Source organism: Sus scrofa, chromosome X, assembly GCF_054392235.1.
Source record: "Sus scrofa isolate SSC_HxYL_T2T_F1_AM1 chromosome X, Sscrofa_HxYL_maternal_Yorkshire_Landrace_v2.0, whole genome shotgun sequence".
Taxonomy (NCBI): Eukaryota; Metazoa; Chordata; class Mammalia; order Artiodactyla; family Suidae; genus Sus; species Sus scrofa.
The window spans coordinates 132,222,015-132,499,657 of NC_139401.1; the positions used below are offsets into that span (position 1 = coordinate 132,222,015).

The 277,643-nt window shown below is 53.7% G+C and overlaps 1 protein-coding gene and 4 long non-coding RNA genes across 57 annotated transcripts; 3 read left to right on the plus strand and 2 right to left on the minus strand.

The window, feature by feature from the left end:
* The first annotated feature begins 91,099 nt into the window (after positions 1 to 91,099).
* LOC146394822 (uncharacterized) lies at positions 91,100 to 109,188 on the plus strand. 3 transcript variants are annotated; one of them, XR_014835090.1, is made up of 6 exons: positions 91,100 to 91,267; positions 94,157 to 94,440; positions 98,481 to 99,607; positions 101,839 to 101,949; positions 104,437 to 104,680; positions 106,272 to 109,188. It is a non-coding gene; the product is annotated as an uncharacterized LOC146394822 (long non-coding RNA). The 3 variants fall into 3 exon arrangements; XR_014835088.1 differs by lacking the exon at positions 94,157 to 94,440 and adding an exon at positions 103,495 to 104,154 and having other exon boundaries at positions 91,124 to 91,267; XR_014835089.1 differs by lacking the exons at positions 91,100 to 91,267; positions 94,157 to 94,440; positions 98,481 to 99,607; positions 101,839 to 101,949 and adding an exon at positions 103,411 to 104,154 and having other exon boundaries at positions 104,441 to 104,680.
* Positions 106,367 to 112,519, minus strand: LOC146394823 (uncharacterized). The gene is made up of 2 exons (XR_014835087.1): positions 108,417 to 112,519; positions 106,367 to 108,195 (listed from the first exon to the last, which is right to left on the minus strand). It is a non-coding gene; the product is annotated as an uncharacterized LOC146394823 (long non-coding RNA).
* A 468-nt stretch (positions 112,520 to 112,987) lies between these two features.
* On the plus strand, positions 112,988 to 227,275 carry MAMLD1 (mastermind like domain containing 1). Of its 49 annotated transcripts, none has more exons than XM_085007168.1 (10): positions 112,988 to 113,144; positions 113,653 to 113,743; positions 114,252 to 114,325; positions 169,000 to 169,058; positions 176,574 to 176,732; positions 191,899 to 193,605; positions 195,977 to 196,099; positions 217,748 to 217,994; positions 224,006 to 224,090; positions 225,036 to 227,275. In XM_085007168.1, exons 5-9 carry the CDS (start codon positions 176,637 to 176,639, stop codon positions 224,044 to 224,046), a joined length of 2,214 nt encoding a protein of 737 aa, XP_084863294.1. In that variant the 5' UTR covers positions 112,988 to 113,144; positions 113,653 to 113,743; positions 114,252 to 114,325; positions 169,000 to 169,058; positions 176,574 to 176,636; the 3' UTR covers positions 224,047 to 224,090; positions 225,036 to 227,275. The 49 variants fall into 49 exon arrangements, with proteins under 49 accessions (XP_084863294.1, XP_084863291.1, XP_084863288.1 ...); XM_085007171.1 differs by lacking the exon at positions 112,988 to 113,144 and adding an exon at positions 113,244 to 113,332 and having other exon boundaries at positions 113,656 to 113,743; positions 114,255 to 114,325; XM_085007165.1 differs by lacking the exon at positions 169,000 to 169,058.
* Positions 223,812 to 229,439, minus strand: LOC106508246 (uncharacterized). The gene is made up of 3 exons (XR_001304967.3): positions 229,336 to 229,439; positions 228,585 to 228,641; positions 223,812 to 227,489 (listed from the first exon to the last, which is right to left on the minus strand). It is a non-coding gene; the product is annotated as an uncharacterized LOC106508246 (long non-coding RNA).
* Positions 229,440 to 263,282: 33,843 nt separating this feature from the next.
* On the plus strand, positions 263,283 to 275,230 carry LOC102158739 (uncharacterized). Of its 3 annotated transcripts, XR_014834743.1 has the most exons (8): positions 263,283 to 263,342; positions 264,687 to 264,790; positions 265,659 to 265,841; positions 268,272 to 268,326; positions 268,413 to 268,537; positions 271,875 to 271,971; positions 274,467 to 274,709; positions 275,011 to 275,230. It is a non-coding gene; the product is annotated as an uncharacterized LOC102158739 (long non-coding RNA). The 3 variants fall into 3 exon arrangements; XR_014834744.1 differs by lacking the exon at positions 263,283 to 263,342 and having other exon boundaries at positions 263,417 to 264,790; positions 265,659 to 266,022; positions 266,724 to 268,326; XR_299687.4 differs by lacking the exons at positions 268,272 to 268,326; positions 268,413 to 268,537 and having other exon boundaries at positions 271,875 to 271,999.
* Positions 275,231 to 277,643: the final 2,413 nt, after the last annotated feature.

The window sequence follows — 277,643 nt, forward strand, 5'->3', positions numbered from 1 at the left end:
GGTTCCTCGGGCTCATATGGACATCGTGAGCTTCTCCTTAGTATGGGGTAAGAGAGTGTTTGACCCTGCAAGGCGCTTATTCAGATCAGCGGAAGGGCAGTTGCAGACGCTAAACTATGTTGACTCAGCTCAGCTCTCCTGACCTGGGTCCTAGGGATCCTTATCCTGCTGGACTTGAATCCAGGCCTCATTTCATCTTTCCCTTAACGCTCTGCGGCATATCGCCTGCTTTTATACATGGTTTTATGGTTGATCAAACCTGCTTTGTGCTGCTGGCTTTCTTGCGGGATCGCTGACTTCCAGTGGTCCCCCCAAGTTCCCTGGGCTTCCCTCTCTATCTGTGGTCCCCAACTGGCACTTCTCCAACTACCCATCACCCCTTCCTCCTCTCTCCCTGATTTTTTTTTTCTTTCTTTCTTCTTTTTTTTTTTTTGGTCTTTTTAGGACCACAGCTGAGGCATGTGGAAGTTCCCAGGCGAGGGTTTGAATTGGAGCTGCAGTGTCTAGCCTACGCCACAGCCACAGCAACACTGCACCCACGCCACATCTGCGACCTACACCACAGCTCAGGGCAACACTGGCTCCTTAACCACTGAGCGAGGCCGGGGATAAAACCTGCACCCTCACGGATAGGAGTCGGGTTCATTCCGCTGAGCCACAGCAGGCACTCCCCTCCCTCTCCCTGCTATTGTTGCTGCGGTGGGCTTTTTGGCTTCCTGTGGCTGCCGGCTTCACAAACTTAGTGGCTTAAAACAAGAGAAATGTATTCACTGATACAGAAATGTGTGTGTGTGTGTATTTCTGCTCTCCGAGTTCTGGAGGCCAAAGTCTGAAGTCAAGGTGTCAGCAGGGCCATGCGCCCCCTGAGGGCCCGTGTGGCCATGTCACTCTCTACATCCATGGCTCAGCTCCTTTCCTCCCCGTACGTCTCGAAGGTCCTTCTTCTCTCTTATGAGAACACCTGTTAGTGGACTTAGGGCCCACTTAAATCAGCCAGAATCACTCACCCCGAGATCCCTAACTTCATGACATCTGCAAAGACCCTTTTTCAAAAAAAAAGGCCACATCCATAGATGCCCAGTGGATCCATTTTTGCAGGGGTGGCAGTGGGGGGGGCACCATTCAACAGACTACAGGCTGAGTGTTAGGATTCCCCATCACCCCCAAGGTCACAGGTCAGGCTGCCCACATTTCCCCTGGGCTGGGCCCCTGGAGGAACGTCAGAGAGCCACGTGCCCACAGCCCCCACAGGACTCACTGCCGTGCTTTGTGTCGGCTCTCCAGAGCTCAAGGGGAAAGTGGCCCTGGGCGTCAGGTCACCCAACCCATCACCAGCCTGGCCAGGGAAAGGGAGGCGCCCCCAGAGGAAGCCCTGCCCGGGCAGGCCAGGCTCTTCCCTGACGCCCCCCTCCTGCAGGTGTTCTCTGGGGCCCACCAGTGCTGGCTGCAGGGACAGGGTCAAGCAAAGCCAGGGCGGGGAAGAAAGGACTTTGCTAAGGGGATGCAGAGGGCGCTCCCGTTGCCCTGAGGACCGGAGACTCACGCGAACTGAAAGTCCTGGGTTTGAGCCTTAACTACCACATCTGTCACTTCAAGCCACTTCAGAGAGGTAAAATGGCAGCAGTGAAGCCTTTCACAACCTGCAAAGGGCCCAGGAGGCCTTTCCCTGCCCTGCCCCACCTGCCCCCCCAAGTGCCCGCCGCCCCTCCCCCCGCAGGGCCTGGGGCCGGGCCTGATCTGCCCCCTGCACAGCCGGACAAGCTGGTGTCCCCACGCTGAGAGAGCAATGACTTGGGGAGGAAAAGAGGGCAGGGGTGGGGGCAGGTGGGGAGCTGCTGGCGCGGAGCTCAGCCTCCCTGGCACTTTCCTAAGAATGCAGTGATGGAACAGAACGAGAGAAAGACCATGCCTCTCACCAAAGGGGGGAGGGGACAACCCAGTGACCAATTTTGGTGATTAGCTGCAAGAAGAGGGCCCTTTATTCCAGGCGTGTGTATGCCTTTTAATTTCCTCTTGTGGGCTCCTGAGGGGGCCCAGTAACCGTGCAATTGGTATTCCTTGCCAGGCTCGGCGGATGCGGGCACGCTCTCGGAGACGGGCTCCAGGTGGCGCGGGTGCCACCAGCACTCCCATCCTCCCGATTAACTGCGCCACACAGACTCCTGCGGGCGGGGAGGACGGGCGGCCGGACCGAGTCTGATCGGGGCCCAGGTGGGTCTCTGGTCCGGTCAGAAGCGGCAGCAGTGAGGTCGGAGTTGACTCTGGCACCGTCTGTGCTTTGTGCAAAACAAAAGAAAACCTTACTTCGGGGGACAAAGGGGCTTGGCCCCTCGAGCAACCAAAGGCACCGAAGTTACAGAGCAGCCAATTAGGGGGTGAGGATTTGCATCACAAGAGGGCCCTTTGCTTCGGAAAAGGAGTTCTCAAGGGGCTGCTATAGACGGTGCCCCAGGGGAGGTTAAAGATTCAATTTACTGAACAGTGATTGGCCCCAGCTCTCCCCAGCACACCCGCGCCTAAACCCAGCGCATCTGCTCTGCCTCCGGACCAGCCGCCCAGCCCCGAGGTTTGCAGTAACTCAAAGACACAAGTGCCCTTGTACCAGCTCGCAATGCTCCCCCTTCTTCACCGGGCCCGGCAATTTCTATAAAACAGAAGATGTGGCTTCTTCCCAGGCTGCCCCCTGGCTTTGGAGGTGAAAACAGTGGCCCAGTGCCCAGGCCTAGGACAGGAGGGCTGTGGGGGGAGCTCCGGGACCTGCTTGCTTTGGGGGCGGGAGGGGTCCCGGTGTTCACACGCAGAGAACAGATTGCAATGATCTCCAAAGGTGCTTCGGCATCCCCATCCCGGGAGCTGCACCCCTGGGCTGGCCTGGTGGTCCTGGAGATGCCCCGGACCTATGAAGTGGGAGAGGGGCCATGGCCCCGAGTCATGCCCAGAATAATGGCGATGGGAAACATGCACTATGTTTGGGAAAGTGTTTTGTTTGTTTCATAATGATTTTTATTTTTTCCATTATAGCGGGTTTACAGTGTTCTGTCCATTTTCTACTGTACAGCCAGGGGACCCAGTCACACATACATGTGTGCATTCTTTTTTCTCACATTTCATGCTCCATCACAAGTGACTAGATCTAGTTCCCAGTGGGGAAAGTATTAGAGAAATTGTGTTTACAGATACTGGGGTTGCGGAGGGAGCCGAGGTGGCCTGCGTCCCTGTAAAAAGAGCCTCTTAAAGTCACCTGCTTCCTCATCTGAGGGCTCAGGTGGCCTGAGACCTGCCCGGTGGGAGTCTGCGCTTCAAGTGAGGAGTGTGGTTCCAGGGATCTGCTTGCCAATCTCCAAGCTGTTTCCATTTCCAACGAACGCTCCATGCAAGTAAACTCCTTCCCCTACTTGTGACATTTAGAGAAAAGTAGATTCCCAAATGCCAAATCTGAGTTTCACAGGACTTAACTGGACCGAAGCTTGGAATATAGTGGGAGCTGATATAAATGACTTGGAAGTGCCCACTGGAAATACAGTTTCCAAATTAAAACGAATTTTTCGAACTCCGCTTGGAGTCTGTGGGGGGGCAGGAGTGGGGGCAGGGTGCAAGCTTTTGCCTTGTAACTTGGTGCTTGGGGTCCCCAGAAACCTCAGCCTTTGCCCCCGCCCCACCCCCGGCCCTGCCGCTGCTCAACTGGAGAACCAGTTTGCAGACACCTTAAGGATTCAAAGTGATTTTTTTTTAAAAAGTTCTGAAATCCAAGCTCCAACCAGAGAATTGTTCTCAGAAGCTAGGAAGTTTGAGGGACTTCAAATGAACCAGGACAGGAGTTCCCGTCGTGGCACAGCAGAAACAAATCCGACTAGGAACCATGAGGTTGCGGGTTCGATCTCTGGCCTCGCTCAGTGGGTTAAGCATCCAGCGTGGCTGTGGCTGTGGTGTAGGCTGGCGGCTGCAGCTCCGATTCAACCCCTAGCCTGGGAACCTCCATATACCGCGGGAGCGGCCCTAAAAAGACAAAAGACAAATAAATAAAAAAAAATAAATAAAATGAACCAGGACAAAAGGCAACAGAGGAAGGAATGAGGGGAGAGAGCGGCTGAGACGAAGGGAAGAGGACAGGAGAGAGAGCAGGGATGCCAGCATTTCCTGGTGAGTTTAATTTTCACCTCGCAAAGCACCACCGGGCGCTCAAGCATCACACCGCCCGCAGAGACCACCGGGAGGGCCCTCGGGGAGGGGAGGGTGTGGAGCTCGCTCCAGCCAGACCTGCCTGCTGCTGTGGGGCCACCACGGGACGGAAGCGACCCTGAGAGGGGCCTGGAGTCAGAGGCCCCCTCGGGTCCGCAGAGCCACCTAGGACGCAGTGAAGGAGGCAGTGACAGAAGCAGCCGTCACCAGTCCTGTCTCGGTCTGCGGGATCCTCATCCGTCCCAGGCCCGCGGGCCAAGGACCAGCCACAGCCTCCAAGCTCCCAGTCCCCTCCCTGAAGTCCCATGAGGATGAGCCTCAAGTAAGGGCGGGGGCTCCCAGCAGCTCCCCCTGCTCCTGAACCATCACCCCCACCCCCACCTGCGCAGGCCCTGGGAAGGCTTCTGCCTCCAGCCGGGTGACAGAGGACTGGCTTCTGTGCCAGTTTGGCCACTAGTCACCTGTGGATGTTGTAACAAATTACCGCCAGCTCAGGGACTCAAAACAACTCTCTTATAGTGGTCGACTTTAAAAACATATATGCACAACCTAAAAGTTGAGCGTTGTGTTTTAGTTGGGGCAAACTGAGGACTTAAGCCCGGGAGGCAGCATCTTAAGTAACCCTGGAAAACTGCTCCGGAGGGGGCGAGGGGCGAGCAGGACATCCAGGGCTTTTGCCACAAAGGGCAGGCAGTCAGAAGAAAAGATTACCGTTAACCACAGAAAAGTAGACATGGCAAGTTAAGGAATTTAGTGCCTTCCTGGCTTAGGCTAGTTCTTGTTGCCCTTTCTGAGAAGCCGAGGTGGAAGGGGCTTGGGTGGGTGGCAGTCATTCTGGCTCTGATCCCAGGCACTGGCAAGTGCTTATTTCAACTGGCCCAAATTTCCCTCCCCCACCCCCCCACCCCGCTTTGTGGCGGTTCCAGTGAGATCCACGGCTGTGTACCTGGGCTTTGAGTACAACGCCCTCAGCGCGCAGCAGGCAGAGTCGTCTGTGCTTGTCAGCCCTTTGCTGCGGAACCACCTTTCCTTTTTTTTTTTTTGGCTGCATGCAGAATTCCCAGGCCAGGGATGGAACCCAAGCCACAGCCGTGACAATACCAGCTCCTTAACCCGCTGAGCCACCAGGGAACTCGCACCTTTCCTTCTTCCTCTGCAAGATACCAGAAGATCACGGCGGGGCGGCCACAGCAGCACCAGTGTGACCCTTGGCATGGGTGCCATCCTGGCCCTCTGCCAGTTGCTGTCCAGTCACTTTGGCGGATCAGGCCCTGTGGCCAGCCTCGACTGGCCGGCCTGCCTGAGGAAGGTCCTGTTTTGTCCAGCAGCTCATAAGAGGTGGGCAGGGGACAGCAAGCCTCGTGGGCGCGCGACCACAGCCGAGGCCGTGGAGGTCACTAGCAGCTTTCCCAGGGAAGCAGCGGTCTCTCTACCCCAAACCCAGGACAGTCACAGTGGCTCTGACCTTTGGGGAGGTGGGTGGGCTTTGGCTGAGCCAGGGAGAAACTGAGAGCAGAAAGAGCCTTTGTGAACCTGGCCTTCGCACCTCCCACCCGCCATGGGGAGCAGGGCGGAGTGACGGAGGAAGCTGGGTGGGGCAGCTTGGCCCCTGCTTCCCAAGATAGCCAGGCTGGTGGCTGTCACTCTGGGTGCTGCTTTTCCCCGTCCTGGCCTGTGGCCTCTTCCCAAGGACCCTGAGAGCTTCCTGGGCCCTTCTCCGGAGGTCACAGAGCCTGGGGCAGGGACAGTCCATTGTAGAGAGGGGAGGAGCCGGGGGAGTTACCCTCCAGCCTCCCCCGCCCCGCCGCAGAACTGTAGACTCCCCGGTGCCCAAAACCAAGCCTTTGGCTCAGAGTCCAGCACGCAGGGAAGGCTCTGCCGTCTGTGCTGGCTTGTTCTCCTCTGAGAACAGGTGCAAGTCCACGGCACGAGGATGTCTTGTCGCGGGCAGCCCACTGTTTGGAAACTGCAGGTGCCGTGGCATATGCCTGTTTGCTGGTTTCTGTGGGCCTGGGCTTTGGTCGCTGGGGGGCACGGGAGGCAGATTGGGGTGAACTGTGTAAGGCAGTCGCTGACACCGAGTGCGTCTATGGACACAGTCTGTGGCCAGACCCCAATGCAGACAAGGATTCTGGAAACAAAGGAACTTGTTACTCTCAGGATTTGGGGGGCGAAAGTGTTCCCCCCCCCTCCTGATCAATGCGCAGACACCTTCTGGACAACAGGGCTCCTGGTCCTGGACTCGATCTGGAGCGTGCGTGTGGCCGGGTGGGGGTGGCGGGGCTCTTCCGTAACACGTGCCGTGGGCCCGCACTCCTGTTTACTCTATAGCAGCGTGGTCCAGGGGCCCCTGAGGATCCCTGACACCCTTTCTCGGCCCCACAAGATCAAAGCCTTTTCCGCTATAACATCAAGATGTGTTTGCCTTGTCTGCTCGCCGTCTCTCACAATTGCACAGTGAAGGTTTCTAGAGACCACACGACACATGCTAACATCACTGCAGATTGAAGGCAGAAGCAGATACGAGGGGTTTGCAAAACTGTAAAACAGTGGCACTCTTCTCGCTGGTCATTTGTATTTTGGAAAACGGAGTTGTTTCTGTTCGGATGTAATGGGTTTACTAGTGCTATATTTTTTGGTCTTTTTTTTTAGGGCCGCGCCTGCAGCATACGGAGGTTCCCAGGCTAGGGGTCAAATCGGAGCTGTAGCTGCTGGCCTACGCCACAGCCACAGCAGCGCCAGATCCAGGCTGTATCTGTGACCTACACCACAGCTCATGGCAGTGCCGGATGCTTAACCCACTGAGCAAGGCCAGGGATTGAACCCGCGTCCTCATGGATGCTAGTCAGATTCATTTCCACTGAGCCATGATGGGAACTCCTATTGGTGCTGTTTTTAAATGAATTCATAAATAAATGTTTTAAAGTTTTCTCAGTTTAAATTCCTGAAACTGTAAATATCAATGGATAGAGAACGCCTATAGAGAATGCCTAGAAAAGATCTCGGGGGTCTTCGATAATTTATTTGTTAAGAGTGCAAAGGGACCCCCGAGACCAAAAAGTTTGAGAATGGTTGTCCTAGAAATCGGGGGACCCTCTCATTGGACATTTGGGGATCTCATGTGGGGCCGGAAATTGCCCAAGTTCACCCAATGATTTATCGGAAGAAACAGGGCTTCAGCCCAGTCTTCTGAGTGCCTAAGCCTTGATTTCCTGAGCATTTCCTGATTGTGACTTGGCTCTGGGGCAGAGGCCTAAGTGAACCCACCGTGTCATACTTTCCCCAGGTATCAAAGGCTTGCACCTCCAGTGAGTCCCAGATCTTGACCCACTAGGAAATTTTACCCACTACCATCTTGAAGAATTATGGTAGCAGAGGAGTGCCCGCTGGGGCACAACAGGATGGGCAGAATCTCCAGAGCGCTGGGGCACAGGTCTGATGCCCAGCTGCCGGGGCACAGTGGGTTAAGGATCCAGTATTTGCTGGAGCTGAGGCGTAGGTCCCAACTGCGGCTCGGATGAGTTCCCCGGCCCAGGAACGCCATGTGTCAGTTGCTGGTGTGCGGGGATGCTGGCCAGGGGAAAGATGCTCCGTGGGCCAAGAAAAAGTCTTACAACTGGCCAGGACCTGTCATGAAACTCTGTAGACTCTTGGAAAAGCTGAGTACCCCTACATCAGCCTGCTCCCCAATTCTGTCCACCAACAATTTCCACCCCTTCATCCCTCGCTGGTCTGCACCCCCAGGAGCGGGAGTGTATCAGAGACCTGCGCCTTCACAGATTATCTCCTGGAGCTGAGAGTGTCTGAAATCTCTACACACCAGGCAGTTCCCTGAAATGCCTTTGTTCTTTCATGAATTTCCACACCACCACCATGTAGCCCGGGTGCAGATTGCTCAAAAGCACCATCTCCGTGCTCTCTGAGCCCTTCAATCAAACCCCATCGGATTTTAATAGCACTGATGCCCTCGTGTTATTCCAGACATCAGACTGTCTGGGCTGCCGGATTGACAGTCACGTTCTCTAGGAATTGTTACGGAAGGATGAGAGGGGAGGGACTGCGTCTTGGGTACCACTGATGGTTCCTGTTAGTAATGAGACCCTAGCTGTGTCCTCATTAAACACTGTGGCTTTTAAACAAACTTGACATGGGAGCATCCTTGCTGGTGCTCTTCCAGCCCATTTGCAAGTTGCAAAAGGAGCTGTTGCATCCTGCTTTCCACAGACCTCTGCGGCACCCTGGCCTGGCGTTTTCAATTTCTCAGTCTTGGCAGTGGGTCAGGTAGAAGTCAGCATTGCCGGAGGACTGCTCAGGAAGGAGAAGGGAGAGCAGAGCCTGGAGGAGGAGGGACCAATGTTGCTACTCCCCCCAACATGTATCATTAACTATTAATTGAGAATCATTATTTTTGTGGATTTGTCACAATTGCCTTCTACAACCGGCTTCCTCATTTATTTCCAATTTACATAATCACGGAGGGCTGTTGATAACACGGGAAATGCTTTAGAGTCAATGCATTAGCATTTGCCTCCAGATCATTTCATGCTCTGACTTGACAAGTCCATTCTTACCGTAAATAAACTTAACCTTTCGCAGGTCTGGAAGAGACAGGGCAACTGGCTGCATCTCTGCAAGGGTCATTTATCTCACATGTTAGCTCGAGGTAGGTACTTAGACGTTTCTTCTGATATTAAAAAACGATATAAATACACCTTCCAAAGCTGACAGAAGAAGAAACAGAAAACTTGAGTAGTCCAATATCTATTAAAGAAAGTGAATATTAGTTAAAAACCACCCCAGAGAGAACCCCCAGGCCCAGCCAAATTCACTTGGGAATCCTCCCTAACATTCAAGGAACACATAGCATTGACCTTACACAAGCTCTTGCAGAGAGTAGAAAAAGTGGGAACACTTCGCTTTTTGATGAAGCTGCTATAACCTTGATCCCCAAACCTAACAACATTATTATTACAAGAAAGGAACACTATAGACCAATTTCTCTCATGAACTTAGCTTCACGAATCCATAACAAAACTTAGCCCATCAAATCCTATCTATCTATCTAATACACTAAAATATTTATTCATATATTTATTCACATAGACATCATATATAAACATGTACATGTAAATGAATCTCTGTTCAAATTCCACTCATATATATGCCTCTGGGTGTGCGTGTGAGTGTTGAGAGAAAGATGAAAGAAAAAAGAGAGTCCTTCGCATTCATTATTTCTCTGATGTTTTCCGGAATCATCTCCTCGCACTCAAATTCTTGACCCAGTATCTGCTTTTGGAGAAATAAAATCTACTTTAACAATTACCTGCGGTTTATTCCAGGCAGGCAATGATGGTTTACTATTAGAGAATCAATCAACGTGATGAATTATATCAACAGAGAAAAAGGAGAAAATGATACAATTATTTCAGTAGAAGCAAAATAGCATTTGACAACATTCAACACCTGCCTGTGGCAACACAAACAAAAATCTCTTCGCATACTGGGAATAGAAGGTAATTTTCTGCTCTGATAAAAGAAAGCTACAAAAACTATGGCAACCATCACACTCAATGGTAAGATATTAGAATCTTTCCCCAAAGACTGAGGATGAGAAAAAGTTGCCCACTCTCACCAATTCTGGTCCACATTGTACAGAGGTCCAATCTAGTTCAACAGAAAATAAATAATTCACAAACTACATGATTGGGTACAGAAAAAATCCAACAGAATCTACAAACAGTTAGAATTCACAAAGTAGCAAGATACACAGTTGATATCTATAAGGATCTGTTACATTTGTATATATCTGCAACAAATAAATGGGAAATAAAATTAGAAAGCATGCCACCTATAATATCAAAAAAATCAAATACCTAGAAATAAACGAAAGATAAGGAAAACATCTACAAGGAAGACAAGAAAACATTATTGAAAAAATTAAGAGATCTAAAGAAAGAGAAGCATATGCCTGTATTGATAGAAGAACAATACCGTAAATATGTCCATTTTCCTCACACTAATCCATAGATCCGCCACGATCCCAATAAAAATCAAAGCAGGTTTTTAAAAAGTTTGGGGTTCACACTTCTAGATATCAAGAAAGCTATAATAAATACAACAATGTGATATCAGAGCAAGGACAGTAAAAGTCAACCTGAAAATTTTAACAGCATCAAAAGTCCAAAAACAAAACCACACATATATGGTTACCTGATTTAGGGAAAAGATTGCCTCTTCAATAAGTCACTATGGGTCGGTCGAAGGCTAGATGGAGAGAATAAACCATGACTTCTACCTCATGTCATACTCGCAAGCCAATTCTAGGTGCAGTTTAAAAGCTTGAAAAAAATAAGTAGTTTAGAGGCACCCAGGAGTAAAAGCAAAGATAGCTTAAATGGGACCCTCGATGCACTAACCATATTCAAAATATAGTCTACAGTAAAATTGATGTGTTGTTTATTTAAAAAAAAGAAAAAAAGAAAAAAAGAACCAGTAAGAGGCATTCCTGCTGTGGTGCAGTGAGTTAAGACTCCAACGGAGTCGCGGGGTTCAATCCCTGGCCCTGCACAGCAGGTTAAAGGAGTAGACATTGCTGCAGCTGCTGGGTAGTTTGCAGCTGCAGCTTGGATGCAATCCCTGGTCTAGGAACTTCCATATGCCACATGTGTGGCCATTTAAAACTCACGTACACACACACACACACACACACAAAAAAAAAAAAAAACCCAAAACAATAAGAGTGTAAAAAAGGCTGTCCTTGGAGAGGGGAGAAGATATTTGGCTACAGCTAAACACATCCGTGACCCAACTGTTCCACTCCTAAGTATTTTAACCACGAGAAATGCATGTGTGTGTTCACCAGCAGACGGGAACACACATGGTCGTAACAGCATCGTTCGCATTGTCCAAACTGGACACAACCCAAATATTCATCGAGTGTACAAGGGACAAATCCTACAAACATAATGTTGAGCAAGAGAAACTAGACACAAGAGAGCAAGGTCTGTGTGATTCCATTTAAGAAAAGTACGTAAATCAATCAACACAGGTAGAACTCGGGGTAGAGGGTTAGTGACCACCAGAGACACCGTGGTGGTTTGGGGGGGAGCCTAAATGTTCTGTTTCTTGACGGGGGTTCTGGTTACATAAGCGAGTTCACATTGTGAAATGTACGTCGTGAACACGCGTGATCTGGGCACACTTCTGTATGTAATATTTGAATAAGAGGATCTTGAGAAACGTGACGGACACACGTACACACACTTACATCCAGAAACTAGCAAATGCTCGGGCTTCCTGACTCCGGAGGCCTGGGCCTGGCCGCCTGGGGGTTGGGAGCGACACTGGAACCCCATCAGAGGTGTCATGCTCACTCGCCTTGATCTACTGATGGGCAATGCGGGGGCGGGCGTGGTTTTGTCAGGACTGTGTGGGTGGCAGCTTGGGAGCAGTGACAATTTCCCTGATGAGTCCATCGAGATAGAAGCAGGGCCCTTGGTGTTGATGAAAATAAAAAGCCTTCTTCCCTGGGTACACTGCAAAGTTTCCGCAGGTACGCTCTTTGATAAATGGTCACAGTGATGAAATTCACACTCTTTAATCACAAGGGCTATAACTTAATTAAAAACACATCGAGGATTGATTTGGGTTGGAGCGCTCGCCTGGTTCCTGGGCTTTATTAAATTCTGTTTCTTTGCTCAGCCTCATCCGACATGCTGAAGGGTGGAAGTCGGAGGCTGAGGACCTGTCACCGTCCTGATGGGCTGAACCAGGCTGAAGGGAGAGGGGGCCTGGGTACCCAGCAAAGGGGGCCCCGGCCTGCAGCTGTTCCCAGGCAGCCTCTCAGAGGTCAGCATCTTGGTGACTCGGGTCCCTCGGGGAGGCTCTGACGTAGAGACGCCAATGTAATGCCCACAGCCAGCCTGGGGCGTGGGGGCTGCCATTGTTCCTCTTTGCTGCAGGTGGAAACCACGGAAGAAGAAAGAGGGGTAATGAGGTACCCAGAGGGCTGCGGGATGCAAGCACCCGGGCAGGGACTATCTGCTCTGCGCTCCCACGCAAACACACCCCCTCCACACACACACACATGCGCACACACGCAGATGATGCACTTCCTCCCGATCGACACCTGTGCAGATATAGCCAGACACAGATACACACCCACACACCCACCTGCACTCTCAGCATACACATGCACACACCCCAGTGGAGATACACCCAGACAAAGACACACATCTACACACTCAACTCTATTCCCAACACACATGCGTGCACATGCCTGTATTGATACACATACACCTGCACACAAATACACATACACACGCCCACACAAACACACGCGTGCAGATACTCCCGGATTTAGAGACACACCTAAACACCCAACTACACTCCCAATGCACATGCACACACATGTGAACAGAAATCCACACACCCTCATACTCCTAGTCAAAGACGTGCACAGACCTGCACCCAGAGACCTGGCTACGGGCACCCCCACATCTACTCGCCTCCCCCACCAGCCACGTCCTCCCCACAGCCACATTTGTGCAGATGCACCAAGTCACGGACACACATCTACACACCCATCTACATTCCCAACCCCCCACAGGTACACAAACACCCACACCTGTGCAGATACACTCAGATACAGACCCATAGCCATCCAACCCTGTCCACCTGCTCCACACACACACCTAAGCACACCCACACACGCATACACACCTGGGCAGGTAAACTCAGCTATGGACACACATGTTCACACCCACAGACATCCAGAATATACACACCGGCCCACACACGGCCATGTACCTACAAATGCACATCCCTCTACACACATGAATGTGCACGCGCATTTCTACACACATATACATCCATGGACACACACCATGTACATCCCTGATGGCCATGCCCAGACACGAACACACACACAGAAACAAAGACACGGACACATGTCTGTGCTCTCGAAGATAACGTGTACCCCACACACCTACGCGTGTACGTGAAACACAAGTACATGCCTGTGTGGAGAGGGTGTGCAAAGCTCTGCGAACATTGCCAACACATAGTCCCGTACGGCCAGACACACACACGTACTCATGAGCACGTCCACACGCACACGCATTCGCTCCCACGAGCCATCTGTTAACGCCAAGCACAGGAGCACTTTCTAGAACCTGGGGCTGAAGGACTGTCCCGAGAAGCCAGGTCTAATTAGCAGAGGATGTGTGCTCCCCACCCACCTCAGCCCTGGGGACCTTGGTGACGGCTCCCAGCCACAGCAGCCACACCAGCACACCTTCTGCTGTCTCAGAAGAGCCCAGGCCGCCAAGGGGGACCCGGGGGGAGGCGGGATTTCCAGACCAATGACAGCCGGTGGCAGGAAAGACCAGAAAATGAAAAGGATGCCAGAGAGGACGGCAGAGCTGCAGGGAGACGGCGCCGTTGTGCTCGGTGCCACCCGCATGTTGGAAGCGGGTGAGGGAATGGGCGCTTCGTGGCTGAGGGATCCCCCTGTGACCCCTGGACAACGTCCCGAAGCGAGCAGTCTGGCAGCAGGGAGGCCCGTGCGGAAGCTGGGCCCGCCATCCGAGGGATGCCGTCGGGGGGAGAAGGGGGTGAGCTGGCTGCCGGAGAGTCTGGCCAGACCTGGTCCTGGGTCATGCGGGCATGAGAGAGAGGGAGGGAGAGAAGAAGGCTCCAGAATCCTGGGGCGGCTGATGGCTGCAAAGGCGGGTGGGGCCCCCGGCAAGCTGGCTGTGGGAGGGGGCTGGGGCTGGGGCTCTATCTGGGGGCTGTGAGGAGCCACCGAAGGGTTGGCAGCTGAAGAGGACTTGTGTTGCTTTTAGGAGCATCAGACAGTCACCAGGATGGAGCAGCTGGACGGGACAGAAGGGCAGGCAGGGCCCTAAGGGTCAGTGTGTGTCCGCTTGAAGCCGCCGCCTAGCACCTCGAGGCAGCCCAGCAGGACGGCTCGGGCCCCGTGGACCCTGCCAGCCTCCCCCTGGAGGCCGGACGTGGGAACTCAGTGTGGGTTAAGGATCCAGTGTTGCTGTGGCTGTGGTGTAGGCTGGCAGCTGTAGCTTCAATTCGACCCCTAGCCTGGGACTCTCCATATGCCTTGGGTGCAGCCCTAAATAGGAAAAAACAAAACAAAACAAGGAAAACAAACCAAAAAACACCTCATCTTAACTCGTTACCTCTGTTAAAACCCTATTTCCAGATGAGGCCGCGTGCAGAGGCGCTGGGGGTTAGGACCTCAGCATCCTTCGTGGGCACGTGATTCAGACCGTAACGCTCACCTAGGCTCAGCTTCGAACAGGAGCCCGTGGGAGCCGTCCCGGGTCGGGGCCGCAGCAGAGGAAGGGAAGCCTGGGAAACAGGGGCCCAGGGGCAGGGAGCCATGCTCTGCTGGGGACAGACCGTGCCCAGGGCCAGGGGCCCAGCACACGACAGGCCTCGTGGAGGAGCAAGGCTGGACAGCAGGGCTGCAGGTGGCCGGGGTGGAAGCTCACAGGGGTGGCTTTGTGGGGAGAACAGGGGCGGTGAGGAGCCGGAGTAAGGAAGCATGGGCGACTCCCCAGCCTTGCGGCCTGGCCGATGTGCCCTGATGCCCCAGCCTTGCAGCCTTGTGCTGTGGGAATGGGCCTTTCTAGGCCAGGGGGTAAGGGCTCTAGCAGAGGAGAGGTTCCCAGCATGCCTGGCATGTGTGAGTGTGCGCGTGCGCCTATGTGTCCTGTGTGTGTGTGTGTGTGTGTGTGTGTGTGTGTGTGTGTGTGTGTGTGTGTGAAAGAGAGAGAGAGAGAGAGAGAATGGGGTGTCTCTGGGTGTGTGAGTCTGCACGTGCATCACCATATGCAGAATCGAGTGTGCCTGCGAGCGTGTGTGTGCGTGCGTGAGGGGTGGGCTGGGGGCACAGGTGCTCAGGGCAGGTCGACCAGCCAAGCTGCAGCTAAGCTTGGCTACCAACCCCCCAGAGAGTAGCCGGTAGCCTCCTGTGTCACCCCTCAGCCACCTTAATCCCTCTGCACCTGTCCCAGTCCCTGCACCCCCCCCCCACCCGCCCCACCAAGTGCATCTCAGCCACATTTCATCAGGCACAGGCGAGCTTATCTCACCATCCAGAAGGAGCCTGGCTGTTAAGCTGCGCATTCTCATCCTCTGACGGTGTGGGCCTTGCTGTGTCAACGCGGTGGGGAAGACCCAGGCCTCAGGCCTGTCAGCCCAGGCCTGGGTGCAGCTGGACAGCGAGATTCCGAGACGCACCCCCAGGCCTCTCTCCTCTGCTGACCCCTGTCCCTGGAAAAGGAGGGGGGACGACGGCTTGACCCTTCATCAAAGTTCTCTAAGTGCTCGTGGCGAGGGCGTGAGTGCCCCAGGGGCTAAGAGGGCGCAGCCTGGGTGTTAGGTCCCCTCTCAGGGCCTCCCTCCAGTCTCGGGACCTGGCTGTGCCGGTTCCCCCACCCAGAGATGGGGGCGGAGGAGCTGGGCCACCAAGCCCCACGGTGGTTGGGAGGGCCAGGCACCAGGAAGGCTGGAGGGCACATCCTAATGGCTGAGCTCTGTGCCGCTGAAAGGGGGTGTCACTGTTTATCAGGAAACGGCCACGTTGGGAAAGGTAGCATGAAGCCCAAAGAAGCGAATAGTCAAGCGCTCAGCAGGGCCTGGCTATGCCCAGGCACGGGCCCCTCATGTCTCTCCCATCTTCCAAGCAAACAAATGCCCGGGTGCCATCTGCCTGTCGTAACTGAAGTCTGGAAGCTTCCAAGGAGTGGGCTCCATTGTTAACTCCCGTCTCCAAAGTCTTTACGCCTCGGCAGCGTCGCCCTTTCTCCAGTGACCCTGGGGAGGCCTCGCCGGGTGCCGGAGGCCGGAGGGAGGCCGCCATGTGGGATGCTTGCTTTTCTGCTCGCGTTGCATTTGATGCAATTTTTTTTCCGATGCAATTATTAACCAGCTCGTGACCCTGCTGCACTCTTGCAAGTGTGTATGCTTGATTGAAATGCTTCATGGAATTCAGGGTTTTGCCTGTGTGTGTGTATACATCATATACACACCTACGCGTGTACATATATATATGGAGAGAGAGAGAGAGTTGAAGAGATTATTTGGTACAAACAGCCATAATCCCTGAGCACGGGGAGCTCCCCTGGGGAGGAAGGCCTGGGAGTGTCATTTTAAGGGTGCATGCTTTTTCCCACGCACCTCTTGCTCCCCCTCCTTTCCTGCCGTCAGAAATGGTAGGACAGAGCTAGCTGTTCACAGACAATCAGGCCGTGTCTCTGGGGGTGAGACCGACGGGGGAGAAGCAAAGGTCATATTTAATATGTCGGAATTAAAACTGAGATGATTTCTCAATTCACTAAAACATTGTTTAAAAAAATCCATTGGTGATGGTTAATTCATTGAGCGCCCAGACCTTTGGTCCAACATTATTCTGCTTGTGGAGGGTAATTTTGGATGAGATTGACTTTTTTTTTGGTCTTTTTGTCTTTTTAGGGCCGCACCCGCAGCATATGGAGGTTCCCAGGCGAGGGGTCTAATTGGAGCTGTAGCCGCCGGCCTACACCACAGCCACTACAATGTCAGATCCGAGCCACATGTGGGACCTACACCACAGCTCACGGCAACGCCGGATCCTTAACCCACAGAGTGAGGCCAGGGATCGAACCTCATGGTTCTTAGTCGGATTCTTTTCCACTGTGCCACAACGGGAACTCCCAAACCCGACATTTAAATGGATAGACTGAGTAAAGTGGATTGGCCTCTCCAGTGTGGGTGGGCCGAATAGGACAAAAAGACTCACCCTCTTCCGAGCAAGAGAATTCCTTCCGCTGGACGCCTTCCCAACTTTGTCTTTCCTTCAAAGGTGAACTGAAGCATTGGTAACTACAGGTAAAAATATAGAGAGATAGAACCACCAACTGACAAGGGTGGAGGAGAGCGAGAAAGGAATAGTAAAAACAGTTAAATTAATCTGAAAGAAGGTGGGAGTTCCCTGGTGGCTCAGCAGGTCAAGGATCTGGCATTGCCACTGCTGTGGCTCAGGTCACTGCTGTGGCACAGGTTCAATCCCCGGTCCGGGAATTTCTGCTGCCATGGGCGCAGCCCAAAAAACCAAAGAGAGAGGACTTGTAAGATTTCTTTATATATTTCACTTATGAATCCCTTATCAGACAAACCATTTGCAAATAGTTTCTCCCAATTTGTGACTCATCTTTATTTCTCATAGCACTGCCTTCTGAAAGGTAGAACTTCTACTTTTGAGCCTTCCGGCCCCCGGACTGGAAACACACCATCATTTGTCCTAGTTCTCAAGCCTTCAGACTCAGATGGGAGCTCCCCCCATAGACCTTGGGACCTGTCAGCCTCCATAATCGTATGATCTGATCATGTGATCCAATTCCTCATAAGAAACCTCTTTCTCTCCGTATGTATCTCCCACTGGTTCTGTTTCTCTGGAGAGCCCTGACTAATACACAATTACCTGTCAACATAAAAAGCATTCGTCTTGTGAAAAATAACTATACTCTTCTAAAGAAAGGAAACGTAACAAGAAGAGTGGTATTGCTTTATATTTTTGCAAAATGTCTGGCTGTTGTGTATTGACTTGCTATGATTTCAAATCCGCTTGTTTATGACTTAAGCGAAGCTTTTTTTATTGCAGTATAGCCAATTTATAATATTATGTGAGTTTCAGGTGTAGAGCATAATGATTCAGTATTTCTGCAGATTATACTCCATTATAGGCTATTACAAGATAATGGGTCTAATTTCCTGTGCTATACAGTACATCCTTGCTATTTATCTATTTTATATATAGTAGTTTGTATCTGTTCATCCCATACCTTTAATTTGCCCTCCTCCTTCCCTCTCACCTTGGGTAACCACGAGTTTGTTTGCTATGTTCGTGAGTCTGTTTCGGCTTTGCATTCATATTCATGGGTGTTATTTTTTTAGATTCCACATATAAGCGATATTGTCCAGTACGTGTCTTTCTCTGTCTGACTTATTTCATTTAGCATAGTACCTCCAAGTCCATCCATGTTGCAAATGGCAAAAATTCATTCTTTTTTATGGCTGAATAATATTCCATTGTTGATCCATCTTCTTGATCCAATCGTTTGTTGATGAGAACTTGAGTTGCTGCCATGTCTTAGCTACTGTATAGCCAACAGGCACATGACAAAATGCTCAACACTAATTACGAGAGAAAACCACAATGAGCTATCACCTCACACCTGTCAGAATGGTTATCAGCTCAAACGACCACAAATAACAAATGTTAGTGAGGATGTACCCTTTCGGTGGGAGTGTAAGTTGGTGCAGCCACTATGGAAAAGGATATGGAGGTTCTTCAAAAAACTAAAAATAGAACTACCATATGATCCAGCAATCCCACTCCTGGGCATCTATCTGGAAAACACAAGAACATGAATTTGAAAAGGTACGTGCAGCCCAGTGTTCACAGCAGCGCTATTCACAAGAGTGACATGGAAGCAATCGAAGTGTTTTAATTCACTTGTTTATGACAAAGACACCCCCCCCCAAAAAAAAGTTGTTTTTAGAAGTAGAGTTGTTTTGCTATGTCAGGATGTCATCATGTCATCTGTTGTCCTCTCAGCACTTAGGAACTCAGCTGCTGAGGGGCCCCGCTGGGGGCTTATCCGAAAGAACAGATGAAGAGGCAACTCTGGCCAGGGAGCATTTAGACTCTAAATGTGGAGCGTCTGTGAGAACAAGCCAGAGTTTTGATCTGGTCAACGATACCCTTTACTGATCTAGCTCTCAGAAGACCCTGGGGCATTAGCTCCTGCTTGGTAAAGACTACTCTCCCCCCCCCACCCCCGCTCCCCCCTCAAGTGGTTACAAACCCAGCAGTGCCCCTGGAAAGAGATCAGCCCACTGGTCATCACCTCCCTGTTGTTTCCTAGCAACACGCTCTAGCAACAAGGGACTTTTATTTTTGAGCTGGCAGCGGATGTCAGCTCTCTGTTGGCAAAACCATCTCTCCCGAGCAACCAAAACTCATAGAAAAGGCACACCTCACCTAAATTTCACCTTCATTCCTTTCGCCTCACCTTGCCTGGAACAATGGTGTGGTCAATCTATCATTGGATTGGAGAATGTTATTTGTTTTTTGGCTTTTTGGGAAACATTATCCTGCACGCTATTGGCTTGTGAAGTTACAATTCCCACAGTGAATCTGTGTTAAACAAACTATTGGCAAACGCCATCTCAGTCCTTGAGCATAATTTGCTGTCCCCGAAACAAAACACTGGCTTGATAGCAGAAAACTGGGTTTGTCATATCTGCTCCTGCATTCAATCAGTCGTAATGATATCATACATTGAGCAGCCTCTGGAAAACTCCACCATACACGTGTGAGAGGAGAGGGGAAAGGCAGCTCGCATCTCAGCATCATCATGAAAAGAATTTCAATCTTTCCCACCCCCTGAAAGGTTCTTGGAGACTCCGGGGGTCCCCAGATTCTATGTTGAGAACCATAACCCTAGAGATTATAACACTCACCCTTGATTTAATGAAATCTGGTATTAATTTGTACATTTACTCTCTTTCCAGACAATGCCAGGGCCTTAAAATGCTTTAATCCCTCTTCCCCTCTTCCCGTGTATATGCTATTGTACCGGTGTATTTTAATTCTGCGTATACGCTAAAGCCCCCATAATAAAATACCAGTCTTATTGTCTTATACAGCCTGTGTTCATTTAGATTTGCCCATAAATACCTTCTACCCAGCTTCCCTAGTTGTTCTCATTGAGAATTTATCCAAATTCTCTAGTCCACGATTATCACAAATAGAAACCAATCAAGCTCTTGGAATAGGCTGCGCCTTCTGCCTGGAATCACGCTTCCTCCATTGACTCCTTAGCAAAGCCATAGCCTTCAAAGTCCTTTCATTCATTCCGAAGCGATCTCTGTAGAGCCTACAATGCACCATCAGGCGCTGTTCTAGAGCTGTGCTCTTCAAGAGAAGCTTCTGGGATGATGAACATGTCCTATATCTGTGCTGTGGGAGGGTGGCCACCGCGTGGCTCTTCAGCATCAGAAATGCGCCAGTGCAACTGAAGAACTACATTCTTCATTTTGTGTCATTTCGATGAATTTCGATCTGGTGGCTACTGGATTGGGCAGCACGGTTTTAGATCCTAGAGAGTGAAAGTGAGCAAAACTGACAAAGAGCCCTGTCCTCACGGGGCTTGCCCTCTAGTGAAGGAAGCCTGAAGCCAACAAGTCCCGGTCTAATATTACGCTGCTGACACCAGCCCCTATAGCAGCTGCTCAGGAAATGCGGCTTGAGTGGAAGGTGTTAAAGGGATACAGACTCTCAGAGGAGGTTTTTGGGAAGGATCTGAATGATCCACCCAGAGGTATTGGGGGGAGCAGTGGGGAGAGCATGGGCTTTTATTTTATTTTATTTTATTCTATTTTATTTTTTGGCCACATCTATGGCCTGCAGAAGTTCCCAGGCCAGGGATTGAACCTGTGCCGCAACAGTGACCCAAGCCCCAGCAGTGATAATGCCAGATCCTTAACCTCCTGAGCCACCAGGGAACTCCCGAGCATGGGCTTGTCTGCATTAGGATCCAGCCAATGGCCACTTACTAGCTCTGTGACTTTGGGCAGGTTGCTGAACTTCAGATACCCCATTTAGGAAGAAGGGTTAATGATGCCCGCCTCTCAGAGTGGATGTGGGGGCTGAATGCGGTGCTAGGTGCTCCAAGGGGGCTCAGATGTCCATTGGCCTTGCCCTTCCCCAAGCCCGTTCTGCTCCTTGTGGCCCCCGCACTGCCCTTGCCGCTGATCACTCAGGCCCTAAACCTCTGGGCCACTAACTCCCCAGGAAAAAAAAAAAAACCCACATTAGTTGCTTCGAAGGCACAGGACAAATCAAAGAAGAGCTACCGCTGTGCCAGGACAAAGGATGCAGATGACAATGAGAAGAATGTGGCTTTTTTCTGGCCCGAACTCTTGCCCTGATGTGCAAAGGGCCTGGGCATTTGCCCCCAGCACAGCCTCCTAATGCAGGGTGGCGACCCCCAGCTGGAGCCAGCCAGGCCCGGCTCGTCCCCGCATCATCCAAGGCGGGAGCGGGGGTCATTCCTGGGGGGTATTTTTCCTGGGTCTCTCTATACAGGTAGTTGTACCGGAGGAATACATGTTAGGAAACCTCTGTTTGTTTTTCTTCTGTTACAGGGCAGACCTCGGCTAGGAAGCTTTCAGGGGAGAGGGCGCAATTATTTTTCCTCCCCAAAGCGGGCACAGGGAGCACTGCTCTCATCCTCTGTCAGATATTGGGGCAATCTGGCTTTCCAGCCACTCGTTTGTATTGCAATATTGTTGTTGTTTTTGGTTTGGTTTGGTTTTTAATGGGACCTGATGTGGGAGTTGGGGTTGCTGAGAAAGCAGGCAGACATCTGATTTCTAGACAGGGCACAGGGCACCCTGGATAAATAAGGAATTGAAGCCAGAGGGGACCACTGACTGGGGGTCCAGACTGGCCGTAGGGGGACAGGGCTCAGAGAGGGCTGCTGGCAGTCCAGCTGTTACCGAACTCAGTTTTGGCTCCTGGATGCTCAAAAGCCAATCATTTCGAGACAAAGGAAAGGTACTTTAATCAGAAAAGCTGGCAGTCTGGGGAGATGCTGGACTCATGTCCAGAGACCAACTCCGAGGATTCTGCTCGGCCATGACAGTTTTTAAAGAGAAAAATGGGAGGAAGAATCTTCCGGAAACATCGAGACAGGAGGCTGGGTTCTGCATCTTTCTCCATCCAATGCAGACTGGCTGGCTCTTCAGATGGGATCTGCCTGCAGGATTGCTGAGGGGCTCTTGGGGTAGGGAGCTCCTCATTCTTTCACTGCTTACCTCTTCCTCCTCACCCCTTCTTATCTAGGGAAAGAATCAACAGGTCAGACAAGGCGTCCATTCGGGAGAGCACAAGTCAGGAGTTAGGCTAAATTGCTTAGTGATCGCATTCCTCTCATTAGGTTCTTTTAAGGTTAGAGGGGGATAGAAATGGGCCAACAGGAAAGGGGCAAAAGAGTTGCTCTGGCAATGTCACTAAGCAAGGGGGCTTTTTAAAAAATGAAATATACTTGATTTACAATATTGTGTTAGTTTCTGGTGTGCCGCAAACTGAAATGTATCTTCTTTTCTCTGATAGGATATTACAGAACATCGAGCGGAGTTCCCTGTGCTCTACAGTAGGTCCTTGTGGATTATCTATTTTATGTATAAGCAGCACGTATATGTTAATCCCCACCTCCGAATTTATTCCTGCCCCCTTTCCCCTTTGGTGACTGTAAGTTTGTTTTCCATGTCTGTGGGGCTGTTTCTGTTTTGCATAGAAGTTCATTTGTATCTTTTTCTTTTTTAGATTCCACATATCAAGTGATCTCATCTTTGTCTGAGTGACTTTACTCAGTATGATAATCTCTAGGTCCATGCATGTTGATGCAAATGGCATTATTTCCATTCCTTTTTCACAGCTGAATAATATTCCATTGTATCTATATATCTATATCTACATCTACATCTATCTCGCATCTTCTTTATCCATTCCTCTGTCGATGGACATTTAGGGGCTGTTTTTTGAAAGTGAAGCATCACACTTCCACGGGGCTTCTTCCTTTCGACTGTGGAATGATGCGTGTGTTTGTGCAGGAATGCCGAAAGCCAGGAGCACTTCCGCTGCCTTGGGTCTCATCACGGAAGGTCTACAGTGTGGACCAAAGGGGATATCTCCAAGCAGGGCAAGGCACTTCTTTGTCACTGTTGATTTTAATCAACAAAGAGGAAGCTGTTGAAAAGTGACAAAAGTTAATTTCTGGATGTGGATTGATTTCATGTTCAGAATCACCTGCTTCCTTACTTGGGGTTGCTGCAAATAAGGGGTTAACGCTATAGGTCAGATGGGTTGGTTTGCCGTCCAGTGGGGTCTGGTGATAAGCCAGAGGGTGCTTCCCCATCTCTGATGTGCACATGTCGCCTTCGACGTCTCTGTGGTGTGGACCGGGAGCCGACCGGGCCAGAAGCCATGAGGCTAAAGACCTGAGCCTCTAAAACTGATGCGATGCCAAATACTTTTCACGTTCTGAAGGTCAATGAAACCTCTTATACGAAACACAATTATCGCCTCTGTTGCTTGTCCCCAGGTGGCTTCATATAGCAAAGTGGTGATCTTTCCCTGCCTGGAAAAATGGTGACCGACTCCAGGCGTCTTGGGGACCCCCTCTCCTTGTGGGCTGGGTGGGGAGGCAAAGTAGGGCGGTGGCATCTGGACCTTCTTGACTTTTAACTCCAAACTGGACCTCAACCAAGCCTTCCCTTGGGGTGGCCCCAAGTGTCCGGGCCAGGTGAGAAGGCACAGGGGTGCTTTTTGCTGTGGGATTCCCAGGCAGGTAGAGGCAGAGACATGAGGGCAGGCATGAACACCCCCCGAAGCCAGGGCCAACCAGGAGGACCAAAGAGGGGCCTTCAGCATGGTGGCGAAGCCGAGAGGAGCAGCCTGGTGTCCTCGGGTGCTGGGGGCTTTAGGAGCATTGGAAGGAGGGGAGAAGGGGCTGCTGCCGAAGGGGTGGCCCGGCTGCTCTTAACCTGAAGGTGGCGAAAGGAGACTTGGACGCTGGAATGTCCTTTTGCTTTTTCCTTCTATCTCGGAATGCCAAAAGGATGCTAAATGCGTGAGAAACTAGCAGGTGTAGTCAAGAACTAGACTGCTGTATTCTGTCCAGGGTGTCCTTTGGATGTTTGTCCCCAAGGCACCCCAAGATCACGTTACGAAGCCAGGGGTGCTGATTCGAGTGGGGACCTCACGGCTCGGAGCCAGAGGGACACCACCTCTGGAGCCAGCCTTGTTTCTGGGCACCCACGTGGTGGGTTCTGCTGGGGAGACAGCATGTGAGTAGTGCTAGAATTTTCCGAAGGAAGTAAGAATGCCTTTCGCATTATTAGCAGGCTGAATTCCAAAAGCCCTCTTTTCTACTTTCAGCTGCCACTTTGACAGAAGATTTGTTTAGGCTTTCACTCCACTCAGGGAATTCCACCTGTCAAAGCGACTTTCTCAGCACAATAGCGTCTGTGGCGTTTGGGGCACCCATTCTGTAGGGGGTTGGCCGTATGTAAATTGCTGGAAAAGCCTGTTATAAAACAATAGGTCCTTTGCTGTCCTGAAGGTGGCCTTTGGCTTCGTGGGCAGAGGGTTTCTTGTGAGTGTTGGAGGCTTGATTCTCTCTACACCTTCTGTGCACCCCCCCACAACCCTGCTAGCTCTCGTCTCCTCCTCACTGGGACCCGTGGGTCCAGAGTGGCACTTAGAGAGCAAGGCTCCTGGGACCCACATCCACCTGCGTTCCTTCTTGCCTAGAACCCTTTCCCTGCGCCCCGAACCTGCCAAAGAGGGTCCTCCCCGCCCCCGTCTGGCCACACCCCCCTGCTTCCCCATGTTCGTCGCGGCAGAGGTGACTCTTGTAGATGTCTTAGCCACAACCAGTCGCAGGGCTGGCCCGCGGAGCACCACCGTCACCAAGCACCCGCAGGGGTCCCGGGACCACGGCCACTTGTTCTTTCCACCCACCAGCTGGGGGACTTGCGGCCAGGATAGCCCCTCTATTTGCCGTTACAATTTTGTTTAGAAGTGCGTGCCGGGAGTTCCCATCGTGGCGCAGTGGTTAACGAATCCAACGAGGAACCATGAGGTTGCGGGTTTGATCCCTGCCCTTGCTCAGTGGGTCAAGGTTCTGGCGTTGCCGTGAGCTGTGGTGTAGGTCGCAGACGCGGCTCGGATCCTGCGTTGCTGTGGCTCTGGCGTAGGCTGGCAGCTACAGCTCCGATTCGACCCCTAGCCGGGGAAACTCCATATGCTGCAGGAGCGGCCCAAGAAATAGCAAAAAGACAAAAAAAAAAAAAAAGAAGTGCGTGCCGGTCCCGAAGCAGTGGGTGGAGACAAAAGAACCCTGGTATAGAAGTTGGAAGTCCTGGGTTCTAGTCCCCACTGTGCAAGTCACTCCCAGGAAGCCGGGGCGGGGGCAACACCAGTCAAGTGAATTCCCTTCTGGGGCCTCTGTTTCCTCATCTGTGCAATGGGAATACAGCAGCCACACTTACCCACAGGGCCCGCGGCCCTCTCCTCCTCCCTGACCAATTGGGTGAACAAGCACGGAGACTCAGGGATTTTTTTTTTTTTTTTTTTTTTTTTTTTTTTTTGTCTTTTTGCCATTTCTTGGGCCGCTCCCGCGGCATGTGGAGGTTCCCAGGCTATGGGTCTAATTGGAGCTGTAGCTACCAGCCTATGTCAGAGCCACAGCAACGCAGGATCCGAGCCATGTCTGCGACCTACACCACAGCTCACGGCAATGCCAGATCGTTAACCCACTGAGCAAGGGCAGGGATCGAACCCGCAACCTCATGGTTCCTAGTCGGATTCGTTAACCACTGCGCCACGACGGGAACTCCCGGATTTTTTTTTTTTTCATTCACTCTAACTATATTTTGGCTAATTCAGCTTCTGCCGGTGCACAGAGCCAGACCTTCTTGTTTCAAATTCTTTTAATTCATCCATTCACGCTGCAATGGGCCTACAGCATCGCGGGCAGGAGATCTGCTTCTCTCTCGTGACCCAGCAACTTCTAGGCCATTCTGGAAGGTCCTTTCTTCAGGATATGGCTGACGGCCTGCTCCGTGGGGGCGTGGCTGGGGGTGTGTGGCCTCCTGGGACAGGGCAGGAACCCGTGGGAATATGGCTTTGCTCCCTTCCCTCTGGCACCACGGGCAGGGCCTTGCCTAGAAGCCGTTGAACTGAACTGGTGAGGCAGAGCCAGCCTGCTTGGTGGAAGCTTCCAAAGCCAGGCTCAAGGTGGCTGGCTGCGGGACCGTGAACCCTGGGCCGTTCCCATCCCTGCCCTGAATCCTGCCTCCTTGCCGTCCACTGCCTTTCCATTAGCCCCTGGCTTCACGGGGGAGGGGGTGCAGGGTGGAAAGAGGGGACCAGGGATCCCGGGAACCCCTCTCTGGTGGGGTATATATGATGACACACACACACGCCATACTGTCACACACATGCAGGCGTGCACACGTTCTCACACACATTCACAGGTGCGCACTCTCACACCCATGCACTTGCACGCACACGCACGTGCACACAGACCCACTCGTGCTCACGCACACGGCCAGCCTTGGCTTCGCATCTCCAGATCCCTTGGGCTGGCAGCTGCCACTCTCCCTGCCTCCGGTCCACCACCGTCGGCGGCAGCCCTCCCGTCGGCCAGCGACACGGGTGCGACGGCTTCCTCTGCCTTGGGCTTGACTCCGCTCTGCTTGCTCTTTGGTCCTTTATATTTGTTCTACTTCTGCCATCGAGTGGGGCCCCACTGGGCAAAATCAGGGGCCTGCTGGGATGGTCGGACATTATCCCACAGCCTCAATGGCCACTTGGCCCTGTCCCTTCATCATCTAGGGCCACCTTGGTGCCCGGGGCCTGGCGGTTGCTGCAGGGCAGGCGCACCCCAGCCCTGTGGCTTGTTGCCCAGGCAAATGGCTGGAACTGGGGCCGCTTCCTCCTCACTGTGGCCCATCCAGGGAAGCCAAGAAGAAGAATTCAGCCATTCCTGAACCATTGTGTCGCTCTTGGAAACGCAGTCGACGTGCCCATTCGAACCCCCGACTCTTGGTCTTCTCCTTCTGGTAGCTTTGGAAAAACATTTCTGCTTCCAAGCCAAACATTTCTCCCCCCGCCATCTCTGTGAGGCCGACACGCCGTTGGGTGTTTTGGTTGTGCTTGGATTCGTTTGTTCTAGCTTTTTCCCCAACCTCAGAGCCACATCCTCCACTTTTTGGAAGTTTTAAGGGAAGTGTCACTGGGCGCAGGAGCATCTCGAAGAAGACTGGGCTTTTTGTTTTGTTTTGTTTTTTTAATTTTTTTTTCTTTTTGGGCCCACACCTGTGGCATATGGAGGTTCCCAGGCCAGGGGTCGAATCAGAGCTGTAGCTGCCGGCCTACGCCAGAGCCACAGCAACACGGGATCTGAGCTGTGTCTGTGACCTACACCACAGCTCATGGCAACGCCAGATCCTTAACCACTGAGCGAGGCCAGGGATTGAACCTGTGTCCTCATGGATACTAGCGGGGTTTGTAAGCTGCTAAGCCACGAAGAACTGGGAACTCTGAAGAAGACTGGGTTTGAGTTCCCGTTCTGCCATGTAGCGTAGGCTCTTAGCACTTTCCGGCACCAGGAGGGCCTTGAGGTTTCTTGGAGCTGTAACCTGTAAGTCACACCTGGGTTCGGTTGTTGTAACTGCTGGTCACAACACTCACTGTGTCGGGCTGTGGCCTGCTGGGACCCGTCGGGATAAGCCCTCTCCTGTGGCCGTGGAGGCAGGGCACATTCTTGGCTGGGGAGGTCACTCGTCCTGGGCTGCCGGCTGATCTGAGCGGATTGCGGAAGGCGAGTCCCATTCCGCGGGTGCTTAGCTGCTGAGGAGCCTCATAGGGCTTTCGGGGGAGCCGGGACCCCCCCACCTCAAAGCCCCAGGCCACCCCAGCAGCCACCCGGAGAAGACTGGCTTTGCCCAGAGAGGCTCTGATTCTGGGGGCTGAGCCCCTCTTGTGAGATTTGGTTTTGTTCTCCGGTTCCTGTCTCTCCTAAAATCCTCAGCCCACCCCCTCAGAGCCAGCGGGGCCTCACTGTTGCCTGCCCCGGGCTTCGGTCAAGCTCACTGTGTGCCTCGACGGTACACGGGCTCATTTTCCCTTCTGCTCTTTATGAGGAAGGCAGCAGATAATTCCAGAGGTCTTTTAAAAGACAATACAGAATCGCGTTGCACCGGATTATGTATTTGAGAGGCATTTTGATATTTATTCTAGAAAAATCTTTTGGATGTTCAGGACCCATCGTCTGGCTGTCACAGCGAGGTGGCCGTGTTGCCCTTCCAGGGCTGCTGCAACAGAATCCCACAAGCTGGAGGCCAAAGGACAATATCAAGGTGTGGACAGTGTTGCTTCCACGGACTGGAAGCGTGGGAGGTGTTCCGGGCCTCTCTGCCTGGCTCGTGGATGGCCGTCTTCTCCCGGTGTCCTCTCCTCATAAGGACACCGGTCCTCCAGGATCAGGGTCCACCCTAATGACCTCACTTGAACCTGATTACCTCGGTAAAGACGCCCCCTCCATCAAGGTCACGCTCTGTGGCAGTGAGGGTTGGGGCTCCACCAGGTCCATCCTGGAGGAAGCGGGGGCACCATGAAGCCCATGGCCGTGGCTCTCAGAGCCTGGGGGGCCTTCGCCTGGATGGAATCTGCTCGAGCTCAGGAGCGGGAGGCTCACCCCCCTCCCCCCCAGATGGCCGTGCTGTCCATCTTGCGGTCACTCTGGAAACTGGAAGAACACTGCTGCCCTCTAGGTCCGGCAGGAGGCTGGGAGGTGGCTCTGGGGAAAGCCGCACGTGGTCACGGCCTCTGTTTCTCATCGGGGTCTGCGGGCAGTGCCAGAAGGGGCCTGGGACCCAGACAAAGATGAGGGGTCTTGGGTCAAACATGGAAACTGTGGAAAAATAAAACCTTCGGAAACTCCACGCTTTTTTTGGTTCAACACACACTGAATTTCCCAAGGTGAGACGACAAAGAGCCTTTAAATGTGACACATGCCTACCGATCGAAACGCCTTGCGCACATTTAAAGAAAACCTCTGCACAGCCTGCTGGCCCTGCGCTCTGTGCCCCAGGTGGATGGATTTGGCTTGAGTGACAAACAGCCGGGCTGAGTGAGCGGCTCCTCCTGGAGGGCCCGCTTGGCGTCCAGCCCGTTCAGAGGGGAGGGTCTTGTCTAGAGCCTCCTAAGGATCCAGGGAAAGCAGGAAACTCAGGCTCTCTGCCAGGGACTCAGCACCGTGAGCCCCACCTCCTCAGAGACAATTGCTCCTTTCTGGGACTTGAACTCTTAAGCTTATAGCGCTGCTAGATCTTTATGCCCATAGGATGGGACCCAAACCACAGAGAAATGAGGTTTTTATTTACTGCAGACAAATTTGAAAATGAGTGGAAGACGCTTCTGCCAAAAGCCGTTCCACGGTGCCGGAGAGGATGGCGCGTCCCTTTTTCCCTTCACCAGTAACAGCGCTGAGACCTCCGTTGGCAAGAATCTAAATTTAGAAGACAGGCATCTTCAGCAACAGCCTAGCTCTCACCGTCACGTTTCTCCATAGCACCTCAAAATCAGACCAGCAAGTGCAGCCTCCGGGCGGCCAGTCTCTGGGGTGAGCGCCTCTACCTGTGGCTGAGATGGGGCGGCCCCGCGGCATCTTCAGACCGCAGACTCCTACCGAAGCGCACTCCAGGCGTGGACCCTGGCGTGTCTGTGGAGGCAAAAGTCCCAAGTGCCCGACCGATGTGAACGTGGGCTTCAAAATCTTATCATCAGCCAGGGAGGTCTAGCTGCAGGCAGGAGTGGCCGAGATGCAGCAGTGACAGAAATGCACAGGGATTCCCAGGTCCTCTGGGGGCTTGACCGATTGCAGCAGCAGGCTGAGAGCTGTGCTCGTTCTCCCAACATCTAGTACTGTTTGCCAGCCAGCCGTGACAATGACCAGAGGCTGGGCTTTGAGCACAGCTAGGTGGGATCTTCGTGTGATCCTTGGTGTACACTACTGATGCTCAACTCTAGGGTTGGTTCGGTAACTCATCTTTTTTTCTTTTTACGGCCACACACACCTGCAGCATATGGAAGGTCCCAGGCTAGGGGGCAAATCGGAGCTGCAGCTGCCAGCCACAGCCACAGCCACAGCAATGCCAAGATCTTTAACCCACTGAGTGAGGCCAGGGAGCCAACTTGCATCCTCACGGATGCTATGTCAGGTTCTTAACCCACTGAGCCACAATGAGAACTTCTGGTAACTAATTTTCAATGCAGGAGTTTTTATTTTCCAGCAGGCTCCATCACAGGCTGGCCATTTTTCTAACAAGCATGAGCTCAAGGGGCCTAATACTTGGCCTATTGGAAGGAACCCCAGGTAGACGCCCGCCCAGCCGGAGCCAACACTCTGTTTAAAAGGACTAAGCTAATTTGTTGAGGCTTTGCTGTGATTGAGCATGTGTGTTTTGAATGAGATTTAATTTAAATTTAAATCTCATTTGTAATGTCTCAGGGCCAAGGCTTTCCAAACTAAGGAGATAAACGAGACGGTTTTCACCCTGCGTGAGGAATGGAATTGTGGCTTTGAGTGTCGCAGGCTTCTGTAGGTAGGTTGGTTGGTTGTTAAAGATGGCTCTCTCTGGAGGGTTTATTTGTTTTGTTTTCATCTATTTTGCATGGCAGAATGGGGAGAGTTGCTTTAAAAAAAATTTTTTATGGGGAGTTCCCTGATGGCTCAGCAGGTTAAGGATCTGGCATTGCCACTGCTGTGGCTCGGGTCGCTGCTGTGGCGCAGATTCGATCCCTGGCCCAGGTGCAGCTCCCCCGCCAAGTTTTTTGTCTTTTTAGGGCCGCACCTGCAGCAGATGGAGAGTCCCAGGCTAGAGGTCAAATCAGAGCTGTAGCTGCCGGCCTACACCACAGCCACAGCAACACGGGATCCGAGCTGCATCTTCAACCTACCCCACAGCTCATGGCAATGCCGGATTCTTAACCCACTGAGCGAGGCCAGGGATCGAACCTGGGTCCTCGTGGATACTAGCCAGATTCGTTTCCACTGAGCCGCCACGGGAAACTCTCCCCAGTTTTTTTTAAAGAACAAATTACTTTTGCCATCAGTCTATGCATGCCCTACTGCCACCTGGTTGCCATGACAACAGCTGGGGTTCTTGAAGGGACATTCAGGTATAGGGGGATCAGGAAACCATGTAATCCCAGAGGATCCTCCCAGCTCCGATCTTATTTTTTTTTAAATCATTTATTTATATACATTTTTTGAACTGTGTGAATCAAAGGGCGGTCCGTGGGAGGAAAAGTTTGCAAATCATATAGTTGATGGGGGACTTACAGCTAGAATATTTAGAGAACTCAACGATAAAAAGGCAAATGACCCAAATAAAAATGGGCCCAAGATCCGAATAGACACTTTTCCAAAGATGATATGCACGTGGCCAAGGACCACAGGAAAACATGCTTCTCATCATTCGTCATTAGGAAGATGCAAATGTAAATCCAGGTCACAAGGAGAGACCGCCCCCCACCCACTAGGAAGGCTATAATTTTTTAAAAAGCCAAGTAAGAGGCATGCGGATGTGGAGAAATGGTACCTACACATGGTGCTGGTGGGAATGCCAAATGGTGCAGCCACACTGGAAAATAGGCTTCCTCAAAAAGGTAGCCGTCGAGTCACCCCAGGACCCAGAAATTCCACTCCTAGGTGTATACCCAAAAGAACTGAAAACCCCCCGCACCAAGCGGGGCCGATTGCTTATCTATGAATTTTCGTTTGAGGGTGACATATTCTGAAATGAGGTAGTGGTGCTGATGGGGCAACCTTGAGAGGATACTAAAAATTGTACGATTCCAAAGGGTGAAGTTTACGGTATGTGAATTATAGCGTGTTTTTTTAAAAATGCCATAAACAAAGTAAAAAAAAAAAAATCGGTTAGGGCGCCTCACTGCCTGTAAAAGAAACACGCGTTTGATATTAACTATGGTGAGACCTGGGGTAGGTACCTTTTGGCGTCTGTTCTCTTCCATCTTTTGGGGGGCGGGGAGTGAAGGAGAAAAAGCTTTTATTGCTTTGCCAGACTAAGGAGGCCACAGCAGGCTCACGCCGTAAAGACCGTGACCCTGTTCTCCATCTTTTAAAGCTGCCTCACTGTGTGGTTGAGAATATATGTTCTGGGCCTAAACAGTTTGTTGTTGGAATTCCAGCATCCCACTTTATCGCTGTGCAACTTGGGCATGTTACTCAACCTCTCTGAGCCACCATATCTTCTTGTGTCAAATCAGAGTAAAATCCCAGCACACACCTCCCAGATATTGTTGTGAGGATTAAATACATATAAAAACCTTTAGGGAGTTCCCATTGTGGCTCAGTGGGTTAAAAACCTGGTTAGTATCCATGAGGATGTGGGTTTGATCCCAGGCCTCGCTCAGTGTGTTAAGGATCCAGCATTGCCACAAGCTACAGTATAGATAGCAGACGTGGCTCTGATCTGGTGTGGCGGTGGTGTAGGCTGGCAACTGCAGCTCCGATTCGACCCCTAGCCTGGGAACGTCCATATGCCGCGAGTGTGGCCCTAAGAAGAGAAAATAAATTAAAATAAAAACCTTTACACTGTGCCTGCTGTAGGATTAGTGCTTAATAAATGGCCACCTCCAGACGGCTGGGTTCGAGGGAGGGTACCACGGTGGGCAGTCAATCAAAGCCCTGGATTTAGGGGCTTCCGGTACTTTCTCTGCCCCCAGCTATGACCTCGGGCAGCCAGCTGCCCTGACCGAGGCTCAGGTTCTTCATTTGGGAAGATGATAGACGCCTCCTGCTTTTCCGCCTGTCGTCAGGCTGCCCCTGAGGAAAAAGTGTCTTCTGGTTTGGGGTGAGGGGGTTTCTGTTTCAGAGAACTCGGGTCCGCATGCCTCCACGTGGCATCTCTGGGGCCAGCATCCACCCCCTGTTCCAGCCACGCTCTACCATCCCGTGGTGTAGACCAGGGATCCCGTCCCGACTCTGCCGTGGACCCTGTGGTATGGGGCTTGGCCTCCGCTCTCCGTCCGGCTCAGCCTTCAGGAACCCCTCTCTGGTGCTGCCCTGGGGCCCCCACTTGGGCAGCTCTCATCTGAGCACTCCCCATTCCGGCCAGCTCCCGAAGCCTGAAACCTCGACGCCACGCCCGTCAAAGAGAACTTCCAGCCCTGCTCTAAGTGCTTTCAGAAAAACCTGGCCCCTGGCTGGAGGGAGTGTGAGTGGCGGCTGGGAGGAGGTTTGGCCTAGATAGGGCTGGATTTGAGAGTCTCTCCTTACCTTCAAGCAGTTCCAAGTGGGGCTCTTGCTTTGAAATTTTTTATTGTGGTAAAATTATATAACATAACATTTAGCCTTGTAACCATTTTGAAGAGTCCAGTTCGGTGGCAGGAAGCACATTCACACTGTGGTCCAGCCACGCCCGCCATCCATCCAGGGCACTTCAGCTGGTACAACATAACCCTGGCCCCGTTAAACCCTGAGCCCCTTTTCCCTCCCCCAGCCCCACCCTTCCGCTTTCCGTCTCCGTGAATACACTACTCCAGGGACATCCTGTAGGTGAAATTATGCAGCATTAGTCTTCTGGGGCCTGATTTCTTTCACTTAACGTAATGTCTTCAAGGTTTGTCCATGTGGTAGCATGGGTCAGAATGCCTTTCCTTTTTAGAGGCTGAGTAATATTCCACTGGGGAGTTCCCCTTCTGGCACAGCAGGAACGAATGTCTGGCCTCGCTCAGCAGGTCCGGAATCTGGCGTTGCCATGAGCTGTGGTGTAGGTCATAGACGAGGCTTGGATCCCACATGGCTGTGGCTGTGGCTGGCAGCTGCAGCTCTGATTCGATCCCTGGCCTGGGAAGTTCCACATGCCATGGGTGTGGCCCTACAAATCAGTAATAATAATAATAATAGTAATATTCCACTGCATGTGTAGAGTGCATTTTGTTGATCCATTCCTTCATCCGTGGACATTCGGGTTATTCCTCCAGTGGAGCTCTTTGGTATGGGGGGGGGGCAGGAGTCGGCCAGGGAGAGGGCAGGAAATGGGGTGTCAGCCTGTCCCAGGGCTCAGCCGTCTTCTCGGCTCTGGCTGAGGAGGCAGGACAGCAGAGGCGCCCTTGGGACAGAGTTTGCCGTGGACTTTGACAGCAGCCACTGGCCAGGTCTGACCAATCCGATTCTATCCAGGATCCTGAATGTACACGGATTTGTGGAGTCACAAAATCTCCCCTCCCTTCCCATAGCCCTGTCCCTTCCTCACCAGCACAACACCCCGCGACGCCCAGGTCCACGTCTACAATTGATGGCTTTTCTGAAGCATTTGCTGGCCATTCCTGAGCTAAAGGGGTATGTCCGGGGCGGGGGGGGGGGGGCTCTGTCCTGTGTCCTATGGCCCCCTTCCCCAAATTCAAGGCAGATGGGGAAGTGGTGGCCCGAAGCTCCCAGCGATATAGCCCATGTCTCCTAAGGCACCCGTATCCCCCGGGGGACGTTTCAGTTGGTCTGAGAGGACTTTCCATCACGGACTGTGCGGGGCACCCGCAGTCTGCCTGATGGGCCCAAATCCAGACATAAGCTGCCGCTTTGCTCGGATGAAGCCGCCTGTGGGGAGACCTCTCGCAGCTCGCAGAGCCCCCACAAGGGGTCTTAAGGGAATCATGCTTCAAAGAGAGCTCAAGACACCGATCTGACCTCCCGAAGCCGGGCCTCTGGGTAAAAAAAGCAACATGCTTCTCTTCTCCAGAGAAGGTGGGGACGGCCCTGGCCACACACTGCTCCCACAGCTCAGGCTCCTCCAGAGAAAGGGCTGGAAGCGGGAGAGATGCCTAAGGCCCCGAGGTCAGGATATGCTCTATGGGGGGGGGGACTGCATTCAGTCACGTGAGATCCTCCTGTGGGCCCAGTGCCGTGAGGAACTGTGGGAGATGAGGTCGCTGTGACGCATTGGGTGACAACTGAGAAGCAGACTGGAGAGTGGACGAGGGAGACAGGCGCCCCAGAACTGTAACAGGCTGGGGATGCTGCAGAGGGTCCCAGCCAGCTGGAAGGTGGGGCCCAGAGCCCTGGAGATGTGAGTCAGGCTCGTCCTGGGACAGCCACCCAGTGCCAGCCCAGGACGGGGATGGCCGACGTGACCCTGGCCTCACCTCTTCTCCCCCGACCTCTGGCCTAGGACCCTTTTCTACAGAAGCCGGAAAGCACGTGGCCCTCTGTCTGGGGAGGCCGACGGGCTGAGGGAAGAGGAATCACTTCCGATGGCCCCTCAGAGTCGGTTAAGAAATTTTTAAAAAACTATCAAGATGTGCCGGGGAGGGCCTAGCGCTTCCGCGGGCGAGGCAGGTAACAGGACCCCTCCGAGGAGCAAAAATCACCCCGTCAGATGCAAACGTAAATCCCCGCCTTCGCATTAATAAGACACTCAATGAAATGAATAATTTAGTCTAGGCGCGCCTTTGCTTTTGCTGCCTCGTGGGAAGACTGTGGCAGATCTCAGCAAACTGGCCCCCGGTGACATCCTCTGTGGCCAGGACATGCCCTGAGTGCTGGACTTGGCTCCTACCCAAGCTCGCTGCATTCCCAATTAACACTTTTCAAAATGAAATTTAGGCTGCTTCCCACCCCCCTCTCCTTCCTAATGAGGTTTCTTCCTTCCCCGCTGCCTGGCTACAAAGCTCGCTGCCGTCTGAGTGTGTTCATATGGTGTTTGAGTGCGTTATCTGACCTTGATTGGTGTTTGGGGAGCCGGTTAAATAGATTACATGGGGGTTACCTTGGCAACTGTCTTCGCTGATTTAGCAATGCGGTTCATTCTTGGACACAGGACTCTCGGCAACTCTGATCCCACCGCTGCGTGTTAATCATTAACACCAAGCTGGACATCGGCTCCACCAGGCAGCAGCCAGGAGGAGGCTGGGGAAGGGCCGGATCGTCTTTTTGGCGACTTCTGAGGTGCTCACCCCTGGGGAAGAGAGTGGCCGGGAACCATCCTGCGATCTGTCTGGCCCTTTGCCCACAGTCCTCAAGGAGGGTGAGAAAGGTCACATAGTTTGGTCCATTGGGCTACAGGTGGGGCTTGGCCGTGGAGATGCTGCCTATGCCCGCTTCCTCCCCAAGGTGCCAGGGCAGCCAGGCTGGTGGTGACCTGTGGCCAGTTTGTCCCTCCGCCGACCCCATAGGACAGTGTGGAAGCAGAGACTATGGCTCTGTGGTGTGGAGGTTCTGGTCCCGCTGTGCCACCTCCTGGGACCTTAGTTTCCTTGCCCATATAGAACATGCGACACCTGCAGCGCCCCCCTCCTGGCGCTGAAGAGGACACCTAAGCACCTGGTCCGCAACCGAAGCTACTGACGATTATGGCCTGGCTCCGCGGCTCGCCTATTGAAGCCCTTTAAATTATTGAATCTGAAACCCAAACTCCCTCTGTGCCAAAATAATTCTTGTCTATTGGATGGGTGAGGCTGAGGCTCTGAGTGACTAACTCGCCTGGGTTGCACAGCTGCTAAGAGACAGAGCTGGGGTCAGAACTCAGGATGGGCTCCGGGGCTGGCGTGGAGGGGGGTGGTATCTGCCTGGGAGCAGGCAGGTGGCAGAGTCAGACCTGCCCACTGCTTCCCTGTCACCTCCCTGAGCTGGTGGTTTGAGCCCCAGGGCAGAAAGCAGCGAGAGAAGTAGCCCACCAGGCCCGTAGCCTATCTGAGCTGATGAACGTCAGGTGACAAGGGACCCCACTGCACAGCTGGAGACTTACACTGCCCCAGAATCTTCGGCTCTCTGGCCCGAGGGGACCACTGCTTTGTCTACCCAGCACCAACAGGAAATCAAGAGGGCTCCGCCTAAAAACTAAGAACCCCACATATCGCACTTCAAGGCTTACAAAGCATCTTCACGGCCACCTCGTCCCTCATCCCTGACTGAGCCAAGTACCGGGGGAGAAGATGGAGCCGGGAACCACCTTCCATTTCATTCCCGAGGAAGCTGAGGGCAGGAGACGTTACCTCCTTGACCGTGGCGCTCACGTTTCATTAGGAGCAGTTGATGCCTCGGTGTCAGCGGAGCTGAAAACAGGCCTCAAGGGGGACAAAGAGCCAGACAGATGGCCTCCCAAGTCTTGGGGTTGGTGACTGCTCAAGCCGGAAGCACCCTTGGGGGTCCCCATTTAAGCCCCAGGGTATCCTCCTGGTTTACCTGCACGGCGGGGTTGCGGGTGGTGGCGGCTCGGTAGGGTGAGCGCCCCGGAACTTGCATTGCTTTGGTGGAGCCCATGTGCCCACCGCCCGCGTGCGCTTAGAGCCAGGCCGAGCCGAACTCAAGCCGTGACTTGGCTCTGCGCTCACTCTGTTGTTTCTGGCCCGAGAATCAGTTTCCTGGGATAACAGCGACTTTCATGGGTCGTTATAAAGAGTGGAGACAGCAACTGCAAAGTACTTTCTCAGGTAGGTCGTGGAATACTCGTGAATATGAGATCTGGGAGACCGTGCGAGAACTCCTCCAAAGAGATTAGAACGAGGGAGGGGCGGGGGCTGGGGATTTGGAATAATCCAGGCAAAAATGATGATGACGTAGCAGTGGAGATGGAGAGAACTGGATGTGTCCTGGACATTTGGAGGTTGTAGAATGGAAAAGACTTGAGCCACAGGGTGGGGGCGGGGGCTGGTCCTGTGACGGCATCACGTGCTGAGATGGGGAGCACCGGGAGAGAGGCAGCTTTGAGGACCGGGACGGGAGAAGATGAGCTGGAGATAAAGACGCGGGGGCTGTGAGTGAGCAGAGAAGTGTAAATTGAACTCGTGGGGCTGGATGAGATGGCTCAGGAGGGTGATGGGGGTGCCCCAGAAGAGTATCAGGCCGGGGAGTAACACGATTGCGTCTGTCCTCGAGAAAGGTCACGTCCTGGGGTTCCCACTGTGGGGCAACGGGATCGCGGCATCTCCGCAGCGCCAGGATGCAGGTTCGACCCCTGGATTGGCACAGCGGGTTAAGGATCCGTAGACGCCACAGTTGTGGCATAGGTCACACCTGGAACTCAGATCTGATCCCTGGCCCAGGACGTCATACTCTAAGGGGCGGCCAAAAAAGAAAAAAAAAAAAATTAGAAAGGTCAGTCCTGAAACATGGAGGCTGAACTGGAAGAGGAGAGACCCGGGCAGGGGACCACTCAGGAGTATATTGCTGACCAGAGATGGTGGTGGCTGTTCCCAGACTTGGAGGAGCAGAATGGACCAGACTTGGTGGCGGGTCAGAGCAGGGGCCATTTACTGAGAGGATGACGCTGGAGGAAGAGGGACTCTCAGGGGACATTGCCCAGTGGGAGGGCCCCATGGGACCTTGCGGAGCAAATGTCCACAGCCACAGCTCAGGAGAGGAGGAAGAAGGGCAGGGAATGGGCAGCCCACAGGATCAGTGTCAGCCCTCACCTGGGGACCAGACCATACGCTGTCACAAGGAGAGAGGTGGCTCCATGGTGGGTGTTGGCTCCACTCAGTCCATGGGTCAGAGGACCCCTCCGATGACCCAGAAGCCTGTGGCATCTGGAAACCCCAGTTCTCCTGATGAGGAGGTGGCAATTTGTTGGGATGTCCATGCTGGTTCCTGGGCAAAGGCCAAGCGGACTGGTGAGTCAGTTATGGAAAGTGAGGGCGTGAGGTGCCCAGAGCCCCACTCGAGGGGACCTGCAAGGACGCAAGCGATGGGGACGCCTGAGTCCCGCCCCCCATCCTGTGGCATCTGCTGTTCAGAAACAACTGTTCCCGACTTCCAGCAGGTTCTGAGGCCTCTAGGGCCAGGCAGCTTGTGGGCGCTTCCCAGATCCATGTCTTAAATACTGGGGCACACAGCAAATGCTCAAAGGAATTTGGTCGGCAAGAGAGTGACAAGGTTTGCCGCCTGCAGAAGGGGGGCAAAGAGTTCCCCTCGTGGCTCAGCAGAAGCAAATCCCACTAGGAACCATGAGGTTGCAGGTTTGATCCCTGGCCTTGATCTCTGGGTTAAGGATCCAGTGTTGCTGTGAGCTGTGGTGTAGGTCTCAGACGCAGCTCAGATCCTGCGTTGCTGTGGCTGTGGTGTAGGCCGGCGGCTACAGCTCCGATTGGACCCCTAGCCTGGGAACCTCCATGTACTGCAAGTGCGGCCCTGAAAAGACAAAAAACAAAAACAAACCAAGCAACAAAGGACATAGGGAGGCACGGAGGGCGCCCGGTGTGGAGCCAGGGGAAGGGAAAGAGGCTCGCCCAGGCACAGAGCACCTCGTGCTTTCCAAGCACTTTCCTGGATCCTGGGGCTCTTGGACAGCTGGGTCCACTGAGGCTCAGAGGGGGATTGGGAGTCCACCAGGATCAAGCAATGAGTCAGGTTCCAATAGAACTGGCCCTGGACCCAGAACTCCTGCCTCCTCCCGGTCTGACACAGGTTCTATGTCATCACTCGGCTGCTGGCAGCGGTGGGCTGAAAGTGACCTGCGCTGCTGCTCAAAGGTGGTCATCCAATGACCAGAGATGTGGGAGCCCGCTGACAGTTGACATCACGTTGGAAGATTGAATCAGCCACGGGCGGAGTGTTTATCCCGTGGGAATCAACAAATGCCAGGAGCAATCACTGGCTCCAGATCCCTGCAGACTCATCTTCCAGAACCTACGACTGCGCTCGCTGCCAGCAGGCAGTGACTTATGGTTTGGTAGCCGCGTGTGAAGAATATCCAGCTTGGAATTAGACGTTAAGGGGACCTGGGGCTCAGAGCTCCGTCTTGAGCCTTGAAAAAGTGTTTATGACGCCTGCCCCCGGGGATCGCCAACTGGTGCTGCGGCTTCACGGCTGTGGGACCACGGAAGAGGAGAAACCACTTCAACACCAATCCCAGGGAAGAAGATGCAGGCAGGCGAGAATTCCAAGCAGTGAAAGGCACCATTGAAGAAGGAAATCAGAGCCCCACAAAAATAGGTAGATTCTTCGCCCTACGTCATCTTATCGCACATGAATGCAGAGGTTTGCAGGCTCTTGGACTGAAAGGAGTTACAGAGAAGAGACAGTTTCTGCGGTTCCCCCTTAAATAAACAGCTGCTGTTGTTGCTTGTTAAAATGTAAAATTTCCAGATCTAAATGTCAGCGAATTCTAGGAAAAAATTGCAAAACCATTACTTCATAAACATGTAATTGTGCTATTACTCTGCTAAATGTGATGACATTCTATAAATATCACAGTTCGGGCCTCAGCGTCTAGAAATAGATCCAGTTAATCACCGGAAATACATTTTATTTTTTGAATTATAATGGAGTAAATTACAGTCTCGGTTTTCCACTCCCAGTTTTGGTGCTACTTTCCCTGGGCTTGGGCTCCTCCGGGAGCTATAAATACCCTCCAGGATGATGGGGGGAGGGGCTCCATTCCCCTGGCCAGAGCCCCAACCTAGAACCCTGGGATGTGTTTAGACTATGCTGCTGAGGCCTGTCGCCCAGCCCTGGGACACACGGGTGCTGGCCCGGCTGCCTGTGCCGCTCGGGGCGCCATTGCTCGGGGTGCGTGGACAGCTGATGCGATAAGCAGGGATGCCGGGATGCCGTGGACTCAGACGTGGATGGAGGGGCGCCGTGGCACGCCTTCTGCTCAGCGCCGTGCCGGGCCCTCGGTCTGGGGCTGCTGCTTTCCCCGAATCCCCTGCTTGCCTCCGGCTGCTGGTAACACCTCACTAGGCCACAGAGCTGGCAATGCCCCATCAGTGCCATAATGGGGCTGGGGCCTCTCGGGGGCTCTCAGGGATTCTGCGCCCAAGGAGAGGTATTGGCCACTTGTTGCTTTCTGAGCCTCAGTCTCCCCCTTTTTCATATAGCCCTATCCTGACTCTCTAAAGGATGGGGGGTATTTCCTTTAATAAAATCGGAACATTGAGAAAAAGAAGAGAGAAGGAAGAGGAGAAACAAGCCTGATAATTCCAAGGGGTGATAACTGGGGGCTAAACATAACATTTAGCCTGGAGCTTACTGACAGCCGGAGTAAAGAAGGAAAAACATGGAGAATCCAGCATTTTCATTATCAGTAAAAAAAGAAACCATATTTTTACCCTGGAAGGATCATGTTTCCCCCCAATAGCCCCAAACTCATAAAGAAAAGCATGAAAACAAACAAACCAACCAACAAAAAACAGGATCTAGAGTTAAGATACTGAGTGGAACATTAGTCAAGAGTTTCAAAACAAATTCCAAAGATGTTCACACGTCTGCTTCTCGGACCGATTTCTCGCCACGCCGAGGGCTTAGAACTCAGGCAGAGCGTCGTGGGGGCTTTTGGGCTCCAGGTCAAATGTGCGGCGATATGGCCGTCTCTGCAAGGCGCCCTCCGAAGGGGTCGTGATTTCCCCTTGACAAATCTGTCCCCTTCACTGTGGGCTGGTAATTAGAAGCCGTTGGTTTCAAGGACAGGAGTCAGTCTGCATGTAAAGGGGTAGAGACACGGGCTCAGGTCTCAAGGGGCCGTGCTCAAGGACAGACAGAAGCCTCCCCCGGGGGAGCCATCACATGGTGTCCCAGAGGCGCCAGCCCTCTTAGGAGAAGGGCCTGCTTTCCTTACCCAGTGCTGGCAGAAGGTCACCGGTGCTCGGCACCCCACCCAGCCCATCAGGGAGTAAGGGCTTCGCAGAGGCTGCCACCCCAGCGTGGACAGCAGCTGGGTGTCCACTGGCTCCGTCCTGGAGGCAGCAAGAGTGGGCCTCTTACACGGGACACTCGGGGCACCGGGAGTCCAGGCTCCGGGGATCTGAATGTCAAGGGCCCATGGGGTCGGGAGGTGGTGGGAACGGGAGGCCCTCGGGGGCATGGCCTGTCATGGCTTTTTTCCCGTGTCACTCAACCTGTGTCCACACAGAAACTCGGTCCCTGAGATCCACCCCACAAAAGCTGTTCTGAGTCCCTGCTCCACTTCTGGGCCGGGCAAAGAGGGGTCCAGGCACAAAGGAAGCCAGACACTGTCATCAGTCCTGATGGGGGAGGCAGCCCGGAAACAGATCAGCTCAGCGGGGTGATGGGAAGCAGAGCAGAATCCTAAAGAAGGCGTGGGAGTCAGCTGGCCAGGGGACTGGGTGGCCCACGAGGGCCAAGTTGGCGCAGGGCCTTGCGGGCCATTCGAAGGGACCTGGAGTTACCTTGAGGACAGTGGGAACCCGTGGGAAGGTTGGGCGCCGAGCGGGGCTGGGCAGAGTTCAAAGCGGGGGTTAAAGGCCCTACCAAACTCTCACCGCGAGTCAGGGCAGGCGGGGCCCAGCGCTCCCTGTGAGGTCCTCAGTGGCCCCAGCCAGTCTCTGGGCCACTTTGCCCTGCCACTAGGTGGCAGTCCCTTTCTCATTGGGTGTGCCAGTGCCAGTGCACCCAGAAAAGCTGGGAAGGAATTATTTAGCAGGTAACTGGAATGCAAAGAGTTGCTACAGGCAAGGCCAGGCGCCCCTGTGACTTTCCCTGTCCCCCTTGGTCGCCACCCCTCGAGCACCTGGCTCGTGGAGGGTGATGCTGTGGGCATGGGTCTGTTTACTCTCATTTAACCTGACGCACTTTTCAGTGAGAAAATATGAGTGTCCCTGGAGGCCCAGCCGGCTCTTTGTCCTCTTCGTTTGGAAATTAGTTTCAAGATATTAGCTAGCAGATTAAAAAGCCCATATCAGATCTGCTAAAATCTCTTGCCTTCCAGATTTCATTTCTGCTCCTTCAGGAAATTTCTGCTGTTCTTAGAATGATGGATTTTCTTGCTGCTCAGAGGGCCCAGAGAGAAGGCGGTTCTTCTTGCAGGGGAGCTGGTGAGGCTCCAGGGTGGGCGGGGGGGAGCAGGACTCCCCTTGACCTCCAGATCTGGGGCCCCAGCAGGCCTCACCTCCAGGCGCCACCTCCCCCCACCTCCTGTCCCACGTCCACCCCCGGCAAGCCCACCAGGGGATGGCACAGGGGCTGGGTTCTCAAAGGCAGCCAGGACCTCTGCTGGGCACACCCTGCGTGGTGCGGGGCCTGACCAAACTCACTTCATCAGCCGCTAGTACACGCTGGAGCGTCCCATCAGCCAAACACGCATCTCCCCTCTTGGCTGATTTCTGGAGACGGCGGTAGAACGGGGTGGGGCGGGGGCCTCACGGGCCACAGCTGCTTCTCCCATCAGCCTCTCGTCCTCTCCGGGAGCTCACCGCAGAGGGACGTTGACCACTCGCCGTTTGCAGTCACTCTGAGAAGCACATGCAGAGGGACAAGGACCCGGAGCAGGTAAGATGCCAAGTCGTGATTCACACCCAGGTCTGTCCGGTACCCAAATCAGGACTTGACCCACTGCATCTGTGGCTGCAGCGAGGGTGCCAGGGCCTGTTGGCACAATGGGTGCACCTTCCAAACACCCAGCAGCGAGGAGCACCCTGACGTGGGGGAGCCGTGAGCAGCTACAGAGGAGGTTTCCTCCAGGACCAAAGGCAGGCATCCGCGGGTGGAGGCTCGGGGTGGGGGGCAGGGAGTGGAGGGGGGTGCTGGGTGCCAGGAAGCCCAAGGTTGTGGGTCCACCAGGGAAGGCACCAGTGGGAACGGGATGTTTCTCCCAAGGAGGTTTGGAGGAGAGAAGAGCAGAGGCTGGGAGTCTTGTGGGCAGGCGAGGCCAGGCGCCCACAGAGAGCAGGTCAGAGATGGGAGGCTGCGGGGAGGATTCAGATTCGGGAGAAACTCGCACAGCACCTGTTGGAAAGGCGATGAGCCAGACCCTCACTCAGCGAGGCTATTTGAAGCCCCTGCTACACACTAGGCTGGGCTCTGGGGAGACTGGGCGCATTGGGCTCTCACCCGCCTTCATTCTCTGCGAGAGAAGGTAGGTGCCATGGTCACAGAGTAGAAGGTTCGAGGCAGAGGTGAGAAGGACTCGGTCACTCCTTCCAGATTGAAAAGAAGCCATTGGCCAGGACAGGGACTTTGGGGTCTTCGTGGGCCCCTTCTCCCTCTCCCTTGGAGTGACAGCGTGTGGTGGGTTGGGGCTGAGGTGGTGCCAAAGCCAGGTCCGCTGGTGGGTGGGCTCTGAGTCGAGGAACCCGGATGTCCAGCCCTCCAGCCGGCTTTGCCGTCCCTTTGGCCACTTCTCTTTCCCCGATGTTTGGACCTGCTCTTCCATCAGTCTGAAATGGTCAGACCTAGCCAGAGCTTTAATATTGTGTTTTCATAGCTCATAAATATTACGTATTTGGCACAAACAAAATTGCACTTCTCAGAAGCCACAGGCGACAAGAGAGGCACGTGGCTGCACACAGGACCATCCCGACCAGGCGCCTTGTCCTTGCTGCCCATTGGCCAGGTGCACCCGGCCCAAGCACCTGCGCCTGGCACTCGAGGCTCTCAGTGACTTGACCTTGGCCACTTCTCCAACTACATCTCTCCGTGTTTCCTCGGTCCCAAGGTGGTCTCCATTCCCTGAGTTCCGGCCTCTCTGACTTGGCTCACGCTGTTTCATCTGACTGGCATTTCTTTCACTGTCTTTGCCTACGGTAACGTCACTTATCTCTGAAGGCCCTGGGCAGTGCCAACTCTTGTGGGAAGCCTTCCTTGATGGCATAACATGTAAGCGACTGAGACAATGCTTGAGCGAGAGCAGATGCTCAAGAAATGTCTGCTCCATATTCCTTTTGCCGACTGCTGCTCCTTCCCTTAGGAATTACTCATTGCAACCTCCTCTCTGTTCCTGCTGCAATTGGCTCACTCTTAGATCGAAGAAGCCTTTCTTCACTGAGGTTTTTGACAGAGCTCAGGAGCCAAATCGCTGACCCAGGGCCCTGGGTCAACTACTAGCTGCGTGACCTTAGGCAAAGCACTTCAGTCCTGAGACTCAGTTTTCTCATCTGTTACGAGGAAATATGATTAGCAGCTTCACAGCATTGTTGGATGGAAGGAAGAGATGATATGCAGAAAGCTTGTAGAGGGTAGAGTAGCTGGTCTATAGTAGGCATTGCGTCATGAGTTTGTTGTTCTTATTATTGCCACTGCTTTAATAAAACATAAGGATGCCTTGGTCTGGCCTCATTCCTCGCAGGTTCTCTCTGCTTGGGCCTTAAACAACACACATGACTTTCTCATGGTTCTGGAGGCTGGGAAGCCTGAGATCAGGGTGCCGGCAGGGTTGGGTCCTGGCGAAAGCCCTCTTCTGGGTTGGCAGCGGCTGTCTTCTTGCTGTGCTGCCCCACAGGGAAGAGAGAGATGATATTTCTGGTGTCTCTTCTTTTAAGGGCACCAATCCCATTCACGAAGGTTCCAACCTCATGACACGATTACCTCCCAAAGGCCCTGCCTCCAAATAACATCACATTGGAGGTTAGGATTTCAACATACAAATTTGAGGGGTGGGCACACAAGCGTTCAGTCGGTAGCAAGGTCCGGTGATCTGAATGGCAGTGCAGTTCTCTTCAGAAGTCATGCAGATGAGAAAGAGGGGATCTAACATTTTTCTTTTCCTTCCTTCCTTTCTTTCTTTCTTTCTTTCTTTCTTTCTTTCTTTCTTTCTTTCTTTCTTTCTTTCTTCTTTCTTTCTTTCTTTCTTTCTTCCTTCCTTTTCCTTTCTTTCTTTTCTTTTTTTTCGTCTTTTATCTTTTTAGGGCAGCACCCACAGCATATGGAAGTTCCCAGGCTAGGGGTCAAATTGGAGCTGTAGCTGCCAGCCTAGGCCACAGCACAATGACATGGAATCTGAGCCACATCTGCAACCTACACCACAGCTCACAGCAATGCCAGATGCTTAACCCACTGAGCAAGGCCAGGGATTGAACCCGTGTCCTCATGGACACTAGTCAGGTTCATTAACCACTGTGCCATGACAGGAACTCTGTAACATTTTTCAAACGCTAGAAGAAAAGAACTGTCAACCTAGAATTCCATACTCAGAGAAAATAACTATAAGACATCAAGGTGAAATCAACAAATTCTCTGATCAAAGAAAACCAAGAAAATATATCACCAGAATAATACTTACTCCTCCCTCAAAGAAGGCTAAAGGAAGTTCTCAAAATAGGAAGTAAATGATAAAATAAGAAAGCCTGGAACATCAAGAATGAAGAACAACAGCAAGAATAAAATACAGGAGTTCCCGCTATGGCTCAGCAGAAACGAATCCGACTAGGAACCACGAGGTTGTGGGTTTGATTCCTGGCCTCGCTCAGTGGGTTAAGGATCCAGCAATGCTGTGGCTGTGGTGTAGGCCAGCAGCTGCAGTTCCGATTTGACCCCTAGCCTGGGAACCTCCATATGCTGCAGGTGCAGCCCTAAAAAGACAAAAAAAAAAAAAAAGACTAACAATACAGGTACTAATACTATTCTCCTCTTAAGTTTTCTAAATCATGTCAGATGATTGAATCAGAGGTTATGACACTGTCTGGTGGAATTCTAAGTACAACTAGAGAAAATACTTAAGGCAAACTCTAAAGGGAGGTAAGGCAAAGGGTCATGAACAAAGGCAGGGTTTCTCCATTTTACTCAAATGGGTAAAGTGTTGACACCCTTTGTTGACAACCACGGTAGAAAACTCAAAATGGAATTCTAGAAAGACAGAGATTGACAGGGCAGCTTGAAACTCATGACCCAAGTATATGATGCGTATAAGAAACTCATTTCAATGTTACAATACAGCAAAATATACCCAGGCAAGCAGCAAGGAGAAATGATAAATAACAGAAATCGATGAAATTGAAACCAGAAAACAAGACAAAATTATTGAAACAAAAGTCTCGTTTTCTGAAAAGATCACTAAGGTGGACAAACATCTAGCAACACTGACAAAGAAAAAGACAAGACACAATTTCTCATATCATGAATGAAACAGGGGCTATCACTAGAGACCACACAGCTATCAAAAGAATAGCAAGGGGATACCATGGACAATTCGATATCCATACATTTGAAGACTTAGACAACAAAGGACTAAGTCTTTGAAAAGCACAAATTACCAAAAGTTACCCAATATGAAAAAATACTATGAATAGCCACGTGACCATTAAGGAAACTGGATCCATAGTTTAAACTAAAAAAAAAAACCTCCTGAGAAAAAAAATCTCCAGACCCAGATGGTTTCATTGGCACATTCTACCAAAGGTTTAAAGAAGAATTAAAACCAGTTCTGTGGTTTCTTCCAGAAAATAGAAGAGGAAAGAAACTCTGAACTCATTTCATAAGACCAATGTTACGTTGACACTAGAGCTAGCCAAAGACAACACACAAAAAAGAAAACTATGCATCAATATCCTTCACAAATATCGACACATTCTTTGGAAATACATTAGCTATAGAATTCGGCCATATATGAACCTATTTATACAGCCTCTCTGTCTTTCTCTCTCCCTCTCTGTCTGTCTCACCTGCCCATGCAGAGAAGAAAGTCTAGGTAAGGACACAGCAAGAAGGTAGCATTATAACCCAAGGCAAGAAAAGGAGGTATGAGGAATACAGATTGGAAAGGAAGAAACGAAGCGGATCTCTATTTGTAAATGGCATGACTGTCCATGTAAAAAAATGTAAAGGCATCTACAAAATGAGTAACGAGTGAGTTCAACATAGAACTCCATCCTGCTTTTATAGTCTAGGAACAAGCACACACAACGCAGCACAATAATGTTTACAATCATTTCCCCCTCCCCAAAAAAAGACTTAACTATAAATCTAACACCACAGGGACAGTACTTTTAGGCTGAAAACTACATTATGCTGATGACAGAAATGAAAGGTGGAAATAAATGGAGAGACAGACTATGTTCAAAGATTGACGTGGTCAAGATGTCGATTCTTCCCAAATTCATTTACAGGTGAAATGCAGTTCCTATCAAAATCCCAGTAGTAATTTTTTTAAAAAATAGAAACAATATTATCCTTAAATTTATATGGACAAACAAAGGAACTGGAATAGTTAAAATAATATTAGAAAAGAAAAATAAAGTTGGAGTAATTACTCTGCTCAATATTAAGGTCTATTGCATAAACAAAGTAATCAGGACAGTGTGGCTTGGGCGGAGAGAGACACATAGAATCAATGGGAAAGAACAGGGAGCCCAGAAATAGATCCACACAAATACATCGACAGATTTTTGACAAAGTTGCAAAAGCAGTTCAATGGAAAAAGGATAGTCTTTTCCAAAAAAAAAAAAAAAAAAAAAATACTAGAGTATCCATAGGAAAAATGAAAACAAAACAGAAAAAGAAATCTAGACCTAATCTCCATACTTTATACACAAATCAACTCAAATGGACTTAAAAGTAAACCATATAACTAGAAAACTTTCAGGAGTTCCCATCGTGGCTCAGTGGTTAACGAATCCGACTAGGAACCATGAGGTTGCGGGTTCGGTCCCCAGCCTCGCTCAGTGGGTTAAGGATCCGGCGTCACCGTGAGCTGTGGTGTAGGTCGCAGACACAGCTTGGATCCCGCGTTGCTGTGGCTCTGGCGTAGGCTGGCATCTGCAGCCCCAGTTTGACCCCTAGCCTGGGAACCTCCATGTGCTGCAGAAGCGGCCCTAGAAAAGGCAAAAAGACAAACAAACAAACGAACAAACAAAAAAACTTTCAGAAGGGAATACAGGAGAAAATCTTCAGGGCCTAGGGCTTGGTGAAGAATTCTCAGTCTTCATACCCCAACCACAATCAACAAAAGAAAATAGATTAATGGAATTGTATCAAAACTAAATACTGTTCGTGAATGACCCTGTTAAGAAGATGAAAAAACAAGTTACAGACTGGGAGAAAACATTTACAAACAATCTAACAAAGGACATGTATCTAGAATATGTAAAACACTCTCAAATACAAACAATGAAAAACCACTCCCATTAGAAAATAGTCAAAAGATATGAAAAGACATTTCAGATGGTAAATGACGACAATCCCAAATGCTGGAGAGGACGCTGAGAAACTGGATCACTCAGACATTACTGGTGAGAATGTGAAATTGTATAGCCCCCTCTGGAAAAGCGTTTCACAGTTTCTTTCTTTTCTTTTTTTGGCTGCACTCATGACATGGGGACGTTTCTGGGCCAGGCATCGAACCCAAGCCACCTCAGCAGCCATCTGCAGTGACGATGCCGGATCCTTAACCCACGGAGCCACATGGGAACTCTGATAGTTTCTTTATAAAACTAAAATGCAACTACCACAAGATCCAGCAATTGCTCTTTGGGGAATTTACCCTAGAAATTTGAAAACTTATTTTCATACACACACAAAAAACCTATACGGAACTATTCAGAGCAGATTTATTTGTTATAGCCCTAAACTGGAAACGATTCAGCTGTCCTTCGGGGATGAGTAGATAAACAAACTGCAGTCAACCCACACCTTGGAATACTGCTCGGCAGTAACCGGAAGTGAACTAGTGATACGTGCAACAACTTGGATGGATCTCAAGGGCATTATTCTGAGTGAAAAACATTATTTAGTTTTTTTTTTTCTTAAAGTAAAAATTAAAAAAATCACAGAGATGGAGGAGAGATGAGTTGTTGCCAGGGGTTAGACATGGTGAGAAGGAGGGAGGGGGGAAGGGGGAGAGAGAGAAGGTGTCTCCCTTTGTAGGGTGAAATAGTTCTGAATCTGGATTGTAGTGGTTACAGGAGTCTACACATATGATGGAACGATCCAGAACTATAGGCAAGCCATCACGGTATCAATGTCCTGCTTTTGTTTTTGTACTATAGCCTACATGACTTGTAACAATTGGGGTAAACGGGGCGAAAGGTACACAGGATCTCTGTGTAGTATCTTTGTTTTTTTATTTTTTTATTTTTTATTTCTTGTCTTTTTTTTTTTTTTTTTTTTTTTTTTTTGTCTTTTCCAGGGCTGCACCCACAGCACATGGAGGTTCCCAGGCTAGGGATCAAACGGGAGCTACAGCTGCCGGCCTGCACCACAGCCACAGCCACGCCGGATCCTTAACCCACTGAGAGAGGCCAGGGATCAAACCGGCAAACTCGTGGCTCCTAGTCAGATTCGTTAACCCCTGAGCCACGACGGGAACTCCTCTATGTAGTGTCTTTGCAATGTCCCGTGACTCTTTAATTTGAAAATTCAAAGTTAAAAAGAAAAAAAGTAGGTGCCAAGCTGTAGCCATTCTGGGAAGAGTGTGGGCTGTGAAGTTAGCCGGTGCTGAGTGCAAAGCCTGTCTCGACTTCTTCCTAGTCGAGTGTGAACTCGAGCAAGTTACTTCGTGTCTGGGAGCCTGATTTATTGTGACTTGTCGCTAGTTGGGTTTGTCCTGGTGTGAAAGAGATTGGATGGTGGGGCCACCTCCCGCCACCAGACGAGAAAAAAACCACCTTAGGTTTTGTGCGCGGCTTCCCAGGCTATAGCGCACCCTGCCCTATGGCCTGTCCACCGGGCACTGCCCGGGTCGGCTCCCCCTGCAGGCAGGCCCCGTTGCTGTGGCCGCATCCCCCAGTCCACAGGTGAGGAGCTTCCTGGCAGGGGGGCTTGGTGTGCTAACCTAGCATGAGAAGTCGGCTTTCACAAGCTCCCTTGGAATCTGCACCCCATGACTCGGTTGGGCCCATTAATCATGGCGGGGTTTCCAGTTGCTCGTCTGGAGATGCACAGTGATAGCAGATGCTATGGAAGTGTTTTCATGAAGCACGGGCGGAAGTAGAAAGCAATCCCACTGTTGGCTTACTCTGGCGTTGTTACTCTCCCCACCCCACTTTGGCTCCCAAATGCCACTTTTTCCCCAAGAGCCCTTCCCCCAGCCTTGCAGGTCTCCCCATCGAGGCTCCAGCCTCCCTCCGTCCCTGCACCTGCCACGACTCCCCTTCTGACACGGCTACTCCACTCTGGACGAAAGCAATGGGTCCTTTCCCCACAATTTAGCCCTCCTGGCCTTCGTCTGGGCCGTCCTCTGGCCCCAGATGGCTTTCCCACCCCCATCATGTTCTGCTGCCCTTCCAGACCCTCCCCAGCCAGCTCTCCTCCCCCGCCCCCCAACAGCTGGCTGGGCTCGGTACCGCCCCTGAGTGCCCAGGGATCCTCAGGCGTCCCTCAGCCTCGGCCCTGAGCTGCCACGCTCCTGGACACCTAGCGGCTTCTCAGAAAAGCTCTGGGGAACGAGAGCCCATGCCCACGGCTCGCACACAATGAAGAGTGGCCCGAGCCCTGCCAGCGGGCAACTGTGCTTGCAGTGTCCCCACTTACGCTGTGGAAGATGGAGCCTTTCCAGTCAACGGGAAGGGGAGCAAAGGCCGGAGAGTGTGAACTCTTGTCGTTGGCTTGGCAGTTACCCAGCATGCCCCTGGCCAGGAGGTGGCCGGGCAACCCTGGGCTCACAGACAGCCATTGAGCAAGCCTCATAAAGGGGTTCTGTGTCTATAGGCCTGGCACATCTGGGCCGGGTGCTTGCAAAGCCAGTTGATATGCTGGATGGCACAGGCCGTTTCCTGTGAGTTGTTGTGGCCAAAGGCCTCTCCCCACCCCCACCCTTATGAGCTTCGGGCAGACGCACAGATGCTCTGCTGGGCTGCTGTGGGCTGAGAGGCAGCAGATGGGGACAGAGCACCAGACGGGGAGTCCGAAGATCTAGATCCATCATGCAACTCTAACCGAGAAAGACATTTTAGAAAGGCGACGTCGTTTGCGCGTATGCAAGGGCCACCCGGCTGAACGATTGCACTCCGGGCCATTTATCCTAGAGGAATGAACATTTATCTTCATGAATTTATCTTTAAGTTCACAGCAACTTTCTTCGTAAGAGTCCCAAACTGGAGCATCATTCAACGGGGATGCTTAAACCAGCTGTGGTACAGCCGTTGCCATCACAGAATACAACTTGCTCATAAGAGACACACCTTTGATACAACCACTTGAATGCATCTTCAGAGACCTCTGCTGAGTGAACAGGTTAATCTCTAGAGGGGACTTACTGTATGATTCCGCTTAGGTAACATTTTGGAAATGACAACATTTTGGAAACAGAGTGTCGATGGGTGGTTGGCAGAGGTTAAGGACAGGTGTGGCTGGGGGCCATGCGAGTGCTTGTGGTGCACTTGCGTGCCCCCAGCGGAATCAAAGAAGCTATAAGGGACTAAAAATGCCTGCATGGATGCACAGTTGGGGAAGATGATGGCCAAGAAGATTCAAAATAACTAAAAGCCCGACAGCCACTTCCGAAGAGCCCAGAGCAAAAGCGGGGTACTATGCACACAACACCTCCGCACACAACACCACTAAAGGGGTGCCCAGACCCCTTAAGCTACCCCTCTGGCCTGACTCTTGGACCCTCCCCTACCCTCTCCCCCATAAGGAACCAGTTCTCCAGGTAAGGGAAACGGTTGCTTGTTTTTGATATCCCGCTGCTGCGCCAGGGGCCCCGATAAAGCCTTGCGTGAATTCTCCCGTCTGGCCTCTTATCAATTTCTATTAAATGAGGAAGTCAAGAACCCTGGACAGTAACATAGGTACTCACAAAGGAATATAGGTAAAACTGAAGAAATAAGCATAAGATCAGCACCAGTGTCCAGCATTTCACTGGGAGCTGCTAAATGAGGATACGCGGCTTCTTCCGTGCCTTTTTCCTTTATTAAGTGGACTAATTCCATAACAAGAAACTTACCCCCACTGAACATTTGGGTATCCTGAAGTACAGTTTAGAAAGACAGGAGAAAGATTTCATCCTCTCCCTTTATTTATCAGTTTTCAAAATAAAAAGTTGGTTCCCTCGCATCTTCCAAAGAGGAGGGCCAATGAAATCAACATCCTTAAAAAAAAAAAAAAAAAAAAAAAAAAAAAAAAAACCAACCAACCAACCAAACAAAAAAACCTTCAGGGTATCATCAGGGTGTCATAGAGTTAAACCTAGCTGGCGTGTTCCTTGTCAATGTGCAAAGTGTCCCACCTTTGGCCAGTGGGAGCTTAGACAGACTGGTTCCTGGGTCCTTTTGCCATAACCTACCAGTCCTTGACAGCTTCTTTGCTTTCTGGGGTGACAAGATATTCTGGGATTGTCTGGTACATTTCCTGCCCCAGACCTGGAATCAGCTATTTCTCCAAGAAGTTCTGGCTCCTTTTAGTGGCAAGTGGTATTTAGAAATCAAGATCTGGACCCTTGAGAGAAAGCAAGTTATAAATCCTTATTAATGCTTCCAGTTCAGATTCTAGACTCTGGGGTTTTCATTTAACCCCGTCCCTCCAATGAAACCAGCACACTTGGTTGAATTATTCCGCAGCACCTCCAATGACAGTCTCAGAAGAACAAAACCACCACTACTGCCACCAAGATGATTTCAGAAAACAGTTTGTGTTTTTTTTTTTTTTTTTTTTTTTTTTTTTTGGCCATTCTTTGTCCCCTTAGGTTAATTCCAATTAGAGATGCTCAGTCAAATTACTGTGTTTTAAAGTGACTTGGGGAACTCCCTGGTGGCACAGCAAGTTAAGGTTCCGGCATTGTCACTGCTGTGGCTCAGGTCGCTGTGGTGGTACAGGTTCAGTCCCTGGCCCGGGAACTTCTGCATGCTGTGGGAATGGCCCCCCCAAATTTTTTTAATAAATTTTTTTTAATTCTTCTACCCAGTTTCATGTTACTTTTGATTTTTGTTTTTCATTTTACTTTTGACGGTTCAGGACTGCTTTTGATGTATTTAAAGTTGTTTTCTCATCATGCAAAAGATTTACTTGGCTGCAAAGTCAGTCGTTGGTCTCAGATCCACCTCTTAAGAGTAATGACATTAAAAACAAAAATAAACAAATGGGACCTAATTAAACTTAAAAGTTTCTGCACAGCAAAGGAAAGCCTAAACAAAATGAAAAGACAACCCACAGAATGGGAGAAAATCTTTGCAAATGAACCGACTGACAAGGGATTCATCTCCAAAATTTACAAACACCTTCTGCAGCTTTATACCAAAAAAACAAACAACCCCATCAAAAAATGGGCAGAAGATCTAAACAGACAGTTCTCCAAAGAAGACATACAGATGCCCAAAAAACACCTGAAAAGATGTTCAACATCACTCATGATTAGAGACATGCAAATCAAAACCACGATGAGGTACCACCTCACACCAGCCAGAACGGCCATCATCAAAAAGTCCACAAACAATTAAGTGCTGGAGAGGGTGTGGAGAAAAAGGAACCTTATTACACTGTTGGTGGGGTTGTAAATTTGTGCAACCACTGTGGAAAACAGGATGGAGAAGCCTCAGAAGACTGAAAATAGAACTACCATTTGATCCAGCAATCCCACTCCTGGGCATCTATCCAGAGAAAACCATGACTCGAAAAGACACATGTACCCCAATGTTCATTGCAACACTATTTGCAATAGCCAAGACATGGAAACAACCTCAATGTCCATCGACAGAGGAGTGGATCAAGAAGATGTGGTACATATACACAATGGCTTATGACTCAGCCATGAAAAGGAAAGAAATTCATTTGCAGGAACATAGGTGGACCTAGAAATTATCATGCTAAGTGAAGTCAGTCAGATGCTGAGATACCAGCATCAAATGCTATCACTCACATGTGGAATCTAAAAAAAGGACACATTGAACTTCTTTGCAGAACAGATACTGACTCACAGACTTTGAAAAACTTATGGTTTCCGAATGAGACAGTTTGGAGGTGGGGGGATATACTGAGGGTTTGGGATGGAAATGCTGTAAAGTTGGGTTGTGATGATTGCTGTACAGCTATAAATGTAATAAAATTCATTAACTAACTTAAAACATTAAATTAAGTTAAAATGCAAAAAAAAAAAGACATCAGAGAAGATACTGAGACTATAGAAAAATAAAAAATAAAAATAGTAAAAAAAAAAACCCAAAGTCAGTCGTTGGGAGTTTGGCCTCTACATTGTGGTAACAGCCACAGCTGTGTCATGCAGCCTGGTTCTTTGGGTTTATTAGAATAGCTTGTTCACTCATCAGTCTCTCCCACTGGGCCATCAGTTCCATGAGGCAGGACAGCAGGTGTCGTGTCACACCCTGCCACTGGACATACGGCCTGGCCCATGGAGCAGTGTCAGTGAGGAAACTCACAGTGAGTGTCTCAGGGTGTGGGGGAGAGAGCGTGTTAGTGACACCACCTTGGGCCTCCTTACTAGCGTCCAAGAAAAGGCCCTCAGCCCTCTCTTGGAAGCAGGAGCTAGACGGGTCTGAGGCTGCGCCAACTGTAATCCATTCCCTGTGGACAGATAACGTCGCGATGGAGATTACGGCAGGAGCAGGGAAGAGCTGCGTCCTGCCTGAATAAAAGATGCAGACCACGTATTTCTCACTCTGGGATTAGGGAGACCTCCCCGGAACCACACACTCGCAGAAAGTTTCCTCAGGGGCCAGAGAAAGGAGGGGCACCGGTCCAGAGTACTTCCTGTCCGCTTCCCAGGGGGCCTTGTGCTAGACTCCATCCCAGCTAAAAGATGCTCGCGCTCGCAGGGGAGGGCCCCGAATCAGACCCAGTGTGGGTGCAAGACCAGACGAAGCAAGATGATTGGCCAGAGGAAGCCCGGAAGGACTGCCCCCGGGCACGTGATTTAAACCACCTCCAAGGCATATGCTGCCCTCTTGCTCTCCTGCTCTGGCTCTGGCTCTCTCTCTGCCCCCCGCCACCAAAGCCCGCCTGTGCTTTCGCCACACCTGTCTTCTCTCTCTTCTCTCTTAATAAACACTTCTTCTTTGTCTCACTACCCTCAGTCTCTGCCGAATTCTTTCTCCAAAGGGACAGACACTGGGGACCTTGGTGTGTCTCTCACGAGACCTAGAGGCTCCTAGGGAACAATGGACCCTAGGTGGGGAAGCTGGCATTCCAGACTTTGCAAGGTGGGCGCGCAGACAGAGTTCCTCACAGTGAACGTACAGCTACAACGTGGTCATCTTTTCAAAAAATTTTTCCGTTGTTTCTATAAAGAACCTGTTCTAGAGGCAGCTAAAGCTTGCCCCGCACGCCTTCCAGGCTGACGCCCGGCATTACATTGGGCTGCAGAACAAAGGCCATCTTGACGTTCTGGTCATGTGGATTTTAGATTTATTCGGTTTGTTTCACATCCTAAAGTAAGAAGCTGTGACTAGATCTCCCCAGGCGGGAGCATGGATCCAAGGTTCTGATTCTATTCCTGGGATAGAAGCAGCAGTGGCCGGTTCCGTGGGAAGACGGCAGGATTAGCAGCCAGGAGCCCTGGGGTTCGGGCCTGCCCCTGGCTCAGTGGTCCCATCTCTGCCCGGTGGAGAATAGAGGGGGTTTCCAGGGCCTTCCTGTCCTTCTGGATCTGATCAGCTGAAGCCTCTGTGATGATCTGCTTGCCACCGGAAACCATGAGTGGGAGAAGAAGAAGGTTATCTGAGAGCCCATCACTAATTGCCCCATTCGGTAGCTGGGCATGCCTTGGGCAGCCTGGCATGGGGATAAGCCATCTCCAAGTTTCTCAAGACCCACACACTACCTCCAATGCCTTGAATTACTAAATTCAGCTTTTATCCCCCCACCCCCCAAAGGATATTATTTATCCTGAACAGTGTTCTCTTTCCTCCCATAGGGACTGCCCATGAGGTGTGGAGCTGTAGTCAGGGAAATTAAAATATGCAAATGAAAAATGCAAATGAAAAAAGCTAGGCGTTGCTCGCCTTGGTGTTCCCAAGGTTTTCTTGAATAGCAACAAATTAAAGAAATGCCATGTAATCAAAGTTTATATCAAGCCTTAAGAAAGAAAAACTCCATTATCTCTATATATAGCGACACATTTCAATGTGTGCCTTTGCCGGCTCGAGAGTGTGTCTGCCTGGCTGAGCCACTGCGCACCCAGAGCATTGGGTTTCCTCACAACGTGGGGGTGGGGAGCCTCTTCTTTTTCTACCTCTTTCTCGAATGTAATTAACAGATTACAATTAGCAGAGAAATGCAATTTGCACTACAAACCCTTTTGGCCCAGATTTGGTCCCAGTTTTTCTCCGGTGCAACTTGGTTTGCCAATTCCCAGTTTCAATTCCAATCTGAGGGAGGGGCTGGGGCAGGGCAGGGGCGAGGGGGGTCTCTCCACGAATTGGGTGCCCTCTCTTCGGTCCTTGCTTGGCAAGATTGGATTTAAATGCCACCCCCCTGAGACCACCTGGGCTCCTGGGACTTGCTTGGGATTTTCGCATTGTCACGCTGGGTTTGGTATTTGCAGGTGTGGCATTGGATAAGTCACTTCACATCATGGAGTCAGGTTAGGCAAGATCTTCAGCTCCAGTATCTCGATAAGAGATGGCATGCTCAGCAAGGAACTTGGGCCCCAAAGGCTGAGCCGAGGCCGAGCTCAGCAAGGAGTTCGCCAGCTTCCCTCGAGGTAAGCATTTGCTCCGGGCATTTGGTGAGTCCTGATGTAAACACACTTGCTGTTTTGACTGGGGCCGCAGCAGAGCAGAGGACTTTCAGTGCTGCGTGGTTCCAGCTAGCTTTGGATACAAAAGGATGGAGAGGGACCCCGGGCTTGGGAGGCAGGAAAAGAGCTGGCAACAGCGTTCCCGTTCTAAACCTAAGCAAGGCTGAAAAACAGGGTCCTTTTACGAGTGTCTTTCCATTTGCCTTAAATAGACAACACAACCTCTCTGAAAGGGTTTCTACAGCTTTCTTGTTTTCAGACTGAACTCCAGTGATCTGTCTGCTGAGCAGGAAAGCAAATATTTTTGCTACTTCTACAAACCCAAGGCAGAATCCTCAATGCACGAGTCTATATTTCGCTTCACCAACACTTGCACAGCATCGAGCGTGTGTACAGGACTCTGCCCTGAGACCTTTCCCAAGATTAACTCATTTCATTCTCCCAACAAGCTATGAGCTAAGGGTGATTATTACCTAGACCTAAGAGGAGAAAACTGAAGCACTGGGGAACCCATACAACTGGTCAACAGCGAATGGACACAAATTGTGGTACATCCGTCCCATGGACTACTACTCCGTAATCGAAAGGAACAAACTTTTTTTCCCTCTTTTTAGGGCCGCACCCGTGGCATACGGAAATTCCCAGGCTAGGGGGTCGAATCGGAGCTGCAGCTACCGGCCTACACCACAGTCAAGAGTAATGCCAGATCCAAGCCACATCTGTGACCTAAATGCTGCAGCTTGCGGCAATGCCAGATCCCTAGCCCACGGAGCGAGGCCAGGGATTGAACCTGCATCCTCAAGGAGACAACGTTGTCAGGTTCTTAACCTGCTGAGCCACCATGGGAACTCCCAAAAGAAACAAGCTTTTGATACTCATGACTTGTGTAGATTTCCAGAAGCGTATACTGAAAGAAAGAAGCCAGTCCTTGCCTGTTGCCTGCTGTAGGAGGCCGTGCGGGTAAGGATTCTTGGGATGGCAGAATTATAGAAATGGAGAAGAGGCTAGTGGTTGGCGAGGGGGCGTTAAGGATGGGCCTTTGGAGTGGCTAAGCGCTGAGAGCCGGCCGTGTAGCACAGGGAACTCGATCTAGTCGCTTAGGATGGAGCATGATCATGTGAGGAAAAAGAATGCGTACGTGGATGTGGGACTGGGTCAGCTGGCCGTACAGTCGAAAGCTGACAGAACACCGTAAACCAGCTCTGATGGAAAAAATAAAAATCATTATAGAAAATAAAAGAAAGAAAGAAAGAAACAATTCATCTCATGAGTTGTCGCTTCCGTAAGTCTTATCCCTGAATGATCGCCCCCCCTTCATCCCTTCTTTAGCCCTGGCTTAGCCCCTCTGTGCCTCAGTGGTCGTACCTGCAAAGTGGGGATCTTACGAAGATCCACCTCCGAGAGGTGGCCGTGGGGCCTCTGTGGGACACGACTGCGTCCTTGCGTGCTGAGAGCCAGTGATGGCGCTGTGGTCACAAAGAGAGCATGTTGAGAGCAAAGGCACCAGCGCAGATTCTATCCTGGCCCTGCCGTGCTCACGATGGCACCACAGACCAACCCCTGCCTCTCTCAGGGCCACGTAGTCTTTCTCTGTAACAGGAGCACAGGGGATTGGGTGACTCCCCTCCGCGGAAAAGAAACCGCTCTGCACAGAGCCAAAGGCTGTCCAAAACTCATACACGCCACTGAGTTGCTCTACCATCTTGCCAGAAGCCTGTGCCCTGACATTCAAGGGCCAGCCAAGCCTATGCCCTTGAATTGCTCATCTGGCTCAAGAGACTCTGGTCAATATTACCTATTTTAAATTGTTATCAGAGGAATACTTGTAAAGAGTTTCAAAAGTCAAAGAGATCGCCAGACACATATAAAAAATGGCATGTGTTGCCCCACCCCCTCAGCCCCAATGCCTACTCCCGGAGTAGGCACTCGTGCCTCTTGTAGCTCTTAAGCTTCTAGTATGTGCTTCCATATGTTTTTGGCTGCACCTGCAGCATGTGGAAGTTCCCAGGCCAGGAACTGAACCCACGCCACACCAGCAACCTGGGCCACAGCAGTGATGATGCCAGATCCTTAACCACTAGGCCAGCAGGGAACTCCCCACACTTCCATATTTCTATATAACTTGTGTAGACAGTAGCTCCTTGATTTTTCCCATTTTAGAAAATTATTTGACTTCTGACTGTGGAAAATAAGGATTGTTCTCTCTTGCATCATCCATTTATAGTCTACCCTTTTCCCATCTCGAATTCCCAGTGGAACCCTATCACCGTGTTTACTTAAATCAGGATCCACTGGGGCCGTCATTGGCCTGGCCAGTTCCCCCACAGAGGTGCCCCCCGTATTTTGCCCGGAGGAGTGTCACCCTGGCTGGTGGCATCCTTGAGTCCAAGCAGTTATGAGGCTTCCAGGTAATCTCTGTTTTCAGGAAGCTACGTCACCCACGGGCTCACCGCCCACCCCCCGACCACCTGCCCCATCTTCTGCCAGGGTGGCCGTGCCCCGGGTTCAGGGAGATGATGAGCAGCCAACTCCTCAATACCTGCTGGGAACCCGTGCTCTCGGCCCATATTTGCGACCGTGGTCTCTCCGCATCCTGAGTCCGCGCAGGGGCTGTCTTCTAGTTCGCGTTATATCTTCCGTTTACTTTCCCGAGGCATCTCTTGCTTGTGGTTGCCTCCTTTCCCCCTTTTGTCCCTTGTTTTGGGTGTATAGACTTTTCGTCACCATCCTCAGAGCAGAGTGTGGGGAGGGAGCAGAGAAAAACCTGGGCGTTCAATCCACTGTGCTCGAGTCACAGTCCTCAAGAGACTCCTGAGGCCCAGCGCTTGCCAAGGAGGGGAAAGAAATTACCTTTTGGTCTCAACAGCTGCTCCTGCCCCCGCAGAGCACCCCTTCCAGGCTGGCATCGCCTCTTGGTTGAACGCAACACATGCGGGCCAGGTTGGTCGGTTAAAGAGGTCCAGGGCCTTTGGGGGCCTTCGAAGCCCTAAACCTGACTCATCGCAGCAGAATCACCAGGCTGGGGATCAGCAGTGGCAGCCACTGAGAGGCTTTTGATTAGGAAAAGCAGTGGTTTCTCTCAAGAGGTATTGATCACCTTGCAATTCTAAGAAATAACCTTGACCTCAGTTGCTATGGAAGACAGAGGCCACAGGGGGAGCTGGGAAGAGGCGTCGTATTGTGGTAACTCAGTTTTCTTCCCTGCAAAAAAAAAAAAAAAAAAAAATGCCAGCCCTCTTGTCTGGTGTCACTGTGCCTTGGGGCCCAGAGCCACTGTTCCTACAGCAAGGAAAACACAGACCCATTCGGCATTTTTGGAAGCAAAGAGATTGCTGGTAAACACTGTCTCCCACTTGCCTCCACCTCAGAATGAACATGACTTAGGAAGTGGCACCAAGGGCCAAGGGGCCAGGCCTCAGAAAGCCTTGACGTGCTCTGCACAGCCCCGTGAGCCTCCCTGACCAAGGATGGCAAGAACCCTAAACACCTGCCATCAACCCCTTCCTGCTGGCCTGGCAGGCATCACGAATCGATCACCGTGGTCATCCCACTGAGCCGGGACTCAGCCGCTTCCAGTGTGACAGTGTTGCGGCATAAGAAGAGAAGCGGGTGTGCTCCCTGTCCTGGCGTCTCAAGGTCTCCGTCTGCAGGGCGAAGTGCCTGCAAAGTGTGCGGGGCTGCAGGTGTCTGCCACGTGGTCTGCCTGCCCCATGCTTCTTCAAGAGCGTGCCACACCAGAGCCAGACCACTGCCAAGGTCAAACAGGAGTGGATCCTCTGCCATCTCACCCTTCGGGGCATCATGGGCCCTGAACCCCCAGATCTGGGCGGGGGGGAGTGACAGGGCACAGTCCCGGAGACCCACGCTAGGAATCAGAGCTGCTCTCTGTGCCCTCCAGAAGCTAAGAGATAAGTGGGGGAAACATGCCAGGTCTGGAGACCTTGGCCTCCCAGGAGACAAGCCCCAATCTTAGACGGCTTCGGGGCCCCCCACGCGCCTAACAGAGTGATGGGGCCATCTGCCCCCCGGCCAAGCTTGTCCATCTCTGGGTCCAGTTCCTTTCCAAGAATACGCTCAAGACTTCTCCACATCCCTTGGTGGCCCCAAGAGGGTCACCAGCAATTCCCCAGGCTGGTGTGGGAGGTCCCCTCTGAAGCAAAAGTCTGCCCCTTGAGCTCCAGGGGGAGTTCCAATGCCCCTGGCCTGGTAGATGAGCAAAGGGCCCACCTGGCCAGGGCGAGAGAGGGCTCCTCACAGGGCATCAGGGCGGAAAAGAGGGAGCCGAGCTGTAGCTGCTTCTCGCCTTCCACGTCTTCTCACCCTCTCCACTTCCCAGACCGCCCAGAGGCGTGCCCAGCCATCTCCCAGACAGTGGGCTGCAGCAGGCCGGGACCCCGGGGACTGGGCAGCCCAGCCTGTGTCACAGCTGTGGGCACCGGGCCAGAAACACAAAACTGCAAACCAGTGGGGCGGCCCCAGGCCGAGGGCCATCAGCATGCTGGCCAGCCGGCCACCTGAGAACATCCCCTGCCTCGGGAGCCAGGGGGTGGCCGGGGAGAGCACCGGACTGGCAGATGGGGACCGAAGGCCAGACAGAGCCCGAGAGCTGCTCGGAGCCCAGAGGTTCATTGGCAGGTGGTTTCCCAGCAGAGCGCCGGTTGGCTTCTGGTCCCCAGCTCCCCACAAGCACCCGCTCCTGACCTGCGGGCCCAGCTGGGGAGAGACCCCTGGTGTGAGCCTGTGCTTGGCCGGGCCAGGCCCAGGAGAAGCCCCACGTTCCCCAAGGCTCCTTGTCCAGAGCAGCCCTTGCCTCGGCCACTGGGCCAAGCCCGCCGAAGAGCCGGGCCAGCCTGGGAGCCGGGGCTCTGTGCCCCAGGGATCCAGGCAGCTCAGCGTCTTTTAGGCAAATTGGAGTCAGACCCAGAGAGGCTGTGGGAGAGCGAGGCGGGCAGAGGGCTCCGATTTCGTTCCCACTTCCTGTCTATTCTGCGCTGCTTTCAATGTTTTCATTGATCACCTCAAGGGCGCTCGTTTCCCTGGACAAATTGGTCTTTACGCAGAAGAAGCAATTAGCTGGGCTGGTTCCATCCCAGTCGGCAGAGCCACCGGGAGCCTCGCTGGGGCCACACGAGATTATATTATCTGAAGACTCTGGGATCCAAAACGAGGGCAAGTATTTCCACTGTATAACCTTTTTTTGTTTGCCTAAAAATATCTGGCACCAGTGTGGGTCCTGCAGGACAGGAGGCATGGTGACCTCAGGGTACCCAAAGGCCTCAGCTCAAGAGGCTTTGCCCGGTGGCTGTGGGCCATGTGGGCAGACAGCAGATCCTGGCAGGAGAGGGATGGAGGCGGAAGAAATAGGGCAGAGTGAAGGTCAGGCTGTGTGACCTCGGACGGGCTGCTCACCCTCTCTGAGCCTCAGCTGACCAATCCAGGGCAAGTTGCTAAGATTCTGTCTGGCCTCCATGAAAGGAAGACTGTAGGACCTCACAAGCTCATGGATTTCAATGCGTTTTCTCCTTTCTCAGGCCCCCGCAGGCCCCTGTGGGAGCTGGAGGCCCAGGCCCGACGGAGACCCCTCCAGACCAGCATGGAAGCCACTGAAATTTGGGTCTGGGATGGGGACGAAGGTGAGGCCAGTGAGACCTCCAAGGAGGCCTCATTTCAGGGTTGCCCGGGGCCAGGTCAGCACCCAAGACACTCTGCACCCGTCAGAGCTCCAGCCCTGCGTGGACCGTTTACTTGCGTTCATTGCAGCCAGGCAGGGCTTGAGCTGAGTCAGATTGGGGCCACTTGCCTTGGATCCGGATTGTTCTAGAAAGTCTGGTGGGGGAATCCACCAGTGCCTCCGTACTAAGCAGGTATGGCCTTTGGAGAATGAGGCGGGCCTGGGAGGAGGACAATGGCTTCCAGGTCACATTCCACCACTGACTCACCGTAACTGGGGCCAAGCCCACATGCTCTCTGGGCCCCCGTGTGCCCGGGGTTCTGTGCGGGGTCCTGGCCTGGCTCGCCTCTAAGGCCGGTGCCAGCTCTGGCCTTCTAAATGATGACCTTGCAGGTTGCGAGAGGTCCCAACCCCTTAGGCCACAGCCCTGGCCTGGAGCAGACTGGCCAACGGGCAGTGAGGGTGTGCCTGGCACCCTTCTCCGACCACTGGCTGCGCGTCTCTGGGGAAAATGCAGTGCACGTGCCCAGGCTGGACTAGTGGCTTTGCTCTGGCCAAATCGAATCCAAAGCAGATGCAGCGTTTGGGCCCTAGGATTTTTAAACTCTCGAGGGAAACAGGTCCCTCTACATATGAATTGTTGCCCGATTCTCTTCTTGAAAATCAAAACTATCTTCTTAAAAAAAAGTTTGAGGTGTTCCCGTTGTGGCTCACTGGATTAAGAACCTGACATAGTGTCCGTGAGGATGTGGGTTCGATCCCTGGCCTCGCTCAGTCAGTTAAGGATCCACTGTTGCCACAAGCTGCAGCTTAGGTCCCAGAGGCGGCTCAGATCTGGTGTGGCTGTGGCGTAGGCCGGCAGCTGCAGCTCTGATTCAACCCCTAGCCTGGGAACGTCCATATGCCGCAGGTGCGGCCCTAAAAAGACCAAAAAAAGTTTGAGATGCTCTTTTATGCAGACTTCAATGCAAGTGAGCTTGTGGAATTTAGCAGTGATTGTACAGAGCTGGTTTTCAGAAGGTGCTTGTAGCCAAACCAAAACATGGTGAGTCGGGCCCCACAGAAGCACGCCGCACTGGAAAGTGAGGAATTCTGGAGGAGCCGGGTCTCCAAGCGACGTGCTGACCCAGGCTTCCCATGACGAGTGGGAATGGAGCCCCACCTTCATTTTACGTATTTAAAAATGTATTATTTTATGAGTTAAGGATATTTCACTTATTTACGTTAGAGTGCAGTTACCGTACAATGTTGCATTAGTGTCAGGTGTACAGCAAAGTGATTCAGTTACACCTGCACAGGCATGCATTCTTTTTCTGACTCTTTTCCCCTGTAGGTTATCACAGGATAGTGACAGCAGGTCCTTATTCTTTATCTATTTTAAGTAGAGTGGTGTGTATATGTTCATCCCAGCCCTTCCTAATTCAGCCCCCCGACCTTTCCCCTTCAGTCACCTTAAGTTTGGTTTCAAAGCCTGCGAGTCTGCTTCTGCTTGGTACAGAAGTTTGGTCGGAGATCATTTTTTTAAAATTCCATATATAAATGGTATCATGTGGTCTTTGTCTTTCTCTGCTCCCCGCTCTCCTGAGGGGGGATCTTTCATGAGAACAAGCTCCAGCTCTTCGGCTCCTGAGCTCACGGCACAGCTGCTTTGGGGCAGCAAGGACTTGGAACACAACCACGCGTGCTGATCTAAAGCCCTTGGACTGGCCCCGCGGCTCCATCTCCAGGCCACGGCTCTTGGCCAAGGGTCCGCTGTCGCCTGCCAGAGAGCAGCCAAAGCCCCCTGCCTGCTTCCTGCTCCCACACTCACTCCTGCCAATGTCCTGTAGCCGCAGTGGGTGTCTGAACCCTCGAGCCTGACCCTGGCCAGCCCTGGTTGTAACCCTTCCATGACTCCCCCATGGCCGGCAAGACTCAACCTGCGCCTCCAGTGTCCTCTGCCACTGCTCCCACCCCGGCCCCCAGGGCTCTATGGGCACTTGGGCATCACCAAAGCCCAGGCCACTTAGTGTCACCCTCCAACAGAGTGTCTTCAAATCATTCTTTTCCGCCTCCGTCTTTCCCGTATAAGGACCCCTGTGATTAATAAGCCCATTCTGTTAATTCAGGATAACCTTCCCATGTCAGGATCCTTAGTCATATCTGCCAAGTCCCTTTGCCGTGTTAGGTAGACTCCACAGATTTCATGGGTGAGGACATGGGCATCTTTCCGGGAGAGGGGTGTTATTCAGCCCACCGCAGACTGGGAAAGACGGGGGCGGCGGAACGGCTAGGCTCCTTCGTCTCTGGGGCTGCCACAACAAACACCGTAGACTGGGCGGTTTAAATGACAGAATTGCATTTCTCACAGTTCTGGCGGATGGCAGTCTGAGATCGAGGTGCCGGCACGGTCGGGGGCCGGGGAGAGCCCTGGTGCAGACAGCCACCTGCTTCTCCCTGTGATGCCACATGGCAGAGAGAACCATGAAAAGAAGTTTTCACGTGTCTCTGCTTGTAAGAGCACCAAAGCCCCCACCCTCTTGACCTCATCTAACCCTCATTGCTTCCCAAAGGCCTCATCTTCAACGAGGCCTCACTGGGAATGAGGGCTTCAACATAGGAATTTTAGGAGGCATACCGCAGTCCATAGAAGCCCCCAAGCCAGCCAGAAGCGGCCTCAGGGAGGATCAGTAGGGTAGGAGCAAAGGCTGAGCCCATTGCCACAGGCAGGAAAACTGAGGCCAGCAGCAGTTCAGAAGCAGGCCGCACACCAAGATGTGGAGATCAGTCAGCAGAGGGCAGGGCTCCTATGCCTGGGCTGAGATGGAATGAACTGAGTTGGGCTTTAAGGATGGCTCCAGGCCCCATGGAGGCTCTCAGGTTCCGAGGGCTGAGTCTGTAGGTTGGGGTCAAGCTGCCCCAGGAGTGGGGAGAGGAGGGAAGCAGGGGCCGGGAGCCGGGCAAAGCCTGACCCCAAGCCTCGTCCTCGTTCCAAGAGGGCTGCAGCTGTGTCTAATGGGGGCATGATTAGATTTGCAAAAGGTCACTGTAGCCCTCAGTCAAGTCCATTTTGCCATCACTTATTGAATACCTGCTGCATTCCAGGCCCTGAGCTGGCTGGAGGGGGATGCAGTGAGGAGCCAGACATGGTCCCTGCCCTTCGGGCTTGCTGGAGAACCAACACAGACACACACACACGCTAAACAACCACGGGAGAGCCACCATGAATTAAACCGGGTTCTAAAGCCATCGGAAAAGGCTTCCTGGACAGGGCAGCTCCCAGAAAGACTGGGGAAAGATTCGACTTGGCAGAGCAGAAGGCGACCTGGGTGAGAGGACAAGAGACAAAGACACGCAGGGCCGGGGCCTCCAGGGAGTTGTTCAAAAGACTTTGAACTGCCGTTCTGGCGCCTGTGGAAAAGCAGGGTGTCAATGAATCCAGGACAATCAGCCTGATCAGCGGAGGCAGGCAGGGCTTGAGGTTCCCCAGTGAGGACTTCAGACTTCAACCAGCACCCAGGACCTCCGCACCGAGTCCCCTGCATGGGCGCCGGCAGGGCCAACTGGTCTACCAGCATAACCCCTGCCAGCGGGTGTCCCAGTTTGGCAGTGAGGTCAGGCCCCTCCTCGGAGTTGGAGCAGCCTCATCTGCTGGACAGCTCCAATCACTTTAGCTGATCCGAGATGTATAAAAGGTGGAGAGGGTCCAGGCGACGTGACAGAAGGGCCTTCCGCTGATCCAGGGTGAGGAGCAGCTGGCTTGGAAAAGGAGGGAAACGCAAGAACGGGATCTTGTTTCCTTGTCTGCCTAATGGAAGCGTCCGACGGCAAGAAAGCCCCTGTAGGCCAAGTTCAATGCCATCTCGATCTGAAGACTTGCATAACTTGGTGTGCTGGGTGGATTATTATCAGGACCCCCCGCTCTGGGGTCTGAGGCTTGGGGGGCAGCACACATGGGGATTTTCTCTTGCTTTCAGGGTTTACACAGCCATTAAGAAACCCGTGTTGTTTTTCCAGCCCTGGGTCAATTGTCATTGAAAGATCGTCACTAAAGCGCATCCTTCCTCAGACAGGCATCCTTGCGTGGACTGCAGCGCACCTACACCCCACCTCCTTCTGGCCCGTCCACCCCGCGGCCCCGCAGGTGCTCATCGGCCCATGGCAATGTCACGCCATAGCCTCAGTTTGTAAAGCAGATGCGGAGGTGATGAACCGGTTTTGTAAGCTGCGAACGTGGGACGTGACCAGCACGGCGGCCGGGAGCCGGGGCCACTGGGGGATCCTGGAGGTATGTCGTGGGTTAAATGGTGGCCCCCCAAACACATGCATGGACTAATCACTGGAACATGTATATATCGCCTTATTTGGAGAAAGGTGTGATTTCGTTACAGATGTTGAGATGAAGAGAGTGTCCTGGATTATCTGGGGAGGCCCGAAATGGAAGCACAGACCCGCAAAGGAAGACAGTGGAGATGGAGGCAGAGACTGAAGGGCTGTGGCCACAAGCCAAGAAATGCCTGCGGCCACCAGAAGCTGGAAGAGACAAGAAAGCATTTCCCCCGCGGCTTCCAGAAAGAACGGGGCCGGCTGACACCTTGAATTCAGATTTCTGGCCTCAAGGTCTGTGAGAGGCTACCTTCCTGTTTTTCTAAGACACGCAGTTTATGGCACTTTATAGAGCTACAGGAAAATAATAAGACGCCGGAAGTTGGGAGTTCCCTGGTGGCTCAGTGGGTTAAGGATCTGGCATTGTCACTCCTGTGGCTCTGGTTCCAGCTGTGTCATGAGTTCAACCCCTGGCCTGGGAACTTCTGCATGCTATGGGTGCTGCCCCATAAGATAAAATAAAACATAGGAAGCTCATGCCAAGGAGACATAAATCCAGCCCTGGTTCCAGCGCAAAGATCCCCCTGGGACAAGACCCCAACTTAACCCAACCTGACCCAAAGGCTTTTAGCTCAGACAACTCGAAAGTATCTTTTCTGCTATAGAAAAGCCCAACGTTCCCTGGTGATGCCGCAGGTTAAGGATCTGGCGTTGTCACTGTTGTGGCTCAGATCGCTTCTGTGGCACAGGTTCCATCCCTGGCCCGGGCACTTCCGTGGACATGGCCCAGGAAAAGAACAAAGAAAAACCCAATGGCCATCCACGAAAAAGTAGACCCTGCTGTTTGAGAAGCACTTTGCAGGCTCCTCGGCTGCAGTAGATCCGTTCCTCCCGAGGGCGGCGGACGCTGCATCCTTCAGGTCTCTGCCCAGCGGGTAGGCATGCGGGGCTCGACTCCCACCATTGTTTCGTACCTGCCTCCAGAAGACGAGAGAGAAGTGGGAGCATCAAAGGGGGGGATGCTGAGGTGAGAGGGGCCCCCGAGTTGTCCCAGCGGGGTCCGGGCCAAACAGAACAAAGTCAGAGGGCGAAATAGGAGATCTTGAAATCAGAAATCAGATGAGATCTTGAGATCAAATAAGAGGCCCTAGAGCAGCGGGCCCCAGAACCTGGCAGCAGCCTTGGCAGCAGGGAAGCACAGCAGCCAGACAAGCCATGGCGTGCATGCGAGAGATGGGAGCCCAGAACGGAGGAGGCGCAGGGCCTGGCTCTGCCCCTTGGTGGCTCAGCTCACTGTGAGTCCCGTGCTGGGAAACCTGGTGACCAACAGTAGTGTTCTGGGGTGACAGGCCTCAGAGGGAAGGGAACACGGGCTGACAGCATCCCAGGCGGGCTAGAACTGCTGTGGAAGCATCCAGAAGCAGATCGGCTTTCCCCACAAGGCAGCGCTTGATGGCAGCAGAGCTACCAAAGTTTCACCCCTTGCCAAGTTGAGCATGGGGTTTAGTCAGAGTTTGGTGCCTTAAGAGCCAGAAAGCAGCAGCTCAGGAGGCCAGGCCCGCCTCTCTGGAGCAGTGAGGGGGTCCCCTTGACGTCCGCTCTGTCACCCACAGAAACCTCCTCAAGGGGGCTGGGTATCAGGCGAGCGTGTGGGTTTTCAACACTTTGTCTTTTTTGTTGTTGTTGTTGTTGTTGTTGTTGTTGTTGTTGTTGCTATTTCTTGGGCCGCTCCCGCGGCATATGGAGGTTCCCAGGCTAGGGGTTGAATCGGAGCTGTAGCCGCCGGCCTACGCCAGAGCCACAGCAACGCGGGATCCGAGCCGCGTCTGCAACCTACCCCACAGCTCAGGGCAACGCTGGATCGTTAACCCACTGAGCAAGGGCAGGGACCGAACCCGTGACCTCATGGTTCCTAGTCCGATTCGTTAACCACTGCGCCACGACAAGAACTCCGGGTTTTCAACTTTGGACTCATCGTCATCTGAAGATTTCAGTGTGGGTTAGTGACAGTCAGTTTGTGCCTGAGGCCAGGTCAAGGTCACCTTCATAACCCAGAGTGTGGGCTTTGTTTTTTAGGGGTGGACTCATGAACACCCAGAGAGACAGGATGCCCATCCCTAGCCGGACAGTTGGTATCTTTCTTAGGAAATGGCATTTATTTTTAAATGAGCGGTGGTACCCTTTCCATGGATTCCTGGGCATAATTATAGAAAGGCTGGCACGGTGGCAGCCACGGGGGCAGTGCTCAGGGCCAGGTGAGGTCGTGAGCTAGCAGGGTCCGGCCTGGGAGGCCCAGGGGCCACAGTCTGCTGGATATGAGCTAGGTGAGGGGCAGAGACAGTGCCAGCCTGCCTACCAGGCGGCTCCCTCGGCCTTTGGGCTCAGAGGGCCGCAGCCTACAAGGCGGGGGGCTGGCCACAGCCCTGGCCAGCTAAGGAGCGCAGACAGGAGCCGTCTTTTGTACCTTTGGCGTTATTTAGATGTGTTTTTGTGGCGAGTGAGAGACTGACTGTCCGGCAGGAGCGCGGGGTCAGGCAGAAGGCTGGCTTCTGAGTGAGGGAGCAAGCCTCGCCCACGAGAAGCTGGAGGCCCACATGGAGGCCAGGAGAGCCTGGGGATCTGGGCCCTGGGAGGACCAGAGCTGTAAAGAGACCGAAGGTGGGGAGGCTGCAGGCGGGGGCGGGGGGGGGGTTCCCTGCACAAGAACCAGTGGGCAGGCTGCATCCCCCCCCCCAGAAGGGGGACCCTGGAGTTGGTCTCAGCTTCCCCATCCTCAGATCCAGATGATTGTTCCAGACCATTCCAGCATGGCCGATTCACGCTCCTCCCTCCTTTTCCCAGAGAAGGGCCACTCACATCAGCCCACTAGGCCACCAGGGGACTCCTGCCTCTCTCTTCTGAGGACATGTGTGACTGCATCGAGGGCCCACTCAGGTAATTCAGAGTAATTTCTTACCTCGCGATTCTTAATCCTACCTGCAAAGGCTTTTTTTTTTTTTTTTTTTTTGGGCCACATAAGGTAACACTCAATTTCAAGGGATTGGAAGTTGCCTATCTCTGGGGGAGATTTTTCAGCCTATGACACCACCATTTGGGCTTTTCTTGGTTATTTCTACAGCCTTCTCGTGTTGAGGCAAATATTTTCACAGGAGTCCCTTGTTTGCAGCTGTTAAAAGTCAGCGGAAGAACTCCCGGAGCGCCTTCTCTGTATCCCGCCTAGAGCCTCTTCCTGGCACATGAAGATGAAATTCCGCCAGGGACCACTGCAGACCTGAGCCAGTGGGCTGTCGCCCTCAGCAGGAACTCAGCTGCTCCCGCCACAGAATCCAAGGCCAAAGACTCTGAAGGCCTCAGAACATTCTCTCTCTTTCTCTTTTTGTCTTTTTAGGGCCGCACCAGCAGCATACGGAGGTTCCAGGGCTAGGGGTGGAATCAGAGCTGAAGCCGCTGGCCTACACCACAGCCACAGCAAGTAAGGATCCGCGCTTCATCTGCGACCTACACCACAGCTCACGGCAACGCCGGATCCTTAACCCACTGAGCGAGGCCAGGGATCAAACCCGCAACCCCATGGATACTCATCAGGTTCATTACCGCTGAGCCACAGTGGGAACTCCCAGAACGTTCTTTATAGAATTTGGCAAGATGTCTTGTGTGTGCATGTGCGTGTGCACGCGTGTGTGTGTGTGTGTGTGTGTGTCACTGTAGTGAACGTTTTGAAAACCCTGAGGTTCTGGATGTCCGTTGGTGCCTTGACCATGAGGGGCTCTTCACATCCAAGGTCTGCACCTAAAGCTGACACATTGTGAAGTCAAGCAAGGCCACCTCACACTCCGGCACGCCAGCAGCCTGTGCTCAAGAGCTGCAGCCTGTGCTCAAGAGCTGCACTAAAAGGAATGGATGGAGCCCACGCATGTTAGCAGGTGCAGGCGGCCAAGCGACGCTGGGAAGGGCAGAGGGGTTGCCAGAGCAGGAAGTGTGGCGAGCCTGAGAACCTGACTCTCTTCCTGCTTGTCCTGTGCCCCGCCTCCCGCTATTTAGGGAGAGCATGGCATCCGGGCTCCTGGGAGGTGCTTCTCTCTTCAGCGAGCTGGCCCCAACCAAAGGCTGAGGGCGGCTGGGGACGTGGTAAAGTGGCCAAAGTCAGGATGCGTGCGAGGGTCAATTTTATGTGGCAACATGGCTATAGGCCTCAGTGTCCAAATGTTCCATCAGACACCAGACTGGATGTTGCCCCGAAGGTCTTTTTGAGATGTGATTAACATTTAAATCAATTCACTCGGAGCAAAGCAGATGGCCCTCCCCAGTGTGGGTGGGCCTCGTCTAATCAGTTGATGGCCGGAAGCACAGAGACTGAGGTTTCCTGGGTAGAAAGGAATTCGGCCTCTGGACTGCAGCATAGAAGCCCTGCCTGAGTTTCTAGCCTTTAGTCCCAAGACTGCAACATTGACTCTTACCTGAGTGTCCATCCTGCCAGCCTTTCCTAAAAATTCAGACTTGTCGGGCCCTGTGAATCACATGAGCCAATTTCTTAAGAAGATGGACAGATCCTCTCCTGGAGAATCTTGACAAATGCAAGGCCTATGTGGTCTCCGAGGGCTTCTGAGGCCACAGTCCACCCCTCAGGGCCCTCCTCCCTCTCAGCCCTCCAAGCATCCCTCTGTCCCCAGCGCCAGCCCTGCCCTGTGACCACGTCTGTCCTTCCTTCCCAGCCCCCGCCCCCTGTACGCTCACATCCAGGTTGGGGTTAGTCCTCCACGGCCAGGCCTGGAGAGCTCCTCACCCTCCCCGCTGACCTTGAAGAGCCCAAGTTCAAGTTCTGGCCACGCCCACAGCACCTCCCCCAGAGGAGGGCCCTGGGCGTCCTGAACTCACTCTGTTCCTACCACAACCCAAGGAGGCAGGGACCCCCATTTTCCGATGAGGAACAGGCGGGCTCAGGAGGGTTACGTGACCTGCCTGAAGTCACACAGGCAGTGCAGAGGGAGCTGAGAGCCAAGCGCCGAGCCGGGGCCCAAAGGCCAGTGTTCTCTGCCCGACACGACATCCACCGGCCTCGATGGCCCTTCCCCGCAGAGCCGGCTTAGCGCTAACGCCCAGACTCACGGAGCGACTGCTCCGCAAACATGCTCTCCTTTCCGGAGCCGCACAGGGCGCGGGCTCAGGGGCAGGGGCGGAACCCATCAGCAGTGGGCACCTACGACAGCGCGCGGCTGGAGGGGGCGGCAGTCGGGAGTCTGAGGCCCTCCAAACACAGAACTCACTTCCGAAGCGGAGTCTGCTGTAGCAGGGGCGACAAATGGCCACACTCATTTGACCACGTTGGGGAGGAGCCTAAAGAGAATGGAGCATCTGGGGAAGAGAGAGACTTTCTTCCAGTGACAGTGTTGTCATTGAGCCTGGATTTCAATAGAGGTGGTGAGGGCGCCATGGAGACGGGGCCGCTCTGTGGGGGGAAGAAAAGCCTGAATTCAGCTCCAGCCAGGAGGGCAGAGCCATGCTAGAGGGAATTCAAGCGCGACTCGGAGAGGCCTCCCCACGGCAAAAGCACAGAGGCCGCACCGGGGACGGGGAGAGGAGGCCCGGGAAGCTGGCCTGGGGCTATGCGGCCCCCCAGCTGGCATCTGATCTCTGTCCCCGCTGCGCTGCTGAGACTGTGGATTGTACTTCCAAAGGCATTTCAGCGCTGGGCCAGAGTCAGCAGGCCGAGCCAATGAGAAATCTCGGACGCGCGGAGAGGGACCTGGGCCAGGCCGGGGGTTGGGGGGAGAGACCCCTCCCCTCCAGGGAGACCCGCAGCCATCCTGATGCCGGGAAGGGCGGACGCATGAGGGACTCAAGGCAGGCTGGAGGGGCCAACGGGCCCGCCGCCTCTCCGTGCACCCCCCCCCCGCCTTTGCTCTATCCGCCCGTCCCTCCATCCACGCTCTGTGCTAGGCCGACACCTGGCTCTGGGTCTGGCCCCGGGCTGGGCTCTTCAGCGGGAGGCCGGGGAGGGCTGTGCCGTGGACCCCCTCTCCCTGCGCCTTTGTCCTGACCTGGCCCCACCTCATCCCCCAGACAAGCTGTGTGGCAGGTGGAGAAACATCACCCAACACTATGGGGCCCTAATCCCCAGAGTCTGGAAACCTTCCGGTTTGCGGCCAAGGACTGCAATGCATTTGAAGAGATTGAAATGGCAAATGGGCCTGGATGATCCAGATGAACCCTAAAAGTAACCCCAAGTGTCCTTACAGGCAGGAGACTTGACACCCAGAGATGAGGTGAGGGACGCCTGGAACCACCAGACGCTGGAAGGGGCGGGGAACGAACTTGTCCCCTGGAGCCTCCAGAGGGAGGGTGACCCTGCTGACACCTTGATTTAGACCAGTGACCCTGAGTTTGGACTTCTCGACTCCAGACTGTGGAAGAATACACTTCTCTTGTCTTAGGCCACCAAGCTTGAGGTGATTTGCCAGAGGAAACTAACATACCCCGGCCGGTGGGTTGTCAAGATTCCAGAAGAACCTACATCCATGGGCACGTGGGCTCTGGCACGTGCTCCATGAGCATCCACAGAAAGTGCCAGGCCGCGGCGTTACGTGTGAAAAGTGCAGTCAAGAATTGCAAGAGTTCCCTGGTGGCTCCACCAGTAAAGGATCCAGTGTTGTCACTGCAGCAGCTCAGGTTGCTGCTGTGAAGCAGGTTCAATCCCTGGCCCAGGAATGTCCATATGCCGTGGGCGAGGCCAAAAGAAAAAAGAAAAGAAAAGGAAAAAAAATTGCAGACTCTCCATCCTGTGCCAGCCTGGTTAGGGGAAAGTCTTCCTTGGTCTCTGAATTAAGAAACATAAAGCTGACTTGATTCCTAAGTACATCTTTGCCATCAAACCCCCAAATGTCTGGGGTTCAGGAAGTAGCTGTTCTGGATTTGGGTCACGCAGCGTGTTCAGGGAGGCCCCTCCCAGGACATATGAGGCTTTATAGGGAAGAGACACAGTGGACACGGAGGTAAGGCTGACCCGAGTCCTAGGGCCCTGCTGTCACCCCAGAGCCAGGTCCCCACCCCCAGGCTTCCCAGAGCTGGGGCTCCCCGCCTCTTGGAGGCCTGGCGGGTGTATCCCACCCTGCCAGGTGGCAGGGCCGGAGCGTCAGGGCGAGGACCCCGTCTTCTGTGCAGCCTGGCCAAGCCCGGCAGCCCCCAGGGCACAGCAACGTCACACACACATCCCCCCCACCCCGGCCCTGTAGCCGGAGCCCAGAGAGAACAAGGGCTTTGGTTGGAGGAGGAAACTGCCCCCTTCAGGATAAGCCTCCACGGCCCCTCTGTGGCCCAAAGCCACCCTGAGCCCCACGGCCCCACGGACCCTCTCCAATGCTGCCAAATCGCCCCTCCTGCCTGGTCAGGGAGAGCAACAACAGCAGAGGGTTGCTTCATGTGTGTGTGTGCGTGTGCGCGCACACGCGTGTGCACACGCCATGCACAACAAACAGCTAGGGTTACTAGATGCTACCAAGAGCCTCGTTGTGGAGGAGCCGGATGGATCCTGTTCCCCACCCCCACCCCACCCCGGGCCTCCAGAGCCACTCCCCTTGCTCAGACCAAGCAGCAGTTTATTATGAATCTTAGCCGATAGCAGTATTTCTATTTAGCCTCACATACATAAGCTCGGCTTGATCCAAAGAGATGTAACATGAGATATGTCCACTTAGCCACTGTCTGGGGCCTGTAATCGAAGCTTTGTAATTAGCATGAAGTCACCAGCTTGGTCCCCCCACCCGCCCAAGGGCTCTGGGTGGGGTGTGAAGAAGGGGTTGCCCAGGGCTCAGCCGCAAGAAACATTCCCCAAACACTGGGGAGAGGGCAGCACAAGTGCCCCCCATTGCCCGTGGACCCCACTGCTAGGCCGTGTGCCCCTTTGGGCTGGCATGCAGCCTTGGGCCACCCATGCCCCCATCCCTCGGCAGTGGGAGGCCATGCCTCAACCAGCCCCAAGGTGAGATGGGAGGGGCTGCCCCTCTTTCGGCTCTCCACCCACACCAGGGCTTTTTGCACAAGTGAGAGTCAGACTTGTGGGTGCCAGCTCCCACCTGGATCCCAGTCACATTTGAGCCAGGGTAGGGGGAAAACAGAAAGAAAATTCCCCTTCACTTCTGTGCCAGGCACTGGGCTAGATGCTGGTGACTCGTCTGGATCGGGTAGAGTACCTCCCTACCCACCTACCCACCTACCCACAGGAGGAGCCAGGTACTCAAGCATTTAAAAGCGGCAGAACTTTTAGCAAAGACGCTTGACCTTTCTGGGCCTCAGTGTCCTCACCTGTTAACTGGGCTAATAAGAGCAACAGAAGCTGAGTTTCTAATGAGATAGGATAGAGTAAGAACTTCCAAGAATTTAAAGAGGTAGCCAGTGTCATGGGTATCCCCCCCACACCCCCCCAGTGCCTGAGGAGGAAGAGAAGGGCCTGGAAATGCTGCCACACATCTGGTCCTTAGAAATCCCTGCAGGACTTTGGCCTGGCTCTCAAACTGATGCTTTCACAGCCCATCCATCCCTGTCCTTCAGCTTGTGAACCAGGACCCTCTGCTGAGAAGTCCGGGTAGGAGCCAGGCCGTCCATAAAGGTGGGTAGGAGCCATACCATCCACAAAGGTATGGAGGAGCCAGGCCATCCACGTAGGTGGAGAGGGCATGGGAGGCAGAGCCGCTCCCTACTCCAGATTGACACCAGAAAGCACCACATCTGGGACCAACCACCTCTGATTTGAAACTCCACACCCACGGCCCACCTTGGCCCATTCTCTGACAGCAAGTCCTCGATACTGCTGATAAGCTGAACTCCTCTAGCTGTATCCTGCCAGAGTATGAGACCTGCTCTAAGAGAAGGTTTAAATAAAACCCAGAGCCTCACAACATAGTACCTCAAATGTTCAGGATACAGTCAAAATCACTGGTCCCACCAAGAACTAGGAAAATCGCAACTTGAACGAGAACAGACAATCAAGAGACATCAACACGGAGACAAAAGAGATGTTGGAATTGTCTGACAAGAATTTAAAGCAGCTGTCACTAAAAGGCTTTGGCAGCCACCAACAAGCCTGCTGGAGACAAATGAAAACAAGAAAGAGAAGATATAAAAAAGAACAAGATGGCATTTTAGATCTGAAAAACCTGGTAAATGACAAGAACATCTCTGTCATTAAAGTCCCAGGAGGAGGGGAAAAAGAAAGTGGTCCTGAGAAAGTATTCAAAAAACTGATGACTGAAAGACACAAACCTACAGATTCAAGAAGCTGAGTGAACCCCAAATAAGACAACTTCAAAGAAATATATGCCAAGGCACATCCCAGTCCTGAAAAGCAAAAAAGACAACAACTCTTGAAAGGAGTGAAGGAAGCTCATACCTTCCTTATTGGGAAAAAACAATTTGAATGACAGCAGATTTCTCCTCAGACACCATGGAGAAGGAATGACACAACATTTTTCAAGAACTGTCAATCCAGAAAACACATCTTTCTGAGGGAAAACTGAGAGAATCTGTCACTACTCCTTAAAAGAATGGGTAAAGAAGGGTCTATACATAGAAAAAAAACTGATAAAACAAGGAAGTTGGAGCATTAGGGGAAAAGAACAACCAAAAGAGTAAAAAGACAGGTAAAGGCATTAGACTTCCCTCTTCTGAAATTTTCTGAATTATGTCGATGGAAAGAAATAGGGCAAAAATCTTAACAGCAGTTGTTTCTAAGAGGCGGAATTACAGGTGGTTTTCTCCCGGTGGTTTTCTTTCTTGTTGATACTTTTCTGGTTTTGCCTGGATTGTCTCCATAAGGACTCTTAGGTAATTTTGAAAAGTGAATGTACAACAGCAGAACAGCAAAGCGCTGAATTACATAAAGGCGAATTGCTCCTGGAGAAAAGCAGGGGAAGCAATTCATTCCCTTCCAGGGGAATTTAGGAGGACTGCCTGGAAGAGGTGGCATTTCATTTGCCACCTGGAAGGATGCGTGGGGTGGAGAGGGCTGGCGGAGAAATGCCGAGTTGGAAAAACGACATGGATGAGAAAGCAGAGGACACTGCAGCAGGAGGTGAGGCCAGCCTGCAGGGGGGATGAAGGACATAGGTGAGTCACCACGAGTACTGGAAGGGTCCCCAAAGGGCCTTCTGGGCTTGGCCAGCCCCAGCGCGAAAGGCAGATCACATGTGAAGTTTGTAGACTGCGAGGCCTTGGGACCATGGCGCATGGGGTCAATGAGGTGCCCTCTCCTTGGGCCCTAGCTTGAAGTGGGTGGATGCACTCGCCGAGCCCGCCTTCCTTCACAGAGGAAACAGCCCTACCCGCCCTTCCTGTGCCTCCCCCTTCCCCTCTCCCCCTCTGCTGAGGGCGGAGCTTCCCTCGGGGGAGCAGGACAAACACCAGGATGGCCCCTCCTACCTGCTCTCCTTCCTGACCCCGCCTCTCTCAGACACGACTTAAATAAATAAATAATAAAAAGCTCCCTCTCTCTTCCTATGCTGTGTGTCTCTCAGTCTCTCTCTTTCTCTCTCTCTCTCTCTCTCTCTCTCTCTCTCTCTCTCTCTCTCTCTGTGTGTGTGTGTGTGTGTGTGTCCTCTTTCTCAGTGCTCTGGGGATGGACTGGAAGAGGCAGGTACCAGAGTGAGCCTAAAGATGTGAAAAGGAGAGAAATGGGAGAAAAAGTACTAGAGATGCCCATCCAGCCAGTAACGAGGTAGAAAGAGTTGGGACTTTGGGGGCTGAAATCAAAGTAAAGAGTGGCCTGTCCCCGCCCTTGTCAGAAAGCAGGGCATCTCTTGGCTAGAGGTTTGTTTTGTAAGAAGATCAACAGCATGTTCAAAAGAGAGGTTTCTGTGGAGCTGGCAGAGTTCCCGCCTTGCAAAAGGCTGCTCTGTTGGGCACTGAAACACAAGTCAAGCCCCAAAGAGCCACTCCGCTGAGCTGGGCTTCTGCAGGGAACCAGACACAGGCGCTTCTGTAGAGAGACAGTGAGCGGTGGGGGCAGAGAGTGGGCTAGGAGCTGAGATCTTCAGCCCAGAAGGGAAGCGGTTCCACCCGAAGCTTTGCCAGCCCAGAGCCACCGGAAGGCTGGGGGAGAGAGGCGAGCAAGAAGGCAGTGTGTGGCCCCCACCTGCCAGGGCATCCTTGGCCTGGGGCCCGGCCCCGCCCTCTGAGGTCCGTCCTCATCCGAGCTGAGCTGCGGCTGGGGCTGTTCTCAGGGGTGTGGAGTCAGCTCCTTTCCAGGGGCACGCGGTCACCTCTTGGTGGACTTTTGCTTGAGGACCCCCTGAGGGCCTTGCCGAGCCTCCCTTAGATGGCAGGGCGGTCTAGACGTTTCCCTGGGACCCTCCTTCCCAGTCTCCTTCCCTGGGGGTCAGACCCTCCCATCCCGGAAGCTCTTCAGACTTCCCGGCTCCTCCCTGTTTCCTCCCACAGGCCTTTCCTCCAATACGATCCTGGCATACAAATCCCATCTGGGCCTCTGCTTCTTGAAGGATGGGCCAGCGCAGCAGGAGAATTTCTGCGCCAACATCCCCACCAGCCGGGTTCAGGGAGGCCCCGGGCTGCAGCCTCACGACCCGGCCTGGTCTGTCTGTCCAGGATGGACTTTCAGGAGACACAAGGCAGTGACAGATGAGAGCCACGGGGAGTCTGCACCCTCAGGTTGGCACGTGTTCCCTGGCCCTGGGGCGGGGGGAGGTCACCAAGTGCCGCTCCAGCCTTCCCGAGAGCTACCCAGCGCTGCTCAAAATCTAGTCTCTCCCGCTGCCCTTTCTTCCCACTAACCTCCCCCTTCCTGCTCCTTCTCCCCTGAGTAAACTCAGCCCCTCACCAAGGGCCCCGGGGCACAGAGGTGACGCAGAGACTGAGCAGGAGCCTTCCTCGGCTTCCCCGCCGACTTGACCATCTCCAGTCAACCACCACCCCCGCCACCTCTACCATCGCCTCCACCCCCACCCCCCCACCCGCCACCTCTACCACTGCCACATCCACTTCCACTACCATCTCCCCTATCACTTCCGTCACCATCACCTCCATCTCCACGTCCGTCATCATCACCGCTACCTCCACCGTCACCTCCACCGTCACCTCCAGCATCACCATAATCACCTCCCTCTCCTCTACCACCACCTCCGCCCATATCTCCATCTCTACTCCCACCTCCATCTTCACCAGGTCTACCTCCTCTGCCTCTTTTTTTTTTTCTTTTTAGGGCCACACTGGTGGCATATGGAGGTTCCCAGGCTAGGGGTCGAATCGGAGCTACAGCCCCCGGCCTACACCACAGCCATAGCCACACGGGATCTGAGCCTCATCCGCACCCTATACCACAGCTCATGGCAATGCCAGATCCTTAACCCACTGTGTGAGGCCAGGAATTAAACCTACAATTTCACGGTTTCTAGTTGGATTCATGTCCACTTCACCACAAGGGAACTCCACTCCTCTGCCTCTCCACCTCTACCTTTACCAACACGACCACTACCATCACCACCACCTTCACCCTACCCTACAATTTCTTCTGCCACTTTCTATAAGACTCTAGAAAGTGCTCTGAGCACATTATTGTGCCACACCTGGCAATGTGATGGTAGAGCGGGGCCATGGCTTCTAGCTTAAGGCTGATCCGCATTCAGGTATGGGATCTACCCCTCATGGCCTGTGGGACCTAGACCAGATGTACCTGAATTTCCTAAACAGCGGTTTCCCAATTTGTGAATCGAGGGTAGCAAGACTGTTGGAAGGACTACGGGAGATCAGCCACACGAAAGGCTCCAAATGAGCTGCCATTGTTCCCACTCAGAACATCAGCCTTATCACTCTCACTCAGGGAAGCCGAGGCTCACCGAGGAGAGCAGAGTACTTTCATTCATTTGGCATTCGCTGAGTACCAGCTCTGGCCAGAGCCCAGACTCACTGCCGGGCATTCACCAGCGCTAGAGGAAGACCTTGGGCCATACGGCTTAGAGTCCAGGGAGGAAAACGGAACACGATCCCGCCATGGAGGCACCAGCTCCTCTCCACCCGCGATGCTCTCCCACCGCCATCAGCTCTTCCGACCCCACATCAGTCTTACGGCGTGAGAATAGTTCTTGTCCCCATTTCAGAGTTATGGCCACTGAGGCTCCGAGAGACCTGGTGCCTGGGCTGCAGGCACGGAGCTAACAGGTGGCAGAAGTGCTCTGGGAGCTTTTAGCCTTTGCCACCCCCTGAAGGTTTGTGATTTTTTTTTTTTTTCAGTAGAAGAGCCCCCTCCAACTCCCTCTCCCTCTCTCTTTCCTACACCCAACCACTTCTCTCTCTCTCTCTCCCACACACACCCAACCAACGCTCTCTCTTTTCATTTTTATTTTTATTTTATTTTTCTTTTCATTTTTAGACCGAAAAACGCTAGGAGGTTCAGGGCCGTCCAGCATAATTAACGCCATTCCTCTGTAGGCGCTGAAGTGTCCCGTGCTGTCACCCTGACTAATCCTTCGCCACAAGCAGGGCTCTGGCCCAGAAGCCAGGTTGAGGCCGTCGATGGTGGTGACATCGGATGAGGCCCTCCCTCCAGGCTCCAGGGCAAAATCCGTCCCAAGCCTGTGGCCCAGCCTTCTCCCAGGGCAGCTTGGAGCTGGCTCCTCCCATAGGCTTCGGGAAAGCCGGCCTCCCTGGGCCATCCATCTGCCCAAACTTGCGTCTGAGGTGGTCATCCAGGGCATCTAGGCAGGGCTTCCTGTTTCCAGCCATTGTCAGAGGCGCACGAGGCTGGGTGGAAGGGGAGCTGGCTCTTCTTGTCTCCCAACTTCCCCGCTCCTCCGCCCCGGAGTGGCGGCGGCCGCCGCCAGGCACCCGATTCCTGAGGAGCTGGTAGGTGGGGCTGTCACCCCAGCCGGTCTGCCCTCTCCCTCCTCCACCCCATTATCAGCCTGGCAGTTTGTATACTTAATAGTATGAGTAAGTGACAATTACATAACCCTCCCTCCCCAAGCGGAGGGAGAGAATGTTGTGGCTGGGGTATTTTTGTGTCTTACTTTTCCGGCTTGCCAGGACAGCCACATGTAAGCGCTCACACTCTATTTTGGGTCGGTGCTTCATGAATAAAACAGGATATTCGGCCAAATTCAGAACACGCCTTCTATCATGAACTTGGAGGTCAGGTGGACCTGCCGGGCCTCTCCCCCGCCCCGCCCCCGCCAGCAGCCGTACACCAGCCCTGAGCCGGTGGGAGCAGGAAGAAAGATGCTGCACTAACCCACTGGCTTCAGGGCTCCCGAATTCCCCCGAAGTGAGGGCAGAGCGCACTTCCTTCCATGACAGGCAACCTGGGCGCTGATACCAGGGCCTTTCTGCCCACTCTGCTTCCAGCCTCCTCCTCGGGCTCCGAGCTGACGGGTGCCCGCAGCCCCGGGGCTGGCTCCGCCCCCCTCCTGCCAGCCCAGGGCACCAAATCCGAGGCGCCTCTGCCCTCTGACAAGCACTGTTTCTAAGAGCCTGGGGTGACTCTATGGCAAGTTAGCCGTGTGGCTTTAGGAAAAACCCTTCACCCCTCTTGGGCCATCTGCTGTCTGTAAGGCAGGGAACACGGAGCTCGCGAGCTCCGGCAGGATAACAAGGGGACCCACTGGGCGGGCACCCGGTCCCCAACCCGCATCTCTGGGCTCCAAACTGTATAACGCCCCATCGTGCTGAGTTTGGTCTTAACCCAGAGCTGAGACAGGAGCATTCATGGCTAAGGTCAGCTCCCCCCGGGGCTCTACCTTGGCGGGGAGAGTCATTACTCACATCCATTTGGATTTGCCAAGTTTGGGCTCCAGCAAAAGTCCTCTGCACACACGCTCCCTCAGCTTGGGAAGCAAGTCATGGCAGGGGGGACATTTCGTCTCCGTCTTATTTACTCTGGAATCCTCGAAGGGGAAGCCCTTTCTGCACCATCAGCCCCTCTTTGCAAGGGGCCCAGCACCACAGAGGGGCCCTGGCCCCCTCCCCTCCGCCACCGCTCACACCAGCCCTGGCCCGGTGGACGAGGCCCCGAGGAGCTGCCATGGAGGCCACCACAGCCTGCCCACAGGACAGGGCCCTCCCGGCTCCGGCCCAGATCCCCTTGCCTCGCTGCCAGAAGGTCTCAGGCCCCCTCTGGAAACACCAAGCTCTGGGATGCAACTGACATGGGGAGTGGGCTGTATTTTCCTTGGCTGCAGGCAAAAGGTGCAGGTACTGCTAAGTGCTAGAGTAGGTGTGGGTGAGGACAGGAAAGAAGACGCCGTGTTTCTGTTCCTGAGGCCACAGAGGGCACACCTGGACCTGCAAACCCCTGCCTGCCCCTCCCCCGCCCACTGCCAGGTTCACACTGTTCCGCCTGCTCTCCTGCAGGGACACCTCCAGGCACCCATGGCTTTCAGAGCCCCACCCCCCAAGTCTAGAGAAAAGTCAACAGGCAAACACAGACGAAGGAGTTCTGAGGTCTGAACCATCGAAACCCCTGCATATTCTGTCTCCATCTTGGAGACTCCCAATGCACGGAGCACAGAAAATGCCCTGAGAAGTCCTGCAGTTTAACTTTGAAGAACAGGAGTTCCCATTGTGGCTCAGGGGGTTAAGGACCTCACACGTAGTCTCCATGAGGATGCAGGTTCAATCCCTGGCCTTGCTCAGTAGGTTAGGGATCCTGTGTTGCCACAAGCTGCAGCACAAGTCGCAGATGCGGCTCGGATCTGGTGGATTTTGTTCCTCCAGAATGCACATGTCCTAACCTCTAGTACTTCAGACTGTAACCTCATTTAGAAATAGGGTCATTGCAGATGTGATTAATTAAGATGAGGTCATCCTAGGGGAGGGTGGGTCCCTAATCCAGTATGAGCAGCATGAGCTGCTTTTACAAAGTGGGAATCTGGAGTCATCACACATACAGAAGAATGCCATGTGAACATGAAGGCAGACACTGGGGAGACGTTTCTATAAGCCAAGGAATGCCAAAGACTGCTAGCAAACCACGAGAAGCTGAGAGAAAAGCGTGGAACAGATTCTTCCTCACAGCCTTCAGAGGGACTCAACCCTGCCAACATCTTAATCTCAGACTTCCAGCTTCTAGAAGTGGGAGGCAATACATTTCTGCTGTTTAAGCCACGCGGTCTGGGGTACTCCGGATCACAGCCACAGGAAACGAATACACCTCTGTTCCCATCCCCTACCTCTGACCTGATTCTGCCACTTACGCTCAGTGGATGGCGTGAGAACTGTGTCCAGGCCATTCTTCTTACTCCTTCGGGCCAGGAGAGTTTGGCTAAAAGGCTTTTCCATAGGTCAAGTGCAGCTGGCCGCACTAGCCCGAAGTTGATTTCGTCTCCTTGAGACAGGGCAGGATTGACCGGCAACGATGCTCAGCGGTTTTGATCCATGAAATCTCTCTCGGATTCTGTCCTGGGAAAGTCACGTGTATGCAGGAAAGTTTCACACCCAGAGAGATCCAATGGAGAAAAACCAGGAATCAACCAAGTCCTGCAAATGAGGGCGGGTTAAGACAATGAAGCTCCACCCACTTGGTTGGATGTGTGTTGTCTCAGCTTTGCATTCCTCTCAGAAGAAGACTCTGACACAAGATGCTTTTGAGACGTGGTCCCAGGGAATGGGAGCGTAGGACTAAAGACTGGAACGAGATGCGTCACTGAGTTGAGCTCTTCATCAAAGAAGGCCCCAGTGAAGCCGGTCTCGCGTTTCCAGATTTGCATACGTGCCGAGAATGCTAGAAGCAGTTTACAGCTGATGGTCTCTGGGGCGTGAGCTTATTTTTGGCTCTTGTCTCTTAATTTTCTTCTTTGCATCTTTCTGTATTTCCTAAGTTGTCTTTAACTAACAGGTTTTCCTTTTCAAAGGAAAACACCATGACAGCACAACAGGCCCCAGGCAGCTTCGTGGGCGTGCGACCTGGGTTTGGTTTCACGCTCTGCTGGCACCTTCCTGAAACTCTTAACGAATTTTTGAAGTAGGGACCTGGCATTGATTTTTGGCCCTGAGCCCCGTCCCTGTGTAGCCATTCCTGACTGGGCCCTAATTCTAGAATCTGCTTCAATCGGCTTAGGTCTGGGGCAGGGCCTGAGAACTTGCATTTCTAAGGAGCTCTAGGCGACATTCTTACTACCGGTTTGCCACTCACACTTGGAGAACCACTGTAGAATCATAGAAAAGATTGCACGGACTAAATAGCCCCTGTGAGCATTTAAGAATGTGTTTACAGGAGTTCCCGCTGTGGCTCAGCAGGTTAGGAAGCCAACACAGTGTCCATGAAGATGCAGGTTCAACCCGTGGCCTCCCTCAATGGATTAAGGACCTGGCATTGCCACAAACGGAGGCATAGGTCACAGACGTGGCTCAGATCGGGTGTTGCATAGGCCGGCAACTGCAGCTCTGATTTGACCCCCAGCCTGGGAGCTTCCACATGCCGCAGGTGTGGCCCTAGAAAAAAAAAGAAAAGAATGTGTTTCTAGACCATGCACCACTTCGGAATAGACAAAATATATTGAAGAGCCCTCAGAAATGAAGATACAGCAGCTCCCCAATGAGGATGCAAATCCATGAGAAGCCCCAGCCTGTGGTTCAGGGGCGGGGGGAGCCACGGAGGGCGCGGCCAGCATGTAGCTTACCATTGGTCCCTATGCTCTCTGTGGGTTCCCAGCTCTGGGCGGACTGGCAACAGCGGGCAGGCTGCTCAACCCATCTCCATGCAACTTTCATCCTTCATGAGCTGGGATTCGATTCATCTCACAGAGCTTCCTGTGATGGCTGACGGTCTTAAAGCCCTACTTCATGCTTCTTGAGGACGTTTGTGCCCTGGGGGGACCTCAGCTCCCTGTTTCTCCTCCACTAGACTGTGAGTTCTGCTGCGAGCGGGACCCCTCTCGGACCTGCTGGCATCTGCTGACCCGCGGCTGCGCAGAGGCTCCTGAGGAGGGGGGGTGGGGGCCGAGGGTGCGGGGCCACTCTCCACAACACCAGTTAGAAACCGCAGGACGGCTCTGCAGTGAGCCGGAGCCCGGAAAGGGGGGCCACGTCCGAATTCTTGCTTTACTGTCCGCAAATTCTTGCTGTCTGTCTACCTCTGGCTTTGCCCCCAGAGAAGGTCCCAGCAGCAAGAGGAACGTGCAGGACGCAGAGGTGGGAGGGTCTGTCCCCCCCCCCACTCCCTGGCCTGCTCCCCCCATCCCCCTCACCCCATCCCCCCAGACTCGAGGCTGCCGAGACAGCAGCCTGCACCTGCTCGCCTCTGCTCTGGCTGTTTTCCCCGTGGGTGAAAGATGATGGGTCGGTAATATAAGTCAGGCCACCTCCCCGCTGCTGCCCTGTCACAGACTGGACAATCGTCAGTGCTAATCCAGGCAGCTGGGAAGTGAGGCCTCCCAGATCGATGCTAATACCTTCTCGTGTTATTCAAACAGGTCTTGCAAGGGCCAGTGAAGAAATTCACTTTGCCACGCGGGGGCCACCGCGCCAACAGGCTAATTGGGTGTCGCTTGCGTCTGCTATTGAATCAGGTCTCTTTGGCCCATAAATCAGGGCCACGGATCTCAGCCAACTAAAGAGTGAGCTGCTGGCAGTGGTGACCTGACATGGACCCAATCCGGTGAGCTTTGGCAAGGGCCTCGTTCCTCTCCGAGTTCCATGTTCAGCCTGCCAGGCCTCAGAGCGTGGGTGTGCAAGGCCCCTGGGTGGAGGCAGGGCAAGGCTGCCCAGCCATTGCAGTGGGTGCCACCCAGTCCCCTGGAGACATTCTGGCTGAAGCTTATGGGCCAAAGCAGATGTGGGTGCTAGAGCGGGCACGCCCTGCTAGAGCGGGGCGGGGGGCTACCCAAGGACACTGATGCCCCACCAGCCCGGCTTCTGGCAGAGTCGGTGATGGAAGTCCAATCCAGCCAAACCCAAGCAAGCTCTCCCGTTCCCCCATGAGCCCCAAGTGTCACACAAGTATTGGAATGACAGGTCCCCATACCCACCAGGACAAACGGGGTGACTCTCTGCACAGTGCCTGGCTCACGGCCAGGATTTAAGAGCTAACTCCCTCCTGCATGGGTTTCTCGTGGCTGCTGCAGTGAATTAGCACCAACCTGTGGTTTAAAACAACACATATTTATGCTCTTACTGTTCCGAAGGTCAGAAGACTGAAATGCGTGTCACGGGGCCAAAGTCTGGGTGTCTGCAGGCTGTGTTCCTTTTGCAGGGTCGCGGGGAGAGTCTGTTTCCTGCCTTTTCCAGTCTTTGGAGACCGCCACGTTCCTTGACCCACGGCCCTTCCCCACATCAGTCCAACCTCTGGCTTCCCTTGTCACATCTCCTACAGCCTCCTCTGACTCTCTTAGATGGCATATGGAGGTTCCCAGGCTAGGGCTTGAATTGGAGCTGCAGCTGCCGGCCCACACCACAGCCACAGCAGATCCGAGCCGCGGATATGACGGCTCTTAGACGACCCCTTCTGATTACACTCAGGGCCCACCCTGATTTCCAGAGAAATCTCTCCGTCTCAAGGGTCTTTAGTTAGTTAGTTCTTTTAGGGCCGCACCTGGGGCATATAGAAGTTCCCGGGCTAGGGGTTGGATCAGAGCGGCAGCTGCAGGTCTACACCACAGCCACAGCAACACCAGATCCAAGCCCCATTGGTAACCTACGCCACAGCTTGCAGCAACGCTGGCTCCGAACCCATCAAACAAAGGCAGGGATCAAACTGCATCCTCACAGAGACAAGGTCAGGTCTTTAACCTGCTGAGCCACAACAGGAACTCCCTCGAGATCTTTCATTTAATGCCATCTGCAAAGTCCCTTTTGCCACGGAAGGTCACATATTCCCAGGTTCGGAGAGTCAGGGTGCTGACATGTTGGGGGGCGTTGTTCTGCTGACCACACCTTCTCTTCTCCGTCTGGGGCCCCTCAGACTCACAGTGGGGCACCCACTCCCAGCCAGGCCCGTTAGCAGCCAACTCAGGGGGCTCAGAGCCAGGAGGGCCCTTGAAAACCATCCACTGCATCCAGCTCTGTCTAGTCCGGTTCCCTAAGAGGTCCGCGTCCGAAGGCAGAGACCCAAGCTGGTCATGTTCACTGCCAAACATGACCCGAACGTGTTCCCTGGCCCATGGCAACGGCCCTGGGTACATCTGTGTCGGCTGCATGTTGTAGAATGACTTGGCAGGCACGACACAGGTGCCTCCCGACCTTCCCCCTTTAGCAGAGGGCAGCAATTTAGGGTAGTCTGACCTATTTCTTTTTAACGAGTTCCTAAGATGGGGACACTGAGGCCCGGAGAAGGGGACAGCCTTGCCCACAGCCACACAGGGGGAGCAGCATCCAGACCGAGTGGTGACCCCCACTGGCCTCTCGGGAGCAGGTCCAGGAACTGAGAAGGGGACTCGGAATCTCCCCTTGAGAGGACCCTGCCATTGGGGACAAAGGGCTGGGGGCAGCCTGCCAGGGAGCCCCTCCACCTCCCAGCACCCTGAGCCTCGGCTCCTGGAAGAACCGCCCCTGGGCTGCTCAGCCCCATCCTGCCACGCGCACGTCAGCCTGAACCCGGGGACAGGTGGCGGTGACTCAGCATTTCCAAGGGGGCCCAGCAAGGGCTGCTGCCTGCTGTTCACACGCGCTGTCACACACAGGCACACACATAATCCTATATACACAGACTCTCCCACAGGCGCACACATGCACAAACACACACACTCGTATATACGCACACAGCACACACACATACACATACGCGAGTGTGCACAAGGCCACATGCCTCTCCCAAGGGCGAGATTCAAGGCTGCCTGCCACCCCCACCCCCGCACTGCAGTCGCTGCCTCCTCCGCCCCCACCGGGGGCCAGAGTCTCAGCCTGTGGGACGAGTGGGACACAGAGGCTCCGTGCCAGACCTGGCTTCCGTGCACAGAGACGTCTGGGGTACCCCCCCCGGGGGGGGGGGCGACATGCACATGCTGTGTGCACGTGTCTGTGGGCGAGCCTTGAGCCTGCTTCTGGATGTGGCGAGAGTCGTATCTGTAGGGTGTGTGCAGTGCCAGGCACGCACATGTGTGCACGCGTGTGCGTGTGTGCCTGTGTGTTACGCTATGTTGTTATAGCTCAGGCTACGTAGACCACAGACCTGCACTTCTCACAGTACAGGAGGCTGGAAGTCCAAGGTCAAGGAGCTGGCAGATTTGGTCCCTGGCGGTCACCTCTGTTCCCAGCTTATAGACAGATGCCTCCTCGCTGCATCTTCACACGGTGGGGTCTTCTAAGGACGCTACTCCTATAGGGGAGCTCAACCTTCACGACGTCATCTAACCCTCAGCACCTCCCAAAGCCCTGTGTCCTGATGCCGTTGCTTCGGGGGTTAGGAATTTGGGGGGGACACACTCACCCCACAGCAGTGCCTGTGTGCACATGCGTGTGTCTGCCTGATGTCCACGTGTGCACACGTGCACATGCGTGTGTGCCAGATGGTCGGCAGCTCTGCCAGGAGGCTGCCACCACTGGCCTCTGTGGATTTCCGGAGCGAGATGGCCCGCTGGCTTCTCCAGATAGCGCTCTGCACTGTCCGGCCCCAGTCACAGCCCTTCGATCACCCCCTCGTGCGTGGGAATGGTAAACATAGGCGAGGCCAAGGGCACCCGGAGCCCCCTGGGGACTTCGGCCCTTTCGGTCTCCGTGCGGCTCACCCTCCCTGCCTCTCTTGCTGGTCAACCCCTATTTGTTCTTGGAAGCCCAGGCCCGCGCCCCCTCCCAGCCAGCCCTGCTCGCCTGGCGGCTTGCACCCCAGAAGGCTTCATCACTGTCGCCGTTGCCTGTGTTCCCGCAGAGCTTTGCAAGCATCCCTCTCACAGCACCTGCCAAGTGGTACTTTAGATATTTCTGTCTCCACAGCTACCCAGGCCGGGCCTGGCACTAATTCGCTTTGTCATGTTCGGCACCCATTTGCTGAGGGACTGGGAGCGTTTCTACTCTTGTCCCGTGGAGACCGAGGGGCCATGCCCAGGGGCCACAGCTCCAAGCCCCTGAGAAGATCGAGTCCTGTCTCCCCACCGACAGCAGAGGGCAACGAGGCAGCCCGCACTGCGGTTGAGGATGGGCGCCCTCCACGTCCTCCCAAACAGAGCGCCCTCTGCACCAGGCCAGGGGGCCTGCAGCTCCCCGAGCGCTGGGCTGATCGCAGGCTCGAAGGCCACTGCCCCTCCCTGGACCAATGGGGACACCAAGGCCCAGAGGGCAGCACCTGACCAAGGGCCGTCAGATTCAGGGTTCACCCACGCCCCGTGTGGCCTACGAAAGCCTGTATCACAAGCCCCGTCCCGCTGCCAGGTTCTGGAAATGTCGCCACAGCTCAGAGCACCGAGGCCACCAAGGAGATGAGGCTAAGGGGCCGTGCTGGCCACCAGCGCTGGTTTCTCCGAATGGAATCCTCACGAGTGAGCCACATACCACAGCCTCTACCCACCACCGGCTGCGTTCCCTGTGCCCTTGGTAAGCCTTCCAACTAATTTCTGCGGACAGAGGGGCTTCTAAATCCCCACCGCTGGACAAGGGAAGGAGCCCCAGTGGTCCTGCCTGAAACCTCATCACAAGCCTCGGCAGGGCCCAGGGAGCCGAAGAGACAGATCCCGGCCAGAATTTGCAAGGCGGGCGTGGGGGCGGGGCAAGGCGTCTTTGGAGGTTTTATTACTTTTTGCTTCGTGATGACTGGCTCGGAGCCCACACATCCCTTGAATACATAATAGGGAGCTGGGCGAGACCGCAGGAATAAATCGTGTTAACGCACCATCACTGCGGGTCCCAGACAGGACCTCCTTTCACCGGGTCAGGTCAATTAGCAGAGTAATGCCAGGCAGGTTTTCCTTTTAAAGGGTTTAATTAAAGTTTGGGTACAATGAACATGCAAGCCACCGGTCTGTCTTTCAAGGCGAGTATTATCTAGAAATTGATTGTAACTTACCCTTATTTCTAGAAGTATAATTCCTTGGAAGACACCCAAGGCAGCCGGCCCCTCCCTGCCCCGCCCCTCCTGCGGGAATTTAGTCTGCAGTGCCCAGGTCTTAGTGGGTTCTAGGGTTCCTTGGGGGGAGGCACCCAACCCTTGGGATCTAAAATGTACTTGGACTAGTGCTGGGAGCCATCCCCCTGGCCTTCTTCCTTCATTCAGAGCTGGTGGCCACCAACCCCTCAACCACCTCCTGCTGCCTGGAGTAGCAAGGGACAGACCCTCTGCGAAAACAGCCTCCCCCCCCACCCCCGTGGGTCCCTCGGGTCAGGACAGGTCTGGACAGCGCAAGGCTCCCCATCTAGCTGGCCAAGAGGCCCCTCCAGCCAGGCGAGCCATCCAGATGTACCCCTGGATGCCTGCTCGCTGTGTGCCTGGCACATCCCTGTGCACCAGGTGGGCCGGCACCAGGTGGGCCGGCCATCTTAGCGCACGGCCAGGAGGCAGCACCAGTTCCAGGTCCTGGGGTCTTTCAGGCCTGGGTTGGAGTACTGACTCCTGGGGCTGGCACTTGTGTGGCCTTGGGTCACTGCGTTCTTATCTGTACAGTGGCGACACTGCCTCCCGGGCTGCTGTGGGAATTCCGGGAGGGGGGGTGTGTGGCAGGTGAGCCTCAGCCCCCGCCTGAGGGAGGCTGACCGGCTTTAGTCCTGCTTAGGCCTGCGGCTCCGTTTGTATCTGCGGCTTCCGGTCACCAGCCCCTTCGGAACACTGGCTGTCCCGGGCCGCCCCCCGGGACAAGCACTGTCCACCAATGGGAGGGCGGCTCTGCAGGGTGAAGGGGGCACCTCGTTCCTGGGGATTAGACAGGACTGCAGGAGGGGGACAGAGGGGCCCAAGGCTGGCATGGCCTCCTGCCCCAGGGCAGCAGGCAGCCAGAGCTGACCCAGGGTGGCCCAAGGGGCAGGCCCTGGCACACTTGGAGCCCCGGAGCGGGCCAGTCCCAGACCCCAGGGGGCCTCGGGGAGGGGCAGACAGGGCCCTTCAGGTCAGCCAGGAGCCCTGCCCAAGCCGCTGACGGGTGGGAGACCAGGCCCACAGGGGGCAGGGCTGTGCCCAAGCTCGTGTGCAAGTCAGGGCCACCCGGGTCCCTGTCCTGGGCCAGGGCTTTCCACTGGGCCTCCCCAGGAACCCGAGGCTCTGGAAGTTTCAGCAGCCACATCCTGGATCACCAAGAGTAGGTAGGTGGTCTAACCTGGGGCCCCTTTGGGAGATTTGCTTCTGCGAGACTCAGCTGGTCAGGTCTGGGGGACTCTGACCACCTGCTGAAGGCGGCCTGTGAAAAGGACACAGTCCCTAAGACATAGAACCCGGGTCCCAAGCAGCCGCCCTGGCCCCGTTAGACCTGGTGCCGGCCGATGGGCTTCCCCCTCCCTCATTCCTCCCTTCCTCTCTATCCCCCCCTCTCTATCCCCCCACCGCCCGCCTCCCTCCTCTCTAGCCCCCTCCTCTCTATGCTCCCTCCCTATTTCCCCTCCTCTCTATCCCCAGCCTCCCTCCTCTCTATCCCCTCTCCTCTTTATGCCCCCTCCCTCCTCTCTATCCCCCCACGCTTCTCTATCCTCCCGCCGCCCTCTTCTCTATTCCCCCCGCCCCCGTTCCCCCTCCTCTCTAGCCCTCCTCCTCTCTATGCCCCTCCCTCCTCTCTATCCCCCGCCCGCCCTCCTCTCTATGCCCCCTCCCTCCTTCCTTCTATTCCCTCTTTGGACCTCCTCTCTATCCCCTCCTATCCCCCCTCCTCTCTCTCTCCCTCTATCCCCCTCCTCTCTGTCTCGGCCTCCTCTCCATTTCCCCTCCTCTCTAGCCCCCTCCCGCCCTCCTCTCTAGCCCCCCTCTCTATCCCCTCCTCTCTATCCCACTTCCTCTCTATGCCCCCTCCCGCCCTCTTCTCTCTCCCCCCATCCCCCTCCTCTCTATCCCCCGCCCCCCACCCCCTCCTGCCCTGGCTGTCAGAGGGATGCAGGAACAGGTCTCAGCTCCAGGTCACTTGGCTTCCTGCCTGGACGTCTGTCGGCCTGCCTCGCGCCGCGTGTAGGCTGGTGGCTTCTCCAGCCCCTGGGTGCGGGCCTCTGGGCAGGACAGCCGGTCTCATGGTCGCTGGCTCCCAGGTGGCCAGTCTGGCAGAGGTGCCCACAAGGCTTTGGATGTAACCAGTGGCAAAACCCCACCCCCGCGGCCCAGAAAGGGCTTGGCGCCTGTACCCCACCAGGCGGGACACACCGCAGTGCCACAGCCTGCAGCCCCGCCTCTCCTCCCAGGGCTCTCACCTGGCCATCCGTGGACGGCCCACGCGGAGCGGGAGCCACGGGGCAGGGGACAGGCTGGGGACGGGGAGAGGCCCACGGGACCGGCCTGAGGATGAAGGCCCTAGGGCAGAAGGAGGCCAGCCTGGCAGGGGCCCCGGGCCCCCGCGGGGATGGCAGCTGGGCCCCAGAGAAGCCTCCCCCAGGGCGGCGGAGAGACCCAAGGACCGGGCACAGAGCTCCAGGGGTCCACAGGGGCTGGACCCAACCAGAAGCCGCCACTGCTATGGGGACCTGGCGCCCTGGTGACAAGGGTGGGGGGGTGGCTGGCTGGCAGTCCCTAGGCTCCCAGCGCGGGCTTGCCAGCCCTCCCTCTCCCCCGGGCTCCAGACTTGGGGCTGAGGATATGGTTTCATAGTTTCCACCCCATCTTTCCTCAACCCCAAAATAAAAAGGTGGAATTTGAGAGGCTTAAGAATTCCTTGGATTCCTCTCCTGCCAAATTTAGCCCTGGAATGGGCTGGACCCTCATGACAGAGCTGCTGGGATTGTCTGCCTGGTGACAATGGGTCATCATGACCAGGAGGGATGGGCTCCCCGGCCTGAAAGTGTCCGGCGCTGGGGAGGGGGGGCGGCGGGCAGCGCCAGCAGCTGGGAGGACGGAGTCTGTGCGACAGCAAAGGGAGCTTTCGTGTGAGGAGGCCGTCGCAGGGTTCCAGATTCTTCTGTGAAATTCAGGGCAAAGTGTCTCAGCTGGTACGAGCCAAGCTCCCACGCTGCAGAAAGGCAGAAGCACTGGCACCTCCACATGGGACAGAGGGGCACAAGAAGGTGGCTGGGAAGCCAGGTGGCCTCAGGGATGTGGCTTGCACTCTGTGCCACCGGGCTCCCCATGGTCCAAAGGGACGGCCAACCAGACTTTCCACACCAGGCACGTCAGGAGGGCCCCTGACAAGCTGGCAGGTGCGAAGGAGAGGCCCCTCTGATCCCTACAGGCTCGAGCAGCGTCAGCACCCAGCCCTGGAAGACCACGTGCAGAGCCACCTAGGCCAGGGCTGCAAGGCCACACTGCCACCCAGACAGCCTCACCCTCCTGCCCCTTTTAGACCCTCTTTGATGCCCTCCCGACTCCCCTCTTCTGGGGACGGTCAACACCAGGTCCTCTCCCCTCCCAGACCCCCTGCAAGAGTGCGGCGTGGCGCAGATGAGCTAGACCGTGGAGTCCAGTGAAGCGGGCTCTGCTCCCAGCTTGGTCACTTACTAGCCAAGTGACATTAGGCAAGTCCCATCACTACCCACTCTAAGTCTTTGGCGTCCTTACCTGTAAAACGCAAGCTTGTTGCACACAGGAGGGACCCATAGTTGTTTGTTTCCCCCCACGTGCTAGACATCCCCCACACACACACAGCATCTCCCACCAAGGCAGGTCACTTTCTCCCCAGCTCCAGCCCAACAGCTCCCCCCCCCGCCCCCGAAGGTCCCCCAACTCGGTCCCACTCCCAAGTGGCAGGAGTCCCAGGGCTGAGTCTGGCCCTGCCAGTGAGGACGGATGCCAAGGGGTCTTGGTGGCCCATGGCTTGGCCTTCTCTCTACCTTGCCAAGGGTCTCTGCTTTGCCACCTGGTTTGACAAGAGGAAGCCAGTGCAGGGCCTTGTCATTGGCCAAGCTCATTGGGCGAACGAGGTAGGACACGAGGGATCCATGGCTTGTTCTAACCACACGATCTTGGCTGTGGCGCGCCCCGCTCCCTTTCAGAACTGCTGTACGTAGGCTCTGCCACATGAATCTCTCTTGGGATTCTTCGTTCCTTGCCCGTCTTCCCAGCAGGATGGAGAAGCATCAGCCGGTGAGGAGGTGGACTTTGCCATCGCTCCATCTCCCGTGTCGGGCACTTGATAAGCACGGGCTGAGCGTTAAGAATGAAGAGACGCAGGGATGAATGGAACAGATCAGAGCACGTCTGATGACCTGTAAAGAACTGTGTGTACCTGAGGGAGTCCTCTCATGGAAGGTCCAGTGGGCCCGAGGCAGGAACAAGGACTCAGGCTTCTAGACGCTTCTTCCTGTGACAGCTCAGCAGAGGATGCCGGCTGGGTGCTCTTCCTTCGAAAGTGGGTATTGCTCAGGGCTACCTTCCAGGGTGTCTCATGCATTCCCTGCGATCAGAGTTGAGGCCCGAGGATCAGCCACCCCCGGGCCCCAGAAGCAAAGAGTGACCCAGCGCAGCTGCTGGAGTCTCCTGCTTTGAGGACAAGTGGCTACTTGTCGCTATGGCTCTGGAGCTCCAAGGTCAACCCACATTGGTACCGCTTCCTGGAGTCCTGGCATTTTCCTTTCTGAATAACGGGGGTGTGTGTGACCAGTGTGGGAGTGGGGGGGCAGCGGAAGAATGCTGCTGTTCGGCCCCCTCCCCGGACAACCCAAGAGAACGTGCCCGCTGTCCCCCGTTCAGTGGTTCGAGTTGACCTGGAGGGGGACGGGAGGGGGGAATCTTAGTGGCTGCGTCTCCTGCAGTTCCTGGCTCCTCCCAGGTCTGATGTGTCTCTTGCCCCTAGAATGGTGCGCCCGCTTTGGGGCTTTGTTTGTCTGTTTGTTTTACGCAAGTGTGCAAACAAGCAGTGCCGAGTCATTAGCCGTCTCTAGCCGGCTCCCGAGACCCAACTCTGCTGCTGAAGGTCAGTTTGAAGATGGAGAGCGCCCCAGAGAACATTCTAGTCTCCCCTCCCATCATAGAGATGGGATCTCTGAGGCCAGAGAGGGGGCAGGCCGCTTCTGAGTGCGTGGTGACAGGCTCCGTCCAAGGCACATCCCTCCTCAGCCCCCGGCCCCAGCTGAGCTGGGCTCAAATCCTCATCAGAGCATGAGGCCTGCAGGCCAGCCCCGGGGCCAGCACAGAACGCACTTCGGGCCATTTCCCTGAAGCGTGCCCCCCTGGGATCTTTGTGGCCCATGCACCTGTCCTGAGGTTCCAGCTCAAGGACCTTGAGAGGGGTCATGAGCAGTGCCCCGGGCGGGCACTGACTCGCCCAGGGATCACACCCCAGAGCCACTTCCAAACAGCCACCCAGGCTCATAAAGCCCTGCAGGCCGGGTCCAGACAGGTGCCAAGCTTCTGCCGCCTTCATGGGAGCAGCTCCTGTCAGTGGAAACATCTGGGCGGGGGGGGGGGGGAGCATAACGGCCCCCTTGGCCTGAGACTGTGGCTGACCTTGAGCCTCGGTCCCAAAGCCTGACCTGAGAGCCAGAGGGCCGTTGTCCCAAGGCCTGTCACTTTCGGGTCGGCAGGCCGGTTCGGGTGCTGACTACACCACGTGAAGCTGGCTGCCTGGTGGTTGTCGATCTTTTTCAAGAGCTGAGAAAAGTTATGGAACTTCTCCCCAGAAAACCACCCAGAAACACACGTGCGTGCCCACATACGCACGCACACCAAACGTCCTGCACCCAAACCCAAGGGCCTCATGGACTTCCCAGGGGGGGCCTGGACTTGGCTTAAGAACCCCTGGAAAAGTCTTGGCCTCCTGGATGGGGCTCATGTCCGAAATCCTTTGACCAACATCCCCCCCCACCCCCCAACCCAGGAAGTCTGGAGACTTCTTTCTTGTGTGGCTGCAAGGTGGCGGGCAGGAGATTCAGCCCCTGCCCTTCACAGAGGACGTCCCAGCGCGGGCCCGGAGAAAGGCACTCATCGTGCCCTGGCCCTGGCTAAATTCGGAAAGAACAGGAGTTAGAGCAGGACCTTGGACAAGAGGGCCCGCCTGGGGCTGCTGCCCAGGGTTTCGAGAATGGTCCGCGTTCATCACAAAGATAGCTTCTTGGAGGTGGGGCTTTGAGCTGCGATTTGAAGAATGTGGGTTGTGGCCTGGGGGGGATCTTAGACCAGTTGTTGTTTGCACGAGGTGCAGCTCGGCCGAGGCTGGGGGAGGGATGGGAAAGGTGGGGCGTTAGCGAGAGCGGGAGGGGCAGTAAGAGGGAGAATCCATCAGGGGTCAGGCAGGGGGAGGAGGGAATTCACAGCAACTCAGGCTGCAAGTGGCGAACCCCTGTGCGTCCGCAGACGCGCCAATGGCCCTTCGCCCCGTCCGGCCCACAGGCAGGTAGGGCCGGGCGCCCCCTCCAAAGGCTCAATCCCTCTGGAATCCCCCACGGCAGCTGTCCCGAGCCTTCACCAGCCTCTTCTGGCCCCCTGCCCCACCCACACTCAGTGGGCTGGGCTTGGGCTTTGCAGAGAGGGCCCGTCCTGTCCCATCTACTCTGGGGCTTCGCTCCTTCTAGAAAGAGTGCTCTGCTCTGGGGCCCCAGCTTCCCGCACATACCCACAACCACCCCCGCTTCTAAAGCCCAAGCATCCAGCAATCTTTGATGCATTGCCAACCACCCTTACCCCCAAAAAACACTCCCCCCCCAAGCCCACACCCCTTTCTCCTGGCCAGTCTTCTCCCCCCACTCCACATATCACCGTCAGGTACTCTCCTGAGCCTCCTCCTAATTACTTAAGGCTCCTGCTGTACTGGGCACAACCTCCGCATGGGACATGTGGCACCAGGTCTAGAAACATCCTGGGTTTGTGGCCCCAACAATCCGGAAAGGCCGTGAGGACAGGCAGGTGCTTTCCCTCTTAGCCTGCACCCCCCCCCAAAAGTCACAACTGAGACCAAGACTTATGTGTGACTAATTGGGGGGGGAGAGTGACCTCAGGGAACAGAAGTGGGGGGCGAGGAGCAATGCAGGAAAGGAAGGAAAGTCCAAAAGCCATGAAAGGCGATGGGCTTCTCGAATCTCGGGGACCGTAGAGGGGCCGTATGGGACGAATCTCCAGCTCATCCACAATGGAGGAAAAGGGAAGCAAACACCAGGGTACGCATGCATGGGTGCCGAGTTCCCACTAGGACCCAGCCCTTGGCATCAGAGAAGCCCAAGGAAGGAGGCTTAATGCAAACCGGTTCGTGGGAAAGTGACAGTCCCTGGTGCCACAGCTGACGCCCAGGCCATGCGTGCTAGTCATGATCGCCTGCCTCCACCCTCTGTCACTTTGGCTGGTGTGTGTTGCTTGCCTGGGGAGGCGACTCCGACCTGTACCCTCAAGAAGTCTAAGCCCCTAGCCTCCTTGCCATTCGTGGCCCATGCTTCCTGCAATTGCCCACTCATCTTTATGACTGGACGCAGAAGCACCAAGAAAACGCCCCATCCCATTCCCTGGGCTTGAAACACATCCCTCCCTGCCCCCATTTTATGACAGCAGCGCTGGCCCCATCTTTCTTTTCCTGCTTGTTTGCTGGCATGAGAAATCCCCAACCAACCACATGGTCACTGCAACCTCGAGTTCAGTGGAATCCTTCCTGGGACCCCTGATGGAAACATTCTGTCCCATCAAACCAGAACTTCTAATCTGCCAGAGACTGAGGCTTCAGGGACAAGAAGCACAAATTCAACAAATGGGTCACGGGGAGTGATGGGGAGAGGGCCCGCTCCTCAGACCGACCGCCCCTTGGTTTCCAGATCTGTGGATTGGAGCCACTGGGGACCATCTATCAGCCTTCGGGTCCATGTACTTGCTGGATCCTGGGGGACGGTACCTCAGCCCCCCAGTGTGCTGTCCCCAGGCTGGCATCTTAGATCAGCCTTTGCCAGGCTGTGCCATGGAGCCCACTGCTACGGGTGATTGCAGACGCGGTGATCCCAGCAAATCCAGCACCCATCGTGGCACCTTGTTTGCCATGAACATGCCTCCAAGCAAGTTCCCTCTACGCCCTTAGCCAGCTAGTAGGTTACCTTGCCAGGTCTGCCACAACGAAGTGGCTTAAAGGGCCAGAATTTATTGTCTCCAGTCCTGGAGGCCTGACGTCCAAAATCAAGGAGTGAGTAGGGGTGCTTCCCTCTCATGTGACTCTTTGTCCATATTCCCCCTCTTTATAAGGACCCCTGTCATACTGGATCACAGCCCATCCCCATCCTACGCCAGCATGACCTCATCTCACCTAATTACATCTGCAATCACCCTTTTCCCAAACAAGGTCACAGTCTGAGGTCCCAGGTTAGGACTGCAACATATGAATTTGGTAGGTGGACAAAACTCAACCCACGACCGCAGCCTAAGCCAATCACTAGTGTCCGGCGGTCTGATCTTTATAGACCACTTCTCTCTCCATGTCAGGTTGATGACAACTCTACCAGCCGCAAGTGCACCCACCAGGACTATCTCCCTTATACCACTCTTGTCTGTGTCACCACTGCGTAAGGTTGGAATGGAGCCACGGTCCACTTTCGCTTCAGTTTTCACCAGCACATGGGGCCAGCCCATCTGAGAACCAGACCCAAATTATTTTAATCTCCATCAGCGGATCATTGAGAAAGTCCTTAACTCCATAGGTATGAGCTGATGGGAAGGTGTGGTCAATGCCACAGACGTAGAAGACACGAGAGTCTGGACCACTTTTTGGGAGCCGCAGCCCAATCATACTGTTTTCATCGTACAAAGGATGTGCCTGCCTGACCTTCTAACTTGGATCTAAGAATCGCTAGCTTATGATGGATAATTGCAGATTGTAGTGCCTTGGGGTTCCGCGATCAAACACGAATTCTCTGTCAAGGCCAAACCGCATTCCAAGGGCGGTTTTGCAAAAGGAGAACGATCCTCTGCCACAGAAGGCGTGACCTTGCTCCAAAACCTGAGGAGTCAGCACTGAGAGCTTGCCGCAGACACCATCCAGCATTCGCACCCACCCCAGAGGCCTCTAGAACCATTGAATCACCATCAGTAGGCTCAAGAGGTCGAGTAGCTTGGACTTCACTCCGGGCCCCCTGCAGAGCTCTCCCTTGTTCTAAATCCCCAAACTCAAAAACTGGTGACTTCTGAACAACCCGATGAAAATCTCAGAGCAAAGTACCCGACTGTGTTCTAGGCTGCCTTCCAAATCCAAAAAGACCCACCCAGTGCTGTGTCTCTCTCTCAGTGTGAGTGATTAAAGGTAAAATGGTCAGTCCTGTTCCTCTCTCTTTCTCATGGCGTGTTGGGGATCATCAGGACCCTAGCATTTTCCCTGCTACGGCAAAAGCCTGTGCGTCTTGTCGAGGTCTACCTCCCACCGTCTTATTTGCATGTGAGGACACCTGAGGTGCTCGTCACTTGATGCTCACCAGGTCCAATTAGCACGATGTTCTGTGAAATGTCAGGAAGATCAAGGACCCCACAGCCTACCTTGTGGCAGAGCTGAGAGCAGAGAACTCACCCAACCGTGGGGTAAAATGGAGAATACGTACTGCTGGCCTTCTTGTGCAAAGGTAAACTGCTTTTCTTTTTGGCCATGCTGTGCAGCAGCCTGATATGGGATCTCAGTGCCCAAACCAGGAACTGAACCCAGGCTGCAGCCGTGAAAGCATGGATTCCTAACCACTAGACCACCTTGGGAACTCCCAAGGCGAACTGCTTTTCATCCCACTTATTGATGGGGCTTAAAATAAGGCATTTTGGGGGAGTTCCTGGTTCGATCCCCAGCCCAGCACAGGGTTTTTGCTGGAGGGGTTGTGGCAGATGACAGTGGATCGCTGACTGTAAACCCGAATGTGTGACTGTTGGTCTGGAAAATCAATCAATCAATTAATTAATCTCTTTTTCCAGCACCTGCAGCATATGGAAGTTCTCTGGCCAGGAATCAAATCCAAGCCGCAGCTAAGACCTATGCCAGAGCTGCAGAAATGCCAGATCCTTTACTCCCTGTGCCAGGCTGGGGGATCGAACCAGCACGTCTGCGGAGACAAGCTGGATCATTAGCCCACTGTGCCACAGTTAGGTGAATTGAACCCAGGTGTGAGGGGGAACTGCCACCCTTGGCTTCTTGAGGCCTTTGGAACTCATTTTTACAAGTCCTCTTAATGTTGCTTCCGATTTACTCTCTCGGCTGCGAGAGCAATTTCCGCACTTTCTACTTGATTATTTTCTTTCAAAACCGTTCTTACTCCACGAGTCGGGATACCAGTGTGAGGTCCTTCTAGCTACCAAATTTTCTCTCTCCGGAGTATACAGTTGGGAGCCAGGGAAATGACCCCAGGATGGGTCCACAGGTCCATTAGACCTTTGGGCCAGAATTCCATTTATCGTCTGACTTCAACCCGCCCCCACCCGGACCTGAAAGCTGCGAGGCTAGTGAGGCTAGTGTAAGTTCGTGCCTTGGTATCAAAGAGATCCTGCAAAGTGTGAGCACTTGCCCTTCGCTAGCACCCTTCCCTTCACAAATGTCCCTAGGCCCTTTGGGGGAAGGATTCAAAGAAGATGTGTCCTATATAACGGGGTTTGGGAAGGAATGTAGATCTGGAAACAGAATGAGAAACGGAGTTTTTCACTCTGGTGGCTGACATCCACCCTCTGCTCGTAAGATTTCGATTATGTTACAAATTACACTAACCAAGTGACAGCCCAGTTATCTCTCCATCTCTCTGCCCCGGGAACACAGAGGTGTGCTGCTGCTCTGACCTTGCTTCCCGTTACAGGAACGGCTCGTGCCCCGCTCATGTGTTGTTGCCTTTTGCTGATGATGGAAGCCTCCTTTCCCCACCCAGGGAACACAGTCAAATGGGAGGTTTTCAGGTTTCACCTAATACACCTGCTCTAACGCCTCTCTGAACGTTCCGCTACCATACCAAGAATGTTACAGCAACTCCTTCTCATTTATTCTCACGATTGTCATGTCCAGTTTCAAAGCGCATCCCAACCGAGTGTTAGGACTCTTTCCCAGAGTCTTTGAACTGGAATCCCTGGGCACAAGTGAGTGCTGCTATGTCAGTAAACTCAGCTCTCCCCTGTCTATTCCTTGGGTCCAACACCTTCAACTCCCAGGTCCATAAACATTGTCACGATTTTTGCTATAGCCTGTAGTCTCCAGTTTCTGTAATTCCTTTCGCATGCAAGCTATTTTCTCTCTCTTTTTTAAAAGTCAACTTATTTGTTTGTTTATTGGCTGCACCCGAGTCATATGGAAATTCCAAGCTGCAGCTGTGGCAACACTGGATCCTTAGCCCACTGCACTGGGCCGGGGGTCGAACCTGCACCTTTGCAGAGACCCAAGCCGCTGCAGAGACAATGCTGGATCCTTAACTCACTGCACCACAGCAGGAACTCCCACAAGCTGTTTTCTTTCAGAATAAGAATTGTACTTCCAAGCTTGGGCTACACTGAGAGCTGACCCTGGTTAGCACCCTGGAGGCAATGAGAGGTGGTGGAAGGTTCTAGAAAATATGGGAATTCAAGGTTCTCAGGCTTATCCACCCGAATGTCCCCTTTCCGCGTGTCCAGGTTCTATTGTTTGCCCATCAACACCTCGATAGAGACGACTATCGAGGCTGTAGTTGATCTTCCTGGCCGCATTCTAGTCGCACAATTTGACTTTGGGTCTAGCTTTGGTCAAGGTCCACCCTCCTGCTGAAGGGGGTGAGGATTCCTGCAAATGCTTCCCTCTGGTTTTCGCCGACTGTTTGGAATTGATGGCTGGCTGACCCAAGCCTATCATTTTCTTTAGTGCAAGTTTCCGAGGAAAGTACCAAAAGCCAGACAACGCCCAAATCAAACGATTCCTGCCGTCCTCATGCTTTCCAGCGCTACATCTACCGCGTCACTGCGTGCTGCGCAGGTGAGGACCGAATTACCGTGACACCATTGCCTGTCAGAGTGCTCGCCACCCCTTTTGCCACTCGCAGGAGGGTCCTTGTTACTGTTTGACTGGTTAGAGAGCCAGCTCCGAATCCCATTCTCAGGATTGCTAGGGCCCTTCATAAAACCAACTCTCCGGTTCCCCAGGAAGCAGACCTAAGACAAAGGGTTATGGGCAAGTATCCTCATTGGAAGCGGGGTCCCAGAGAGCAGCAGTGAGATGCAGGGGTGAGGGTGGGGGTGGCCAGAAGGGCAAACCGGGGAAGGAGCCCAAACAAGGAGTTGGCATCCAGTTATGCACCACGTGTGCGGCTGGTTGTTTGATGCCATATAACCCTCTGAAAAGCCAAATCAAATATGTCTCAGAGCCGGGAGGAGCCAGGGGAGCAGTTATCTCCTCCTTCCTTCCTCCCTTCCCTCCCACCTCTCTCCTTCTCTTTCTGTCTGTCTTTCTTCTTTCTTTCTTTCTTTCTTCCTTCCTTCCTTCCTTCCTTCCTTCCTTCCTTCCTTCTCTTTCTTTCTTTCTTTCTTTCTTTCTTTCTTTCTTTCTTTCTTTCTTTCTTTCTTTCTTTCTTTCTTTCTTAGATCTTTCTTCCACGACTGCTGCGGTTCTGGAGCAAGGTGCTCAGGAGACACTCCGGAGCTAGAGTGTAAGGCTGGAGCTGGGGGTCACGGCCAAGGTCGGGGAAGGACCCCCTGGTTTAGGCTTCTTTCCAGGCCCAGGAGCCTGGGGGTGGGAAGGAGCAAGGCTGTTGGCAATACAGGCCACTGGCCCAGAGGCTTCGGATTCTTTCCTGCCAGGGGACGGAGGCTACCACTTTCCAAGCTGAGGGCCAACGGGCCATTCAGAAGAAGTAGGAGGCCTTTAATGGGGAATAAAAGTTGGGGGGGGTCTGGGGAGAAGGGGGGCAGAGAGGATCCTGAGAGGTGGGAACAGGATGCAGCCGAGGCCGTGACCAAATAATCACCAGAGCTGCCACTTAAAGTCCTGTCACAGCCATCTGTAGCTGGGGCTCTGGAGGAAGTGGCCTGGGGGGTCCTTCAGGAGACGGTGCTTGGAAGGAACCCGAGCAGCAGGAAGCAGCCCTTTGGGCAATGGACGGGCTGCTTGCCTCCAAGCCCGTGGCCTCAAGCAAATGACTGGGGATCCAGGGGCAGGATGCCTTTGATTTGCTGCATCCCGCAGTCCCAGGAAACCACAATTGAAAAATCAATAATCGCTAATAAATCACTAAGTAATGGTACACAAGCCAAATGGCCATTTCATTAGCAGGACCAAGCCCTGAGCAGAGAGCAAGAGAAACTGGCAGGGAGTGTGGCTGCCCACAGTGGGTTCATGCCTCCATCAGGGGCAGGAAACATTCCGCTTGCTGTCCATCCTCCTCTGTAGACAAATGCACTACAGAGTCCCACTCCAGAACTTTCTTGAGGCTTCCGCTCTGATTCCCTCAGGCTCACTGAGCCCATGAAGTGGCATGTTGGGGCGGTGCCCGTGACATGGCACACTGCCACATTTGCTCTTCAGGAATGAGGAGCTGGTGTGTGGTTGTGACTTCACAGACCGGGCTGGGACGCTGACAAGGACAATGACACGTCCTGGGAAGGAGGGCTTCTGTGGGACAGCGGCAGGACAGGGAAGAAGCTGAGCCCTGCTCCACGGTGCTGAAGCGGGCCATCGTGGCCCTGCCAGCCAGCCAGGCATCTGTCACTGCGTCCAGGGGACTCGATTACTGAAGCTGTTTGTTTTGCTGCTGATGCAACGTGACACCAGCCTGTGTGATCCGGCCCTGGGCATCACGTTGCCGGCACACAGCAAAGAGATGGAAATTTGGCTGCTGCAAAAGGCACCGATTTTGCTTTCTTCCCTGAATCTCCTTTCTCTGAACAGCAGGGACATTTCAGTCCCATGTAAAGCACACACTCTCTTCCTGCTGGCAAATGCCCAGTACCGTAATTCCCTATATAGCGCCACCTTGGAAAAGCCTCGGCCAGCATCTCACGGGCAAGAAGACTGTGCATCTCAGGTCCTGAGGCACCGGGGCAGTGATGATGCACTTGGATAGTGGAGCATCTTCTTGGCTTCACGCGCCTCTGTGGCCAGGAAGCAAGATGCTGCAGGCATGGCTGCAGCTCCAACACCATTGGTGGCCGCCTGCCACCCAGGACAGGTCGCTAGACCATCAAGGCAAGTAGTGGGGGGCTCTTTGGGAAATGCTGCAGAGGGGTGGCCCAAGCCTATGGAGAGCCAGAAGCAAAGCCTGGGGAAAGGGAGCTTGCCCCGTGTCCCACTTGGGGCCACTTGCAGGACAGAGCTGGGAACCCAGGGTCTTGCCTCCCAGGCCAGACCTCTTAGCATCTGATGGAGCTGCTGCCACCAGAGAGGTGCTGTCACTGTCTCCCTCCCCACATGCACAGATTTATTTGTCCGTGTTACCTGTTGGTGTACTAAAGCCATTTCCTGTTCCAGACAGATGTCCTGCGCTAGAGAGCTGGAGGGGCCCCTGGGACTCACCTTGCCCAGCCCTGTCCCTCAGCAAGCACTTGGCTGCAACAGCAGCAGCCAGAAACCGGCTGTAGCTGAGTTACAACTGACACCTGACAGATGTGAACGCACTGGATCCTCACTCCAACGCCATGAGGTAGCCCCATTTTACAGAGGAGGAAACAGAGGCACAGAGAGGGGAAGCAAGCCGCCGAAAGTCACACAGCAGGTAAGTGACAAAGCCTGGACTGAAAGCAGGCTGGCTCCTGGCAGCTTGCTTTTATACCGCGCTGTGCAGCCTCTCGCGGGCTCACGGGCTCTGTGCCAGGATCCAGAGAGTGAATGTGTCCAGGGGCAGCAGCTGCCACCCGGCGCCCCTCCAGCCGCGCTGCGCTGCGCTGCGCTAGCTCTGTTGTCTCTAATGATGAGTGTGAGACGGTTCGTCCTCGCTCTCCCAAGAGTGTCCAGCCCCGGTCTGCCGTTCTGCACACAGTAGGTGTTCAGAAAAGGCTCCTCGGTGCAGTTACCAAGACACACAGGTGTCACAGACCTCACGGCAGCTGAGAAGACACAAGGCACCAGAGCCGGTGCCTGAGCTCCAGCGGCACCCAAGCTCTAGCGGGGAGGCGGGTGGATCCACAGGTACAGGCCGTGTGCGAGCCCGGCTCACCTGCCCGTTCTACGGGGGGCAGCTCCTGCTGCTGGCCTTGGGGATGAGGGGGTCAGCGAAGCCCCCCCCCCCCCCCCGGGCGAGGACGAAGGCTTCAGCTGAGGCCTGCTGGCCGAGAGGAGTGGCCCGAGCAGGGAGAGGAGGGCCCTGAGCGGCCTGCAGGGAACACAGAGTGCGCGGCTCGGGCTGTGGGGGAACAGTGAGTTCTGGAAAAGGCCCATTGTTGGCTGTATCCACCGGGCGAGCCGCTGAGCACAAACCCGGAGGGCAGGACGCTGAGCCTGAGGATGAGTCTCAAGCCTGAACATCAAATGGAATTTGCCCTGCTCGGGGTCCGGCTTTCCTACGACCAGGGGGCCCTGTTTTCTTTCCATTCTTCCTTTTGGAGGGGGAATGGCCATCCCCGGCCCGCCCTGCTGGATCAGGCAGGGTTCTCTAGAGAAACAGAACCAAGTGAAAATGACAGATAGATAGAGCAATAGATGATAGATCGTCAAAGAAAGAGAGAGAGAGAGAGAAAGGAGAGGAGATGTATGGCAAAAACTGGCTCATACACAGGTAAGGAGGCCCAGAGGTCCTGTGACCTGCCCTCTGCAAGCTGGAGACCCAGGAAAGCTGGTGATAAAATTCAGTTCAAGTCCAGAGGCTTGAAAACCAGGGAGCCCTTGGGCTAATTCCCAGGGTCTGGAGGTCGGAGAACCAGGAGTTCTGAAGCTCTAGGGCAGGAAAGGATGGCCGTGGGAGCTCAAGAGGACAGAGGGAATTGGCCCTGGGTTCACTTTCCTGTTTCATTTGGGCCTCCAAAGGATTACAGGTTGCCCACCCACACTGGGTCTCTTTTTTTTTGTCTTTTGTCTTTTTAGGGCCGCACCCACGGCATATGGAAGTTCCCAGGCTAGGGATAGAATCAGAGCTGCAGCCGCCGGCCTACACCACAGCCACAGCCACGCCAGATCCGAGCCGTGTCTGCAACCTACACCACAGCTCACGGCAACACCAGATCCTTAACCCACTGAGCAAGGCCGGGGATCGAACCCGCCACCTCATGGTTCCCAGTCAGATTTGTTTCCGCTGAGCCACAAAGGGAACTCCTATTTGGTGGGTCTCCTTACTCAGTGTACTGATTCAAATGCAAATATCTTCTACCGAGGCCCTCACAGACACGCCCTGAAAGAAGGTTCCACCAGCCCTCTGGACCCCCCTGAGCCAGTCAGACCCACGCAGAAAACAACCATTGCACGCATCTTGGAAGCAGGTAACTTGTTCTGTTTCACAAATTCACAAATGGAGCAGAATTTTGGCTCAGGCTGCCCTGTACCTGATGTAGATGACACATCTGAATGAGGTTTGGGGCTGAGAGTTGACGCTGAATTGGGCTGGACGTCCAGCCATGTTGGGAGAGGAGGGCAAATGTATTCACATGCATGCGAGAAAGACACGGGGACTCTGGAGGACCAGAGGGCAGATGGTGATGGGTTGAAGTGTGTCCATCAAAATTCGGATTGTTGGAGTTCTCACTGCCAGTCCTTCAAAATGTGGCCTTATTTGGGACTGGGATTGCTGCAGATGTAATTAATTAAGGGGAGGTGACATTACTGGAGGGTATCCAGGGGCGCTGGTGTCCTTGAAGATGGGGGGGCACAGAGTGGGCAGCGAAGGAAGAAAATGCAAAGCGACACTGAGAGGACGGCCACCCTACGATCCAAGGAGAGTGGCCTGAAACAGCACCTGCCCCCACAGCCTTCGGGACAAACCCTCTCTGCCCACGACTTGACCTCAGCCTTGGAGCTTCCAGAGTTGTTGGTCCTTGCCTTTCTGTGGTTTAAGCTCCCCCCTCGGTCCGTGCTACTTTGTTAGGTGGGCCCCAGCAGACTACGCGGTTGTGGTAGTTTGAAGCAGCAATTTTTCTCTGAGGGTAATAGGGAGCCATGGAAATACTTCGAGCACAGGAAAAATGAGGTAATATGTGTATTCTAGAAGTTTCCCCCATCACCTCTGCGAGGAGGATGCATTGGAGGCGGAGGGCACAAGCCTGGAGGCAGGGAGAAAGTTTAGGACTTGTGGCTGGGCTCTAGAAGAACGGGGATGGCCCCCTAATAATACTAGTAATTAGTAGTAGTTGCAGGACACATTTTTACAACCAAGGCTAGCCCATCACTTCTGCTGCGCTGGGTGCTTAATGTCGATTATTATACATAAAGCTTGCAACAAGCCGGTGAGTCGAGCACTGCCGTTCTCTCGAATGTCCAGACTAGGAAACTTGCCCGGGCCACTCGGTAAGCGGTGGGCCCAGGGTCTGCACGGGTCGTCTGGCTCTAACGCCTGCGTGCAGTGGCGTGTTGGTAAATGTTTAACAACCGGCCCTGATTTGCAGCATTTGCCCATTTCTGTGGCGAAGCTACTCCCACCATGGCCCATTCCGAGCTACCTGAGTCATTGACAGATTCACAGCCTTGCTGAAAATGTAGCAACCCTATCTTATGAGCTGGTGCAAGCCGGCCGATTAGAAAAGAGCTGGGAACTGGGGAAGTGAACATGTGAGGCTTAACTCCCTGGTCAGCTAGGTCTTAACGGGATCCCGTGTAGGCTGCCGAGTCCCAGACGACCTGGGACCTTCAAATCTTGGTTTCCCCAGGGAGCAGCTGTGTGATCTCAGTCCAGTTGCCGAACGTCTCTGGGCCTCTGTGTGCAGCTCTGAAATGAGCTCTTTGGAGGCTTCCTTGAGCTCACAATGTGAAGCACGGGGCCTGGTGCCGAGTAGGTGTGCTCAGAGTTTTGGCTGCTTTTCTTGTTAAGACGACCGTGTTTTCCAAACCCAGAACAGTGGGAGCCCATTGTCCAGTTTTTCTCCCAACGTCTGCCTGGCCAGCACGCCGGCTTGATGCTGGCGGTAGCGGTGGTTGCTAGGACAGCCACAGGTCAGGGTTTCGTTGTGTGCGCGCATGTGTGCGTGCCTACGTGCGTGCGTGCGCGCGCGCACGCGTGTGTTTTTATCACAAAATCGCAAATGGTCTGAAGGATCCGAGAAGAGTGGATGGAGCCTCTCCCGATGTGGGGCCTGAGTCGTGCCTGTGCTGTTGGAAAAAGGTGTCATTGCATAAAGAGTAATAATTAGCAAAGCCATCTGCATACTTTTTTCTATATAAAAGCTCTGACAATGTCTTTCAGTTGTATGTATGTACGGTGCAAGAGGAAGACTGGCAGCCAGCTGGATTTACGTTAATTCCCTAAATTATTTCTCCATCTCCGTTTCAATAACCATTTCCCATCCCTCTCTCTGCTTTGATGGTCTTACCTATGGCATTCTGGAAGCGGCATCTGTGGTAAGCAAGGAGCTGCAGGGGAAAATTGACCTGTGGCCACAGCTTTCTGGTTTCATGGTGAAATCGATGCAAGTCATTCTACAGCCCTTTAATTAACGGCTCGCTTGCTAATGAGGGCTTTTTTTCTTAAAGGTTCCTATTTTTTAAATCAGTGAAGTCTCCCAGAAATTACAATCAATATTTTAACAATTTCCCATTTGTTTCCATTGTGACTCTTAAAAATGCCTACCACCACCAACGCCCCAGAGAAAATTCAAATCAAGAACACGGCAAAGAGAAATAATTCACCCCGAAATAATAATTCGACTCAAAATGATTTCCCAGCGGCTGTTCTCCACCCCAGCAGGGCGAAATGCCACGTGTCCTCTGCAAGTGCCCTCACCTGGCACAGACACCTGTGGCCACCAAAACACTCACAGTGTGCCCAGTATCATTCAGGAGTTTTCACCCTAACATGCTCCCTCTTAAATTCAACAGCTAAGATTCAGCATCTGCCTCCTGTCCTCGTGGGTGTTGGCGTAAGAATCCTACAATAGGGAGTTCCCGTCGTGGCTCAGTGGTTAACGAATCCAAGTAGGAACCATGAGGTTGCGGGTTTGATCCCTGGCCTTGCTCAGTGGGTTAAGGATCCGGCGTGGCCGGTAGCTATGGTGTAGGTTGCAGACACGGCTCGGATCCCACGTGGCTGTGGCTCTGGTGTAGGCTGGTGGCTACAGCTTCGATTCGACCCCTAGCCTGGGAACCTCCACATGCCGCAGAAGCGGCCCAAGAAAATGGCAAAAAGACAAAAAAAAAAAAAAAAAAGAATCATATAATAGCTTCTTCTCTGAGGGCTAACGGCCTATGTGCCAGGCGCCCTGCCAAGGGGGGTCCCAGGCACAGGGGGCTGCAGCCTCGACTGCACCCCATTAAGGCAGATATTTCCACAACCCTACTTGACAAAGGAGACACCCGAGGCTCAGGAGGTTATACACACAGCCAGGAGGCAGAACCTGGATCTAAAGCCGGGTCTCCAGCCTCCCAGGTCAAGTGGAACTGCCTTTTGCATGGGGCAGTCGCCACCCTGGGCCTCCCCACAGGCATCTGGATGTCCCAGTTCCTGCTGGTTGTGGCCTCTGGTCATCGCGGTTAGGAGTGTATGCAGAGGAGGAGTTACCAAGCCCTGAGCCATTGCTTGGGGACCCGAAGGCTCAGAGCCTGGGCGATGGGGTGTGGCCCTTGCCCAGGTGGGGCAGAGCTGCAGGGTGCCAGGGGAGCAGGTGGAGGGCGTGACCTCCAGGTGGGCACAGTCAACAGCCCCTGCACATGCGCAGCAGCCCGGGGGTGGGGAGAGGCAAGGTCAGGCCCGGCGCTGGGCCCCGCCACCTGCGGCACCCTAATTCTTCCCTCTGGTTCTGGACTCTGTCATTCAGAGGGCTCCCTGAACCCTCCTTTGCCCCAGGCGTGGGTCAGCCGTGAGTTCCGATGGCCCTGGGGAACCCCCAAAGGTCTCCGGTAAAACAGTGGGTCAGGAGGAGCCAAGGGCAAGAGGCTGCAGAGTCAAAGATACAGACAGGGTCGTGGCTGCAGAGGCAGAGACCGAGGGCCCCCAGGCTGCGCTGTGGTGCCACCTAGGCCAGCCTGAGATGAGCCCTGGAGGCCAGGTGGGATTCTGACAAGGGAGCTGGCCGTCAAGGCAGGGGAAATACCTGAGCAAAGGTATTGAGGTGGGAAGAACCAGGAAGTGCCTGGTGTCCAGTCAACAGTCCGGCCGTGCGGGGGGTGGGGGGGAGAAGCATGTATGCAAACACTGGAAGATGAATGTGGGCATGGAGGCTGGGGCCCACCTAGGGAATGCCAGGCTGAGGAGCTGGGATTTAGTGCTATCGGCAGTAGGGAGCCACGGCAGGCTTTGGAGTGAGGGAGTAGCAATCAACTGGCTGTGTTTCTTACCTGCAGCCAGCATGCCTATTCTCCATGGACCTCTACCTGTGTAGGCCACACACAGAATTTCAGAGGCTGCCCAGGGAAGCCCCTAGCATTTGTCACCCAAACTTGGGAAAACTTAGTATATGTTCACAGGACAGAGGGCTGCTGATGGTTTTCAAATCTCTGGAGTACCAGGTTTGGGCCAGACCAAAGGCAGGGCCCACCCTGGCCTTGGCACGGGGCCCCGTTGCCCAAGCCCACAGCCCTCTGCTTGGCAGCGTCTCAGCAACAGGGCCAGGAGAGTCCTCCGGGACAAGGACAGCCCCTGGAGAACTTGTGGGATTCCTGTCCTCGCCTGGATCCACTGGCCCGGGCTGCACATGCTAACCGTGAGCGGCCACATGGCGGGTGGAAGCAGCTGGAGCTTCGAGGCCCACCTGCTCAGTGCTCTGCCCCTCTCCAGCGGCGTGACCAGGGACCGGTCCCTTCACCTCTCCGAGCCCTCATTTCTCATCAAGAACACGGAGGTGACCATGGCTTACAGCTCTTTGGGTACGTGGACTCCCGCAGGTAAAGCACATGGTAGGGACCCCTTGATGAATGGAGGAGCTGTCAGCTCCAGACTTGGTCCACAGCTGGGGCACAAGGGTCTCGTAGCGGGTCTACTCAGTGGGCAGCCCTCGCCGCCTCCGCCCCCTCTCCCACCTCCCCATCAACACCAGAGTAGCCAAGGTGACAACCAAGGGGACCTCGGCTCCCAACAGTACCTGGAAGAACCACCCCCTAACTGGGCCCGAGTGCCCCTTGGGGACATGAGCCGAGACCGGCTTCACGGTGCGAACACACACCACGTCGCGTGGCCTGCAGCCTTCCTAAGGAGGTCTCAAACCTCCTTCGCAGGTAATGACCGCTATGGGCCCCTCCCCCAGCATACAATCCCACGGCCCCCAGAGTTTCCCGAAAAGTTCCAGGAAAATAGAATCCCACTAACGTTCATGGAGCAGACACTCCCTGCCAGGTACTGTGCCAGGAGGCAGGAAGACAGCAGTGAGCCAAACAGGGGCTGCCTGCCGGCGGCCCTCGCGGGAGCTAACCTATAGACGAGGCCGGCTAGTGGCAAGAGCTAAAGAGAAAACAAAGCAGGAAGGCCAGAGGAAGTGCCAGCGATGGGTGTGGGGCTTTGAATTGTTACATAGGTTGGCCAGGTGACATTGGTGTCAAGATGAAAGGAAATGAGGGAGCCAGCCCAGTGGATGTCTGGGAAAGTGAATTCCAAGCGAGGGAGCAGCCAGTGCAAAGGCCCTAAGGAGGCGTGTGTCTGGTGCGCTGAGGAAGAGTCAGGAGGCCTGGAGGAGAGCAAGCCCAGGCAAGAGGGCAGACAACATCATCCCGATTCGTGTCTGCTAGGCCCCTGGAAGCACGTCAGTTTTACTGAGTGAAATGAGGAGCCACTGCAGGTGCTCAGAGAACAGAGACTATACTGGGGTGGGGGAGGGGAGGATGAGGGAGGTAGGAAACAGAGCAACTTTCTATTAGGTAGCTTCTAGAATAATCCGGGGGTGGGGAGAGGCCCCGGGGGCTGGGCCCAGGGGGTAGCAGTGGGGGAAGACAGAAGGCTGGGAGTGAGGATGCATTTTTTGAAGGTGGAGACAACAGTACCGTCCGCTTCTCTGGATGTGGGGTGTGAGCGAGAAAGAAGAATCCAGAAAACCTGCAGGGAATTCAGCCTGGGCAATTCGCAGGATGGAGCCACCATGAACGGAGGTGGCCCAGCTTAGGAGGATCGGCTTTGGGGGATGACCAGGAGCTCGCCTCAGGCCCCCTGAAGCTTGGGGTGTCTAGGGGCCATCTAGGTGATGGTGCCAAGCAGGCCGCTGATCCCCTGGCCCAGGGGCAGCTGTGATCTCTGTGATGCCCACTGGGGAAGCAGAGGAGAAGTGACCTGAGGGTGGAGAGAAGGTTTCTGGGAACAGAACCCCATTTTCCACCTCGGGGACCAGCGCGCCTTGCGCCAGGCGGCAATCAAATTTTAAGAACACTCTGCAATGCTCGGTAACCGACACGGTTACCCCCAGTTTCGCTTTGTTTAATCCGATTCCCTTTGAGACACTCGGGAGCTCCTTCTCATTCTAGGGGGACATGGTCGCTCTAGGGTGACTCCTCTCCCTGCAGGACCCCGGCCAGGCCAGGGGCCGGGACTCCACCGCGGCCTTGTCTGGAGTGAAGGTTACCAGAGAGTCAATAACCTCTCCTGGCCGCTGGCCCTCTCCAGCGCGGCCCGGCCCGGCCCGGGGGGATTCCTTCCCCCAACCGGGCTGAGCCGCGCACCCCCACGGCGCCCCGGGGGCCGCGCTCGCTCGCTGCCCGCTACCCGGGCTGGCTTCGGAGCCGGAGTCTGACACCTGTGCCCAGCGGTGGCGGCCGGACCTCGCTCTTCAGTCAGGAAACTTCGGGAACGGCTCAGAGGCGAGCGCCCAGCTCCGTTGCGCCTACGCAGCCCACGAAAGGACTTCGCTCGGTTCTGGGAGGGGGCCCCGCGCTTCCCGCGGGCCGAGGGCGTGGGCGTGGAGGGGAGGAGGGGCCGAGTGGGCGGCGGGCCCACCCCTTTATTCCTGGCCCGCAGCTCGGCCGACTCGGACCAGATGTGCTGGTGACAGGTCGCTCCTCTGAGGTGCGGGCGGGAGCCTGGAGGGAGCCCGCTCTGGGGCTGCGCCGGGCGCTGCTGCTGTCGGTCCGGACGCGGCGTCCGCGGGCTGAGCTCGGGCCCCGCCGCCGCCGCCTTGCAAGCCCAGGTTGGGAACCGCAGCCCGGGCGGGGACCCCGGGGCAGGGGCGCGGGGTCAGCCCCCCTTCCGGTGGGGGGCCGGGTGTGGGACGGGGGACGGGAGCCACGGGCCTCTCGGCGCCCGGGCGGAGGGCGAACGGCGCGCTCTGGCTCGCCGGGCAGTTCCCCAGAAGCCGTGTTCCTGCAGAAGCCGCAGGTGTCTGCCCCGGGATAACCCCGCGCCGCGAGAGGCCCGGCCAGCCCAGCTCCCGCGGGGGCTTCGCCCGCCCGCGGCCAGAGAGGCGGGAGACTGGCTGGCGCGCCCGGGCTCCTTGCTGAGCAAGCCGGCGGGCCGCGCAGCCAGGGTCCGCACGGAGGCCGCGGCGGCGGCGGCGGCGGGGGGGCGGGGAGTGGACGGAGGAGGAGGGGGCGGGGGCGGCCGGGGGGAGGGGGCTGGAGGGGGACGCTGGGCGAGGAGGGGGCGGGTGCAGCGGAGTCGTCGCCACCTGAGAGCCCCGGTCCCCACTGCCGTCACAGCAGGTCGCCTGGGCCGTCTGGGGCGGGAGCCAGCGAGCAGACGCGTCGGCCGTGAGACCCGCGCCCGGCACCCGGCAGCCGCCCGCCGAAGGTGAGCGCCCTCCCGGGGCGAGGGGCGGGAGGGCCAGGCCGCCGCTCTCGGGTCGGTCTCCGCGGGGAATGGGAAAGGGGGAGGGGAGATGGAACCGGCTACTTTACGGCGAGACTCCTGTCCGGTGACGATCGGGAGTCCTCCGGGGAGCGGCCATCTCGCTCCGATTCTCTCTCCCGCCCCCGGTGGCTCTGCCCCTCCGGCTCCGGCTCTGTCGGTGCCTGTCTGGGATTCTGTCTCTCCCTCTCTCGTCCCCCTCGGTCTCTGTCAGTCTGGCGCGCTCTCTCGCCCAGTCGCCGGCGAGGGCTGGCTCTGCCGCTCTCCCTGCTCGCTCTCCGTCCGTCAGGGGCGCGCACAGCTCACCAGCTCGCTCGGCCCAGAAGCGGGAAGTCTACCTGCCGCCAGCGGGCTTCCCAAGCGCGCGGGGCTCCGCCTGCCGCCCTCGGGCGAGCTCCATCCGCTCGTGCCCGGGGGCGCTCGGTCACCCCGCTGTCGCCTCTCTCGCCAGCAGCGCACCGTCTAGGCGGGCCACCTGCCGGCAGGGGCGCCGACCGCCTTCCCGCTGCGCGCGGAGCCGCCAAGGTGAGTGCCCCCGTGCCCCTTCCGGCCCTCCCGCCGCTCCCCGGCTGCCCCGGCTCGACTTGGCTGGAGAAACCGGGCGACCACAGCGAAGCCTGCCTGCGGCCGCTTTCCCTTTCTAAGAGTGGCCGGAGGGCCCCGTAGGCCCCTCGGGCGGCCGCCGCGCTTCCGCCGCCCCTGGCCCCATGCCGGCCGGGGGAACTCGGCGTTTCGGGGCTCAGGGCCGGCGGGGTCGCGGGCGGGGCAGCGCGGCTTCCCCTTTAAGGCCGGAGCCGCTCGTCGCCGCGAGTGTGAGGGTGTGTGAGTGTGCGGCGTGCGTGTCTCCTCCTCCCCGAGTGACACAGCAGTGAGAAATGCCTATCAGTAACTTAAACCCCCGAAACTCCACCTTCCGGGCGCGCGGCGCGGAGCCGGGCGGTGGGAATGGAGCGAGCAGATTGAGGCCGCCGCTGCAGCGCCGCCGGCATGAACTTGGCCCCGAGCTGAAGCGGCCGGCGGCGGGCGGGTGCGGGGGCACCGGCCGCTAGCCAGGGGGTTGATCTGCAGCCGGGCCGGGCCACTCGGCGGGCGCCGGAGGCCAGGCTGCCCGCGCCCGCGGCCGCCCGCCCCTCGGGCACTGCCCCCGCTGCCGCCGCCGCCGCCGCCGCCGCCGCCGCCGCCGCGGGAGCTCCGCAGCACGGTAAGGCTGAAGGCGGGCGCGGGAGGTCTGAATGCTCTGGGGGCTCCGGGGTGCACTTGTAGCCCCCACTTGTGGTCACCGTTGTGGACGAGCGGGGGCCCCGGGATACTGAGAGCTGGGGGACCCCAAAGTTTGCTCCGAGCTCACGGCCCACCTGGCGCTGCGCGCGGTCGCCCCCTTCCCGGACTGGCTGTGCCGAGCTGAGCGCAGCTCGCATCGCCGGGGGCTGTGGCCTCTGCCTGCACCCCGGCTCCCGCCGGGCGTCTGGAATCGGGCGGGGCAGTCAAGCACCGAGGGAAGAAGGCAGAGGGGCGCGGGCCACGCGGGCTCCCCCCGGCCGCGCCGGCCTACCGGGAGGTTCCCGCTCCGTCCCGGCGCAACCCGGGCCGCTCGCAGCCCGGATGCCACCGGCGACGCTGCCTTCGCATACCAGCTCTCTGAGCCCGGGCCAGTTGGCCGTGGGCGCTGGGAACAGGATACCCCCCCCCCAACCTGTACCCCGTTTGCCGCCGCCGAGCGGGAGCGTGGAGTGTGCGCCCGCCGAGAGTCCGCTGCCTTTCGTTCCCCTTCCTGCCAAATTCTCCTCTGGAGAGCGGCCCTGAGCAGAGCTGGCGGCCGGAGGCAGCCCCGACTGGGCTCCGGCCCGGCTCCCCGCGCCCCCGCGCCCCGAGCTCCCAGGCCTCGGAGCGGCGGCAGAGCCCGGCGCCGGGCGCCAGCAAGGGCGGGCGGGAAGCCCCCCGGAGCGCCGCCAAATACTTTTCGCGGCCAGTTGACCCGGCCAAGCTCTGTCCCGATGCAGCGTGTCCGAAGCCGCTTGGAAAGCTGGCCATACCGTCTGATTTTGATAGTGATTAAATGCGGACTGAGCAGACACTAATAGGATTAGCTTGCAGAAAACTGCCCTGAAGTCGTCGGAACCTGAGCAAACAAACGTATCTCCGGCCGGGGGCTTCGCTCCGCCGCGCTCCTGCAGCTGGGTGCGGCCGAACAGGGCACCCCGAGTGTGGGTGTGAGTGTGTGCGCGGGCGGGAGCACAGGATGGCTGGGTGACGCGAAGAGAAGCGATTCCACTTGCTGGGGCGGCTTGTCGTTGTTTGGCAGCAGAAGGAATCACCTCCCTCCCCCCTTCCCAGGGCGCCGTCCCCACGGCGAACGTGCCCTTTGCGGGTCCCCGACCGAGGACAGCACCGGGACATTGTGAGGGCGAGCGAGCCGAGCGTAGGAAAGGAACAAAGACGCAAAGTCTCCCCGAGCCTGAGCAATTTGGAAAGAGTTGGCTGGGAAGGGGCCCTGGGTCTCCCCGGGGGAGACCCCCCTCGCGGAGCGCGCCTCCCCAGCCGGCCGGGGCCCTGGGGCCCGGGTCATCCCGTTCCCAGGCTTCGGTGAGCCGGCGGGCGGCATCGCAGCGGGGCAGCCCAGCCCTCCGCGGGCGCGGGCCGCCGCCCGGGTGCCCACGGGCCGGGTGGGGTCGGTCGCGGTCCCGCCGGGGCTCCTCGGCCGCCGCCGCCTCTCGGGGCTCCCGGAGGCCGCGCAGCTTCTTCTCCACCCCACCTCTTCTCATCTTTATAGATTTCCCCCTCCCTCCAACCCCCGCCGCCGCTGCCGCCGACAATCCGCTTTATAAAAAGCCCCTTTGTTTCCCTGGAGGCTGGAGAGAGGGAAGGGGAAAGGGACGCAGAAGCAGGGGGCGGGGGCGGCTGCCTCCCAGTGGCTTTGAGCGGCTCGGGACAGGAGGGCCAGTGTAGGCGGTGGGGGAGGGCGCCGGGTTTGGAAGCCCCTCCGCAGGAACCCGGGAAAGAGCGGGGAACCCCCCGGCTCCTGGCGCCGGGAGCGCGCCCGGCCGGCGGGCGCTGGACACTCGGGGCCCGCGCGGCCCGGACGGCTGGGCGGGCGGCTGGGCTAGCGGGCCGGCGCGGAGGCCAGAGGCGGCGCACGCTCGGTGGGGTGGGCAGACGCCACTGGCCGCTGCGCTCGCCGGGCGCGGGCATAGGGGGCGCCCTTTCCTCGGTTTCGCTTTGCAGCCCGCGCCCCTCGCCGCCTGGACTCTGGGCGGCTGTCGCGCCTGCGGGTGGCAGAGACGTCGGCTGGGACGACGACAGCGACTCTGACGCTTTCGCCACCCCGCGGCTGCACTCCTCAGTCCCTCCCGGGGCCCTCCTGCCGCCCCCAGCCCCCTAGACAGGGGCTCCAACGCACCGCTGGGCTCCTCTGTTTGGGCAGAGGGAGGAAGGGAGTCGGAGCCGCCACCTCTGAGGTTCGTGCAGCCTGGGCGGGCAGTGGGGAGGAGGATGCCCCTCCGGACCGTGTGCCAGGCTGCCGCCTCTGCACGGATCCAAGGCCTGGCATTTGGGGGTGTCCAGGACCCATGGGTTCCCAGCATTAACGGGCGTGAGGATTCAGCCTGCCCCCACCCCTTACACCTGCCCTGCCCCCCAAACTCGCGGGAACTCGGACTCGCGCTGAGGAATGTTAAACTTGTTTGGAGTAACCTTTAGCCAGCCCGGCGGCCTGGCAGGTCCCGCCCCCGCCCCCCAGAGCGGTCTGCCTCTCTTCTGGTAAAGTTCGTTAGGAAAGGGAATAGCGACCCGAAGAAAACTTGACAAATAAGGACAAGTGGGCGGGGCCCAAACTCGGCTGGTAGGTTCCCCCCCCCCCAGCGAAGTCAGATTCCTCCCACCTCTCGCCGCCTCCACCCCCCCCTTCCCATTGAATCTCAGAGTCCGTGTGCCTTTTCACGGATTTTTCCTCGACTCCGCTCTCCTCCGGTCTCTGGAGGTTATCCCTAAGTGTTGGTGGAACACTTGTTCTCTGGCGTTTGGCAGAGGAGAAGCGTTCACTCCCCCCACTCGCCTAACTTACACATCCCAAATGCATCTAAAACCACAAGAAAGTACTCAAAGGGTAAACCACGGGCTCTACCTTCTCCTCCCTCTTTGTGCTTCCCTTCTGGAACAAGATCATTGGAAAATAAAGCTGCTGATGTGCGAGATGGAACATATGGTGCCTCCATAAGAGAGAAGCTGAAATGGCCTTGAACCTGCCGGACAGACCAGCTGTTTGCTGCCAGCCAGAGCAGCTAATCAGCGTCTTCCCCTTAAAGGAACAGCCCTCTTTTCTCTCGGTGACCAGTTTGCATATTAAATAAGATATTCTCCAGAGGAGAAACGTGATGGGCTTCTATATTGCTTGGTGCTTTGGTGGTTTTCCAAAGCTGGTCCCCTGCCCTGAGGGCTGCCTCGACCTCTGCCCCAGTGCGTGCCTCTCCTTTGAGTGTGTTTCCTTCAACGCTGAGGTGCGAATGTTGCTCGGAGTGGAACTTGGGAAAGAGGTAGGAAAAGGGAGAGCGAGCAGGGCTGAGAGATTCCCAGATGGCCAGGAGGAAGCCTCGGTTTTGTTGGTACTGGCTTTAGAAACACTAGCAGTTCTCTCCCCACCCTTTAAAAATATCGCAAAGAGCTGCAGCTATCCCTTGTAAGATCTTCCTTAAAAGCCATCGTCTTCCGGCGGCTGTGACCATTTTCAGTTTTCCTTCACTACAACGTGGGGTAAAAAAACATTTTGGCGTTGGAAAAAGAAAGGCTTGAGGAGATACGAGGAAATTCCATGTTTGGAAATCATTAGCAAAGGGTGACTTCGTCTGTTTTCCTGCCACTGACGCCGACAGTGACACAGATGTGTGGGTTGAAACAGGAACGTCATTGAATTTTTAAGCTCAACCAGGAAATAGCCTGTTACTGGGGTGGGGGTGGGGGCTATACGTTCACTGCAACTTAAGGTAGGAGGTTTAGGTTGTTGATTCTTTTTGCCAACGAAAGGGATTTTGTCAAGCTTGGCCAGCACATTTCGTATCATTTTTTCCCCCTTTTAAGAGGATCACCTAGAGGCTTAAAATGCACCTGTTAATAGATTATCCCCGGGAAACTCAGTTGCTTTCTAGGCTTATGAAATGGGCAGAAACTGATCTCAGGCACGTGGTTCTTGTGACAATAGTTGGGCTGCTCTCCTTCTTTAAAAAGGCTTCCTATATGCAGTCAACTTTTTTTTTTTTTTTAAGATTCTGATTTCTTTTTCCTGCAGTGATCCCTTGGAGAGATAATTAGCCCTGACGCTGGGAAACCTGTGTTCTAGAACATTCTCCCCACTGATGAGTGCAGTGATCCTGGGCAAGTCCATCCTCCTTCCATGACCTCAGAGTCCAAGTCCCTTCCAACTTTAAGATCCAGGGACTTGTGAATGAAATAGTCATTTTCTGGGAAACTGAAAATGCTCTTGGGGATGACAGCTAGACAGCTAAAGAAAAGAGGCTGAGGTTTTGAGGGGCAGCGAGAAGCGGGGGGAGTGAAAAATGCCAGAGGGCCAATCCAAACCACAGAAAAGGCGAGGTGTTCTTTCTCTGTGGCGGTTACCCCCCCCCCCCGGTTCCGGTGGTCTCTGGACCGAACGGCAGGCCTTCTCATCATTGGGTGGCTTTCCAGATTACGGGATCCAGAGTCTTTGAAACTAGACTGGCGTGTTTCCAAAGGACTCATCTCATAGAGAGCAGATTTGGCAAAGGGTTTCAAGGACAAAAAGGCCTTCCCTCTGCACACGTGTGCCCCTGGAGGGTGGCCTCTTCTTCCCAGTCCAGCTGGGTGTTTTCTAAAAATCACATCTCCAACTTTGAGGACGCAGCAGCCATGCTAGACTCTGCCGCTGTCCTGCTTGATGTTAATATTGATTTTTTTTTTTTTTAATGGATGGGGCAGGGCAGACATTATGAAGGAAGACCTTTTATCTTCTGAGCTCTCGGGCAATTATCTTGCGGCCATAAATGTTGATACACGTATAATGGATGTAACTAAGAAATCTCCTTATCCAAGCAGAAACGGCTGAGTGTTTGTTGGAGCAGAGAGAATGCTGAGAGTGTGACTAGACCAGCCCAGATGTGGCTGGGGAGGGGGACGGGAGTCAGTTACTATGCATCAGCACAATAAACCGCTTCCCATCATACACCTCTCCCAGCGCCAGCCGCGAGGTAACCTAGGCAGCAGCAGCCAGCTGTAGGGCAGGAGAGCGGCGTCACTGTCGCCGATTGCAGCCCGAACAGTCAGATTGTTCCCACACGGAGTCCTGAAAGGTCTTCCGGACGGTGAGGAGAGAAACGTCCCACCTCTGTGTGAACTGGAGGGGGTTTTGTGGCACTGGGTATGACTTGATTTTGCCATCACTGTGTCGTCATTTCATCTGCACGTGCAGCGGAGGAAGAACCGCAGGCTCCACGGAGTCCTGGGGCCGGCCGCGGGCCTAGGGGGCCTGCGGAGACGAGGGATGTGGCTCGGGTGACACCGTTGACCTGTGAGGATGGGGATGCACAGTCCCCGTGGGGTCCTGCTTTCCAGGGACCAGCGGGGGGCAGCTGAAGCCCCAGGCGCGTTTTCTGCAGGGGGAAAACGCTTGCTTTTTTCTCCCCATTCACAGAGCCTCCCCCGTTGCCTTGGGCCCTCAAGTCCCCCTCCCCCCCAAATCTGACCTCTGCACAATCTCCAAACCAATCAGACTGGTCACAGCCTGCAAAGCTCCCCAGGGGTGAGGCGGAGCCAGGGGCCTTGCTGACTAGGGGCTCCCCAGAGTAAGGACTTCCAGAGGCAGGGCTTAAGTCCTGCCCTGGCTGGCCCTCTGACCCTGCGCCCACAGCACCCATCTCGGGCACAGTGGGGTGGCAGCCACCTTCCCCTGCTGCTGTGCCCTGCTGCTTGCTCTGCCCAGTAAATAACGCTCAAGTGCGTGTGGAAAGTGCCACTTTCTTAAGGCTGAGAATTGTCCAGTGAGGGGCCGAGGAGGATGGGGCCCCCTTCCCTCCGCCTATGGGAGGACCTGGACACTAGGCCACAGGGACACATGCCTCTCCATCCTAGAAGAGGCCCCTGGAGGCCCAGGGCCCGAGCTAGTGAATGGCATCTAGTCCCAAAGGGCCTGATGGCCCCAGCTTGTGCCTTCCAGCCTTGCGGGGGGAAGGGTGGGCCTTTGGGACTAAAGGCAGGACAAAAACCAAGTCAAGTCATCTTGAGTACTTGGGGCCATCTCAAGTCCGCTGTGCGGCGCCCTGGGCCCCCCCAACCCCAACCTTGACGCTGTGTTCCGATTTTGCCCAGTGTTTGAACCTGAAACCCCCGCGTGACACAGAGGGGGCAGCGCCGGATCCAGCTCCGCCTTCCTTTTTGCGGGCCCCGTTAGCCAGTTGACCACAGCTCCTGCACATGGTTGGCGTAGATGGACCAACTGGCCCACAAACACAGACGCTGACAGACGGAGAATTTTTGAGCCGGAGGAGTACAGCCCCGGGACTTCACAGAAGAGCGAGTGAGGCCCAGAGAGGGGGCCGGACTTTGCTGAGACACAGCAAAGGGAGCTGAAGGAGACAGGATCCTGGTCCCTGGCTCTCAGTCTTGTGCTTGGCACCTGTGCTGGGGGCGCACAGGCTTCCCCTCTTGAGGAAGAGCAGGTGGGACAGGTGCCTTGTGGGGAAGGGCCATGCTCTGTTGGGATGTGCCCTCTGTCATCGTGCGCTTTGCTTGGCCCCGTTCAGATGGGGCGGCCGGGTATCAGAAGCCAAAGCTTAGAAGCAGCTGAAATCGGAGGCTGTCAGTGAAAGACGAGTCTAGGGCCCAGGCTTGGGTGCCTCAGAGAGGAGTGTGTCACGTCTTGTTTTCAAACTGATGACAGAGAGTTGGGCCGCCAACCCCTTGTTTGGGTTTTGCCCTTAATGAGATCTCAGTGGTAGATCTGCCTCTGGAAGTTCCAGCACCGACCTCGGAATTTTAAGTGGGACAGGCGTTTTGGTGCCGCTGCCAACGTCACATGCTTTGCGTGTCTAATTCTGAAAGGCTGGCATGCGTTTGGGGAGGAGGGCTCAGCGCTTCTAAGCCTCTTGTCTGTCAAGGATTAATTTAACCTCTAATTACTACATCTTCTTCGCAGTTTGCCTCACGAACATGTTGTAACAATAGCTCCGAGAAGTATGGCATTTCACTTGGCCACCACGCTCGGATTAATCTGGGGGATACGGAGTCACATCAGACACACTCGGTGTTCCCATAATTGTGCTGATGTTCGGATGCAAGTGAACAATCTGGTCGTGTCTAGGGATTCCCCCAGCGATGGGCTAAAGAGCATGATGGTCACGTGTCATTACTGGTAAATTACGATGGTGTCCTTGCAGCCACAGCCGCGGCCCTCAAAACAAGCCCTGGAGCCACGGAGGCATGTCACTGCCCAAATCCCACTGGGGCCTCCAGTGCTCCCGACACATGGCCTGTGTGTCGCCTTCAGAGCGTGACTCATGCCCTGTGCAGGAGGACAGCCGGGGAGCCCCTCCCACCCGCTAATAGGGCAGGTGTCAAGGGCTTGTCCCTCAGTGGCCGGGAGACTGTTTTCAAATTGGAGCCTCCCAGGGGCCTGTTCAGAGCGGCCGGTGGAACGGCCAGGTTCTTCCAGCAGAGGCCGCCCTCCCTGCAGCCCCGTTCCCCCAGCCCCAGCCCCCCCCCCCCCCCCCCCGTTCCCCCAGCCCAGGCCCCTCGGCAGCCCAGCCCAGCCCGACGCGTGCTCTTCTTCCCAGGGGGAGGAGGGTTCAGGGTTAGGAAGGCCCTCGGGGACCCACCAGTGGTATCGTGCCCGCATAGAGCTGTTCGGTTCCTGAGGCTGGAGAACCCCCAGGACCGCCTGGCTGCCAAGGCCCTTCTGAGCCTGACTTCAGGGAAGCCAGCCCTAGTGGTCATCACACAAAAAGATTCCCGTCTCTCTGGAGCAGGGGTAGCTCTTTGCCTTTTGTGGCTCGCCAACTTCCTTGAGAATTATATGCAATGTTGTGTCGTTGTGTCTAATTTCAGGGGCTCATAGACCCTTCTGGAAGCCCAGTCATGGTTCCCTCAGAGATCCTTGAGACAGGCTAAGAACGCCTCGATATGGTGCCTGGGCTGTGCCAGATCATGGGCTCACCCACCTTACCACGTAGACATGAGATGCCAGGCTGGGTGGGGTGAACAATGCGCTTGGCCTTTGGTGCAGGCCGTGGGCCCGCTGTGGGGCTGTCCACGAGTCCGTGAACCCACGCTCGTGTCCTCGCTTGTCAGGTGGAGGTGCGAGGCCGCCAGCCCCACGCAGCTTAACGGCCTCGTGGGAGAGTCCAGGGAGGCGGTGTCGCTGAGATGGTCTTGCAGACATCAGGCTCGGGCCCCTCTCGGGTTGCTCACTGGTGACCCTTCCCATTTGGCCTGAGAAATGAAGCACAAGGAGAGCAGGTCTCGTGTGACGTGAGCAGTGCTTTCCTCCCTTGCTTTGACCTTGTGTAAGTTACAGCCAGGCAAAGCGGCAGAAAAGTTTCTGGCTTGGGAGGGACCTCCAAGGGCGCGTGTGGCTTGGGGTGTAGACAGTTCCCAAGGCCGTGCCTGCTTAGGGGTCCTGCTTGCCCAGCCTTTGTTGGCTCTGGAGTGGGCCAGGGGGTGGGTATCTGGCTCAATGTTCTGGAAGCTTCCACGTCTGCCTACCACGGGAGTTAGCAAAGGGGATCCGAGAAGCCAGATGGTTGGGTTTAGTTGTCCACACTCCAGTATTGTCACACCTGGCGCCAGGAGGTAAAAGTGGTCCTTGATTTTTTCCCTGCGGTCACGGAAAAGGTCTGGCCAGCTCCTGGGGAGAGCGGGATCTGGTGGCAAAGAGCATCTTATTCTCTTTGGAGAGAAGCCCCTGGAAGAACCGGCAGGCACTTAGCGGGGGCGGGGGTGGGGGCGTCTGCCTCGGAGGAAAGAAGCCGGCTGGACTCAGTTCAAACAGCCCTCCTCCACCGCTCACCTCCAGCTGTGGAAAATGTGCAGAGACTCCCCTCGGCCAGGCCAGAGGGCTGGTAAATCGCAGATGGGGAAACTGAGGTCCTGAGAGGGCTCAGGGCCTGCCCAAGGTCACGCGCCAAGCGCCAAGCGGGCGTGAAGATGCGTCCTTGGCCCCTGTTGGGCCTCTGTTCCCTCCAGGCTCTCTGGCTCCTCGAGATAGTGCCGCTCACCTCTCTCAAAGGTACAGCCCTGTCGTCAGGTTCGCCTGAGGCTCTATCGAATGCCCCCTCCCAGGCTCTGCTGCAGCGCCTCGGCCTCAGGCCTCACTCCCTGGTTGGCCTGGAGGTGGGGAGGCGGGAGGTCACTGGAAAAGCATCGGCCCCGAATCCACCCACACAAGGGCGGTTCTTAAATCGGAAAGCATGGCCATTGGTGCTTGGCTTTTGGAAGAGTCCACATTTGGTTTGCAACCAGATGCCTGAGTCTGAGAGGGTCCCTCGTGCCACAGTGCAAAGACTGTGCACGTGGGATTGACCGACGTGTGCTCCGGGCCCAGCTGTGAGCCTCAGTTTCCCCATCTGTGCGGTGAAGGGCTTGACCAGGGGGATTAGAAGGCCCCTCCGGCGCTGGTCCTCTGAGTTTCAGATTAAATGCTAAGTTAATTACAAGATCTGAAAAGCGTAAATCACAATTTGTTCTTTTTGAAGTGACCCGAGACTTAAAAGCGTGGGGTTTTCATTTCACTTTGGTAGGTGGAGGCTGTGCCTGTCATAGAGACTTCCAGAAATTGGGATAAAGACAGCAAAATGTCTGAGTCCCGCTTAGCTCCTGGCGGCTTGCTGGTTTTACACAGGGGGACGCTGGGGCTGCATCCCCCAGCGAGCTGCCAGGAGCTAAGCGGGACTCAGACGTTCCTGCCCTGGGCCCACTTGGGGGCTGTTTGCCTCCCACCCCGTAGGTCACAGACCCTTAAAGAAGAAGCATCCAGGCTTCCAGCTTAGGATAGGCCTGCAGTCAGCAGAATATCGCATCTAGAGACTTTGCTTCCTAGCTATCAAATAGCAGCTTATCAAAAAGGGATTTTTGTCCTCAGCTCTGCCTCCAACATCCAGGAGTAAATACTTTGTCGACTTAATTTTAAACAAATCAGATTTTTTTTTGGAAATAATGGGAGGGGTAGTCCTTGGGGACTTAGCATTTGAAATTGTTTTAATTTAAACACATAGGACATTTTAGGATTGACTTCATATTTGCCAATTGTCATTATGGAAACCCAAACAAAACAAGCCACCCCGCCCTGATTTCTTTCTTTTTTTTTTTTTTTTTTTTTTTTTTTGCTTTTTGGGGCCACACCTGCAGCATATGGAACTTCCCAGGCTAGGGGTCAGATCGGAGCTGCAGCTGCCAGCCACAGCCACAGCCATGCAGGATCTGAGCTGCATCTGTGACCTACACCACGGCTCACGGCAGCACCGGATTCATAACCCACTGAGCGAGGCCAGGGATCGAACCTGCATCCTCATGGATCCTGGTTGGGTTCGTTAACCACTGAGCCATGAAGGGAACTCCCCCGACCCTGATTTTTGTAACGAGTAACCGTTTGTCTTGTCTGGGAGAAGCTCTTGTACCACTCTTGGCACCCATAGCACTTGGCAGGTTTGCTTATTTGTTCGCTTTCGCATCGCATAAATGTCTTGGCCCCTGGAGTTCATTCATGGGCTGCTTACAAAATCTGCCCGGCTCCTCCCCACACAGCCATGAGCTCTGGGGCTGTTTCTCTGGGGTCCAGCGCCACCACCTCTTCTGGCCTGGAGCAGGCCTGGCGTGCGGCTGCAGAGGCACAGAGACCCTGGCCTGGGCGGGAGGCAGCCTGGGTGCCAGGCTCGGCTCTGCTCCCTCACTGTGTGGCCTGGGGCAAGTCCCTTCGCTTCTCTGGGCCCTGTGGTTCCCGTGGCTACAGGGAGGGGGCTGGTCTAGACTGGGGTGTGGGGGAGGGGCTCTGAGGTTTTCCTTACTGGCTCGGATGATTAGATTTAGAGAGTGTGATTTCACCAGTGGAGTATATGACCTTCACATTGTTTCTCGTGGTAAAATTCAGTGATTGTCTGAAAGAGGAAAGTAGACATCAAGTCCAAAAAAAAAAAAAAAAAAACCACACAAATGAAATGCTCTGGCACTTTTAAGCGTTGGTACTTCTCTGCCCACATAGTTCCTGATGGCTGTCTGCCTTTGGGGAAAATGTGTCTATTCACTCCCCCGGCTCAGATTGAAGAGCTTCGGCCTTGAAATCAGAGCAGAAGGGATGTGGGGAAGGAGGTCAGTGCCCCTCAGCCTTCTCTCTCCTGTGGACCTTCTCAGGTGCTGGGGCAGTGGGCTGCCTCTCCTCTCCCACGTGAACAGCAGGAAAGGTGGGGTCGGGATGAAATGGGAGCGCAAAGTAATTCCACACCGGAACTTGGCTGCTGGTCAATTCAGAAACTGGTCAAAAGTCATTTTGAAAAGTTGATTCAGCAAAGAGGCGTGCGTGTGTGTCTCCTATGTGCCGGGCACTCTTGGAAAATGGATGGGTGGAGATGGATGGATGGACAGATGGATGAGAGGCCAGAACAGGAGGGTTCAGAGGTAAGAGGCTACCGAATACGCAAGGTGAAAGAACTTAGGCAAGTTAATGATGTGTCACGGATACAAGGGTGAACAAAACAGAAAAAAACCCTCATGGATGACAGTCTAGTGGGGAAAACCAATGACAGATGAGGTTAATAAGTAAAAAATATATATATAGTATAAGTGTCTCGAAGCAGAATAAATCAAGGAAGGGAGTTGGGGGGAGCCGGGCAAGACTGTACTGTTTTCTTTCTCCTTAGGAGGTACTTTATTTATTTTTTTATTGAGGTATAGTTACTTTACAATGTTGTGTTAGTGGCTGGTGTATAGCAGCTATTCTTTTTCAGATTGTTTTCCATTATAGGTTATCACAAGATAATGAGTATAGTTGCCTGTGCTATACAGTAGGACCTCGTTTATCTATTTTAAACAAGATAGTTTGTATCTGCTAATCCCCAGCTCTTAATTTATACCCCCCTTCCCCTTTGGTAACCAGAAGTTCCTTTCTTTTTTTTTTGTCTTTTTGCCATTTCTTTGGGCCGCTCCCGCGGCATATGGAGGTTCCCAGGCTAGGGGTCGAATTGGAGCTGTAGCCGCTGGCCTACGCCAGAGCCACAGCAACGAGGGATCCGAGCCTAGTCTGTGACCTACACCACAGCTCACGGCAACGCCGGATCGTTAACCCACTGAGCAAGGCCAGGGATCGAACCCGCAACCTCATGGTTCCTAGTTGGATTCGTTAACCACTGCGCCACGATGGGAACTCCAGAAGTTCCTTTCTTATGTCTTTGAGTCTGTTTCTTTTCTGCAAATAAGTTCACTTGTATCATTCTTTTTTACATTCCACATATAAGTGACATCATATAATATTTGTCTTTTTCTGTCTGACTTACTTCACTTAGTATGTTGCTTCAAATGGCAATAGTTCATTCTTTTTTATGGCTGAGTAATATTCCACTGTGTATATGTACCACATCTTCTTCATCCATTCCTCTGTTGGGGATATTTGCTTCCATGTCTTGGCTGTTGTGAAGAGTGCTGCAGTGAACACTTGGGTGCATGTATCTTTTTGAAGTAGAGTTTTCTCTGGAGGTATGCTCAGGAGTAAGATCCCAGGATCATAGCAACAACTCTGTTCTTAGTTTTTAAGGAACCCCCATACTGTTCTCCATAATGGTTGCACCAGTTTACATTCCCACCGACAGTGTAAGAGGGATCCCTTTTCCCTGCATCCTCTCCAGCATTTATTCTTTGTAGACTTTTTGGTGATGGCCATTCTGACTGGTATGGGGTGATACCTCATTGAATTTTTTTTTTTTAATGTCTGTTCAGCTCTTCTGCCCTTTTTGTTTTTATTTATTTATTTATTTCATTTTTGTCCTCTTTGAGGCATATGGAGTTCCCGAGCCAGGGATCAGAACTGAGCCGCAATTATGTCCTACGCCACAGCCGTGGCAACACCGGATCCTTAATCTACTGTGCTGGGCCGGGGATTGAACCTTCATTCCAGTGCTCTAGAGATGAGGCTGATTCTATTGTGCCACAGCAGAAACTCCTCTCATTGTAGTTTTGATTTGCATTCGTCTAGTAATTAGCCATGTCAAGCATCTTTTCATGTGCCTCTTGACCAGCCATATGTCTTCTTTGGAGAAATGTCTACTTAGGTCTTCTGCCCATTTTTTGATTGGGTTGTTTGTTTTTTTGGTATTGAGCTGTTTGTATATTTTGGAAATCAATCCCTTGTCACATCGTTTGCAAATATTTTCTCCCGGTCCATAGGTTGTCTTTTCATTTGTTCATCGTTTTCTTTGCTGTGCAAAAGCTTTTGAGTTTAATTAGGTCCCATTTGTTTTATTTCCATTATTCTAGGATATGGATCCAAAAAAAATATTGCTGCAATTTATGTCAGAGTGTGTTTTGCCTGTGTTTCCGCTAGGAGTTTTATGGTGTCATATCTAATGTTTAAGGCCTTTATGAGTTGATTTTTGTGTGTGATGTGAGGGATTATTCTAACTTCGTTGATTTGCACACAACTGCCCAACTTTCCCAATAACACTTGCTGAAGAGACTATCTTTTCCCCATTGTATATTCTTTCCCCCTTTGTTGAAGATTGACCCTAGGTGCATCAGTTTATTTCTCTTCCATTGGTCCATATGTCTGTTTTGGTACCAGTACCACACTGCCTGGATTGCTGTGGCTTTGTAATATTGTCTGAAATCTGGGAGAGTTACGCCTCCTGCTTGGTTTTTTTTTTCCCCCCTCAGGATGGCTTTGGCAATTCTGGGTCTTTTATTGTTCCATATAAATCTTTGGATTGTTTGTTCTAGTTCTGTGAAAAATGTTGTGGGTGATTTGATAGGGGTCTTGTTAAATATGTAGAATGGTTTGGGTGGCATGGCCATTTTAACAATATTAATTCTTCCAACTCAGGAGCCTGGGATATCTTTCCATTTCTTTGAATCATCTTTGCCTTCCTTTATCAGTGTTTTATATTTCTATCATTTAAGTCTTTTACCTCAGGGGTACACTTTTAAATAGGGTGGCCAGCAAGGACCTTGCTGAGAAGGTAAGATTTGAGCAAAAACTTGCAAAACCATTTATCAACTAGGCCAGTTCTGTCCATTAGAAATATAATGCTGCCCTTGGATGATAAAACCGTCGCCCACTTGATCCTTGCCTGCCTGCTTGTATCTTTCACAAGCATCTTAGCTTGATAAATCTATTTCTTGCCTTAAAAAAAAAAAGAAATGTAATGCAAGCCATAAATGCAAGCCATACATACAATTTAAAATTTTCTAGGAGTGGCCACATTAAGAAAGTAAAAAGGAAACAGATGAAACTAATTTGAATAATTTATTTTAACATAACCTATATAAAATTCTGATTTCAGCATGCAGTCAATATAAAAATTATAGGAGTTCCTGTCGTGACTCAGCAGTTAACAAATCTGACTAGCATCCATGAGGATGCAGGTTCGATCCCTGGCCTCGCTCAGTGGGTTAAGGATCCAGCATTGCCGTGAGCTGTGGTATAGGTTGCAGATGAGGCTCAGATCCTGCATTGCTGTGGCTATGGCATAGGCCAGCAGTTACAACTCCGATTCTACCCCTAGCCTGGGAACTTCCATATGCCGCAGGCATGGCCCTAAAAAGCAAAATACATACATACATACATATATATATATATATATATAAATTACTGAGGTACTATACACTGTGTTTTATGATGCTAAGTCTTCCCATTCCAGAGTATAGTTTGCACTTACATGTGGTCAGTGGCTACCAAACTGGAGGGTACTTAAATAGACTATTCAAGTTAAATGTTCTCATCAGGTCCATGATGAACTGTACTTTGTAGGATACTTTCTTTGCTGACTGAGTTGAAATTATTTAAAATAACTAATATTGCTTATCATCATTAATTTACATACATTTTTTCCATCATGGGTATTTAGAAGCCTTTTATATCTTAATCTTACATATCTACAGTCCACCTACCCTTCCTTCCTTCCATCCATCCATCCATCCATCCATCCTCCAGAATGGCTCTGCCTGAAAAGATCCCTCCGTTCTCAGTTCTTTTGCCTCGTGGGCTGAGTTCTGAGTGCAGACCCGGAATTCAATTGACCAGCTGGTGGCTACCACGCCGGGCGGGGTTTTGAGGGGCATTGCCAACAGGTCGGTTGTTGGGAGGAAAGCTCCAGTTTTGTCTTGAAATTTATCTAGACGACAGTTAGCTTCCCCTGAATGCCCTTGTGTGCCTGAGACTTCTGTCCTCCTGGAAACCCCTGCATCACCCATGAACATTTTCTAACGGTTGGTCCAAAGGCCTCTTCTGGTGTGCACTTCCTACCCTGTGGGTTCATTAAAAAAAAGTTCTAAGGAGTTCCCGTCGTGGCTCAGCAGTTAGCGAATCCGACTAGCATCCAAGAGGACGTGGGTTCGATCCCTGGCCTCGCTCATTGGGTTAAGGATCCTGCGTGGCTGTGGCTGTGGTGTAGGCCTGCGGCTACAGCTCCAACTGGATCCCTAGCCTGGGAACCTCCGTGTGCCACAGGTGCAGCCCTAAAAGAGACAACAAGACCAAAAAAAAGTTCTAAACTTTTTAAATGTAATCTTTAGCTTGACATAAATTCAGACATCAAGAAAAGTTGCGAGAATAATACAAATAATTTTCGAATACCTTTTTGCTCAATTCTACAAATATTAACATTGTCTTACCTCCTCCCTCCGCCCCGACTCCTTTTTGTAAATTGTGTAGTAATAAATTGCAGGTGCAATGTGCCTTTACCTCAGAATACTTAAATGTATATTTCTTAAGAGGAAAGACATTTTCTTGCATAAGCCCAGGACGTTTGAGCAAAATCAGGAAGCTAACATTGGTACCAATCTAATCGAAAGACTTTAATGGAAACATTTGGTCATTGGGTCGTTTTAGTGTCCTTTAATCTAGAACGGTCTCCAGTTCGTCTTGGTGTTTTGTAGCCTTGATGTTTGCGAAGCCTACGGGCCCGTCCTTTTTTGGCCTCTCCCTTACTCGGGACTTGCCTGATGTTTCCTCATGATGCAGTTCAGGTTCTGCGCATGGCTGATGTGGTCACCTGCCAAGTTGCTCCACTGTCAAATTACTGTTTTTTCCTTTGTAATTAATAAGGATCTTATGGGAATAGATTTTGAAGGTATGTTGATCAGTTGTTACTCGGCAAACTTTCACTCATTCCGGTTGCCAAATAATGACTTTCTAATTCCATCGTCCCTTCTATATTTGGCTTCCTGCTGTAAGAGAGAGAGTGCCTTCCCCCGTATGATTTATTTACTTGGGTCTTTATATCAGGTGAGCTCATGGATTGTTACTTTATTCAATGAGTTGTAATCCTTTGCTTTTGTTATTTATTTTGATGCTCACATTGCCCCAGGCTCGGCCAGTGGGAAACCCTTTCTGTTGGCTCGTATGTCTTTTTGACACATCCGTAATCATTCTCCGAGCATGGCCTTGATTTCTGGTACAACAGGGTGCTCCAGGCTCATCTGTACATTTTCTGCCTCAGCTCTGAAACTCAGCCATTTTTCCAAGGAGCCCTGGTTCCCTTTGGTGGAGAACAGTGGTTACCAGACGTGTGCTCACTTCTGCAGGAGAGCCATCGCTAGCAGGCCCTCTCAGTCCACGAGGCTAGGAAATGAATGAACTCCATCAATATTTCATTTTTATTGCAGTAATTTAGCTCCCTCCCTACCTGTCGAGAAGCCATGAGTTCACGCTGTTACCTCTGAATCCCCGTTCAACACCAGAGTTGCTTGTCTCTTTCCCTTTCCGTATTTGTAAATCTCCCAGCGCTTATCCCTAAGAGACTGCCTGGCTTATTCTAGAACACACAGGAAGTCGTTTCAGAATTGCTAATCCATAAACTGCGGTAAGGAGCCTACTAACCGTAGTAGAATATTTGTTTACAGTTCTTCCTGTGTTTCCTTTAAGGGGCTATCACCCAAAGGCTGTTAACCAGTCCCCTGGGCTCGTCTCCAGCCCCCACCCCCCTCGCCTTTGCCCCTGTGTGGTCATTGAATAGGATTCAGTGCACCTGTTTCTGTTTCGATTCCGTTTGGGAGTCTTGCCCTGTCTTTGTTAAGTTTCATTTTTTTAAGCTAAGCGAAGGACAGAAGTAACAGGAGGTGCCGCTTTCTGTCCTCGCCACCGCATTCCGATTGTGCCCTCTAAGGAAGCAACCTCTTTCTTTTTTCCTGGGTTTCTTTTGCACCAAGGAGCGGTTATCTTTCCTTCTTCCACGAAGGTAGTAGCATGCTGTCGACACCCTTCGGGGCTTTGCATTTTTATGTGACAGTATGTCCTAGCAGTCACTCCCTATCCGTTCATGAAGCTCTTCCTCTTTCTCTTATTACAGCTGCGTCATGTGGCATCGTGTGCATGGAGCGCCCTTATTCCACCACCTTCCTATGTTTGAATATGTAGATTGTTTCCCGTATTTTGCAATTACCAGCAAGGCTGTGATGATCAACCTAGCGATGTGTATTTCCTTTTGTGGGAGGTGTATCTTCAGGGTCGATTCCTAGAGGTGAAATTGGTGTGTCGAAAAGTAAACGCGTACGTAGTTTCCTTAGGCATCGCCACAGCCCCCTCCTGAAAGGATGTATCAGGTTGCATTCCTATCCTCGATATGCGCGAGCGCCCTCTTCCCTCAAACCTCGACCAACAAAATGTTTGCTGTACTTTGGAATTTGTGTAAATCTGGTCGGTGAGACATGATATCTCAGTAAGTTTAATGAGCATGTTTCTAATTTTGAGTGACTTGGAGCCTCTTTTTATGTGCTTTGGCCGTGCCTCCAGTGTGCGGAAGTTCCCGGGCCAGGGATGGAACCTGTGCCACAGCAATGACCAGAGCCACTGCAGTGACACCACCAGATCCTTAACTGCTAGGCGACCAGGGAACTCCCATGTTGCCCTTTTAGAACCGAACCTACCTCCTTCCCACCCTGCCCCACCCCGAGTCCCAAACCTGTGACAGCCACTTAGGTTCTCCCCTTCTACAATTTTGGTCATTTCCAGAAGGGCATATACATGAAACTCTAGACGGTTTGGGTTGGTTTGGTTTCTGCTGTTGAGTTTTGAGTGTCCTTTATGTTTGTTTTGCGTCCTCGTCCATTGTCAGATATGGAATTCGTAAATATTCTCTTCCAGTCTGTAGCTTGTCCTTTCATCCTCTCAACAGGTCCTTTGACAGAAAGATTGTTTTATGGGCCATGCTTTTGTCGCCGAGTCTAAGAATTCGTCATAAAGGCCCATGTCCCGAAGATTTTCTCATTTTTTAAAAAGTTGTACAGCTATGTATTGTACACTGAAGATTGTGACCTGTTTTGAGCTAATTTTTGTATAAGGCGTGAGGTTTAGATCAAGGCTCATTGGGTGGTTTTGCCCATGGACGTCCAATTGCTCCAGGACCGTTTGTTGAAAAGGCCGTCCCTCTTCTGCTGAATTGCTTTCGTGTCTGTCAAAAATGAGTGCCCACATCTGTTTCTGCTCATTGGTCTATGTGCCTGTCCCTCTGCCAGTGTCACACAGTCCTGATTAATATTTTTATAAAATAAACATTGATATCAGGTACGGTGACTCCTCGCATGATATTCTTGTTCTTCGAAATTGTTTTCTTCTGAGACCTGAACCTTTCCATATAAATTTTAGAATACGCTTATCTCGATTATGAAAAAAACATCTTGCTGGGATGTTGATGGGATTTCCATCATTAAAATCATAGATCCATTCAAAGAGAATTGAAGTATTTACTATGTTGAGTCTTCTAATCAATAAGCGCAGTATGTCTCTTCATGTATTCAGGTCTTTATTTCTTGCATAAGCGCTTTGTAATATTCTGGGTACAGATTCTATGCACACTTTCTGAGATTTACATTGCATTTTCTTTGGAGCAGTTGTAAACGGTATTGTGTTTTTTCTTTTTGGTTCCTTCGGTTTTTCAAGTTTTATGAAAGTAGAGTTGATTTGCGGTGTTGTGATTCAGGGACACATGTCCACACATCCAATCTCTGTCAGATTCTTTTCTCACATAGATGATCCCGGAAGACTGGGTAGAGCTCCCTGTGCTAGACAGCAGGTCCCCGTTGGCCAGTCCTTCCACAGACCTCAGGGTGCTTATGCCAATCAATGGCATTGCGTTTTTTAAACACAGATTCATTGATCTAATTCACATACTACGAAATTCATTTGAAGTGTTCGATCCAGTGTTGTTTTTTTCATGTGTCCACAGAGTTGTGCGACCTTCATCAATATCTAGTTTACATCAAACCGTTTTAGTTACAACCCTTGCCCCAAAGAAACCACACACCCGTTAGCAGTCATTCCCCATTCCGCCTCACCCGCAGCCCTTAGCAACCCGTTATCCTTTCGAGGTGTTTAAGGATCTGCCTGTTCTGTGCGTTCTTATAAATGGAGCCATACAGCAGGCATGTTTTAGCATCATTAGTGCTTCATTCTTTTTCATTGCCAAAGACTACTCCATTGTATCAAAATACTACATCCACTAGTTGATTGAAATGTGGGTTGTTTCCCCTTTTGACTCTCATGAAGAAGGCTGCTCTGAACATTTGTGTACACATTTGTGCATAGAGATAGTTTTCATTTCTCTTGCGTGGATACCTAGGAGTGGAGTTTCTGGATCATGTGGGAACTCTATATTTTAACACTGTGAGGAAGTGCCAGACTGTTTTGCAAAGGAGTTGTTCCATTTTACAATCTCACCAACAGCATGGAAGGGTTTCAGTTTTTCCACATCCTCGCCAGCACTTATAATTTCCTGTCTTTTTCATTATAGCCAGGGATGTTAAGCACAGTGTCGTGTGTTGATTGACTATGCGTATATCTTCTTTGGAGAAATGTTTGGTTCAGCTCCTTTGCCCGTGTTTAAGTTGTGTTGTTTGTCTTTCCGTTGTGGAATTTTAAGGATTCCTCAGTATCTTGGATACGAGACCCTTATGTGTTTTATGAATTGCAAATGTTTTCTTCCATTCTGAGTCACCTTTCCACTTTCTTGATGGTATGATTTCTAGCCCAGAAGTTATCATTTTGAAGACATCTGATTATCTAGTTTTTCTTTTATCACCTGTGCTTTTGATGCTCTCTCCAAAAAAACCACTGCCTAATTCAAGATCACCAAGATTTACTCTTGTTTCTTTTATGAGTTTGATAGTTTTAGTTGTGACATTTAAGTGTGTCTTCCATTCTGAGTTAATTTTTGTGTAAAAGTGAAAAAGGGGTCTAACATCATTCTTTTGCATGTGGATATCGAGTTGTCAGAGCACCGTTTATTGAAAAGACTATTATGTTGAACATAAATGTAAGATTTATTTCTTGACCCTCACTTCTTTTCTTTATTTTTATTTAACTATAGTTGATTCACAATTTTGTCTTACTTCAGGTGTACAGCTTCAGATTCTTTTCCATTGTAGGTTATTACACGATAATGAATATAGCTTCCTATGCTCTACAGTAAATCCTTGCTGTTTATCTATTTTATATATAACGGTGTGTATCCATTAATCTTCTACTCCTGATTTGTCCCTCTCCCTCCTCTTTCCCCTTTGGTAACCATATGTTTGTTTCCTGTGTCTATGAGTCTGTTTCAGTTTTGTAAACAAAGTCATTTGTATTGTTTTTTAAGATTCCGCATATGGGTGATATTATGTAATACTTGCCTTTCTCTTTCTGACTTACTTCCCTTAGTATGAGAATCTCTAGTTGCATCCATGTTCCAGCAAATGGCATTATTTCCTTCTTTTTATGGCTTAGTAGTATTCCATTGTATATATGTACCACATCTTCTTTATCCGTTTATCTTTTGGCAGCCTAAAAGTTGATGGACATTTAGGTTGTTTCCATATCCTGGCTGTCGTGAATAGTGGTACAGTGAACATTGGGGTGCATGTGTCTTTCCAAATGAGAGTATTCATCTTTTCCAGATATAAGCCCAGGAGTGGGATCACTGGATCCTATGATAGTGCTATTTTTAATCTTTTAAGGAGCCTCCATACTATTTTCTGTAGTGGCTGCACCAACTTACATTCCTACTTAATTGTAGGAGGGTCCCCTTTTCTCCACATGCTCTCCAGCATTTATTATTTATAGATTTTTGATGATGGTTCTTCTGACCAGTGTGAGGTGATAACCTCAGTGCAGTTTTGATTTGCATTTCTCTAATAATTAGTAATGTTGAGCATCTTTTCATGTACCTGTTGGCCATCTGTGCGTCGTCTTTGGAGGAATGTCGGTTTATGTCTTCTGCCCATTTTTTTTTTTTTGATTGCGTTGTGTGTTTGTTTTTCATATGGAGTTGTATGAGCTCTCTCTATATTTTGGAAATTAATTCCTTGTTGGTCGTATTATTTGCAAATATTTTCTCCCAGTCTGTAGGTTGTGTTTTCGTTTTGTTTATAGTTTCCTTGGTGGTGCGAAAAGCTTAGAAGTTTGATTAGGTCTTGACCCTCATTTCTTTTTTTGTTTGTTTGTTTTGTTTGTTTGTTTTTTTGTCTTTTTGCTATTTCTTGGGCCGCTCCCACGGCATATGGAGGTTCCCAGGCTAGGGGTTGAATCGGAGCTGTAGCCACCGGCCTACGCCAGAGCCACAGCAACGCGGGATCCGAGCCGCGTCTGCAACCTACACCACAGCTCACGGCAACACCGGATCGTTAACCCACTGAGCAAGGGCAGGGATCGAACCTGCAACCTCATGGTTCCTAGTCGGATTTGTCAACCACTGCACCATGACGGGAACTCCTTGACCCTCATTTCTATGTCATTGATCTATGTACATCTATCCTTATGCCAGGATAGTATTATTTTTAATTTAAAATTTTTAAATTTGGAAACAAACATTTCCAAATGTTTGTTATTAGTATATAAAAAGGTGATTGGTTTTTTGTGTGTGTGGATCCTATAGCCTGCAACCTTGCTGAACTCACTTATTACTTCTAGGAGTTATTTTGACATGTCTTTGGAATTTTCCAGGTAGACAGTCATGTGGTCTGTAGATAGGGACAAAGGGAGTTCCTCCTTTCTGATTTGTATGGCTTTACTTCATTTTCTTGCCTTATTACTCTAGCTAGAACTACAAGTACTTTGTCGAAAAGCTGTGGTGAGAATAGATATCCTTGTCTTGTTTCCAATCTTAGAAGGAAGACATTCTTTCATCCTTAAGTATAATGTTAGCTGTAGATGCTTTATACGAAGTTGAGAAAGGTTCTTCTCTAGTCTTAGTTTTATGAGCGTTCTTTTTTTTTATCATGACTAGGTGGTATTAAATTTGTCAAGTACTTTTTATGCATCAGTTGATATGATCATGTGATTTTTCTTTTTTAGCCTTTGTGGATAACATGGATTGATTTACAGTATTGTGTTTCGGGTGTACAACAAATATATATATATAGTCTTTCTGATTCTTTTCCATTATAGGCTATTACAAGATAAAGACTCTAGTTCCTGTGCTATACAGGAAATCCTGGTAATATTCCCTTATTACCCTTTGGATATCTGCCAGGTCTGTAAGTTCTGTCCCCTGCTTCATTCCCAATATTGGTAATTTGTGTCTTCTTTATTTCTTTCCGATCTTGCTAGAGTTCAGTTTTACTGATATTTTCAAAGAACCAGCTTTTTGTACATTGATTTTTCTCTATTGTTTTTCTGTCTTCAGTTTCAGTGATCCTTATCTTTATTATTTATCTTTTGCTGCTGTGAGTTTATTTTGCACTTCTTTTCCCAGGCACTTGAGATACAAGCTTAGATTATTGACTTAGCTTAGACACTAATTTGAGACCATTCCTGTTTTCTAATATATGCATTTAGCACTATACATTTCCCTCTCAGCACTGCTTTAGCTGTGTCCGGCATATTTTTAGAAATTGTGTTTTTGTTTCCATTCAGTTCGATACATTTTGTTATTTCCTTTGAGACATCTTCTTGGATCCATGGATGACTTAGAAGTGTGTTGTTTAATTTTCAAGTGTTAGGAGATTTTCCTGATTTCTTTTTGTTTTTGATTTCTAGTTTGAGTCCATTGTGATTAAAGAACATACTCTATGTGATTTCAGTTCTTTTAAATTTGTTGAGGTGTGTTTTAGGGCCCAGGATATGGTCTATCCTGACGTATGTTCTATGGGCTCTTGGAACAAATATGTGAACTACTGTTGTTGGGTAGAGTGTTTTACAAATGAAGTATTCTTTTTTCCTTTTTTTTTTTTTTTTTTTTTTTTTTTTTTTTTTTTGGCCATGCCTGTGGCATGCAGAAATTCCTGGGCTAGGGATCAAACCTGAACTACAGCAGTGACAACACTAAATCCTTAACCACTAGGCCACCAGGGAACTCCTAAATGAAGTAGTTTTGAATTCATCTTTTTTGGTGCCAACTAGTGGTTGTATCTGTTGCTGAGAATGGGGTGTTAAAGTCCCCAGCTGTAGTGTGGAATTGTCTGTGGGTCCTGTTAGCTCTCTCAGTTTTTGCTTCATGTATTTCGAGACTCTTTATTTGGTGCATACGCATTTAGGAACATTATGTCTTACTAGTGGATTGCTTCTTTTATCATTGTATAATGTCTGTCCGTTTCCAATAATTTGCTTTGTCTGAAGTCTTTTTCTGCTGTTAATACAGCCACTACTGCTTTTTGTAAAATTAATATTAGCATAGTATATCTTTTTTTTTTTTTCCCATCCTTTTACTTTCAACCTTCCTGTGCTGTTTTCTTTGGAGTATTTTGTAGATAGACTATATAGTAAGGTCATTTTTTTTTTTTTTTGTCTTTTGTCTTTTTTGTTGTTGTTGTTGCTATTTCTTGGGCCGCTCCCGCGGCATATGGAGGTTCCCAGGCTAGGGGTTGAATCGGAGCTGTAGCCACCGGCCTACACCAAAGCCACAGCAATGCGGGATCCAAGCCGCGTCTGCAACCTACACCACAGCTCACGGCAACGCCGGATCGTTAACCCACTGAGCATAGGGCAGGGATCGAACCCACAACCTCATGGTTCCTAGTCGGATTCGTTAACCACTGCGCCACGACGGGAACTCCAGTAAGGTCATTTTTTTAAAAAAATCTACTTTGCCCACCTCTGTCTTTTAATTGGTATATTTATACCATATAAATGTAAGGTGATTGTTGATATATTCCAGCTTAAGTATGCTGTTGTATTATTTGTTTTCTCTTTGCTGCCTCTGGTTCTTGTTCCTCTGTTTCACTTTTCTTGCATTCCTGTGGATTACTTAGACATACTTTTGGAATCCATCCCAATTTATATTTAGTGTTTTCGAGTATATCACATTGCATTGTTTTCTTAGTGGTTGCTCTTGTAACCACTTAATGTTTCTCTCATAGCAGTGCACATAAGTCTCTTATCACAGTCTACACTTTAAGTATAGAAATCACTTTGATCACTTGAAATGTAGAAATCTCAATTCCGTCTACATCCCTTCCATCTCCCCCACTTTTTAAATGTCACTATGTTAACCATTTCTTTGGTTACACATTGAGTATCAGATGAGAAGGAGTTATAATTTTTGCTTTACCCATCAAACGTGATTGCGAAAACTCATGAGAAGAGCTTATTATACTTATCACTATTTTCACCTATTCTGAATTTCTTCTTTTCCTTATGCAGTTTCAGGTCTTTTTCTATTATCATTTCCCTTCTGCTTAGAGAACTTCCTTTAGCCATTTTTAATGGTGGGATTATTAGCGACAACCGCTCTTAGTTTTCCTTCATCTGAGAATGTCTAGATTTTGCCTTCATTCCTGAAGAATATTTTTTGCCAGATATATAATTTGGAGTTGACAGTTCTTTTATTTCAGCACTTGAAAAATGTTATGCTACTTCCTTCTACACCCCATGGTTACTGAAAAAAAAATCCCCTGTCATTTGAATTGATAGTTCTCTGTGTCAGGATTGTCTGGTTGTTCTCAAGATTTTTTTTCTCTGTCTTTTAGTTTTCAGAAGTTTCACTGTGAAGTGTTTTGGCATGAATTTCTTTGGCTTTTTCCTGTTTAGGATTATCTTGGATTCTGGAGTCTGTAGGTTTATGGTTTTGCCCAATTTTGAAAATTTTCAGCCATTATTTCTTTGATGAATTTTTCAGTCTTTCTCCTCTTCTTCTGGGCCACCACTGATGCAAATGTTGGGACTTTTGTTGTTGTTCCACGAGTCCTTAAGGGCCACCTCCTCCTCCTTCTCCTTTTTTTAGTTTATTTTCTTTCTGTTGTTCAAATTGGCTGAATTCTATTGATATATCCTCTAGTTCACCAATTCTGTCTTCTCTCATCTCCCCCCCTACTTATTAGCCCCTTATTTTATTTTTGTTTTGTGTTTTTCAATTCTATAATTTCCACTTGGATTTTTTAAAATAACTTTTATTTGTGTGCTGATATTTTCTATTTTGTTAATTTTTAAATTTTTTTTTACATTTTTTTGCCTTTTTTTTTTTTTAGGGCTGCACTCATGGCATATGGATCAAATATGGATCCAGGCTAGGGGTTGAATCAGAGCTGTAGCTGCCAGCCTATACCACAGCCACAGCAATGCCAGATCTGAGCCATGTCTGTGACCTAGGCCACAGCTCACAGCAGCACCGGACCCTTAACCCCCTGAGCGAGGCCAGGGATCAAATCCGCAACCTCATGGTTCCTAGTTGGATTCGTTAACCGCTGAGCCACGACAGGAACTCCACCTTGTTAATTTTTAAAATAATTTTTATTAGAGTATAGTTGATTTACACTGTTGTGCCAATTTCTGCTATACAGCAGAGTAACTCAGTTATGTTATTGTTTTGTTCTTTTTTTCTTTTTCTTTTTTTAATATTCTTTTCTGTCAGATTGGGTATGGTTCCCTCTGCTATATGGTATGGCTTTGTTGTTTATCCTTTATTTTGTTAGATTCAAGAGTATCTGTAATTGTTGAGCGTTTTTGTGATGACTGCCTTAAAATTCTTACTAAAGAATTCCAATGTTTGAATGATGTTGGTGTTGACGTTTGCTGATCATCTTTAGTCATTCACACTGTGATTTTTCTGGTTCTCGGTATGATGAGTGATCTTTTAAAGAACCATATCCTTGACATTTTGCTTATTATATTATGAGACCCTGGATGGTATTCACCTCACTTTTGAGCAGGTAGTCTGCTGAGGTATAATGTGAGGGTTACTGGGTCTGTATGTTCGATTTCTTGCTGGGCCCCACTAATGCCACCCTGGCAAAAGTAGAGAGCTGAATCAAAATACCCTTGTCACTGTGGCGTGGGGTGGAAGTTTAGCCACCCCTGGGCTCTGCTGACACCTTCCTGGGGAAAGTGGAGCATGGACCTGCCTTGCCTTGTTGCCTCTGAGTGGCGGCCCCATTAGGCCCTGTGGAGGAGGGGGAAAGCGGAGGGCTGAGCCCCATTGCCATTTTGCTGGAGGCAGAGCCTAAGGTCCGTTGCTGGGTCCAGGTGACACCAGGCCAGGAGGGGGGAGCAAGAGTGCAGGGTAGGCCTGCCTCACTCTGCTTCATTCAGTCTTGCTGCCGGGTTCGGCTCCTCACTGGTCTGTTTTCTTTTTACATTTTATTGGTGTACAGTTGACTTACAATGTTGTATTAGTTTTTAGATTACAACAAATTGAATCATATATATATATATATCATTCTTTTTCAGATTCTTTTCATTATAGGTTATTACAGAGTATTGTAGGGTTCCCTGTGCTATGCTTATCTATTTTATATGTAGCAGCGTGTATATGTTAATCCCTCCCCCCTCACTGGTCATTTTTAACTAATACCAGTGGTCAAGTGGAAAGCGGAGACCGGACCAGCCCTGACTTGAAAGATTTTGTTCAGTTTCATTGATGCTGGGTGAGGGCGAACCTGAAGCTTCCCATCTGATCTCACGGATACCTGGGAAGGGGCGGACTTGGTCAGGCCTTGTATCTCCAGTTCACTCCACTTCCTAAAACCTGCCAGGTGGATGTGGAAGCTCAGGTCCCCTCTGGACCTCGCTGACACGCCCCTGTTGAGGGATTGGAAGCATGCTCAGACCCCTGACACCTCTGGGCAGAGGAATCAGAGTGTGGCTGTCTGCTTACCCAGGGCTGGGTGCTGGGTGGGGGGGGACACACCTCGCCTGGCTGAAACCATAGGACGGGGATGGCTTTTCTGTTGGCTAGAATAGAGTGAGGATTTTCAAGAAAGTTTTCTATCATTTAGGCTACGTTCTTCACAGTCCTTTGGCTGCGGGGGAAAGCTTTTATTAGAGGGTGTGTGTGTGTGTGTGTGTGTGTGTGTGTGTACATGCACATGTGCGCACGTCTGTATATGTTGGTGGTTCCATGTTGGAGGCTCCTGAAGCATCCTATCCAGGATATATGAGAGTCGATAAGAAAACCCAGGAAACTCACTGCTGTTCCTCAATTGACCACCTTTGCTTTCTACCTTCTAGAATCTTCCTATGCTTGTTTGTTATGTCCAGGTTTTGCTTGTTTGTGTCTGCAATTTTCTTTTTCAAACATTTCTAATTGTGGTAAAATACACAGACCACGAAATGTATCATCTCAACCATTTGTAAGCATTCCGGCCAATGTCGTTACGAACATTCGTGCTTTGTTTTTAATTATAAGAGGGGTGCCCTTGCAGGAACAGACTACTCCATCTTGGTTGGAACCAGAAGAGTCCTCTATTTTCCTGGCTCTTCTTGTATGTTTATTTATTTATTTATTTATTTTTGTATGAGATATAGTATCAACTTGTCTAGCGGCATGAAAAAGCTTGTTGGTATTTTTATTGGGATGGCATTTGATATTTATAAACTAAGCAGGCGAGAACTGACATCTTTATGATGCTGAGTCATCCTGTTCAAGAGCAGAGAGTGTCCTTCCATTCGTTCGGGTCTACTTTCAAGTCTTTCCGGAGTGTTTCAGCACTTTCTTCATGGAGGTTTTGCACATGCTTGTACTGTTTCTTCCTGAGGATGTCAATTTTGTTGTTTTTATAAATGGCATTTTCTTTCCTATTGTCTGTGTCTCCACCCTGGTTACGCGGTAAAGGAAGTAAACCTGTGACTGTCAGATCTGGATTTCCAGCCTGTCATGTGAGCTCAGGACCCAGATTGGTCACAGTCATTGCTCCCACCTACCTGGCCTGCCCCCTCACACTCTCCGATCCCTGTGAAAGGGTCAACTTCTTTCCATCCCTGTCCAGCCCAACACCCACTCCAATAACATCAGCACTCACCAGACACTCTGGTGTTATTTTCATCCTTTTATGCTCCCGCACTCGCTAACTAGTCACTCGCTATCTGTCCTGATTCTCTGGCGTTTTAGAAGCTGTGGTTGTGCGATCTCCGCGTTAGACAGAATCATGACGCTTTCTAGCCGAAGCATTCCTCTGATGCCTAAATTCTCTATTCAGTGTCTCCATTACGTGGTTTCCTGGCTTGAACATACATCCCCAGGCTTGTTCAGCATCTGCCCCTCACCCATCTCTGGGTGCCCTCCGGATGGGGTTCTCCTAAAGCATGGTTCTGACCGTGGCTCTGCCAGGTCCCGGGAGGCACGGACTGAAGGCCAGATGTCTTTGGCTGACATCCCCAGCATTCTGTGAGCTGACCCCAGCCCTCCTCTCGCACTCATCGGCACCTGCTCTGAGATTGGGAGGAGGGAGAGGGAGAAGAAAAGAAGAAGGAGGAAGAGAAGAAAAGATGGAGAAAGCGCTAGCTTTCCATAGCTTCCCAAAGGCCCTTCTCAATGCGAGCCGTGGGGTTCCTTCTTTCTTACTCTGTCAGTGGAGGTAAAGACAAAGGGCAGCACTGGGGCATTGTTGATGTGACACAGTCGGGGTGGAGTGACACACATACGCTGCCACCATCAGGGAGCTTCCAGCCTAGTAGAGGAGACAGGCCAATAAATAAATATAACATCAATGACCATAAATATAAAACAAACTCTTGAAGGCTGTCTGCTCTGTGAACCCCAATAGCATATTTCTTTCTTTTCTTTCTTTTCTTTTTTCTTTTTTTCTTTTTTTTTTTTTTTGGAAGGTCTTGGTTACTTGCAGCCTTGTGGTATAATTCTTTCTAGAAGGTTCGCTCCTTTAGGGCAGGGACCATCTTGGCTTCCCTTCTGGATCTCTCCCTGTCAGAATCCCACTCACCCATTAGGGTCACACGCACATGTCACTTCTTCTGGAATGCTTTCTGTGGTCTCCTTAGTCAGAATTCATTCCACAAGTGTTTCCCGAGCACCTGCTGTGTGCCACACGCTGTGCTGAGCATCGAATATGAAATGCAGGGCAGGGGTTGGGGGCATACCCTCAGGCCAGGCTTTGTCACCCTCAGCACCGTCTGACGTGTGTCCCGGCCTCTCCCACTGAGCCCAATGCCCAGCCCGGAGGGTGCGCTCAGGGTGGTGGATGCCAAAATGGCCCAAGCCAAGTGGCAGTCACGTGCAATGAGGAAGAGGTCACACGAGGCAGAAGGCATTCCCCCCCCGCCCCCCACCAGCAACTTTGGGGGCAGCAGGGGGTCCCAAGGGCTGAAGGCAGGACAGACAGGACCTGGCAGGCGTGGAGGATTCCCGAGGCTGTGCTTCGGAACTTTCCCCACAGGGGATGTGGAGCCAGCCGTGTTTTCCAGAAGACGGTCAGATCCGTGTTGGGGAAAGATTGCTCTGATTGCAGCGCAGAGGACAAATGGGGAACAGAGACTAGAGGCGGGAGAGGCCCCCCCTGGGAGGAGGCCGTGGCAGGATTCCAGGGGAAAGACGGGGAGGCTAACCCAGGCCAGTGAAGGGCCAGACCTGACAGTCGAGAGGCAGCATCAGCAGATGGCTCTGGCTCCAAAGACACGCTTGACTGCTGTCACCCGTACAGGGATGCGCGAGCTAGAATCCGTGGTGGATACACTGCTGTGAACAACTGTGGAAGTTGTCCAACGCAGAGACTCAAATGGCCTTGTGGCTTGAATTGTGTCCCCTGCCAAGGATAAGTTGTGACGTCCTAAGCCCCTCCACCCAAGCCCGTGACTCCCCTGGGAAGTAAGGTCTTCGCAGATGTCATTGAGGTGACAAGGGCCCTAGTCCCGTATGACTGGTGTCACAAGAAGAGGGAAAGTTGGCCGCAGACACACGGAGAGAAGGCGGCCACGTGAAGACAGAGACGGAGCTACCGTGATGCATCTAGAAGCCATTCAGGCCAAAGGCTGCTGGCAGCACCACAAGCCGGAGGAGAGGCCTGGAACGGAGTCCCCCCGCCCCCCAGGGTCTCCAGAAGGAACCAACCCTGTCGACATGTCAATTTCAGACTTCCGGCTTCCCAGTCGGAGAGACAGTCCACCCCTGTTGGTTCCAGCCACCCAGTGGGTGGTAATTTGTTGCGGCAGCTACAGAAAACGAATACAAATGGTATGAAAGAACAATTGAATGGGCTCTCGGGGCTCTTGAAGGCTTAGCTGGAGGTATTCACGGTGTAAAGCTGTGGCCGTGGCTGTATTGGCAGCTCGCAACTCGATCGCCTTGTATTTCTGAGCCCGCTTGCCCCATTGCTCTCTGTCAGGAAAAGGAAAAAAAATACTGAGTGTTGCTCAGAGGTTGGCACATGCTCTTGCCAGGGAACCGAGCTGGTACCCTAAAAGACCTACCGAGTCCTTCCGTCCTGCGGCTTCAGTGCTTACCTCCTGGGCATAGAGGGACTTTGACGATGTGTTTGAGCTCAAGGGTTTTGATTCAGAAAGGAGAGCCAAGGCAAAAGTCATTGCAGGCCACGAACTGGAAGATAACTCAGCCAAGGACTCCTGAGTGATGCTGCAGCCAGGATGCTAAGAACGAGAAGCCAGAGGCACATGAACACGTATTGTACGGTCCCATTTATGAGCAATGTCCAGAAAGCGAATTAATGTAGCCGAGGGTTGGAGTGGGGAGCGGGGAAGGAGCATGCCCCCTGATGGGTAGCAGGTGTCCTCTTGGTGTGAGGAAAATGGTCCGGGAGTGGATAGAGGGGACGGTCATCCAGCATATTGCGAATCTACTAACCGCCACTTAATTGTACGCTTCATTTTTTTTTCTGAGGAAATTTAGCCGAACATGTTCCCCCTCTAAGAAAAATTGGCAGAACACTCTTACAAGTTGTATTTTGTACTGGAGTATAGTTGATGTGCCGTGTTAGGCTAGTTTCAGGTGTACAGCAAAGTGAATTGTACTCTTCAAGATGGCTAAGCTGATTACGGGATTTTTACCTCGGTAAACGAAGTCAGAGCGGACTTGAAGCCGTATTTTATTGCTTGGTCTCTGAACATTTGAGGACCAGTAGAACTGTGGCCCTGAGGAGGGCAGGGCGGTCTAGCCGCCTTCAGCTCAGCTGCGGGCAGCCTGGGGAGCCCGAGTGAATGTTGGAATTAAGGATAAAGCAGACGTGTGGTTGCCGGTGGCGGGGGGCGGGGGGGGGGGCAGGAGGCTGGGGTTCGTAGCTGCAAACTCTTGCCTTTGGAGTGGATAAGCCATGAGGTCCTGCTGTGTAGCACAGGGAACTGTATCTAGTCCCTCGTAATGATGGAGGCTAATGTGAGAGAAGCAATGGACGTATATGTGTGACCGGGTTACTTTGCTGCCCTGCAGAAACGGACCCAACGTTGTACACCAACTAGGATAATAATCATGAAGAAAAAGGGCAAGGGAGCCGGCCCTCAGGAAGGCACCACCGGGCTTCGAGTGTGGTAGGTCAGCGCTTCCTGGGAGAAATGAAAAATCCAAGTGAAGTTATAGCGGAAACTCGCGCCCAGAAAGCTGAGAAAGCACAGGCATTTCGCATGAAAGCAAAATGTTGAACCTCACCCACGCTCCCATTCGCTGAGGCTCGGGAATAACACCCGAACCTGGAAACTGAGCTGCTGGTGGGATGGTTTCCCTGCTTTGTTGGGGCGTAATTGCCACACAATCACCTATACAGAGTCAAAGCACGGGTTGATTGGTTTTGTTGTATGTGCACCCCCCATCACCCCCGTCAAGATAATAAAAATGCGCATCGCCTCCCAAAGTTTCCTTGTGCCCCTTGGTCATGCCTCCCTCTCGCCCCGCCCACCATCTCCAGGCAACCACTGATCTGTTTCCATCGGTCCTGAGTAGCAGGCATTTCCTAGAGTTTGTATAGATGGAATCATGGGACGGGGATTCATTTTGTTGGATCTGGCTTCTTTCATTCAGCTTCTTGGCCAGGCTCCAACTCGTGTTGTGTGCATCAATTGTTGATTCTTTAATGCTGAGTGTTATTCTGGTGCTTGGACCATGCCACAGTTTATTTATCCATTCACCTGTTGATGGGTATTTGGGTCGATCCAGTTCGGGGCGACCATCAGTACAGCCGTTGTCTACATAAGCGTACAAGTGTTTGCATGGACCTGCTCTTTACTTTCTCTTAGGTAAATACCCAGCAGGTGGATGCTTGGGTCCTCAAGTATATTTCTTAACTTTTTGTTTTGTTTTTCATTTTTTTTATTTTTTTGTTTTCTTTTTCTTTTTTTTTTCATTTTTCAAGTTTTATTGAAGGCCAGTTGATTTACAATGTTGTGATAATTTCTGCTGAACAGCAAAGTAATTCAGTTATACATAGACACACACCCATTCTTTTTCGGATTCAGATTCTTAACTTTTAAAGAAATTCCCAAACTGATGTTTTTCAAAGCAGTTGTACAACATTTCATTCCGTGCTGGGGTGACTTTTATAAACCCATGGCTCTCGATGGGGTTGGCAGAGGCCCATGGCTTTCTACAAGTTCGGCAGCAAATTAGACATTGGGCTGGATCCAGAAATAACCTTTGGTCTCTATTATGAAACAAGATGAAGAAGAGTAACAAGTGGTGTCGGGAAAACTGGATGAGGGGGTCAGGGAGTCGGGGATGGGGAACATTGAGAGGGGACAGACGGGCCCCTTTGAATGGGAGACTGAGACCCAGCCATGAGGAGGGAGGGAACAGTTATAGGCCAAGTGTATGTGGCCCCGTTGCAGTGGGTTCCTAGACTCGGGCAGTGAACATGGGCAAACACGTGGGCTCCAGGGCCTGGAGGTGGCTGCCCAGAAAAACTTCCCACTCGTGCCAGAGAGTGTCTATTTCTTCAGTAGGCAGCCACTGAGGACTTGGCCGTCCCCTTCTTTTTCCTGTTGTCCCTTTCAAGGTGGGGAGGTGGGCATTCCTCTTGGCTCTCAGGGGTTGTGTTCTGAAAGCGCTTGGGGACCGAGGTGCTGGAGGGCAGCCGCTTCCGTCCTTGGGCCTCAGTTTCCCCGTGTACAGGGTGTGGCTGGGCTAGGTGGGATCTGAGCACGCGACTCCAAGGATGAGACGCTCATCCTAGTCCATGACTTGCCAAAGGGAGTTTGTTGCAGACATTCTATTTTCAAAATCAAAACTATATTTTTTTATTGGTGTATACTTGGTGATTTGCAATGCTATATTAGTTTCAGGGGTCTGAGGTAGTGATTCAATATTTTCATAGATTACACTCCATTTAAAGTTACTATAAAATCTTGGCTAGGGAGTTCCTGTCATGGCGCAGCAGAAATGAATCCAACTAGGAACCATGAGGTTGAGGGTTTGATCCCTGGCCTTGCTCCATGGGTTAAGGATCCAGCGTTTCAGTGAGCTGTGGTGTAGGTTGCAGACATGGCTCAGATCCTGTGTTGCTGTGGCTGTGGTGTAGGCCGGCAGCTGCAGCTCTGATTGGACCCCTAGCCTGGGAACCTCTGTATGTCAAGGGTGCGGCTCTAAAAAAAGCAAAAAAAAAAAAAAATCTTGGCTCTTTTCCTGGTGCTGTACATGACATCCTTGTAGCTTATTTATTTTATACCTAGTAGTTTGTGCCTCTTAATCCCCATCCCTGTCTTGCCCCTCACCCCACCCCTCTCCCCACTAGTACCACTAGTTTGTTCTCTGTGCCTGCGAGTCTGTTCCACGTTTCAGTGAAAACATACGTGTTTGTCTTTTTCTATCTGACTTATTTCACTAAGCATAATCATCCATGTGGCTGCAAATGGCAAAATTTCGATCTTTTTCATGGTTGAGTAGTATTCCATTGTGTGTGTGTGTGTGTGTGTGTGTGTCTTCTTAATCCATTCATCTGTTGATGGGCAGTCATCTTAGCTATTGTAAATAGTGCTGCTGTGAACACCAGGGTGTGTATATCTTTTCAAATTAGTGTTTTCATTTTCTTTGCATGTATGCTCAGGAGTGGAATTGCTGAATCATATGGCGGTTCTATTTTTAGTTGTTTGAGGAACCCCCATCCTGTTCTCCTATGTTGCAGACCTCTCGTCTCTGCATCTCTGGAATTTACATGAACAGTACTTCCTGGCATCTTTCCTGCCCGGGTGCTGTACCGTCTTCTCTGGCCACCCTTGGGTTTAAAGAGGTGGGATGAGGAGGAAGAGAAAAGTCTGTCCTCTGAGCCGGGCGTGTGTGCAGGGGGCCTTGCCCGGCATGCTGCCAAGAGCAGTGGCAACAGCTGATCCTTGCCAACTACTCCTTCCAGAGCAGCCCTGGTCCTCGGGACTGTACACTCGGCGGCTCAGAATGATTCTGTTATTATTGCCCCGTTTTACAAAAGGGGGACACGTAGGCACAGAAAGGGTCAAGTCCTTGCTTCCTGTCACAGAGCCAAGGACCGGCAGCGCTGCTAAGAAGGAAAAGAATTCATGCAAGGACCGCCTTTGCCAGCGCGGTGAAACCCAAACCCGCAAGGAAGGAAGGGCGCGCGGCCCCGGGCCCTGCATCCCCTCGCGGAGCCTGGGGAGAAAGGAGCAGAAACAAGCACCGCCCGAACGGAACTGCTCCTCAGCCCAGCTGCAGCGCGGCTTCCTTGGTCTGTCAAAATACAGGTGCCCCAGGGTCCTGTGGGTGCTTGTGGGACCCCTTGATGCCCCGCCAGGAGAAGGTGGGTCCCGTAGTTCCTGGATGACCCACCCTGTTGTATTTTTCCACCAAGAGAGCAACACAGTCGTTCTAGAGTTTCTCTGTGGTAGTCATTGGCTGGGTTGCGCCGCCCCCCCCCCCCGCCCCGGGGGGGACACAGGCAGAGGAGCAGAGCCGCCCTGGGTGATTCAGCCCCAAGAGAGCAGGACAGTGCCCCTTTTCCCCGGGGCAGGGCTTGCAGGCGAGCCTGGCCGGGGGTCTGAGTCAGCCTCTCCCCTGCCCCTCCCTCTCTCACCCTCTCCACGCCGCTGTGCATCTCTGAAAGCTGTTTCCCAGGCAAGACTGACTCATGATCCCAGGCTGGCTCAGCGGGGAAAAATGCTGGAGTGCCCGTCGAGGCTCACAGGCCACGCGTGGCCTCTGTCCGAATGGACTCAGCCATTCGAAATAAACAACCATGTCTGTTTCTGGAAACCAGACATAGAGCCTCTCTAACCATCACAAGGCTCATGATACCCGGGCCCGGGGCGGTGGGGGCTGTGTCCTAGGGTCCTTACAGCAGTGGCGACAGGTGGTTTCTGTGCTCTCTGGGGCCAAGCTGGTTCTCACGTGTGCAGCGGAACAGGCTCAGGACTGGATGCTGGATCAATTCCTCTCCCAGGCTGGGCTTCTTAACCCTTTTTGTTCTGTGAATGCCCTCGCCTTGCTGGTGAAACACACGCCCTCAACTTTCTCAAAAACAAAAAAAACCAAAGGTTTTCGAATGCACAAAATAAAACAACGATAGCACAGAGGATACCAGTTAGATCCACGTCGTATCAAAATCATTACCATATTAACAAAACAAGTGTGTGATGTATTTATACCAGTGTTTCTTAACACACCACGTAGAGTCTAGCAGTAGGTCTCCTAACTACTGGAATTTCAAAGGAGCGCTATCTGGAGACTTCTGTCATGAGTATAAATGTGAAATAAAAATACCAGGGATTTCTCTTGGCCACACAGTCACGGGTTCTGTAAATCTTACTGCGCTTTGTTGCCAGCATTCATGATGGAAGGAAATGCTAAGACAAATTTTGGTTAGAGGTTAGTGAAAATAGGCATGCATTTCCCCCTGCCCCCTCGAGTTTACAGCCTCGCTGGATTCTATTCCTGAGCCCTAGGTTAAGAGCTTCCTGTTTCCTCAGCTCAGTCACGCTGTCGACCTCACGGCTTTTTCTGACATTGTGCCTTTCCTCTCACTGCCGAAGCCCCCGCGGGGACTTAGGCGCCAGTCCTCGCTTGCCTGCTTATGAGCTGTGTGACCTTGGGTGAATTGCTAAACCTCTCTGAGCATCAGTTTTCTCTTCCGCGAGACAGGGATGATAAGAGTACCCACCCCCTCGTGCTGATAGGAGGATTAGATGCCATAATGCTTGTCAAACATCCTGGCACCGTGCTGGTCCTTCAGAAAGATTGGCTGCAATAACTCCGATTATGGAAAGCATTTATACACCCAAAGGCAGCAGCCCATTAGAGCCGTGGGCCTTATTCTTTGGTGACTGACCCCTTGGCCAGCTCCATGGTCCTGGAGTAGAAGGCCTGGGACACACAGGCAGGGCGAGGCGGCAGTGGTGTGCTGGAGCCTGGCCCTTCCAGGCGTGTGGCCAGCTGCTTGATATCACATTGGTGGCTCGACATGAGCCACAGCGAAGATATTTTCAACAGAAATCATCGAGTGCTGCCCCAGAGCTTTTCCCCTGGAAAGCTGCTTGGTAAACATATTCACCAGCACAGCAGTGCGGGCGGGGGCCGGGGGGCTGCTCTTTCTCCGGTCACGCGGACACAACCTACGCTGGGTCTGGCGAAATGTCAAAACATCAGGTGGGTTTGGGGGGAGAAGACTGAGCGTCCCTCGTGGTCCGAGTTCACTTGCTCTTCAGCCTCCTGGTTCTTCCAGCTACACAGGTTGAGATTAAGGAAAGAACAGGTTTTTCTTGATTAATGTTCTCTGTTCTCAGTAATTACTTCCATTTCAGCAATTCTGCAGAAGGAGCTGTTCTCAGATAAGGGGCGGAGGGGGAATCTCTCTTCTCTTTATCTGCAGAATGCAACATTTGTTTAACTTAATACCCAGTATGTCTATGTACTGGTCGCTTATTTCCATTCAGCTTTTTATCGGGAAGGTTCCAGTGCGTCCTTCCCAGAGAGTTGTTTCTGTCTGCACATGGAAGCGCACAGCAGCTAGATTTTCAGGGCCAGTGCGGGGGCGTCGGTCCTCGGGTGGCCCTTTACTCAGACATTGGCATATGACTGCGTGAGCTCTTTTCACATCCTTGCCTTCCAGCCTGCCACGGTCTATAAGCCACTTGTATATGCTGCTGTCCACCTGCGAAGGGGGCTGGCGCGTGATGGAGAAATGATGGGAGGGGCAGGCCAGAGACCTTCAAACTCTAGCAACGTGGAATCCAGCCCGGGAGGAGCGCTAGAGCGTCCGGAGCTTCTCTGCATGGCCTGCCGAGCTGTGGTCTGACCCTCTCCCCACCCGGATGTGGTTTCTCTTGAATCGCATCCATCTTCACAGAATGTGGGTACCATGGGTTGGAGGCTCCAGGGCAGGCCCCTCCCGCCGCGGGCTCTTCAGCCTTGCGTGGTCCAGACGCCGGTTCGTGTCTCTGACTTTCCCTCTTGGTAAAATTCCACTCAGTTGGTGAATCCCTCCGGCTGGCTGCTTGGCAGCGGGCAGATAAGCCAGCCTCCCATCCAGACTGGCCATGCATACCGGGATTACCCAAAGACGACCAAGAGAGAGGCATGGGGACCATCGCTGCCGAGATGCCGTCTGGTTTCTGGAAGCAAGCGTGGTCCAGTGAACAACCTAAAATAATTTGAGCCAGGGGACGAGTCTGGGCTCGTCCTTTTCCCTGGCGTGGCTGGGTCTGTGCCCCCTGCACGGGACCCGCGGCTCTCAGAAGCAAGGCACACAACAGTGTGTGTTTATACCTGCGGCAGCTTCAGGTGGTTCCTGTCGGACTGTGCCTGTTCTCCAAAATGCCGATTTTCAATGTAAGGTTCCCAGTTAGGGATTCGGGGGAAGGGAAAGGAACATTACTGTATGAAATAAGCCGGGGAAATGGGCTCCCCCGGTTGACACAGAAATGGTGTGTGGGTGTTGCTGTCGGGAGTGGAGCCTGACCTTGAGGCTGACAGCAGGGAGCGGGAGCCTCGGAACTGGGTGTGTCCCTTCCCTTCTTGTTTGGCCCGTGCCTTGTGTGTTCTGAGCCCTGGTGGGAGAGGAACTTCCTGGAGCACGTGGAGCGTGGTCCCCCCTTACATTGTTTGTCATCTGCGGAGAGGATGCCCGGCACCCGACCCCGGGCCAGCTCTTGGCTCCGTCCCACTGGGATGTCTGAAGCCTGCTCCGTTCTCTTTTGCCTTCTGTCACCCCTCTTTGCAGCCAAGTGAATACTTTTTGAAGGTGGAGACCCCTTTCAGGGTTGTCCGCCACGAGGGGGATCCCACACCCGCCACCCAGTTGCCCCGTGTACCTGCCCCGAGCCAGGCTCTCTTCTAGGGACAGACAAGGCGTCAGTGTTGCTCTGTGTGCCATGACAGCGTTTTACCCACTTAGTGGCTGTTGCCGCAGTGGCCGGGTTCCCCTCTGCCAGGACCCGGCTGGGGGCCTAGAGGCAGGGCAGTGCCCTCCCCAGGGTTCGGTGGCGCTCACACACTTCGGTCACGTTTGAAGCCTTCCATCCTCACCGCTGCCCTGTGCGGTAGATGCTATTACTACCATCTCTTTTTTCACGGATAAGGAAAGATGCACAGACAGGTTGAGTAACTTCCCCGAGGCCACACAGCTAACGAGGGGCAGAGCTCAGATGCAAACCCAGGCCACTGGGCTCCAGAGTCCGTGCTTGAGCTGCTCAGCTGTGTCACTGACTTCCAGGCTGGGGCAGAATCTCAAGTCTAGGACCCCACCACATTCAAGGAAGGCCCGGGCCGGGTATGACCGGGCCTGGCCAGTGCCCTGTTCCCCTTCCTCAGCTAAAAACACCCGCCCCTCGGGTAGGGACCCCAGCCCTGTTGGCTTCACGGAATGCTCATGAGGCCCTGAGGCGCTAACTTCGGTTTCACCAGCTCCGCTCTCCCCACCAAAAACTGCATTAGCACTGTCTACCCCCACGCCCACTCGGGTTCCCAGCCGGGACGCCAGGTTTTGCAGAGAATGAGAGATGGGTGTCCCGCTGGGAGGGCTGGTTACCACCACGGCCTGTGCTTTGGAGCAGTCCCGCCAGCTGCAAGGCCACTCCAGCCTCTTGGATTCGGCCTCCAAGCCAGGTGGGGAAGCTCCAGCCGAGGCCACTGTGATGAGTGGGGGAGAGAGACGTGTCAACAGGTTGGACCAGAGGCTGTCCGTCAGTGTGTCTGCGACGCTGTCACCATGTCCCACGCTGCCCTGATCTCGAGGTTGCCCTACACACCTGCCCGATGGGACCCTTTGCTGCCAAGGCAGCTTTCTCTGGCCCAGTTCCTTCTTTCCTGGGTCTCAGCAAGCCAGCTGTCCGGAGCTGTCAGAACCCTGGGAGCAGAAACTGCGCTTACTGGCACGAGAAGCGGGCAGGCCACCAGTCAATTGAACCTACTTTATTAACTTGGCCTGTTTGCTTTGCAAATCACATGATTTTTAGTCGAATTTAGGGGATCAAAATGTAGCAATTGAAACCGTATGATATAGAATCATATTACAAGTCAAGGATTTAAGGAGTTCCCTGGTGGTGCAGCAGGTTAAGGGTCTGGCATTGTCACTGCTGTGGCACGGGTTCGATCCCAGAACTTCCACATGCCGGAGGTGCAGCCATTTAAAAAAAGAAAACGTCAAGGATTTCAAAGGACTGCACAAAATGTTCTCAAGCTAATCTGATGATTTTCATAGCAGGAAACATAATCACTCCTTAGGAGGAGGAATTAGACAATCACCAATCAAAAGCCCTGGGATGCTATTTTGTATTGTTAGCTGCAGACAATAACACGTCTGCTCTGAGGCTCAGGACCCGACATCAGAACACCTCAAAACCATCTTGAGTGTGGAAGAAAGAAACTCCCATTGTTAACTGGGGGACAGCATGTGCAGCTCCCCTGCAGGAGCACTGGGCCCTCAGCCGGCGCTCCTCCCCTTCCAGGCTCGGCTGATGCTGCGCCATCCCCCCCGGACAGAGAGGACCACCACTCCAGCTCCAGACTCTGCCTCGGCCCTGCCTGCAGCCCTCAAGGTGGCCCGTCCTTGGCCAGCTCCCTGCCCGTCTGCAACCTTTAGTCTTCCTCTAGCCAGTCCCGCCCCTGGTCCAGCCGTGTCCATCGCGTTGGCAACTAAAGCCTGACCCAGTGGGTGCCACATGGACCGCTGGGCTTTGCCTCAAGTCTCTACAGAGCTGTGACAACCTCCTCCTAATGCGATCGATTTCACAGCCACTTTTCATCCTCTCTCCCTCCCTCTCTCATGCATAGCCCGGAAAGTTCGTTTTTAATTTAAGCGAATGCTATTAATTTTATTCCAATTGCGGCACTCTTTTAGCTATACCTAAGGTGTCACCAAGCCAACTTTGGAATTTTTGAGGCGTTCACTTGCTGGTCCCTATCTGTCTTTCTTCCCCCCTTTGTCTACTTATTTATTTTAAAAGAAGTATAGTGAATTCACGATGTGTTAGTTTCACGTATACAGCAAAGAGATTAAATTTTATATATAAATATACAACTTTTTTATATTTTCTTTTTCACCTTCTTTTCCATTATGGGATATTGAGTATAGTTCCCTATGCTATACAATAGGTTCTTGTTCTTTATCTATCATATGCATATGGGGGGGGAGTATGTATCTGCTGATCCCAAACTCCTAATTTATCCCTCCCCCTTTCCCCCTCGGTAACCGTAAGTTTGTTCTCTGTGGGTCTGTATCTGTTTTGTATACACGTTCACGTGTATCTTCTTTCTTTTTTTAGATTCCATGTATGTGATAATCATATACGCGTCTTTCTCCAGCTGACTTACCTCACTAGGTACGATAATCTCTAGGTGCATCTGTGTCGCCACAAACGGCATTACTTCACTCGGGTTTGGGCCGAGTCCTATTCCATTCTATATATATGCACATACACCATTGTCCATTCATCAGCTGATGGACACTGGGGCTGCTTCCATGTCTTGGCTATTGTAAATAATGCTGCAGTGTTGTGTTAGTTTCAGCTGGACAGCAAAGTGATTCAGTTATGTATACGTATGCATATATTTTTTTTCAGGTTCTTTTATAGGTTCTTACAAAATATGGAATATTTTATATGCAATAGTGTGTATATGTTATTACCATCCTCCTAATTTATCCTTCCTCTTTGCTCTTTGGTAACCACAAGTTTGTTTTCATTTTGTAAAAATCGTGTGGGAGTAGAGTTGACTTACAATGTTGTGTTAGTTTCAGGTGGACAGCAAAGTGATTCAGATATACATGTGTGAATACACACACACATTCTTTTTTCAGAGTTCCCATGTACGATATTACGGGATACTGAGTAGCGTTCTCTGTGCTATACGGCAGGTCCTTGTTGATTATCTTCTTTGCATATAGTAGGGTGTATATGTTAATCCCAAACTCCGAAATTATCTGTTCCCCACGTTTCCCCTTTGGCGACCATAAGTCTGAGTTTGAGATCTGTGAGTCTGTTTCTGTTTTGTAAATGTTTTCATTTGTCTCATTTTTTTTTTAAGATTCCACCTGTAAGTGCTATGTATTTGTCTTTCTCTGTCTGACTTACTTCACTTCGTATGATCATCTAGGTCCATCTATGTTACTGCAAATGGCATCATGTCATTTTTTATGGCTGAGTAATATTCCATTGTATATATACCACATCTTTGTTGTTGTTGTTAATTTTATTAGGGTAGAGTTGATTTGCAACGTTGTGTTAGTTTCAGGTGTACGGCAAAGTGATTCAGTTAAGCATATACATATATCCATTCTTTTTCAGATTCTTTTCCCATATAGGTTATGATAGAATATCAAGCAGAGTTCCCTGTGCTATACAGTAGGTCCTTGTTGGTTATCTGTTTTATATATAATGGTGGGTATATGTTAATCCCAACCTCCTAATTTATCCCTGCCCCCCACATTTCCTCCTTGACAGCCATACGTTTGACTTGGAGATCTGTGAGTCTGTTTCTATTGTGCAGATAAGTTTATTTGTATCTTTTTTTAATGTTCCACATATAAGTGATGCCATATGTTTGTCTTTCTCTGACTTACTTCACTTAGTATGATAATCTCTAGTTGCATCCCTGTTGCTGTAAATGGCATTATTTCATTCTTTTTATGGCTGCATAGTATTCCCGTGTGTGTGTGTGTACACCATATCTCCTTTGTAGTTACTGCGGATGATCAGATCACCTCTCCCCCTCATTCACAGATCTTGAGAAGTCATCTGAGATGGCTTTTTGTTGCCCTGCTCCCGCTTGGTTTCTCTTGCACAGTTTTTCTCGGCTCCCTCCCTTCAGTGTAAACGTTGCATGCTTCCTGTTTGGGAAATGCAGGAACTGCCCCTCACTGGGAGGCTTTGGGCCAGGGCAGCTCATCATAAGCCTACACCGGAGGACACTTGGTCATTTGTTATGGAGGGGTGGCCCCCCTCCCCCTGTTACCCAGGAGCGCTGTTCCGAAGACAGAAGATGGGGTCAGGCATGTGAAGAAGGGGTGGGACGGGGGAGAGGAGAAGAAATCCTGTTCCATGAGCAAGAAACAGCCAGATTAAAGCTCCAGGACTCCAGACTGTGTGGGAGAGGCGGCGACATCTGACAGAAGCAGCCAAGATGCGCTGAGTCAGAGGTGGGGCTCTGGGGAGGAGAGAGCGGGGCCAGGGGGAGGTGGCCCGATGGAGAGAAAGGTAAAGCAACACCACCATGCCCAGCACGTCCCTGGTAGTGAAGAGACTCATCCCACAGAAGGAGAAACCAGGCTCTTTGGAGAAGAGCTTCAGGCTTCTTTGTCGATGAGAATGACCTTCCGCCTGTGCGTGGTGGGCAGCAAGGCGGGAGGACGCAGAGGGAGGAGAGCGCTCACTCCCAAGACCGTGAACCTGCATCACGGAGCATCAAGGGCGCACGCAGGACGGCCCCAAAGAACCAGGAACCGCCGCATGGGCAACTGCTTCCAAATTTCCCGAAAAGAACTTCCTTCCCCTGCCCATCTTCCGTGGTCACGGGGAGCGCACTGCGGCTGCTGGGGAACTCGTAGACCGTGCTGTTGGAGCAGTCGTGGGAGAGTGGGTGCTTAGACAAGGAAACCAGTGAGCAAAGGGGGTCCGAAAGCAAAGCAGAAGGAGCGGGGTGCCCTCAGAGCTGCCGTGGGCTCCTCGGGAGCAGCTCGTCGGGTTGGAAGCATCTCCTTCCTTCTCAGCGGGAGGAGCTCCCAGGACAGGTCGGCAGAGAGAAGCAGGCAAGTGGTTTTGGACCTCAGCCAAGCATGTGGCAGCCAGCGGTTGTGAAATCCTCGTTTGCAGCCCGGTTCTGTGATTGTGTAACTCATTAGAGGACCGAATCCGAAGGCCATGGGTAAGGGACGACTGCCCCCCCTTAGACAGGGCAGTGCAGAGGCAAGTCCCAGGGCTCGCCGCTGGCCCGCTTCGCTTTCTCTCCACAGTGGGGGTGAGAATGGAGGGCCCTGAGCGGATTTGCCCCTGACCTGGTGCCGGAGGGTGAGGCGTTCTCTGCAGCAGGAAACCAGCTCAAGCCTGTCCTGGGAAATTGAACACGGACAAACACGAGGTCCTATATTTGGGTTCCCGACACATCTTCCCAAGAAGATGGGGGAACCGCGGCTTGAGGAAAAAACTGGGGGCTTTAGGTGACCACGATCTCAGTGTGATCCAGCAGTGAGCAGGGCCTGCCAGCGGGTGGCCATGGCCTCAGGCTACAGTGAAGGCACAGGTGCCGCTGTGGCCGCCCCTGGAGCCTGGAGCGGTTCACATCCAGCCATATAGACCAGCGGAGGTCGTCAGGCTGCAGAAGGACAGGGTGATAAGCAGACACCAAATTACAGCCAGTGAGCTCCTGAGCTGAGACTTGAACCCAGGGCTCGTGATACCAACTTCGGAGCGTCTGGGGAAGTGCCTTTGCCCGACCCTGTGGGCAGCATAATAGTCTGCTGCGTATCGAGTGTCAAGCCCTGGACCGTGGCATTCTGATTCTGCCGAGTGTATCAACGGAGGCTTTGAGAGCTGAAAAGCATAATGGAAAGCAGAGACCCTCTCAGCCTCTACAGATCTGGGGGGCTCCCCTCCCACTCCCAAACCCCAAGCGAAGCGATTTCTTATATGAATATGAAATGAATTTCATGAACCACCAGAGGCTTCTTAACCATACGAAAAAGCATTATTAAAACATTACCTTTTGGGAGTTCCCGTCGTGGCGCAGTGGTTAACGAATCCGACTAGGAACCATGAGGTTGCAGGTTGGGTCCCTGCCCCTGCTCAGTGGGTTAACGATCCGGCGTTGCCGTGAGCTGTGGTGTAGGTTGCAGACGCGGCTCGGATCCCGCGTTGCTGTGGCTCTGGCGTAGGCCGGTGGCTACAGCTCCGATTCAACCCCTAGCCTGGGAACCTCCATATGCCGCGGGAGCGGCCCAAGAAATAGCAACAACAACAACAACAAAAAGACAAAAAAAAAAAAACAAAAAAAAAACAAACATTACCTTTTGGATGCACCAGGATTATGTATGTAGCTCATAGGACTTCACCAGACCTTAGCTTGGCTATGGTACAAAAGGAAAGTTGCACTCTCTCTCTCTCTCTCTTTTTTTTTTTTCTTTTTTCTTTCTGGGGTCACACCCACGGCATATGGAGGTTCCCAGGGTAGGGATCAAATCAGAACTGTAGCCACTGGCCGACGCCACAGCCACAGCCACAGCCACGCGAGATCCGAGCCGTGTCTGTGACCTACCCCACAGCTCACAGCAACCCCAGATCCTTAATGCACTGAGCGAGGCCAGGAATCGAACCCGCATTCTCATGGTTCCTAGTCGGATTCATTTCTGCTGCACCACGACGGGAACGCCACTCTCTTTTCTCATACTGTCTCCACAGCTCTCTCATACTTGCTTCAAACGAGGGAAAAGAGGAAGGATGAGTCAGCGTGACCCAGGCAGCTTGATTAGATGAATACACGGGTGGCTGATTGGATGAATGAACTCCAAAGTCCTGGCCCAGAAGTGTTTACCGGGAGTGTTTTGAATTCTTAATCGACTCCGGGCACAGCTGAGGACCAGGAATGGGTGCTGCTCTGTTGCAGAGTCTGGAGTTCTGTGGGTCTGTAATGTGTTAGCTCTTTGAATCCTTAAACCACAGGTATAGACGTTTGCATTCGACCCCAAGTGGAGTTATCCTTGAAGGAATTAGAGCAGGAAGGGCTACGGAAGTTGTGCAGGGGGTGCTGATTTGGATTTTGAAGGAGTATAGTGGTTAAAATCAAGGAGACACTTCCTGGGCAGTTCCTGTCGTGGCTCAGTGGTTAACGAATCCGACTAGGAACCACGAGGTTGCGGGTTTGATCCCTGGCCTTGCTCAGTGGGTTAAGGACCCGGCGTTACCGTGAGCTATGGTGTAGGTTGCAGACATGGCTCAGATCCCTGGCTCTGGTGTAGGCCGGCGGCTACAGCTCCTATTGGACCCCTAGCCTGGGAACCTCCATATGCTGCGGGAGCGGCCCAAGAAAAGACCAAAAGATACACACACACAAAAGGAGACACTTCCTCCTGCACGTGTGACCCCCCCACAGTTTTAAGCTCCAGCCACCGGCATGTTTTTGTTTTTTTTCCTGACTCAGGGAAGACACTTTTGATCAAGCAGAAATGTCTTATTTGCTCCGGTATTGGCTTTGGGGCTTATGGTTTGGAGTAGTTCTTGCTTGACAAATACTTAGTTGGCTTACTTGGCATAGGGCCGGCCGTGAAAATCAACTGTCATTCGAACTGTGGCAATCCACTCTTGCTATCAACCTGAGCAGCCTAGCAAACGTGTTTGTGTCAGTTTTCCCTTCCAGCTCTTCTAGAAGCCAGAGGCGGGCTGTCTGTACAACATTGCTTTTGCGTGTTTATCATGCCATGCAGCTGAGTGGCTGCCTATTAAATTGCATTCGTCCATAATGCCTGCTTGTGTGCATTTTGTTGACTGTTTTCTCCGAGGGAAGTGTCTGGGGACCATTTCTGAAATGCACAGCAATTTTCCCACTTGCTTTAGTAACCAGAGCCATTGTTGCCGGCTCGTGATAGATAAATATCTTGAAAATTAGAGTGTTTCCTCCAAAGCTGATGGTAGCAGCCTTGACTGTTTTCCTTCATTTGTGAAATAATATCTAAAATATTTGCAAAGAAGCATTTCCAAGAATGGAGAGAATTTATTGCATCATCATAAGTACTGAAAGCAAAACCCTAGCTCTGCACTGAGAGCCTTCATAGCATTTTTTTAATTGGCTCTTTTCTTCTTTGAACTCACTGCTCCTCCTGGCCACTTGTGTTCCCTTCCTAGTGATTTTCTCAGTTGAACCCACCACAGTGCAGACGGGGACAGACCTCTGGGGACACCCCCTTGCAATGCCTGGCGACAGCGGCCCCATTTCTTAGCTGTGGCCTTCCTTGTTCCCTCCCACTTTCTTTTTAGAGTGCGCTGGCCTCTGAGAGTGATGAGTTCTCCAACCTCAGAGGCCTTGCTTAGAATCGGAGTGGGGGGGGTCACAAGTTTGGGGGTGAATGTGAAAAGAGGGAACCCCAGACTTTGCCCAGCCCCACTCCGGATCCAGCAGCCACTGAAAGGAAGTCTCTGCATTCTGGCTGGGGAGTCGTGGGAGGTGGACGATCATGACCGTGGCGGTGGCGCCAGCTGGCAAGGCTCATGGGGTCCTCCAGGCCAAACGCCGTAGTCCATCGAAAGAGAGCGAAACCCGGAGGGGGGAAGCTTCGCGCTGCTCGGCCCTGGCAGCGAGAGAAGCTGAAACCTCACCGTTGCCGTTGCCGATGCTTCTTTGAAGAGAGGCGGGACAGCGCACGGCCTGGGAGGCTGCCTGGTGGGAGCTGGTCTCGGGCTTCCTGGCCCCAAACCTGTCCGCGCCCTCTGCCCGTCATTCCTTGCCGTCCCGGACAAGTCTCTGCTTCGATTCCCCTCTCTGGCCGAGAAGGGGGTTACCTTAAAATCTCTAGTTTCCTCCCAATACCGACCTTCGAGGACTCTTAACCAAGCGTTAGGGAGAGGGGGACAAAAAGGGACTGCCGCCTTCCCCCTGCGCCTGTCCCCGGGACTTCCAGGTTCAAGTTCCCATCTGACCCTCACCGGGTACACGTGAAAGGCAAAGAGCAAAGGGCATCAGCCTCGCTTTGCAGATGAGGAATCTGAGGCTCAGAGGTCAAGTGACTGGTTTTAAGATGAAAGTGGAACCCAGGGCTCCTGGCCACCGCGTTCAGCCCACGGGTTCTCCTGGACCAGCAGCTGAAAACACTCGGCAAACCTTTGCTTGCCTGGCTGCTTTGGCCGCTGTGACCGCCCGTGTCAGGGCCCAGGGGCACCGGCGTAGAAGCTGCCTGTGCACCCCAGAGCTGCTGCCCACCGAAATGGCTGCGAAACCAAGCCACGCCCGCCTCTGTCCTCTTCCTGAGCCCAGCGTCTCCAGTTATGCTTGTCTGCCAAGTCTGGGGACAGCGTGATGGAAAACCTCATTTTGAGGGAATTTGACTTGCGTGTCTGCCTTCGGGGCCACAGCCGAGGGGAGAGCAGCTGGCGGCCCGAGGGGCTGGACGGCAAGGCAGAGGGGCCAGGCCGCCAGTGGCGCTGATGGGGACCGCCTCCCCTTAGAGAGGGAGCCTTGTCCCCAGGGCCTGTATCACTTGGATACGTTCCATGACGAACACACACACACACACACACACACACACACACACACACAGAGTCTGTGTCTGTGCGTGCATGTGTGTATCTGTGTGCATACTCGTGTGTATCTACACGTGCCTCTGTAATTGTGCATTGCTCTGTGTGCGTATGCGTCTGGGTCTGTTTTTGTGTGTCTGCGTGCAGGTGTGCGTCTATGTGTCTGTCTTCGTGTACGCATATGTGACTCTGTGCGCCTGTGTGCATGTGTTCCCACACATGAGAGGGATGGTTTGGCCCCGCAGAAGACACGGGGAGTTTCCCGGCACCCCCAGCACAGCCCCACCTTGGTGACCAGCGGTGGAAAAGCTTAGGGGACCTCGGCCCGTGGGCACCCAGCACAGAGGCTCGGCCTCGCTTCAGCTTCCAGGCTGGTTCTGCTGCAGTTGATCATGTGACGAGATCAGCATCGTTGTCCCTGCTGAGAGACTGTCTTGGTCTGCCCTCGTCTCTGGGTGTCCCCAAGTTCCAGAGAATTCTCTTCTCTGCTTGCCATCCAGGATGGACAGTGCATGCCGCTCAGTCTTAGAGTCAAGGCCATTTCAGGGTGGGGCCAGCTGGGGACACAGGGATCTCTGCTGACTTGCTGCTTTGTACAAGGCTTGGCTCCTTGAAGCGGGATTCCACCGTCCGAGCCCACTGAGTGGGACCGGGGACCACGTGTCCCTGCCAGGAAGCCCTGACATCAGGCTGATTTGTCACCAAATGGCACGGCACGCTCAGGTGTGTGCGTGGCGGACAGGCATGGGTAACATCGGTGACATGATACCCCAAATCGAGAAGGAGGGCGATTGGGGACCTCCCTGGCGGCAGCAGCGCTGTCACAATTCCGATCAACTAGATATTATGTCCAAGCCAACTTTGTAAGTTGTTCATTGATTACGCGGGTCACTAGGGTAAGGTCACCAGTGCCACTGTGTCATTAAGGGGAGAAAAGTCCTGCTGTAAGGGGAAAGGATATAACCTTTTTTTCTCCCAAATCTTAAAAGATGTTGCTTCATCTTTTCTCTAAAAGGAACAACTTTCTAACACCCCAAGGTAGCTTGAGGAGTGACAATAACTTGGGCTTTAGTTTTTTAAAAAGCTGAATTAATATATAATTTACATACCGTATAATTTACTCTTTGAAAGTGTCCAGTTCAGTGTGTTTTACTGTATTCACAGAGATGCGTGACGGTCACCCCATTGAATTCTCAAACGCTTTCATCACCCTCAGAAGCAACCCTGTATCCACTCCATTGTCCCCCGGCCCTGAGTCTTGAGCAACCACAAATCTCCTTTCCGTCTCTACAGACATGTGTGTCCTGGACAGTTCATAGAAATGTAACCATGCACTGTGTGGTCTTTTGTGCCTGGCATCTTTCGTCTGGCTTCATGGTGTCGGGATGCATCCATGTTGTCACAGGTGTCAGAACTTCATGCTTTTTCACGGCTGAATAATATTCCACTGTATGGAGAGACCGCATTTGACTGGTCCAATCGCCAGTTGATGGACATTTGGGTTGTTTCCACCTCGTGGCTACCACGAATGGTGCTGCCGTGAACATCCAAGAACAGGCTTTTGTGTAGACATGTTCTCATTTCCTCGGATATATACCCAAGAGCGGAATTGCTCAGTCATAGAGCTACTCCGTGCTTAGCTTACTCTGGCCCTCTGCCAAACTGTCTTCCGGGGTCGCTGTGCTATTTTATATCCCCACAGGCAGTATGCGAGGGGTCCCATTTCTCCACATCACTTCGGGCTTCTTAAAGGCAACTTTTAAAAATATAAAGTGGTATTTTACTTTTTATCTATGTATTTATTTATTTTTGCTTTTTACGGCCACACCTGTGGCATATGGAAATTCCCAGTCTCGGGTCCACATCGGAGCTGCAGCTGCCAGCCTGCACCACAGCCACAGCAGCACTGGATCTGAACCGTGTCTGCGATCTACACCCCAGTTCATGGCAGTGCTGGATCCCCAACCCATTGAGCGAGGCTAGGGATGGAATCCGAATCCTTAAACGTACTAGTCGGGTTTGTAACCCACTGAGCCACATCGGGACCTCCCAAAAAGTGGTGTTTTAGAATCCCGATCTGTTTATGAGCACACAGCTCTAATTATATGCCTTCGCTTGCTGTCAGAGCAGTCCTTTCAAATGCACAGAACTGGTAAACAATGTCTTACCCGTTCCTGAGGACGCAGGGGTTCCAGCACAACCAGTTGTCAAGGCCCTAGGCCAAAGGACTCCTGCCGCGGGTTCTAGTCTAGGCACCACCCAAGCTTGAGCCCATTCGGCAGAGCTCACAGTCCAGAGGGGGAGCCAAGTGCTAGTCAAGTCCTTGCTGCCGAGGGCGATGGGGACCCAGGAGGCTGTGCACAGGTGCCTCCTAGGAACGTTGGAGACAGTCAGAGAAATGCTGTCTGTCAACCGCCAAGCCTGACGCCTGGGGCGTCGCGGACTCCCAGTGGTAGCTGTTGCATTTCCCTACAGAACTTCGTGTTTTATACACGTTAGTGACAGCCGGTTCCTTTTCCAGCAGGGTCATCCGCTGCCATTAGAGCCCAAAGTGGCCATGAAGGTGGCAGTGGGCTGTGGATCTATTCCGCAGGCAGCGTCCTGTGCCCGCCCGCAGCCTGCCCTTCTTTCCGCCATCCAGGAGGCAGAGGGCAGAGGGCAGGAGCGGCCGTAGACTCCTGGCCTGTGTGCAGCCAGCCATCAAGCCAGCGACTCTTCGCTCGAGGTGCCTCCTCTGCACGGCCCTGCACCCCAGTGCTGTCTGCAGAAGCTTGGGCTGCGTGTGCCATGAGTGGAGCACTGGATAGGGTGATCCCTGGCTTCGAGTTCAAGGGGCCAGCAGGGTGATAAGCATCCTGAGCCGCGTGTCCTCTAACTACTGAGAGCCAGAGTCACCCTAACGGGAGAGGCCTTCTCCACAGAAGAGTGAGCAAGCCCCGAAGCTCAGAGCTGTGGACACAGGCCAGCCCCCACTGACACCTGCACCTTCCCTGTAGAAATATCTGCGTCCCCAGCGTATGGGTCTGCCGGGGCCACCATCACCATTTCGCAGACTGGAATTTTCTCATGGTCCTAGAAGGTGGAAGTCTGAGAGCAAGGCGTCAGGAGGTGCCCCGTCCCCAACAAGGTGCCATGGAAGGATCTGTCCTGCTTTCTTCTGGGAAGGGCGGTGGTTCCTTGGCTTGTGACAGCATCACTCCAGTTTGGGCCTATTCCTGGGGCTTCTGTGTCCAAAGTCACCCTTTTTATAAGGACACCAGTCATACAAATGAGGGGCCCACTGTACTCCAGTTCGACCTCATCTTACCGAATTACATCTTTGAGAGCCCTATTTCCAAATTAAGTCGCATTCTGAAATACAGCAGGTTCGGACTTCAGCGTATGAATTGGGTGGGGTGGGGGTGGGGACACGATGTGACGTGGGCCACCAGTGTCCACGTCCGAAGGCGGAGTCGGATTATTTTGCCATCCCCATTACCTTTCTCCACCTGCATGTCTTGTGGCTTTTCCTTTGGTTGGGAAGCTAAGTTCCACCCTTGAAAACAATGGGTTCGAACATCACATGTCTTGTCTCTTGACCAGAACAACCCAGAGCCCCGGGATGGGACGTCATGGCTTCAGCATTTCTTTGGCAATGCCTGGGCACCACCGTCTCCTCACTGCATCCGGGAGCACTGAGAAAGGAGCAGTTAGGATGAGGGTGACACTCAGGGACGGGGGGTGGGGGGTGCAGCACAGAGGTAGGCACCCACCTTGGCCTTTGGTGCAGCCCCTTTACACCTTGTAGGCTGCACCCCTAGGGGCGGGGAGGCAGGCTCGGTTGCACTTGAAAGATTTCAGCCCTCTAGGGTGTGGCTCTACCAGGATCTTCCTGCTCCCCTGCCAAGTGCCTCTTCGTTTCCTTCCTCCGTCACGCCCGGGGTCAGGTGGCAACAAGGCAGAGCTGACCCCGATTGGCACTTTGAGATAGCCCTCGGGCATCTGGCAGAGTCCCCAGGTCCGGGCAACACGAGGTCCGCTGCTAGAAGCCTGGGCTGATACGGAGAAGGGTGAGCCAGTGCGAACCCCGGAGGCAGCCGGTGCCGGCAGAGCTCAGGCTGACATCACCCAGGCATGGGTTTAGAGCCTGGGGTGCAGGGGGACAGAGTGCCTGCAGGCCTGGGCTCTGAGCCTGAGCTGGGAGGACACCCCCCACCCTCCTCCCCGCGTGCCAGGCTCCAGGGCCCCAGAGCAGCGCCTCTCCCAGGAGCGTGGACTGACTTGAGGATGGAGGGCATTTCTCTCTGTATTAAAGCCGACATGGATCTAGTATGACACAGAAAGCTGAATTTATGAGGCTGAAATTCACAGTGCGTGTGGTGGATGGTTTGGGGGTTCATCCACAGCCCTGGATTGTGCTCAGGTGAGAAACATTGCCGAGGGTTGCTTTCTTTCTGGGCGGGGGGCATCGGCTTCCTGTACAGGTATTCATGGATGTTGCCAGGGAGAAGGACCGCAAGCAGGCGTCGGGGGCAGGTGGTGGGAGGGTAGCACAGCCCTGCTGTGGCAGAAAGGGCTGCCCAAGGGCTGTTTCCCAGGCCGGCTTCATCCAGAGGGAACGAGGAAACAAGATCGTGGCCCGAGAGGCTGGGGTGCTGACACTGGGAGACCCCTTCTGACTTGGACCAAACTGAGTCAATTTCCAGGCAGGGAACTGTCACCTGCATTTCCTCTGTTGGCCTCGCTCCCCAGCCCTGGGCCCAGCCAGTTCCAGAGCGCGGTGATGCGGTGCTGAGTCCGTTGGCTGCTCCTCCGACCAGAGCGTGGCCGTTAGCCAGGAAGCTCTGGCTGCTACCCCCGCACCTGTCCTTTCCATGTTGGCTGCTGGGAACTGCAAGGGGCGGGGGCAAGACGCCAGCAGAGTGGCGTCTTTAAAAGCCAAAGCGGCATGTATTTCAAATGTTGCCTTTTTTCTTTCTTTAGAGCTGAATAGGTAGCCTGTTTGATATGACACACTTGTGTTGCCAGCCTGAAATGAGATCTGGGCCTCCATCCCCACACAGGCTCGAGACGGGCCGGGAGTTAGCGATGGCTTCAGCAGTAACTGAAATCTCTTTTTTCCCACTGGTACTCGGGGGCATTGTATATTAAATGACATTTGTCCTCGTTGGGATGTCGCTAGACCCTACTATTTATTTAAGTGAGGTGACAGCCGAGGCCTTGGGCTTGGCCCCCGAAACCCTCAAGAAGGATTTTGGGTAGGAATTGTTTTTTGAAGAATGCGAAAGGTCTCTAGATACTTCTGCGCATTGCCTGAAAAAAGAATATGCTACTTAGGACATGTCCCAGAAGCAATGAGAAGAATCAGTGTCCCCCTGGATCTGGACACTGAAATCTTTCTCGAATAGCACTTAGCTTCTTGTTTTGAAATAATTATAGTTTCACCAGAACAGGCTACAGAGAGGCCTCGGGTGGCTACATCTTATATAACACTTGGACAACTATCAAAACCGGAAAGTTGCTGTTGCTCCAGGTTTTCGTGTGGACCTGATCTGTCACTTCTCTGGACTAAAGGCCCTGGAGTGCAATGGCTGCGTCATATGACAGTTGCATGGTTCGTTTTCTAGGACCCACCAGCAGTGTCTGAGTGACCCAGCTTCTCGACATGCTCACCCGCTTTTGGTGTGGCCACTGCGTGAGCATCTTTGTATGTGCGTGTGTGCATCTGTGGATACCCTTCAGTGGAATGTCTCTTCGTGTCTCCTTCCCAGTTCCTAACTGGGGGGTTTGTTTTCCTACTGTTGAGTTGTGGGGATGCTTTATATATTCTAGATACTAGTCCTTTATCAGATAGGAGGTGTGCAGGTATTTTCTCCCAGTCTTGCTTTTCACTGTGTTCACTGGCTCTCTCACAGAGCATATTGATAAGGCCTAATTGAGCAATATTTCCTTTTATGGGTCATGCGTTTGGTATCCAGTCTTAGAAAGAACTTTTTCCCAGCTCTACATCCCAAAGATTTTCTCCCACTTTAACTTGTCTCATGTTGCAACTTAAATTTAACTCGACAGTCTATTTTGAGTTAATTTTGGGGTAAGGTATGAGGTTGAGTTTGAAGTTTATTTTTTTGCCTATAGAGTTCAGTTGTTCCAGAACCATGGGTTAAAAACACTACCATTCCTGCACTGAATTGCTTTTGCATTTTTGTCAAAAATCAGTTGGGCCTATTAGTGTGGGTCTATTTCTGGAATCTCTGTTTTGTTCCAGGTATCTGTGTGTCCGTCCCTCTGCCAGCATCATGCTCTCTGGTTTACTGCAGCCGTACAGTAAGTCTTGAAACCTGGTGAAGCTGTGTATCTATCTGAGAAAAACTGACATCCTCACTATGTTGAGTCTTCCATTCTGTGGACACAGAATACACCTCCAATCGTTTAGATCTTTGATCTTTTATCAGCATTGCATAGTTTTCATCATATAAGTTCTGTACATGTTTTGCTTGATTTTTTTTTTTTTGTCTTTTTTTTGCCATTTCTTGGGCCGCTCCCGCAGCATATGGAGGTTCCCAGGCTAGGGGTCGAATCCGAGCTGCAGCCACCAGCCTACTCCAGAGCCACAGCCACGCGGGATCCGAGCCACGTCTGCGACCTGCACCACAGCTCACGGCCACGCCGGATCCTTAACCCACTGTGCAAGGCCAGGGATCGAACCCGCAACCCCATGGTTCCTAGTCAGATTCGTTAACCACTGCGCCACGACGGGAACTCCATGTTTTGCTTGATTTTCACCTAAGACGTTTTTGAGCAATAGTACTGTATCTTTAATTCCAGTGTCCATGCGTTCATTGCTGGTGTGTAGAAGTGCAATTGATTTCTATACATCGATCTTATATCATGAGACCACCCCACAGTTATTTCTTAGTTCTAGGAGTTACTTTGTAAATTTTTCAAATATTTCCCAGGCTAGGGGTCCCATCAGAGCTGTAGCCGCCGGCTTACACCAGAGCCACAGCCACACAGGATCCGAGCCGTGTCTGCAACCTACACCACAGCTCATGGCAACACCGGATCCTTAATCCGCTGAGCAAGGCCAGGGAGCGAACCCACAACCTCATGGTTCCTAAACGGATATTTAGGCAGCTTCAACTCATGATAGCATCTTGGAAAACGATGGTGCAACACCACACCCAGGATGCTGATCCTGGGACAGTCGAGGTACAGAAATTAATTTTTGCCCATTTATGGACGCTTCTTCTTCCTTCCCGCCCCAACCCCCTTCTCACTCCTGGGCAACATCTAATCAGTCCATTTCTATAGGTTTGTCATTTTAAGAATGTTATAGAAATGGATTCACACAGTATGTACATTTGGGGGATTGGCCTTTTTTTTTTTTTTTTTCAATTCGGCGTAATTCTCTGCAGATTCGGGAATCGTAATATTCAGCAGTCCTGTGTGCTTGTTACTGAGTCGCCTACCAGGCTATACACACGCCAGTCGTTTCACCATTCATCCGTCGAACGCTTTCTGGGTTGTTTCCAGTTGGGGGCCGTTATGAATAAGACTACTATACACGCCTGTTTACAAATTTTTGTATGAATACAAGTCTTGGTTCCTCTGGGATAAGTACTCAGGAGTGCATTTGCTGGGTCACAGAGTAGATGCGTCATCCAGTTTCTGGCGTTGCTTCCAGTATTTGATGTTGCTATATTTTTAATGAAGGTGACGTCCACGTAGCAGCTGAGTGGCGTTGAGTCCACTGGCTAAGTACCAGACCATCGCCTCTGTCTAGTTCCTAAGCGCTCACATCAGGGCAGATAAAAAAACCTCAATCTCCTCTCCCCCCAGCCCCTGGCAACCACCAGTCTCCTTTCTGCCTCTGGGGCTTACCTACTCTGGATGTTTCCTATGCAGGGAATCTTATGTGACCTTATGTGACTGGCTTCTCTCACGTAGCATGTGTTTAAGAGTCATCTATGTGGTAGCATGTGCCGGTACCTCATTCCTTTGTATGGCTGAATAACCGTCACTGGTACGAATACACCAAAATTTTCTTTCTCTGTTTCGACATTGATGGACACTTGGGTGGTTTCCACCTTTGGGTTATCAGGAATGATGCTACTGTGAACATTTGTGTAAAAATATTTGGCGAGAAAGACAAGTGTATGATATCACTTATATGTGGAATCTAATTTAAAAACGATACAGATGAATCTATTTACAAAACAGAAACAGACTCACAGATCTCGAAATCAAACTTATGGTTCCCAAAGGGGAAACGTGGGGGAGAGAGATAAATTAAGAGCTTGGGATTAGCATATACACACGGGTGTATATAACGCTGATAACTGCCAAGGACCTGGCACAGGGAACTCTACTCAATATTCTCCAATAACCTATATGGGAAGAGAATTGGAAAAAGAATGGGTGTGTGTCTATGTAGAACTGATTTACTTTCCTATATACCTGAAACTAACACCACATTGTAAATCAGCTACACTCCAAAAAAATTTAAAAATTAAAAACAAAATTGTTACCAGATTTAAAAAAAAAAAAAGATTTGAATCCCTGTTTTCGCTTCATTGGAATATATACCTAAGAGTGGAATTACACGGTCTGATGGTAATTCTACATTTTAACTTCTTGAAGAACCACCAAACTATTTTCCCCAGCAACCAAAACATTTAAATTTCTACCAGCAGTGTATGAGAGTTCCAATGTCTCCGCGTGCTTGCCAGCACTTGCTATTTGCCTTTTTTATTATGCCATCCTAGTGGGTAGGAGGAAGTGGTAGGTCATCATTTTAATTTGCGTTTTTCTAACACCTCATGGTATCGAGCGTCTTCGTAGGTGTTTGTTGGCCAAAAGTATGTCTTCTTTAGAGAAATGTCTGCTCAGATTCTTTGCCCATTTTTTAATTGTATCACTTGTCTTTTTATTGTTAAGCTGTAAAAGTTTTTTGTATATTCTGGATACTAGATCTTTGCCCAACATAAGCTTTGCAAGTTTTTTCTTCCACTCTGTGGGTTGTCCTTTCACTTTCTTAGTAATGTCCATTGATGCACGAAAGTTTTAAGTCTGTTTTTTTCTTTTGTTGCTCATGCTTTTCATGTCATATTTAAGAATCCGGTGCCAAATCCAATGTCATGAAGATTTTCCCTTATGTTTTCTTCTATACATTTTATACTTGTAACTCATATGTTTAGGTCATTGATCCAATTTGAGTTGATTTTTGTATGTGGTGTGAGTCAGGGATCCAATTTCATTTTTGTTTTGGGGTTTTGTTTCTTGGGTTCTTTTTTTTTTTGGTTTTTTGTTTGTTTGTTTTTGCTTTTTTAGGGCTGCACCTGTGGCATATGGAGGTTCCCAGGCTAGGGGTCATATTGGAACTGTATCTGCTGGCCTACATCACAACCACAACAACATGGGATCAGAGTCGTGTCTGTGACCTACACCACAGCTCACGGCAACCCTGGATCCTTAACCCACTGAGCGGGACCAGGGATTAAACCTGAATCCTCATGGATACTAGTCGGGTTCATTACCACTCAGCCACAATGGGAACTCCCAACTTTATTTTTGGCATGTGACTATCCAACTGTCCCAGCACCATTTGTAAGAGAGACTATTCTTCCCTCCAGTGAATGATTTTGACACCTTTTTCACAAATCAATTGACCATAGATTTATGGTTTTATTTCTGGATTCTAAACTCTATTGCATTGTAGGTCAGTACTATGCTGTTTTGATTATTGTAGCTTTGTAGTAAGTTTTTAAATTGGAAAGTGTGAATCCAATTTTTTCTTTTTCAAGATTGTTTTGAGGTGATCATGTGATTTTTATTATTTTACTTGTTAATATGGTGGATAAAGTGGAGTAGCTTTTGAACGTTGAACCAGCCTTGCATTGCTAGAATAAAGTCAACTTGACCATAGCATATCATTCATCTCACAAAATTCTAAAACTTTATTAAGGATTTTTGTGTCCGTATCCATGAGAAATATCAGTCGATGGTTTTCTTTTTTCTTTTTGCATAGGCTTTGTCTTTGCTGTCAGGGAACACAGTGAGTTGGAGAGTGTTCTCTTTTATTTTCTGGAGAGATTATCCAGACTTGGTGCTAATTCTTCTTTAAACATTTGGTATAACTCTGCAGTGAAATCATCTGGGCCTGGAGTTTTAAGTCTCCTTTTTAAATTATGAATTTAATTGCTTTAATAATTATAAGGCTAGACAGATTATTTCATATTGGGTGAATTTTGGTAGTTTGACCTTTTAGAATATTGGTCCATTTCAAAAAAGACGAAAAAAGGAGTTCCCATCATGGCATAGCAGAAACGAATCTGACTAGGAACCATGAGGTTGCAGTTCAATCCCTGGCCTCGATCAGTGGGTTAAGGATCTAGCATTGCCATGAGCTGTGATGTACGTTGCAGACATGGCCTGGATCTGGCATTGCTGTGGCTGTGGTGTAAGCTGGCAGCTGTAGCTCTGATTGGACCCCTAGCCTGGGAACCTCCATATGCTGTGGGTGTGGCCCTGAAAAGACAAAAACAAACAAACAAACAAACAAAAGGAATATTGGTCCATCTCATCTAATTTCCAGATTTATGCATGTATAGTTGCTTGTATTAAAATCCCTTATTCTCCTTTACATGTCTACAGGGTCAATAGTAATATTCCTTTTTTCATTCTAATATTGGTAATTTGCGTCTCGCTTAGAGGATTGTTAATTTTATTATTTCGTCAAAGAGCTACCTTTTTCTGATTGGGTTTCACTATTTTTTATCGTTATTTTTAATGTCATTTCAACATTAGTATCTATTCTTTATGGTCCCTTCCTTCTGTTTGCTTTGGGTTTATTTTGTTCTCTTGTTACTTGGCTCCTTAGGTGGAAACCTACATTATTGATTTTAGACCTTTCTTCATTTCCGTTATAAGCATTTAGTGCTATAATTTCCTTCTCAGCACAGCTTTACCTGTGCTCCACAAATTTTGATGTATTTTTATTTTCATTTAGTTCCATGTATTTTTAAATTTCTCTTGAGACCTCCTCTTTGACTCATGAATTATTATTTTCTTAATTGTGCTGCTTAGTTTCCAAGTGTTTGGAGATTCTCCTATTGTCCTTCTGTTTTTGTTTTCTAATTTGAGTCCCTTGTAGTCAGAGAAAACTCCCATGTATCACTTCAATTCTTTTACATTTTTGCGGATTGTTTTATAGTCCAGAATATGTGTATCTTGGTATGTATTCCTTGGGTGCTTGTGAATTTTACTGTTTCTTGGTGGAGTGTTCTATAAATGTCAGTTAGATCCTGTTAGATGGTGGTGGTGTTGAGTTCCATATCTTGCTGATTTTCTAATCGTTCCACCAGTCGTTGGGGACGGCATGTTGAAGTCTCCACTGCAAATGTAAATTTTGTTTCTCCTTTCAGTTCTTTTAATTTTTGCTTCGTAGATCATGTAGCTCTGTTGTTTGGTACATATACATTTACGATTATTTTGTCTTCTTGGTGAATTGACCCTTTTACCACGATGTAATGTCCCTCTCTGTGCCTGGTAATTTTCTTTGTTCTGAAGTTACTTTATATGATGTTACTAGAGCCACCCTGCTCCTTTTCTTTCAAATGAACATTGCATGGTTTTCATCCTTTTACTTCCTCGATGCCCATATCATTCTATTTGAGGTGAGCGTCTTGCAGACAGCGTATTGTTGGGTTATGTTTTTTTCTGGACGCTGCCAAGTGCTGTCTTTTAATTGGTTTATTTAGACTATTTTCACTTAATGTACTTACTGGTGTCAGGGCTTAATTTTGCCAAGTTATTTTTAACTTGTTTGCTCTCTATTTTTGTTTCTCTATTTTCTCTTTCCTGTTTTCCTGTGGGGGACTTGAATATTTTTTAGAATTCCATTTGATGATTCATGCGTAATGTTTTTGCATGTATCTTTTTGTATACTATTTTTCATGGTTGCTCTAGGTGTTACACCCTATATACATGCCTTCTAAGGGTCTGCTGGTGTCGGCATTTTACCAGTTCAAGTGAAACCTTACCTCTCTTTCCACCCCATTACCACCCTCTGGTGTTTGTAATGTAATTGTGTTAAATATTTCTTCCACCCACATTTAGAACCACAGCATGCCATGCTATAATTGGTGCTTCACCAAACATAACTTAGAAAACTTGAAAGGAAAAGAAAAGTCTACTCTATTTACCCCTATTTTTTTTCTCTATTATTCTCTCTTCCTTGGTGATGTCCAGAATTTCTTCTTTTATCATGTCCTTTCTGTTTGAAGACAAGAAGTTCCTGTAGCCGTTCTCCCAGGAGAGGTGTGTTGGTAACAAATTCTTTTCATTTTCCCGCACCTGAGAATGTTTCGAGTCCCTTCGCACACCTGAAGCTTATTTTTCCGCACCTGCTTGGATCTTCGGTTTTGGCTGACTCCCTCTGACGATGCTTTGGCAGGGAGAGGGGGGCACTGTCCCATTTCTGCCATGTGGCCGTGGACATCCAGGTGCCCCACTTAGCCTTCATTGACCCCAGGGAGGTGCGGGCGTCTCACGACCACTGGGCAGGGGTGCCCTGGCTGGGACGGGAAAAGACTACTGCTCGGTGGGGGTGGAGTCCAGGCCCCCAGGTGGCCTCGGCTGATGGGACTGGGTGGGACCACCCTTTGTTTTCTGCGGCGTTGAGCTGAATTCGAGTGGTTCTTATAGAAGAGGGTTCTGTCTTGGTAGGTTGCCCCTTTCCTGGTCTTTTGACTACGGAGACCGGGCTTTTGCTGGGGCCTTTCTGTCTGTGCTCATTGGCACTTTGGGCTCCAGGTCTGGGATCTATGAGGCGAAAAGAAAAACCCAGGGGCCTCGCCACCGTGTTGTTCCTTCGGCCCCAAGGACCCTAGCCAGTCTGCTTTCTTCTCTCCACCTCTCGGGGTCTTCCTCCGTTTGTTTGCTATGTAGCGACCCGAGATTTTCGTTGTACTCCGTGGGAGAATGGGGAAGGTGCGTCTCCATTTTGCCAGAGGCCGACATCTGGACGTTGAAACTTTAGGCCTGGTTCTGCGCGGCCAGGAACATCTGTGGGAAGGAGAGCTTCCCCCACATACCAGCGCTCAGCACCGCTCTTATTCCATGTCTGCATCAGCAGAAACAGAGAGGCATGAAACAAAACCGCATGAAAACCTCTGCTAGACCTGGGTTCGCACGTGTCTGTGTATCCGCCGTGCAGGGCAGAAATTGAGGCAGCCCTGATCCCGGGCCGCTCGGCCGCTTCCGCGTAAACCAGGGCGCCCTTCTGGCCCCCATTGCTTCCTGCCCCTGGCTGTCAGCGCCCCCGGCTGGGTGCCGACCTGGGCGGAGGTGGCAGCTGCTCCTTCTGCAGGCCCGGGTAGAAGGCTTCGGGAGAGCCGAAGGGGCTGTGCGCCATCCCCCGAGCCCAGCGCCCGGGTTTCGCCTTAAGAAATAAGCGAACCCGTGTCAAAGAACAGAGGGCCTCTCCGCACATCTCCGGGCCCACCTGCCCCAGGACCCGCTGCCCCCGCCTCTCGGCCCCGCTCTTGTGTGACTCACATCAGGCTGCTCGGCCAGCCCTCCCTCAGCTCCCCGGTGCACTGCGCTCTGCCCCGTGGGTGGCCAGCGACGGCCATCTCACCCCCCCCCCCAGTGACCCGCATCCCTGGAGGTGGGAGGGGCTGGGTGAGGGTGGCCGGTGGGGGGGCGGGGGCAGAGGGACAGGACCGGGAATGTGGCTGACTCCGCCCACACCTGTCCTCACAGTGAGAGTCTGTGATTCACGGGGTCAATGGTCTCATCTTCGTATCTGAAAGACAGTGTACTTTTTGTCTCCCTAAGCCCTGTGTCTAGGTCGCTTGGGAAGCGCCTTGGAGAGTCAAGAATAAAATTGCAGGTCAAACAATGGATGACTGGAAAAGTCGGCTTGTAATCAAGAGCATGCTTCCCCATTTCGCCATGGTGGGAAATCGTCAGGAGCCCAGAAAGCTCCAGGAATCGGTCAGACAATGGGCTTTTGGGGGGAGGGGGGTGTTGAATGCTTCTAATCTTAAACTTGAACCTAAGATGTGTTATTGACATTCTCTGTGCGAACTGGGTGGCAAGGAACCAACCCCAAATGTCAGGATCTGGAATATGGCCTAGAAAAGATCTAGGAGATGAGCTGACCTTGCCCCCCGTGAGTTTCTGGAAGAGCAGGAAATAGAGCCCGAGGCTGCATCTGGATTCCCAGTCCAGCTATCTCTGCACGGCACCCCTTCCCTAGAAAGAAAGAGGGGGGAACGCCTACTTTTTCTCTTACTAGAAACCCGAAATGTGGGGGTGACGGGCACCAGATGTGTTATATTAGCTTCCTAGTACCACTGAGAACAGGAAGCCTGGGAGTGGGGCACAGAGATTCCCATACGACTCTCTGGCCCAGTTGTCCTTTTAAGAACTCAGCTGACAATCTCTGCTTTCCGCCCTGGCCACGCAGACGTCATCCATGTGCCTGAAACTCGGGGTTAGGGTTTCCAGACGTCGTTCTAGGAGCCAGGATGCTAGAAGGGGCCACGAGAGCCATCGGTCGGTTGAAGCTGACAATGAAAGCCTGCCACCCTGCCCGTCTCCCAAGATTAGCTCAGTTAGCGGGAGCTGCAGCCAACACAATGGCCGTTATCTCCGTGTCTTAGGGCCACAGAGGAGTGGCTTGCTTAATCTCCGAAATTAATAGAGCAGGGAGGAAATGGCTCTTATAGAGCCGTGGGTCTGCTTCCTTCCTGTTCAGAGAACGGGGAGCTTGGGGCTCTGAGGTAATGTCATTTCACATAACGGGAGGGCCTGGCTTCTCCAATTCCAAGGCCAATCCACTTCCAGTAAGTCCCTTTTCTCTGTAGTTGAGAATTCTGATACATGCACGGGTGTGGGGGGAGCTCATTGCGGTCTTGTTTGTCTTTTTCCCGCCCCTGTCTGCCGTCCTCCATGTCCCGAGAACGAGCCGTCTAGTTGAGTGTGTAGACATTGAAGAAGGTATTTCCAGCGCTCACACAGATGGCGTCAGACGGGATGCAGAGGGGGGCAGTTACTTGGCCAACAGCCTGTCCTCCAGACTGCCAGCCCTCCTGCCCAGCGTCCCTCCAAGCCAGGCTCTCCCTCTACCCCAGTCCCCTTTTGAGTTCTTCCTTCTCGGGAAGGGTCAACGACTGAGTCAGTGAAGGAAACCGCCCTGGTTTCTCTTTGCCTCACACTTATTTCCATGCCAAGCGCCCCGCCAACACCCTTTTTGAAAGTGCGACTAGTACATAATGGCTTTGGTTCGGATCAGTGTAGACCTCAACACCAGAAGGGGTTTCCCTGGAATGGGTCCCTGGAGCGGCCGCCGGTGCCCTCACCCTGGAGACGCTGCCCTGGCCCAAACCATCTCTGGGCTTGGCTTCCCTTTGCAGGTGGCCTTTAGAGCCGTTGGTGAGCCTCGCCCAAAATTCGCATTCATTGCTTTAGACTCACACCTTGGACTTGATCAGAAGCAGCCCTCTTCCCTCCTCCGTGGCACACCTGGTTCTCCACCCGTGGCTCCAAGTGAGCTTGTTTCTGAAGCGCCAGGAGACTGACCATCTGACCCAGTTGAGGGGATCTGAAATACAAGCCTCGGGCTCCAAAAGCAAGTCTCGCAGATGAGCCCTCTGGGCGGTAAAACCCACATTTGTCTCCTTGGAAGGTGCACGTGGTCTCGGAAGGGGCCGGCCCTGAGCGAGCCCGCGCCCGTGGCTGGGCCTGGCCGAGCCAGGCACTGCAGATTCCACCAGCCAGCAGCCAGGCAGCTCTTGGTTTGAGCACAGCTGGCTTCTCGTGGCTGCTCAAGCCCTGCAGCTTCAGGAAGGTACCTGGTGTCAGCGTGGAGCTCTGCTCCACGCGCAGAGTGGCTCAGGGGCCCTGTGTGTGTGGACCGAGGGATGGAGACGGACAGATTGAGAGCAGGAGGTCACTCCCCCATGAAACCTGCTGTCAGGACAAGTCACTGAGGGGCCCAGAGTGGGAGCAGCGGGAGGAGGCTTTGGCGGGAGCTGGGCTTGCACCTCCCAGCTGTGGCCCAAAGTGGATCCCGGCTGTCTCCCAGAAACTGAAGCTCAGAAAGATTAAGCAAGCTGGCCAGGTCACCGAGGTAAGACGCGGCCAGGTCGCCAAGGTAAAGGCCCAAGACGGTTTCTTGGGCCGCTGTCCTCTGCCGCCTCTTAGCTCTGAAGCGTGTTGAAAACCACAAACCTCTGAGCACCTCTTGGCAGCCTCGCAGCGTTTGTTCATTCCTTTGGCACCCCGACTGCTTAAGGACTCCTGCGATCTGGAGCCTTGCCTTTTGCATATTTATACAGTTGGACCCCACGCGGGGTTAGTAAGGCCTCAAGGGTCCGCAGGTAGTGTCTGGAGTTTTCACAGGAGAGAGACGTTTGGTTCCTCCTCTTGGAGTTGAGGTCTCCATCCCTCCCCCACTGAGGTCCGAGAAATCTAGTGACTTTGCAGAAAGATGCTCCCCTGCCGGGTGGGCAGCGGTACCAAGGGGTCCCGCCTGGGGGCCTTCTATCCACAGTATGACCTCAAGCAACCGCTCACCCCTCCTCCTCCTTCAGCTCGGAGTGTAGATGGAGCTGAGGAAGGGGGAGGAAGGAGCCCCGAGGGGAACAAGAAATGGAGAGGTTTGGACCCTACGAAAACACGGTCCCCGTTCTGTCTGTCCCTCTGCTCTAGGGAGACAGGTAGGAGGAGGGCTGCTCGGCTGCTGCGGCGGCCTGTGAGCAGGTTGGAAGCACCCGCTTTTCTTTGCAAAACGAGCAGGGGCCTCCGTAAGGAGACCTCAGACTCATCCCGGGGCTGTTACTACCAGCACTTTGTGAGACTTCAAGGCACTCCTTTTCCTCTTGGGGTCAGAGGGCCTGTCTGTCTCTGGCCTCCTGCCACACTTCCAGGGTCCCTCCTGTGTGCCCAGCTCCGTGCTAGACCCTGGGCTACAGCCGCTCCCAGTGCAGTCTGTCCCCGGGCTTCCTCCACTGGGACAGATGTCTCCTCGGCTGTAGGGCTGCTCGATCTCCGGGAAGCTGGGAGGCAGGGATGCTCACCTGTAGACATCAGCTTGTTTACTCCTGTGACACGGGGACCGATGCTTCCACGTCACCAGGGAGGAGGCTGAGAGGCTGCCCCAGCACTACGCGCTCAGTAGGTTGGAGATTCCCATCTCAGACCCACGTGCTGTGCCGCCGAGGCTCCTCCTCCTCTGCTGCTTCCCCGTCCCAGAGCAGTGGACAGAACAGAGCCCCAGACTGCCGGGGCATTTCACGCCGCTGGCAGACAGCCCGTAAACACGGTGGAGGCATCTCTTACTTCATCCTCGAGGCTCCCTGGAACCCTCTGACCAGCATCGTCCAGGGCCCGGCCTGAGAGCCGGGCTCATTCAAACCCCACGGGGAGGTAGGGACAGCCAGCCGGGACCTGGGCTGAGTTGTCTAAACAGCACTTTGGGGAGCCGGGAGAGGCAGCTGGGTGTCCCTGCTTCATGCTGGCCGTAGGCGTGGTGCACGCGTGGACCTGGCCCCTGGAGAGGGGAGCTCTGTGCACCGGCCCGCTTCCAGGAACCAGGCGGTCCAGGCTTTGGCTCATGGGGGAGGCAGCTGTCCCCAGTGTTACTGGGACTCCGCAGGGGACTCTGCCCTCCGCCTGCGTCAGGGATTCTGGAATGACGATGAGCGGAGGTGAGGATAGGAACGCAGTGTAACCCACATACGATATCACCCCCACTGTTAGTACTTTAAAAAAAAAAAAAAAAAGATCAGCCATTGGCATTGGCTCAGAAGGGCGATGGGAGACGTGTGTCCTTGGAGCTCAGGTGGGGACGCAGGGCCCCTGAGGATATCAGTCTCGGCAGCAGCCCCGCTGGATTGATGGAGCTCCGCGCGTTCTGGGTCAAGGCCCGCAGTGCGTATGCGCCTTTCTATTTGGGGATCCTCCCCACAGAGCACGCAGCTGTTCGCTCCCTTTCCTCCCTCCTCCTCCCCCTGCAGTAAGGGCCCTTCTCTGTTCCAGACACCCCGCCGGGCTGGGCCGCCAGGGCTGTGCACTGCGTGGCTTGCCGGACACCGCTGGGCTCTGCGTCTGGGGCCCGCCTGGCTAGCCCAGTTCAGCAAAGCAGTGACCTGAAAATCGCAGTCTGTTTGCAGGGCAGGCTGCTGGGAGGGGAGCTCTGTGTGGCAGCTGGCTTCCGCTGGCATCTGGGAGCTCGGCACTGCCTGTTTCTGAACTTCCAGGAGCCCACGCTGGCCTTGTCCGCGTTCCTGCCCAGCCCCTGCCCCCAGCTTCCTTGATGTCAGGCCCAAGGTGACAGGTGTCTGGAGCTCGAGCTCCCTGGGGGAGGAGAGTAGACACTGTCGGACCCCAGGCTGGGGCGGCAGGAGAGCCTGGCCAAGCCGAAGCTCAGGCACCACCCCCTGTAGGGTGTGTGCACACCGGAGGGGTTGGCCCTGGGACCACGGGCCCTGGGCTCCCCCATCTCTGGGCCGGCCTGTGCTGGCTGAGGCCTCCTGCTTTCATTGAAAATCCCCAGCTGGAGACCTCCACGGAGCTCTGATGCAGACAGAGAGCCGGGTCCTGAGCTGCCCCTGGGGGCCCAGTTCTAGACCTCTGGTGGGGGAGGGGAACAGCAAACACGCACTTGGAAGGTTTGGGCTACAGATGCTGATTTGTGCCGTCGACATAGCATCATTGGTCACAACCCTGCCTCCTCCCCCTTGGCCTGTCCTTCCTCCTCCGCATGTCCCTCCTCCCCGGTCACCAGATCTCCATCTTCAGAGTACCAGAGTTAGAAAGGCAGGAGGGAGCCCGGGTGGGCCTCGACCCCCAGGGGGCCCAGACCCAAGAACCAGGCATGGCTGCCTCCGCCACTCCCTCCCCCCCTCTCCCCCCCCAGACCTGCCTTAGTCTGCCTCCCTCGTGGGGTGCGATCCCTCTCCTGACTCCCCAGCCAAAGCTGTTTCTCCAGGTCAGTCACTCCCCAAGGGTGGCAGTCGGCACCAGCCCTCTTGTGACCCCAAGACCTGGCTCAGTCCCCGGCACAGAGTAAATGGTCCCTAAGCAGTGGCTGCTCTTCCTCTGGGCTAGAAGGTCCCTTAGAAATCGCCCAGGCCACCTCCTTTGTTGAATACCAGAGGCCGAGGACACACAAGGAGAAGGGGTGTCCTCCACTGGGCCTGTGAGTGAGTTCGTCACCGTCTCTGCAAAGTGGTCGCCTCTTGGCCTGGTGCTGGAAATGGGAGAGAACAGGATAACTGGCAGGAACCCTTTTGCTCTGGTGCTCGATTCACATCTGCAGGTGCCAGGCGAGCCGTGTCACGAGACTAGGTGCTCTGGGGGTACAGACAGGGCTGAGGAGGAAACGGCCCCGGCCTTCCGAGAGCTGTCTCGTGGAGGCGGGTCACATGCAGACCTGACCTGGCAGCTCGAGCTTGGCCAGAGCCCGCAGGCCGGGAGCGGAGGGGGCGGGAGGGGAGGCCGTGATGTCCGGGAGCACGTTGAAGGGCTGCGGGAGGAGGGTGCGAGGCTGGAAGAGCAAGGCGGACGGACGGACGGACGGGCATCCAGAGGAGGCAGTGGCTCTTCACTGCAACCCTCGGTGCGCCCGCCAGCAGGTGCGCAGTAATAACTGGCATTAGGGAAGGTCAGATGTGGCGCTGGGTCTGCTGCCCGCCTTGCCCAGTTCAGGAATGGTCCCCCAACCCGTGTGATGGCAGAAGTTCTGAGGCCTTTGAGCTCTGACCATGCTGTCGGCCACTGTCTCGGGAACAGTCGGCCTGGGTGGCCCCCTGCAGTGTGAGGAGGGTGGTTTGGCCAGGACCTCTGTCCCGGGCGGCCGGGATGCTCAGCCCGTGCGGGAGGTCAGTGCTCGGCAAACTCCCACCCACGGCCTGTGTAAATAAAGCTTTATTAGCACGAGCCGCACCCGGTCATTAACACGTGGTCGACTACAGAGTTGCAACAGGGACCACGCGGCCTGCAAAGCCCGAGAGAGTTCCTCTCAGGGCCTTTCCAGAACATTTCCCAGCCCCTGAGCTGGGCTTCGGTTCCTTTGTCCCGAAGCTGTAGTTTCCTCTAACAAGTGGGGGCTCCGCTCCGCACCCCTTGGGGGAAATCACAGCTCCTGGCGCCCCTCCGGGCGTCCCGCTGCCGCTCCAGCGCCCAAGCTGGCCCGACCCCCGCTCTGGGCTTGTCCCTTCCCCAGAGGCAGCTTCCCGGTCCTTCCTGCCGCATCCACTTCGCTCCCCCATCAGCGTCCAGACAGACCTTCTCCGAATCAACGGAGCCCATCGTGGCTCAGCCGAACCCCCAGCCAGTGGCTCCCCACTGCCAGCGTCTCACGATCCCCCCTCTCCCCAGGCCCCCAAAGCCCTCTGAGAGCACCCAGCACACCGGCCCCCCGCCCTGCCCACCCGCCCTCCTGCTGGCAGCGTCCTGCCCTCGCTCCTTCTCCTGCATTTAGACGCCTCCTCCTCTGAAGGAGTCTGCTCACCCTCCGCTCGTGTTCTTGCTGTTGGCTTACTGTCCATCCCCCCAGAATTCCAGCTCCTTCTCTCCCTGGCCTGTGCTCATTCTGAGGGGGCTTCTGCTCTGGGCCCCCAGACAGCCCCTCGCTAGATGCCTCTTTTTCCAGAGCAAGCTCGAGGCGCTAAGGGTGTCTCGTGTTAGGGCTGCCTGTGTGACCGTCAGAAAATCTCAACCTCTTCTTCCCCTTTTTCCTCCTTTAAGTCAAGCCTTCGGGGTTTAGAACAATGAACTTGGCTGATATAAAAGGCCTCCAGGAAGCCAGTCCCCAAACACCGACATCATCTGCTTTCCGAATACATGGCTTCAAAGAGCTGAGGGTACACGAGCCGAGCGTTGGCCACATGACAGCTAAGGAACTTCGAAATGCCTTGCCCTTTCCTGTAGTTAAAACTGACATAAAATTACTTTATTGGCAGCATTTTAACAAACAAAACCTCTGCGGTGTGTTTGCTGGTGGTTCAGCTTCAGTTTTCCAAGTGAGAAAAGGCTAACTAGGAATGACGGCAAGGAGACAGCTGCAAAGCTTCTGGTACCAACACATTCAGACGGAGCCTTCGGGCCCCACCAGCGGAGCTCCTCGCGGAGAAGTAGAGCAGGAAGGAAGTCCTCCGGACGGACACGCCTCTGACCATCCGCGCCGCCACGGCCTGTCCAGCATCACCACCCGCCACCCACACCACGCACGCCGCCACCTCGCCTCCAGTGTCTCTGCCAGCTCTGCACCTTCCTCCGGTGCCACCATCGCATTTATCACCTCACCACCACCATCCCCTCCACTTCCACCTCCACCTCCAGCACCGTCACCACCTCCCCCACCACCACCTCCCCCAGCACCTCCACTTCCACCGCCATCACCACCGCCACCTCCACCAGCACAACCTCTGCCACCACTGCCACCACCAGCATCACATCTTCGTCCATCACCACCAGCACCTCCTTCGTGTCCACCACCTTCTCTTCCTTCTCCCACTGCCACCCCCACCGCCATCACCACCTCCATCACCTCCACCTAGACCACCAGCAGCATCACCGCCACCTCCAGCACTAGCACCCCAGCACACGTGTACTACCACCGCTGCCCCCGCGACCTCCTTCCTCACTGTCACCTCCATCACCACTGTACCTGTCACCACCATCTACTCCAGCACCAGCGTCTCCGTCGTCACCGCTGTCACCCACACACACAGAGGCAGAGGACATTTTTCTGGTTATATGACATGTTCCCTGATGCAGTGCCAGGCACTTTCCACAGACGGGGAAAGAAAGAAATATGTTTAGCTTGCCATTCTTTTCAATGGGTCACCTATTCTTGCTGCTGTGGGCTTTGGGGCGCCAGAACTCTTCAGCACGTATTTGGGGCTAAAATGAAATTAGGATTCATCACAAGAAGGCTCCGATCCCTAAAGGCTACACCTTTAAAAAAGATAAGTTTGCAGGAGAGCTCTTCCCCTTCATGAAGGAATTTACTGAGGATTTTCTTTCAGTGGCCAGTTCTTGCCGCATTTGATGATGCTTTGCCTGGCAGAAGTGAGCCTTGCACACAGCAGCTGTCAGGCGTGCAGCCAGTGAGTAAAGGCAGGGCTGCCCTGAGTGGCAGATGCTGCCGAGTGACTCTGTGACGGGCTATTTTAGGACCACCAAGAATGTGTTTGCATTTTCAAGGGTGGAAGGAGAGAGACGACTTACGTGGTCTGTACAGCATGCCAGGCACTCTGCTCACTGGCTGTCTCCAAGCTCGTGGCAGTCCCATGACCCATTCGGGAAGTGGCCTCACCCGCCCCGTCCCGACGGCGCACGTTGTGAACGTACCGCCTTGTGAACATACCGAGGGAGGCCACTGAATTGTGTGCGTCAAAAACCTCCATTCCATGCTCTCTGGGTTTTGCCTCCACTTAGAAAGAAAGAGGATCTAACTCATTGCACGAGGTGCACCTTCATATTTAATCATCGCGCTGTACACCTTTAACTACGTCGCACATCATTTTTATTTGTTGCTCATACCTCAATAGAGGTGGGAAAAACAGAGGACCTGGCCGTGGAGAGGGTCTCTGCGCTGACCCGGGGTTCCTCGTCCCGGCGCCCTCCCAACCTCTGCTTCTGTGGCATCAGAGCTCAGACAGCCGGGCTCTAACTGGGGTGCTTATACCTGCAGGCACTTCACGTCATTTAGACCCAGAGGTTGGCACTCGGCCACTAAAAGGTGCTCATTCGGTGAGCATGTGACCTGCAGAAGACACTGGACTAACCAGGTGTCTGCATTCTCCCCCCACCTACACGGCTGTCGGGCTTCTCATGCGGGGGAGTTCCTGCCACCGTCTCAAGCCCGTGGCCATTTAACTCAGCCCACCGTTGGGCCACAGCAGAAGCCAAGTCCCCTTCTGCTTAAGCTCCAAGGCCTGGGGTCTGATTTTGTGCTTTAACCTTTTACTCTCTTTCATCAAGCTGGCCCCACATGCTGGAAGCCCCCATCGCAACCAGGCAGGGGTCTGCACCAGCACACGGAGCACAAAGTACGGGGCAGCCCGCAGCTGGTTTTCTCTTTGCCCCATTTGTACGCCTGGCTCCTCAGAGCTGGCTGGCGGGCTGCAGCCTTCCTGGTAACTGATGACCTGGTAGGACTCTATGAGCGTGGAAGTAAGCCCGGCTCGTTGGGCCAAAATTGCAGGCCACCGTTCTTGACTCAGCGAATGCAGACACGCTGCTCTCAGGATCAACGCGGCTGAGAAGTGTGTGTGCGTGTGTGTGCCTGCAATACATGCGGGCGCACGCTCGCGCGCGCGCGCGCGCACACACACACACACACACACAGTGTTCAAGTTGTTCCTTGTTTAAAAGGCATAGAGAGGTAGTTGGCAACGACCATCATTTGACCCCGTCTGGGCTGGAGTAAGAAGTGAGAAGGTTGGGCCTAAAGGAGCTTGGGGGGGCCCTCTGCCCTCTTCACATGGAGAAACCCAGGTCTGCCCGCTGGCCCTGGTGGCCCCCAACCTCTGCTCTGCCTCCGCTTTTCCCCTTCCCTCGGTGTTCCAGGGGCGCCAGCCTAATTCAGGTGAAACACAGGCGATGCTTGTTAACCTGGGTCCGGCACAGACAAGTCATCTGGATTGGGACAGTGCCCTTGCCTTTGACCTTCAGATTCTATGGCAGCCTCACAGGCAGCAGCAGCACCTGCTTGATCTCTAGACCGGCCTCACCAAATCCACCCAGATGTTTGAAACCAACCCTGTCCTCTTCCCCCCCGCCCCCAAGCAGTCGTCTTTATCCCATTGATGCTGCTACACTGGCACATCTCTTCCTGGCTCTGGGCCTCACGGGCTCTAACGTGAAGGAGAGGACCTGGCAGTTGTGTGTGACAGCCTAGGAGGGCAAGGCTAGCACTCCAGAAACACTTGGCCAGTGACGGAATTCTTGGAGGCATCTCAGGGGGCGATACAGTGTGAATTATGCGCCATTAAATCCACATGCATCCCGCGGTTTGGGGCCATTCTTAGAGTTGCCAATTCTTCTAACTGGTACGTCTGCGCTACAGAAAGGAAAAAGCACAGTTCTAGAAAATCCCCCCGCCCCCGCCCAGAGGTCTACCCCTTTCTGCATTTGTTGGGGCTGCTGCTCAGAAAGCTCTGCGTGGAGCCTGTTGCAGCCACAGCCATCAGGCCGGGAGGGCTGAGGCCCACAGACAGTGTGGTAGAGCCCAGAGCGGTGGCTGGTGGCGAGCAGCAGGAGGTGGGCTATAAAGGCACCTGGCTCTCAGGTCATTGCCGTCAGCACCCGGCCACTCGCAACCCTCCACTCCCACCCTGTGTCCCAATTCTAGTGCATGGAACCTTGCTTGCTGGGGCAGCCCGGGGATGGGACCCAGGGCCTGGAGAGTGGCACCAGTGACAGTGACTGCTCCCGATGAGTACTCCCCAGCGGTGCTGTCAGGCACCCAGGGCGGGCTGAGCATTTGTTTTATAGAAAAAGAAATGGAGGCTCAGAGAAGGGGTGGAGCTGCCCACAGTCACACAGCAAATAGAGCAGCTAGGACTTCAATCCGGCTCCTTCCTCCGTCCCAGGCCACCTCTGCCTGCGTCGGGGGCCGAGCGTACAGTCTCTACCGGCTCAGGGCAAGCCCGGGGCACTGGTATGTCCCCTCTTTGCGGGGTGAGATTCTTGGCCCAAACGGCTGACCCCTCCTGAGGCCGATCAGCATTCAGGGTTCCCCGCCCGCCCCCTCCACCCTGGGATCCTCAGAGCCCAGGTCTTGCAATTCAGGAAATGCTGAAAACCCTGTTTGTTGTACAGGAAGATCAGTTTCAGCCTGTGGGGGCGTCCTGCTGAAAAGCAAGCACGCGCATGATACATCCGCCCCCAAACAGGCGCTTGTGCTGGACACGTGGGTGCGCGGCGGACCCCAGGTCTCGGTCCAGGCCGAGTCTCTGTCGGCCCCGCCTCCTCCCCTGTCTTCCCGCAAAGCCGGGCCTGCTGCCTCGCACCCTAGGAGCTCTTCCTTCTCGGCAAGTCTGCGGGGGGTCAGTCCTGACTCCGAAGGCTTGAAAGGCCATCTCGTTGGCCAGCCTGCGGTTCTCGGAGAGTCCCCGGGCGCATTTGTCACCATGCGGGGATGGGTGTGGAGGCACTGGTGAGAGACAGAGCCGCAGCAGGTGGCCCTGAGCCGAACCGCAGGCGGCGCTGGCGAGGGAGGCGCTTGAGCCTAAATACCCACAGCCATTCCCAGCTTTTTGCCAACTTTGCCCGGGGCGGCGGGGGGGCCTTTTAGGGGGAAACCTGAGCTGGTCTCTCCTGGAAACCTTTGGCCGCCTACGTTCGGAGCCAGGAGGAACCGTGCATATTGTGGTTGACCTTTCGTAGGTGTCCGCGTCACACCTCCAGCCCGAGTGTCCAAAATTCAGTGTTGATAACAACAGCCTGCCAGACTTTGTCGCCGAGAGCTTCGTACTTAGGCTTATCGCCTTTATTCCCATCGTGCCCATTTGATGAGCCCGGACTCTGCCCTGCTAATCTAGACCTGTGCCGGGGAATCTTTTCCCTGTCTGCCACTCTGGCCTGAAAATGTGGAAAGGGAAGCATGGCCGTATGTCATTGTTCAGACCGAACCAGAAATAACGTTGACTTCAGAGCTGAACTTGGCCCCTCTCAGAAGGGTTGCCTTTGTTTTCTCGTTATTTAGGGGTGGGGAAGGATCACATGCTTTGAAATGCATTTTAATGAATGTTTATAAGGTCTCGGGGATCACATTGGTGGCTTTGTCTGCCCGATTATGAAATAGGACTCTGCAGGCCCTGGTGGATGGAAGTAAAGTCATTTCTTTCTAAAAGACGCAGGGGCACCGACCCTCGCTCCCCACCCCCCAAGGCAGGAGCTGTGCGGGCCCCGGCCCGGAGCCAGGCCTCCCCGGGTCTCGTGCCGCTGTGAGCCCCTAACTAGCTGTCTGACCACGAGTGAATCACAACCCGCTGTTTTCTGTAAAAAGGGAAGGTTGAGGTGTGTCCGCTAGAAGTCCTGCTGGTGTTTACTGATGATTCACTTATTTTCATTAAAAGAACATTCTCCGGCGAGCGGGCAGGTCTGAAGACAGTAGGCTGGCTGTTGACTGAGACCAATAGCTTGCTGTCACAGGGCCCACAGAGATGGGAAAACGGCACATAAAGCTGTTTGGAAGGGTCTGGCAGTTTGGTGGGGCCCTGCCATCCAACATGCCATCAGAGTCGCTTTGGAGTAGCAAGCTCTCTGCTGCACTTGATATTGAATGGACAGGCTGACCTGGGCAGCAGCCGCGGGCCCAGATGACCCAGCCAGGCCGCCAGGGTGGCCCCAGCACTGGAGCAAGCTCATCTCGCAGTGGAGTTGAGTAGCAAGTCCTGGCCCCGCGGGAGGCAGCGCTAAGGCAGGCCTGGCTCTCGGGGCGAAATGAGGCGGCAAATAGAGGCCCAGGGGGAGCAGAGGCCTTGTGGCCGGGCTGAGCACTGCCGGGTAAACACAGCCACCTCCCTCAGCTTGTGCAGGCTTGGCTGCGGTTCTGGCCGTTCAGCCAGGGTGCTTTAGGCGAGCCATTGAAAGCTTGCACCATAAATGCGAAATGTGGAGCCATGGCCTCTAACAGAGTGGAGTCCCCAGCCACGGGCTTGGCAAGGGCTGCACCCGCTCCAGGGGATGAGACCCGCTGGCAGGTGCGACAGCCCTTGATGGCCTGCATCCTGGGGTCCCCTGTGGGTGTTGAGGACCCAGGGGGGGGTCCCAGGATCGGGACTGAGTGGGGAACTCTGGCTTGGTAGCACTCGATGGGTGCCTGAAACGTCATGAGGCCGCATGCTCTCATTTCAGAGAGACCCCTTTCCGTGGCCTGTGGTCCCCAGTATGCACCTCTGCCTCCAGGGGTCACGCCCCGCCTTCCGCATCTCCTGCCACCTTAGTCCCAACAGGTTAATCACAGACTTGCAGTTCAAAGAAAGCCCAGAGATTCCAGGCCTTTGCAAAACTGCATGTCGGGCCGGCCATCGCCAGCTCGGACTCGCTGCGGGGAATCCTAGGTGAAACTCACGCTTGGTCCTTCCTCACTGGGGCATCTTAGACATTTCTATTTTCAGTATATTGGATTTCTTTGACTGCTTTGGGAGAGTGTAGCAGAGACCACATTTCAGTCTGGGACGCAGTGCCTTGCACGTGGCCCATAATTGATGAAACGAATGGCCAGGAAAACACGGGGCGGAGCTGGCAGTGCACTGGGTCATTTGGGCGCATTGGTCCATTGATTCATTCAGCTGCTGGTACTGAGCACCTGCCGTGGGCCAAATACAGAGGAAGCACTCCTGGATGGCAGAGCGGAGCAGGTGACTGGAGAGGCCCCCTCTTGTGCCCACTCTACCCCGGCCCCCCACCAGCCTGCTCCATGGCAGGGCCCTTCTTCAGGGGGTGGGTATCTCAAAAGAAAAGGCAGAGAGGTCGGCAAGTCCCCACCTCTGGAGGAAGGCTGAGTGGGAGGCAGCTGAGGGGTGGTGGCGGGCCCCCCATCAGCCTGGGCCCTGGGGCTTAGAGGGCCCTGCCCGGGCCTGGCTCCCAGAGTCCCTGTCTTGAGAGGGCCTTCCAGAACGCTTCCAGATCTGCCCTCTGTAATGCCAGCTACCGGTTACTGAGGGCCTGCGGGGGGCCACACAGTCCGCCCTGTTTCACTTCCCAGGCCAAGCAGCATCATGAGATGAGAACTAAAGCTGTGCTCTTTTTACAATCAAAGAAACAGGGGCTCAGAGCCTACGTCAAGGTCAATATTGAGTTGCGTCCGAGGCCACACTGCCCCCCATCCATGCTGTGGGCCAGTGGTTCTCAAGCTGGTGATCTGCTGAGGACCAGCCCGGGAGCAGGGAGAAAGCTCTGCTGGCTGGGCCCCACCCCGGATGGGACTGAAGCAGGGCGGCTGGGGTGGCAGGGCCTGGGATTCTGGGTGTTCCCGACGGAACCCGATGGGCAGCAAGGCCCAGCCCTGCAATCCTGACGGATCTGCCCTATACCAGCAGTGACCCCCATGCATGCCTTGACCCTTCAGCAAGCCAAACATGAGGGGGCCTCAGGGGACCAGCCCTGGGCGTCCCAGTCAGACTTCCAAAGCTAGAAAGAGGATTCTTCGTGAAAAGTGCTTCGGGAGAAACGTGTGTTAGAACCACGGCCTTTGGGTGATCCCAAGCCCGTCTCTTCCCACCCGTATTCCGTGGACTAGCAGGTCATGGTCATTAACAGGACAGCCACCGATGACCCAGGAAGCCTTGAAAAGGGCAGGAAAGACTGCATGACTAACTGCTCTGCTCGGTGCCCAAAAGCGACTCTTGCAATAAATGGTGGGGCCTCTTCCCGTTGTTTCCTGTCTCCCCAGCCCGAGGAGGATGCGTCTGCAGAGAGGAATTCCTTAGTTAGCTTGCTTTGTACTTTCTTTTTTTGTTTGTTTGTTTTTGGATTACAAGTCATTCTCATTAAAAACAAACAAGCAATAGAACAATGTAGAGACTAGAAAGCGAGTTACCAGGCATCCCCAACGGTGGCATACATGTTCTGCCAAGGTGTTTTACACACTCAATGTAGTGTGTGTGTGTGTACGCAGATAAATGGGACCATGCCACCATGACTGTCCCGCAGCTTGTGTATCCTCTCAACAGCGTCTGTCAAAAAGAACAAACCCAAAGGGCCTTCACCCTCTAACAGCTCTGCTGTAACCCTTTGTCCCAACCTTCAAGTTCAATGTCCACAATTCTTTCCTTTTTGGAAATCGGGGTAGCTAGAGCCAGTGGGAATTGCCCTTGGCTCTTAGCTACTTGGGCTTTCGAGTGGGCCGAGATATCCTCTGCGTGCCTTTCTGCCGTGTTCGGTACACAGACAGCTTAACACTTTATTTGGAATGCACCAAGACAGGGGAGATGAAACACAGCAACAAAGCAACCAGCACCAGGAGTCTAAAAATAGGCCTGTATTGTATACTTTTGACAACTGTGAGTCTTGAAAGGCAGCGATCTGTTTTATCTTGCTAGTTTTCCTGTTCAATAGCTTTAATGTGCCAAACCTTATTTATAAACATCTCTCTCTCCCCCCCCCCACCCCCCGCTTTCTTTTCCCTCCACAGGGAACCATTAAGAGGAGGCAGGAAGGAGATAATTTCCAGCTCTCAGGCATGGCCGACGGGGGTTACCCGAATAAAATCAAGAGACCTTGCCTCGAAGATGTCACCCTTTCTCTGGGCCCAGGTGCCCACCCCAGCACACCCTGTCCAGAGCTGCAGGTCCCTGCATTAGCCATGAACCCGAGCTCTGCAGCTCTGGGAACTGCCAGCCACGCGTTACTCCTCGAAACTAATCCCATGAACGGCGGCGTGATGGGCTCACCCTTTGTGGTGCCACCCACGGCAGAAATGGGGCTGAAAGGGCCCCCTCTTCCTTACTATGACAAAAGCAACAGCGTGCCCGCTGTAGACCAGGAGCTTCAGGATCTGCTGGAGGAGCTGACAAAAATCCAAGAACCCTCTCCGAGTGAGCTGGATCTGGAGAAGATCCTGGGCAGCAAGCCGGAAGAACCGCTGGTCTTAGACCCCGGCCCGGCCGCCCTGGGCGCCACTCCCAAGCCGGCCGTACAGATGCCGCCCTTGGAGAGCCTGGCTTCCGGCAAAGACTTTGCCTCAAGCTGCAGCCAGGTCACTGGTGTGTCGCTGCCGATCCCACCCTCTTCTGTGGGGGTCAGCTATGGGGTTCCCTCCACCAGTAAGCAGATGGCCTCGCCCAGTTCTTCCACCGCGCAGGCCCAGAGCCAGGTCCCGGCGATGCTCCCTGCCGCCCTGCCCCCGCTCCCGGTGCCGCAGTGGCACCATGCCCATCAGCTGAAGGCGCTGGCGGCCAGCAAGCAGGGGTCCAGCGCCAAGCAGCCGGGCCCCACCACCAGCTGGTCGGGCCTGCCTCCCCCAGGCCTCTCCCCGCCTTACCGCCCGGGGCCGTCGCCGCACCCGCCGCAGCCCTTCAGCCCGCAGGGCCTCATGGGGTCGTGCATGTCGTCCAGCAGCCTGCCCGGGAGCACCCTGCACGGCTCCCCCGGCGCCTTGCTCTCCAGCGGGGCGCCCAGCAGCAGCTCTGCCCTCGGACCCGCCCTGCCCTACGCCCCCGAGAAGCTCCCCAGCCCCGCTCTCCACCAGCAGCCCCAGTTCAGCCCGCAGAACTCCATCCTCGCCCACCTGGTGTCCTCCGGCATCAAGACCCCGCAGGGGCACCTGATGTCCGCTCTGCCCACCAGCACCCCGGGGCCTGCCACCCCCTACCGCCCGGAGAAGCTGGCCAGCCCGGGCCTGCCCCAGCAGTCCTTCACGCCGCAGTGCCCCCTCGTCCGCAGCCTCACGCCCACCACGCATCCGCTCAGCCAGCCGCTGCCGCAGGCCAAGGCCAGCTTCAAGCCCATGGCCACCACCTCGCCCAAAAGCCTGAGCGTGATCATGCAGCAGGGGCTGGCCAGCCCCGGCCCCGGAGCCCCGGAGCCTTTCACTTTCAGCAACACCAAGCCCTTGTCACACTTCGTCTCCGAGCCGGGCCCCCAGAGGCTGCCCTCCGTGCCCGCCCCGTCTCGGCAGCCCGCGCTGCTCCACTACCTGCAGCAGCCGACGCCGACGCAGGCCTCTTCTGCCACGGCCTCCTCCACGGCCACGGCCACCTTGCAGCTGCAGCAGCAGCAGCAGCAGCAGCAGCAGCAGCAGCCTGACCATTCCTCGTTCCTCCTGCAGCAGGTGATGCAGCAACCGCAGCGCCTTCAGCGGTCGGTGGCCTCGGACGCCGTGCCTTCTTTGCCCAGACAGGTAAGCCCATCTCATCGCCGGCGGCGTCCCTTTGTCCAGGCAACAAGAACCGTAGTTCATGCTATTGAGAGCTGGCTTCGGAGGCCAATCCAGGCTGCAGTCCTCTCTGAGACTGGACTTGACTCTGGAAAAGTCTCTTTAAGCCAGCTCGTTCTGCGGGGTCAAAGCATAGCAGTAACGAGGCCAAGGTTATGGTGTCAGTTCCTGTGTAGGTTGCTTAGATCCCCGGGAGGAAGACTGTACCCCCAGGGCGCTGCCAGGGGAAGGAAGCAGGGCAGGCGAGCCAGAGTGGCACAGAACTACCTTCCTCTGCGTGGGGCCATGAGGCATGGCCCGCCAGCCGGGGCCAGCGAAGCCTTCAGAGGACACAAGGATCTTGCACTGAAGCATTTCAGTCTTGTTCCTGCTGGCTTAAGGTTGCACACTGGGCCTTCTAGAAATGCCACAGCAAGTGTTTGCTGGGCCGTGGCAGCCTGCTGTTCCCCCTGCACTGCCGCCGAGGCAGGTCGTAAATGAAAAGGACAGAGACAGTGTCAGGCAGTTGCTCTTGCGGTGTCCATTTTGCAGACAAAGAAACTGAGGCTCAGAGAGTTGAAAGGACTCGCCCAGAGTCACAGTTAGTGAGGGGTGGGACAGGAACGGGGGGCAGGAGACCTTGCTCCAGAGCCCTTCTCGGAATCCTCGCGACTTCTCCCTGTCCCTCGTCTCCTGCAGTCTTACCAGTCACTCAGTCCAGCTGCTCCTCCCCGGGGGTGGGGGTGGGGGGTCCTAGCACAGCTCCCACTTTTCATTGCTCTGATCCCTGCCTGTATCGGTCATCTATGGCTGCGTAACCAATCACCCCCAAACACCTGCTCGAAACAACACGCGTATATCACTTCACAGTCTCTGTGGGTCGGGGATCCCGGCACGGCCTTGCCGCAGTCATCTCTAGGAGCCACTGAGAAGGCGTGGCTTCCAGAATCCCTCCCCGATCGAAGGCAGGAAGCACGTCCTTGAGGCTGTTCCTCACGAGCTGTGGGCCAGAGGCCTCCGTGGTTCCTTTCCATGCGGGCCTCTTCATAGAGCATCTCCCCGCATGAGAGCCGGCTTCCTCGGAGCCAGCCAGAGAGAAAGTGCCAGCAAGAGAGGTGGAGGTGGGGATTGCCAGCAAGTCAGAAGTCACAGTCTATGGAACCTAGTCTTGAAAGTGACATCACATCACTTGTGCTGTATTCTGTTTATTTGACACGAGCACGAAGGTGTGAGTACCAGTTGGGGGGTGGTGGTTTACAGGATGCTGAGGATACCGGGAGGTTGAAGGATGCTGAGGATACTGGGGAGTTGCAGAATGCTGAGGAAACTGGGGGGTTAAAGGATGCTGAGGAAACTGGGAGGTTAAAGGATGCTGAGGAAACTGGGGGGGTTAAAGGATGCTGAGGAAACTGGGGGGTTAAAGGATGCTGAGGAAACTGGGGAGTTACAGGATGCTGAGGATACCAGGGGAGTTAAAGGATGCTGAGGATACCAGGGGGGTTACAGGATGCTGAGGATACCGGGGGGTTAAAGGATGCTGAGGATACCAGGGGGGTTACAGGATGCTGAGGATACCGGGGGGTTAAAGGATGCTGAGGATACCGGGGAGGGTGTCTGCCTGCCCCAAATACTGTCTGTCACAGCTCATCATTCCCCTTGCTCTCATGCCTGCCCAAGTTCAGTCCCTCTTGATTCTGTATCTGAACTTAAATAGTTCCCTCTTAAACCGGCTTGCCCAATACGCCGTCCATTATTCGAAGTATCACCTCACTGTAGCACAGACCTGATCATGCTCACACTTGCTCAGAAGTTTCCAGAGGCTCCTTAGCTGCCTCCCTCTACCTCTTTAGACCCGGGGTGCGTCGGGCCCCGAGACGTGCTTGCTGCTGCCGGGCCACTCTTGTGGCCAGTCAGGTTCCTGGCCTTGACTCTCTCGTGGCGTGTGCCTGGCCCTCCCAGCCCACCCTCCCTCTCCCGTCCTAGGGCTCAGACACCCTCCCGGCCAGGAAGCTTTTCCCTGGCTGTCCTCCGTACTTCCGTCTCCCACCCTGCCTGCTCCTGTAGAAGAGCCCCGGGGGAGGCGACTGGAAAGGACGTGGCCCAAGGGAAGCGCCTGGCAGGTGCGGACCTCTTTCCTGGAGGCCCCGGATGTCCGTGGCCAGGCAGTCCCCAGAGCAGAGAGACTGTGCCTTTTTCCCTCGGGTCTCATGAAGCATCACCCAGCAGAATCGCTCCACACCGGGGACTGGTCCTTTGGCGGGAGCGCCCAGCCTGCCGAGCTCCCGCGGGGGTGGCCAGGGTGAGCGGCAGGCCCTTGTCCCCAGTTCAGGAGCCCTGTGGTTTGATTTTGTTATAGGCCTGTTGCCATCTGTTTTCGTGGACGTCTGCGGCTGGCTCGGGGGAGCGCCAGCACCAGCACTGGAACCCTTACCCTAGCAGGCAAGAGCCTCAGCCTGGAGACGTGTCAGCATCTAACATTGTGAGCCTTTTTGGTTTCTTTTGTCTTCCGTGGGGGCCATTCTCAGCCTGCGCTGCCATAGAGCCGGCCCGGCAGGCGCAGAGGGAGACCCCTTGATGATTAGGGTGGTGGAGAACACAGCCCCCGATTTCCTCGGTGGGGCTGCGCAAAGCGCTCGGAAGAAAGAGCCCGGGGCAGAGCCAGTGAGTGAGTCAGTGCTTGGCCTGCCTTTTCTCATCATCATCCCCAGAGGTAGGAGCTGTGATCATTCTCTTGAAAGCTGAGAAGCCTCAGCACAGAGAGGTCATCGGAGTTGCCCACCGTCACACAGCACGCAGGGCCAGAGCAGGGAGCTGTCTGTAGAGCTCACACTCGTAACCCCATGCACGGAGCCCTGGCTCCGGAGCCTTGCGTTCCTCCCTTAACCTCCTACCTGTCGCCTCTTCTACACCGTGTGGGTGATGTGACGTTGTCGCCTAAGGATGAAATGTGTTCATTTAGTGCATTTGAAGCACTTCGAACAGAGCTGGCACAAAACTTGCCCAGGAAGGCCGGCTCTCGCTATGACCGACGCCTGGCCCTGAGCCTCCAGATCTGGTTTCTGGGGGCCAAGATGTGGTTCTCAAAACCGGTGCTGTGTTGGTACAGAACAGGAGCCGCTCTCCCCAGGCCCCACGCTGGCCCTGAGATGGCCCTGAGGCCAGGAGGGAGGGGGACGCGCGCCCCTCTGTGCTCTCGCCCTGGCTCCGCCCACCTCCTGGCACCTGCTCTGGGCACAGCATCCTCTTAGCCGACGTGCACTGACCGGGTCTCCAAAGGGCGCGTCAGTGGTTCTGCTGTTCTTTCTCACGGCCTTTCCGCATCCTGTTTAAGACCTGAGAACTCAGCTCTGGTCACTTGTCCAGGAGAGGACTGAAGAAAGGAAGAGGCGGGTGTTTGAGGCAAGAGCTGGGTCGGCAGTGTAAGAACAGACAGCACCCCCTCCCCCACCCCTCCCCCTCCCCAGTGGGGAAGGACCCGCTTCTCGCTTCCAGCAGGGCGAACTTGTCACTTTTTACTGACAGCCCAGCCGAGCCTCAGCAAACACTCATCTGTCCCGTATGGCAGGGATGAGCTTGTGGCGGCTCTGGGGCTCATCGTAGTGACCACAGAAGGACGGGCGTTCGTTGTAACCCAGATCTTGGTGTTCTTCTGAGTCGGTGCAGCTGTTCAGGGTGGTGAGGGCACTGGAGGCAGACAGCCTGGGGTTCAAGTCCGGACACCAGCACCGCCTGGGCGGTGTGCCAGGAGCAATGTCCCTTAAGCCCTCTGAGCCTCAGCTGTACCCGGGGAAAGGAGTGGGCCCCGTCTCTCTCAGGCCATTGGAAGCGGGAGATGCTAGACCGACACTGCGCAGAGCCCCGCCAGGCACGCGTCCCCGGCCCCGGCAGCACCAGCGCGGGCTCCTGGTCTTGGATGTGGAACCCCTGGGGTCTGACGCGTTTCCAGATTCAGAACACTGGGGACTCTACTCAGTAGCACACAATCCTCCAGGGGAATCGGAGGGGGGGTATTTTATTATTTCTGCAGAGAAACATGACTGACTAAGCCCAGGTCAAGTTTTGCCCCCAAATAAATCACGGCACCAAATCTACAAAAATAAAACAAGCTTTCATGGCTTTTTGGACTTGAAATGACAGGTAAGGGACGTGGACCTACAGTTATTAAGGAAGGGACTCTTTGAAGCATTGACACCCAGCCCCCGCTCCCCGCCCTCGTCCCCAAGCTGGGTGACTTTCTCTGTTTTCAGTCAAAGTGCGGCAAAATGAATTTTCCTTCCGTTACGTAATGTCCCTTCTCCCTGAAGACTCTTGAAGACACCTGGGGGTCTTGTGAAAATCAGGGTTAGGACTTCCGTTCTACCATCAGCCCCTGGCGGGTGGAACGAACATTTATTTCCTCAAAGACAAAACCCGTTCTGGCAAGGAGATGGGCGCTGTGCAGGGGGAGCGCGGGGCAGCAGGGCCTGGACGGCAGCATGGCGGGAGGGGGCCGTGGAGCACGGCCAGTTGGAACCAGAACAGAAGGGCCTGAAATCCGATGCTTGAGGCAGGCCGAGGCACTGGGGGAAAGGGGGCAGCTGCAGACAAACAGACCGAAGAGGCGCGTGATGCTGTTTGGGCGGGTCTGGAGAGGCGCAGGAGAAGAACCCGAATACCAAGCCTCCGCGGGCTCATCATGAGAACTTGCCGTCTGCCCTCGGGGAGGGGGATCTGGGCACCTCGGTCTGAAGTGGAACCTTGAGGAAGCCCTCTTGTCACCAGCAGCTGATCCTGCAAGGAGACAGCACAGAGCCAGGGACACTGGGGCCTTGGCCCTTGGGTCTTGGCAGAGTACAGGCCCCAGGGTGGGCTTGAGGCTCGGTTCAAGAGAGCCCAGGCTTTGGATCACTTGGGTTCAGGTCCTGGCTCTGCCACTTGTGCATCTGGCATGCTATTTCCGCAATCTCCCTGTCTGGAAATGGAGGTACTGGCATGCCTATCAGAGGTTGCCTGGAGGCTTCAGTGAGGCGAGGAAAAGGTGCCTGGCACAGGCCCTGAAGCACAGTCATTCTCCACCAATTTCAAGAAAGTTCCTGAAGAGTTCCCACTATGGCATGGGGGGTTAAGAATCAGATTGCAATGGCTCTAGTCGCCGCGGAGGCACGGGTTCAATCCCCAGCCCTGGCACAGTGGGTTAAAGGGTCTGGTGTTGCAGCAGCTGTGGCTCAGATTCCATCCCTGGCCTAGGAACTTCTATATGCAGCAGGTGCAGCAAGAAAGGAAGTGAGACAAAGAAAGCTGTTGAAACTCAGAATACCCACCATTCACTTAGAATGGGTTTAGACTGCCTCGGGGTCCAGGCTCCATTCCGCTCCCAGGGGTGGGAGGTGGCTGGCAGAGGAGTGCCCTCTGGGGAGGGGGGTCAGGGAGGACATTTGCCAGGTGGCTGAGGAGAGAGACCCAGTGGCCGCTACAAACGGATGACCCCAGCAAGGAGCCGAGCGGCCGAGCCAGGCTGCGGCTTCCCAAGTGCCCTGGCCAGGGATGGGGGAAGGGGGAAAACGCTGGCTTTTCTCCCTCCAAACACAAACAGCAGGGGTGCCAGGAGCCATGTGGGGGCTGCAGCATCCCTGCATGGATGCTGAGTAACAGAGACCCCAGCATGACTTTAGGCGAGCAGAGGCAGGGGTAGGGAGCGGCCGTTTCTGCCTGCAGCCAGCCGGGCCCCAGCCCTGCCACATGCAGGAGGCTGCGGGCTGGCTGCGGTTCTAGATGCACAAGGCCTGCTGCTGATAAAAGGGCTGGCAGGCCAGTGAGGGCCGGCGCTGATTCGGCTTGGTGCCTGGCACTGGGGGATACGCGGTCCTCGTCTGCATTGGTGTTTTGGAGCCGAGGTGGATGCGGCAGCAGGGAGGGCACCCGAGCTGAGCCTTCAGGAAAGCCCTGGCCTCCCCTCCCCTCCCCCCGCTCCACCGCTCCCCCCACCCCAGAGCCTCCAAAAAGCACCTCGGCAGAAACTCGAGATTCCTTTTGGTGTGGGTCTCTGAGGCTGGACTCCGCTGCGCAGTAGAGCAGAACCTTTCATTACCGCTGTCTCAATTAGCACTGCAAATTAAAGTCTCTCCCTTCACACCGTGACCTCCCGTCGAAAACAAAGCTGACAAAACCGGGTTAGTCAGACCCAGAGAACTCCCCAGTCTTGTCCCCAGAGTTGCACGGGCTCCGTGGTGCCCTGGAGGAGGAGGAGTCGGGAGCAGCGGCAGCCGGGCAGCCCGCTCCTAGTCTCAGAGCTGCTTGTTGACATTGAAAAGCAAGGGACCGTTACCTTGCCCAAATGCTCCATCCCCTCGGAATCGGATGGACCACACGTTGTCAAGGATGGGCCTGTGACCTTGGACTGGCAAGTCCTCTCGCCTGCTTTCCGTCATTCCGCTGTCGCTTTGAGGGTAAGAGTCAGAGCAGAGCGGCGCTGCTCCTCCGGTTAGGAGAAAAGTTTCTTTGCGTTTGTCAGGTACTAATTCTGATGAGAAGCAGCACAGATCTCATCTCAAAGGTTGGTCCTGCTGAAATGCAGGAGCAGGGGCCCTGGGGGAAGCTCTGCGCCGACCTGAGAAGCAAAGACAGGGCAGGCGAGTCACCTTTCCAAGAGCCAGTCGGTCAGAGCCTGGGGCTTGCCCTCCACGCCTCGTCTCCACCGGGTGTGGGAACCTCTTCCCGAATGAGCATCTCTGTTTTGTATTTAAGCACAATTGCGAAATTGGGCAGCAAAGAACAATTTAATTGGGGGAAACATTTTTTAGCGGCTTTGGGAGGGAATATCACTAGACACAGCGTAAGATGCTTTTTGATAATTTAGGGACCGACCTGAACTCTGACTTTACAAGGGAAAGCAAGTCCATAGGCTGATGAGTTGGGGAAACGCCGGCTCAGCACTTAGTCCTAACGTTACCAAGAATCAGATTATTTTTTTTTTCAGTTTCTTTTTTGGTTTCTAAGTACCATTAATGATCCTCCACCTCAAAGCCGTGTTCCTTCTTCAGAAAGCGGAAATTTTAAATGAGCTGCCTGTCAAACGCTAACCCTTTCAGTGTCAACCCTCTTCTGTGTCAGAAGCGGAAGCATGTGCGAGATGGCAATGACACGACGTTACTTTTTCTCCCCTCAGAGCAATGATCCCTCCCTCGGTGAGGTCAACGCCAAAATTTATGGCGATGCAAAAAGCCCCCCAGTTCAGATGCCTCGTTAATGGCAGGCAATAGACTTCACTTGAAATTGCTTAGCAATTGACTTCTGAAAGCTGGAAAGGCAACCGTGTTAAGAAACCTCCTGCAAAGTTTCTGCTTTTTTCCTTTTGTCTTGACCAAAAGGAGATGTTTTCAAAATGAAGTGTGTCAGTTTCTACTAAATTCATGGAAACCACCGGCTCATGGGTCACTGTCAAGAAAGGAAAGGCATCAGCTTTCAATTTTCAAAGAGTAAAGACAGAAATGAAGCAGTGTGTCGTGTTCCTTTAGACTCTAACTCCTTAGGAATGTGTGTAAGCCTGAGTGTGCAACAGCCCGGGGAGAGGCAGGCCAGTGCCAGACCTCAAACAGATCTGAAACCCAAGTGCCCGGCTACTGTTGTGACCCCAAGTGAAAAGTCTGCAAAATATACAAAATGTCCAGGGCAGATGGAGAGTCACAGCGCGTTTGCTCTGTTCAGCTGTGGCCCTGGCGCCTGCAGCCCGCCAGGATGGTGGCCGAGTGAGTGCAGGATGGCACGGAGCAGCGACGCGGGTCCGAGGGTCCGAGGTGCAACCCCAGGGGGGCGGCAAGGGCTAGGCCGCAGCCCTGCCCTCCTTCCCGCGCCCCCCCCCCCCAGCTGCCCTCTCGCAAATCCAGAAGGACCCCAGAGCGCAGACTGATGGAACCTCTCCTGAGCCCCTTGTTTGTTCTTTAGCCCCTCTGTCCCTTGGGGGGCCTCACATCCCACGACTTGGGCCCGTGGGTTCTGTAGCCTGGCTGCCTGCGAAGGGGCAGCAGACGTCAGCACACAGCCTGCTTTGAAAGTGCACCCCCCCACCACCCGCTGTCCCGAGAAAGAGTTTCCGCTTCTTCCGAAAGAGTCGAAAAGTGGAGGTTTTGATTTGATCTCGTGAATTTTGCCCACAGCGACAAGCGCTGCTTTGTCTGTTGGACTCTGTTTTCTTGTTAGATGAGGGCTTATCCTGTGGACTCCCCGGGTCAAAAGCAGCGAGCCCATTGGAAGCTCAAAGCATGAAAAGGTCCTAAGAGCTCCCAGGGCGCCGCCCCCCAGGCCCACGCGCCTGGCGGCCCTGAGCTCAGCCTTCCCTGGGGAGTAAGAGCTTCGAGGACAGAGAGTGGAAGAGAGGGGCGCTTTCTCTCTTTCTTCCATCCGTCCTTTGGTCCTTCTCATGGACTCCATCGTGGAGAGTCCGGGCAGTGGGGACCCCGTGCTCCTGGGGGTCCTAGTGACCTCTGTGCCTGTCATACGCTCAACATAGGGTCCCTGGGCTTAGTCTGCGCTTAGAAATAACTCGCCTGAGAAACTGATCCCGACTTGTGCCCTTTGCTGGGCACTTGAGAGGAATGCCTGCCTGTGGCTGGGGAACAAAGACGTGACATAGACAGGAAGGGGTGTTCTCTCTGCTCTGGGCTGGGGTAAGGAACCCTCCAGCGCCGCGGGTTCTCTGGCGCATCCGCAAACCTGGAAACGCTAGGAGGGCTGGCCACTTGCAAATTAATACGGGAGCCAACAGAACAATACTAGGGACTGGCTTTCTGTGCAGAGTGTCCCTCTGGAGCAAGTGCTAGGCCCTGGGGTAAAGTTCTGGAAAGGGTTAAGGTCCTCCGCTATGATGAGAACCAGCCTTGTCACTGACACGCAAGGTAGGAAGCAAGAACCTCAAATCGTTGTCCACATGGCTTTGGGAAGTCAACCCACCTGGTCACCGTGTCCCCACTCACAGCCCAGCTCCCAAGGTCTGCCTTTCAGGGCCTGGTGATGTCCACTTTTTAATCCGAATCATTTGTGTCTTGCCCCACCCCGGGTGGCCGTCTCCTCGGGCACAGGAAGATGTCTTATCTAGCTCCGGAGGAGAGAGCGCAAGGAATCCTCTGAATGGATGGAAGAATGCAGGAAGGAAGGAGCCCATACAAGGGTTGTGTCTGCTAGCCTCTGAGAAGTCAGCTCTTGAGACTAGTTCAAGTCTTGCGACTCATCGTTGGTGGAAAGCCGCTATCTTCAAGGCCTAGGAGGCTGAGGATTGCGTTCTTGTGTTGGGCTAAAAGGACAGCTCTGCACACAGGGTCCCCATCCGCTGACCGTGACCGTGAGACATTTTCTGGTCCAGCTGGGGCTCTTGTCTGCCTCCAGCACTCGGGTAGACGCTCGCCTCCTGTTTTATAAGTGCACTCTCTGTGAGTCGTTTGAGTTCTGCAGCCTCCATCAAATAACCCAGTTTCGTACCTCCAATGGTCATTTGCACTGGTTGTTCCATTGTGGCATTCCTGGTTGTTTCATGCATTTTAGGAGGACAAAGCAGGACCTCTGGCTGCCATTTCACATACCACAGTGACAGCCACATGTGATATAAGAAAAGCAAGCAAACAAACAAAATAGCTGGCTTAGAAATTGAGGCCACTCATTCCATTGCTTTTTTTTTTTTCCCCATTCAGGCCGCTCTGGGGCGTCACTCATCAGTGCTGAGAGCAATGAGTGTATCATGCCAACACGTCTTGAGGGCCACTCAGCATATGTTCTTGTCCTGTCAGACTGAAACTGTAACTTAGGAGTTCCCTGGGGGCACAGTGGGTTAAGGATCTGGCATGGTCACTGCAGTGACTCAGGTCAGTGCCGGGCTGTGGGTTTGATCCCTGGCCTGGGTACTTTTTGATGCTGGGCTGTGGGTTTGATCCCTGGCCTGGGCACTTTTTGATGCTGCAGGTGCAGCCAAAAAAAAAAAAAAAAAAAAAAAACTAACTTATAAGAACATTTGGTTGTATTTGAATAAGCCTTCACCCTTGGTTTTAAAAAATTAAAAGGTTTACTTTACTAGCTTATGAGCACAGATTTTTTTATATCCTTTGTGGAAATCTTTTGAGGGTTTTGTTTTGATTTGCTTGTTTTTGTCATTTTGGCAGCCGTATTGTTGGCTTCTTCTGTTTGCTTAACATTTCATTTGGAAGTGTCTTCTTTAGCAGAATAATTAGATCACAGGGAGTCCTTCCCGTCACCTCCCAGAAAGATCTCCTGACTTCCCCTACTGCTGTATTAGCTGTTACAGTTCGTCATTGGTACAGGATGGGGTTGGAGAGGGCAGCTTCTGGCAATGGCCGCGTCAATCCCCCCTGAGCTCCTGTAGACGCAGCATCTTGAGTCCGCCCTGCCCGGCTCTTTCCTCAGCAGCTGGTGGGCAGTACCGCTCTTCCAAGCTCTGTGGTTGCCCCGCACACACTGCCAAAGGCAGGTGGTAGCAGAGGGCCCGTCCTTGGATAAAACCACGTCCGTCAGCTTTTGGAGTGATGACGTGGCCTCGGGGACGGATCAGACTCCGCCGCAAGCCAGAAATCTGCCTGTGACCTGCGGGCACTAGGTTGACACCCAGTTGAGCATTTAGGACCCTTCTCCACGCCCCAGTTCTTGAAATGAATTGCAAAATCTCGAGCCTGAGCAACATCGTGGTTGCCTTCTCTCCCGGCCCCAGTTCTCTGCCCCGATCTGAGCTCGGGGCATCGGTGTGAGGCCCTCTGGGTGGCGGAGGCTTTCCTGGACGGACTCAGGGGCTCCAGGTGCATGAGCGGCGCCCGTTCCTGCCCCTGCATCTCCCTCGCGACGACGGTACCCACATCCCCCGTCTGTCCTGCCTGAGCTCACTGTCCAGGCAGCTCTAACGTGTGACCCCCTTCCCAGAAGAGCTTCCCGAAGACCGAGTATTTCTCTGTCCCCCTGTGCTTGAGCTGTGTCTATTTCCAGCCCTCCCGGCAGATGACGTTTTGATAGACTGTCGCACTGGGCATCGAACCCACGTGGTTGTTTCTAGAGCCATCAGCATCGTAGTCAGCAGCGCCTTCCAGGCTTTCAGTCTTTTGTTTACAGTTATTACCTCTGAAATCAGATCTTGACTTTCTGGTATGTTCTCGGACTTTTCAAGGGATTTAAAAATTTAGGAGCTTGGGGCCAAGAATTGCTGTTAGGAGCTAGCACTGCTTATTTTCTGTAGATGAATTCCAGTTCGGATGGTCAATTATTTTCTTCACAGAAACCCACAAAGTACCTATTCGAGTTTGCCTGGGAATTGAATATCATCCAGGAATGCTTAATGTTGTTAAGCCAGATTATTGCTTCTAAAATGTGGATCGCATTCAACTAATGCAAAATAGAGTATTTAAGAGCTTGAGCCCCACACTTGAGATCGGAGAGAGGAGCCCAAGATTGCAGTATTGGATCGGCTCTCGACGTGTTCGCTGGTGCATGTTGTACAGACAGTTTAGGTATATGAGAAGCCTCTTTAAATGAACTGCTCTGTCTGAGGATAAAGGAACAGGACTCAAGGCCGAAGAGGCTTCTGCGGGCTAGAGGTGCTGAGCAGACCTCCTGAAGGTCTGAAGGGCCAGGCTAGATTCTTGATCAGGGAGCACGTGTTGAGTCGCAAGTAGCGGAAAACCGAGTTGACACCGGCTGAAACGATAAAGGGGACCAACTGAGTCCCGTGAGCGGGAGTCCGGCGCTTGAGTTGCCACTAGAAGCTTTGTCGGAAGAGCAAGGAGGCGTCTTTCCCAGAAGCCCCTGGAACTTTGGGCCCGGTGGCCTGCTTGGTCACATGCCCCCCTGCTGCTCCGGGTAGGCTGGTGCCCATGTCCCGCCTGGGCAGCCCCAGCGGGACCAGCTTTCCCCAGCACGCGCAGGGGAAAAGCACTGCAGGTGGGAAAGCTAGACGCTGGCCAAGTGGTCAACGCCACTGGCTGTCACCGAGCTCTTTGGCCGGCCAGGTTCACGCACTCCCCCCTGGCCTTGCGCGGGCCTCCCGAAATGCTCGCTCGACTCGCCCCCTCCCCCGAGGGATTTGGTTCCAATCTAGACACGCCAGTAACTCTGTGTCATGCTCTGGTTGGTCAGCGTGTGACTCCTCATGTTCCAGGGCCCCCCCCCCCGCCCCCCGGCCGGTGTGCTCACCTTGGTAGAGAAAGAACAGAAGGACGGGAAGGAAAACGCAAACGGCTTCCCTTTGGAAAGGGGGTGTTGGACAGCCATGCCTGGTGGTCACGGGCCCAGCACCCACATGACACCCTGCTGGCCCAGGGGGGCAGGGCTTGCCCCGGGGTCGAGGATTCCTTGCTTCTCGGGGCCTCCGCCTCCTCTTCCGTCTAATGAGTGGTTCTCTGCTGAGTGTGCTCTGGAGGGTTGGTTAAAATCCTGATTCCCAGGCTCCACCTCCAGGGTTTCTGAGTCAGTAGGTCTGGGAGGAGGGGACCCAGACATTTGTTCTTCTAACAGGTTGCCAGAGGCTGCTGCCGCTGGCCCAAGGACCCCCCCTCCACTTTGATGTTGCTCTTTTTGTCCCCCTTTATTGGCTGCCCCCGGGGCATATGGAAGTTCCCGGGCCAAGGATTAAATCGGGGCCACAGCTGTGACCTGTGGCACAGCCGCAGCAATGCCGGATCCTTACCCCCTGTGCCACAGCAGGAACCGCAGGACCCCCGCCCTTTGAGAACCCCTCATATAGACGGTTCCCACGGGCTTTTCTGATGCTGACATTTGGGACTCAGATTCTTCTCAGCTCTCTCTTCTGCTCTGCATTGATTTACAACAGACACATCCTGCTTGATCATGTGACCGGCCAAAAAGATCTTGGAGCCCCGGGGTTATCATCTAATTTTTGGCGACAGGGCGTAGGGCTTCAGGAAAGCTAGCAACTTTCTTGAATTTACTGTGGCGATGGTGTGCCCATGTTCCCTGCCCTGTCCCTGGCAGCACGGTGCTCTCTGGGCTGACTCCGTGACTCCAGGGAGCAGCCCTTTGTCCAGGGGGAACCGGTCCTCATTTTGCAAGCATCCTGCCACGTCACCTGGGGATCTGTCAAGGTCTTGGAATAGGAGTGGCACCGGGCGAAGCCGTGATGGGAAGAAAGTTGATTTGAGAACTTTGCCGATTTTCTGGCCGGGACCCCTCCCCTGGCCAATCTCTCTTTGTCCTTCAGGTCATAGTTTAAAGCACCCCCAGGAAGCCGCCTCTAAGCTGGCCCTCACCCCGCCGGGCCGGGCTCTCCTGTTCTGGGGCCCTGGGTCCTCTGCAGGATGCCGGGGCAGCGCTTATCACTTTTGTTGCAAATGCCCTTTATGCGTCTGTCCCTTACGTGACTGTACCAGCTCTCAAAGGGCCGGGAGCATCCCCGCCTTGTCCACCAGTGCTGCCACAGCACAGGGCCTGGACTGCGGTGGGTGCTCAGTACATACGTGTTACACAGATGCCATAAAAGGCAGGCTGCGAGCCGCGTCCAGCCACGGTACCTTATGGCCGAGGAGGAGCGAGGGAGTCACCCATACTACACAGTCCTCTGTCTGTGATGCTGGGCGCTCCAGAGGAATGAAGCAGACAGGCCTTCGGAGGGAAGACGCCCACTGATAGACAGCCTCAGTGTGCCTGGCACGTGCAGCCAAGGCCTTCACACACCTCGCCCCGACTCTCTGGGATCCTGGGACCTGGGAACGAGGCATCTCGCTACCGGGCACCCTGGACCTCCTCTCTCCAGACAGCGGCCCCTCAGCACCCACCTCCCCCACCTCCCACACCCAGAGCTGGAACATCTGAGCTGCGGGGGAGACAGTGGAAGCCCCTGCAGCTCACAGCAGGCCCCACGCAGCGGGGCCCAGAGCTGGTCGGGGTGGAGCCCGCGTTCTCCCCCTGGGGCGGCGCAGGCTGCCGAGACCCCCAACTTACAGCCTGTCTCTTGACTCTGGGCTCAGACTCGAGGTTCAGGAATTCTGCATCATGAAGCAGGCCGGTGGCTTCAGCTCTGGGGCTGAGATGGGAACTCCGTACCGTCTTTCTCCCCATTGCTGCCATTCTCTACCAGGAAATATAATTTTATAGTGAAATTCAACCAAACCCTAAAATGCTCTATTTAGAGAAGGCTGATTATTTATCACAGATGAAGTCCACAAACTCACTAGAAGTATGCCCTGCGGACGCCAGTGAAGACTGTGCCTCCATGTAATGTCACTGATGGATCCATCTTCATCAGATGACGGCACAGCCGCACGATGGTCTGTTTCCCCAGGCGCAGTAGTAGTCGATGCTGGTGCTTTTGCCCTTGGGTTCCCGGAGCGAGGCCTCCTTCCTTCAAAGCCCTCCCGTAAGCCACCCATTTGCTGGATGGCGAGGCCGTGCTGAAGGAGAGACAGTGCTATGGTGGTGGAGACGAGGCTTACTGAGGGCTGCTGGGCTTGGGCGGGCGGAGACGGGACCCCTGGGAAGTAGAACGTCCGGGGCTTCCCCATGACACGCATTGTCTTTTGCAAAACAACTGAGTCGTCACTGGGGCGAAAGGAAGGAAAGGCCCCAGAAAGGATCCTCTAGCCCCAGAACGCTGCAGAAGCTGCAATAAAGGTCTCACAGAAAGTAGCCCTCTGAGCTGTGCACCAAGTGCGTGGGGCAGGAGGCGGGCTGCCACTGCTCACCGCGCTCCTTCGCTGTGGGGCGGGGCAGGGCCCGAGGAGAAAGGGCCTCCTCTGTGTGCCAGGCGGGGGATCAAACCCGTGCCTCAGCCGCAGCCGGAGCCGCTGCAAGAGACAATGCCAGATCCTCAACCCGCCGCGCTACAGCAAGAACTCCAAAAGGGACTCTGGCCCCATTAAGCAGCACCTCCCCACGCCCCACGCCGCTCAGCCGGGCCACCGCCAAGACATCCCTGGCGGGGAGGTGGGGCCTTCGGGAAGAAGGTTTTCCCCCGTGAGGCTTATCCGTCACTTGGTAGCCTTGAGTTGACTGTGGGACCTCTCCTTCCTCCCCGTGTTAGGGTCGTAGGAGAGGCGTTAGCCCCGAGGAGGCAGAATGGGTCAGGAGACAGAAGGTGAGGCCTGCCGGCAGAGAAGAGCAGTGGGAAGGAAGCAAACCAGCCGGGTGCGGTGTGAGAGAGGAGCGGCAGGCAGGCCCAGGTCTGTCTGTCGTTGAAATACCTGCCTGTGTACCTCCACGGGCCACATCTTGAGGGGAGGAAGGCAGATCCCCAAATCCTGAGCCCGGAAGGGTTGGCATTCTGGACAAGAACTCGGAGAACCCACACCGGGCCACCCCCCCAAACCCCCTGAAGAGTGTGCTCAGTGCACCCTTGCAGCCTTGACCCCTAGCCTCATCCCCAGCGACTGGAGCATCTTCAGAAAGAACTGGGATTGGCGACAGAAAGGAAAATAAGATCCACGAGCTCCCTGGTGGCTCAGCAGGTTAAGGATCCAGCATTGTCACTGCTGTGGCTCGGGTTACTGCTGTGGTAAAGGTTCCATCCCTGGCCCAGGAACTAACACATGCTGTGGGTGCAGCCAAAAAAGAAAAAAGAAAAGACCATCAAAATTCCAAATCGACTTTTTTTTAACCTCTGAATGATGATGGTGTTACATGACCTTGAGTGGTTCCTTTGACGTAGCACCCTATTTTCTACTTACATGAGTCCTGGATTGTTGGGATTTTTTTAAATCCATGTGATACATACAAAAGAGCATATAGAACATAAACTGATAAAACTAAGAGTTCCCATTGTGGTGCAGCGGAAATGAATCCGACTAGGAACCATGAGGTTACGGGTTCGATCCCTGGCCTCACTCAGAGGGTTAAGGATCCGGCGTTGCCGTGAGCCGTGGTGTAGGTTGCAGACACAGCTCAGATCCCCCGTTGATGTGGCTGTGATGTAGGCTGGCAGCTGTAGCTCTGATTAGACCCCTAGCCTGGGACCTTCCATATACCTCAGGTGTGGCCCTAAAAAGCAAAAATAAAAATAAAAAAATAAAACCAACACCCAGGTACCTCCCAGAACAGACAGATCAAGAAATGGAACATTCAAAATATCTAAGAGGTCCTCCCCATTCCCAGAGATGGCAAGCATCCAGACTTCCGTCCCGACTCCAGGTCCACACCCGAGGCTCCTTGGCGAGCTTGGCGCTCGTCCATCCCAGGTGGATCAGGCGCATCCCCGATGTCTCTAGGTAGTCATCTCCCACACGGATTCCCGCTGATGGCTCGTCCTGGCACTCTTGTGTGGGTCCTTGTTAGTTTCAATCTCAGGTGACGACCTTGTCCTTTTCAATATGTTTTCGGATCTTCTGATTACAAAAGAGTATATGCTCTTTGCAGTAAACTTGGAAAGTGCAGAAAAGTGTAGAGAAAAACACAAACCCCAGGAGATGATAAAATGTATAAAATGTACATTATATAAATAAGCCAGGGGTAACCACTGCTAACACGTTGAAGTGTAATCTTTCGGGTTTTTTCTATGCACAAATATGTATCTTACATTTTACTGGCATCAGGCTTCGAATAGAGCTTTTTCCTTTACTGTGTACAGTTTGAAGATGTATAATGTTGCAAACCTGTGTCGCGGCTGCTTGGGCTGAGAAAGAGAACACGGTCAAGCCTGGAGTAAGACCCCCGTGAGCCCCTCCTGGGGGAGGAAACCACTGCCTTGATTCCAGCGTTCTCTTGCTTTTCCATTTAGTTTCACTGCTTAGTAATGCACTCATCAAGCAGGCAGGTCACTTTGAGGAAAGTTTCCAGCAGGGAAGCCCCTCCTGTCCTAGGGCCATCAGTGGTCAAAGACCCGCTGGATCTGGGAACGTGTAGGGCACACGTGGCCGTCAGAGCTCCAGGCGGAGTCGTGGCCTGGGTGCTGGACAGGCAGAAGCCACGTGGCCCGAGGGATGGGGCCACTGGCTTGTGTTTGCCCTCCTCGCCACAGCCCACCTCTAGGACCTCCAGCTTCCAGGTGGAGGTCAACACAGAACACCTCGGTGGAGCGAGCTGAGGGACCCCAGCCACTCTGGGCAGCAGCACATGGAAGGCAGAGCGGGAAATTCAGCAGCACGTGGTCCAGCCAGAGCTGTGCCCGCGTGGGGGAGGGGCAGGTCCCCGGCATGTGGGGCCAGGGAGGCGGCCTGACCTCATTACGTGGGCCACTCCCCTCCGCTCCGCCTCCCTGGGGCTGCTGCTCCTGAGCCTGCTGAAGAGTCTGCCATCCAGACCAAGCTGCTCTTCCGTTTGCCCCTCTGCCATCCTGTGATCCAGCTTCCTTGGGGCTGGGGAGTCCGTTACCCCAGGTCTAGCTGCTTTGGAGCGCAGGGATCTAAGATGCGGGTGTCTTCACCTCGCAGAATTGTGTCTTTAAAAACCAGACCAAACCCTCCCGGTCCTTTTAGTGGGGCTTCGGGAGGGAGTGAAGCTGGATGCATGCATTAGATCTGCTGTCTAAGTCCGGAAGTCTCCGAAGGAAATCCTGCCGCTCCCTTCCTCGCCTGCCTGAATGCGATGCTTGGTTGGATGGCTTCTTTGGCCCCGCGGGGCCGTGAGCAGTGCTGACTGTACCCAGCGGGGAGACACTGGGGGAACGGAGGGAGGATGTTGGTGCACGTCAGCGCGAGGGTCACGCTTTGGACATGGCGTTCTTTTAGTATTTGCGATTCGGAGTCCGTATTTTGGAGCAAGTCTGACTCAGCTCAGCTTCCAGCTCTGCCACTTACTTTGAGCAAGTGACTTTGCGCCTTGCAACCTTACTTTCCTTGCCTATGAAATGGGAACAAGAATGGTACCCTTCTTTCACGGTTGGCTGGGGGACTGAGTGAGATAAAAACTGTGCAGGGTTTCACTTGGTGCCTGACACGTTATCTTTGTTCAGTATGTGGTAGCTGTTCTCATCATCACCTTTGTCATCGTGAGACTAAAGGAACCTCCCGGAAGCTGTCGGAGCCTTTGACCAGATGTTCCACCGTGGCCCAGGTAGCTGGAGCAAACACGCAGCACTCCTACTCCATGACCCAGCATCAGTGATGACAGGTGCAGCCCGGGGCCGCTCTGCTAAAATGCCCCACCGGGTCCACCCCTGGGATGTAACAGGCCCCGGGCTTATTCATTGGAATTAATGTCGGGGGTGGGGAAAAGATGCTTATTCCTTTGCTCCTCCTCGATGGGTTTAAACAGTATTGGTCTTACCTTTTTGTGTTCTTGAGCTATTTCTTTTTCTTAGGCAAAATAGCCATTTACCAGTTGAACTTAATTCTGTGGTTAAATTCCAAGCCTGAGCACTCGATTGCGTAAGGGAACTGGATTTTGGACCCCGTCGATGGTAGTCAGCCCTAGACATTTAAACTCGGAAAGGCTAAAATTCAATTAGATACACTTAGAGAGGAAAAATCCAGAAATGCTCAAAGGAAACGTCTTCTACAAAATGCACGTGTCCAGCAGAATGGACCACTGGGCAGCATGGGTGCTCTCCTGGAGTTCTGTTTCTTTAGTTCTGTTTCTCTCTAGCGAACCCCACACACGGTATACCACGTGAAACCTCTCAACCTGCAGTTCTCCTCGTTTTAGGGTTCTGCTGTTATCAAAGCAGAAGAAGACCTGGGTCATACAGTAACCCGCCCAGTAGCCATTGCCCAGCTGTGGAACCCTAACAGCCTTCCCGAATCTTCTTAGCTGCTGGCCCACTTATATAAAAAGTTTCACCTGGGCAGTTTGATCAAGTGAAACTCGGGGCATGGGCTTAGTCGTCAGACGAGGTCCAGGCTCTGGCACTTACTAACGAGTGACCACATCCAGCAAGTTGCTGAATCTCTTTGTGCCTCAGTTGCCTCATCTTTACAGTGGGATCATAACAGTGCCCCCCTCATAGGGGTGTTCTAAGAATTACTTCATTGAAATGATCCCAAGAAAGGGCTGAAGCCAGTGCCTTGGACTGAGTTCTCAATAAACGTTTCTGATATTATGATTATTAGTCTATTTTACCACAGTGATAGCTCTGCTGAGCTGTGCTGGCCAGACCACGCCGAGAGCAGCATGTCCAGCCAGGGGGTGGGGGTGGGGATCATGATGGGATGATAGAGGGAGGGGAGCTAACCCAAGTAAAATTCATAGGACAGTGCCCAGGACATTGGAAGAATTCTCCATACGTGGCAGAGGTATTGTTAGGGGGAGCCGGAATTCATTAATTCAGCGGCTCCTGCTCGCCTCCAGCATTCTGTGAATGATGCGCCACTCTCCCTCCGCCTTAGAGGTGAGGAAACAGGCCACAGAAGGTGACGTGGCTTCCCCACAGGTACACAGCTAAGAAGTGGCAAGGCCACCACTCGAGCCCAGATGCTCTTTCTCCAGAGCCTGCGCCCTTAGTCAGCGTGCCGGAGAGCTCTGCTCTCCAGAACTGTAACCAGCGTCCACATGCGGCTACGGAAACTTAACTAAAAGAAAATGAAGTTAAGAATTCCCTTCTTCATTTGCACTAGACGCATTTCAAGCGCGCGATTGTCACATGCAGACGTCACCTCCAGGCTCTGTTGGCCCGAGCTTCTGGTGGAGCTTCTGGGATTCTGTTCCGTACGGAGTCTCAGACTTGAGTTGCATCGCTTTCTTGTGCTGTTATTAACAGGTGCGCGGTTGCGGTATAGGGAAATCTCTTTTGCACTTGGCCGAGGGCCGTGATGGCAAGCAAGAGGCCAAGAAGTCTGAGTCACATGCCATTTTCCTGGTGGCCCCAAGCACTACTTCGAACTTCCAAAGTCGGCTCCTGTCACCGCGGTTGACACGTAGGGACATTCTTCGGTTTGCCCCAAGATCCAGCTTCTTCCACAGCCCCGCCTTGCCTTCTTTGTGTTACCTGGGTAACGTTTAGTCTGTGTTCATCTCACTTGTGACTTCGGAAGTCCGCCCAGCCGTGAGGGACCCTGGGCTCCAGTTCCCGGGTCTGGACTCTCTCTGCTCGCCTCTGTTACGTGGTTAGTAAAGATCAGAGAAAGAAAAGAAGGAGTTCAGGTTTTGTTGCCTGAACCGCAGGATGAGTAAGTCTAGAAATCGACGGGCTCCCAGAAGCCGGTGGAGAAGCAGGACACGACTCTGACCTTGAGAACTGTCTGCCTCCTCCTGAGCTCCGCGGCCGAGACTGGACCCAGACCTCATCCGCTCGATAATGTATCAAGTCAGAGCAGTCAGCTGCTTCTTGCAGAGGTCTGGGTATCTGTGGGGATGAGTCATCCTCTGAGCTCCTTACGCCAGAGCCCGTTTGCACTACGGCGCGATCACAGGATAGCCGTCAACGTGGAGTTACGACTCTGCCTGTGGAGAAACAGCCCTGTTCTCCCAGACCCAGCAGCTGCTCGGGTTTTCATCACTCCGTAAAGCAGGTCTGTGCCCACCTTGCCGCCGTGTGTCCTGTGTAAAGCCATCTCCGCTTCCTCGTCTTGAAAACTCGGGCCAGGTTCGGATGGCTGTGTGCAGAGAGCTCATGCCCGGCACACGCGTGCACAGTAAAGACGTCGGCTGATGTTATTTCCCGGTGCAGTGACGGCCTCTGCTCTCCTGATGGGTGTTATGAACCCATCAGTGTGGAAAAGGGATGAGCAGATGCACTTAAGATAAGGACGATGGCTCAGTTTATCACCAGCTGAAGCCAGCTGGGAGTGCCTGGGACATCATGCCAAGCTCTTTAGCAGAATGAAGTCGGTTGAATTTTCCAAATTTTTGCCGAACCTTTTGCCTGTGCCAGGCACTGTCTGGGTACCAGAGGGATTTAAAGATGATGGCGACTTGGCCTGACAAGGATGTTCGGTCAGCCAGAGGGCCTCGGTCATAGGCGCAGGACCAAAGGAGAGACAGAATCCCCAGGGTGGATCTTGGGCATTTGCAGGATGCCCCGAGGGGGAGTTGGAGCAAGGGCTGGGCCAAGCAAGGAGCAGGCGCGCAGGGGGCTGAACACGTGGAGCGCCCGTCTGGGGAGCTCGGAGGAGACGGGTGTGACTGGGGGGAGGGTACGTGACACTGTGGAGCAGGACACCGGCTGCCAAGAAGGCGGGAAGCCCAGGGACCAGGAGCCCTCATTGCAGCGCTGAGCAGGACACGCTTGTGTCTAAGCAGCTGCAGGCCATTGGAGGGTTTTTCAGGGGGAGGGACGCAGGGCCAAGCTCTTTCCAGCCAGCTCTCCAGCTCTCCACAGGAAGCCCAGCGAGCTCAGTGAAGTCGGATTCCAGCGTCAGACACCGTCCATCCCCGGATCTGATTCTGCGACATCAGGAATCATGTGGACCCGCCAGTCCAAGAGGTAGCCATCACGCCCACCGGGCAAGTTTTCTTGACTTTGTTGGCCACCCCGTGGCATATGGAGTTCCCGGCTGGGGATCAGATCCGAGCTGCAGTTGTGACTTACATGGTGCCAGGTCAGGGATTGAACCTGCGTCTTGGCGCCAAAGAGACACCACCAATCCTATTGCGCCTACAGCGGAAACTCCTTCTCCCCCCCCCCCAACTAATTATTGATTGACTTGCTTTTCTGAGATTTCCCGAGAGAGAGAGATGGGCTTCCGTTACGCCTGGAAACCTCTAGGTGTTGAAAAGTCCCTAATAACCTTGCCTTTGGGCGCTGGGCCGCCCGCTTAGAGGGTGTGTGATAGCAGTTTCTTTTCCCAATGAAATAAAACGGAGAGGATGCACGAGCAACAGCTACAAGGCTCCTCATCAATCAGCATCAGGATTGGATCCCGTCTATTTTATTTCCTTCATTTTTTTTTAAATAAATTTTACCAAAATATAGTTGACTTAACAGTGCCGTGTTCGTTTCCGGCGTGCAGCAGGGACTCGGTTTATGCACGCACGTGCTTTCTTTGCCGTGTTCCTTCCCTGATGGCTAGTGAAGAGAGTTCCCTGTGCTCTGCAGTAGGGCCTTGCTGTTCACCCATTCTTATTTCTTTCATTTTCTCACCCGGGCTCACCCTGGTCTGCAAAGTGCCTGCTCCCATTCCGCTCCACTTGAATGGGTGGCAGCAGGCCGGCTCCCAGTTGCTATTTCGGAGCTGCCCACGCTGTCAGGGCATCTCCTGCCGCTGGTGATTTCCATGTGCCATCTGCAGTTTCTTCTGCCTGATGAGCTACGGAGGCCGCAAGCGCGTGCTAATGCTGATGGGGGGTCCTGCTTCTTGACCCGTCACTAATATCCTACAAGTCACATGAAGCTACCAGGGATTCCTGAGCAAACGCTTGAAATGCTTCTGCTCCCTCCCGATGAGCCCCACCCGTTGCTTGTCGAGTGTGTTGTCGTCACAGAGTGGGCAGGTCACCAGGACTCTAGGAATATCTGCACCTCGGGATGGTCAACGTTCCTGCGAGGCTGTAAGATCAGGTTTTAAATGGTCGAGGAGCTAGTGTGCGGCCACAAAGAGTCCACTGTGCAGAGCGACGTTTCCGCTCCTGTCTCAGATGACCTTGAGCCAAGGACAAATTGGAGCTTGATGAGAGGAAGCTGCAGAAGGCCAGTGAGCTCACTCGGCACTGACGCGGCAGCCCGCGGGGGCAGGGCGGGGGTGCGCCAAGCCCCCGAACTTGGCATTTGATGTGCCTTCCGAGAGGCAAAGAAGCTTTCTGTCCCAAGTGCACGGAGTTCACTCGCGAAGCGTATTTCATATGCGTTTCTGGTTTTGTCTGGGGAGAGGGGAGGCATTTCTAAAACTCTCCAGGTAATTAGATTGTCTTCCTCGTCCCGTCTTTTAAGTCTTTATAATTTGTTCCTAAAAATTTGCTTGGCGCTCCCTCGTAAAACCTTGCCCGTACTTTTCTCAATGGCACATTTTAACAGTTGCTGCATTTCAAAACTTATTTTGCACAGACACGTTAAGCACACACACGGATACGCACATCGTGCCAAACGAGGTGGGGGCTCGGGAACCGGGCAAGCCTTGATTTGCATCCACCTCTGCTACTAACGAGCTGTGTGACTTTGGGCAACTTCGTTAACCTCTCTGGGCCTCCGTGTCCTCATCTGTAAAATAAGGACAGTAAGAGTCCCTGCCTCCTATACCGCTGCTCCAAGGACTGGGGGAGACTGAGCACTGAAAGCACTTGCCTGAGTGCCTGGTTCGTAGCAAACCCTCAATCAGGTCAGTGGTGGCAGTTTTTATCATTATTTCAAATAAGGCACCCAAATATCTACTGGCCTGTCATCCATTGCAGAGACCTGCCCACAGTAGGCGCTTAATCGTGTCTGTTGCAATGCACTGAATGGACGCCAGCTGCTTAGCTTAGCTTAAGGGGATAAATATTCCCTTTCTCCTGGGATGTTCGAGCCGTGCAGGTGAGCACTCGGAGCTCAGGTGTTAAAAGCACACGAGCGAAGGGGCTGTTTGCCGTAGGAACAGCTCCTTCCCTGGGCCTCTGGAGCAGCACGTTGAGTCGTGAGGCTTTCTCTGACATGCATATCAAGGGCCAGGGTTTCCAATTGCCTTGGGCTGAAGGAATAGGTCAGATGTTCAATTCTGGTGAATCCCTGTCTTCTAAAAGCTGGTGGAAAGGGCAGGTGCCACCCCTCAAGGCGCGCCCGGAAACCTCGGGGCCCCGGCAAGGCGAAGTGCCGCGAGGGCTGGGCTCTTGCGAGATCTCCCTTGACTGCTTGGTTTTGCACTCACCATTTGGTTTTTCAGATTCCTCAGCATGTCTCCACGCACATGCGTAGGAACCAGTTTAGAGCGGTGTGCTCTGTTGTGGGGAGGGAGGCGGGAGTGTGGGGAGGGAGCAGAACTGGTCAAGGTCATTGCTGCTGAACCAAAATTACCTAGCTTGACTCCCATTTCCAACAAGACAGTGACTGATCGAGGCAGAGGCTCCTTAACTGAGACCCACGGATGGGTATTCAGTGGTCCAGAAAACCCCTGAAATGATACCGCAAAATGTTGGTGGGCTAGGAAGTGGGAGGCACCGGCAGGCGTGCCTTGTCTGGGAAGAGAGACCATAGCTTCTAAGGCTTCTCAAGGGAGCCTGCGAGCCGAGACAGTTAAGACCGCAGAGCCATAGGGTTTGCTGGGCCCAGACCAGTCGGTGTGTCCGATCAAACACGCAGAGCACCCAGCTAGGCGCTCAGGGCAGCACCGGGTTGGGGCCCAGCAGCTGATGGACTTTCAATCGGTTGTTGTAGACTCATGTAGACAAAGCCTGCAAGCTTGGGGAAGCCAGGCCCCCCCAGGTCAGCCTCGGGCGACAGCCCCCGTCCTGCCAGGCCCTGGGGAGTGAGTCCTTCCTGCCCGGCAGCTCCTTTGCTCAGGAGCTGGCCCGAGTCACCTCCTCGTACAGCACCTCAGAGGCAGCGCCCTGGGGCGGCTGGGATCCGAAGGCCTGGAGGCAGCAGGTGCCTGCTCCACTACTGCCTCGCTGCGACGCTGTCGGTAAGTCACTCCCCCCAGCCTCGCTTTCCTCATCTGTCAGCTGGGCGCAGTCCCCTGCTCAGCCTGCCCGCCTGCTGCCCAGGGTTGTTGGGAGGAACACAGGAGGTGACAGCCTGTACCGCTCTGTACACCTAGGAGGGATTTCTAGTGCTTTCTCTACCGTGTGTATCCCAGCCCGTCTTGGGCAGAGAGACCACCCAAGCAAGCAGAGCGCGCGCGCCAGGCACCGCAGCCTCACCTCCAGGGAATGGAGTGGGGCTTGAGCGGGCACAGGTGTACCCTCCCTGCTGTTCGCCTTCCAGCACCTGGTCCCTCCCCTGCCTGTCTGTCCCCGCGGCCAGACTGAGCCCACAGGGGACAGGGGCTGTGCTTCAGCAGCTCCGAGTCCCCCAGCACCTGCCCGTTCCTGCTTCGCACCTAGAGGGCGCTTGGGACCCGCCCCGCCCTCCAGCGATCGGCTGTGGACTCCACACCCCGAGGTGTTCCTTGACGCCCCCCCAGGACTCACGCACCCCAAGAAGTGGGAGGTTGCATTACTGCACCAGGGGCCGGGCAACCGGGGAAGGGCGGGCAGAAGGAATCATCCTCCAGATTCTCGAAGGAATGGCCCGCCTTGCCCTCACGAGTCACATTAGTGGCCATGAGAGCAAGACGGCGGACGCCAGCCAGAGTGGGCTTTTGCAGAGACTCTCATTTGGATCGTGGAGCGGTTCTGGCGCCTGAAAGATCGGGGTGTGCTGGAGGTCAGCCCTGTCCGCAGAGACGAGTGGAGAAACGAGCATTCGCCGAGTGATAGTGATCAGAAAATGCTCAGCCAGCTGAAAGCACCTCTGAGATCCTGCCTCGAATGGAAACGCTGCCTCGGCGCGGCCTCGCTCTGCGCATCCCGCCTGCCTCGGTCTCTGCAGGAACAAGCAGTGCTTTCCATCACCGATTGCTCTCCGTCTCTCTGTTTCCCCCCTTCCTCAGCACACTCTCTGAGCCACAGGGCTCTGGGGCTGTTCCCTCTGCAACTGAAACCCAAGAAACCATGTCCAGCACAAAGCTGCCAGGGAAACGGAATCAGCAAAACGGCTCGATGGGGATAGGGTCCGCTCAGGCTGTCTTCGAGTTCCACCCAGTCTGCCCTGCCCTTCCCTGTCCCCAGAGGGCAAAAAACCAGGGATCCAAGCGAGACTACTTCAACAGTGCCTCTGCCAGGGCTTCCACCCGCGGCGGAGCGCCGGCCAATGCTTGGGCCTCAGAGCTTCCAGCCGAACCTTGGGAAGCTAGGCCCACCTGGGGGGATGGCTTTGAGGGCCGGGGTCTCCCCGATCAGGAAGGCCAGGCTCAGTGTGAGACAGGGACGCAGGTGCCCCAGGGGAAGAAGAAAGAGGAGCTGCGACAGACATTTGTTTCATCTGCTGCAGGATGGATCCCAGCTCGGAAACCCAGCCCTTCGGCACGAGGCGGCCCTGAAACCCCCTCGACGGAGGAGGAGTCAGGATAGGGTTCGTTCGTGTTGCGGGGGGTCAAGTGCAGAGACAGCACAAGGGGAGTGAAGAAGCTGAGCCAAAGCTCCCTGCCCATGACTTTTGATGGCCTTGATTTTGTGAAGCCCCTAGAGGCAGCTTCAGATGGGTTCAAACCCAAGGACCACACCGTCACCTTGGGGGGAGGGGGTGGTCCCCGGCTCCTGCTGCAGGGCTCCGGGGTGTGGCCTGGCTCAGAGCAAGGGGACAGGTTCTGATGTCCCCTCGGGGCCCTGTGCCCTGTCCCGAGGTTGCTGCCATGCCCGCCCTCTCCTGACCCCTTCATCTCCTTCACAAGATGCGTCACCATCGAAAATGATTTTCTTTGCTTGGTTGGCTTCTGTCTTGCCAGGTTCCCCTCCGCTGAGAGCTTCCTGCGGGTGGAGGGGGACTCACGGAGCTGTCCCCGTGCCTGGGGACCCACGGGAAATGACTGTCAGCTGACTGACAGAGGGACTCCCCGGGCTGCCCTGGGGAAGGGCATTGAGCAGAGGCCACAGGAAAGGGCAGGGTGGCCCCAGGTCGGGCAGGACCACTGCGGCCTGGCGACACCCTCCCCTGTTCCTGCTTCTGGAGAGACTGAGTCACGGGCTCTGAGAGGCCGGGGCCGAGTCAGGAAACAGTGAAGCGGGCCTATTGCCACTGTGGGAGCCCCTGGCGTTTTGGCAGGACGCCTGAGGAGGGTCTCAGCCCGAGAACGCCCATGGCCCCTCAAACCCGGCTTGGGGTGGCAGTGTCTTTGTGGCCTCTGTCTGGGGTCCCGTCCACAGGGGTGCGGGAGCCCCAGAGGTCGGCTCCCCCGCAGGACGCTGTCTTCCTGTCCTTGCTGAGGACGAGTCAGAAAAGTAGGGGACTTGTTTCCAGATGTGGCTTCCAAAACCGCAGAAGAAGGTGCTTTGCCTAGTGGAGCCGCAAACACACACACAAACAAACCCACACACTAGGGCTCATTAGCCTTCGAACCTTTAACACAGAGCTGAGAGCCTTCTGCTGCCTGTGTGGGGCCTCAGCCTGTGCGCTGGGAAAGGAGGCGGGAGCTTCCTGGTGGTGGGAAAAGAAACCTCCCGCCCCTCCCCCTCCCTTCCCCTCCTCCCCCTCCCTCCCCTCCCCCCTCCCCCTCCCCCCTCTCCTGTCTCTCTCTCCCCCTCCCCCTCTTCCCCCTTCCTTGTCTGTCTCTCCTCCCCCTCCCTCCTTCCCCCCTCCTTCTCTCTCTCTCCCCTTTCGCTCCCCCCCCCCTTAATTGCTGTACAGAATAAGGCTTCAGATCCCCCGCATCCCCCAGAGCCATCCTTTCGGAATCCCCTTCCCAGTCAGTACACCCTCCTCCTGAATCCTCCTGAAAGCCCGGAACCCCGTGTGGGCATCCGTGTGCGTGTGTGTGTGTGTGTGTGTGTGTGTGTGTGTGTGTCTTGCTGATCTTCTGCCTCTGTCCATCCCCCATCCAGTTAGCCGAGTCCCTGGGCCTTATTGGGTGGTTGAATCAGTAATGAGACCACTCTTGGTCCCTCGCCTACAGCAGCGAGAGGACAGATCAGCCTACAGGAGCAGCCCGCTGTGGTGGCTGAAGGCTGAAGCTGCCGCGGCACCCAGCCTGGCTTCCGGCAGGCCCTGTGTTGGGCTCAGCTATGCTGGGGGCGGTGGTGGGGCTCAGGCGGCCTTTGACCTCTCTGGGCACCTAGCACGCACCCATGAGGTGCCGGTCCTTCCACGAGCCCAGAGACAGGCGGGGCTTTGCGGCTTCCTGGGCATCCGCAGGAAGCTTCTAGAAAGGCAGCCCCAGGACCTCCTAGCTCTTGATCCTGGCTGAGGCCTGTCTGTGCAGGTGGCCCCTTGGCCAAGCGGGAGGAGGTGTGACAGGGAAGAGCCAGGGCTTCCCGGGACCACACAGGGAAGCACCCAGGGCTCGCCTAACACCGCCCCCTGTGCATGTCACCTGGACGGCGGGACCAAGTGCCGTGACAACAGCAGCCCCAGAAAAAGCAGCCTTTTGATGACCTCCTCCACGACCGTGCCTAGGACAGGCCAGAGCCTGCCCAGGCCACCCTTCAGTGTCCGTCACTAAGCAGCAACTTTCGGCCACCGCTTCCTCCTGGTCACTGAAAACATTTGTCATTTCCTGTTTTCTCCATTTTCCAGCGATTCTAATTGTCAGTGTCAAAAGGCAACAACTGTTTTCTTGGGGCTTATCTTTGGAGCACATTGATTCAGAACAAAGGATGGGGGCCTCCGTCTGCAAAACAAAGGAAGCGGCCTCCTCGGGAGGCCTGGAGGGAACGCTCTGGCCGCTCTGCCAGGGACAACAGGACCAGGCGGGAGCAGAAGAGACCCCGCTCGATGGCCACACCCCAGGATGTCAGAGGCCCGTCCCCCAGGCCGAGTCGCCTGGGCTCTTGGGACTTGGGAGTTTCACGCTGCTGCCCAGACTTTGCCTTGAACTCCGGCTGCTCCGGCCTTTGCGCTTCCTCGGGTGAACACTCGGCAGCGTCCCGCTGTCCCTGGACCCCTGGGCCCTTTGAGCAGCGCGCTCTGGCCTCTGGCAGACACGATCCACTTCCTCTGCTCTGACTCCCGCCCCAGCCCAGCCTTCCCTCTGGCTTCCCACGCCCGGGGGAGTGGGGGTGGGGGGTCTTTCCTTTCCGCCTCCTTCCCTTCGGATTCCCCTGCTCTGCCCATCCGTCCGCCGCTTCTCCTTCGGCCGCTCTCCTTAGCCCTCCCGCCCCCCTGGCTCTGTACAGCTGTGCTATTTGGGGAAGGTCCTGGAGCAGCCGATGGAGACGACGGAGGGAGGGTCCAGGGTCGGCGTAGACAGCAGGGCCCAGGAGCCGGTCCCCAGGAGCCGTGGGTCTGCAGTTAGGAGATTAGGAGACACTGCACTTCTCAGCCGTGTCGCCTTGAGCAAATCGCTTCCCCTCTGTGAGCCTCAGTTGTCATGTCACTAAGCTGGGGCCATGGGCCTTGTGCCCAGATCTCCCAGGGCTGGCGGAAGGGCTGGAGGGAAGAGCCAGAGGTGAGCGGGCTGCTTCGGAAAGGCCTGCCCGCCCTGAGTGTCTAAGGCGGAGCCGGGTGGCCCCCACCCCCCACCCCGGTTCCCCCACCTCCTGATGGCCTGGCCTTGGAGGGTCAGGGAACCCCTGTGCTCCTCGGGTCCTGTCCCCGCCCCCCAGGCTTCAGCAAGAGGAGGGCAGCTCCAGGGCTGAAGAAGAGCTCCCACTGCCACATCCCAGCAGCCCCGGGGGAGGGGGCGAGCGCCGGGCAGGAAGCCGGGGCTGGGGCGGCTGCTGAAACCCCATGTGGGCCCGCCCTCCGCCCGGGTTCCTCCTCTGGGCCCGGCAGGAACTGAGCCTGGGAACCGCCGCCACTGCCGGGAGCCCTCCGCCCCGCCCTCTTCCCCTGCCTGCCCCCTGAGCGCCTAGGAGCCGTCGGGGCAGCCTGCGTGGCAGGACCACCTTTTCTGGCCTTTATGGGAGGGGGGACGCAGTTCCGAAAGTGGACTCAGGGAGGCGCGCTCCCTGACCCAGCCGCCTGGGTTGGTGGCGCCCTGGAGCGATGGCAGCGGGTGCGCCCTAGGCTGGGAGGCAGGCCTGGTCCCTCCCAGTCCCAGTCACAACCAGGCCCACAGCCTGGGGCGCACCGTGCCTTCTCAGACCCTCGTCTGCCTCTTTCCCGGCTGTCCCCTTGAGCCGGCACCGCAGCTCTGCAGCCTGGCTCCCCCTGCCCCTCTGCCCCCTGTCCACCAGCTCAGAGAAGGAAGCTCTTCCCTGCGGCCCATGCCACCGCCAGGCAGGAGCATGAAGGGAAGCTGGCGGTGGGTGGCTCCTCCGGGTGACAGTGTGTCCCTCTGACCACGTGACCACCCGGCTCCTCAGGCCAGGAGCACCCAAAACATACCTCAGGACAGCCCTGGAGAGGCTGGGTGCCCACCGCCTCGCAGCCCAGAGCGCTCTGGCACCCTGGGGCGCTCAGCCCATCTTGGCCTGTGGGGTTTGGAGCCCGAGCCCCGCCCCCATTGCTCAGTAGCCTCCAAATGCGGCCAGCGTGTCCAGGTCTCCCTGAGACCAGCCCCGTGGCGGTGGTCTGGCCAAGGCAGAGTAGTGTAGGACTGTCACCTCCCTCCTTCTGCGTACTCTGCTTCTCTTACTGCAGCCTAATGTTACATTCGCTCTTTTGGCGACCACATGTCACTGCTGACCCATCCTGAGCAGAAGGACATCCAAAATGCCTAAATCTCTTTTCTCCGTGCTCTTGCTGTTAAGCTCTGTGTCTCCCGCCCCATCCTATGCTGTTGCAGTTGGTTTTTTAACCCAGGTGCAGAATCCTACTTTTATTTATACCTGCGGAGTTTTGCTTGGGGGAGGGGGGCATGCATGCGAGTGTGTGTCGGTGTGTTCACTCATGCTTTCTGCTACACCAAAGCCAAGTCCTGAGTCCCCACGCAGCGATCCCAAGGCTCATATTTCTTGGTAGCCCTAACCTAACGATTCTTCTCCGTCTTCTATTTAGCAAGAGAAACAGAGATCAGGTCTTATGGCAATGACCCCTGAACAGCGGAGTGCATATGTCGCCCAACAGATGAGTCAATTTCAAGGTAAGCGGCTGAGGTCAGTGTTCTCAAAGGGGTGGGCTGGGGTGGATGTGACGCCCTCACCTAAGGATTCACTCCAGAGCAAACGGTGGCTGAGATGGTCCTGAAAGCTTTGCGGGGAGGAGGGGAGGTGTGCGAGGCAGTGCCACAGTGCTGTCACGTGGAAAGCTTCACTAGGATCCCAGCTGAAGGCTCAGTGTGACCGACTCCGAAGTCACTGTTGGATTCCAGAGCTTGAGTCACGAGCCATGGCGGCGATGGCTGTAATCAACATTTATTGGCTGGGGACACAGCTGTTGGTGAAAATGCGGTCGTGGTCCCCACGTCGCAGAGCTTCCAGACCAGCCAGGGAGACGTGTATTAAGCCGTCCCCATCAGCAGTAGTGACATGGGGCCAGGTCAAGGGTATTCTTGCCTGGGGCTCCACGGAGGCTGCTCGCCCTCCAGCAGGCGTTTGGCCTCTCCATTCTGGCCCAGCCCTGCCACCGCACCATCGCCCCTCCATTCTTTTGCAAAAAGCCCTGTTCCTTTGGGCCTGATACCAGCTGAGTGTCCCACGTGGAGTCCAGGTCCGAGTAGCATGTCAGGCACGATTCAGCGTCCTGTTCCAGGAAGGCCAGTGTCAGGGAGTGGGCGGGGCGGGGGCTTCGTACAGATACTGAGTATAAGAGCTTGTCCTCATGGGGCTTGCGATCTACTTGAAAAGACAGATAAGCTGGCATTTTCAGTCCAATGTGATCTGCTCTTGGGTGGAAGGGAAGCCCTGATCACAACAGACCAGGGGAGTCAAGGAGGCAGAACTGCAGTCCAGGCTGAGGGCGACCAGGGGAGCAGTGGGGGCAGGGCAGGAGCCGAGGGCGGGGCTGGGCCGGTGGCTCCCTGCCAGCAGCTGCAGCCCAAGTTGAAGATGCCTTTGGGACTGAGCCCCCCACTTCTCTCTCCCTGTAGCCGTCCAAGATCAAGTCACCTCCAAGTGTAGCCGGACCAAGGCAAGCCCCCCATCCAGCCAGCTCATGATGCCACCCAGAGCTGGGCTCCTTCAGCACAATCGGAGTCCAGGAACCATCCCACCCACCAGGCACCAGGGCCGCGAGGGCGTGGGCATGATCTCACCAGCTCCTGGCAGGCAGCAAGGGGTTTTCCGCTCTGGCCCCCCGGTTCCCGCACCCTTGCGCTCCAGCCACAACGCCCTGGGCAGCCTCGGCCCTGTCCGTCGCCATCCGCAGATTTCCAAGGCTATCCCCTCAGGAGTGTCCCTGCCCGGGTTCTGCCCCAGCCCCCTGGGCAGCCGCCCCCTGGGTCCCCATCCGCTCGGACAGCCCTGTGTGCCAAGAACACCCACCGCGTTCGATAACGCTGCCTGGGTGCCGCCGCCACCGGCCGCGACTACGGCGGTCTCGAGGGAGCCCCCCCCAAGCCCAGCAGCTCATGGCATCCAGCAGCATTTTGATGGCAACTCCATCTTCGCCAAGGCCCCCGTGGGACCCCCCCTGGTAGCCCCAGCATTTCCGTCACAGCAGGCGGTTGTGCCCCCTAATCAGATGGCCCCGGGGGGCAGGCCTGGCCAGAAGGTGGATGCCGCCCCAGCCAACCCCAGCTTCAGCCTGCTGGGCAACCAGAGCCTCAGACAGAGCCCAGTGCGGGGTCCGGTGCCTGTGCTGAACGCCCCCAAGTCCCTCCAGCAAGGCACGACCAGCTTTGGTCCCATGAGTCCCATCCAGGGCATCGAGCCGCCAAGCTATGTGGCCGCTGCTACTGCCGCCACCGCTGCTGCCTCCACCATCGCTGCTGCCTCCACCATCGCTGCCAGCCAGTCCCCTGGTCCCCTCCACAGAATAGGGAGCCCCCCTGCATTGCCACCCTACGACTTTCTGCCCCAGCCCCCACTCAATGAGCCGATTCCACCACCCGACTGCAGTGAGGTGGACTTCATCGAAGCTCTCTTGAAAGGCCCCAGCGTGAGCCCCGATGAAGACTGGGTGTGCAACCTGAGGCTGATCGATGACATTCTAGAACAGCACGCTGCTGCCCAAAAGGCCGCAGCCCAGAATGCTGGCCACGTCACTCAGCAGCCTGGCCACATCCCCCAGAATGCCGGCGAGCTTTAAATGAAACCCCCAGAAACCCCGACATTGACGTCCCTCCGGGGAGTGGTGACTCCACAGCCAAGTCCCAGCTGGCCCCAGCCAGTCGCACGGATCTTTCCTCATTGCAATTCGAGGGGCGTCTGCCCGTGTCCATCCCTCTCTACCTGTGACAAGATGGAAAAGCTGGTGATTTTTCAAGCTACCTGTACATATCTGAAAATTTTGTAAATGGTTTTCCTAAACATTAATGACAGAAGTATTTATACTTCATTTTGTGACTTTGTAAATAAAGCGACGGCTTTTGTTTCCGTAGAGTTGTGTTTGTTATGCATTGTTTGTGTTTATTATACATTGTTGCAAATACGCAGGCTGTGTTGTTCAATCCAGCCACACCTTATAAGCCAGGTGGCTGGGTCGCGTATGGCTTTGATGCAGTGAGAGCCGTGGATGTGACCAAGCCGCCTTGTGCCAGCTGACAAATGCCAAATAGAAAACCACTTGGCCATTTCTTTCCATGTTCACTAAAACCTCTATCGCCTGTGATTCTTAATCTCTTTCGCAAACCTTTCCGTCTCTGCTAGCTCCTTCCTGATGAGCGTATTACAGCAGAAATCGTTTTACCGTGAGTGCCCGGCAGAGGAATTATTTGCCGAGAGGCCGCAGAGTTCTGTAGATTTGGGAGAAGCGTGTGAGCTGAGCACTGGCTGAGGACCTCAGGTACCCTCCCTTTATCACTCAGATGGTTTGCACTACTCCAGCGGCACCCTGCAGGCTGGAGGTGAGATGTTCCTGGTTTAAAGCCTTTCAGTATTTGTTTTGATGTAAGTCTGTGTGGTTTGGGGGAAAACGAGTCTGTAAACATTAATAGTTGATTTGGGGTTTGTCTTTGATGCTTTCTATCTGCAATTATCGTCATGTATATTTAAATGTCTGTTAGAGAAAAACCCACGCCCACTGTCCTGTAAATTTCTCTCAGTGTCCAGACTCTGTGTAATCACATTTTAATTGCCACCTGGTATTTCACCTCTACATTTGAAATCTGGCGTCTGTTTCAAGCCAGTGCGTTTTTTCTTCGTTCTGTAATAAACAGCCAGGAGAAAAGTGCCTCTATGTTTTCATTTTCCCAGGGAGCATTCAGTACCCACAAACCCCCGTCAGCTAAGCCTGCTAGTGTCTTTGGTTCTTTCCGAGGCCACTCCATGTCTTGGGACGCTTGGGCACCCAGGGAAGAGGGCTGAGAAGGTTGTGCATGCGCACTGCGATCCTTTCGCAGCACAGCATAGAAGCGTGTCATTGTTTCCTCCAGCCTCTCATCCTACAGAGGAAACAGGGGAGGCCGCTCAGGTGACTCTGAGCTGGGGGCAGGGGGCAGGAGGAAACTTGCGCTGAGAATTTACACTCTCCCGCTTCCTTCCTTTTTCCACTAAAAGGGTGACAGACCGAATCAAAGATGCAACCCCTGTGTAAGGGATACCCACAGAGGGCGGCTGGAGCTTGGGGAGTACATCCCCCCCCACCCCGCGAAGTCACTTCACACAGACCATCTGCAAGGCCCTGGTGAAGATGCGGTCCTGGGAGTGAAGGGTCTTCCCACCTCCCTCTCCCCTGCTTCTCCCCCAAAGCCTAACGCCTAACCTCAAGCCAGCCCTGTCCGTCCAGCGGCTGGAGCCGGAATTGCCCAGAGGCGCGGGTGCTGGGCAGACCCAAGGTGCAGGCATCTTAATTCCACTGTCCTGTTAAGCTTCCAGCCCCGCCCCTGGAGCCCCGCCCCTGGAGCCCCGCCCCTGGAGCCCCGCCCCTGGAGCCCCGCCCCTGGAGCCCCGCCCCTGGAGCCCCGCCCCTGGAGCCCCGCCCCTGGAGCCCCGCCCCTGGAGCCCCGCCCCTGGAGCCCCGCCCCTTTGGAGGCGCCCGAGGCGGGTAAATTGAGGTAGGCCTGGCCTGACCAGCAGAGCCTAGAATGTTCGAAGAAGACACCCCCAGCCACCACTCCCAGTGCCTGTGACTGAGGTGGAAGCAGGCCTCCCTCGGCCTTGGGCCAGAAGGGGGTGGAAACAGTCACGGCCCCCCAGGCCCGGGCGCTCGGCCCCTCCTGCTTGCTGCACAGCGTTCCTCCTGGGTCTGGGGAGCGAACTTGTCCTGCGAGTGTCCCTCAGCTCCAACCCTGACTGCATGTGGCAGGCTTTGCTTCTGTCCCCTCTGCGCCTCGCAGGCACTGCCTCCTCAGGAAGCCTCCCCAGGGGCCGCGGCCGCCTCCTCAGGAAGCCTTTCCGCGTGTTGACTCAAGGGCCCCCGTGGGGCCAGGCCCCAGACAGGCCCCCGGCTTCCCCTCAGGGCCCCACGGGGGCACGTGGGCCCACCTCTCCTGTCCCCTCTCCCCAGCGAGCCCAGGGGCAGCAGGAGTTGGACTCACCTGGTCCAAGGGCTTGGGAGTCACGGCTGTCCCCACTGTCTGCCGGCCCTCAGAGCCCTGGAAAAAAAGCTGAGCTTGGCCCCCTGAGCAGCGTCCGACTTCCATTCCCAAAAGGTTCACGTCCCACCCCAACCACGTGGTGACCTCAAGGCTGAGCCAGTGTGGGCAGCAGTGCGGACAGCCCCCAGCCCTCCCTGGCACCTGACCCCAGCCTGGCCTCACTGCCCCCAGCAGGCTTGGCCCTCCCTGTTCCTCCTGGAGGTGGTTGTCGCCCGCTGCTCCTTCCCAGAGGTGCCAGCTCCCACCGGCCCACCATCGGCCAGCCCTCCTCTCTCCTGCAGCCCTGCACTGTCAGCCTCTCCTCTGCCGGATTCCTTCCAGGAGCCTTCAGCAGGGCCCTGTGAAACGGATCCTCACCCCCCCACACACCACCACCGCCCGTCCAGCCCCGGCCCTGCGGCCCCTCCCACTCTCGCTGCAGCCCAGAGGTGTCTGGCTGGAGCCCCAGCTCCTTCCCCAGCACGCTGGCCAAAGGGCCAACTAATGCCCTCTTGGCCATAAACTTGATGGAAGCGTCTCGGTCCTCAGTGGACTTGCCCCTTCGGCAGCACTGGACTCTTCCTCCTTCCAGAACAGCACCGGTCCTGGGCTCCTGGGAGCCACAGTCCCCTGGACCCTACTTCCCCTCTGAGATCCAGTCTCTCCTGTGGCGCTGCAGGGAGCCGTTGCCCCTTGCGTGGCCTCCTCTCACCTGACCAGGACTTCTTCTGCCTCTCCCAGTCTTCCAGGTTTGTGCCCTAGTAGACGAGCAGGTTCGTGAGCCTGCACCCCAGCACCCCAGCATCTTGACAGCTCAGCCACAAAGAGAGGTACGTCTGGGCAGGGCCCAAAGTTTTGGTCCCCAGGGGAAGGCTGCTGGGCCCGTCTGCACATTGGCCGGAAGCCCCTTGTTGAAAAAGTGAAAGAGTTGAAGAGGCTGCTGGATGCCTCCCTGCAGAGGGCTCCCCCACAGCTGCTTCAGACAGCAGCCTTGACTGGGGTCCCTCCCAGGCCCCCGGCCTGCGCACATCCTGCTTTTGGGGTGCAGGCATGGGGGGTGGCAGCTGGCGGGTGGGTGCCTGAGGCCGCCCCGTGGGGCTGCACAAAGAACCGCAGTCACTGTCCCCTCCACACCCTGTCCCATCACCCCCTCCCCAGCTCTGAGGCCAACCCCGGGGGAAGTGCCAGAAGTCCCCAGGGAGGTATGTGAGAGCCCAGGGCCTCCGTCCTTCCTTAGAGCAGGCTCAGGTCCCTGGAGGCCCCAGGGCCGAGGTCTGTTTATCACTGGTCCCCCTTCGGCCTAGAAAGTCAGGGGGCTTGGCAGTGGACATGGGGCTCGGAGGAAGCACGTGCTGTGGGCTCCTCCAGCGCGTGGCCACTCAGCATGCTCGGGCCAGGCACCGGGAGGGTCACGGACACGGTCCACAGCCTCATGGACTTAACCAGGGGGTGTCAAGGTCACGCAGGGAAACAGAACCAGTGGGAGGTGTGTGTGTGTGTGTGCGCACGCGTGTTCTCCAAAGAATGAAAGGGTGAGATGGAGATTGATTTCCGATGAGGAAAATTGGCTCCCACGATTATGGAGATGAGAAGGCCCACGGTCTGTTGGCCGCAAGCTGGGGGCCCAGGAAAGCCGGTGGTGTTCACTCTGAGTCTGGAGGCCTGAGAACCAGGGGAGCCGACAGTGTCAGTCCCATTGGGAGGTCTGAAATCCCGGGGACAGGCTGTCGGCTAGAGCAGGCTGGAAGCTGGAGCAGAAGCTGACACCGCAAGCCCCAGGCAGCTTCCTCTTCCTCGGGGGAACCTCGGTCTGGCCCCTGCAGGCCTTTTGGCTGGTGGGCTGAGGCGCCCCCAGGTCACTTAGGATGCTCTGCTTCCCTTCAAGTCGACTGACTGTAGAGCTCGCCGCACCTTCAGGGCAGCAGATCAGTGTTGGCTTAAATAACTGGCCAGTGTAGCCTAGCTGAGTTGACAGGGGTCCGATGACAAACACACGAACAAAGAAAAGAGTAACAAGTTGCCTTAAGGTCTGCAAAGGGAACACAAAAGGGGCAGAGAGTGAGAGGCCCTGGCGTGGTGGGGCTGGTGGGGACAATCGGGAAAGACCTCTCTCGGGGAGTGAAATTTGAGCTGAGATTAAAGGATGGAAAGGAACGGGCCAGGCAAAGAGCTCCCGCAAGGCTGTTCCAGGCAGAGGGCAGAGCAAGTACCAACGCAGCGGGGAGGAGTGGAAAAGAGGATGGGGGCGGGGCTCAGCGAGCAAGAGGCAGGGAGACAGGAGAGGGGGTGTGAAGTGGGCGGGGCCAGGCCACGGGGGCGGGGCGGGGGGGTGACCTGGAAGCTGTCTTGATTCCGCAAAGGAAGCCTTGGGTCGCTCCCGAACGCGGGTGGGCGATGGCCTCCAGAAAAATGAGGGAGGCCAAAGCTGAAGGCCTCCGCCTCCCTAAGGACCTCCCCTGGATTGGTCCAGCTCTGGAGCTCTAGGCTCAACGCGGCATCATAGCTGCAAGCCTGAGCATCCTCCTGCTCCATAGAAGGCAGTCACCACACCCTGCTGTCCCACTCCTACCAGCCCCAGATCCACTGGGTCGCCAAGTCCAGACCTGGGAGTCATTCTCCACGTCCGCCTTTCTCTCATCCCGCGTGTGTCCTGGAAAGATGGGACTTCTCCCCCACATCCACCTGCAAAATCTGGGACCACGATCAAAGTCCCAGCACGATTACTTTCTGGAATGTGACAAAGTGATTCAAGGTGACTCATCCGGGGGGACAAGAAAACAAGAAGAGCCAGGAAATGTCTAAAAAAGAAGAATTAGGAAAGGGTTCTAGCACTACCAGATATTAAAGGTCTCACGGAGCTACCATATTAAAAAAAATAAAATGTAGCCCTGACACAGGAAAAGACAGATGAGTCAGTGGAAAGGAAAGAGATAAAAACATCTGTGGGAATTAAGACAATGAGAGAGGTGGCCTTTCAGATCAGCGAGGGGAACTCAACACCGACTGGCCTTTTGGACAAATAAATCTGGGTCTCTTATCTCATGCCTGGCATCAAGATACATTCAGAATATTCAAAGGCTAAAATAGAAAAAGAAGAATCCATAAAAGCACTGTAAGAAAACAAGGGGGGGTGGTATTTTCACAATCTCAGGGTAAACTAAGCTTCTCCTATCAGGACACGAAATCCAGAAGCCAGAAAGGGAAAAACTGATGACACTGCCCACATGAAATTTCAAAACTTGCAGACAGGAAGAAAACACACCATAAAAGTCAGAAGATAAATGACAAGTTTAGGGAAAAAAAAGTATTTGGAACTCACGCCAAAGAGTGATTTACTTAATACTCACAAATAAAAGCAGTAGATTGTCCACAAAAAGACAAGAATTTCATGACGATTTTATTCACAGTAACCAAAAACTGCAAACAGCCCGGGTGTCTATCAATAGGAGACTAGATAAACCAGATCCAGGGTATCCGGGCAACGCAATCCCAGCATCAATGCAGAGGTGCTCCCGGGCAACGAAAAGGAAGGAAGTCTCCGTTCGGGCTCCAGCGTGTCCGATGCATGATGCCGCCAGAAAGCCGCGATGTGCTGTGGGAGTCCATTTATACAAAGTGCTAAAACAGACAAGGGTCGCCTACGGTGAGAAAAGTCCAAACAGTGGGACCCTCAAGGGCAGGTGTGGGGGTTGACTGAAAAGAGGCATGAAGGAACTTTCTGGAGTGATGGTCAATTCTCTCTCTTGCTAAGGATGTGGGTTATGCGGGTCTACGCGTTGCCAAAACTCAGAGAATGGCTCACTGGCGGTCTGGACATCTCGTTGTTAAGTACATTTTACCCAAAATAGACAAATCTTAAGCAAATATTGAACTCTAGTTAATGATCTGCTAGAGTGCTCAGGGGTGAAGTGCACTCTTGTCTGCAACTGACTTTGAAACACACAAAAAATGCTTGATGTTTGGATAGAGGGATGGGGAGAGAGAGACGGGTCAAGCGAGTAAAATCACGTGTTAATCATGGAGTCTAGGAGGTGGGTCTGGAAGGATCCGATATACATTTCTTCAAACTTTTCCGATTACTTGAATTTTCTCATAATTAAATATTGAGGGGAAAATAATTTTTAAAAGTAGAGGAATGCTTTTAAAATACAATTCCAAGAGTTCCCGTCATGGCACAGTGGAAATGAATCTGATTAGGAACCATGAGGTTGCGGGTTCGATCCCTGGCCTTGCTCCGTGGGTTAAGGATCCGGCGTTGCCGTGAGCTGTGGTGTAGATCGAAGACGCAGCTCGGATCTGGCGTGGCTGTGGCTGTGGCTGTGGTGTAGGCCGGCAGCTGTAGCTCCGATTCGACCCCTAGCCTGGGCACCTCCATATGCCACCAGTGCGGCCCTAAAAAGCTAAATAAATAAATACATACATACAATTCTAGCAATTGGAGGTGGAAGAAAAAGGCCATAGAGACCAGGTCTGTATTTGGGACAAGGAAGGGGAAGGTTCTATTTCCCTCCAGCCTCTTTTCCGAAAGTCAGCGTAGCTTATCAAAAAAAACCACAGGCAGTTCAATAGCCACTCACTACAAGAAATGACTAGACATATTATTGGTTTTATCTCACCTTCTGACAACGTTTTCCAAAAACCGATGGTTCAAACTCATGTTCACCTGTTTCGCTCAGCTGAATTGTTTCAATATTCCCAATACTTTTAACAAGAAATGCTGGAGAGAGTGTGGAAAAAAGGCGACCCTCCTACACAACTGGTGGGAGTATAAATTGGTACAACCACTATGGAGAACAGTATAGGGGCTCCTTTAAAAACTAAATATAGAACTACCATATGACCCAGCAATCCCACTCCCGGGCATCTATCCAGAGAAAACCATAATTCGAAAAGATTCATGCGCCCGAATGTTCATAGCAGCACTATTTACGACAGCTAAGACATGGAAGCAACCTGAGTGTCCATCAACAGATGAATGGATAAAGAAGATGTGGTACATATACACAATGGACTGTTCTTCAGCCATGAAAAAGAACAAAATAATGCCATTTGCAGCAACATGGATAGACCTAGAGATTATACTAAATGAAGTAAATCAAAGACAAATATCATATGATATTACTTATATGTGGAATTTAATTTTAAAATGATAGAAATGAATTTATTTACAAAACAAATAGAGTCACAGACATAGAGAACAAACTTATGGTTACCAAAAGCTCAGAAACAGAGGGGGAAGGGACAAATTAGAAGATTGAGATTAACATACACACACCACTCTATATAAAATAGATAACTAACAAGGACCTACTGTACAGCACAAGGAAGTCTACTCAATAGTGTATAATAACCTATATGGGAAAAGAAGCTGAAAAAAGAATGGCTATGAATATGTATAACTGATTCACTTTGCTGTACACCTGAAACTAACACAACCTCGTAGATCGAACTAATCCCAATAAAACGTAATTTTTAAAAAATGTCCATTTTATTTTATTTTTGTATTGGAGTAGAGTTGATTTACAAGGTTGTGTTAGTTGCAGGTGCACAGCACAGTGATTCAGCTACACATACACATGTATGTGTCTATATATTCTTTTTTATATTCTTCTCCCTTATAGATATTACAAGATTAATTGTTCTTTTTAAATATTTCTATTTGCATCTTCTTAAAGTATTTACCTTGATAGACATTTATTCTTCTATATGTACTACATAAAAAAAATAAAATCAGAGCTCTTTCGTTTTGTTTTGTTTTTTTTTTCTAGGGCCGCACCCGCGGCATATGGCGGTTCCTAGGCTAGGGCTTGAATCGGGGCTGTAGCCACCGGCCTACACCACAGCTCGTGGCAACGTTGGATCCTTAACCCACTGAGCGAGGCCAGGGATCGAAACTGCATCCTCATGGACACCAGTCAGATTCGTTTCCATTGAGCCATGACGGCAACTCCAAAAGCAGAGCTCTTTCAAATAAAAAGACTAACTGCCCAAGGAGGAGGAAATGAGCAAAGGACATGAATAGTCGGTTAACGGAAGAGACACGAAGTGCCCAGGAACACTCGAGGGGCTGCTAAACCTGCTCTGGCGGAGGAAGGAATGCCCGCGGCACCAATGGTGCTCTGTCAGGTCCATCCTATCCGACCAGCCTCAAATGTAAGAGCAGGTAATACCCGATGTAGCTGGCACCTGGGCACTCAGGTGGTCTCTCTTCACTCCTGGGTAGAGGGCAAACACATGCAAGTCTTGTGGGCACCGCTGGGCAATTATTGGGAGAATTGCAACTTTGGCCACGCATCAGAACCACCTGTGGAGCGTTGGAAAAATATGCCTACCTGTACCCAGGAATCTGTAGATCAAGCTCCAGGACATAGGCTAACTGGCTTGGCTTTGGACATGATGGGAATCGGTCACAGAGAAAACTCACATGGGCATTCAAAGGTAGGTGGACAAAACTGTTGATCGAGGTGCGTTTGTGGAATCGGAAACGACTCAAGTGTCCAAAATGAGGTCCAGTTCAAGGCATTCATTGGAGTATTACACAGCTGTGACAAAGCATGCAGGACTTCTTTGTTGGAAGTCTGGGTTTCACTGTCCAAACTAGGCTGCGATCCTTTCCAGGGCAACTTCCAGCAATTTGGCATTTCTCCATGAAAGAGAAACTCTGAGGCACCTGCATGCATGTGTGTTTGTGGGCTTCTCTTACTCACAGGCTGGAGATCAGGCAGGATACAGGTGTGAATGTCCATGCTGCCTTGCAGAGATGCTTTCCAGGAACGGAAAGCAATGAGGCTGGGCAAGTAGCAACAAAGAATTTGGTTTTGCCAAAGAATCTTATTACCCACAGATTTAATTCCATTTCAGGTCCGGTACCCAGACTTTCCACTTATAATCTTAGTATCACGATGGGGCAAGCTGGTAGGCTTCTGCAAGGACAAGATGTCTTTTTTTTTTTTCCTTCTCAGATCTTTCTCCCTTCCACCTTATCTACAATTTAGTTATCTACATAGGGTGAATGTCTTTCAGAGTTTAATGTGCTGAGTCCCAGTGTATTGATTTGCCCTTCTTTGGCACATCACACGTGTGAGTTCCCATTCTAAAGTGGGTGATAGGGTAGACCCGGTTTCAAGGGTATAAAGCAAAAGACTGTTGGGGCAAACAGATGTGGAAATAGACATTGATGATTTTACATTGTGTTAAGTGGATGTGACCACATTAAGGTAAGCGTTTTTCTGCTGCATACCCATTGTCTTTCTATTTTCAGTACCAAATAAACGACTTTAAAGGAAGCTACCATTAAAACTCAGTTTGGCTGAAAAAAGAAAGCGTGTGGCCAGACCTCCCACACCCCCACCCACCCGCCCCGAGAACCAGCGCACCTGCTTCTCCCCGCCCCCCGTGCTCTGCCCCCACCCCACCCCGCCCCCAGCACCCTGCGTCACCACCAATCTGCTTTCCAAACGGTAGGAAAGGAAGTGGGCTTCCAGGCACTTCTGCGTCTCCTCTAACCTCCCCCGAGGTAGGGATGCCCGAAGAAGTCAGGCCAGGAGGCTCCGTTGAAGCAGACATATGGCACCTCTATAAGAGAGCGCATGCGCTGGCACGCGCTCATGCGCACACACAGACGCAGGCACACCGTGGTGTTTCCGGAAGAGCGCTCGCCACCTACGGTTCCCGGGTCTGCCCGCCAGGAAGAAGATACCCAAAGCCTTTACCAGAGGTTCTCCCCGGCCGAGAGCAAGGGGAGCTCCAGCTTCTGCTGCCATGGTTGCTGAAATGTGGAGGTTTCATTTGTCCCAGAGGAAGCCTTTGAAGCGGGTTCGGGCTGGGCCTTCCCGAAGCCGAAGTGGCACCAGGGCTGTTGACTTGGGCACGGGGCTTGCTGTCGCCCTGGGCCGTCGGGCCAGGCTGGGCTCCAGCCCCCAGGCTCCCGCGGGCCGGCTCCACTTCTTTTCATCTGCCTCGAATTTTCCTCCTTCCCTTTCCGAGCCCTCCCGCTGTACACAGGGCCTGGGCGCCGGCTTCCGCATGAGAAGGTCTGGAGCCTCACAAGGCCGCCGCGGCACCTGCCGGTTCTCTGCAAGCTGACTCGGGGGCAGTGGAGGTGCGAGGCACAGGGCACGAAGCCTTCATGCAAATGCAGCCTCCTCAGTCCCCTTCCCTGGGTCACTTCGTCTTTGGATCTGATAACTCCATCTGCTCGCACCCTGTAACGCGGCCCGCAGTTAGCACCGATGAGGAAGCATCATGCGGGGCCCTGGCCTGCCCGCTCAGAGCCCTGCCTCCTTCCGAGCAGCCGTAGCTGCGAAGCTCCTCAGGGGACAAAGGGAACAGGCTTGGCACGCTGACCACTCTGGCCTGCAGGCAGAAGTGGGAGGACTCTGCTGGCGTGGACTCTGGCCAAAGGCAAAGACCCGGCTGCCCCAGGGCCTCATGGGACTTGGACAGAGTGTGTGAGCCAAGAGGCGGCCCAGAGCAGCCCTTAAGCCCGGGAACTCTGGCGCCAGAGCCCCGGGGTTCATAACAGGCCTCCACCCCTCGTTCGTTAGCTGTGGGGCCTTGGGCGGGTCAGCAAACCATCTCAACTTTTTGGGCCTCTGTTTCCCCATCTGCCAAAGGGCGATAATAATGGTATCTGCGCTTCATAGGGCTGTTGTGAGAAGTAAAGGAGCCAATACAGTCCTCAAAGGGTTGAACACAGAGTTATACCACGTGACACCCCTGGACAACAGCCAAGAGAAACTAAAACAAATGTCCACATGAAAACTTGTACACAAATGTTCGTAGAACCATTAGTCAGAGCAGAGCCCCAGAGTGGAAACAAACCAAATGCGTCATCAGTGTTTGGATAAGCAGAACATGGTCTCTCCAGACAGTGGAATATTATTCAGCCTTAAAAAGGAGTTAAATTCTGATTCATACTGCAACTTGGATGGGCCTTGAAAATGTTACGGTAAGTGAAAGACGCCAGTCACAGAAGGTCACAGATTATATCATTTAATTCATTCGAAAGTCCAGAACACATAAATCGGAGAGTTCCCTGGTGGCCTAGCGGTTAGGACTTGGTGCTTCCACTGCTGTGGCCCAGGTTCAATTCCTGGTCTGGGGACTGAGATCCCACATCAAGCCACTGCACACTGTGGCCAAAACCAAACAAAAAGCAGTATAGGCAAAGCCAAGGAGACCAAAAGTAAATTACCGGTCTCCGAGGGGGTGGGGGCCGTGGAGGGGTAGGAGAGTGACAGCTGAGGGGCCTAAGGTTTCTGTTCAGGTGATGAAAACATTCTGAAATGAACTGTGGTCAGATACGGCTGACCACATCTACAAATCGACTAAAAACCATTGACATAAGCTTTAAATGGGAAAATGTATGTTATGGGCATTATATCTCAACAAAACTGGTTTAAGATAAGTCAAAATGTTACGTTATTTTAAAAAACTGGTGGCGTTCCCTTTGCGGCTTAGTGGTCATGAACTTGACTGGTATCCATGAGGATGCGGGTTTGATCCCTGGCCTCGCTCAGTGGGTTCAGTATCTGGCATTGCTGTGAGCTGTGGTGTAGGTCACAGATGAAGCGCGGATCCCTACTTGCTGTGGCTGTGGTGTAGGCCAGCAGCTGCAGCTCCAATTCGACCCCTAGCCCGGGGAACTTTCATGTGCCACAGGTGTGGCCCTAAAAAGAAAAAAGAAAAAAAATAATAAATAAATAAATAAATAAACTATTTAAAATGCTGTCCTTAGGGAGTTCCCTGGTGGCTCAGCAGGTTAAGGAGCCAGTGATGCCACTGTTGTGGCTCAGGTGGCTGCTGTGGCATGGGTTTGATCCCTAGCCCGGGACATTCTGAATGTCCAGGGCACAGGAAAAATAAATAAATTTTTAAAATCCTGCCCTTTCCCATTGAATTAAATTCTAAAAAAGAAGAAGCAAAACACGCAAAGCCTAGATACCAGCTGGGTAGCCTGTGAGCCTCACTGCCACCCCAAGAGGGCATTTGAATGCACAGCCCAGGTACCTGGTTCCTCAGCTCTGGGCACAGCCTGGCACTGGCGGGGCTGTGGCGATCAAGGCATCAGCGCAGGGCCTTGCCCATGAGGGGGCCTCCAGTTCGAGGGGCAGAGGCCCTGGCAAGCAGAGGCAGCGTGTGGTCCAGGGAGGCCCAACTGAGCAACTGGTCTCCCAGAAGCATGGGATGATGAGCCAGAGTCGGCCTGAGCCCGGAGACACAAGTCCCTGAGGGAAGCCCGGGGCTGCTACCCCACTGTCTCAGGGGGCCATTCCCATGTGGTGACATTAGCTGAACCCTTGCTAATAAAAATTTTTTCTATTTTTTATTTTATCTTTATGGCCACACCTGCAGTATATGGAAGTTCCCAGGCTCAGGATAGAACCTGTGCCTCCACAGCAACCCAAGCCACTGCAGTGGGATTCTTAACCCAGTGTGCCACAGTGGGAACTCTGTTCTTGTCTCTTGAAGGCGAACCGAATAAGGGGTTGAGTTGTTCTTCCTCCAGCCGCTGCTTGTATTAAACCTGCCTCCTGGAGCAAGAGGCCATCCCCTCCGGGTCACCAAGTGCCAAGCAGGGCGCCAAGCCCCGCCCCTTGCTCTGCCCTCGGCATCTTCCGCGCCCCCCATCTCCGCCTCAGCTTTGGCTCTCCTGGCACCTTTCCAACAGTCTGTGCCCACCGAGCCCGGGGACAAGCCCCACTCCCCACCCCGGTACGTGCTCTTTTCAAACGGGGCCGCCGGTTTCATTCGTTGTTTCTTTTTATTTTCCAAGGAGATGATTTGTAATCGTAAAGACAAAATGTCCTTCCTTGGGCAAAACTTCACAGTAAAAACTGATTAATGTGTTTTCCTCGTTCACATCTCCTTGTGGGAGAGAGTCTTCCCGCAATATTCCGATCCCAGGAAGAATATAACGAGAAATTAACGCCAGGATAAAGCCAGCTTTCGATACCCAAAATAGGATTTTTGGGTCCAGGACAAGACCATGGTCTTGAAAGCCAGACTTTATCTCCAGAGAAAAGATTTGTCTTCGCAATTCCTCTGGCTCCTGTGATGGTCAGCTTTATGTGTCCCCTTGGCTACAGTGTAGCCCTCAGTTATTTAATGAAACGCTAATTTAGGTGTTGCCACGAAGGGACGCTGCAGACGCGGTCAGCATCTATGACCGGTGGACTTAGTGAAGGAGATTTACCGTCCATGAGCTGCGTGGGCTTTTTCCAATTCGTTGAAAAGCTTTCATTGCAAAGACTAAGATTTCCCTGAGAAAGAGGAGATTTTTGCTTCCAGGCAGCAGCACCCATTGCTGCTGAGTTTCCAACCTGCAGAGCCGCCCCGCAAATCGTGGACTTGCCTAGCCAGCCCCCACCATCGCAGAAGCCAATTCTTTGTAACTCACACACACCCACACATTCACACCCACACACACCCACCCCCTCCTCCTGGTTCTGTTTCGCCCGTAGACTCTGACTGATGCAGTTCCATCGTCAACCTCTCAAGAACCAAGGCCATCTTATTATTACACGAGAGGTAGCAGGAACTCCTTGATAAGAGGAAAAGGGGGAGTTCCCGGCCCGGCGCAGGTTCGATCCCTGGTTCGATCCCTGGCCTCGGTCAGTGGGTTAAGGCACCAGCGTTGCCGTGGGCTGCGATGTAGGTTGCAGACGAGGCTCGGATCTGGCGTTGTGGTGTAGGCCAGTGGCGGCTACAGCCCTGGTTCGACCCCCGGCCTGGGAACCTCCATATGCCGTGGGTGCGGCCCTAAAAAGCCAAAAAAAAAGAAAAAGAAAAGGGATGGCAGGTGCTCCCCTCCCCCACCACCTCCCGCTCCACCTCAGGCCAAGGGGATGGTGGGAAAGGAACGAAGGAGGGAGAGGCAGGCGTGCAGGTATCACCGGCCCCCTGGGGCCTGGAGTCCCACGAGGGTCACGCACAGCCTCGGGGCACCTTGGCAGGGGACTCAGGGAAGCTGAAAGCTGAGAAGCCTGTCCCACTGGATGCGGGTGGGGGGACCTGGGCCCGCCTGAGATGCCACCTTGGAAGGTACTGGAGGGAGGGCGACTTTAAAAAGGAGCCCTCCAACCCGCAGGGCAGCACCCCTAGCAAAGGCAAAGCTTGCCTCCCTCTGCTGTGCGGAGGCTCAGGAGAGCCATTTTGTCAGAGGACAAAGCCACCGTTTTTTTTGCGCATCTGAAAAGCTGCGTGGGTGCATGTTTCCAAGCCACGTAGGTACTTGGCGAGTCCCAGACACCGAGCTCGGAGTCTTCGCAGCTCATTCCAGCGCTCAGGCGCGGGGACCTCGAGGTTCTTTTCACACAGAGGGAGCTGGCGGTACTCAGAGAGGGGAGCGTCTGGCCTGAGGCCATGTGGCTGATGACAGGCAAGCCAGAAACCTGCAGGTGCGCTCCCCGCCACCCCCCGCTCCCGCTCAGCCCGCGGGCCGCGCAGCTGGGGAACCAGCAGCCACAGGCCCGGCCCGCCGCCACCTGCTCTCTCCTGCCCAGATGTTCACCTTCGGCGTCGCTCTGGAGGCCCGAGAGTCACAGAATGGTGACTGCGGCTCCCTCCATCAACAGCACAGAAGCTGCAGAAGGAAAACACGGTGCCTCCGCGGGGGCCAGGGAGTCCCTCTTACCTTCCATGGACCACTGCCCCGACCCACAGCCAAGGAATTGAAACCTCTGTGCCAGGATGTGCTCAGTATCGGGGTGGGGAGCAGGCAGAAACCCTGCCGAGGTGTCCGTAAGTGTGTCATAGTACAGCCAGCCCGAGAGGGCGAGTCTTTGCCTCGCCCGACTCTGGGATGACCTTCAGGCCAGGACCTTCAGAGCGGTTCCGACCCTGGAATCCTCAGAATGGGGCCACCAGCTCACCTGAGCTCTGAGGCAGGCCCGTGTCTTCGTCAGCTGGAGCTGCCACAACTAAAGTCCATAGACTGGGTGGCTTGGAGACTGTGAGGTTCAAGATCAAGGTGTCCGCCGAGTTGGTTCATGGTGACCACCGTTGGTGGCTTGCAGTCAGCTGCCGTCTTGCTGATGCCTCTTCCTCTCTCATGAGCTCGTTCAACCCCCGTCACCTCTTTGGAGGCCCCAGGTCTCTATATAGTCACATTGGGGTGGAGGAGTCGACGTAGGAATTGGGGGAAACAGAAACAGTCCGTCCATAACAGCCCCTCCGTAACTTCTCCCTACCGTTGGGCTAGTCCCGGGTGGTGGGCCTCCCAGGTCGAGGCTGCCCAGGTAGAACGCAAGCATGAGGGCACTCGCCAAGTGCCAGTGGGCCCCTTCCTCCATTCTGTGAAATGTCTTGGCCAAAGGGCGTCCCAGTGGGACAGAAACGAAGCCCATACACATGGCCAGTGTTGACAGTTCTTGGACTGGCGTTCTGACTCTGGCGGGCAAACATGACAGCGCCTGGCATGTGCCCACACAATCACAACGCAGTGTGGGGCACATGCTGATAAAAGCCTATGGAATTGAACTCTGTCATCAAAGAGGCCCGCTACAAAGCCCCAAAGGCAGGCGACCTTAGAACATGGGAAAGACTCCCGTCAGACTCCACACATGTTCCGCGACGAAGCAGAGATGCGGCTCACCCGGGAGGTCAAGCGGACCCCTCTGTGATTCTTTTCGCTGCCATGGGTGCCTTGAGGACATGGGGCCATATTCTCCAGCCCAGCAAAGAAAGTCATGCTCTGCACATGTCATGACAGGGACAGGAGCCCGGGACACTCGAGGTCGTGGTTCTGATTTGAGTTCCTTGCCAACATTTCTGAAAATGGACGCTTTCCCCCCCAAATTCTGATAAGAGATTTTGTCTTTGGCTTAAAATATCTTTGCCTCTAAAATTCCTTTCGGTACTCACCATGCTGTTTGCCCTGTGACCGCCTGGCATTGGGCCGAGCCTTTTTAAGGGGTGCCTAGGGAGGTGAAATGAGAAAACCTTACCCCTCTGCCAATCTCCTCAAGATCCTCGGAGCAGTTTTGTCATTGTTGTTTGTTTCTTTTGCTTCATTTTGGAGGGAGGTGTCGGCTTGGGTGTTTTGATTATCACAGACCAGGCCCTACCCCTCAAGGTGCTGGGAAAATGAGGGAAGGACCCACAGAGCCTGACAAAGGCCACCTCTCTTCAAAGCTCTTGATGCAGAGCGCTGGGCGGGCCAGGGCTGGGCTCCCAGCCCCAGGAGAGGCGTTCGCAGGTGCCAGGGACAAGCTGCCCAAGAGCTGGGGAGGGAGAGGAGCAGAGCCTGGGCCCTGGGGGCGGGGGCACCGGAGCAGTCCCTGGTCCCTCCACCCGGGCTGCCGGGATAACCAGAAACGAACGTGAGGCAACCTGCGCAGTCCCCGAAGTCGCATTTTCCCAAACATCCTAACAGCAAAAGCGTGCTGGCTATTTGCTGCTATTTCACATTTTCCCTGCAGAGCAGAGGCCCCGTGGCTCAGGAGGAGGGCCAGGGTTTCACTCACAGCTGTCACTTTCTGGCTGTGTGATCTCGGACAACTCAAGTGACTCAATCCAGGTTCCCCAGGTAGGAAGGGCCCATCCAAGAGACACTTAACCATGATGCCACCTTGCCAAGCACCCAGGCTTGGAAAGGGCATTGTCGAAGTCGTATTTGTTAGAAGAATAACAATGCACACCCAAGAGCCCTCCACTCTGTCCAGGATCCAGCCCCCCCACACACACGTGTTCTTGCCCTTCCCTAAACAACCACTTCACACTCGCACCTCCCTCCCGCCCCGAAGCAGAAGCCATCAGACCAGAACTGTCTCTTCCTCTGGTCGCCAAAACTACCAGTGGCTCATGCCTGTACCCGCTCACCCTGCCCGCGCTGCCATTATCACCGGCGATCTGTCCCGGTGCCCCTCCCCAGCGACCTGGCTCCCAGTCACCTGCCTTCGAAAGGGCTTTGCTCCCACTGTCACCACTGCAGGATCCGTTTTTGCCTTCTCTGGATCGTTCTCTTCATCGCCCCCATCCCAGCTTCTTCTCTCCCTCGCGCTTAACTGCCTCACGTCTCCGCTTCCCCTCCCAGCACACAGTCTGGGAAGCGCTGTCTGTACAGGCTACATCTGCTCTCATAAAAGTCGCCAGTGACCCACCTCTTGTCAAAACTACTGGTGAGTTCTCAGTCCTCGGGTTCTTCAATCTGTCAGCAGCACATGCGACCCAGTGAGTCCTTCTCTCATGCCTTCAACACGAGCTTCCGTGGGCCTTCAGGACCTCGCACCCTCTTGGTTTCTGGCTTGTCTCCCTGGTTGCTCTTTCTCAGTGTCCTTTGCTGGCTCCTCCTCCCCAACTCAACCTCCAGCGGTTGGAAGGCACCAGGGCTCCGTCCTGGACCTCTCCTCTCTTCTGGCTCCACCCACCACCCGAATAATCTGGTCCAGGTTCACGGCTATCCAGACGTGTCATCTCTAAACTTCCCAAACTCAGCAGCAGAAAGCCAAAGGATCCAGTTCAAAAATGGACCAAAGATTTGAATGGACGTTTTCCCAAAGAAGATATTCAGATGGTCAATAAACACATGAAAAGATGCTCAGTATCACTGATCAGTAGGGCCATGCAAACCAAAACCGCAATGAGAAACAACCTTACATCCCTTAGAATGGCTCCTATCCAAAAGAAAAAAAGGAAAAGAGAAAATAACAAGCGTTATCAAGGCTGTGGAGAAATTAGAACCTTTGTGCATTGTTGGTGGGAATGTAAAATGGTATGGCTGCTGTGGAAGACAGTATGGAGGCTCCTCAAAAAATTACAAATAGAATTACCATATGATCCACAATTTCACTTCTGAAATACACCCAAAAGAATTGAAAGCAGGGACTCAAACCAACATTTGTACACCTATGTTCACAGTAGCACAATTCATAATAGCTAAAACATGGAAGCAACCCAGGTGTCCATCGATGGATGAGTGGATAAGCAAAATGTGGCCTGTGCCTATGATGGAATACTATTCAGCCCTAAAGAGGAAGGATATTCTGACACACGCCGGAGCATGGATAAATCTTCAGGACATCACACTAGGTGAAATAAGCCAGTCACAAAAGGACAAATACTGTATAGTTCCACTTACATGAGATATCTGAAAAGGTCAAATTCATAGATACAGAAAGTAGGACGTTAGTCACTGGGGCGGGGAGAAAAGAATAGGGAGGTAGCATTTCATGCGTATAGGGTTTCAGTTTTACAGGATGGAAAGAGGTGTAGGGTGGATATTGCTGATGGTTACACCACGTTATGAAGGTATTTAACACCACTCAGCTGTGTACTTTAAAGTGGTTAAATGGTTTTTTGTCATGTGTCCTTTACCACATTTGAAAAAATGGAAAACCCCACATCGTTCTCTGTGCTGACAGCTCCCTAAATCTGCGCATCCTCATCGAGTCCTCAAGGTCCTCTCCGGAGTTTCATGCCCAACTGTCTGGATGTCAGGCAGGCATCTCAAACCTCAGCTGGCCAAATGCATCGCTGATTGGCTGCTGCCAGGCCTTCCCTTCCCCCGTCTTCCTCGTCTCAGTGCACAGCACTGCTATTCTTCCAGTGGCTCAAGCAGAAGGTCTGGGTGGTGCAGAGTGCCCACAGGAGATTCGTGACAGGGGTCTCCTCCTTTCCCTCTTTCCCCATAGCCAATCCATCAGCAAGTCCCATCAGTTCTAACCTTCCAGATCTCTCCCAAGATTAGATTGTGCATATGCCTCTTCACCTCCCCGACTACCACCCTGGTCCACACCGCCATCACGCTCACCTGGATTATTGCAGTAGCATCGGTATGAGCTTCCTGAGGCTGCCAGAAGAAATGACCACAAATCGGGTGGCTAAAACCAGCAGGAAGGTCTTCTCCCGCAGTTTGGAGGCCAGAAGTCCAACATCAAGGTGTCAGCAGGAACGCGCTCCCTCTGAAGACTCTAGAGGAGCGTCCTTTGCCTCTTCCAGCTTCTGGTGGCTTCCGGGGTTCCTCGGCTTGTGGCCACATGACTTCAATCTCTGCCTCCATAGTCACATGACATTTGCGACTCTTTACTTGTCAAGACAATTGCCGTTGGATTTCGGCCCGCCTGGGTCATCCAGGATGGTCTTCATTTCCAGATCCTTGACTTAATTACACTGCAGCATCTGGGTTTGTCTCCCTGCCTCCACTCTTGCCTCTGCCCCCGGTCCCTTCTCCATAGCAGTCTCCTGGTTGGCAAAGCCCCGCAGGCCCAGCCCCTGCCCATTCTGTCACTGTATCTATCACGGTGCCCCGTGGTCATCGTGTCCAGACGTGCTGGCTTTCTTTTCTTGCAGCCTCATAGCTGACATGCAGCATTGCGGAAGTTGGAGGGTGCAGCACAAGGACTGGATTGACCTATGCCGTGAAGTTATCGTCACAATGAGTTTAGCGAACATCCGTCATCTCTCACAGATACAAAATTAAAGAAATAGGAAAAAACATTTTTCCTCGTGATGAGAACTCCTAGGATTTATTCCCTTAACAACCATCAGATGTAATATACAACGGTCGTAATTATTTTTATCATGTTGTACATTACATCCATATTACTTACTTATAATTGGAAGTTTGTACCTTTTGACTGCCTTCATCCAACCCCCCCACTCCCCTTCTCTGCTAACCACAGATCCGATCTCTGTTTCTCTGAGTTTGTTTGTCTGTTTGAAATATAATTGACCTATGACACTATGTTAGTTCCCGTTATTCAACATAGTGATTGGATATTTCTATACATTTCAAAATGATCATGAGTCTCAAAATGCCAAGCTCCTTCCCACATGAGACTTTTGCACCTGTCAGTCCCTCTGCCTGGAGTGCTCTCCTGTCTTCTCACATCGCTGACTTCATGTCAGCATTCAGATCACAGGGTTTTTTAAAAATTACTTTTAGGGCCGTACCTACAACAAATGGAAGTTCCCAGGCTAGGGGTCAAATTGGAGCCGCAGCTGCCACAGCCACAGCAACACTGGATCCGAGACACATCTGAGACCTACTCTGCAGCTCGCGGCAACACCAGATCCTTTACCGACTGAGCAAGGCCAGGTCTGGAACCCACATGCTCATGGATACAATGTTGGGTTCTTAACCCCCTGAGCCACAACAGGAACTCCGCAGATCATAGCTTAAGTAGCACCTCATTCCTGACCATCCAGTCTACTTATTCTTACTCTTGACCGTATCACACCATGTTCTTTCTCCACTTGGACTTTTTAAATCACAGCTTATTATTTGTCTTCCCACTTTCAATAAACCCCATGGGGGGCAGTGATTTTTTTTCCTGGCGTGTAGGACATATTAGATGCACAGTAAATATTTGGAGACGGGAACGAGGCGCAAGTGTAAAGACTTTGCATGACCTTCAGTCTTGGGTAAGCACGACATTAATTTTCTGGGATTTCCTGCTTGCAAAGAAACCAAGACATTGGAGGAATGATTTAAAAGACTTGGGAATATTTAAAGTGGAGATGCCCATGAGAGCAAATGACCTCTTCTTGAAATCGCTGAGGGGTTATCATAGGGCAGAAGGTACAGGCTTCCTGTGGCTCCCAGGGCCAGAAGTAGGAACGATGGAGGCCCTTTGCTCAGGAGGTCTCCCTAAAAGTTTGCGCTGCCTAAAAGTGGCCATCCTTGCTCTCCTCTTGAGAGGGAGCTCAAAAGAGGAGGGAGAACTCAGTAACAACAACAGAAGAAATCAACCTAATTCATGAATGGGCAAAGGCCCTGAAAAGATGTTTCTCCAAAGAGAATGTACAGACAACAAGCACAACATCCTCGGCCGTCAGGAAAATGTGCATCAAAACCACGGGGAAATACCACTTCACACCCACGAGGATAGCTAACGACGACAACTAAAAAAAAAAAAAAAACGGAAAATTACAAGTGTTGATGAGGATGTGGAGAATTGGAACCCGCATGCATTGCTGATGCAAGTGTGAAATAGAGCAACCACTGTGGAAACCAGTTTGCCAATTCCTCGGTAAGTTAAGCACAGAATTACCATAGGACCGACCCAAAGAACTGAACATCGGTTATGTCAACACATACTTGTTCGTGACTGCTCAGAGCAGCATTAGTCACAATAGCCAAAAGTTGGAAGCAACCCAAAGGTCCTGATGAATGGATTGATGGAATGTATTCTATCCGTACAACAGAATGTCATTCAGCCATAAAAGGGAAGGAAGTACGGATACATGCGGCACCACGAAAGAGTCTTGAAAATATTAAGTGAAAGAAGCCACACTCAAAAGACTATACAGGCGTTCCCATCGTGGCGCAGCAGAAACGAATCCGACTAGGAACCATGAAGTTGCAGGTTCGATCCCTGACCTTGCTCCATGGGTTAAGGATCCGGCGTTGCCGTGATCTGTGGTGTAGGTTGCAGACATGGCTCAGATCTGGCGTTGCTGTGGCTGTGGGGTAGGCCGGCAGCTACAGCTCCAATTAGACCCCTAGCCTGGGAACCTCCATCTGCCGTGGGTGCAGCCCTAAAAAGACAAAAAGACAAAAAAAGAAGACTATACACTATGTGATTCAGTTCGTAGGAACTATCAGGAATTGGCAAATCCACAGAAACAGTAAGAGGACTGGCAGCAGTCAGGAGCCGGCTGAGAGGGGCCTGCAGGGACTAGCTGCTTAGTGGGCGTGGGGTCTGCTCTTGGGCCGATGGAGCGGTTCTGGAACTAGGCAGTGCTGGCATCAGCACAATGCTGCGAATGGAAAATGCGCTCTGGACGGCTGAGACTGTAAGTCCTTTGTCAAGTGGACTTGACCACGACATTGAGAAGAGAAGGGAGACGGCAGAGGAGCCGAAGAGGGGCTGCCTGGAGGGTCAGCTGTGAAGTCCTCCTGAGGCCAAGGCTCCGCATGGGAGAAGCGGGGCCGGTCCCGTGTGCTCTCTGCAAGGCTCCTGGTGTGAAGACTTCAGGGGGCTTCCTCGCGGGCCTAGTTCGGGCTTCCCCAGGTTTGGGGAGAGGGCCCAGTGTCTGTTTTCCTTCCAGCGGTCCCCCAGGATGGTTACGAAGGATCCCCAAGAGGACGTGGGGTGAGGCAAGACCTGCCCGCGGCAGGGAGGGGACAGCCGGGCCTCTGCCAGGGCCGGCCAGGCGCTGACCTCTGCGGCAGGCCCGATTCCTCCCTCCGCCTCGGCTCTGCTGCCCCAGCACCCACTGCCTCTGGTAGCAGTGCCACTTCAGGTGCCCTCGAAGGGGCAGCCAGGAGGGCCTCCCTCCCCGCCACGGGCCGGATGAGCCCATTGGCAGGACAGTCATCACCAGAGGGCTAGAGTCTCCCACTAACCTAGCCACCGGGGACTCGCCCTGCACCGTGGTGACTTGTCAGCTTCCTTTCCCTCCCTGGGCATCAGCTTCCTCACCTGGGAGACAGAGGGGATCCATCACATCCTCAAGTGCCAGGGCAACACTCAGCTCAGCAGGGTGATTCCATTCTGGGGCTCTGGAGCCAGACAGCCTGGGTTTGAATCCTGCCACCGCCACTCACTGACTACACCATCTCAGAGCTACTTACTGCCTCCGAGCCCCAGTGTGCTCATCGGTAAAGTGGGTGTCACAAGGAGACCTGTCCCTGAGAATGCTGACAGGGACAGAGCGAGATTCCTCATGTAGGGAAAGCAGCCTGCCCACTGCTAGACAAGTGTCAGCTCTTAGCTTTTTTTTTTTTTTTTTTTTTTTTTTTTTTGCTTTTTAGTGCTGTGTGTGCAGCTTATGGAGGTTCCCAGGCTAGGGGTCCAATCAGAGCTACTACAGCCGCCGGCCTACACCATAGCCACAGCGACGCCAGATCCAAGCTGCATGTGCGACCTACACCACAGCTCACAGCAATGCCGGATCCTTAACCCACTGAGCGAGGCCAGGGATCAAACCCGAATCCTCATGGATACTAGTCAGGTTTGTTATTGCTGAGCCACAACAGGAACTCCCAGCTCTTAGCATCTTTTATCACCCTCTCTTGATTGTCCTTAAATGCACCTGCCGCTGACGGGATCATGGAAAATGCTGACAAAACTTCCAACCTGCAGCCGCCGAGCAGGCGGGGTGGCCTCCCTTCACGAATCCTTTGAGAAGGATCCAATCCAAATTGATTTCATTTTTCACAGCGACAGGACCTGGGGGTGTGGAGCCCACCACGTGCAGCTGAGCTCTGGGCGATGTGGCTGCAGCAAGGGGTCTGTTTGTTCAGCATCTGGGCACTTGGCTGGAGGCTGCGTTCCCGGGGAGACTGTTTCTTGATACAGAATTGATTATTCTAATCAAGGCGCTTCAGTGCTCAAACTGTTAAATATAAATAGGGCAGAGCGGTGTAACTGTGGCTGCAAGGCGTGAGATCGGAGCATTCTCTCCCGAGAGGAGTCTAAAATAAACGCGCGGTTAGCATGCAGAAAAGGCAATAATAGAAACCTTAGGAGGCACGATTCCAGGGAAGGGCTCCACACGGCACCGCCACCCTCAGCAGTTGCTCAAGACGCAAACTGGAGGCTTCCACCAAACCCAGAGGCCTGGGCCAGAATGACCTCTCTCCCAGGCTAGGGCAAGCCAGAGGTGGGAGGCCCGAAGTGATGCAGGAAGGGCGCCCACAAAAACCAGGTCCGGTCCCTCGAGGGATGCTCTGGGGCTCCAGAGAGCGGGCCAGGGAAATCCTCTCTGCGTGGGGGCTCCCAGGCCTTCCTTCTGGAAGGAAAGCTGGAATAGCCAAGTCAGGATTCTAGAATAAATTCCGGGAGGTAAAGCTGCCCTGGACTTGGCCTGGGATGGGAGTGAGGTGGGAGCCGGGAGACCAAGGCATGAGAAGCAGCAGTAGGCGGTGAGGGCCTGGGGCCCCCTGGGAGGGTGGTCCTGGGGTCGGCCACCCCGGACCCTCCCGTGCACGCTTGGTGGTCACAGCTCCTCCTCTTCCGTTGTCAGGGAGACTCGGTGGCAAAATCTGAGAAGCACCAGCATATCAGGATAAAAGGTGGCCTTTGGCATCAGATGAGCTTGAATTTCCATTTCACTTCTGTTAGGGATTGAACTGTGTGCCCCCTCCTCCACCCCAAATCCGTACTTTGAGATCCCAGCCCCCAGGACCTCAGACTGTGACCTTACTTGGAAACAGGGTCGTTGCAGATGTGATGAGAAAAGATGGGGTCGTGGCGGAGTGGGGTGGGCCCCTCAGCCAGTGTGCCTGGGGTCCTTACACAAAGGGGGAGTTCGGATCCAAACACACACAGAGAGAGAGCGAGAGAGACCACGTGAAGATGAAGACAGAGATGGAGGCGATGCTTCTCCAAGCCAAGGAACCCTCAGGATGGCCAGGAAACCACCAGAAGCCAAAGGAGAGGCCTGGAACAGATTCCTCCCGCCAGGCCTCAGAAGACAGCAACCCTGCCCACACCTTGGCCCCGGAATCCAGCCCCCAGAACTCGGAGGCAACGCGTTTCTGTGGTTTACAGTCTGTGATCCTTTGTCATGATGGCCCCAGAAAACTAACACAGCCTCCCTGCACAGGCTGACCTCACGCAGTAGAAGGTCCTTGGGGCCTCCAGCAGGTGATGCTGTGACTGGGGGATAACGGCACCCGCCTTCGTGACTGACCTGAGGATGACAGGACAGCGGGCCCTGACAGCGCCCTGCCTGGGCCCCTGAACCAGACAACTTGCCTGTAAGCCATCTCTGGAGTCTGCGTGGCCGAGGGAGCAGAGCGGGCTGTCAGGCGGAGTCAGCCTGCCTCTCGGGGCCCCGTGCAGGCCACACCGGGGAGGCTGACCCACAAGCTGGGGTGGCCGTGGTGCGGGGCAGCACTTCTCCAAGGCTGGGAGCAGCGAATCAGCCCTTGGCATCCAAACCAGAGCTTTCCCGGGCCCTTGGGCCCCTGTCTCCCTCCTCCCCAAAGCCCCAGAGCCCTCGAACTGCTCCCGCAGTCGGGAGGAAGACAGCAGGGAGTTGTGGGGGTAAAGCTCAGCAGAGCAGACACCCCGTAACCCCAGGAACACGCAGCCCCCCCACCAGAAAGCAAGCGAGGAAGCCGGGGCCAGACTCTCCAAGGAGCGCTGCCTACCGCAGCAGGCACTTCCAGGGGGGCACCCTGGGGACAGAGTCAGCTTCCTGGCCCCAGGTAGGCTCAGTTCAGGGCCTGCCGCCCTTCCTTCACCTCTGGTCGAGCCGAGTCTCCCTGACAATCAGAAAGAATGAGATCAGCCCCCGAAAATGCTAGCAGGGGCAGAGCGCGCAGTTGCTGTTTTGATACCTCAGCTTATAGCTCAAAAATCCACGGGGAGTTGGGATTCGAAGGCACACTACATCTGTGTATGTTTAAATACAAAAAACCAATCTTTGTATTGCTGACCAGTTAAAGGGACTATTCCCCCCACCCCCCACTGCCCCCAGCTTTGGGGTAAAATTTACCCTCTGGGAAGACGAGTCCTAGGCTGGAGGGATCCTAGCTGGAGAGAGCCGGCCTGGTACCAGGCTGCCTTTCGGTACAAACATGAGCTCACCACCCGCCTCCCCGTGGGGGTTGGCCTCTTTGCACACTACCCTCAGGGTGCAGGCCCGGGGGCACGGCTCCCCCCAGGCCCCCAGCCTTGCTCACACCCCCTCCCAGAACTGGCACCCCTTCCTCTTGCAGCCCCATGCCGTTCCTGGTGGCCATCTGTGCTCCTGGTCCCTGTGGGGGCTCAAGGCTTTGCAGACCTCAGCCAGGCAGCAATCTAGGCCCCCTACGGGCTCCAAGGTCTGGCCATGGGCCCTGTTCCCACCACTTGAGATGCCGGGGAGGTGCATTTGGCTGTTGGCATGGCTCATCGTTCCTGCCCTCGAAGTCATTTCTGATAGCAGAATGTGGTCCTTCACGCTCTGGCTCATTTCCTGCATGCCAGGGCCTGGCCAGGAGCTGGGGTGTAAGTGACAACAGGGAGTGCCCACAGGGTGGTGGGGAAGAGATGTGATAGTGCAGGGCGATAGGCTGGTAGGTGTCTTGGCCAGGGCAAGCTCGGGGAGCTGTGAAACCACAAGGGAAGGGGCCCAGCCTGGACAGGGCCAGGGTGCAGGGGGCACGGTCACTCCTGGAGGAAGTGATGGATATGATGAGGCGTGAAAGACCCCTAGGACCAGAGTTCCCATTGTGGCTCAGCAGGTTAAAGACCTAACATACTGTCCCTGAGGATGCAGGTTCCATCCCTGGCCTCTCTCAGTGGGTTAAGGATCCAGCGTCGCCATGAGCTGTGGATGCTGCTTGGATCTGGTGTGGCTGTGGCTGTGGCGATGGCCAGCAGCTGAGGCTCCAATTCACCCCCTAGCCTGCAACTTCCATATGCCACAGGTGCAGCCATAAAAAGAAAGGGAAAAAAAGACCCCTAGGAGTCTAAGGAAGGAAGAGCCTTCCAGGTGAAGGCCGCTGTGCTCCTGCCCGCGTGCTGGCCCTCTGATAATCCGAGAACGGACCGCCCCTTTCCAGCTAAGGCTCTCCAAGCACCTCCATCTGCATGCTGTGCGCCCCAGGCTGGCGGCCCTGGCATCCTAAGATTAGCACCTGTGGGCACATGAGCAGCGGGTGTGCCCACCTGGCACCCCCCACCTGCCACAGCAGGGCTCCACGGGCCCAGGTTCAGGGATCCTGGGGAGAAGGGAGGGTGTGGCCGTCTCATTGGACGGGGAGGGGGCGCCTCTGGGCGGCAACTTTGTGTCCTCCCAAAGCCCAGGCGTTGAAGCCCTTCCCTCCAAAGTGCTGGTGCGGAAGTGGGGCCTTTGGGAGGTCATCAAGATTAGCCGAGGTCCTGGGGGCGGAGCCCCATGGAGGGGATGAGCGCCCTTCTAAGAGTCAGTTGAGAGCCCGCCCCCCTCCGCTCTCCTCTGTGTGAGGACACAGCAAGGAGGTGGCCGTCTGCAGCCCTGGAGAGGGCCCTCGCCAGGCCCTCCTCCAGGCCCCGCACCAGTGAGAAATGAGTGTCTGTGGTTTATAAGCCACCCAGTCTGTGCTACTTGGTATGGTGCCCAAATGGACCAAGGCCCAAGGCCGGGGCAAACCACAGAGCGCCCAGAAGCCCCCCCGAGGCTGCCGACCTATGTACAAGGGATTTTCGTAGATGGAATGCTTTCTTCCTCTCGGCCACAGTGGCTGTGATTTCAAGGGATCTGGGGTTCACGGCGGAGGGAGGGGTCCTCCAGCTGCCGGAGTCGAGCCCCAAAGGGTTTACTCAGAGTGGCCCCAAGAGGGCCTCCTGGGCTCAGGACAGTCTGGTACGTGTGGCCACGCTGCGACTGATGGCTAGGGCGCCAGCAGAACCCTGAGGAAAGCCTGGCTAAGGGAGGTGGCAGCAGGAGGCCAGCCTTCTCCCGGCAGCAGGAGGGCGCCCCCAGAGTCTCCGCCGCAGCCAGGGCCGTGGAGGCTGGGCCCCAGCCTCTGTTGAACACGACCCTGGGGAGACGTGACTGGATCGGTCCCTTGGCACTGAGTGGAGGCGCAAGAGGGCCGCATCCCTGGTCCACCTGTCCCAAGTTGGAGTGATCGCAGCTGTCCCTAAGGGCAGAGACCCGCAGGTCTCCGTGCCCAGCTCGACGCCTGACTCATAGTAGCTGCCCAACTGAGATTGGTCACATGAAAAAGTGGATGGGTAGGTGCAGGCTGGGAGAGGTGGGGAGAGCCACAGAGGAAGTGAGCTTGTGCTTTGAGGGGTCCTCGGAATGCGGGGAGGGGTGCCGGGCAGCCCACGCACCAAGCGAGGCTCAGGAGACCCCCTCACCGGCGAAGCTCGCTCCTCTCCCCCACATGGTTGTAGACGGCCCGCCAGAGGCGCGGGCCCCTTGCTCAGGGCACCAAGCTCCTGCGTGGCAGACATGAGATTCGAACACAGGGCTGAGCCTCAGGGTCCACTGAGCATGAGATGGGGAGCTGAAGGGGCCGGGCTCCTGGCCCCAGCTCCCAGCCACGGCCGCTCCATTGTCATCCATGTTTCTACGGGGACACACTGGGTTCCCCCAAGAAGCGTCTGCAGCTTTTTCGCCCCGTACCCTTTCTGGGGCCTCGGCTGAGCTCCGTCCTCTCCCGGCTCGGCAGCAGTCACAGGCCCTCAGGCAGCGCCCCTCTGCCCGCACCCCCAAGCCGGTGCCTCTGGGAACCAAGGTGGTGAGTCCCGCGTCGCCGTGTGCGTGGGAGCAGGGCCAGCCCCCAGCGCGGGGCCCGGCGTGCAGAAGGTGCTCTGGGAACAGGCACTGTTAGCCTGAGCCCCCAGGATGATGAATAACCAGACAGAGGGCACCCGTGTGTGTCAGATCCGGAGGGTGAGACAAGGACAGGCAGGCGAAGGAAGGGCGAGCTCAGTGGCCAGGAAAGGCCAGTACGAGGGGGGAGATGGTCAGAACTGGGGCGGGCCCAGCTGCTTCAAGGAGCCGCAGCGGCCGGCCTCGGGTCCCCCAGGGCTCCCTGGGGCTGCGGCTCGGGGCTTCTGGATGGGAGGGGGCCGGGGACTTCACGCTGCCTCTGTGCGCCAGGACCTCCCCACAGCGATGGGCTGCCCGCAGCCCCGCTCTGCCCTGTCCCTGTGCCGGGCATTCTACCCACCCAAACACCCACTCGCTCGGTCTCGCCTTCATTCAGTGAATAACACACAGCAGCTCCTCTGGGACAGTCCCTGGGCCACAAAGCACCCAGGACAGCCCCCACCCCCCAACTCCATCCTCCCAGAGCTGACAGGGACAAAACCCCATAAATGCTGTGATCAGGAGGCCGGGGGCTGGGGGAGCCCTGAGAAGGGAAGGCCTGACTCAGCCTGGGGTAGGGGCAGAGACTGGGTGGGACCTGGGGACAAGTCCGAAGTTCAGGGTGAAAAGCGAGAACCTAGATTTAAGCCAAAGGCACGTGGCCTTTCCTTCCGTGACAGTCAGATCCAGGGGTGAGCCTGGGAACTAAGCGGCCATCAGAACCTTTACTGGCTCTTTCGTCCATGGATGCGAGCAGGAAATCAGGAAGCCGGAGCTGCTGCCACTGCCATTTGAGGGACACCAGGGAGTCGGCCTTGGGATGCGCGAGCGCTGCGGCTGACAGCAAAGGGGGCAGAAAGATCTGAGTGCTTGACAACAATGTGGTGAGGCCTGCCCTACCTTTGAACTTCCTGTTAGGAGTTAATAACTTTCCTTATTGTTTAAATTTTTTAAAGTGGGCGTGATGCCATTGCAAGTTGAGACGATGGACAAAGGCCAGGAAGCCGTGGTCCGGGAGGCTCCCTGGGCCTGCGCTGTTAGCAGAGGGACGGGGCCTGAGTGGGCAGTGACGCCAAAGTCCAATGATTCCTGGCATGAAGCTGCCTCCCCTTTTCTCGCCTTCGCCTGAAACTGAACCCTGATGAGGCGAAAGGGACATTGGGGAGAGAAGGCTGCTTGTTAAAAAAAAAAAAAAAAAAACAGAGGTGAAATTCATATAACCTAAAATTAACCATTTAAAGTGAACAATTCAGGAGTTCCCACTGTGGCTCAGTGGTAATGAACCCAACTAGTAGCCATGAGGATGTGGGTTCGATCCCTGGCCTCGTTCAGTGGGTTAAGGATCCCGCATTGCCGTGAGCTGTAGTGTAAGTCACAGACATAGCTTGGATCTTGTGTTGCTGTGGCTGTGGCGAGGGCCAGCAGCTGCAGCTCCGATTGGACCCCTGGCCTGGGAACTTCCATATACCCCCGGTGTGGTCCTTAAAAAAAGACAAAAGACAAAAACAAATAAACAAACAAATAAATAAACAAATAAATAAAGTGAATGATCCAGGAGTTCCCTGGTGGCACAGTGGGGTAAGGATCTGGTTGTCACTGCTGTGACTCAAGTCGTTGCCGTGGTGCAGGTTCAATCCCTGGCCCAGGAACTTCTGCATGGGTGGGCACAGCACAAAATAATAATAAAATAAATAAAGTGAACACGTCAGTGGCAGTTGGGATATTCACAGTGTGTGCAGCCAACACCTCTACCTACTTTCATAACCTTGTGCCCACTAGGCCAGTAGTTCCCACCCCACCCCAGCCCTTGGCAGCTAGTAATCTGCTTTCTGCTTCTGTGTATTTGCCTGTTCTGGAGATTTCATTTGAAAGGACTCTTAACAGCATGAAGTCTTTTATATCAAATTTATTTCACTTAGCATAATGCTTTATTTTTTTTAATTTAGATATAATTGGCATAAAACATTATATTAATTTTTGTTGTACAACATACTGATGTGATACTTCATTTTTTGTTTTTGGCTGCACTTGTGGCATGTGGATGTCCCCGGGTCAGGGACTGGACCCACACCACAGCAGCGACCCAAGCCACTGCAGTGACAGCGCCAGATCCTTAATCCACTGCGCCACAAGAGAACTCCGATATTTCATTTTTTAAATAGTTGAATAATAGTCCATCGTATGGCAATACCACATTTTATACATTCATATATCGATGGACGTTTGGGCTGTTTCTGCCTTTTGGCCATTGTAAATGATAGTATGATGAACATTCATGTACAAGTTTTTGCTTGAACAGCTGTCTTAGGGTTCAGAGCTAAGAGTGAAATTGCTGAGTCACATGGTAACCATGTGCTTAACTTTTGGGAGGGATAGTTACCAAGTCCGAGTTGGTACTGCTCACCACATGACGGGCCAATAAATCAAGACACAAGTTGTTGGGACAAAGGAATAGCAGACCAAGAAGACGGTGGGCTAGTGTCCCAAAGAACCATCCTCCCCAAGTTAGAACTGAGGCTTCATTTATATTAAAAGCGGGGTTGGGGGGGGCAAAGTTCTTGGTGTCAGAATCCTTTGTTCTTACAGCTGTCCAGTTAGGTCAGATCATGATGTGCCTGTAAACCTCCACCAAGTCAAGTGCTATTGCAGGAGTTCCCGTCATGGCGCAGTGGTTAACGAATCCGACTAGGAACCATGAGGTTGCGGGTTCGATCCCTGCCCTTGCTCAGTGGGTTAACGATCCGGTGTTGCCGTGAGCTGTGGTGTAGGTTGCAGACGCGGCTCGGACCCTGCGTTGCTGTGGCTCTGGCGTAGGCCGGAGGCTACAGCTCCGATTCAACCCCTAGCCTGGGAACCTCCATATGCCGCGGGAGCGGCCCAAGAAATAGTAAAAAGACCAAAAAAAAAAAAAAAGTGCTATTGCAGTGGTATCTCTACATGTATGGAAAACATTTTATCTCTGTATGACCCTTAAGGGTCAGAGCCTTGAAAAGGAACTATGCTGCATATTTCAAGCTATCATTCTTAACTTGTAACAAAAACAGTAGAACACAAAGGTTAAAGTAAAAGAAACAGATCCACTATGGAGTCGGATTTGTCCTACCCTGTTACACCTCCAGACCAGGCAGTGGGAGGAGCCCCCATCCCTGTGGTGGCCACTGACAGCTCATGACCAAGAGCTGCATCTAAAGAGGTTCAGCCCCCAGGCTGTTAGCCCAGAGCCTGGTGTTCACGTCCCAAATGGCAGCATGAGATGGGGAGGCCAGGCTAGAAGGAACTTCCCAAGGAGCTGCCCCAGGAGGAGTTATAAAGAGGGGCCACAGAGGAGCTGTCGGCTTGCAAGCCAGTGTTCCCAGAGGCGCCCGGCTCTTGCTTACTTACCTGCTCACAAACCTCCACTCGGAACAGGGATCCTTGGCACGGGCTGAACCCAGGCCCCAGTTCCTGCTTTGTCACTCCAGGTTCCGTAGAGGCAGGATCACTGCTCTGAGTCCCAACCCACGTGGCTGGGGTCCTTCCCTTGGGTGGTCCGTGAGAGGCCCTTCCCCTGGGGGCCAGACCACATCCCAGGGCCACCGGGTCAGGGCGTGCAACACACAGCCACTCCTGGCCTTCTCTGTGCCAGGCCCTGGGCTGGGAGCCAAGGATTCAGCGAGAACAATTTCACTCACGCATGGACTGGACCTCCATGTGGAGCTCGTAATCTGAAGGGAAGGACAAGAAGAAATTTTAAACTACTACAGTGAGATACTGCTCACACCCAGCAGGATGGCTATAATCAAACCGACAAATAGTAACAACTGTTGGCAAGGACGTGGAGAAATTGCAATGTTCCCTGTGCATTTCTGGGGCAATGGGAAAGGGTGCGGCCACTTTGGAAAACAGCCGGGCAGTTGACCCAGCAATTCTGCTCCTAGCTATAGACCTAAAAATCCCTGGAAATAGATGTTCACACAAAAACTTGTGCACCAATGTTCACAGCAGCATTATTCACCATAATCCAAAAGTAAAAACAACCCCAAGGTCCATCTGCTGGTGACTGAAAAAAGAAAACGTGTTACGTACATACAATGGAATATCACTCAGCCCTGAAAAGGAATGAAGTACTGATTCGTGCAACAACATGGAGGAACCTTGAAAGCATGATGCTGCGTGAAGGGAGCCAGACACAAAAAGCCACGTATGGTACGATGCCATTTATCTGTCATGTCCAGAACAGGCAAATCCATAGAGAAGAAAGCAGATGAGTGGGTGCCAGGGGCTGGAGGCGGGAGGGATGGATCGTGACTGCTAATGGGCATGGGGTTTCCTCTGGGGGTGAAGAAAATATTCTGGAACGAGAGAGAGATGATGGCCGCACTAAACCATCATTTTAGTTGCAAGATATGGTTGCATATACTAAACGCCACCCCCTGTGTAGGTTAAGATGGTTATATCTGAATTTCGTCTCAATGGAAAACAAATACGTGACTTGATTTCAGCAGCGATTAGTGCTACGTAGACTTTGAAAGAGAAAAACCAGGGTGGGGCGGGCTTTAGCCAGGGAGTCAATAAAGGCCTCTCGGGGAGGATGGTGTCTAAGCTGAGACTTGAAAGTAATGAGCCTGGCACGCTAAGAGCCGGGGGAGGACCACTTCGGGGCAACGAGACGAAAAAGACTTGGACTCCATCTTCACAGCCCAGTGCGGGGGACACACGCGGAGTGACACTGACCTGGCCACTCCGAGAGGCACAGAGGATGGTGGGGTGGCACCGGAGGACGCCCGCCCTGGGTGAGCAGATAAGGGCAGGGAAGGGGGCCGTTCCTGAGCTGGGCCTTGAAGAATGGGGCAGGACTCTGCCAGGGCAGGAAGGGGGAAGCCTGAAATCCTGTGGCCACAATGCTGAGAAGGAGCGTCACCTTCTGGTCCCCAACTCCGGCCCCAGCCAGTTCGGGTCACACTAACAGGCAGGGGCTCGGCAGCACCCGTGGGCATCTTGGCCACGGGCTGGGTCAGAGCGGATCTGGGAGGGAGGGCAAAGCCAGTCCTTTCAGACCTGCTTTTTCCTGCTTTCTACGGTGTCTGGGGGCCTGCGGAGTCCAGGCGAAGAGACCAGGCCGGGGCTTCCTGACTCACAAGTAGGTTGAGTTTATTGTTGGCACACAGCTAGTCCACCCACCCCATTCCTACTTAGGTCCGGAGACCAAGGGTTCAGCGCCGCGGCCCACAGCCTGCACGCAAAGTGCTGTGAGCCCTTGACCTTCGGCGTATTGATACAGCCACCAGGCCGGTGCTATGGGGGTGGGCAGTTGCTGGCCACGTTTTGCAATCTCAGTGTCGGTCAGTCTTTCTGCTCTGAGAAACGGGACAACATTCCGGAGACAAGCGAATGCATGCACATGGCGAGTGAAGGGAGAAGCTCGGCGGAGACCTCAAGGGGTCACCTCGTCCACTGCCCGTCATGTACCCAACAGGGAAGCCCAGGCCCGGAGCAGGGATTGAGCAAGCTGGCGGGCGCAAGGGTCGCAGAGCAGGAGGGTGGATGGGGAAGAGCGCGGGCCCCGGGTTCGGAGAAACGGAGTCTGAAGCGCAGCCGCACCGCTTGCTTGCTGTGTGACCCACACAAGGCTTTCCCCCGTCTGCGCCTCAGGTTCCCCATCTGTAAGATGGGAGCAACGGCAGGGCCTCTCAGAGCTGATGCGAAGGTTAGAGGCCGGGTGACATCAAGGGCTCCGGAGGTGCTCGAGAAATGCAACTACCCTTCTTTGTTTTGTAATATCTGTTCCTTAGTCTGCCACCCAGGCCACGTGACTAAGTGGCCTTTGTACTCGAGCATCGAATTGTCCAGCAGAACAGGGACCTCTGGAGAGGCAAACGGCCCCCACGCATCCCATCCCGAGTGTGTTCCCAACGGGACCCAGGGCGGTGGGCACCCACCGCGAGAAGACGATTGCAGAGAAAGATGAAGGAGCCGCTGGTCTAAGGTCATTATCCGTTCCAGAATCAAGGCGTGTTCCGGTCCACATCGGTGGAGCAAGGCAGAGCTGAAATCTGCTGCCTGGTTTTCTGTTGAGGGACCTGGAGTGCTCTTTTCTATGCAAGAAAAACAGAACAACCCATGCCGTTGTTCTGCCATCAATTCAAAGTGCCTGGGGCGGGGAGCAGTTCCCTCCCACTCCACCCCCCAAGGTTGAGTCCCTTCCAATCCCCAGCCTCTGGACAAGCGCCAGCTAGGTCTGCCCGGGGAAATGCAGGGAGTCCAGTTACATGGGATTTTCAGAGAAACAATACATAATGTCATGGTGTAAGTATGTCCCAAAGAGTGCATGGAACATACTTATACTACAAAACTATTCATTGTTTACCTGACATTTAAACTGAACTGGGCATCTTGTGTCTGCTAAAACTGGAAACTGTGGCTCCAGCCAAACCAGCCGGGAGTTAGACCGGCGCCTGGCCGCAAATCTGGGTCACTAGGCAAATTGCAGTGGGGTTTCAGCTCCGGCTGCCCAGCCCTCCAAAAGCAGGGAAGGGAGTTCTCTAAAAGCCGTTGGTCTTAGTGGTGGGTACTTTTTGAACTACTCCCCCAGCCCAGTCAGTTCCCTCCCTCCCCCAGCCCCAGCAGTGGCCTGCCAGCTCAGCCCTGCCCAGTTTGGAAACCGCTCCTGACCAGGCAAGGCAGTGCCGCCACAGCTCACACCACGCCTTTTCCAGAAGTGCCTACTCACACCAGGCTGTTTGCAAGGCTTTGGAGCTCATCAGGGAGGTGAGCAAAGATGATCCAGCCCCTGCCCTTAGGGAGCCTGAACACTGCCATTGGCCAAGGCCCGCTCCTGTGCCAGACACTTCACCGGAGTCATGGCATTCGGGTTTGTGCTAATTACAGCATTAATGGTCGTAGCGCGGTTACAGCCGTCCCGTTTGGCAGACGCAGATGAAGAGGCTCAGAGACAGAAGCTAAGAAGCGAGGATGCCTGGATTTCAACCCAGGTTTCTCAGACTCCTGGAGACAGGATGTGCCCAGAGGGCGGAACCATGACACCAACACCGCGTGTGTGCCCAATGTCCCAGGGGGCGGTCCTTGCCTCTGGTAGAAGGAGGGGGCTTGAGCAGCTGGCTTTGCAGAAATGGAGGAGCCCTAAGATGCTGGGATGTAGACCCACTGTCCCTGGCTGAGCACAGTGGTGCTGGAAGGAGTGAACACTGGGACCAGAAGGAGACTTGTGTGGTCACATTGCTCAGACTTATGGTGTCCCCCCCAAAGGGGGCACTGTGGTTATCTGGCTTGAGGTCACCCCTTTTTGGAACAAGCGAACAGAAGCTTCCCCTCCCAGGGCCCCCATTTCAAAGCCATACTGCCCTCCCAATGTGGCCCTGCGGGTTAGAGACCCGGCATTGTCTCTGCAGAGGCCTGGGTGGCTGCTGGGATGCAGGCAGTTTCGATCTCTGCCCTGCGCAGGGGGTTAAGGATGGCGCGGTGCTCTGCCAGACAAAAAAAAAAAAAAAAAAAGATCCACACTGCCCTGGAGCAGCTCACAGCCCCTCAGATGGTGACACCCACGACGATCAGGAGGCATTACCCAAGAGGCCAGTCCTCATTCATTCCATCACTCCCGCGTTTCTCCAGCAAGAAACACTTGGGAAGCACCTAGGAGGTGTGAGGTGTGGGCTGAGTGGGCCAGCCCCGCCTGGCCGACAGTGGTGTCCCCTCATTACCCATCCTCTAGGGTTTGGGTGCGGACCCGGATCAAGGGAGAGCCCCCCGCCGGCTTCCCAGCAGCTCCTCCCCTGCCCGCTCCCAACCCCGCAGCACCGGAAAGCCCGGCCCGCACGCCCCCCGCGGCGCGCGAGGCTCCCGGTGCCCTTGACCGCGGGCATCGCCGCCTCTCTATTGGGTCCCGGCGGGTCACGTGCTCGGCCGCCCCGCCCAGCGGGCGGCGGAGCGGCGGGCGAGCGGGTTCTCGCCGTGCCTTTCCTGCCCTTGCCCGCCCCGCTGCGGGTGCCCCCTCCTCTCCGCCTCAGCCCCCCTGCCGCTGCCCTGCCCGCCCCACGGACTCACAGGCGGTCCCTGTCAACTCCCCTCGGTTCCTCCGCGGAGAGGGGGACAGGCAGGCGGCTCTGAAATGTTGATGGAAGTGGGTGGGAGACACGAAGGGCCGGTCGCTGTGAGCGCACCCGCTGATTCCAGGAGTGTGTTCATGCGGCACCTGCGAGGGGTCGGACACCTGCCGGGGGTGGGGGCCTTGTAGGGGGCGGTAGACGAGGGGTGGAAGCAGGTAAGACTGCGGCCCTTGGGGACCCGCCCTTGTAGTCGCTAAAGAGGGACGCCGCAGGCCTTGCCTTTCACGGGTCAGCCCTGTGTATTCAGCATCTCTGTGGGTGTGCCTTGAGTTCTCCCCGCCCTGGGCCCTGACTTCTGCTGGGCACTGTATGGAGGGGCTGGGTGGAGAGAGCGGGGGACAAGAGTCAAGGTTAACTAGCCCCAGCCTTCAAGAAGCTCTAAGCCCAGTGGAGAGTAAGATGGGAAAACCCCTCGTTATATTGGAAGCCGGTAAGTGCTGTGGCGGAGGCGTGACTCTGCGGGCCCAGAGCACGCAATGTGAGCCGGCCTGGGCTTTCTGTGGAGAGGGAGAACAGAGCCATTTACTGAGAAGGGTGGGAAAGCTTAACGAACAGCACAGCCATTTCACTGTCCAGCGCAGCCTAGGGGCCGGCCTTGCTGCCCTGTGCAAACACCAGTGGTGGGAGGTGTCTGGTTAAACCCAGGACGCCCAGGTACATTTGAATTACAGAGAAGCAAGCAAACGGGGGCGAGATGGTCTTGGTTTCAGGGATCCCAAATATTGCATAGCATGTACTTAGGCTAAAAGTAATCGTTGCTTACATGAAATTCAAATGTAACTGGGTGGCCTGTACTTTTATTTTCTAAGTCTGGGAACTTTGGGGAGCCAGGCGTGGGAATGGGAACATAGTCTGCGAAGAGCTCAGGGTCAGGGGGCATTGACTAGAGTCCCCAGACTGACGCTCCCCCTAGAAGGAAACTGTCTCCACAGCATCTTGGAGCCCTGGAGAAAGTGGCGTTGGTGTCCAGCCTGGCGTCTCCCGGAGCCTGCGCGATAAAGGAGGGGCAGCCCCCATTGCAGGAGGGTAGGACTAGAGGAAGTAAGATGAGTCCCACCCAAGGAGTAAAGGCCTGAAAGCCAGAGGCTTCGTGGAGAAATTCCTAGCAGAGGCTCCGACCTCCCCGCCAGGCCCGTTGTCTTGAGGACCCCAAGAAGCTGTGCAGTTTCTCATTTTCCTCCGCAGGGCTGGGGGCAGGGTAGGGGGCACCTCAGGGCTCCCAGGGTGCGGTGTGGCCCCCAGGGACTGCGGCAGCTCTCGAAACCCCCCGAGAAGCACTGTAGATGGAGAAAAGGGGGGATCTGGGCTCATCAGTGGGCACCGATCTTGTCTCAGTGTGGGTCGTATGGGGCCAAGGACACACTAAGTGTACCCAGTCCACATAAAACTAGAACTTAATTTGGCCTAGAATCAGTATGCAAATGGGGAGAAATTGCAAACTAGCAATGATTTTTGTTTGCTTTTTCACAAGTTAGAAGCATTTTAGAGGGGGATGTTTGTTTGTTTGTTTGTTTATCTTTTTAGGGCTGCACCTGTGGCATATGGAGGTTCCCCAGTTAGGGGTCCAATTGGAGCTGCAGCTGCCAGCCTTCGCCACAGCCACAGCAACGTGGGATACAAGCCGAGTTTGAGACCTACGCTGCCACTTGAGGCAACTCGGGATCCTTGACCCACTGAGTGAGGCCAAGGATCGAACCTGCATCCTTGTGGATACAAAGTCAGGTTATTAACCCGAGCCACAACAGGAGCTCCAGGGGGAACTTTGATTTTAAAGGTCTAGATTGCTCCTGAAACAGGCACACACGGACACCCAGAATGGTGGGACAGTGCCTTCAAGGAATCAGAGGCCTTGGGAAGTCGCCTGTCCGTGTCTTAGAGGTGAGTGTTAAACCACACGACAGTGAAACAGACGAGGCAGTGCCCGGCACAGGTTGGGGCGATGTGGCCGCCGCAGGTCGCCCTCTCCACGGCAGGGCAGAGGGTGACACGTGGGCTCTGGAGGGGATTGGCCCGGCTTCACGTTGCTTTCAGAGCCCTGTGACCTTAAGATGGTCCCCAAACCTCTCTGACCTTCTGTTTCATCATCTGTAAAGTGGGTGCAGCAGACACCCGGACCTTGCAGGGCGGGTGTGAGGATTTCATGGCCTAACGTAAGGGGAGATATGGTCAGGGCTCAAGAAATGGACACTCTTGTCAGAATCAGAGCGACCTGAGTGGCCCTCAGACTGGAAGCCGTTGGGGGTCGGGCTGGGGCACGTCGCACATGCTCACACTGCACCTTTCGCCAAGTCGGATTTCTCACCAGCAGTTGGAACACCCCAGACCCACCTGATGGGGGCCTGACTGCACCTCGCTTCCTGCTGGCCTATCGGGTGCCCTGAGCTAGAGGGCGCCGCCTGAGTGGCTCAGTGGGGAAGAGAGTGGGGCCTCTCTGGTTAATGTTTACCCGCCAGGGCTGTGCCGGCCGGCCCAGGCTGGTTAGGCCCGGGTTGTGCAGAGAAGGGCCGAGGGGGAGGGGAAGTGATGGGGCTTCCCCCCCCCCGCCCCCCGCCTTGTCTAGACTCCTCCCTGCGGCCTCCGAGTGAGCGAGCAGGTGACAAGAGGGCCCAGGAAGCCAGCAGTACTGTCCCCCTGCTGCGTGTCACGCAGTGTGTGGAAGTGCTGTGGTCAGGCCCTCCTGTTTAGAGAGGGGGCTAAATAAGGGGTCTGTGACAAACTTATTGCCAACTTATTGTCTCCATTCTAGAGCCTAGAAGTCCAAAATCAAGGTGTCAGCAGGGTCGCCCTTTCTCTGAAGGTTCTGGAAGATGACCCTTCCAGGGCTCTCCTGGCTTCTGGCGGCCTCAGCCTGTGGTGTTCCCTTAGCTTGTGCCCGCATTACCCACCCTCTGCCTCCCTCTCCCTGTGGCTTCCAAGACCCTGTTTCCAGGTAAGCCACGTTCTCAGGTGGGGCGCTATCCAACCCACTGCACACTCCTGCCTGAAATCTGTGCCAAAGTGAGCCCTTCTGAATGGATCTTTATTAGATATTACTTGTGAGGATTTTTTTTTTTTTTTTTGGTCTTTTCTGTCTTTTTAGGGCTGCACCCATGGCATATGGAGGTTCCCAGGCTAGGGGTCGAATCGGAGCTGTAGCCACTGGCCTACGCCAGAGCCACAGCAACGCAGGATCCGAGCCACATCTGTGACCTACACCACAGCTCATGGCAACACTGGATCCTTAACCCACTGATCGAGGCCAGGGATCGAACCCGCAACCTCATGCTTCCTAGTCAGATTCGTTTCCACTGCGCCATGACGGGAGCTCCATGAGGATATTGTTAATTGACAGAAATGTCCTTCAAAGCAGCTTCCATGATCACCAAATTCCCCTTTAAACGTGTTACCTCAGAAACACACCCAACCACTGCTGAATGCCAGGCCCCAGAACAGTACCAGCTCTATAGCAAGGGTTCAAGAAATACTTGCCAGATGCATAAATGGAATGAAATCCATTTAATGGCCCAAAGGACTCACCCTTTGGCTGGGAGAAGCGGGCCATGGACACAGAGTGGCAGGTTTTCCCAGCTTTTAACAAAAGAGTACAAAGCATTTTCCAGACACCTCTGCCGAGTGTAAAGGCAGGCCAGGCTGAGCCCCTCCGGCTGCCCTGCCTGCCCTCTGCCCACCAGAAGCCACGTGGAAAGCCTGGTTGTAAGTCAGGAATCAGAGGCAAATGAGGTTTTTTTTTTTTGTTTTTTTTTTGTTTTTTTTTTGTTTTTTTTTTTTTGGTCTTTTTAGGGTCGCACCCATGGCACATGGAGGCTCCCAGGCTAGGGGTCGAATCGGAGCTACATCTGCCGGCCTACACCACAGCCTCAGCAACACTGGATCCTTAACCCACTGAGTGAGGCCAGGGCTTGAACCTGCATCCTCATGGAGGCTAGTCGGGTTCATTAACCACTGCGCCATGACGGGAACTCTGGCAAATGAGGTTTTTAAGTGTTGTTGGCGACAGCACACATAGCACCGAGACATTGACACTCAGCCCTAAAGTTTGCCCCGTAAAACGACACAGCAGGGATCGCACTGTCTTCAGGATGCATATTTTGCTTTCTTTGAGTTCCCAAAGGGAAGTCCAGTAGGAAAAAAGGTATTTTTTTTTTTTTTTTGTAAATGTGAAAAGGGGAAAAAAAGCCACAAAAGCGTTGTCTGCCTCTAATTGGACGAACTGGAAGGACTGGGCTGCCAGGGTGGCTGTTTTGAAACAGATCACGCTGCACGCCTGCTTACCAGCTGCTAGCGACTCCCCGTGACCTTCAGGCTAGCCTGGACTGCTTCGCGGGGCATTCTGCCACAGCTGTCACCACCCTCCGCCACACTGCTAAGGACCGAATTGTGTCCCCCGCCTCCCCAGATGCTGAGGTTCTAACCCCTGGTGTCTGTGCATGTGACCTCATCCGGAAGTAGGCTCTTTACAGAGATGACAAGGCAGGAGGAGCTGTGTAGCGCGGGCCCTCATCCCAAATGACGGGTGTCCTCCTAAAAAGGGGGACCTTTGAACCCAGAGACAGATGCCCGTGGGGAGCACGCCGTGTGAAGACTGGAGCCAAGCTGCCACAAACAAGCTGAGGAGCCACCAGGAGCTGGGAGACAGGCCTGGACCAGGTCCTTCCCTGGCACCCTCAGAGGGAGCAGGGCACTGCCCACAGCTTGACCTCAGACTTCCAGCCTCCAGAACCGAGAGGCTACATTCCCGATGCTTAAGCCACTCGGCTGTGGTACTGGGTCCCGGCAGCCCTAGCAGCTCATTCACTAGGTCGCTCGCCTTCCCTGCCCCCCCCCCCCCCCGCCCTCAGCTTGCCTGTGGTGTTCCCTGCACATCCTGGGCTCTGGCTCCGGGAAGTCACACGTCCAGGTTTCCAGGGACAGTCCCAGCTTATGGTGTTGTCACAGCGGCCCCCTTTCAAAGGCGCCCTGATTTGGGCCCCGTTTTCTGGGGTCACGCCAGCATCTCTCTGTGCTAATGCCAGCTGCAGTGACCAGTCCTACCTGGCGAACTTCTACTCTTTGGACAAAGCCCACCTGGAACATAGCCGCTTTTGTGAAACATACCCAACCTCGGCCATCAGTTTGGCCTCTGTGTTCCCTGGGCAGCTGGTACACATCCTGACCTCATGTCAGCTCAAATGAGCTCTTCTCGGGGATCCCCGTGCCCCACCCCGATGTCCCCCCCCCCCCGACTGGCCCAGAGCCCCAGCCGTGGCTCCTACAGCACCACGGACTCCCCTCCCTTCACGGCCTGTTGGCCGGGCTGTAATGAGCTGTTTGGGGGACTGTGATTATTCATGACCGTAATCCAGGATTTGCTCCCGTCTAGTGCTGGCCGGACCGTGCCTGTCCTGACACACAATTGGAATGAAGAAACGTCCTAGGTGAAGATCGACGTTCTCGTCCTCCCTGTAAAGCTGTCACCTCTTGTCTGTCTCAGCCACGTCCTAATTCTCTCCCTCCCTTTTAGCACCTGCTACTGTTCAAAAAGGATATTGTCTGGGCTTCCTGAAGGCACACCATGTGACATGGGGGCTTCCCAGACAATGGACACAACTGGGACAATAATAGGTCTCAGAGTGACTGTTCCACCAGGTGAGAGAAGTGACATGGTGACGGAAGTTCTGCTGTCCAGCAATAGGTGCAGGGTGGCGCAGGGTGCGGGAAGCGGCCCAGTGCAACCCCTGATCCAGATGATTTTAGGCAGGAGCTGCTGCAAAAACACATGACGAGTTAACTCCTCGTGTGTACTTAGCCCTTGAGCTTTTATAAAAAAGTTTTCACTCATGTGAGCTACCTTGAGTCTCACAAGACTTTTCTAAACTAGCTAGAGGGCGGGGAAAGGAGCCTGGCAGCTGCTTTCATGCCAAAGGGCCAAATAGCAGGTCTTCAGGGTCTCGCCTTTTTTTTTTTTTTTTTTGGTCTTTTTATGGCCACACCTGTGGCATATAGAGGTTCCCAAGCTAGGGGTCTAATCAGAGCTGTAGCCTCCGGCCTACACCACAGCTCACGGCAACACCCCAACGCCAGATCCCCAACCCACTGAGCAAGGCCAGGGATCAAACCTGCAACCTCATGCTTCCTAGTCAGATTCATTTCCACTGCGCCACGACGGGAACTCTGTCTCGCCTTTTAAAGAGAGATGTGCTAGGGAGGAAGCACAACCCAGGAGGGAGCTCGAGTTTATCACTGAAAATGAGGAACCTTGACAGCACCAGGTGTATTAGGGGCCATCTGAGGTGGCCCTCCCAGAGAACCCGGAGAGAAAAGGAAAAGAGGGAAGTGTGGTCCTGCCATCGGGCTGGAATTAAGGACCCAGAAATAAGCACGTACACATATGGTCACTGATTTTCAACCAGGGTGTCAAAACCACTCGGTGGGAAAGGATGGTCTCTTCCATAAATGTTGCTGAAACGACTAGATAGCCACACGCGCAAGTCTGAAGTCAAACCCCTACCTCACATCATACACGAAAATTACCTCCAAGTGGATCACAGACCTACCTGTAAGGATGAAAACCAAAACTCCTATAAGAAAACATGGTGGTAAATTCTCACAATCTTGGATTTGACAATGATTTCTTGGATATAGAAGCAAAAGCACAAGAGACAAAAGAAAAAAGAAATTCGACTTCATCAAAACATAAAACATTTGGGTTTCAACAGAAACCATCAAGAAAGTGAAAATGCAAGTCACAGAATGGGAGAACCTCTTTGCAAATCATATATCTGATAATGGACCTGTTCCCAGAATATGTAAAGAATTCTTGCAACTCAACAACAGAAAAGCAAATGACTCCATTCTTAAAAATGGACGAAAGATCATCTGAATAGACATTTCTCCGTAAGTGATATGCAAATGGCCAGGGAGCTAGTGGAAATATGGTAAAATATCATTAGTCACCAGGAAATACAAGTCAAAATGGCCACGTGGTATCATTTCACACCCACTAGGATGGCTAGAAGAAAACATATAGACCATAACAAGCCCTGGTGAGGATGTGGAGGCACTGGAACGCTGCTGCAATTCCAAACCTAGGTGCATATCCAAGAGAAATGAAAATGTAGGTCCACTCAAAAAATTGTGCATAGCACACTATTCACAAGAGCCAGAAGGTGGAAACTACCCGAGAGCTCACCGTAAAAGGAAATGGAGTACGTACCTGAAACAAAGATTGTAACAACAAGCATACTGTAATTAATGAAAGAGAAATGAAGTACTGATTTATGTTACAACATGGATGAACCTTAACAACATGCTAAGTGAAAGGAACCAGACACGAAAAGTCACATGTTGCATGATTTCATTTATATGGAATGTCCAGAGCAGGCACATCTGTAGAGAAAAAAAGTAGATTGTTGGTTTCCAGGACATAGTGGGGAGGGGGGGTTGATGGAATATTCTGGACCTGGTGGTGGGGGTTGGACAGCTCTGGGACTACACTAAAAACCTTCGGATCGGAGTTCCTTTCAGGGCTCAGTGGGTTAAGAACCTGAAACTGTGTCCCTGAGGACGTGGGTTCGATTCCTAGTCTCACTCAGTGGGTTGAGGATCTGGCCTTGCCGCAAGCTATGGTGTAGGTCGCAGATGCAGCGCGGATCTGGATGCAGTGTTGCGGTGGCTGTGGTGAAGGCCAGCAGCTGCAGCTCCGATTCCAGCCCTAGCCCAGGAACTCCCATGTGCTGCAGGTGGCCCAAAAAAGAGACACACCGAATGATACATTTCTCAGGGGTGAATGTCATCATGCACCGAGATTGTATCTCGGTGGAGAGAGCATGCGCGATGTTGGGGGTGGGGCGAGGGGAGGATATGAGAGGAGGGGCTTAGCCGAAGCAGGTTCCCACGCGCCCCTCTGCGACCGGGGCTTTCCTGGTGGCGAGAGCGCTCTGAACAGTTGCCAGCGCTCCTTCCCCAGCATCTCGGCTTCGTTCCCACGAGCCCCGGGGCGTGAGGAAGGACAGGTGGGCGGTCTGCAGCTGTCACTGGAAACACGGCCGCTGTGAAGCACCTCGTGCTTCTCTCCCCAGGGGCCCGACGGCGGGGCGGGGGCAGGGCTGGGATGGAGACCCCACGTGAAGACTCAGGGTTAGCAGGGTGCTGAGGGGTGCGCACGCGCCCTCATTGCTCAGTGACCTGTTGGAAGTGACCCCTGGGAGCTCTAAGGGAAAAGTCAGCACCTTCCTCCCACTCTCTCTCGGGGGCACTTTCCCAAAGAATTGCCCCCAGCTCCCCACCCGTGACGGGTGTGCCCCCTAGGAGGCGGCTTCTAGGGCAAGTCCATTGCCTCCTGCTCCCCACGCAGCAGCCTTCCCCGGGCGTCTTCTGTCCTGAGTGCCGAGGAGAGGTCTAGGAACGCGCTCTGGGAAAGGATCTCCCTCCACGGCTCCCGGGAGTTTTTGGCAGCGGCACAAAGGAGAGGTGGCAGTATTTTATTTATTTTGGAAAGGACCTGCGTTCTTGCTTCCCTCATCCTCCAGTCGCCTGGGCCTAGGGCCCTTGGTTAATTCTGGCTCCCCGTGGGAGGCTTTGTTTCCGAGGCGGGACAAGGGACCTCCTGTCGTGGGTGGAAGCTGACCTTGGCAATGTACAGTCGCATCTGAGATGGAGTGTGGGGGACCTTGTCTAGGTTTCTGGTCCCCTTGACTCAGACTATTGTGGAGGCTTAATTAATCTTTTTTTTAAAATTGTGGTATAATACTCATAAGCAGAGTTTGCTTGTGGCATGGTGGGTTAAGGATCCAGCATTGTCACTGTAGAGGCTTGGGTGTGGTGTGGGTTCGATCTCTGGTCTGGGAACTTCCTGATGCTGTAAAAAAAACAAAAGACAAAAAAATCCCCAAAAAACTAACTCATAAGCATCAAATCCTCCCCGCCCCAGCTCCTGGTAATCATCATTCAACTCTTTGTTTCTTTGAATTGGATTTTACTCTAGGTACCTGACATAGCTGGAATCATACAGTACTTGTCCTTCCGTGCCTGACTTCTTTCACATAGCATGATGTTCTCAGCATTCATCTGCGTTGTAGCAGGTACTGGAATTCCCTTCCTTTTTCCAGGGTGAGTAATATTCCATTGTGTGTGGACCCTATTTTGCATGTCCATTCATCCATGGATGAGCACATGAGTTGCATCCACCTTCTGGCTGTTGCGAATAATGTTGCTGTGAACATGGGTATACAAACATCTCTTTGTAACTCTGTGTGCCATTCTTTTGGGTAGATACGCAGAAGTGGAATTGCTGGATCATATCACAATTCTATGTTTAATTTTTTGAGGAGCCATCATATCCTTTTCCACTGTGGCTGCACCACCTTACAGTCCTACTGACGGTGCACAAGGGTTCCATTTCTCTGCATCCTCATCAACACTGGTTACTGTCTGGGCTTTTAGTTGTTTGTTTTTGATAGTAGCCTAATGGCTGTGAGGGGGTAGCTCGCTGTGGTTTGGATTTGCATTTCCCTAATGATTAGTGGAGGTGAGCATCTTTTCTTTTGCTTATTGGCCATTTGTATATTTTCTTTGGAGCAATGCCAATTCACGTCCTTTGCCCTTTTTTTAACTGGGTTGTTTGATTTTTTTTCTGGTTGAGTTGTAGGAGTCCTTTATGCATTCAGAATATTAATCTTTCACCAGATGTGCGATTTACAAATATCTTCTCCCATTCTTGGGGTTCCTGTTGTGGCTCAGTGGGTAGCGAACCCAACTAGCATCCTTGAGGACGAGGGTTTGATCCCTGGCCTTGCTTGGTGGGTTAAGGATCTGGTGTTGCCCTGAGCATGGTGTAGGCTGCAGATGTGGCTCGGATCCCACATTGCTGTGGCTGTGGTACAGGCCAGCAGCTACAGCTCTGATTTGACTCCTCGCCTGGGAACCTCCATATGCCACAGATGCAGTCCTAAAAGGACAAAAAGACCAAAACATAAAAATAAATAAATACTATTCTCAGTGGTATAAAATGTCTAACAACTAACAGTCAACCGCCCCAAAAAAAACCCCCAATATTTTCTCCCATTCTGTTGGTTGCCTTTTCACCCTGTTGATTGTGTCTTTTTATACACAAAAGTTTTAAATTTCGATGTGGTCTAACTTTTCTATTTTTACTTTTGTTGCCTGTGCTTTTGATGTCATGTCTACGAAATCATCCGCTAAATCCAATGTTAAGATTTTCCCCTGTTTTCTTCTAAGGGTTTTATAGTTTTACCTCTAACATTTAAGCCTTTGTCCATCTCGAATTCATTTTTGTGTGTGGTCTAAGGTAAAGCTCCAGTTTCATTATTTTGCATGTGGCCACCAGGTTTCCCTGCACCACTTACTGCAAAGATTATTCTTGCCACATTATAAGGGTCTTGGCACCCTTGTTAATCATCATTTGAGGTTTTACTTGAGAATTTATTATGAGAACTTATTTCTTTATGTGAGAATTTATTTCTGGGCTTTCTATTCTGTCCCTTGGTTTATATGCCTGTCTTAATTATATGCCTCTCTTAATGCCAGCACCACACTGTGTGGATTACTGTAGCTTTGTAGTATGTTTTGAAACTGGGAGGTATGAGGCGTCCAACTTTGTTCTACTTTTTCAAGATTATTTTGGCTATTCAGGGGTCCCTTGAAATTCCATATGAATTGGAGGATGGGTTTTTCTATTTCTGCCCCTCAAAATGCCATTGGGATTTTGAGAGGGATTGCATTAAATCTGTAGGTTGCATGGGGTACTATTGGTATCTCAACAATATTAAATCTTGGACTCCATGAACACAAATGTCTTTCCATTCATTCGTGCTTTAATTTTTTCAGCAATGTTTTGAGTTTTCTGTGTACAAGACTCTCACCTCCTTGTTCACATTTATTCCTAAGTATTTTATTCTTTTTGATTATTTAATCTTCACAAAATTTCATTCGGGTTCAGCCAACATTTGCCAACATTCATGTTTTTCCTCTTTCGTTTCTCCCTTTCTCATATATTCTTGTTCAATTTTCTTTGCTTTTTCGGCCGCCCCACGACACAGTTGAATCTTGAGTCTCCCAATCTGCGAGGGTTGGGAAAGTAGCATCCTGTTTCCCTCAGGGTGAATCAGCCCAGCCCCTTGAAATAAAAAGATAAAACTCTCTTTAAAACTCAGTTTTGAGTAAAACACATTTGAATGTTTCATGAAATAGTTCCTCGTGGGGCTTTTACTTCCTCAAAAAATGTTTTTAGTGTAAGACACTAAAATTTTAAATAAAACTCATAACTGGGGGCAGAGGGAAGGTACTTGTGTGGGGGCCTGTCTTCTGAGGGGCTTTGTTTCCACGTGTGACCTGACTGGGGCCGGAGGCAATCTTCTCACCAAGCTGCTTGGGGATTGAACCTCAGAGCCCTTCCTGAAACCCTCTCTTCGCGGAGAGATGAGGGAGACACACGGGGCTGAGTCAGAACAGTCATCCTGCCTGTCTGGCCCTTGTGGCCAAGAGGCCCTGGGACCCAGACCATCTGGGTTTGTCTGTGTGTGTGTAAGTGTTTTCACGTCCCATCCTTTGGCTCCAGGGTCCACCTAACACCTGGCAAAATAGAGCCTGCTGGCCAGCGGGGCCTAAGGAGGCCTCCACTCAACCCTGCGTTCCACGGGAAACCGGAAGGAAAACAGCAGTAGCGCCCTGGTCTACACGTGAACACAGGATCCGGTCACCGGCGGTTCCCAGGGAGAAGGTGGGGAAAACTGCGTGTCCCTGGGGCCCACAGTGTCAGCTCTGTCTGTCCAGGCTCAGCTTCCAAGCCGCCTCCAGCCAGGTAAGCACTCCCCCCCCACTCAGGGCGGGGCTGCCATTTCCCCCCGCCCCCCCCCCGGGGGGGAGTGTTCCCTGGCCCCACCCAAGCCGTCATCTGCCTTCCAGCAGCACAGCCTTGGCGAGTGTAGGGCAAGCCTCACCACCCTCTCCCCTTCAAGGCCCTGGGCCTCTTCAAAACAACCAAGCGGCCAAGCAAACAGAAACAAATGAACAATTGTCAGCAGTCCCGGGACCCCTAACTGAGGCAACTTGCCCCCCGGCCCTTTAAACCTCAACTCTACTGAAGTGGGATTTCTCTACAGGGACATGCACCTGCCTCCTGCGGAGAGTTTAATGCGTTTGGGCAGCTGTATCCAGTCCCGTAATCCCCACCACGAGCAAAGCCCAGAACGTCCATCCCCCGCCCAAACTGCCCTCTTTGCCCCTTCCAACACCCGTGGCCCCCGTCAGCCACAAATCTGCTTTCTGTCCCTACAGTTTTGCCTTTCCCCACATGTAATATAAAGGGAATTGTATAATATGTAACATTTTGTGTAGTGTTTCTTCTGCTTAGCCTAGTGCTTTTGGGATTCATTCCTGTTGTAGCCTCGCCGGTTCTTCCTTTGGATTGCTGAGTAGTAGTCCATTGTCTGCACCTATCACCATTTAGCCAGTCATCAGCCGATGGCCACTTGAGTTGTTTACCTTTCTCCTGTCTTTTTAGGGCTGCACCTGCGGCTTGTAGAGGTTCCCAGGCGAGGGGTCTATCAGAGCTACAGCTGCCAGCCTACACCACAGCCATGGCAACTCAGGATCTGAGCTGCATTTGCGACCTCCCTCACAGCTCATGGCAATGCCGGATCCTTAACCCGCTGAGCGAGGCCAGGGCTCGAACCCACGTCCACATGGATGCTAGTCGGGTTCATTACCGCTGAGCCACAACGGGAACTCCTGAGATATTTACCTTTTTGACTATTTTTTTCTTTTTTGGCCGCACCCATGGGATGCAATAGTTCGTAGGCCAGGGACTGAACCTGAACCATAGCAGTGACAGTGCTGAATCCTTAAGCGCTAGGCCACCAGGGAACGCCTTGACTATTATTTTTAAAAAGCTACTATGAATATTTGAATATAAGTCTTTTTAGGAACATAAGTTTCCATGGGTCTTGGACAGATGCCTAGGAGCAGTGTTGCTTGGGTGTGTATACATTTAACTTTATAAATCACTGCTGTGCTGCTGAGACTACTTTTTAAATAAAGGACTCTGCGGTTCTTCTAGAAGCAGAAGTTAGTCCTGGGCACTCATGTGTTGATTTGGCACCACATGCTCATGAAGCAGGTGTTAATATCCCCATTTCACAGATGAGGAACTCCGGAGGCAGGTACTGGCCCAAAGTCACACACTTAACAAGTCTGAGCCCAGGGGCCTTGGTGCCAAAGCCCAGGGGCTCACGCCTCTCTTCCCACCAGCCCCCCAGCAGCTGGAGACACAGCTGTCTTGACTCTCTCCACCACACTCACCTCCCTCTTTGCTGTACTGAGACACACAGGCCTGGGAAGGGGCTTTCGCCTTCTTTTTTCAGAGCCAGTGGCTAATGAAGTGACATTCGCAAGGCTAACAGCTGCTCTGTAGAATTGCCGGGACCTGAATCCAGGTTCCCTGATTCCAGGTGCTTTCTGCCAGAGCCCACTGCCCTGCAGCTACCTTGAAAAGGTTTCATTTCTTTTTCTCTCTTTTTTTCCGTTTTTAGCCGTCCCACAGCATTTGGAGTTCTCAGGCCAGGGAGCAGATCCTGGCCACCACAGTTGTAACCTACGCCTCAGCTGCGACAATGCTGGATTCTTTTTTTTTGCTTTTTAGGGCTGCCCCCGTGGTATATGGAAGTTCCCAGGCTAGGGGTTGAATTAGAGCTGCAGCTGCTGGCCTACACCACAGCCACAGCAACACCAGATCCTTAACCCACTGAGCAAGGCCAGGGATCGAACCCACATCCTCATGGATCCTAGTCAGATTCGTTTCCGCTGTGTCACCACGGGACTCCCAACTCTGGATTCTTAACCCACTGTGCTGGGCCAGGGATTGAACCCTCGTCCCAGAGACATCACTGATTCCATATCGCTGCAGAGGGAACTCAGAAAGGTTTTCATTTCTGAGCTTGTCTGTCGTTGGCTTTCTCGTTTCTTCCACCTTCCTCCACTCCAGGCCCAGCAGAGTGACCCGGGTAGAACAAGGCGGTCCGGTCCCCAGCCTGAGTCAAGCCGAGACGGGGTGGGGGGTGCTGGGGGGCTCAGAGCACCAATACCAGGGCGCTCGTGGGGAGTGTGCTGAGGGGAGAGGAAGGCGGGGCGACGGGTCATTTCCTCCTCTGGCCAGCTTCTCTCCAGGAGCCCGTGGGTGGGGTAAGGGCAGGCCTGGCCGGGCCAAGGGGGTGGGCCCCCCCCGCAACAGGATGGCGCCCCAGAGCACAGGAGGCTCCTCCAGCCTGTGCCTTGGCGAAAGCGGGCAGACTCAGGTGGGGCAGGTGCAGGATGGCGCACCAGAAAGGTGGCCGGAGACGTGGCCTTCTGTCACGTGTTCTGCTCTCCCCTCCCTGTGGTGCAGGACGTCAGCCATCTCCACACAGGCCCCTGCATTTCAGGTGTGTGTGCACACGTGTGTGAAACACAGGGAAGGCTGAAGAGCACCCAACACACAGACACATGTATACTTTGAACTGTGAGCCTCAGCCCCAGCCCGAAGGACAGGGCTCGGTCAAGAATAGCGCCACCTAGGAGTTCTCATTGTGTCCCAGGGGAAACAAAACCAACTAGCATCTGTGAGGATGTGGGTTTGATCCCTGGCCTCACTCGGCGGGTCAGGGACCTGGCGTTAACATGAGCTGTGGTGTAGGTCGCCGATGCAGTTCAGATCTGGCATCGCTGTGGCTGTGGTGTAGGCCGGCAGCTGCAAATCCAA

Bases quoted from the DNA above. Each gene is read 5' to 3' on its own strand.
- MAMLD1 (XM_085007143.1), top strand. From the start codon at position 176,637: ATGGATGACTGGAAAAGTCGGCTTGTAATCAAGAGCATGCTTCCCCAT. The intron at 196,100-224,005 runs GTGAGCCTTTTT...TCTTCTATTTAG, and splicing joins ACGTGTCAGCATCTAACATT to CAAGAGAAACAGAGATCAGG. The intron at 224,091-225,035 runs GTAAGCGGCTGA...CTCTCCCTGTAG, and splicing joins ACAGATGAGTCAATTTCAAG to CCGTCCAAGATCAAGTCACC.